The sequence below is a fragment of the Lagenorhynchus albirostris genome, chromosome 12 (genome assembly GCF_949774975.1).
Source record: "Lagenorhynchus albirostris chromosome 12, mLagAlb1.1, whole genome shotgun sequence".
Classification (NCBI taxonomy): domain Eukaryota; kingdom Metazoa; phylum Chordata; class Mammalia; order Artiodactyla; family Delphinidae; genus Lagenorhynchus; species Lagenorhynchus albirostris.
Window position 1 is genome coordinate 74,566,681 of NC_083106.1, and position 267,920 is coordinate 74,834,600.

At 36.5% G+C, this 267,920-nt stretch overlaps 2 protein-coding genes across 5 annotated transcripts; one reads left to right on the plus strand and one right to left on the minus strand.

Moving 5' to 3' along the window:
* Nucleotides 1–51,426: 51,426 nt before the first annotated feature.
* LOC132530593 (mitochondrial import receptor subunit TOM6 homolog) lies at nt 51,427–51,973 on the minus strand. The gene has a single exon (XM_060167837.1). It carries the CDS (start codon nt 51,963–51,965, stop codon nt 51,741–51,743), a length of 225 nt encoding a protein of 74 aa, XP_060023820.1. The 5' UTR covers nt 51,966–51,973; the 3' UTR covers nt 51,427–51,740.
* Nucleotides 51,974–116,406: 64,433 nt separating this feature from the next.
* PHIP (pleckstrin homology domain interacting protein) lies at nt 116,407–243,566 on the plus strand. Of its 4 annotated transcripts, none has more exons than XM_060168418.1 (40): nt 116,407–116,654; nt 116,770–116,828; nt 116,975–117,004; nt 117,194–117,253; nt 130,893–131,043; nt 131,140–131,238; nt 150,561–150,721; nt 164,113–164,334; nt 164,616–164,716; nt 168,945–169,015; nt 170,432–170,532; nt 170,629–170,669; nt 171,449–171,547; nt 172,358–172,511; nt 172,944–173,078; nt 184,505–184,633; nt 186,239–186,464; nt 190,325–190,462; nt 191,439–191,622; nt 195,097–195,214; nt 200,666–200,806; nt 203,466–203,542; nt 206,148–206,379; nt 210,642–210,761; nt 212,219–212,326; nt 212,895–213,019; nt 213,150–213,232; nt 216,181–216,292; nt 216,472–216,533; nt 218,966–219,121; nt 220,181–220,301; nt 223,475–223,600; nt 226,595–226,664; nt 226,997–227,050; nt 227,312–227,461; nt 231,485–231,637; nt 232,225–232,388; nt 232,844–233,103; nt 233,626–233,823; nt 238,079–243,566. In XM_060168418.1, exons 1-40 carry the CDS (start codon nt 116,615–116,617, stop codon nt 238,714–238,716), a joined length of 5,469 nt encoding a protein of 1,822 aa, XP_060024401.1. In that variant the 5' UTR covers nt 116,407–116,614; the 3' UTR covers nt 238,717–243,566. The 4 variants fall into 4 exon arrangements, with proteins under 4 accessions (XP_060024401.1, XP_060024403.1, XP_060024402.1 ...); XM_060168420.1 differs by having other exon boundaries at nt 238,082–243,566; XM_060168419.1 differs by having other exon boundaries at nt 195,100–195,214.
* The last annotated feature ends 24,354 nt before the right edge of the window (nt 243,567–267,920 follow it).

The following is a 267,920-nucleotide window of genomic DNA, read 5'->3' on the forward strand; positions in this document are numbered from 1 at the left end:
AAATTTTAGGAGACATTACTCTTAGCTAGAGGTACAAATATTGTCCCTCAGGTTGCCAATCCCAGCAGTCACAGGGAGGCCATCTCAACATTTAGCTGTCACCTATGCTAACGTCTCTCTTCTTTGAACGCTTCTCTCTTAATCATGAGTTCTAAACTTCCATTATTATTTTCTGTTGTTTTTTTCAGAACATTGATATAAATATCTTGCAATAATTATAATGATTAAGATAATAATAAATAGGCACAATTTATTTAATGTCACTTTTCATAAATTAATTTGGGAGAAAATTTGTGAATTCTGTAATTATTTTAATCTAATGTTCCTATGTCTCGGTAAAAATAAGCCTGTTTTTCTGATGCCAAATAGAGGGTCAGGCTCTTTTAAAACTGCAAAGGGAACTTGTGATTATATATCTCTCCCTTGTGAGAGAGAAGAAAGCGAAAGCCCAGTTTTAGAACTTCATGACCTTGAATTAGGCAGTGGTTTCTTAGGTGTGACACCAAAAACGCAAGCAACCAAATAAAAAATAGATAAATTGGACATCAGATTAAAAACTTCAAGAAAGTAAAGGGACAGTCCGCAGAATGGGGGAAAATACTTGCAAAATCTGATAAGGGCCTAGTATCCAGAACATATAAGGAATTCTTACAATCCAACAATAAACAATTAAAAATTTTAAATGGGCAAAGGATTTGAATAGGCTTTTCTCCAGAAACATATAGCAATAGTCAACATACAAATGAAAGGATGCTGAAAATTATTAGTCATTAGGGAAATGCAAATCCAACCCATAAAGAGACAACATTTTACACTCATTACGATGACTATTGTTTTAAAAAAATGGAAAATAAGTGTTGGAGAGGACATGGAGAAATGGAAGCCTTCACTTATTGCTGGTGAGAAAATGGTGCAGCATCTTTGGAGAACAGTTTGGAAACTCCTCAAAAAGTTAAACAGTTACCAAATGAACCAGCAATTCTACTCCTAGGTATATACCCAAGAGAATTGAAAACGTATTCACCCAAAAACTTGTGCATGAATGTTTACAGCAGTATTTTTTATTTTCCCAAAAGTGGAAACAGTCCAGATGTCCATTCACTGATGAATGGATAAACAAAATGTAGTACATCACAGTGGAATATTATTCAGACGTAAAAAAGAATGAAGTACTGACAGATAGGATGAACATACCTATGTATATTCATACCACAAGGATGAACCTTGAGAACATGCTAAGTAAAAGAAGGCAGTCACAAAAGCCACTTATTATATGATTACCTGCATAGATAATGTCCAAAATTGGCAAATTCATCATGGCAGAAAGTAGATTCATGGAGGCCAGTAGGTAGGGGGAGGGGAGAGTGGGAAGTGACTTACTGGGAACTGAGTTTCTTCTGGGGGGATAATGAAAAGGTTTTGGAATTATTGGCGATGGTTGTACATCCTTGTAACTATACTAAAAACCACTGACTTGTACACTTTTAAAAATGACATTTACAAAGCTACTGAAAGCACAGGACTTAGAATCAGGAGGCCTGGGTTTACATCTCAGCCCCATTTGTCACTAATTGTGTGAACCCAGTAAGGTCATTTAACTTCTGCCTCTGTTTCTCATCATTAAAATAGAGATAATATCTGTTTGACAAAGCTGTTAGGGTTGAATGAGATAGTCACTGTGGAATCACGTAGTGTCCTGCCTCAAGTGCAGTAGGTTTTCCATAAATGCCAGGTGAATTGAAATTGGATGAATACAAACAGGCCTTGTAGGCCTTGCGTATAGATCATGTATGTCTGTCATAGGCAGTCAGTCTTGGGTCAGTGAGTCTCCTTTGTGCAAAAGAAAGATTGTGCTTCATGTCAAAGGCAATATAATATAATGGTTAAGCTTGTAAACTGAAACCATGCTGCCTAGGTTCAAATCCTTTCTTTGTTTCTTACTGGCTATATGACCATGGACAGATTACTTAGCCTATACTCTTGCATATCTTAGAGTTCCCATCTATAAATGAGAATAAAAACAGTACTTACTTTATGGGGTGTTAAAAGTGTTAAACGGTGCAAAATGAGTGTTCAGGAAGTATTGAGTCAAACCATGGAGCAGGTGAGATGTTAGCCCCTAGAGGGCAGTGAGCATTGTCTCATTCACCTCTGTGATACAGAGTAGAGACAAAATAAGTATTTGTTGAACTGAGTATGGTCTTCAATAAACAGGGAAGAACCAAGCTCAGGGCTATACCATTGCTCTATTTGTCTCCAAATTAAGCTAATTGGACAGTGTAACCCAAACAAATCCCAATTCACGCTCGTATTCCTTGGAATTAATGCAAAAATTAAACCATCTTTATTTCGTTTAGTTTGTATTTAAAGCTAAAGCCTTTTAAAACACCAATACCATCATTTTAAGAACATCTTTCTGTTGGTTGTGGTACTATTCTTAGGACAATACTAGTTCGACCTGTGTACGCAAGTATTTACTTTTAATTTAGACCCAACTTCACCTTTCTAGAAAAATTACACCTTGTTCTATAATACCTTTCTTTCTAGATCACAAATTACTTAATAATTGAACAGGGAATATTCATTTAGAGATAAATACACCTGGACCTAGGTTGACGGGTCTCACTGAGTTCCCTGAAGCCAAGTCATCAACTCTGAAGATGGAAGAACCCCTGAGGTCATCTTGTTGCCCTCAGAGGGGGTTTAGATTCCCCTTTACAACAGCACAAACAGTTTCTCAGACTTATTGAATTCCTCCAGTCATGAAGTTATCACCCAAACAGCCCTGAGAGTTACAAAGTACTTTCTTATTTTTGAGCTGAGAACTATATCCTTGTAGCTGCCAACTGTTGACGCCAGGTCTCCTGGGATCGGGCACGTATAGAACTGATTCTTCATCTAGTGATCCTTCAAACGTTTGAAGACATCTGTCACATCCCCTTGGAAACACCTTGGTTTCTCAAACTCATCTATAAAGATAAGACATAGAGTTCTTTTAAAAATGTAATGTATTTAAATTAGTCTCATAAATTCAGACTGGTTGAGAAATGAGAGAAGAGTTTCAAAACAATCAATTATGCTGAACTATGTGAAATGCCTATCTTATTTTCTCTTTGGACCTTCAAAAACAGCAGTTTCACGTGGTTCAACCAATCCTTATCCTTAGTTTTTCCCCCTTGTGAAAATTTGATTAGTGTATCTTCTGTGTGTTCATCCTGACCCGTAATAACTATGTTTGCAGGGCAAAGAACACTTCAGGATTGCACCAAAGTCTGTCTTCCACATTCATGTATTCATCAAAAATATCCTGAACATCTAAATGCTGGGCATTTTGCAAGGCATTGGGGATGCAGTGGTGAGAAGGTCAGTGTCCTGCTCTTACGGAGCTTAGAGTCTAGCGGGGAAGCCAACATTATTAGTTACTTAGTAACACAAATAAATGTGTATTTATAAGAGCCATTACCAAACCCTAACATTTTCCACAGTAAAACCTGCATATAATTACTCTAATGGATTTCATGTTGAGAACAGATTTTAGCCACAAACACATAAAACTAAGTAAGTTAACTTATTGAATAGCATTTTTTAAATATTATTTACCTGGTTGCTATAGAGTGCCTGTGAAAAATGACTCTTTGAGCTTGGCATAAATGTTTAGTTGTACTTCCAGGAAATAATTGGTCTTGAGTACTTCCTGTGGCTCTTCCACTGATGTCTTTTAGGACTAGAAGACTCCAGTGTGTCACACAAATGACCTGTGGAATTGGAGTGACTTGAAAGGTAAAACAGAATTTGGGGAGAGTGGAGGATGGGAGGAAGGAAGCCTCAGAGACGGGACTGACCTTTATAGGTATCTTATGTAGTTTTGTTCTTAGAGCCAAGTCTCCTTTGAATTCCAGAAGAATTGCTTTTTTTTTCCTGTGAAATTTTTAAGGTCTTCTCATAGTAGGATCTAAATCAGGATAAGATAAAATTTTACAATGTGCATTCATTCTTTTTGTTTTGTTTTGTTTGTTTTTTAAATTTTTTCTTTGTGGCTGCTATTAAGTACATTGATTTTTTTTAATTTAATTTTTTTTTTTTTTTTTAATTTTGGCTGCATTGCGTCTTCGTTGCTCGTATGGGCTTTCTCTAGTTGCAGTGAGCAGGGGCTATTCTTCGTTGTGGTGTGCGGGCTTCTCATTGTGGTGGCTTCTCTTGTTGCAGAGCATGGGCTCTAGGCATGCGGGCTTCAGTAGTTGTGGCACTCGGGCTTAGTAGTTGTGGCTCGTGGGCTCTAGAGTGCAGGCTCAGTTGTTGTGGCACACAGGCTTAGTTGCTCCGCGGCATGTGGGATCTTCCCGGACCAGGGATTGAACCCATGTCCCCTGCATTGGAAGGCAGATTCTTAACCACTGCATCACCAAGGAAGTCCCTGCATTCATTCTTTCTGATGGAACTCAACTTGAGTAATTGATAATGAACGATACTCTTAAAAACTGGTTTACTTAGCATATACAAAGCCCCCATGAACTGCATTTAACCAGTGACTGTTGAGCAGCTACTGTGTTCTAGTACTTTGCTAAAGAATTGATAACAATCCCCAGAAGAGATGTAATTTGGGCCTTCATTCTTATGATTCCAGACAGGCCTTTGGCCATATGAACTTCTAGGTTGTTTTTTTGGTTTTTGGTTTTTTTTTTTTACAGTGAATTGAATACTGATTCATCAAATTGTATAAAATCCTCAGTTAATCCATAGCTAGTGAGTGGCTATACTGTACCCACGATGGAGAGAAACAAATGGACATTTGACTGATCTTTTCTGTCACAATGAGTTGCTTTGCCTCTTGCATTCTTAGAGCACCTTCTTGACCAGTACTTTATACTGATTCCATTCTATCTGGTACTGTAATACCATGTTCCCTTGTCTGTTTCTTCAAGTAGAATTTGAGCCTCTAGAGGCAAGTCCTTCATCTATTCTCCAAAGCATTCTTATATTCTTGTGCCTGGTGCATAGGAGTTACTCAATGAATGTTTATTACATGTTTAGGTGAACTAAATGAAAAGTCCAAGTTGTTTAGCCAACTCTGTGAAAGTACTACTGACTTTGAAGGGAAGCAAAACTAAAATGCATAAAAGAAAAGACTCCAGAGTAAAAAATCAAGTATTAAACGTGTGCAGTTCAGTCTAAAAAGGCTCTAGGAGACCAGAGCAGGGAACCATTTTGAGCATCTGTGGAAGGATTATAGTGGAGAAAGCACATATGCTCCCAATCTTTGAAGGAGGTCTGGATGAGTCCAAGAGTAGCAGGAGGACTTGTCAGACAGGGAACAGCCTTTTTAAAGGCTAGAGGGAAGTATGTGTGGTCAGATATACCTGGAGTAGATTCATCTCCCAAAACCATGTTTTGGATACCTGAGCAAATAGATTCACTGTCTCCTGCTTCCATTTCTTCTGTAAAATGATAGGTCAGATTTGATTAATGGCTTTTTAAACCATTTTTCAAAGCAATAGGATACCAATAATTCTTTTTTGATGGTGGTGGAGGCAACTGCAAGAGAGGTATGACCCACCCTCGTGGCCATCACCTCGCCTCTTTGGGCAGCTCCTAAGGCTCGTTGGCTGAACCCATGGGACACAATTTGAAGACTAGTGCACCAAGGGACTTCTCAAGGCCTCGGTGAGAGGGTGGCTCCTCTCAGCTATCAATGTGCGCAGTATGTGTGGGAAGATGGGAAGATACCATGACTGGAGAGGAGGGTTGCAGGTGGGAAGCAGCGGGAACTGGGCGGGGCCTGGACACAGTAGGCACTCGGGAAACGTTATGTCAGTGTTTGTGGGAATGTGCTGTTGTAGGCTGGGAATGTGACGTCCACACCGTCAGAGAGGCCTTGCATGGTGGTCACCAGTGCTTAGCCTTGAAACATAGAGCCACCAGAGAGTCTTCCACAGGGGCAAGACAGAATGAGAGTGCAGTTCAGGGAAAAAGCGCCTGACGACTAACTGGATTCCTCACCTCACTCATATTTTCCCTTTAAGTAGAATGTAGGCTGGATGTTGCAAAGGGAACTATAGTTTGTTTTCTAAGGTGAAATATGGTATTGCAGTTACTCTTAGAAAATGTGTACTAAAGTTTTTCTTTAGGGATGAAGGTTTGTAAGAGCTACAACTTATTTTCAAACAATTCAGATCTAGAAATAGATCTGGATCTAGATCTGAATTGTTTAAAAATAAGTATTATATATAGTGTATCTATTATACATATAATGTATATGTATACATAATAATGTATATTTAACATATATAATGTATATATAATACATGTATATACATCCATTTGTACACATATATTTATCTACACAGATACTACAAATATGGCAAAATGTTAATTACTGGATCTAGTGGTGGGAATACAGGTGTTCCTTATATTGTAATAGTAATCATACATATTCAGAGAGTACTTACTCTCTGCCAGACTGTGCAGTAAAGAATTTGGCCTTTGTCTCCAGCTCCTGAGGGGGAACCTTTAAACCCTTGAAATTTCCCAAGTGGTAGGAGTATCTTTGTTATTCAGGGTGGGCCCCTGGGCCATGTGGTTTCAGTCCAAACTGGGGGTGGGGAGACTGGAGACCAAGTCCCAGCACACGGGCAATCAATCCATCAAACATGCCTATATAATGAAGCCCCAATAAGAACTCTGTACACCAAAGCCCTGGTGAACACCTCAGGCTAGTAATACTCCCTGTGTATTGTCAGACATCAGTACCGGGACTTCAGTGCTTCCTGAGAACAATGAAAGCTTTGCCTTTGGAACCCTCCTAGACTCTTCCATATGTGGCTCTTCCTTTAGCAGGTTCTAATTTGTAACCCTTTCCTGTCATAAACTGTAACCATGAGTATAATTGACTTAAGTGAAGTCTGTCCCATTACCAAACCTGGGGTTGACTTTGAGAACGCCCTGAACCTGCAGTTGTTCGGAGGTGAGGTTGGTGTCAGAAATGAAGATAGTCCTGGGGACCGTGCCCTTAGACCTTGCAGTTTGGCTACCTAGGGCACAGGCATTCTCCTTTGTATTTTTGTGTGAATATTTATTACTCCTAACCTGAGCATGAATGAGTTGTGATAGGCACAACCATTTGCCTATTTTATAGATTAGAAAAACTGAGGAACAGATAACTCTCTTGCCCAAGGTTACACAGTGAGTAAATGGTGAAACTAAGCGTTTAATCCTTGCCAGGCTGCACCAGAGTTTGTGCATCTTGCTGATAAGGAAACAAGCTTATTATCTCAGGGATAGAATTCCAGAATTCTGAAAAGAATTCCCAAGTCGGTAGGTCCAAGTTGGGTCCTGTCTCCTCCATTCTCTAACTGCAGCTCTGTACAATAATAATGGACCTTCAGAATGAAGACCCTGAGGCAAAACAAGACACCAACCCCTGAAAGAAAGATTCAGTGGTGTTTGATACTACACACTTTGTTTTCTAAGGTCATTAAGTGGACTAATTAATTTTGTAAAGAGTTCTAACAGAATGGGCTTTCTCATAAACTTTTCCGTTGTCCAAGTAACAAGACCTCCACATTCTCTAACCATCCCAGTTAATAGGAGGCTTGCTATAAAATGTCAGTGGCATGGAAAAAATGCTTTAAAAGAGAGAGCAGTCCCGCACCTCTCTCTACTAATTGCTGGTTGACAGTAATCCAAATCAAAATGGCATGTGCTTCAGAATTCAAAAATCAGGATGGTAAAAATTTCAATAACCTAAAGAAATTATATGAGGGAAGAAGATCTATCCAACAAGCTCTGAATACTCTTCTTTTGCAGAATTCAAAACACTTCAATAGGAAAGGTTTAATTTTAACGGGCCACAAATGTCAAGACTCTGCAAGCATGTTGGTAATCTTGTAAACCAACTAGCTGAACGTGCATTCATTTTAATCAAATCGTCACAAAAGCTTCCAGATAGATGGTACTATATAGATGCAAGCAAAAAGTGTGAATGACCCTCTGCAGTAGTCATGAAGTTGGGCATTTGCTCTTTGAATATGTGCGTTGATGTGTGAGCAATGCCCTGACACAGGTTGTGACGGTGCTATTCTTCCCTGGCCATCCCCCCAAAAAGCCTGGAGGTAAGTGACTCACTAGTGGGAGGAAAATTGGGCAATGCCAAGAGCACATAAAAACAAGAGAAATCCAAGAGATTAAACCTCTGGTGCTGCTTTATTCTGCTAACGTGAGCCTAGTGGCCGAAAGAATCTCTAAGACGTTTTAGTTTGGGCTCTTCTGTGGAATTCCTTACGTGGCTTATATTTCACCTAAAAAAACAGAAAAAAACCAAAAAAAAACACCCCCACAACTTCAAACATTGTGTTTTGAGATAATGCTTTGCTCTGATCTGTACTATCCTCATTTTCCAATTTTTTTCAATGATTATAAAAAATTGATTCCAGAACATAATTAGGCATAGTCCTAAAACCTTATGCAGGATAAAGAAGAAACCACCCCCACCACCACCACAAAAAGAAAGAAAGAAAGAAAACACAACCACCAAAGGAAAATAGGAAATGGTGTATACAGGTTTCCTCATCTATATAATAAGAATAATAAAAGTGTCAATCTCATTGGGCTGTTATAAGGATTAAATTAATTAATATCTTTCAAGTGCTCAGAACAGTGCCAGGCACGTAGTAAGCTATATAACGTCATTTAATAAAAAATTTTAAACACAAGAAACTTTGCAGGCGCGAGTGGAATAAAGTGAGTGACCATCAGAAAAGCTGCCTTTGTCTTTCTTATAAGTAATTAGGTGCCAGGAGGCAGTTCTGTAGGCAGAGAGAATTGAGGTACAGTGAGAGAAATGTGTTTCCAGCAAGTCTTAGCTAAGTGTGTTATCCCTGGGTTTATTTTCATTATATGAGTTTTTGATTCCTGCATACTTTGAAGTTCGCCTCAAGGGAAAAAGTTGAATTGGGACTCTTTGTGACTAGAATCTTTGGCCTAGAAGGTTGGCGCCTTCAACTGTTTCTCATGCCAAGCCTGTGAGATTCTGTTCCCGTTCCAAAAGCTGACAGGAGCTTCCTTGCAAATTTTTCTGAAAGAAATGAATGAGACTAAACTCCACCAGATTTCTGCCTTTATGGACCCTTAACTAGCCTAATTAGCTTGGTGAATTAGCAGTGCGAAGGGCAGAATGCGCAGTGCAGCCGGCCCGGCTCTGGGGGTGGAGACTCATGAGGCCCCCCAGATCACGAAGCAGGAACCCTCCCGCAGCTGGTCAGGGACACTCAAGACAGGCTGCAGTGAAAAGACCGAAGAAAAACTGCTGCCATCTTTTGGCTGATTCCACAGGAATGTGGATTTTGAACTTTGAGCCATGTGAAATTATATTTATACCCAAAAAGGCTTTGTAATGCCGAACCTAGTGAGCATAAGATATTACATCATTTACACTTTGGGACATAAAAAAAGAAAGAAAAATTTAAGGTCGTTTTCAGGAGTTCTTTTCCAGCTCCCAAGGGAGAGGAAAGAAGACTGAAAATGGAAAATGGCATTAAGCCGTGGCAGGAGTCTAACACAAAGGTTAGACTCTAACTAACACCCGGGTCTAACACAAAGAACTTTCAGGCCTTCAGTTGAATAGTTGTATTCAACCCTATCAGACCCACCCACTTTGTATAACAAATATTTTTTAACATTCCTTTTACCAAACTAAAACTCCTAGACAATATAACATGCCTACAGGCATTCAAAGCTTAACATCGTTGGTGGGAATGTAAATTGGTGCAGCCACTATGGAGAAAAGTATGGAGGTTCCTCAAAAAATTAAAAATTGAGGGCTTCCCTGGTGACGCAGTCGTTGGGAGTCCGCCTGCCGATGCAGGGGACGCGGGTTCGTGCCCCGGTCCGGGAGGATCCCGCGTGCCGCGGAGCGGCTGGGCCCGTGGGCCATGGCCCCTGGGACTGCGCGTCCGGAGCCTGTGCTCCGCGACGGGAGAGGCCACAACAGTGAGAGGCCCGCGTACCGCAAAAAAAAAAAAAAAAAATTAAAAATTGAACTACCATGTGTTCCCGCATTTCTACTTCTAGGTACTTATCTGAAGGAAACAAAAACAATATCTTGAAAAGATACATGCATCATTATCATGTTCATTGCAGCATTATTTACAATAGCTAAGATAAGTGTCCATTGATGGATGAATGGATAAAGAAGATGTGGTATATTGGAATGGAATACTAGTCAGCCATAAAAAGAATGAAATCTTGCCATTTGTGACAGCGTGGATGGACTTGGAGGGTATTATGCTAAGTGAAATAAGTCAGACAGAGAAAGACGGATACCATATGATCTCACTTATATGTGGAATCTAAAAAACAAGCAACAACAAGAAGAAAAACCAAGGTCATAGATAGAACAGAACAGATTGGTGGTTGCAGTGTGTGTGTGTGTGTGTGTGTGTGTGTGTGTGTGTGTGTGTGTGTGGATGGGCCAAGGGGTCAAAATGTACAGTCTTCCAGCCAGCTACTAAAAAAGTAAATCATGGGAATATTGTGTACAGTATTGTGACTATAGTTAATTATAGTATATTGTATATTTGAAAGTTTCTAAGAGGGTAGATCTTAAAAGTCCTCGTCACAAGAAAAAAAAAAAAAACATGTCCGTGACTGTGTATATGGTGAAGGACATTAACTAGACTTATTGTGGTGACCATGTCGCAATGAATACAAATATAGAATTGTTATGTTGTGCACCTGAAACTAATACTGTATGTCAATTATACCTCAGTTTTAAAAAACCTCAATAGACTGCTCTAACCATAAAATAAAGAATTTAAATCAAAGCAATTTATAATAAACTATGTATTCCAGTATGTAAATGTTTGGGAGTGACTTCACAAGAAGACAGGTAGATGCGTAAAATAAGTTCAGGTCTAAGAAACGTAAGACATATTCAGTGAGTTAACATATTTCCTTTACATTTGAGACTTTAAAATGGGAGATAAATATGTTTAAATGGGAGCATGGAACCACAGTGAGGCAACAGCTGCATTTGCATTGGAGACTCAGACACTATAAATGGCGTTGCTGTTGGCCATGTGATTTCCTGAAATGGCGCACAATGCTTGTTAAAGTTTCAAGCTAAGGACAGTGTTTAAAATCGTGCAAAAAGTATTCAGAATACTCATTGTGCATATGTTAAAACAGTTAGGTTCTAGGCTTAGAACTTATAAACAGGATTTTTTTTTTAATCTACATGAATGTCCAGGCGGACATGTGCACATCGTGAGAGATGCGGGACGATGCTCTGTTGTGCGGGACTGTCACACATTGCAGGATGTCTGTCATCCCTGGTTCCTGCCCAGGAAATGCCAGTCATCCCTCTGGACCGCCCCCCTTGCCCCCCCTCCCCACTCTGGTCATTGTGACAACTAATAATGACTCCATACCCTCTGAGAGCAGAGTACAGCCAACACTGAGAAATACCACGCTAGGGCCTCGGTCACCGCCCCTGTGAAGTCAGGGTGGGAGTCTGGGTCTGAGGTCAGGCCCCAAGGGGTGGAGTCTGTGTTCTTCTTTGGGGTTAGGATGGAATGGCAGGCTTGAGATCACAGATAAACTTCCTTCTCTATGTTTCTCCACTCTAACTTTTAAATTTTAATTTACTTTATTGTTTTTAATCAAATGTTTTAAAAGTCAAACAGTCGCTTTTTTTAAAATAATAGATTTTTTTATTGAAGTATAATTTACAATGTTGTGTTAGTTTCAGGTGTACAGCGGAGTGATTCAGCTCTACATATATATGTATATATTTATATATATATAAACATATACATATTCTTTTTCAGATTCTTTTCCGTTATAAGTTACTACAAGATAGTGAGTAGAGTTCCCTGTGCTCTACAGCAGGTCCTTGTTGTTTATCTATTTTATATACAGTAGTGTGTATGTTAAGTCCAGACTCCTAATTTATCCCTCCCCATCCCCCCAACCCCCTAACACCGATGTCCCCTTTGGTAAACACAAGTTTGTTTTCTACATCTATGAGTCTATTTCTGTTTTGGAAATAAGTCCGTTTGTATCATTTTTTTAGATTCCATATAAAAGTGATATCATATATTTGTCTTTCTCTGTCTGAAAAGACGAGTAGTCTTAACAGTTCCCTGCTACACATTACCCAAAGCCCTCTCCCCAAAGGCATATAGTCTCAGGTATTTCCTCTCATATTTGCTTCCATAATTCTAAATAATGTGCTTTTCTCCCCCTGCAGTTTGATTTTTTAAATCATGATCATCTTAATTACATACGGTATATAATAATATACATTGTAAATTATTAAAATCATTTGTAACCATAACTATTATCTGTTGGCTTTCAAACAGGGAAAAGAAGCTTTCACACCATATGTACAGCAGGGGAATTCCCTAGTGGTCCAGTGGTTAAGATGCTGCGCTTCAAATGCAGGGGGTCTGGGTTCAATCCCTGGTCGGGGAACTAGGGTCCCATATGTGATTTTTGGTGCAGCCAAAAATCACACTTAAGCAATTTCCATATAGTGTTTTAGAATTTACAAGTGAGTTTGCACAGGCATGGGTTCATATGATGCTTGCAGAAGTTTTGAGAGGGATGTCATTAGGGTCATTCTCATTTAAAAGATAGGAAATTGGAACACAGGTAAGTGACATGCCCAAGATCACATGACTGTAAAATACCAGAGACAGGCCTAGACCCCAGAATGTTCGCTCTTATTAGGCTGCTGTTTTTAAATTTGCTTCAAGAGCTGAGGGGACTATTCTGCTTAGATCCCCTTCTGGCAAAAACTCCTTTAAGGCCCCATTCCCACGGCGCATTCTTCCTGAAACCTTTGCTAACCCTCCCAGGCAGGTCTTTTCTCTGAGCTTCCCCGGGAGTTTGTTGGTGCTTCCATCTTGGCACTCAACACAGTGACCCATTAGTTGTCCTTTTCACACTGCCCTAGGCAGCTTCTCCCTCCTCTTTCTGTGCCCAGACCCCAGCAGGTCATCAGGTGGAAGGTGTGGCGTCTCTGTACCGGCACCTGTGCTAAGCGCCCAGGTACACAGACGACCAGGACAGAACACATCCCCTGGCTTCCAAGCCTCGGGTTTGGTAAATTCGTGAATGTGTGATGCTACTCTCTGAAATGGACAGAGGAGCAACGATTTCAGGAGGATAGCTACACAGAGAGCAACGTCCTCTCAGATTTGGCTCCTTTGCACCTGAAAACTTAAAACATTAGCCAAGTCAGATTGCAAGAGACACACGTGCCAGGCAAACTAGATTCACAAGATAATGAAGATCATGGGAGTGGAATTAACAAAAGAGGGGGCCGGTAAAGGTATGTTCTTATAAGAACAAAGACGGAAAATAATTTTTGGTGAATGGGAGTGATTTATAAGTAAGGCCAACTGGAGAAGTTTACATTAATCGAGGTGGGAAATGTTAAATGTATGGATGCTTATTTTATCTGGAAGAATATTGAGTAGCTTTAATAATGGAGAAAATATCGTTGGCTTTCTAGGTGGTCAAGGAGAAAGACAGAGAGGAACAATTGAACGTGATAAGCTTAGTGGCAATGTGGTGAGAAAGAAGGAGTGAGATTTAGCAATAAATTAGTAATGGACATGAAATTAAAGGGAGTTGATGAAGTTTTCAAGTGCTGTTGAGAAATTATGAAGGAAAAGAAAGGAGACGGTTTTGTGGGGGGTGAGTGATTCTTTCACTATCCAGTTGGGTAAGAAGTAATGGTGATGAACACCCAGCAGAAATTCTACTACATAACATACAGGTTATATCCATACCAGACAGGTTATATCCATAAATGCCACTGAAAGGTATTTGAATTGCCAGTCTTGCATTTCCTTTCTTTTTCAACCTAAGGAGGAAAACATCCTCATTAACTTTGATAAATAACCACAGCTATCAATAAATAACTGTGAAGAGGTAGCCTATTCCTGAAACCAAAGAATAGGTTCTTGGTTTTTTGTTTTTTTTTTTTTTGGTACGCAGGCCCACCGGCTCAGCGGCCATGGCTCACGGGCCCAGCTGCTCCGCTGGGATCTTCCCGGACCGGGGCACGGGGCAGACTCTCAACCACTGCACCATGAGGGAAGCCCTAGGTTCTTGGTTTTTATCACTTGCCACACACCCTTGTGTGGGCCAAGACCGGTACCTCCTCCCAGCATCCCCTTCCCATGAAGAGACCAGATTTGATATCTATGGTTGGATTAAAAATTGAGGGAGAAATAAAACTGTCTTTAGTCACAGGCAACAGGATCCTCTATGTAGAAAATCCTAAGGGAAACAAACAAACACACACACAAAACTGTTAGAACTAAGGAGAAAAAATAAACTCAATAAGATCTTAGGATGCCAGATCAATATATAAAAATCAATTGTAGTTCTATATACTAACAACGAACAATCCAAAATGTTCTAAAACTGGATTTTAGCAATGGTTACAAAACTTGGTAAATCAGCCCCCCAAAATCATTGTACACTTAAAATGAGTCTATTTTATGGTGTGTAGATTACATCTCAATAGTTTTTTAAAAATTGGGGGATGTCAAAAAAGCAATAAAAGATAATTTTTTTTCCATAAAAAGAGGATTTTACTCATCATCTACTCTTAATTTCTATGGTGTAATCTTTTGTGTCAGATACTCTAGCCTTGAGGGGTAGAGCCTGGGCTGGGATATTTCTAGGTCATACCCGAAGTTGAAGTTGAGAGATGCCAGCGTCATAAACCTCAGCACTGTCAGAAGGGGGCAGGACTTGTTTATTTGGCAGAGCACTGATGAGCCTGGTCACAATAAAAACAGACCAAGGACAGTTCTGAGGGATTAGGATCCGTATTCCCTGAGGTTGGGTGGGTCGCATCCTAACAGGACAAGAGGCCCTGGTTGTTTGAAAGAAAACTATCTCCTTGACTTCCAAGACACAGTCAGCTGTTTGGACCAGAACAGGGGTCTTGGCTTTGATAACCAAAGTGACTAGTACACTCACAGCTCTCAACACTTGACTCCTCACAGCTCCCAACGTCTTTGCAGACCAAGAAGAAAACACAGTACCTGAGCATCTACAAATGATTGTTGCACAAAATGTCAATGGCACAATTCCCACCAATGGCCCTCTGCCTTCGGCTTTGCAAAGCCCTAGACACTTATAATTCAAATCACATTTGTAAACATAAAACATTCCAGGAAAAACTGTAAGAATATTTAATACTTCTATGAAGAATTTGTATTTCCTGTCTAGAAACATCATGAAAACCATCAGTGGAGTAAATTTAGATTCTGGGCTCAGAAGCAAAGTATACAGATTTAATCTCCCATGTTTTGGTGATTAAAATAGACAGGTGCTCAACAAAAAATTCTCTTTTTTTTTCAATGCAACAATGCAATTCATGAACTGATTCTATGGCATTTAGGCCTATAGCCATTTTTATTTAAGCTTTGTTTTGTTCCCTTTTAATCTTTTGTAATTGAGAGACTTATGAAAAATACAGTAATCCTTTGTTATTTGTCATATTTTAGAAGTACTATGTTAGCCGAATACTCTGGTTCAAGGAAAGTTGACTATTTGCAAAGAATAATAGCTATATACACGTTCTACACCTTGTCCTAATATTGTGGAAAGAAGTTTTAGTGAGGAAACTAACACACCTTGTCTGTGGTCACACAGAGCAGCTTATAGATTTGCAGTGCCAGCCACTGTGCTAAGCATTTTGTATACATTCTGACCTTTAATCTTCATAATGAATCTAAGGAGAAGCTTGCTCTTGTTTTACAGGTAAAGAAAAAGGAATTTAGGAATAATTCTTGCCCAAAGTTGTTCATAAAATTGGTGGAAAGAATCTCATCAGAGTCTACCTGGTTCTAAAATATATCCTTCCTCTCTCCTGTGTGGCATCCTGCAATTCTTCTTTGATGAGAAAGGATGCAAGGTTGTCAACATGTCAAATTCAGCAAGGTCGTCAATGTGAAAATGAATGATGATAATGTCCAGAAAAAGCTAGCTGAATACACTCTATGAGAAAAGCATCATCCTCGTTATTATCATCATTGATAACAAACATTAGCCATTCCCCCGAAAAGCCACCCAACTTTTATTAATGACATTGAGTTGCGAAAATTCCTCAAACATGGCAAGTCAATGACCACTTTGGGTTCAAAATATGGGCTTAATAAGAAGAACAGCAAAAGGAAACAACTCTTGTAGCTTTGATGCAAAGCGTACATTAAAAAGTAATTTATTTAAAAAAAGAGAGGGCTACTGAATGAACTTCAGGATGAAATAATGAATGTTAAATTAGGCTTTTTAAATCTCAGAGGAAGTCGCAGAGTAATAAAACAACATACCATACTGTTTTATTTCAAATTTTCTTCTTTTATATTAGCATTAGTTTTAGAATAGTCAGTAATTCATCTTTAGCGGGCAACCAAAATAAAATAGATTGATTTTAAAAGAGAGAGTTTTAATAAATTACCTCTGTTCCTGATGCATTTGTATCTCCATCAACCATGTCCTTACAGAGTCCAAGAGCTAAAGAGTAATTTGGGAGTGTGCCCTTTTAGAACCAGGTGAAACAGCAATTATCAATGTAATGGGGTAAGTACTGGGCCGAATAGCTTTTCCTGAATTAGTGTGTAAAAGGGAATGTGGGAAATTAACTGTGTATAACTAAGTTCCACTTTATTTGCTGCTGGGTGACATATTGCTAGAGCAGGCAGAGGGCCTGAAGAGACATTTTTCCAAGGAAGACACAGGCGGCCAACCGGCACAGGAAAAGGTGCTCAACATCATTAATCATCTGGGAAATGCAAATCAAAACCACAGTGAGATATCACCTCACACCTGTCAGAATGGCTATTATCAAAAAGACGAGAAATAACAAGTGTTGGAGTGGCTGTGGAGAAAAGGGAACCCTTTTGCACTGTTGGTGGGAATGTAAGTTGGTACAGCCACTGTGGAAATATAGAGTATTTCCACATATAGAGGTTCCTCAAAAATTAAAAATAAAACTACCATACAATCCAGCAATTTCACTTCTTGGTATTTACCCAAAGAAAACAAAACCACTAATTTGAGAAGATACATGCACCCCTATGTTCATTGCAGTATTATTTACAATGACCAAGCTATTGAAGCAACCTAAGTGTCCATCAATAGATGAATGGATAAAGATGTGATACACACACACACACACACACACACACACAACGGAATATTAGCCATAAAAAGAATGAAATCTTTCCATTTGCAACAACATGGATGGATATATATGGTATTATGCTAAGTGAAATAAGTCAGACAGAGAAAGACAAACACCATATGACATGACTTACATGTCGAATCTAAAAATAACATAAACAAACAAGCAAAAGAAAATGAAAACAAGCTCATAGATATAGAGAACAAACTGGTGGTTGCCAGAGGGTGAGGGGCTGGGCAAAAGAGGTGAAGTGAATTAAGAGGTACAAACTTCCAGTTAGAAAATATATGTTATGAGATATTATACATCATAAGAAATATCATCAGTGGTACTGTAGTAAGTTTGTATGGGAACACATGGTTACTAGACTTACGGTGATCATTTTGTAATATATTTAAATGTTGAATCACTATATTGTACACTTTAAGCTAACATAATATTGTAGGTCAACTATATTTCAATTTTAAAAAAGGATTAAAAATTTCCAACAAGGTAAATCAGGGAAGAGCGAGTCCCCTAGTAAAGTAGTGGATTCTTTCCACCTTTACAATATGAAATAAAATCCACTTAAACATGTATATCCAGAAAAGCTCTTGAATTTTACTTATTCAGAATCTCTGTTGATTTGGGTACTGCTAGATGTTATTGAGATGATGTTTCAGCCTGCAGAACAAGGAATATCTAGGGATCCAACCTCAGATGAAGCCCCATTAATGACTAAATCCAAATCCAAATCTCAGAATTTACTACTAAAAGGTGATAAGGAACCTCTTCCAGAGACAATCAATCAGACCTCCAGAGAGCAATAGAAAATAACTTTCATCCACTTAGCCAAGAGCTGGTGTGGCAGAGACATTGCCAAGTCTTTACCAAGCCCATTTTACTTTCTTCCCTCTTTCTTTCTTCCTTTCTTCCCTCTTGGGCCCCTTTACAGTTAGGCTGGGGCCATGCAAGATCTGGCCAATGGAAATTAAGAGGTAGTAATGTACAGGCCTGGCCACACCTCCTGCAATGACCAGGATATGTGTGGACAATGGTGGTGTCACAAGATAAAAGGAGCCTGAGCTCCTCCTGAATAATTACCAACCTCGTTAGACTGGGTGATGGGAGCAAGCAATACATTTGTATCAGATTAAACCACTGAGGCATGGTACTGTTTGTTAGAGCAGTTAGGCTGACTAATACAGCAAGCTGAAACCTGCTAAAGATCTTCTTAACAAAGGCAAAGCCAGATCAAGGACACCTAGCCTGTGGACAGAAGCAGGCCAAATTGGATTTGTAGGGGAGTATGAAAAAGGGCATTACTCTTCGAATAGCTAAGTTTCCTGACATTTTACCTTCCTTCTACTCATCAACATCAGACTCTTCTTTTCAAAAATTCATTCAAGAGTTGCCGTTCCCTTTGCTTTCTTCTGCTTCTCAGGCCAGGGCAGTGAAGCTGGACACAGTACTGGAGAAGGGAAAAAAAGGAGCTAAAAAGGAGTCAGAGAAAAGGGACTCTACCTGAAATTGCTGGACCTTTAAACTCCTTTGATAGTTCCATCCCTGGAAAAGTAGCCCCTTCCATGTGCTGAAATCAGATCACTGGAATCAGCCCTCCTCTGACTGCCTGGGGCGGAAGCAAGCAGTGTGGAAGGGCAGCAGGGAAAGAGAGGACTCATGTTCACTGTTCTGGGGACCACTGACCATCACTGGGACAGACTGCACTGGTGAGGATTCTCTTCTGTGCACGAAAAAATATGAATAGGCTGAACCAGATTTCACCTCCCTAAGAAGAAAACTCTAAAGCCATTTAAAGCACCATTTATATACAATTGCAAATATGTTTATTGTAGATCACTTTTAGCTGTTCATTAAACCAAATCCCTGGGGACATTTTATGCCAATGCTTTGGAAATTAGACCTTGTTACTTTATGTAATTGAAAACAATAAAGCTAAGTGCCTGTTATACTCTTCTGTAATTTGAAACAGGGACTCCCAACCTCATGTCCTGTCTCCAGGCCCCTTGATGGCCTCAGAGATAATGATGGGAATCTGTGCGTTATTTTCATTATATTCAAAGACCTTACAGAAATGGGAAATTTAACTTTAAGCTGTATGAGCTGTCTGAATTGTCAAGTTTCAGTCTCTTGACGGAGACTACATCAGCTTAGTTCAATAATTGATTATCTCAGAGGATGATTAATAATTATCTCATGCTATTTAGAAACTCTGAATAACAGTCATTTAATGTCTTTGATTAATATAAATGGGTTAATCACCCAATAAAACTTTCATAAAGAACAACTTTTAAGAAATAAGTTCCAAAAAAAAAAAAAGAAAGAAAGAAGTTCCATGTAGGAAGAATTATTATCAGTTTAAGAATCTAGCCCCAAAAGGGGTATAATCCAAATGTCCATGAATAATATATAAAATACGGTATAGATATACAATGGAATATTATTCAGCCATAAAAGGAATGAAATACTGATATATACTACAACATGAATGAACCTCAAACAAACATTATGCTTAGTGAAAGAAACCAGTCACAAAAGACCATATAGTATATGATTCAGTTTATCTGAAATGTGCATCAGGTACAAATCTTTCAAGACAGAAAGTATATTAGTGGTTACCAGGGGCTGGGATGGAGGAGAATGGGGAGTGTCTGTTAACAGATATGAGACTTCTTTTTGGAGTGATGAAAGATTATGGTGATTGTTGCACAACTTTGTATAGTATACATTAAAAGCACTTAAGTGTACACTTAAATGGGTGAATTTTATGGTATATAAGTTGTATCTCTCTAAAGCTGTTAACATTTTTCAGAATCACAAATTGAACTTCATAATTTTCCATTTGACTTTACCCCAAATTTGTCTGAATTAATGGACCCTTACAGCCTGAGAGTAAAGTTGGGTTCTGGAGAAAGAAAAACAAAAGCAAACAATAACTGTGTGTCTTGCCTTGGGAGAAAATGCTAGAACCTCAGCCCTGTCTCCCCACTTGCATTAGGTCTTCTCTTGCACCCTGTTCCTTACTCATGGCAGGAGGGTATGAGACAAGAGTGTGGTCCAGGAGAAGCTGTTTCTCCTAATACTCCGTCCCCATAAAGGACCCAGGCTTCATACATCCCTTCCATACAGAGAATAAGGCCTGTGGCCTTCAACCACACTGAAGCCAATCCTCCTCCTTGACAATTTCCCCTTTTCTCTCTGCAGCCAGTTTTACCTGGCACTAGATCTGCAAATGTGACCCTTTTTCATTTTCCCCCTTTGAGGCATTTAACAAATTTCTACCAAAGTCATCAAGATACACAACAGCATTCTCCTAATTATGTCATCAGTCAATTGTGAAAATTTCAGAAAATATATAAAAGCATAAAGAAAATACAACCATTACCTAGTACTAAACTTTTATAACATTTCGGCATGTTTCTCTCTGAAGTTGTATATATATAACTTTTATATATATAGATATGTATACATATCTATATATATCTATATAAAAATTTTTTTACCCAGTTGAGAGGACACTGTAAATTCATTTTTGTAGATTATAGAAATCTTATAACTAGCCGCCTTGTAGGCAGTAACTGCTAAAAAGCCTAGCATCAAACATCTTACAACATTCATGTTGTAGACAAAACTCACTTCTAGATTAATTTTATGCTTTTCTATTCAGATTTCTTCTGTCCTACTTTCCATGTTCTCTTATTTCTATATTTAATCTTGTTTTATTATATGCATTTCTATGAAACACTCTAAAGGCTTTCCAAAATAAATAGTTTTTCCAACATAACCATTTCAAGGGTACAGTTCACTAGTATTAAATATATTCACATTGTAATCTTGCAAAACTGAAATTCTAGACCCATTGAATAACAACACCCATTCCCCCCTTCCTCTACCCCCTGGTAATCACCATTCTACTTTGTTTCTATGAATTTGACTACTCTAGATGCCTCGTGTAAGTAGAGTGATACAATATTTGTCTTCTTGTGACTGTCTTATTCTGTTTAGCATAATGTCCTCAAAGTTCATCCATGTTGTAGCACATTGCAGAGTTTACTTCCTTTTTAAAGCTGAATAGTGTTCATTACATGTATATGTCACATTTTGTTTGTCCATTCTTTTTTTTCTTTTTTTTTTTTTGGGCCATGCATCATGGCATGCAGTATCTTAGTTCCCCAACCAGGGATCAAACCCTTCCCCCCTGCAGTGGAAGCATGGAGTCTTAACCACTGGACCTCAGGGAAGTCCCTGTCCATTCACTGTTGATGGACATTGGGTTGCTTCCACTTCTTGGCTATTGTGAATAAAGATGCTCTGAACATGGATGTGCAAATATCTCTGAGACTCTGCTTTCAATTCTTTTGGATGTGTAGCCCGAATTGGGATTGTTGGATCATATGGTAGTTCTATTTTTAATTTTTGAAGAACCACCATACTGTTTTCCCTCGTGATTGCACCATTTTACAATCACATTAGCAGTGTACAAGGGTTCTGATTTCTCCACATTCTCACCAACACACACTATTTTCTGATATATTTTGCAATAATGGATTTATTTCAGTGGTCAGGAACCAAGTATTTTCAGATTTTTTGGGTAATAACCATCCTAATGGGTATGAGGTGATATCTCATTGTGGTTTTGATTTGCATTTCTCTAGTGATTAGTGACGTTGAGCACTTTTTCATATCCTTGTTGGCCATTTGTATACCCTTTTTAGAAAAATGACTATTCCAGCCCTTTGTCCATTTCTGGGGAGAGTTATTTGTTTTTGTGTTGTTGTTGAGCTATAGGAGTTCTGTATACATTCTGGATATTAACCCCTTATCAGATATTTGACTTGCAAATAATTTCTGTCATTTCATAAGTTGCCTTTTCACTCTGTTCATGTGTCCTCTGATGCACAGAAATTTTAACGTTTGGTGCAGTCCCACTTGTCTATTTTTGCTTTTGTTGCCTGTGGTTTTGGTGTCATATCCAAGAAATCACTGCCAAATCCAACGTTGTGAAGCTTTTCCCCTACATTTTCTTCTAGGAGTTTTACAGTTTGGGGTCTTATGTTTAGGTCTTTAATCCATTTTGAGTTAATTTTCATATATGGTGTAAGATACGGGTTTAACTTTATTATTTGCATGTGGATATCCAGTTTTCCCAGCACTATTTGTTGAAGAGAAAGTTTTCTGTCCCATTGAATGGTCTGGGCATCCTTGTCAGAGATTATTTATTTGACCATATACATGAGGGTTTATTTCTGGGCTCTCTATTCTATTCCTCTGGTTTATATGTTTGTCTTTAGGCCACTACCACACTCTTTTGATTACTGTAGCTTTGTAATATGTTTTGGAATCAAGAAATTTGAGACTTCCAACTTTGTTTTTCTTTTTCAAGATTGTTTTAGCCATTTGAAATGATTGAGATTCCATATAAATTTTAGGATGGATTTTTTTTTTATTTCTGCAAAAAAATGTCATTGGGATTTTGATAGGGATTACATTGAATCTGTAGATTGCTTTGGGTGGTATTGACATCTTAACAATGTTAAGTCTTCCAATCCGTGATTACAGGATGTCTTTTCAATTATTTATGTCTTCTTTCATTTCTTTCAGCCATGCTTTATTGTTTTCATTGTACAAGTCCTTCAACTCCTTGGTTAGGTCTATTCCTAAATATTATATTCTTTTTGATTCTATTGTAAATGGAATTGCTTTCTTAATTCCTTTTCAGATTGTTCATTGCTTGTGTATAGAAATACAACTGATTTTTTGTGTGTTGATTTTTGTATCTGGAAACTTTGCTGAATTTGTTCACTATTCTAACTTTTTTTTTTTTTTTGGTGAACTCTTTAGGTTTTTCTACATATAAGATCATGTCATTTGCAAACAGAGATAATTCTATTTCTTCTTTTCTGATTTGGAGGCAATAAACAATTTTTTAAATAGAATAAGTTTTCCTGTTTGAGATATAATTGACTTACAAAATTGTATTTGTTTTAGGTGTACAATCTAATGATTTAAAACATGTATATATTGTGAAATAATTGCCACAACAAGTTCAGTTAACACCCATCCCCTCTCATAGTTACAAATTGTTTTCTTGTAATGAGAACTTCAAAGATCAACTGTCTTAGCAACCTTAAAACATACAATACCGTATTGTTAACTATAGTCACCATGGTGTACAATACATCCCTAGAAGTTATTTACCTTATAACTGGAAGTTTGTACCTTTGACCACCTTCACCCATCTATCCCACCCCCCACCCCATGCCTCTGGCAACCACCAATCTATTCTCTGTATCTATGAGGTTTTTTTTCTTTTAGGCTTCACTTATAAGTGAGATCATACAGTATTAATCTTTGTCTGTGTAGCTTATTTCACTTAGCATAGTACTGTCTAGGTTAATCCATGTTGTCACAGTTGGCAGGGTTTCCTTTTTATGGCTGCATAATATTCCATTGTTTATCTATACCACATTTTCTTTATTCATTCATCCATTGATGGACACATATTTTTTTCCATGTTGTAGCTATTGTAAATAATGCTTCAAAGAACATGTAGGTACAGATATCTTTTCAAAATAGTGATTTCATTTCATTCAGATATATACCTAGAAGTAGAATTGCTAGATCACATGGTAGTTCTTTTTTTTAATTTTGGGGAAATGTTCATACTGTTTTCCATAGTAGTTGCCCCAATTTGCATTCCCACTGACAATGCAGTGTTCCCTTTTCTCCACATCCTCACCAGCATTTGTTATCTCTTAACTTTTTTATAATAGCCATTCCAACAGGTGTGATGTGAAATCTCACTGTGATTTTGATTTGCACTTCCCTGATGATTAGTGCTTTTCCCTTTCATGTATCTGTTTGTCATTTGTATGTCTTCTTTTTTTTTTTTTTTGCGGTACGCGGGCCTCTCACTGCTGTGGCCTCTCCCGTTGCGGAGCACAGGCTCCGGACGCGCAGGCTCAGCGGCCATGGCTCACGGGCCCAGCCGCTCCGCTGCATGTGGGATCCTCCGGACCAGGGCACGAACCCATGTCCCCTGCATCATCAGGCGGACTCTCAACCACTGCGCCACCAGGGAAGCCCTGTATGTCTACTTTGGAAAAAAATGTCTATTCAGTTCCTCTGCCTAGCAAATATTAAAACTATTTTATAAACATTATTTTTAATTGCTACACATGAGTCCGTCATCTAGATCTACCATAATTGACATGAATATTCTTCATTCCTCTGTTGTTGGACGTTTAGATTGTTTTAAATTTGTATTATGAAGAACAATATTCCAATGTATATTTCTGTGTATAGTTCTTTGGCCATATTTAACATTTTTTTTACTTATGATAGATTCCTAGAAGTGGCACCACTGAGTTAAAGATTATGAATAGTAAGACTTTTTGTAATACTAATTTGTAAAAGTATAACTTAAAAAATATTAATTGAATGTGTAACATTTGGGATACATTGTATCTATCTTTTGAGAATTTACATTACATATCACATTTTTAGATGGCATGAAATATACCATATACGTAGCTTTAAATACACAAGTATATGAATTATATTTTTTTATAAAGTTGAGCTCTTTTTTTTTTTTTTTGCGGTACACGGACCTCTCACTGTTGTGGCCTCTCCCGTTGCGGAGCACAGGCTCCGGACGCTCAGGCCCAGCCACTCCGTGGCATGTGGGATCTTCCCGGACCAGGGCATGAACCCACGTCCCCTGTATCAGCAGTCGGACTCTCAACCACTGCGCCACCAGGGAAGCCCAAGTTGAGCTCTTTTGTTGACTCTAACATTCCTTTCCAATCCTGCTCCTCCTTGTTGGGGTGCCAGACAGCCAATACTAAAGGCTGAGTTCCAGGGGCCAGGTTGGGGTGGAGTAGCTTCCTCTACTTGTACCAAGTAGGGGGTTTTAGACAAAGGTCTTGGGGGCAAGGCTGTGAGTGATTTTTCTGAGGAGATGTAGAACGAGTCTGAAGGGCCTGACTGGACTTCAAGTGTAGAGCTGTGGCCTCAGTAAGGCTCGTGTAGCAGCTGGGGGGCAGTTGGAAAGGGGGGGATATTTGGAGTTGTCACAATGATTGGGAGGGTACTGCTGGCATTTAGTGGGCAGGGGCAAGAAAGACTAGAGGCATCACATGGCTTGAGACTATTCTCTTAAAATAATTTTTTCAGCTCCTAATGTCAGTATCTCTCCCACTGCCACATACTGGGCTAGTTTTGTGTTGACATATCTAGACTCCAAGGGCCACCCTGTATTCTGTTCCTTTAACCATTAAGGACCATAGAATTGTGAACATTCAATAAGTGATAACTTCAGCATCCCTAAATATAGATCACTGAATGTTGTATACGTTTTTAAAATGTACATTTCATTCTTTTTTATGGCCGGTAACATTCCACTGTATATATGTACCACATCTTCTTTATCCATTCCTCTCTTGCTGGACATTTAGGTTGCTTCCATGCCCTGGCTATTGTAAATAGCGCTGCAATGAACATAAGGGTGCATGTTTCTTTTCAAATTATGGTTTTCTCCAGATATATGCCCAGGAGTGGGATTGCTGGATGATATGGTAGCTCTTTGCTGTACAGCAGAAACTAACACAACATTGTAAATCAACTGTACTCCAATAAAAATTTTTTGGAAAATGTACATTTCAGTGATGATGGGTTGAGAATAAAAGGAGAAAATTTATATTTATTAAAAACATATTAGGTACCACAAACTTTATGTATTAGTTTCCTATGGTTGCTGTAACAAATTACCACAAACTGGGTGGCTTAGAACAACCGAAATGTATCCTCTCACAGTTCTGGAGGCCAGACGTCTGAAATTAAGGTGCCAACTTTTGGAGGACCTGCGTTCTCGCCACAAGCTCTAGGGGAGGATGCATCCCCTGCCTCCTTCAGCTGCTGGTAGCTCTCAGCCTTCCTTGATTTGGGCTGCTTTCCTCCAATCTCTGCCTCCAATGGCCTTCTCCTCTTCTGTCATCTCACTCTTTTATAAGGACACCTGTCATTGGATTTAGGGCCCACTTGGCCAAACCAGCATGATCTCCTTGTCTCAAAGTCCTTAACTAAATATCAAAGACCCTTTTTCCAAATAAGGTAACATTTACAGATTCTGGGGATTAGAACATGGATCCCTTTGGGGGGTGGAGAGTCACCATTCAGCCCACTATACTTTATTCCAGAATTGTGTTAATTTTCCAGCAATCTTGTGATGGGGACATCATTATCCCTTGTTTATACGTGAATAAATTGAAATTTAGAAAGAATAAGTACTTGGCCAAAGTGTTCTGGCGCCTTCCAGAGCTAAGATTCACCCTGAAGCTCCTGCCGCCTAGATGCAGTGTTGATCAGCTGTGCCCTGTGCCTGGTCAGTTACAGAGCACTGTCCTCACTAATGCAAAAGTAGCCTCAGACAGGGACTTCCCTGGTGGTCCAGTGGTTGAGAATCTGCCTTCCAATGCAGGTGACACGGGTTCGATCCCTGATCGGGGAACTAAGCCGGCATGCTCTAGAGCCCACGTGCCACAACTAGAGAGCCTGTGTTCCACAACTACTGAGCCTGCACTCCACAACTAGAGAGAAGCCCGCATGCTGCAACTAAGACCCGACACAGCCAAATAAATAAATATTTAAAAAAAAAAAAGTAACCTCAGACAGCAGTGTTCACAGGTGACCTTGTACATGCCACTGATCTTGGCCTAAAAGAAGTAAAAGTTCTCTTTGCTAAAAGAGCATTCCACTTAAAATAAGAAAAAATAGAGGCAACAAATTAAATGTATTCTATCACAATTCCAAATAGGTATCAAACTAACCTAAATTTACATATTCATGCAACGTTCCAAAAGTGCCTTTTTCCATTTTCTTATCCCCTTAAAAAATTCACATTTCTTCAGCTCAGTCTGATTTATTCTTTCAACATTTGTTGAGTACCTACTACAATGTATGGTCCAACCTCCCTTGAAATAAAAGGCATAAAGATATTCTGGCAGTTTCTATATCCTGGATTATTTTTTAATCTACTTTATGGAGTATTAACTTTTTTTTACTCTTTTACTTTACTTAAATTTGGGATTTTTAAATAGCGTTAAGATTTTACATAACTGCAACTGGTTACTTCTAAAAATTTTTTTTCTTTAAATAAAGCTTTTTTTTTTACAATTTAGATTTAGGAGTGGTTTGAAACAGGTCTGGGGTGCACATTCAATCAGGTCCATCGAAGCAATTGCGAAATAAAGAGAATATCATGGTGTTTTCAAAGATACCTTGTCCTTCTATCAAGGATGGGTTTTTCAACAGATATATATTACAATGCCTCAGGAGTGAAACATCTCATGTATTCAAAAAGTTCGTAGTTTAGAATCATAGCATCTTTTAGGGAAGGGATGGATTTCTTGATAAGCTTGTGTGTTTAAGGAAATAACACGTTTAATGAACTCACACACACAAATAACATCTGTTATCACTGATTAGGGAAATTTAGTGGAAATGCAAAAATTGAAATGACATTAATTTGGCCACATTGGGGAGGATCTTCAGAAGAGATTTGTGTTTAGGTGCTTTAAAATGTAAATAGTGCCCATCAGGGGACATAGCTTCACTTCACATAAGGGGTTTTCAGATAAATGAGTGGGAGAAATTTGCACTAATTCTATAGGGGCATAATTAAAAATAATTAGAAAACAAACCTCACATATTTTATAAAATAACTTCAAGAAAACAGACAGAGATGGATTTTGCACTTTCAGAAAGCAGTGAGCATGTAGCACAGGCTTGAGATCTGGAGTCCCCAGTGATGAGAGCTTCCTTCCTTGTGCAAACCTGCCAATACACTTTTTAAGAAAGATAAGAAGAAAACATTTACAAAGGCGGTCTCCAACGAAGAGAAGGTATGCGTTTAATGATTCGGTCCTTGGCAATCATCAATAAGTGTGCTAGTGAAAGGCAACTAAAGAGTATAGTATACATGTTGCAAATCCAGGAAGATACTACTGTGGCTGGCTGGCTAGGTAGGTAGGTAGATAGATAGATAAACATGATGAAATGAAAAAATAGGCAGAATGACCATCACTCTGGCTTTTGCTACAACAACAAATAATGGCCACATCTCAGGGCAACTACAAACATTTATATCTTGCCCACGTATCATGACAGCTGTAGGTCAACTGGACTTGTGCTGAACTTGGCTGTGCTCTATATGCCTTCTCATTCTCGGACCCAGGTAGAAGCAGCAGTCACTGTTTGGAGCACGCAATACTCATAGTTGAGAGATAGAGGCAAACCAAACCGCACTAGGGCATCATAATTTTCTGCTGGGACATAGCATATTTCCCGTCTGCTCACCTCCTATTGGCCAAAGCAAGTACAAAGTCAGCAGGGCAAGAAAGTATGTTGCATTACAAGGAAGCATGGCTAAAGTGGAGAGGAAGGAAAAATTGTGAGCAAATAGTCTATCACACCTAAAATGTAGAAAACAGCAAAATAATATGACCAAATATATATATATTAAAGAAAACACTATGATTATTAAACACTTATGCAGTTCCAACAGAAAACTCCTCCAGTCAGTGGTGGATTCAAGTTTTATGGGGCTTAAACATATGCAATTTTTGTGATTCTCTTTAGGAAAATGTGATCAAATACTCCTATTTCATAATTAGAGCCCCTGAAGCTTAAGTTTAATTATCTTCAAGGTAAATTCGATTTTGCTTTCAGTTTATATATTGTAAAAACTCTAATTCCATTCATCAATAAAATGTAGCAAAATATATATATCCTCCACTTCAAAACTTGTACTGACACAGTTCTTTAAAAATAAAATACTGTAATTTTTAATAGGCAAATGGTCATTTATTAATTTGGACTTAAGAACACAATAAAATAATCTCTGTCTTCCTGAGGTCACATAGGTCACAGACTTAAAGGGAGGTGGGAATTCCCTGGAGGTCTTTGTCTGAAGAAACCCATTTTTATTTATTCAAAGACTCCAAATTGGCTGCCATTGTTAAATATATTATGACCTATGATGACCCCGGAAGATAGCTGATGTGGAGATGGAAGATTTTCACTAAGAATTAATTGATGTATTTTTTCAGTCAACACAAAAAGTAATTTATTTCTTATAAATTTTCTGCACTCCCCGATATTGTTGAGAATAATGAAGGAATGGTATGGTTTTTCAAGCCAGGTGAGTTAAAAACTAAACAATAAAAAGAGAATAAGGCTGGAATATATTGGAGTGTATAGTGGTAGTCCCAGATCCATCAGTACATTAAGACCTAAGGGTAAGGTGAAAGATGAAAGCCAGAAAGACTGCACCCCAAGTCTTTATCATTCTACTCTTCACTTGGTACGGTAGGCAAGATAGCATCCCCCCCAAAATCCGTGTTCAAATCTCTAGAACCTGTGAATATGTAAGGCACTTTGCAAATATGGTTAAGGTTATAGACTTGGAAAGGAAGAAATTTTCCGGAATATCCAGATGGGCCCCATCTAATGACATGAATCCTTCCAAGCAGAAACCCTTTTCCATCTGTGGTCAGAGAAAAGTGATGCGATGACCAAAGGGTCAGTGAGACTTGTGAGTCAGACTCGACCTGCCGTGCTGACCTCTAAAAGCAAACACAGCCCTGCGGACACAGTGATTTTAGTCCAGTGAGATTCTTACTGCACTTTTGACCTACAGAACTGTAAGATAATACATTTGTGTTGCTTTAAGCCATGAAATTTGTGGCAAGTTGTTACTGTAGGAATAAAAAAGGAATACATTTGGTGAAGCAGGGAAGTGACTCATACAGATGCTGCCCTTCATTACCTGGTGTGACTGCTCCAGGAAGCTCAAACCTCACCCCCAAACCTCAGCACCCACATTTCTGGGATCTCCCAGGTACATACACTGACACTCTGCCATGGACCACCAGGCATTTTTTCCAACTCAGAAATCTCATCTAGTTTATCTCTTCCAGTTTCCTCAGTTTGTGTCTGTGAAGTGACGTTTCAGATCCTCTTAGTTTGATTATTCTGCATGAGATAAAGTGGGAAAATACACTTTGGCAACCCCGTGGGTCACATTCTTCTGTGTGATCAAGCTGTTTGTAGTGGATCAGGGAAGTGATTTTGGAAGTACGTTCATTTTCTACTGGTACAGTGTTTGACAATTTGTTTTGTTCATATTGCTGAGACAGAGAGCAGAGAATGTTAAGTTCTTTTGTGGTCCTTGAAATATTTGAACTGTTAAACTGCATTCTGATTAAATCCACTTAAACCTTGTGGCAACGCATTTCTGTATTTTTGTTTTGTGCTGGACAAACTGCTGTGCAAAACAAGTTATCTGTCTAGCTCCAAAGGGGATACACAGGAAGAAACCATAGAGGAAACTTTAATTAAAAACAAAGACAAAAGTGAGCCATTTGGGAGAGTTAAAAAAATATATAGAATATATGCAAAGGCAAGGAATGGGCTGATTCTAAAACACGGTTTAAAATAGTTTGAATGAAAATGGTCATGGACTGGAGGTAAGAAACAGTCACACATAAGCTATTATGAATGGTTTTCTTTGCATATAAAATAGGCTGGAAAAAGGATTCAAGCAGCAGTGAACGTGTGTTAAATAAATGGGCTAACTATTGAGGAGGAACTGAAATCCCCCTGGAGAAAGACACTGTGAAAGAATAAATCCATTTGCCAATTAATGGACCAGAATCATGAGCTTTGTATTCAATTGGCATTATAAAGTTATTATATAATATTTTAATATACCTTAATACATATTCTTTTTCGACATCAAAGGATCTAATAGTGCTGAGAAGAGTGTTTAGCATCCTCACAGAGCTTAATTTCTGGATATCAGCTGTGCATCGCTGAACAAACAGAATGTAATATTAATGGAGCATTGCTTTGCCCAGAAGATTGACTATTTATAATATTACAGTCATTAAAAAGAAGCACCAGTTTACTGATACAATTTAAATACTAGAGGTTGGAAAAAAGAGAACATTATTTGTGTTCCTAAATTAGAGATATTTATTCACGCCAACTTTCTTTCCACTGTAATGGAAGTGGAAGCAACAAGAATGTACTGTGTATTTCCCCTTGAGAAAGAGCTAAGTGTAACACAGAACACTGGACCTGGTGCCAGAACACCTGGGTTCTAGTCCCCATTCCTCTGGTTCTGGCATTGACAATGCTTGGAGGCTTCCGAGGCCTGAAAAACAGAGATAATGTTACCTGTTTTTGTCTGATTCACAAAATGAGGTAACATGATACACCGCAATATGAAAGTGCTTTGTACATTTTAAAGGGTCCTATACATTAGGGTCCTTACATTAGGCTTAAAATATATTAAATAGTAGATAAATCAGTGAAATACCAATTCAGCATAAATATATATTGTCATAACAATTGGCAGACTTTTACAAAAATTTAATCTAATGGTAGTTTCATGATCTGCGTCTTGTCATCAACTTAGGCTGTGTACATTTACAGTGATGTTCATTACACATGAATATTTGGAAAATGAACATTGTCTTCTCCATAGTTTTGCCTAGAGCTAGCCTTTCCCCTTAGTTTCTGAGTTCTCTTATATTGGTTGTTGACAGCCAAATCGTGTGTCCATAAAGGTGCCAAAAAATGCTAAATTCACTGACCTACTGACCAGCAAATATTAATCACATATTATGTGCGTAGCTCTATACAAGGTACTATTCAGTAAACTCAGCAAAATGAGCGGTTTGATTTTTTTCCTCTTCGATATAAATTGACTAGCTCTTTGTCTGAATTAATCAAATCAACCAGTAGGTTTTTGGCTTCCTGTAGACACAGCTTAAATGCCACTCTCTATCTTCAAGCTGCTATTTTGAGAATTGGTGATGTGTAGGTGGAAAACACTTTACTATTTAGAAATAGAGTACTATACAGTAAGGCTTGTTAGACAGTTGTTTTCACTTTGTAGGTTTTATTTCATTTAACTTTTTATTATGGAAAATTTTAAACATGTGCATAAGCATATCGTGTAAGAATCCCCATAGACTTAACCCAGCTTCAACAATTAACAACTCATGGTCAATCATGCTTTGCCTCTACCCCCAACAAACCCTCACCTACCCCGTATCATTTTGGAGCAAGCCTCAAGAAATCATATAATTTAATCCTTAAATTTTCCAGTATGTACCTCTAAAAGATAAGGATTTTGAAAAAAAATAACCACTATAGCATTATCACACCCAAAATAAAATTAACAGCAACTCCTTAATATCATCAAATATTCAGTGTATGTTCAAATTTCCAACTATTTTATAATATTATAATTTTTGCAGTTTGTTTCATTTAGTATTTCAAATAAGGGCCACACATTGCGATTTGTCCAAATGCCTCTTAACTCTTTTTTTTTTTTTTTTTTTTTGCGGTACGCGGGCCTCTCACCGTTGTGGCCTCTCCCGCGGCAGAGCACAGGCTCCGGACGCGCAGGCTCAGCGGCCATGGCTCACGGGCCCAGCCGCTCCACGGCATGTGGGATCTTCCCGGACCGGGGCACGAACCCGTGTCCTCTGCATTGGCAGGCGGACTCTCAACCACTGCACCACCAGGGAAGCCCTTAACTCTATTTTAATCTTCAACTCTCTCTTTTTTCTCCCCCTTGCAATTTATTTGCTGAAGAAACTGGGTCATTTGTCCTGACCTTTTCTACAGCCTAGATTTCACCGAGTGTATCCTGTGGTATAGTTTAATATGTTCTTCAGTCCTATGTGTTTCCTGAATATTAGTAGTTGAAAATATGATATCCACATGTAACATCTTTTATTTTAAAATAAACTTTTTACTTTAAAATAAACTTTTTATTTTAAAATAAACTTTTTATTTTAAAATAAACTTTTTATTTTATTTTAAAATAAACTTTTTATTTTAAAATAAACTTATTTTAAAATAAACTTTTTATTTTATTTTAAAATAAACTTTTTATTTTATTTTAAAATAAACTTTTTATTTTATTTTAAAATAAACTTTTTATTTTATTTTAAAATAAACTTTTTATTTTATTTTAAAATAAACTTTTTATTTTAAAATAAACTTTTTATTTTAAAATAGTTTGATATACAGAAAAATGTGAAGACAACACAGACAGTACACCCAGTCTCCCCTGTTATTAACATCTGAAATTAGTATGGTATACTTGTTATGATTAATAAATATTGATACACTGTGATTACCTAATATCCATACTTTATTCAGATGCCCTTAGTTCTTGCCTAATGTCTTTCTCTGTTCCAGGATCCCATTTAGTTGTCATATCCCATTAGCCTCCTTTTAGCTGTGACATTTTATCAGATTTTCCTTGTTTTTGATGACCTTTACAGTGTTGAGGCCAACCGGTGAGGTGTTCTGTAGCATGTCCCCCAATTGGGATTTGTCTGATGTCTTTCTCATGATTCAACTGGGGTCTGAGGGCTTTGGGGAGGAAGACCACAGAAGCAAAGTGCCATTTTCATCAAAGATACATACTCTACACATGACTTCTCACCTTGGTTACCCGGCTGAGGTCATGTTTGTTAGTCTTCTCCATTATAAACCTACTCTTTATTTTCCTCTTTCCCTATAGTACCATTTGGAAGGAAGGCTCTATGCGAAGCCCCTATTCACAGAGCAGAGAATTATTCTCCATCTCCTTTAGGTGGAATAACTACATACATTATGGAAAATTCTTCTATATTTTTTTCTATGTGTGTATGTTTCTATTTATTTAATCATGTATATATCAGTATGGACTTCTGGTTATTTATTTTACACTTTGGGTTATAATCCAAAACTACGTTATTTATTTTGTTGCTCAAAATGTTCCAGCTTTGGTGTTTGGGAGCTCTTTCAGTTGACTCCTATGTCTCTTTATCAGAGACCCCTACATTGTGTGTGTAGAAGTGGGTGTATATTTTAAGCCCTCCCTTACTTTGTGGCACACAAGATACCCCAGGCTTATTGTGTATATTCCCTGTCCCCTTTTTCTCCAAGGAGCACTGGTTTCTTTTATTGGAGAATAAAAGATCTGGGCACCAAATTTAATAAAATATTTTTAAAGCATTCTTTTGCTGTCATTTTGTCTGTTTTGGAAACTTTGAATTATTTTTGTTATAATTTATTATTATAAAAGTTTGATGTTTTATAGTTCCAGTTTGCAAAATTCACTTTTAATCTAACATTTATGCCTATATTGAATATTAAACCTTTTATTTTCAGCAAGAAATTTGCACAATTTTGTTTCTATATATCTTACTATTAAACTCAGAGTCTGAGAACTTGAGTTTTTCTACATTATGCCCATTCAATTAGTTCAAGTGGCTATTTGGTTAAGTGAAGCTAAGTATCTAGGACCTTTGACTGTTTTTAAAATATTTTTAGTGAATTGACTAAATATTTTGACATCTTATAATTACAAAGTACCTAGAGAAAGTAGATAAAAAGGCAAATATCATAAGGAATGAATATGTTTAGTTCTGTGAAAATCATCCAGTAAAAATTCATGTAGGCAGATCCTTCTAAGGTGGACTTTTCTGCATAGCTAGGTAAACCAGTAGCTAAAATTTTCACTGTAAAATTTATGAAATGTTTCTTAAGAAAATAAACAATGGAAATTTTTGTATCCAGTACTAGAAGAATAAAAGAAAACATTTTCAAGGAGCATCATTTCTATACAAAATACACTAATTACATTTTTTCCATTTATTGGTTAGAGGTCTCTTCATATAATTTTTTTTTTTTTTTTTGCGGTACGCGGGCCTCTCACTGCTGCGGCCTCTCCCGTTGCGGAGCACAGGCTCCGGACGCACAGGCTCAGCGGCCATGGCTCACGGGCCCAGCCGCTCCGCGGCACGTGGGATCTTCCCGGACCAGGGCACGAACCCGCATCCCCTGCATCGGCAGGCGGACTCTCAACCACTGCGCCACCACGGAAGCCCCTATAATTTATTTTTTAAAGATAGGTTTATAAAAGTTATCAGGAGTCCCAAAGCCAGGCTACACTAGCAAAACAACTTACTAACTATTCTACAGTGGGCAAATCAATCTTTCTGTGTTGTTTCCTCCTCTGTAAAATTGGTTGTAAAGATAAATTGGTTCACATATGTAAAGTACTTAACATATATATCTACATGTATGTGTGACATACACGTATATCTACATATATAAGCATATATATGTTATATATATTTACATGTATATACACATAATATGTAAATCCCAGCCCATCCAAATGTTCAATAACAGTTGTCCCTTTCTTATCTTTAATAGTTTTTTCTTTTCTATCTACATACTTTAAGGTTACTTTTCTTTAGGAATAGTCAATAACTTAAACATTTTGCTAATTCAGACTGACTTTACCATTCAGTCCAAGTTAGTGGAATTTTGCCATAGTTAATTAATATGCTTTCTCCAAATCAATACTGTAATGGAAATTTTTTTTTTTTTTTTTTTTTTTGCGTTACACGGGCCTCTCACTGCTGTGGCCTCTCCCGTTGCGGAGCACAGGCTCCGGATGCGGAGGCTCAGCGGCCATGGCTCACGGGCCCAGCCGCTCTGCGGCATGTGGGATCTTCCCGGACCGGGGCACGAACCCGTGTCCCCTGCATCGGCAGGCGGACTCTCAACCACTGAGCCACCAGGAAAGCCTGGAAATGTTTTTATATAATATATATTAATGAGTTTTTCTCTTTTGCATTTCTTAGTGTGTGACCTTTGCTCATTCTGTCCAAGGCATTAGGGTTATGTTATAGCTGGAATGCAAAAATAAAGAGGGTTTCAATATTCAGCTTTTCATATCCAAAGCAGGGGTTTTGAATTTGCAATAAGAAAATATTCCTAAAATCCAGGCTTTGTCAAAAGACTCCGCAATTTTGCAAATTGTTTTAGCCCCATGTTGACTTTGTCCACGGAAATTATCAAGTGCCAGGGATAGACGGGCTTCAGGATAAGACCTGAGGGAAGACCTTGTAGCTTGGCAAGCTCACAGAGAAGGGAAAGGAGAAGTCGAGCTATCTCTTTTGTCCTAGGGAAGATCTGCAGCAAGAGGAGAGAGACAGAGACAGGAAGGAAGACTCATTCCTGACCACCACTTTGCAGGCAGGAGCCGCGCCGGAAGGGGTGGTGCCTTAAAAACGTTGGAGAACCCTGAAGGCAGAGGGCCTTTGCTTTACTCCTTCTGTGGGACACAGAGTGGAGACATGGGGTGAGTGGCCCTGCAATGGCACTTGGTGGAGAGAAGTTATCTAGACCAAAGCGTCTGGTCTCCTGGCTCCCCTGGCCTATGTGTGGTGAGCAGAGGGTCCAGAAGTAATTGTGTGTCCTAGTGGGGAAAGCAAAGATCCAAAAAGGCCCAGTGGACCGACAAGATCCAGAGGTGAGGCAAAGAGGCAAATGGTCCACTGGTGTGTGTCCACACGGTGGCTTACAGGGCAAATGGGACCATCAGCACCCTGCAGTCACAAGTCCAGGGACCAGACCAGACGCTGAACTGCAGGGACCAGGGAGGGTCCACGGAGGTCATCGTCTGAATCCAAAGCCCCTTCTCACCACACACCCAAACACCCCTTACATGACATCATGACTGTGTCTTGGAGCTGAGGAAGGGGAAAAGAAAAATCTTAAATAATTAGCCTCTTCCCAAAAGAGACTGAGTAAGCCACCCAAAACTCAGTTACAGTGAATCTGTAAATATAAAACATACTATCCAGTAGGTGAGATGGGGTGGCAGGGAAAGTTATTGGATTTGCAACTCCACTGCAAACAGAAACGGATTTGAATGCCGACCCTTCCCTGGCTGCTATGAGGATGAAGCGGGACGGTGGTCAGGAAGGACTTTGGAAAGTGAGGGCGCGCACTGCGGGTGGTGAGGAGGCAGCTGTGGACCCTGCCACGCCGGTAGGACCAGACAACAGCGGGCACAACTCAGCCCTGGGCCAGGAGGCCAAGCGCAGACAAGAAGTCAAGTTCAGGCCAATTACAAGGAATCAGGTAGAAGAAAGCAGGAGTCGAGAGTGGCAGATTCAGCTGAGAAGCTGTTGAAGGGAAGCCAAGTGGCAGCAGAGGACCAGGTCTGAGCACGACCTCCCTACTGAGGGGACTCGGAGGTACAGTCTCCAGGAATGACAACTGGCCTAGGGCTACCTGATGTTTTCCTTAGTTACATGTATGATGCAGAAAAGCAGTTTCACTGAAAGTATGCCCTGAGTGTGACTATTAGTGGCCTGGAGAGCCTTGAATTAAAGTTAAGAATCATGGTGTGACTATTAGTGGCTTGGAGAGCCTTGAATTAAAATTAAGAATCATCTGGGCTTCCCTGGTGGCGCAGTGGTTGAGAGTCCGCCTGCCGATGCAGGGGACGCGGGTTCGTGCCCCGGTCCGGGAAGATCCCACATGCCGCAGAGCGGCTGGGCCCGTGAGCCATGGCCGCTGAGCCTCCGCATCCGGAGCCTGTGCTCCGCAACGGGAGAGGCCACAGCAGTGAGAGGCCCGCGTACCGGAAAGAAAAAAAAAAAAAAGTATATATTTTTTTAAATAAAAGAAAATGCCTTTCCGTGAAGAAAAAAAAAGAATCATCTTGCCAGGGTAGAGAAATACAAAAAGGATAAATCATAAATCTAAGTGGGATCAGGATTATTCATTCGTGAGAAATTTTTCTCAAAGTTTAAATTGAGGAAAGAGAGCCTTTGCTAGAACCTGGCCAAAAAAGAAAAAAAAAGTTGCTTCAGGGATTCTGAAGGACCAGGTGCCATAAATATAAATGGGTTAATTCGTTCATATTTACGGCACCTGGTAGGTGCCAGGTTCTTTGTCAGGTAATAAAGGGGCCCTTGCTAACCATCCGTAGGAACACAGACAACTCAATGGACCTTTAAAACAAACGCACCATAATGGGGGCGGTATGGGAGTGCAGAGGAAGGGCGGGGCGGGGCGGGGCGGGGGGGAGGGGAATGGTAGTTTTTATCCTGAACCTGCCAGTGTGTGTCTAGTTGATCAAACATCTCCTTAATACATATTCACGGAGGATCTGCAATGTGGGAGGTTGTCCTGGAGAACACAGAAGTGAATGGGGGGGGTGCCAGAGGGGCTTCATGGTAACATCTAAGTTGACACCCGAAGGAGTAAGCAGTGGCTGTGTGAAGATGCTCCCGGACAAGCGGACAGCACGGGGCTAAGGCCTGGAAGGGAAGAGGATTGCGCGCTGCGGCCTCTGCGTATGCTTGCGCTGCACGCTCTGCGCATGCTTGCGCTGCACCTGAGAAGGCGCGCAAAAGAGCGGCGGGGGATGAGGCAGGAGAGGTGAGCGGAGCCCCTAAGGTGATGGTGACGGAGTCCAAGGGAGCCGGGGGAAGAGGATGGATGCAAGATCTATTTGGCGAGTGCAGGTGACAGGTTTTGGGGACTGAGTGGACATCGAGACAGATGAAGAGGAGCTCAGAACCAGTCCAGTTTTCTGGCTTAAGCAGCTGGTGGTGCCTTTTACCTGAAGAAGCTACGCCTGAGACACTGCGAGCAGGTGCGTAGGGCGAAGGCACACGGAGTTCACCTGGGACTTGCTGAGTTTGAAATTCCCATGAGAAGTCCACGTGGAACCCTGGAGAAGCAGTTGGCTCTTTGGGGCTGGGGTTCTAAAATGAGATGGAGATGCAAATTTGAAACTGGTCCCCATAATTTAAGATGCCTGACTATTGAAAAACAGTGTCCGTATTCTTTTCTTTGCCTCGATAGAGCTGTCTAAAATGGTCTTTAGGGCTTCCCTGGTGGCGCAGTGGTTGAGAGTCCGCCTGCCGATGCAGGGGACACGGGTTCGTGCCCCGGTCCGGGAAGATCCCACATACCGCGGAGCGGCTGGGCCCGTGAACCATGGCCGCTGAGCCTGCGCGTCCGGAGCCTGTGCTCCGCAATGGCAGAGGCCACAACAGTGAGAGGCCCGCGTACCGCCAAAACAAAAAAATAAAATGGTCTTTATTTTTCAAATTGTATATCTTAAAAACAAAGTTTCAGAGTGTATTTGAAGTAAGAATTAGGAATATCAGCTGTAATATTAAATAGGTACTTAGTAATTAAAAAAGAAATCAGTTTACTGATTTAAAATGTTGGGGTCTTTTGCTATGACATGTTTTCTAACACAATTATAAAATGCATGTTTACTTTAAATTATATATTGTTCTTTATAATCTTACAATTAAAATGCTTTAATTTCTCTAATTTCTTATTAGTGTTATTGGAGCCTGGGTATAGTTTTTTTCAAGCCACAAATCAAATTTTAATCATTTCTTACAGAATTCAATTAATTTGAGGTCATTTCATTTTTTAATGTTTCTTTTTTATGTTTGTATTGAGATATAATTGGCATATAACATTGTGCAAGTTTAAGATGTATGTGAGGTTATTTCTTTAGTGAGTACCTTCATCCAAGCATACATGAGCACCAAAATTTTGAGTCTTTCATTGTCAATAAATTGGGAAATTGCTAGCATGGAACAACCTTGATCAGTGTGACTGGGGCCTTATTTATAGCTGTGTAGTAACTTGTGACTTAAGCCCAGCAAGCTGACATACACTGGAAGTATTTTTGATTTTAAAATGCTAATCATTGTTCTTCTCTTCACAGAACCAGGTGGGTTGAAGATCAGGTTCCAAGCCTTGAGCTCTGCCTGACAACAAGGCCTGGCACGATCACTGCCTTTGCCCAAGGCTGACGCTGCTTGACTGTGAGCCCAGTGTCTACAAGGTCAGGCCCTTACTAAAACCCTGCACAACAAGCTCTGTGTTCACTGTGGGTTTTTTACTTGATGCAAGTGGAATAGTTGGGCTAGACAGAGAGCTGCCTTATGTAAATGCCTGAGAAGACAATTGTCTTGCCATGTATGAGTTTCTGTTTTATCATAATGTTACAAAACTTCCAAGGGGATTGTGACATAAACTAAGCATTTGAAATCTGTTTACCAGATCTAAAGCATCCAGAGTTCCTGTCTGCCATACATATGCATAGCTTGGCAAAGAGCCGGAGGGTGAAAACTCTGTATCAAAGCCAGTGTGTTTGTCACTTGTGAAAAGGTGAGTGTGGGCAACTACTATTATGAGCATGACAAGAAAATACCATTTGGAGTTTCATCCAAATGTCAGAGAAACTTTGAAATTGTTCAACTTTGTACCATTGGCAAAACTTAATCTTCTAGATCCACCAGCTGTATTCATACAACTCTAGAAACCAGGATAAAGTCCCAAAAGAAAGAGAAGGGGTGGGGTTTAGTGACATATAGAAAATGTGGCTTACTTACCAGGAAAGAGATACTTTGTTTTTACTTTCTTAAATTATCTGGGGACAATTGATTTTTTTTTCTGGTTTCAAATTATTTATTTAAAAATAGAGTATGAAAAAGAGATGTAGAAATCTATCAGACTACATTTTTGGAAATAATGATAAAACAGAACATTTGCAAAGCTGTAGTCATGTAGGTGTACATTCAAAAATCACACAGCACTCATTGGGCTTTTCCTGGGAGTAGAATTAATGCTGAGAAAAAATAAATGAGGGAAATAGAAGATAAGGCTCATATGTCAACATTGTTTCTACAGCTAAGACAATTGTTTGATTTAAATCTGACTTTCCTGATGCATTTATTCAGATATGTGTGTATAATGTGAAATGGAATTTTGAAGTCACCCATTTGATTTAATGTAGACCGCCAGGCCGTTTAAATAGTGTTCTTGAATGAAATTTTTTAGCCTGGATTATCCAGTGTAACATTCTAGTTAATCAGATATCTTATTAATACATACTTACTGAGCGCCTACTACGTGCTCAATTGTTCTAGAGGATGCAGAGAAATGTGAACCACTGTCCCTGTCTTGGGAGACTTTATACTCCAGCAAGATAATAACAATGTATATGTAAACAACAGTCATTTACCATTCAGGCAGGGTGCGATGAGGGCCAAATAGGTTGGAGAGAGAGTGAATATCTTTGAAGTTCAGAGGAAGAAACGAGATCTACAGATTGTGAGGGTCTAGAAAGAATTCTGAGAGAAAAAGTTCAGGCTTTAGAGTGAAGATTTTCATTATTTAATGGAACATTATTCTTTTGTGACCAAAGAGTTATCTCCTACAGGAGCCCTCAGACTTGTTTGTGTTGTATGACTAATGTGGTATTGTGCATGCCATGCTGTTTAATTTTTGATGATTTTAGTCCTTAAATTCTTTCAGTTACCAATTAAAAACCAACAAACCCCAAAACAAAATTAGTCACATGATTATGTATCTCCAGATAACGTACTTATATAAATTCATAGTTGTTATAAAAACAAGTGGTACTAACAAAAGACCCTGTAATGAATACGAAATTATATAACTCTTAATGATAATGGTACAGCTTAAATCTGAGTGGGGAAAGGTGACCAGTTGTTCTACAATTGTACATTGATGTATTTTCCTTCAGGTTTTCTTCAAGTTCACAAGATCTTGTTTCTCACTTAGGAATTCATATGACCCAGAGTCACTATTTTTCATACAAACAAAATAACCACACTTTTCAATTTTCAAAAGAAGTTTCCTTTTGCTAACCCAAGAAAATCCAAATAGATCAGATTTTTCTCTGTTCTAGCCAAGTGTTCATTTCTGGCCAAAGATTCTGTCATAAAGGCTGAATTTGGGGGAGATTTAGCCCTAGGGTAAAAAAAAAAAGAAGCAATATAAAGGAAATGATAGTGTAATTTTAAGAAGAATATTATAGCTATGGGTACTTATTTATTCTTCTAAACTGCCTCAGTATTAAGAATTGGTCTAAAACAGACAAACCCTACTACATTTGTATTGGATGATTGCTCAGCTATTACGTATGTGCAGAGAGGTGGTATAGCACAGGGGGTTAAATGCCCAGACCCCAGGCCCTAGAATCCAACTTGTCTGGCTTCAAATCCCAAACCTGCTGCATTTTTAGAACATTACCCTGGGCAGATTGCTTCAGCTCTATCATTTTCTCAACTGTAAAACAGGAATAATAACAGTGCCTGTTTCAAAGATAAATTGATACACGGCAAGCAATTAAAATTGTACCTAGCAAAGCGCAATCACTAAGTGTCAGCCATTTCGTATTGTTTTGCTTTTATATAGTGACAGCTGTTTTTTGACTTTTCTGTCTAAAACCCCTTTTCTTTCCTCTCCTCCCGCCACCCTCATTCCCATCTCCTAGACTGTTTGTCTTTCATTCTCATGGCCATTTTCATTGCCTAACACAGTGACTTCACAAAGGTGCTCCTAAAGATTGAATGAATGAATGGATGAATGAACCAAACTCCTAGTTCTTTTATCAGTCCCCTCAGAATAATCCCTGGCCCCTAACCCTCTCCTGTAGTGGAGAGGGAGCCCTCCTTGCTCCCATAAGCCCTTATGTGCGCCCGACTACTACAATTAGCACAATTAGGCTTGGTTGGTCTGTATATGACTCTTTCTCTTTTTCCTTTAGGTTTCTTCAGATTCACAAGATCTTGTTTCTTACTTAGGAATTCTTTGAACCAGAATCTGTGAGCTGCTTGAGAGTAGTGGCTCTCACCTGCATCGCCTGATGCTTGGCAAATGATTGATTGATTGAATGATGGTACGAATGAATGACTGGACTCATCCCAACAGCTCAGCAGAGGCTGGGGAGTCTCCCACCACTTGTCAACCCCCAGGAATTGTAAGCACAGGCCCGTGGTTCCTCTGTAGCGTGGCCTGACCCTGGGAAAGGGTGGCAGGAACCAGTAGCACAGAGCTCTGCCTGCCACTGTCTGACCACAGAATGAATATGGTCTCTGGAACTTCTTATACCTTAATACCTTTGTTTCACAAATGAAGAAATTAAACCTAAAAAAGTTTTAACTAGCCAAGATCTCCTAGTGTATTAGAGAAACAACTGGAAATACAGTCTAGGTCTCCTGGCTTGTACTCTATACATATTCACACAAAGAGATTTTCCATATAAGGCTTGCATGTTCCATTGAAAGCGGAGGAGTAACAAGTGAATGGAGGAGGGAAATAGGATAAGTAAGAAATGTCCTTGTTTTTCTTATTCATTATTCTTTTTTTTAATATAAATTTATTTTATTTTTGGCTACCCTGTGTCTTTGTTGCTGCACGCAGGTTTTTCTCTAGTTGCGGCAAGCAGGGGCTACTCTTCGTTGCGGTGTGCGGGCTTCTCATTGCGGTGGCTTCTCTCGTTGCGAAGCACGGGCTGTAGGCACGCGGGCTTCAGAAGTTGTGGCACTTGGGCTCAGTAGCTGTGGCTCGTGGGCTCCAGAGTGCAGGCTCAGTAGCTGTGGTGCACAGGCTTAGTTGCTCCCCGGCATGTGGGATCTTCCCGGACCAGGGGTCGAACCCGTATTCCCTGCATTGGCAGGCGGATTCTTAACCACTGCGCCACCAGGGAGGCCCCTCATACTCATTATTCTTAATAAAAAGCCTTGCTGGTTAAAATATCCTCCCGCATGAATGTTTTAACTACAAATGATCAAAGCCATATATAGCAATTACAAATAAATGTCATGGTATCCTACATTTTAGAATCTAAAAACATGCACTGCTTTTGCCTGCCCAGAATCTTGTCCCCTTTCTGGTAACCACACCTCGATTTCCCTTTGGAGGTCTATGTGTTCCCAACTGCCAGCCTTCTTTGTGGTAATTTCAGGGAAGACATCCAGATCCCCCCAGTCAAGGTGTGGCCTTGTGAACTTGGTTAGGCAGATCAGACTCTCTCTCTGTGAATCTGGTTCCTGAGCAGAGCGGTTCTGAGACAGAAAATGGCGAGCACAGATTCATTCCAATAAGCTTTCTAAGGATGATGTCCATGGATTCCTCCTACCTAGATTCCTGGAACTGTTCTAGGATCTTTCCTTACCAGGATGGCTCATCAGCTCTATCTTTGATTTTGGAAGCTAACCGATATCCTTCCAACAAATTTCTTTACTGTTGAAGTGGTAGAGTTTTTTTTCATTACTTATAAACAAACTCTACTAGTGGTTGGACTGCAGTTGGTTTGTGTACAAACCAAACTAGCAGAAAAAGAAATAAATGTGGAAAAGGTGTGTGTGTGTGTGTTTTCTGCTAAGTATATAACTGCACAAGAGAAAACAGACTTTGTGCTACTATATATACAAAGTGAAAACAGGTCAACTATGATTTTACCATGGAAATCTCTCTTAAGATGACCTTGAATTTTAATTACTCAAATGAAAACTTTCCTTGCATGTTTAAAGTTGTCATACTCTTTTTTTTTTTTTTAAACATCTTTACTGGAGCATAATTGCTTTACAATGGTGTGTTAGTTTCTGCTTTATAACAAAGTGAATCAGTTATACATATACATATGTTCCCATATCTCTTCCCTCTTGCGTCTCCCTCCCTCCCACCCTCCCTATCCCACCCCTCTAGGTGGTCACAAAGCACCAAGCTGATCTCCCTGTGCTATGCGGCTGCTTCCCACTAGCTATCAATTTTACGTTTGGCAGATATGTCCATGCCACTCTCCCACTTTGGCACAGCTTACCCTTCCCCCTCCCCATATCTTCAAGTCGATTCTCTAGTAGGTCTGTGTCTTTATTCCTGTCTTGCCCCTAGGTTCTTCATGACCTTTTGTCTTTTCTTAGATTCCATATATATGTGTTAGCATACGGTATTTGTTTCTCTCTTTCTGACTTAACTTCACTTTATATGACAGACTCTAGGTCCATCCACCTCACTACAAATAACTCCATTTCGTTTCTTTTTATGGATGACTAATATTCCACTGTATATATGTGCCACATCTTCTTTATCCATTCATCTGTTGATGGACACTTAGGTTGCTTCCATGTCCTGGCTATTGTAAATAGAGCTGAAATGAACATTTTGGTACATGACTCTTTTTGAATTATGGTTTTCTCAGGGTATATGCCCAGTAGTGGGATTGCTGGGTCATATGGTAGTTCTATTTTTAGTTTTTTAAGGAACCTCCATACTGTTCTCCACAGTGGCTGTATCAAGTTACGTTCCCACCAACAGTGCAAGAGGGTTCCCTTTTCTCCACACCCTCTCCAGCATTTATTGTTTGTAGATCTTTTGATGATGGCCATTCTGACCAGTGTGAGATGATATCTCATTGTAGTTTTGATTTGCATTTCTCTAATGATGTTGAGCATTCTTTCATGTGTTCGTTGGCAATCTGTATATCTTCTCTGGAGAAATGTATATTTACGTCTTCTGCCCATTTTTGGATTGGGTTGTTTGTTTTTTTGATATTAAGCTGCATGAGCTGCTTGTAAATTTTGGAGATTAATCCTTTGTCAGTTGCTTCATTTGCAAATACTTTCTTCCATTCTGAGGGTTGTCTTTTGGTCTTGTTTATGGTTTCCTTTGCTGTGCAAAAGCTTTTAAGTTTCATTAGGTCCCATTTGTTTATTTTTGTTTTTATTTCCATTTCTCTAGGAGGTGGGTCAAAAAGGATCTTGCTGAGATTTATGTCATAGAGTGTTCTGCCTATGTTTTCCTCTGAGAGTTTGGTAGTGTATGGCCTTACATTTAGGTCTTTAATCCATTTTGAGTTGATTTTTGTGTATGGTGTTAGGGAGTGTTCTAATTTCATACTTTTACATGTAGCTGTCCAGTTTTCCCAGCACCACTTATTGAAGAGGCTGTCCTTTCTCCACTGTACATTCCTGCTTCCTTTATCAAAGATAAGGTGACCATATGTGTGTGGTTTTATCTCTGGGCTTTCTATCCTGTTCCATTGATCTATATTTCTGTTTTTGTGCTAGTACCATACTGTCTTGATTACTGTAGTATAGTCTGAAGTCAGGGAGCCTAATGCCTCCAGCTCCATTTTTCGTTCTCAAGATCGCTTTGGCTATTCGGGGTCTTTTTTGTTTCCATACAAATTGTGCAATTTTTTGTTCTAGTTCTGTGAAAAATACTAGTGGTAGTTTGATAGGGATTGCATTGAATCTGTAGACTGCTTTGGAAGAGACATTTTCACAGCGTTGATTCATCCCATCCAAGAACATGGTATATCTCTCCATCTATTTGTATCATCTTTAATTTCTTTCATCAGTGTCTTATAATTTTCTGCATACAGGTCTTTTGTCTCCTTAGGTAGGTTTATTCCTAGATATTTTATTCTTTTTGTTGCAATGGTAAATGGTAGTGTTTTCTTAATTTCACTTTCAGATTTTTCATCATTAGTGTATAGGAATGCCAGAGATTTCTGTGCATTAATTTTGTATCCTGCTACTTCACTAAATTCATTGATTAGCTCTAGTAGTTTTCTGGTAGCATCTTTAGGATTCTCTATGTATAGTATCATGTCATCTGCAAACAGTGACAACTTTACTTCTTCTTTTCCAATTGGATTCCTTTTATTTCTTTTTCTTCTCTGATTGCTGTGGCTAAAACTTCCAAAAATATGTTGAATAATAGTGGTGAGAGTGGACAACCTTATCTTGTTCCTGATCTTAGTGGAAATGGTTTCAGTTTTTCACCATTGAGGACGGTGTTGGCTGTGCATTTGTCATATATGGCCTTTATTATGTTGAGGAAATTTTGCTCTCTGTCTACTTTCTGAAGGGTTTTTATAATAAATTGATGTTAAATTTTGTTGAAAGCTTTCTGTGCATCTATTGAGATGATCATATGGTTTTTCTCCTTCAATTTGTTAATATGGTGTATCACATTGATTGATTTGCGTATATTAAAGAATCCTTGCATTCCTGGGATAAACCCCACTTGATCGTGGTGTATGATCCTTTTAATGTGTTGTTGGATTCTGTTTGCTAGTATTTTTGGGGGGATTTTTGCGTCTATGTTCATCAGTGATATTGGCCTGTAGTTTTCTTTCTTTGTGACATCTTTGTCTGGTTTTGGTATCAGGGTGATGGTGGCCTCATAGAATGAGTTTGGGAGTGTTCCTCCCTCTGCTATATTTTGGAAGAGTTTGAGAAGGATAGGTGTTAGCTCTTCTCTAAATGTTTGATAGAATTCGCCCGTGAAGCCATCTGGTCCTAGGCTATTGTTTGTTGGAAGATTTTAAATCACAGTTTCAATTTTAGTGCTTGTGATTGGTCTGTTCATATTTTCTATTTCTTCCTGGTTCAGTCTCAGAAGGTTGTGCATTTCTAAGAATGTGTCCATTTCTTCCAGGTTGTCCATTTTATTGACATATAGTTGCTTGTAGTTATCTCTCATGATCCTTTGTATTTCTGCAGTGTCAGTTGTTACTTCTTTTTCATTTCTAATTCTATTGATCTGAGTCTTCTCCCTTTTTTTCTTGATGAGTCTGGCTAATGGTTTAGCAATTTTGTTTATCTTCTCAAAGAACCAGCTTTTAGTTTTATTGATCTTTGCTATTGTTTCCTTCATTTCTTTTTCATTTATTTCTGATCTGATGTTTATGATTTCTTTCCTTCTGCTAACTTCGGAGTTTTTTTGTTCTTCTTTCTCTAATTGCTTTAGGTGTAAGGTTAGGTTGTTCATTTGAGATGTTTCTTGTTTCTTAAGGTAGGATTGTATTGCTATAAACTTCCCTCTTAGAACTGCTTTTGCTGCATCCCATAGGTTTTGGGTCGTCATGTTTTCATTGTCATTTGTTTCTAGGTATTTTTTGATTTCCTGTTTGATTTCTTCAGTGATCTCTTGGTTATTAAGTAGTGTATTGTTTAGCCTCCATGTGTTTGTATCTTTTACAGATTTTTTCCTGTAATTGATATCTAGTCTCATAGTGTTGCAGTCGGAAAAGATACTTGAGATGATTTCAATTTTCTTAAGTCATACTCTTTTATAAAAACATATTATGCAGTATTACAGGTTTCTCTCTATAGCATACATTTTAAATTTAGGTTCTTTGTAAACTGATATATTTCCCTTACAAGTTAATATTTTAAATAAACTGCTTTATTTATATACATAATAGTAAAACAGTAAGATATCAAATTCATAAATTAGAGAAAATAATATGTAATTATAGCTTAATTTATTCACATTTATTACATTAAGCTACAAATCCATTGCCCTTTATGAATACATAGATATATGCAAAATTCTGTGTAAATCCTATGTTAATTATTTCACTATGAACTGTAGCTGTTCTTTAATTTTTTTTTTTTTTTTGCCACACCGTGAGGCATGTGGGATGTTAGTTCCCTGACCAGGGATCAAACCTGCACCTGCTGCATTGGAAGCACAGAGTCTTAACCACTGGACTGCCACGGAAGTCCCCTGTTCTTTAATTTTTTATTCCACTTAATAAATTAAATTAGAAAGTTCATAAAATGTGTTCATGTAGAAAAGCATTTATGAAAAGTTTCTAAGAATTAACCTACAAGATTAATTATCTACGTTCTCTCTGAAAAATGATTTTTTTTGGAATAATGTGTCACAAAGGTCTTCAGTAAATAACATTCAGAAATTTTTACCATCTCTCCTTTTGGTCGCGAAGTTTTAAGAGGTGTCATCTATTTAACTCTTGGGTGACTGTATTTTTTGCAGGCAGAATTTTACATCAAGCACTGGAAATAATTCTGAGGCAGTATTTATAATGGTAGCAAAAAATTACCTACAAATTTGCCAAAAAGTCTTTACAATGCCTGTAATACACATTTTGTATAATACATATACACATATTCTAAAACTTCTTCTAATAGTTAATATATCAGCCTCTTTTGGCATACTCCTGAATTTTTAAAAATGCATACAAGGCAACACTAGTTTTTATTTCTTCCTCAATACAGGAACCACATACATAATATTTACAACTAAGCAGAAAAATTAAAAAGACATGAGGCTGATACAATCTCCCTTCCCTTATTTAAGGTTGCTTTCCATTGCCTTTCACACCCTGACCTGTAGAACAGGCTGAAACACTGGTCTTCAGCAAGGGTTGACTTTGACGTGATGTGTGCAGTGTTGTTTAGCAAATGTTCTCTGATAACACTTAGTAAAATGGTTTGGTGAGTTGGCAAAATCTTTAAGAAGACAGTCCTGGTTTCCTTAAATTCTGTGCTTTGTGGAAACTACTAGAAACGTGTGTGTGTGTGTGTGGGTGTGTGTGTGCCCATTTAGTTATCTGTTTGGTGTTGCTCTTTTGTGCCAGTTTTCAACCGAGAGGGAACTTTAAAAAACAAAAGATTTTCTATTGTTTGTGAGATAGAAATCTTTACTTTTAAATGTAAACTACATATATATATATTTTAATTGTTTTTATTTATTTATTTTTGGCTGCATTGGGTCTTTGTTGCTGTGCACAGGCTTTCTCTAGTTGTGGCAAGCAGGGGCTACTCTTCGCTACAGTGTGTGGGCTTCTCATTGCAGTGGCTTCTCTTGTTGTGGAGCACAGACTTCAGGAGTTGTGGCATGTGGGCTCAATAGCTGTGGCTCACAAGCTCTAGAGCACAGGCTCAGTAGTTGTGGCAAATGGGCTTAGTTGCTTTGTGGCATGTGGGATCTTCCTGGACCAGGGCTCAAACCCGTGTCCCCTGTGTTGGCAGGTGGATTCTTAACCACCGCACCACCAGGGAAGCCCCTGTAAACTATATTTTAAGATTTGGGAAAAATATATCCACCAAACTATTAATTCATGGTTACACTGGTGGAAGAAAGTTTTAGGGAAGGAAAGAGCAATGGTCAGGAAGGGGAGAAAAAGAAAGGAGATTTTTATTTTTAACTCAAGATTTTTTCTTTTCTTTGGTTTTTCAGTAATTTCTTTTTCATTTTGCATTTCTTTTTTTAAATTGAAGTATAGTATTTTGTCACATGTTTTTTCTGCATCTATTGAGATGATCACATGATTTTTATCTTTCATCTTATTAGTATGGTGTATCACACTGATTGATATGAGGATATTGAACCATCCTTACATCCCTGGGATAAATCCCACTTGGTCATGGTTTATGATCCTTTTAATGTATTGTTGAATTCAGTTTGCTAGTATGTTGCTGAAGATCTTTGCATCTATGTTCATCAGTGATATAGGCCTATAATTTTTTTGTAGTGTCTTTGTCTGGTTTTGGTAACAGGGTAATGCTGCACTTATAGAAACAATTTAGGAGTGTTCCTTCCTTTCAATTTTTTTTTGAAATTGAGGGGGAATAGTATTAACTCTTCTTTAAATGTTTGGTAGACTTCACCTGTGAAGCTGTTTGGTTCTGGCCTTTTTTTTGTTGGGAATCTTTTGATTACTGATTCAGTTTCACTGTTGATAATTGGTCTGTTCAGGTTTTCTAATTCTTCCAGATTCAGTCTTAAGAGATTGTGTATCTCTAGGAACTTACTCATTTCTTTTAGGTTGTCCAATTTGTTGGCATATAATTGTTCATAGTAATTTTTATGATCATTTGTATTCTGCAGTGTCATTAGTAATTTCTCTTTCATTTCTGATTTTGTTTATTTGGGACTTTTTTTTTCTTGATGAGTCTGGCTAGAGATTTATCAATTCTGTGTATCTTTTCGAAGAACAAGCTCCTAGTTTCACTGATCTTTTCAATTTTTTTAGTCTCCTTTTCATTTCTTCCTGCTCTGATCTTTATTATTTCCTTCCTTCTACTAACTTTGAGCTTTGTTTTTTCTTTTCCTAGTTCCTTTAGGTGTAATGTTAGATTGTTTATTTGAGATTTTTCTGTAGACTTCCCTCTTAAAATTGCTTTTGCTGTGTCCTTTAGATTTTTGTACATTATATTTCAATTTCATTTTTCTCAAGGTATTTTTTGATTTCCTCTTTGGTTTTTTTGTTGACCAATTGGTTGTTTAGTAGCATGTTGTTTTTTTCTTAGCCTCCAAGTGTTTGCGTTTTTTCCATTTTTCTTCTTGTAATTGATTTCTGGTTTCAAATTGTTGTGGTTGGAAAGGATGCTTGGTAAGAATTCAGTCTTTTAAAATTTATTGAGACTTGTTTTGTGGCCTAGCATGTGATCTATCTTGGAGAATGTTCCATGTGCATTTGAAAAGAATGTGTATTCTACGTTTTGGATGGAATGTTCCGTATAAATTTATTATGTTCTTCTGATCTAATGTGTTGTTTAAGGCCTATGTTTCCTTAGTGATTTTCTATCTGGTTGATCTATCCATTTATCCATGATCTATCTACTATTGTATTACTGTCAATTTCTCCCTTTATGTCTGTTAGTATTTGCTTTATATATTAGGTGATCCTATCTTAGGTGCATAAATATTTATTTATTTATTTATGTATTTATTTTGTGTACAGTCTTTATTTGTTAAAATACCATTAGAATATTCCTCAGGACAAGAGCAAAGATCATTCCCTGCAGAAACTTTGGAACTATATACAGAACTTTACAGAACACAGGACAACACTTTAGCCGAACCCTACCTGCTGACCAGAGAAGGGTGTTCTGAGTGGACTCAGCAAAGAAAAGGAAATCAAGCAGGGAAGGAAAGGTGCCCATCTGAATCAAACTTCAGCCGCCATCAGGGCAAGTCTTGTGACGGTCACAGATTGGAGGCTCTGTTTTTGGAAGGTTCGAGTACAGCACAGGGGTTCCATGTGTCTTTACGGCTACACCCCAGGCTGAGGTGCCATTAGGTCAATGTCACTCAAATTCCTGGCCAGCCAAACTCTGGCAGCAAAGAGTCCCAAATTGAGGATCAAGTTCCTGCAGAAGTCATTCCTATCAGTGGCGAAGCAGTAGACGCCCCAAAGCCAGTCTCCCACGTTGTCTGGGATTTCAGGAGCTTCATTTGCCAAGCCCGCAGTGATCACGCCGGCCCCACTGGAAGCCATAGCAGCACCCCAACGCCAATATTTATTAATGTTATATCTCTTCTTGGATTGACCCCCTTATCATTATGTAATGCCCCCTTTGTCTTTTGCTACAGTCTTTGTTTTAAAGTCTATTTTGTCTGATGTAAGTACAGCTACTCCAGCTTTCTTTCTGTTCTATTTACATGGACTATATTTTTCCATCCTTTCACTTTCAGTCTGTGTATATCTTTAGATCTGAAGTGAGTCTCTTGTAGTCAGCATATAGATGGGTCTTGTTTTTTTTTTTTTTTTAATCCTTTTATCCACCCTGTCTTTTGATTGGAGCATTTAGTCCTTTTCCATTTAAAGTGATTATTGATAGGTATGTACTTATTACCATTTTGTTAACTGTTTTCTAGTTGTTTTTGTAGTTCTTCTCTGTTCCTTTCTTCTTCTTTTAGTCTCTTCCCTTATGATTTGATGATTTTCTTTAGTGTTGAGTTTGGGTTTCTTTCTTTTTATTTTTTGTGTATCATAGGTTTTTGGTTTGTGGTTACCATGAGGTTTATGTATATTGACCTATATATACTAGATAGTTTTAAGCTGATAGTTGCTTCAGTTTGAATGCATTCCAAAAGTAGTAAATTTTTACTTCTCCTCCACCTTTTATGTTTTTGACATCATATATTACATCTTTTTACTTTGTGTGTCCCTTAACTGCTTAGTGTAGTTGTAGTTGATTTCACAACGTTTGTCTTTTAACCTTCATCATAGTTTTTTAAGTGGCTGATCTATTGCCTTTACTTTATATTTACCTTTACCAGTGAGAGTATTTCTTTCATATATTTTTGTATTTCTAGTTATGATCTTTTCTTTTCCACTTAAAGAAAACGTTTAACATTTTCTTGTAAGGCCAGAATAGTGGTAATAAACTCTTTTGGTTTTACTTGTCCGTAAAACATTTTATCTCTCCTTCAATTCTGAATGATAACCTTGCCAGGTAAAGTATTTTTGGTTGTAGGTTTTTTCCTTTTAGCACTTTAAATATGTCATGCCACTCCCTTCTGGCCTGTGAAGTTTCTGCTAAAAATTCAGCTGATGTACTTATGCAGGTTCCCTTGTATGTGCTAGTTGTTTTTCTCTTGCTGCCTTTAAAATTTTCTTTTTATCTTTACCTTGTGCCGTTTTAATTATGATGTGTCTTGGTGTAGACCTCTTTGTGTTCATCATGTTTGGGACTCTCTGTGTTTCCTGGAGCTGGATATCTCTTTGCTCCCCTACATTAGGGAAGTTTTCAACCATGATTTTTAAAATAAATGTTCTACCCTTTCTCTCTTTTCTCTTCTGGGACCCCCATAATGTGAATGTTAGTATGTTTTATGTTGTCCCTGATGTTCCTTAAACTATCCTCATTTTTTAAAAATCCTTTGTCTTTTTTTTTCTCTTCAGCTTGTGTAATTCTGACTACTCTGTCTTCCAGATCACTGATCTGCTCTTTTCTGTCATCTAATCTACCACTGATTCTCTCTAGTGTATATTTCATTTCAGTTATTGCATCCTTTAACCCTGATTGGCTATATATATAAATTTTTTCTAATTCTTTGTTGAAGTTCTTACTGTATTCATCTATTCTTCTCCCAAGGTTGGTGAACACCATTATAATCATTACTTTGAACTCTGCATTGGGTAGATTGCTTATCTCCATTTTGTTTAGCTCTTTTTGAGGTTTTTGGCCATTTTTGTTCATTTGAAATGTATTCCTCTGTCCTCATCTTGCCTAATTCTCTGTGTTTATTTCTATGTACTAAGTAGGTCTTTTATGCCTCCTGATCTCAGAGAAGTAGCCTTACGTAGGAGATGTCCTATGGAGTCCAGCAGCATGGTACCCTCTAGCCACCATAGCCACATGCTCCAGGGGTGTCTCCTATGTTGACTGTGTGCACCCTTCTATTGTAATGAGGCTGAATGCTCTAGGTGTGCTGATAGGTGGGGCTGGTCCCTGCCCAGCTAGCTGCAAGGCCTGATGACATCTGACTGCTATGGGTACACTGGTGGGTGAGGCAGGCCCCTGGCACTAATAGGCTAGAGGGAGGATTTCAAAATGTCTCCCACCAGCGCTGGTATCAATGTGGTAGAATGAAATTCCCCCCAAATGGTTGCCACTAGCATCTCAGTCCCCAGGAGGTTTCCCAGCTGCCTCCTGCTTGTCTGGGAGGCTCTCCAAGATCAGCAAGTAGGTCCGACCCAGGTGCCATTCAAACTGGTGCCTCTGTGCTGGGACTGGGAGTGAATGTTTTTGTGTATGCCCTTTAAGAGCAGAATCTCAGTTTCTTACAGCCTACCAGCTCTCCTGAATGTAAGCTCCATTGGTTCTCAAAGTCAGACATTTGGGTACTCAACTTCCCAGTTCAGGACCCCTGGGCTGGTGAGCCTGATGTGGGGCTCAGACCCCTCCCTCCTTGGGAAGAACCTCCGTGGTCGGGATAGCCTTCCGGCTTATGGGTCGCCACACCAGGAGGGTGGGTCCTGACTAGATTACATCTCCACTGCTCCTACTCATTTCATTGTGGTTCCTTCTTTATATCTTTAGTTGTGGGAAATCTTTTCTGCTAGATTTCAGGCTGTTCTCAGAGATAGTTGCTCTGCTGGAAGAGGTAAGCTCGGGATATTCCTACTCCATCATCTTGCTCCCTCTTCTAACTCAAGATTTTTATTTTTAACTATATTGTTTGGATTTTTATAACAAGTGTACACTACCTTTATAATTAAAAAATAAATATGAAAGTGTTTAAAATTTTATTAATATTGTAAAACAAAACCCTATAAAAACCAGAAAAATGTATATTTTTCATTCATTCTTATTGCTTTTGAAGTTTGATTTTTAAATTTTGATTAAGGTCTTTACAGTCATTTCTATAAAAATGATTAGTACTATTATTAACAATAATGGTGATAGCAGTAGCTGCCAGGGCTTGGGTTAAGTACTTTACATTTATTATTTATTTCATTCTCATAAAATTCTATCAGTAGAGGCAGAGCTAGGTATGGTGGGGTTTGAAGTTTATATGATTGGGGGAGGAAAATAATGAAAAATTACCAGGGCCCTTCACAGGGCCTTGGAAAGGAATCTGAGCAAATAAGAGGACTTGAAGCCAAGCTTCATAGGCTTCCTAAGAAATCCACCTCTACTTATCATTCATGAATTAGCTTCATTATATGTGCAATAAACTGAGGCCTAGAAAAATGACTTACCTAAAGTCATACACCTAGCAAATGGCTGAGCAAGCTAATTGCAGTATTTTATTATTCTAATAGAATTATCCATATCTCAGCAATTTTTGACCTAAAGTATTTCCAATGGAGAGTTGGAGAGAGAACTCAACTCCTGCCCAGCTCTGAATGCTACAGAGATGGACCACCATCTCTTCCCTTCTTGATTACAGCACTAAATTCCTAACAGGCTTGCCTACCTTTCCTACCATTCTTCTTCTTCTGCATTCCAGTAATCATCTCGTCTTCTCTCGACTTCTAAAACAGGCCACATTCTCTTCCTCCACGTTTTTCCACAGATCATCCTTTTCCCTGAAACAATTTTTTCTCTCCATCTCGACAATATCTGCTTATGCTGCAGGTTTCCAGTTAATATCCTGTTTTAGTGAGTTGTTTCCAGATTCATAAGACAGGCTAGGTCCCCTTCCTGTATGTCCTATCATAATAATCAATTCACTTTATCGCATTTATTTGTTGAATGCATCTTCCCTGTAAATTCTTTGAGATACAATGGTCTTATCTTCTTCACTCCTGTGCTCTGAGCTCCCCAAGTTGTACCCCAGGAATCTACAGGCTTCTAAGTCTCTATACTTTCCCTACCAAAGCCCAGGGAATCTTTATCTAGTCTGGGAGGGGTCGAGAAAACTTCTCTTCTTACACTCTCTACCTTCTTCCAAATATTTTGTCTTTGCCAAGGCCAAAGTTTTTGAAACTCAAAAGCAAAGAATTGATCCCTCTGTTCTCTGCATTCTGCTGTTTCATCCTTCTGCTGAGACAATAGCAGAAAAGTATGGGGTATAGAAATGTGTATGTGCGGGAGGGGACCAATCAAATGTTATCTCAACTGTCAGTCCACCTCACATTCATAGCCAGCACCTGCCCCAAAGATGACACCTGTTCTCCATGATTTCTGGATCCTGTGCTGCACTGCCTAGATTCCCACTCCATGACTAAAGGTCTTATTCACTGGGGAGACAGGAATTTTGCCTGCTGACAGCTATCAGCTTGCAGCTTTCTCTGGGAATTGCCCTCAGCTGTAGAGAGCTTCCTTGCCTAGGTTCAAACCTCTTCCCTTCGATATCTCATATCCAGTATAAGGAAGGGCCCCTTCTGCTAACCTAATCCCAGGAGTTGGCTGAAGTCTTGTGACTGCATTACAGCCCATCTTCTTCGCGCCATCTGGCCTCCTTCCCTTCCCCCGTTGGTGTCAATCCCAAGACCAGTTCCCATAAATTTTCTGCACGCAAATCTCTATCTCAGAATCTACTTCCTGGGGGACTTATCCTGCAACAGACACCTTTAGACTCCTTCTATCTGTCATCATATATATATTTTTTCATCCATCTATCTCTCAGTTCCAAACACCTAAAAGTGGTGGGGGAAGTTTAGGTTGTTTGGAATCTTCTCTCAAACAAGTCACGTGGGAAAAGAACTATAGTTTATTTCTGTTCATTTTAGGTTTTGGATACAGTCAATGGGATACTATTGCAAGGGGAGGGAAAAGGTAAGGGACAAAAAATTTTGCATATTTACTTCTTCCTAGATTGCATTGAGGAGGATTTTATGTAGCTATATTGGGAGAACCTGTAAAATTAAAAATAAGAAAGAAGTGTAAATGAAAGTTGCTGACAATTTTTAAGTACAAATTATAAAATCTTATCAAGTTCTCTAAAAACCAAAATAACTTAAGTCATCTTGAAGAGTAGAGCTGATGTATATATGCAGATTGGGAAATACCATATGCCAGGACTTTTAGTGTCAACTGCTTTTCACTGGAAAACTGAAGAAAATCAAGTTGAAGAAAAGGTATGACTAAAAGAGACAACATTCATTGTGTTTTTAGGTGTTTAGGCAGTATTTTATTATAATGTTATTTTTTTCCTGAGAGTTGGAAGGATCTTAGAAGTCATAGTCCGTAAAGTTCTGGCCGGTGAGGGTATATCTTCGGGGAGCTATTTAACTTTTGCTTAGGATACACAAATATAATATTAATTTTATATTTTCTTGTTTTGAAGTTTAATAATCTTTGCTAAATATTAACTTGAGGCTATATGCACTACATTGCTTTTTCTTATTCCTCAATTGCATTCATATTGATGCTTTTACCTATCTTCTATTTAATCTTGCCCCTGGGATCTATTACATTTAGTTAGCACAGAGTGTCTAAAGGAGATAACATTGATTTACTTTGGTTTGCCCTCACGCTTAACCCATCCATGTTCATGATAGTTCAGGTTTTCCCTCTTTGCTGAAAAACTACAAAACAGAGGTGGACAGTGTCCAAGTAATGTAGTATAACAACCATCTTGAGCATTGCCTCATTATGGATGGCAAAATTTAATAAGTAATTTGCCTAAATTCACATGGCTGGAGAGTTATCCTAAGTCGTATCTGATGTTATTAGCCACTCCTTCCTAACTTTTAAAGCTTTTCACTTCAGGTCTTGACTGACTTCTCCCAAAACAGCCTCTGTGCCCTTAACTTTCCCTCTGTGTTTAAGTAACTCAATTCCATAGCTTCTCCTTCTTTCCACATAAAAATGCTCCGCACTCCTTCCCACAGCGCGCTGTCTTCCCTTCCCCAGCCTTCTCTCGCCACTCAGCACTTTATCTCTGTTATCTCCTAGACCTTGCAAACTGGATGACTGGCTGCCAAATAAAATCACAGGAGGAAAAGATAAAGCATCTCATCTTTCTCTCTTTAAGCCTTTGCTCTCTTCCACTTCCTCGTCCGGGAGTGTTCAAGTTCTCCAGTTTCCCCAGGCAGGCCCGGTGCTAAAAATAGCGCACTCTGCGTGATGTCGCTGGTGGCATTTCCTGGGGTAGGAGAGTCCGAGTAAAAACAACTGGTGAGATGAGATGATCAAATTCTGAAGCGAGTCTGGGGACACCCTATACCTCTCCCCGCACCCACTGCTGGGATGCTGAGACTTCCGTAGGAATTGGTTCATGGTCGCTCTGGGACGGATCAGATCAAAAGGAACTAGCGTGTTTCTTCTTCTCAGATGAGAGGGGCGTAACTTATCATTGTTTCAAGGGCATAAAACAAGTGTAATCGTAGAAATGTAATTCGGGCCTGTCTGTCCACCATACCGTTGTTCCAACTAAGCGGAGAAGTTTGATGAGAAGTAAGTGTTCATTGAACCGCTAACGTTTAAAAAACGTAATTAAATTCATTGCAAATTTTTTCTCATGCCTACATAATGTTTTAGGGGCCATTTTAAAAGGAAGATTCCATTTAAAAAAAAAAGACTTCATGACAGGACAGAGATGGAAATGAAATGACAAAAAGAAAATATATGTAAGTCCATACACTCCCCAGCTCTCTGTTATTATGAAATACACTTTTTCTACAAAAAAAAAGCTATATCATTTTTTTCTGATTATAGTAATAATACATGTTTACTTCTACAAATTCAATCTGATATTGAAGAAGAAAGTAAAAATTACACAAAATCACCCACACTGAGAAAACCAGATTGTATGTGTATGCATACACACCTAGGTCAAAGCCCTTCAATTCATATCCCTCCCCACTGGGGATTCAGAAATGTGGCCAGTTGGGGCCAATGAGGTGTGAGAAGAAACTTGCTGAAAGGTTTTATCCTCACTCTAAGAATGGACCATTGGAAGAAATTGGCTCTTTTTCTCCTGGCCATTGTCAAGTATAGATGCTGCTTCCAGAGAAGCTGCTGTAGCCATCTTGATACCAGCCTTGAGAAGGCCAATTCAAAAAAGTGGGTAAAGATGGGAGAATCACAGAGCATGGTTCTGATAAAGACACTGGGTCGAGCCACCCTACCTCTGGACTTCCCGGCATGCGAGCCTATAAATTCCCTTATTGTTTGTATGAGTTTGATTTCTTGGTACTTGAAGCTGAATGCATCCTAACTGAGACAGGTATATTTTGCCCTAAGAAAAAGTTTATTTATATAAGGTCAATCATGTATTTTCTTAATAATTTCTGGGTTACTAACTTGCTTTAAAAAGTATCCTCAACATACAGGTTATATATATATACAGTCTAAATTTTATCTTTTTAAAATTTTATGTATTTTTTAACCTTTATGACTAATGCAATGTCTTTAGATATTATATAACATCAGCTCTGCCAAAGATGTCTTGATCTCAGACTTTTAGCCTCCAGAACTGTGAGAAAACAATTCTTTTGTTTAAGCCTCCCAGTCCGTGGTACTTTGTTATGGCAGCTCTAGCAAACTATCAATAATATATCCACTCTCACCCTCAAGCCCAAGCAATCAATGATCCATATAGTATCATTATAACTTTGATCTTTCTTGAATTTTATATAAAGAGAACCACACAGTATGTACCATTTGACTCTTTTTACTTATAATGTTTTTGAGATTCATCCATGTTGTTCTGTATTCATATTTTATTCCTTTTTTTTTTGCGGTACGTGGGCCTCTCACTATGTGGCCTCTCCCGCTGCGGAGCACAGGCTCCGGACGCGCAGGCTCAGTGTCCATGGCTCACGGGCCCAGCCGCTCAGCAGCATGTGGGATCTTCCCAGACCGGGGCACGAACCCGTGTCCCCTGCATTGGCAGGCGGGCTCTCAACCACTGCGCCACCAGGGAAGCCCTATTCCTTTTTAATGATGAAGAGTTTTCCATAGTATGTGTATATCACAATGTCTTTATTCATATTCCAGTAGATGTGGCCATCATGAAATAATGCCCCTGTGAACACGATGTATGTTCATGTGTGAGCATATTTCACTTCGAAAAATACCTAGAAGTGGGATTGCTAGATTCTATGATAAATATACTATTAATCTTCTGAAATACTGCCAATCTGTTTTCAGAAGTTGGTATCTGTATCATTTTGCATTCCCACAGCAAGACATAAGAATTACTATTGCTTCCCATTCTTGTAAACACTAGATGTATCAGATATTTTATCTTTATTCTGGTGGGTATGTTGTGATATGGGATTTTGATTTGAATTTTTTCTGATGAATTGTTATATCGACCATCATTTCATGTGTTTATTTGCCAGGCTTATATCTTATATTATGAAGTATTCAAATTGTTTGCTCTTTTTAGATTAGGTTGTTCATTTTCTTATTACTGAGTTTTGAAATTTCTTTATATATTCTGCATACAGGTTCTTTATCCAGGATGCATTTTTCTTTCTTTCTTTTCTTTTCTTTCTTTCTTTTTTTTTTTTTTTTTGCAAATGAGTTGGAGAGTACACAACTGGAAACAGAAATAATACTTAAAAGGTAAATGCAGTGGTCAAGGTAAAATATCTTGTGTTTGTCTAAGAAAATGGTTAAGGAGATGAGACATGAATTGGTTTGAAGGTTACTAATAGGTAAAATCAGTAGGATTTAGTGATTGGGAATGTGGTCAAAGGGGAGAAGTAATTGTTGAGGTTTGTTTTTTTTTTTAAGAAGATGTTGGGGGTAGGAGTTTATTAATTAATTTACTTTTGCTGTGTTGGGTCTTCGTTTCTGTGCGAGGGCTTTCTCTAGTTGTGGCAAGCGGGGGCCACTCTTCATCGCGGTGCGCGGGCCTCTCACTGTTGTGGCCTCTCCCGTTGCGGAGCACAGGTTCCAGATGCGCAGGCTCAGTAGTTGTGGCTCACGGGCCCAGCCGCTCCGCGGCATGTGGGATCTTCCCCGACCAGGGCTTGAACCCGTGTCCCCTGAATTAGCAGGCAGCTTCTCAACCACTGAGCCACCAGGGAAGCCCGAGGATATTTTTAATGTAACAATTTGGATGGTAGCACCCACTTAGCATTGGAGCATAACTGTTTTGGAAGTGGCTGATGGATAGCATAATTATGTTTTTGGACACATGGAGTTGATATCCTAGTGAAAATGCAAAATGGGCAATTGAATACATATGTCTGGAGCTCAGGTGAGAAGTGGGTATAACATTTGACATATAAAAGAGAACTATTGACATATAAAAGAGTAAATAAATCTTTGATGCAAAAAAAGCTAATGCAATGTTTTTATATATCATATGAGGTAGTGGTTTAATTTTTTTCAAATGAATAGCTAATTATGCTACTTACTAATATAAAAATAAAATGTACTCATTTACTAAACCATTCTCTCCCTTTTGAAGCGAAATAGCACACTTATCCTATATGGTACTCCCATGTATTCTGCAATTTTTGTTTTGTTCTGCTAATCAATTGGTCTATCCCTATGCTAATAATAGCCCTTTTGATTATGCTGACTTTATAACATTTTAATATCTGGCAAGGAATCTCATCATGATTTTTCATGTTTGTACATTTCTTAGCTTCTGATGGACATTTATTCTTCCATATAAAATGTAAGATAATTCAATTTTCTAAGACCATAGTGATTTTAACTGAAAATTCATTAAGTGTGTCACAATATGGGCAGAACTAACATAGTTGTAAAATTAAGTCTTCCCTTGCAAGAACCAGATATGTTTTTCCATTTGTTCAGCTCTTGATGTAGCCCTTTAATAAGATTTTTATAGTTCTTTTTTATAGGCTTTGTACCTTTCTTGTTAAATTTATTTCAAAATATTTTGAATTTTTTATATTATTATATGTGGCTTATTTTTTCCATGTCTAATTCTATCTGATTATTTCTAGTAAAGAACCACTATTGCTTTTGAAATAGATATTGTTTCTACAGGCTTGTTACTAAATTCCCTTATAACAGTTTTAAGATAGTCTCTTGGGTTAATATCTAGAATGATGTTTGCTCTTGGTTTTACATAAGTAGTATTTATCATATTTAGATTGTTTCCTTTTATTCTTATTTTGATTGGAGTTTCAGTAGAAATGGCTGCTGAATTTAATCAAATGCCTTTTCAGCATCTATTAGGAACATTTTAATCCATTAATATACTGTTGTAATAAGTTATGCTATTAAAAGAACTCTCATATTGAAAGAGTTCCTGACATGAAACTATCTTTGCATCTTGGCAATAAACTATACTAGTTCATCACTGACACACTACTGGACTTTATTTGCTTGTTTTTTATTAATAATTTTACATCTGTATTCTTAAGTGAATAATTGGACTATTATTTTTTTTCTCTTATTATTATTTATCTTTATCGTTAACATTATGCTAGCTTCAGAAAATATATTAACAAGCTTGATATCATTTTCTATGATTTGGAATGGTTTAAATAACATTGGAATTATTTATTCTTCAATAATTTTAAACGTAATAAATGTACTTATCTTTTGTTTACATAATAAAAGAGCCCCACAGTCAGCTCTTGGTTACACCTGAGAATAATACACTCTAAAAATATTACAAATGGTTGACGTAGAAAAGTAAATGGATATGTTAAATTAAGTTATATGAACATCAGAAAAGTAACTTGGGCTTCCCTGGTGGCGCAGTGGTTGAGAGTCCGCCTGCCGATGCAGGGGACACGGGTTCGTGCCCCGGTCCGGGAAGATCCCACATGCCGCGGAGCGGCTGGGCCCGTGAGCCATGGCCGCTGAGCCTGCGCGTCCGGAGCCTGTGCTCCGCAACGGGAGAGGCCACAAGAGTGAGAGAGAAAAAAAAAGTAACTTAACTCCCCATCTCTTACCCCATGATAATGGCTCAAGGTGTGTAGACTTTCACTCCCCTTGAAAACTTCTTACCTTTTCTCTCTCCAATTCTACTCTTACTGATTTTGCTTAGAAAAATATCTTTTCCAAAGTGACTTTGGGACTCTTGATTCATAAATATCCACAGGTTTTGCTTAATTGCACCTCCTTTTCTTCTCCTCCTCACTGCATCGACTAAAATGTGGCTTTTTCTTTTCTTTTCTTTGGCTGTGCCACATGGCATGTGGGATCTTGGTTTCCTGACCAGGGATTGAACCCGTGCCCCCGGTAGTGGAACTGTGGAGTCTTAACCACTGGACCACCAGGGAAGTCTCAAACGTGGCTTTTTCTTGATAAAAGTTCCTGAAAACTCTTATTTTCATATGCATACATTATATATATATATATTTATTCATTTTCAGATTCTTTGCCATTATAGGTTATTACAAGATATTGAATATAGTTCCCTGTGCTATACAGTAGGTCCTTGTTGGTTACGTATTTTATATATAGTAGTGTATATATTTTAATCCCAAACTCCTAATTTATCCCTTTCCCCTTTGGTAATCATAAATTTCTTTTCTATGTCTGTGAGTCTATTTCTGTTTTGTAAATAAGTTCATTTATATCATTTTTTTAGATTCCACATGTAAGCAATATCATACGATATTTGTCTTTCTCTGTCTGACTTACTTCACTTCATATGTTAATCTCTAGGTCCATCCATGTTGCTGTAAATGGCAGTATTTCGTTCTTTTTTATGGCTGAGTAATATTCCAGTGTATATATGTACCACATCTTCTTTATCCATTCGTCTGTTGATAGACATTTAGGTTGCTTCCATGGCTATTGTAAATAGTGCTGCAATGAACATTGGGGTGCATGTGTCTTTTTGACTTAGAGTTTTCCTCAGATATATGCCCAGGAGTGGGATTGCTGGATCATATGGTAACTCTATTTTAGTTTTTTAAGGCATCTCCATACAGTTCTCCACAGTGGTTGCACCAGTTTACACTCCCATCAACAGTGTAGGAGGGTTCATTTTTCTCCACACCCTCTCCAGCAAAAGTTCCTGAAAACTCTTGAAAGGAGAGGCTGTCATTTTCTCATGCTATCCGTCTCAGCAACAAGTTGTAGGGGTGGACAACCTTCCTAGACTACTAAGTTATCAGTCTTGAAGGTCACGCCACAGTTATGCCATTCTCCTCTCCTCATTGTCATTATCTTATTATGTCATGGCATCAACTGAAGACATACTAGCTCACGATTTTCTTTCCTTTGTTTGTCCTCAGCATCTTGAGACTACGCAGTGCCCCCATTTATGATTCACCAAATCTCTCATCTTAAGTTTCTTAACCCCTTTCCATCAGCAATGCTCATCTCCTTACACCTCAGCACCCATCTCCATGGCTGTATAATCGCTACCATTATAACAATTTATCTTTATAGAGCACTTTATGCCAAGCACCATTCTAAGAGCTTTATATATATTGACTCATTCAGTCAACACAAAAATCCTTCAATGGAGCTTAGTATATCCTATGAGGAGACTGAGGCACAGAAAAAAAAACATGACTAACTTGGCTAATAGCATATATCACTAGTGAGGGGCAGAGCAGCTGTTGAAACCCAGACAACCTGCTCTTAACAATCACATTATACTACCATCTTGATAAGCATAACTCCATGTCTTTTAACCACTTCTACACCAATAACCCTGATAAACTTTCCCTTCAACCCACTAAAACATACAGTTTTTTGTAGTCTTTTCCTCTATCAGCTTCCTTCTGGCTTCACTTTCTTCCTGTTTGCATCAAATGCTATTGTCAGTCACTTCAACTCTACCTTCCCAAGCCTCCCTAATTTTTTTAGAGATCTCCTCTTCATACCATGACTTATTTTCCAAGCCCTCATATGAGCATAATTATTTGCTTTTACTCTCAGGCTGGCAATCATTGCTGTAGAAAATGACAAACTCATGTTAGCTGACTCCAGTATAAATTCATGAGCTACAGACCCAGCTGAGCATTTACCTCTGCTCTGCATTTCTTTCCTATCTACCCCATTCTCTTTCCCATTCTGTATAGTAATTTTCCCCTGAGCAACTGCTCAATCATTTTATTTCCCTCAATCTTGCAAGTCACCTTCTCAGCAGAAGACTTAATTTCCAATATCAGAGGAATGTAGTAGCCATCATGAATAAACTTCTTTAACTTCCTCTTTTCTATCTCCAAATTGTTCTATATTTTATCCCTCCCTAAACTTTCCTACATGTTTTAGAGGAAGAAGTAGCCCCATTTCTCTCTGACCTCTTATAACCTTGAATCCATCCTCTGCCTCCTTTGAATTGTATGCTCATTAAGCACTAACTTTTAAATTTGTGTTTTGCTCAGGATCAGCTATGCTATGCTGCAGTAACAAAAACCCCTAAGTTCAATGACTTAATAAAAAAATGTTTTTAATGTATTCCTTCCACCAGATCTACTGTGGATCTAGGCAACCCTCCAGGGCAATTGTCTTTGATGTGGTGACTCATGAATTCAGGCAGTTATGATCTTGTGGTTCCTCACATCAACATAAGGCCCCCCTTGGTTTCCATGACAGAGGAAGAGACACTGGAAAATAACACAGGGGCTTTTCACTATCTCAGCCCAGAAGTAACATTAAAATTTTGTTTACAATGTTTTGGCCTGAACTATTCATATGACTTTGCCTAACAGCAGGGGAGCTGGAAATGGAGTTTTCCTTGTGCACAGGAAGGAAAAATATGAAACAGATTTGAGGGCCATGTAGAATTGTTTCTTTTACCTTTTGTATTCATCTCTCTCTCTCATTTTGCTGAGTCTTTTGCCTCTATCCCAGTAATACCAAGTCTAAACCACCTTGGGAAGTGGCCACCCACCATTTCATCTGCTTACCTTCTCCGATGTATTCCCCACATTTCAGCCACACTGCACTGCCTGATGTTACCCATATGCCCCCTGCATTCACGTGCCTCCTTGTCTCTCCTGTGTGATTCCAGCTTCCATGCATATAGATGCTCCTTCCTGGAATGAGCTTTCTACATCCCTTGCCTCTTCAGCACCCCTGCTAATTCTTCAAAGCCACCCTGAATTGTATCATCTTTCTGTAGCTTTCCCTAAGTCCTGTAGACAGAAAGAAGGCCCTCATATCTGCAATTTGTGAATAACTCTATTTTAATCTATATCATTGTGGATTATAGTTATTTGCATGATTTCTTGAACTTCCATTGTAACTATGAGATCATAGTGAGAATAATCATATTTTATTTACCCATATACTCAGCACCTTGCATAGTGGTACCTGGCATATAGAAGGCTTTCAGTAAATGTTTAAATGGCTGAGTAAATCAGTGAATAGTAAAATTTCTGAAAACTGATAGTGAGGGTGTATGTTGCAATTTTTGAGGTATTATTTATGTTAGAATTGTTTTATTTTTTCAGACAACATAATAATTATTTATTTTAAAAAATTAGTTGATAGCAGAAGTAGAATGAGGCAAAGAATTTCTAATAGTATTATAATGTATTATTTATGCAACATTAAATAAACATAGCATGACACAAACTACAGACTAGACAAAGTATCCATTTCAAGGAGTTAAAGTACGTCTTGATATTTATGATAAAATGCCTTGCAATAAAGGCTGAGGTGCTCTGGCATGTCTCCCACAATTGGTGATTATGTTTACAACATGAGTGATATAGAAGTGAATTTTACTCCTGTATGAAGTATAGATGTTATAAATGAACATGTCCCCTCTAAGATATGATATTAATATTGGAAAAGAGTTGATTAATTAATTAATAATAATAATAAAGCTAACCAAATGTTTAAGGAAAGGTCTTTTTAAATATTCTGAGGAAAATTATAATTATTAGTCAGTTCTTATAATTTAAATTTGAAATAGATGATAAGGCTTGGGTTATGAATAAAGCTAAAATATTAGAACATTATTTCAACCATTAATTTTGATTATTTCTGTAATGCTTATTCACTTGATTATCACATCCTACCACTTTGTTTGAATTGCAGGACAAAAATTATTATCTTCTGATCCTTTCTTTTGTCCTAAATTATAAGCAAATAGACAAGGGGATCCGGGCCAAATAAAACACTGGGTTTTTTTTGTGTGTGTTTTGTTTGTTTGTTTTTCTTTTTTTGGGTGTGTGTGGCTCGCGGGCTCTAGAGCACAGGCTCAGTAGTTGTGGCGCACAGGCTTAGTTGCTCCGTGGCATGTGGGATCTTCCCGGACCAGGGCTTGAACCTGTGTCCCCTGCATTGGCAGGCGGATTCCTAACCACTACGCCACCAGGGAAGCCCTAAAACACCATTTTATTCATTCAGTTATCATAAGTCATGCCATATAGAATTTAGCCAATGTGGCCCTTGCTTTTCTTAGAAAATACTTTTTAAAACTAAGTTTCTTTCATGTATTAAGTTCATCACAGTCCCCCAAAATGGAGACTATTGATTATTAAGCTTCCCCCGCTGCCACCCCTTTTTTGTTAACACATCCTGGTCCAGACTCTGGAACTGGTTGGAGGTAGTTGGGGAAGAGCCAGGAAACAGTCAGGACAGGTGGCTAAACATGCAAATATTTATCAAGGGTTTGCCCTGAAATGGGTGTCAGAAACCAAAAGGATTCAAAGTGAGAAGCTGAAACCAAGGATCAAAGTCAAGCTGAGCCTTAGCAGACAGAGACATTGAAAAGAAAAGAAAAAAAAAGACCAAGCAAGAGGAGTCTAGGTAAACAAGGTGGTGAGCGAAAAACACAGTAAGGGCTTCCCTGGTGGTGTAGTGGTTGGGAGTCCGCCTGCCGATGCGGGGGACACGGGTTCGTGCCCCAGTCCGGGAAGTGCCGCGGAGCGGCTGGGCCCGTGAGCCGTGGCCGCTGAGCCTGCGCTTCTGGAGCCTGTGCTCCGCAACGGGAGAGGCCACAACAGTGAGAGGCCTGCATACCGCAAAAAAAAAAAAAAACACAGTAAGAGAGAGAATCAAGGAGGGGGCAGAGTAGTTAGCTGGGAATGAATTAGTACCAGAAGGATAGTTCAAAGAGCAGGAGTGCTTGTTTAGAATTCTTCTGGACATCTCATTCTGCTTCTACTTTTGTTTATTCCTAATCCCCCTATCCTGGGGTTTTGATCCCAGTCCTTGAAGGCATGAAGAATGGCTTATGACATTTCAACTTTTACAAACATTTTCTTTCTCTCCAAGAAAAAGTGCAAAGGTCTTAACATTTCAAACTCCAAAGGTAAAAGCATGCAACTGAGAATTCTTTTTAACACTGAGGAATTGTTTAAAAATTCATAGATGCCTTTTACCCCCTATATATTGTTTCAAATTCCATCCTACAAGAGGAATATATCTATATATACAAGAGGAATATATATGTGTTTGTATATATATACATATATATGTATATATGTACATATATGTATATATACATATATATACACATACATACTTTTACCCCCCGGAGGGCAGTAACCAAATACTTGTCAATCATTCTGTATGCTCTATTCCATTTCACTTATTCATTCATCCTCTACTAAGTAAGAATGAATGGAAAGTATTCAAGTCAACTCTTTGCCATTTTGTTTATCTTATAAAAGATGATGGTCTGTTAAGAAAAGAACACATAAATCTACACAACTAATGGTCATATCTTGCCGTTACTATTCCCCTGGCAAAATGAAGTTTCAGATTCATTTCCAGGAGGAAACTTGGGCCAAGAATTCTTGCATGGTGGAGCCTTCATGAAATCGTCCCTCCTTAGATAACAAGGAAAACACAGCCCAGATGGTGTCTGTGAATGCCTGGAGAGAAGTGGGCATCCACTCTTCTCTTGTGTGAGGCTGGCAAATGAAAGTCACCATGATAGCTACCTTCATTGGGCACTACTCTGCAGCGGGCACTGACATGGGCTCTTGTTTAAATCTTCACAGTAGGATCCTGACAGGATCCTTTTAAATAGGCATTACCATCAACATGATTTAAATGCAAGCAGAGGCTCAGAGAGGTTTTAAAGTTTAGTAAAGGTAACAATGCTAGTGAATGGTGGAATCAGAAGTTAAACCTAGCTCTGCCTCCAAAATTATGATTCTCACCTTAGGCAAGGTATACATTTACTCAGCTTCGGTTTCTTCAAATGTCAAATGGAATTATTAATTTAACACAGATCCTGGCACACAATCCCAGGTTGTCCAGAGGTAAGATATTTGACATGAGTGTGAGGATGACAAAGATACTGGCCTGTCTGTTCCAAGAGTAGGGAGAGCAGTATACTCCAACTGATTTCCTCCCTAAAGAAGCACTTCTGTAAGAGGCATGAAGAAGTAGTGGTTAAGAGCACAAAGCTTCCATTTCCTCATCAGTAAAGTGGGAATGGTAATATCTGGCTCATAGGGTAAATGAAATGATATTTTAAAACTTTTCAGCCCACAGCTTGCACATAGTAATCAGTCAAACATATTATTAACACTATTATTATTATTATTAAAAAGCTATGTATCAATCTTGGATTAGAATTATCAGAAGCAATAATGCTGTTAACAGATTCCAAAACTAGAAAACGCCTACGTAACTGTAAGTTACTCTCCAAACACAACAGTTTTCATATCCCTAATTTGCTGGAGAATTTTGCTTTGTAGGATCTACCTTTCTAAGTAGAGGCCACCCCAGACGGATGATGACTCTCACTGACTTGTACTCAAGGTGCTTGATTCTGAAAACATGATTGGCCAGCTTTTGGGGCATCCACACATGTTTGTCTGAAGGAGTAGGGATCTCTGAGCTGAGTCTGGGACCCAAGGATGCCGTGGTTGTCTCCCGTTCCCACTCTTAGCCACTATCAAACTGAACATATTCACAGAGAACCCGAGAACCCACAGCTTTGACCTGGGCATAATTTTGGCCACAGAACAATTTCACCTAGTGAAGACTTTCTTAAATTGTCAAAGCAAGTTAAATAGAAATAATAGGCAAATGATTTGATTGTAATATATTAAGACCCAACTTAGGCATTGTTTTTTTTTAATAATTTAGACTAGGTGAGCATACCCAAAGTAGAAATGTAAAATACAGCTTGAAATATATTTCTGATCTTTCCAGGGCTGTGAACGTCCATAGGTAAACCAAATAATTGCTGCATCAAATGATCCATTATTCAGAACTTCGTTATCACAGAGTGAAAGTCCAGATCACATTGTACATCCACATTTAATAGTGGAATTTCATGGCTTTAATGAATAAGCGAAAGTGAAATATTTTACTACTTCCACGAAACATTCAAATATCATACTCCTACTCAAATTATTTATTATTATAATGATGCTTTTTATAAAGATCAAGTATGAGTAACCTGAAAAAAAAACTTAGCTGTTTCTAAGGGCATAACATTTAGAAACAACATATGGTTCTTGTAGTCAAGAATAGGTTCCTTAAATTAGCCAAAGACATTCACAGAGAGATGAGTTGTAGGAAATGGGATCGTGGGCAAGAGGAAAAAAATTGTCATCTCTCTTCTCTCTGCTCTTCGTCTTCTTTGCCTGGCTGAACGTGGTTTTCATTTTCTACCCAATTCTGAATGTAAAAATAAAACAAGTGTAAGTCTCATAATGCAAGGTCTTTGAATGCACTCACCTTTTGTTTAGTTACTATTTAAAATGTTATTAAAATAGAAGAATACACTATATCATAAAATGTAAATATTCCATCCATTCATTCAATCAGCGTGCATGGATCCCTTCTCTGTGCGCAGGGCTGGGCTCTAAGGGGCAGCGCCTATTAGCTGGTCACTCTTACAATCCAGATCAGGGGAGAAGGCCAACCTAACCTGGCTCCTTTTACTCTCATGTTCTCAACTCTTTTCAGTATACATAGGATCATGTAACTTATTTGCTGAAAATCCCTCCATGGCTTCCTTGTCAATAGAATAAAATCCAGACTGATTACTTTGTTTCATACAGTCCTGTACGATCATACCTCTGCCTCTCCAGTGTCAGCTCTTGTCCTAATCATCTACTGGCATTCCTTCAGCCTCTCACACTTATCTGCCTTGCTTTTTCCCCATCATAGGGCTTTATACATATCTCTCCTCTATCTGGAGCATTCACACAGACCACACCCCCCCACACACACACACACATACACACACACACAGACCATCACTATCTCCTTTTCATTCTTCAGACTTCAACTTAAATATCACCTCCTGGAGAGACTCTCCCTAAAACTCATGTGTAAAATAAGTCACTTTCTCATGCTTTCTCTTATTCCCTATCGTTTCCTTCATTGCAATTTATAATCATATTGCTTACTTACACATTTTTATGTGTGTTTCATATATGTGTGTGTATATATACATATATATGACAATTTTAATTCTAAATCTTGAAAGTAGGTAGGTAACACAGTTATAATACTTAAAAAAAAATCAGTTGAGTTAACTAAGTTATTTGCCTCATACAAGGTTGAATTAGGCCATGTGGAAAGTTCCTTTGCATAATCTCTTCAGGACTTTGCATTTAGTTATTTCCAAGCTAGTGTAGCTAACTTCTAATTTTAAAGGAATTGTAGACACAAATTTATTATTTTTCCCTTTGGAGAACTTTCTGATAAAAATTGGGTTGCTTTACTATATAAATCTCATTATAGCAGTGGTCAGAAGTTCCAATAACAACTTTCTCCGAGGATCTGAGGTTTGGCATCCACCAATTCACTCTCTTTTTAACTCATTTCCATGTAAGGAATATGGGCTCATTCGCTTCACAAACCTAATAATTATATAGGCATAATGCTTCTCTGTATACATCACATGATTAATGGGAAAAGAAATCATTCCATAACAAATGTGTATTAAGAGTCTACTGTGCGTCAACTATTATGGCAGATGTGGAAGGATGAGAATCAACCTGGGAAGGGAAATCAGAATCAAGAAGGGAAAACAGAAAAGAAAACATCGTTTCAATGCAGAGCGAACTACAAGGGAAAGATGTACAGGGTGGCACAAAGATCTGCTTAAGCGAAGTCGGGGAGGTTTCCTAGAGGAAACATTTAAACTGGAGTTGGAAGTAAAAGTAAGAATCTGCCTGGTGGATTAGGGTTGGAGAGTGGGTAGGAAGAAATCAAGAGAATTCATTCCATATCCAGCAGAGGAAACATTAAAATAAATGTGCAGGGGCATGAAATGATGTGGCGCACAAGCTCAGCTTGGAAGAAACAACAAGTTTAAACGTTAGAATAGTTAGTTAGGCAACTTATTGGGTGCTTACTAAACGTCAAGCACTTTGCTCAATTTGGGGGATTCCAGAAGTGACTGAGAAGGACCCTCAAAGAGATGAAAGGTTAGCCAGGAAGATCAATATTAAACAAATGATTTCAAGTGTGTTATGTGCTTCAGAGAAGAAGTAAGTATAGGATGCTAGGATAGAATACTGCTAAGTCTGGAAGGATAATAATCTTGACATACCAACAAATGTTGTTCCTTTCCCTCATGTTTGCCCATCTTTGCTTCCTTCCATAAATGCCTCCTTTTCCTCCAAATCCAATTCAGGTAGCTAGTTTTGTTGCCTAAGAATAACATTTTGACAGTATGGAGAAAAGAAATAATCTCCATGGCTTTTCCTGGCTTTGCTATCAATGGTATAACAATTTAAAGTCATGGAAGTGGATGATTCACCGAGAAGGGACAAAGGGTATAGAGTGAATAAAGGATGGTGCCTAGTATGCTCCTTTGAGAAGCACACAAAGGAATTTGTGAAAGAGCTAACAGACATAAGAGTAAAAACAGACAGTAAGAGAGAGAGTAGGTGAATTAGGTGGAGAGGTAGGCAAGGCTCAGCTCAAGAAGGATCATGTAAATAAAATGAGTTTTGTTCGAGATGGCTCTCCCTCAACAGTTCCTTGGTCACCCCTTCTCTATGGCCAAACCTATTATATTCCTTTTGCCACTTCTCTATGTACATTTCAGAAACTCCCTTTATTTACTCTGTTCCACACCCTCTGCCATGGGGCAATACTTCTCTTACCCACACTCAAATGGCTACTGTGACTTACTCAGCAATCTTTACTGTGAATAATGTAGGGTCACTAAAATGTCTGTTTTTCCCCACTCTTTTTTTCTCCTGTTAAACATTTTTGTTAGTTTTACTGAAGTTCAATTTATGTAAATAAAGTCCACCAAGTCTATACTTCAGTGAGGTTGGACAGTTGGATATAGTAGTGTAATCACAACGACAATTATGATATAAAACTTTCCATCACCATGAAAAGTTATTGCACGCTCCCTCTGTGGTTAATTCCTTCCCCCTACCTCTTGAAAAATATTGATCACTTTGCTGACTCTATAGTGTTGCCTTTTCTAGAATTTCATGCATAGAATAATAAAGTTTGTAGTTCTTTGTGCGTGACTTCTTTCACTAACTGTAGTGCTTTATAGAATCATCGATGTTGTTGCATATATCAGTACTGTGCCTCTTTATTGTTGAGTAGTAATCCAAAATATAGATATATAACAATCTGTTCATTCATTCACAAGCTGATGGTGTTTATTTCCAGTTTGAGGCTCTTATGAATAAAACTTCTATAAACAGTCTTATACAAGTCTTTATGAAGACGTGTGCTCATTTCTCTTGGGTAAATCTCTAGGAGTGAAACTTCTGATTCATATGGATGTATAATAGGAGTAGTAAGAGTATATATCCTTGCCTTGTTTCCAAATGGGAAAAAAGCATGTAGCCTTTCACCATGAAGTATTATTAGCTGTAGGGTTTTTTGTAGTTGCCCTTTATAAGATGGAGGAAATTTCCTTTAATTCCTAATTTTCGGGGAACTTTATAATGACTGGGTGTTTAATTTTGTCAAATGCTTTTGTCTTCATCTATTAAGAAGGTCATATCATTTTTCTTTTTAGTTTCTTAATACAGTGAATTACATTGATTGATTTTCTAATGCTGAACCAACCTTGCATTCCTAAGAAAAACTACACTTGGTCCTGATGCATTGCCTTTTTATATATGTATATAACTGTATTCAATTTGCTAATATTGTGATGAGGAGTTTTTGCATCTATATCCTTGAGAGATACCGGTGTGTATTTTTCCCCCTTGTTATGTCTTTGTCACATTTTGTTACCAGGATAATACTGCTAGCCTTATAAAATAGGTTAGAAAGTGGTCCCTCTTCTCCATTTTTCGGAAGAATTTGTATAGGGTTTGTATGATTTCATCTTTCAATACTTGATATAAATTGACAGTAAAGTCACCTGGACCTGGAGTTTTATGTGCAGGTTTTTAGCTATAAATTCATTTTCTTTAATAAACACTGGCTATTCCAGTTATTTATATCTTCATGAGAAAGCTTATTTTGTGTCTTTCAAGGAATTTGTCCATTTCATTTAAGTTCCCTAATTGATAGGCATACAATTGTTCATAGGTACTTATTATACTTTTAATATAGGTAGGATCTGTATGGTGTCCATTTTCATATTCCTGATATTGTTAGTTTTGTCTTTTCTCTCTTCTTGATCAGCCTGGCTAGAGAAGTTAATCAATTTTATTAATTTTCCCAAAGAATCAGCTTTTGCCTTCATTGACTTCTTAAATTGTTTCTCTGTTTTCTATTTTATTAATTTATACTGTTAAGTATATTATTTCCTTTCTTCTACTTGCTTTGGGTTAAATTCGCTCTTCTCTTGCTATTTTCTCAAGTTGAAAGCTTAGATCATTGATTTAAGAACTTACCTCATTTCTAATACGAACATTTAATGCTATAAATTTCCCTTTAAACACTGCTTTCACTAGGTCCCACAAATCTTGATATGTTGTATGTTCACTTACATTCAGTGCAAAGTATTTGCTAATTCCCTTTGTGACTTTCTCTTTGACTGATATTTATAAGAATGCTGTGTAAGTTTCAGGTACATGAGAATTTTCCAGATAGCTTTCTTTTTACTGGTTTTTAGCTTAATTCCATTGTGGTTAGAGATCATATTTTGCATGATTTCAATTCTTTTAAATATACTGAGGCTGTTTTATCACCTAAAATATGCTCTATTTTGGTGAATGTTCCATGTGCACTTGAAAAGAGTTTGTGTTCTGCTGTTTTGGGATGGAGTGCTCTAAAAATGTTGATTAAGTCAAGTTGGTTAGTAGTGTCGTTCAGGTCTTCTATATCATGAGTGATTCACTCTCTAATTTTTCTATCAGTTACTGAGAAAAGATTGTTTAAATGTCTAACTATAATTGCAATTTTCTCTGTTTCCCATTTCAATTCTATCAATTTTTGCTCTATGCATTTGAAGCTGTTATTAGTAAACTGGCTCCTTATCATTATGTAATGTCTATTTTGCTTTTTTTTTAAATTGGGGTATAATTGCTTTACAATGTTGTGTTAATTTCTGCTGTACAATGATGTGAGTCAGCTCTATGTACACCTACATCCCCTCCCTCTTGGACCTCCCTCCCCCACCATATCCCACCTTACTAAGTCATCACAGAGCATCCAGCTGAGCTTCCTGTGCTTTATAGCATGTTCCCGCCAGCTATCTATTTTACGCATGGTAGTGTATGTATGTCAATCCTAATCTCCCAATTCGTCCCACCCTCCCCTTCCCCACCATATCCACATGTCCATTCTCTACATCTACATCTCTATTCCTGCCCTGCAAATAGGTTCATCTGTACCATTTTTCTAGATGCCACATATATGCGTTAGTAGACGATATTTGTTTTTCTCTTTCTGGCTTACTTCACTCTGTATGACAGATTCTAGTGTAGTAAATTCAGCTTCTTTTGACCGGTTTTTTTCATAGTATATTTTTCCATTCTTCTAGGGTTTTTTTCATCCTTTTTTGTTTTAACTTACCTATGTGTTTACATTTAAAGTGGGTTTCTTGTAAATAGCATTTAGTCAAGTCTTGCTTTCTAATCTAATTAGAAAAATCTCTGTCTTTCAACATGTGTCGTTAATTGGAACTGCACTGTCCAGTAAGGTAGCTCCCAGCCACATAAAAAATTAAAAGACTTTTTCTGGGTATAGAAATATAGGTTAGGGCTTCCCTGGTGGTGCAGTGTTTGAGAATCCACCTGCCAATGGAGGGGACATGGGTTCGAGCACTGGTCTGGGAAGATCCCACATGCCGCGGAGCAACTGGGCCCGTGAGCCACAACTACTGAGCCTGCGCGTCTGGAGCCTGTGCTCCGCAACAAGAGAGGCTGTGATAGTGAGAGGCCTGCGCACCGTAATGAAGGGTGGCCCCCGCTCGCCGCAACTAGAAAAAGCCCTTGCACAGAAACGAAGACCCAACACAGCAAAAATAAATAAATAAATAATTAAAAAAAAAAAAGAAATATAGGTTAAAATTTTTTGTTTTCTTTTGGTTTCATTTATTTGATGAAGTTCCTCCATTATCTTCTGGCCTGCATGGTTTCTGATTAGAAGTCTGCTGTCATTTTTATCTTCACTTCTTTGAATGCAATGTATCCTTTATCTCTGGATGCTTTTGAAATATTTATCTTATCACTGATTTTTAGTAGTTTGATTATAATGTGTCTTGATGTACTTTTCTTCATGTTTGTGCTAATTGAAGCTCATTGAGATTCCTGGATCTCTGGATGTATAATTTTCATCAGAGTTGGAGAAATTGTGGCCATTGTTTTCTAAAATATGTTTTCTGTTTTGCCCTTTCTTTCTGGTACTCCAATTATACATATATTATTAGATTGTTTGATATTGTCACATGGCTCATTAATCTTACGTTTATTAAAATATTTTTTCTTTCTCTTTATTTCATTTTAGATAGTTTCTCTTGCTGTGTCAAGTTCACTAGTCTTTTTTTCTGCAGTGTGTAAATACTATTAATCTCATTCAGTTACTTTTCATTTCAGATCATGTATTTTTTCATACCTAGAAATTCAAATTGTTTTTCTTTAATACCTTCCATATCTCTCATCTTCATGTTCATATTTTCTTTACCTTCTTAAACATATAGCATATGTTCATAATAGCTGCTTAAACATCCTTGTCAGTCAATTCTACTATCTTCTCATCTCTGGGTCTGTATCTATGATTGATTTTTCTCCTGGTTATGGGTTTCATTTTCTGCTTCTTTGCATGTTTGGAAATATTTGATTGGATGCTGACAGTGCTAATTTCTACATTGTTAGATGCTGAATTTTGTAGTACTCAAATATTGCTGGACTTTGTTGCTTGAAATCAGATTGATCCTTTAAAGATTTGCTTTTTAGCTTTGTGAAGCAGTCTAGGCTAATGTGTTCCCATTACTGAGGCATCTTCTTTCTGAGGACTCTACTTAATGCCCATATATTAGGAGGTTGTTTCACTCTGGCTAGTTAGAACACAAACTATTGCCTGCCTGTGTGAGCTTAAGGACTGTTTAGTCTATTCCTTCCTTAGAGTATTTTTCTTCAGTCTCAGACAGTTCCTTTCATATATTCACAGATCAGTATTCAGCCTCAAGACTTGTGGGGAACCCCTGAAAGATCTCTGTAGCTACCTCCCCACCAAAAAAGTTCTCCAATCTCTTTAGCATTTTTCTTCACAAATTCTAGCCACCTTCATCTCTGGACTCTAAACTGTGTCTCTTCAACTGAGCAAGACTGCCAGGCTGTCTCTCACTCTTTCTAGGCAGTTAGCTGGGGCAATCAAAGGACTCACTTTAATAGTCTGCCTTCTCTTAGGGATCAATGTCCTGCACTGCCTGTTGTCTAAATGTCTAAAAATTGTTTTTTCGGTTTCTAATTGTTTAAAGTGGAAATTAATATACTCTTTTGCTCTATCATGTCTAGAAGTGGATGTAGCCAACTTAAAGGCATAGAGAACATGGGAAAATGTATAGTTAAGTCACTCTGGTGGGCAAATAAAGTGTTAATTGGAGGACAGTGAGACTAGGGACCAAATCAGGTTAAGATGCTAGTAGTCCAAACAACAGACAGCAAGAGTATGAATTCTTGGCAGTAGACATTGGTAGGTGTAAGAAGTGATGGATATAATAATTATTTAGAGTAATGGGGTGTAGTGACTGGTTGAATCTGGGAAAATCAAATGATATAATGAACACAAAATCGTTTTCAAACATCCATTTAAACATTTATTGAATAACACTGTATGCCCAGCACTATGGTAGGTTAAAGACTGAAAATATAAACAAGACATAGTACCTGGGCTAAAAGAGTTAACAGACTTATAAATATAGCTATAAAAACAATACAGGAACTGCCATAATGAAAGTACAAACAAGGTGCTGTATTATATAAATAATGGAGCAAAAACAGCTGAAGGGAGTCAAGGAAAAACTTAAAGAAGAGGTATATTTGAGGCAGTTCTTAAATAGTAGGTGAAAGTTTTTCAGGCAGATAAGGAAGGAAAGAACATTGCAGGAAAAGAATAATCAAAGCATAGTGATTTCCAGGAAGAAAATCACTGTGGATGAGTGCAGAATATGCTGGATAGGGACTTCCCGGGTGGCGCAGTGGTTAAGAATCCACCTGCCAATGCAGGGGACATGGGTTCGAGCCCTGGTCCAGGAAGATCCCACATGCCACAGAGCAACTAAGCCCTTGCACCACAACTACTGAGCCTGCGTGCCACAACTACTGAGCCCACGTGCCACAACTACTGAAGCCCACACGCCTAGAGCCTGTGCTCCACAAGAGAAGCCACCGCAATGAGAAGCCCATACACCACAACAAAGAGTAGCCTCCGCTCACTGCAACTAGAGAAAGCCCTTGTGCACCAATGAAGACCCAAAGCAGCCAAAAATAAATAAATTAATTAATTAAAAAAAAAGAATATGCTGGATAATCAAGGTATATAAATATCAAAGTGTAATATAAAAGCAAGATATTATTGTATCTTCAAGGATTGATTCTCTAGACATATATGCCATATGAAATATATAAATAACTTTTGGTGATGCCATGGTACTCAAAGTAGACTCGGTGTCATTATTTACATAGAACAGAAAAAAAGTCAATATTTATGCCTGCTTCCAATCCAGGATACAACAAATGCAATTACTTAAAATGTCTGCATTCATGTACCAAAATAATGTTCAGACAATCCATGCACTTTAAAAGAAATAGAAATAAATATTTGAAATGGCTCTAAGGAGTAACGAAAATTTTATATAGCATTCATTTTTTGAAGTTCCCTCTGTGTAGGCGAATGCCATTGGCAATCATTGCTACACATCAAAATAATGTTCTTTTTGTTATGTGCCTCCGTATCCCTAAGAAACATGCAGAGCACCTTCTTGATACTTCAGCTTTAAGCATTCTGATGTTAATTTTGACAATCTACCTGTTGGAGTTCTCATCTTCAAGGGTGCCTCTTGTTCTCCAGTCAAGACCCTCTCTTTAATCCTCTCCAGAAAATAAAGCCTCCAGTCTGTTGCCAGGTAGGAGAAGGTTAATCACCTGCAGTGCAGAGTGGTGAGTGTGCTCTGGGTGTAATTGCCTCTCAAGCAGACTCTCAGCCAGTCTGTTGTTGCCCAACACTTACCTCCTCTATCAGAGGTGCCAGACACCAATTCCTGTGCCTTCGGGGCGGGGGGGGGGGGGCTGGGGGATTCTGAGTCCTCCTAAATCAGGCTGCCTCTTGGCTTCTCCCCACAGCAGCCTCAGCTCTGCTGGGTCTAATAAGTTAGTTGCCATTCATCTGTCTTCTTTCAGCTTCCCATATTCTGGTGCTATTGTTTTACTCTTGTTCTCTTTGTCCTTGTGGGTTTATAGCTTCTTTTTAAAAATCCATTTACCATCACTGTAGTGGTCTTAAGAAGGGAGCTGAAAAATGCATGTGTTCAATACTTCCCCTTTCACTGGAAGTCCTTCAGCTCATTGTTTTTTAGTATTATATGTGTGGGGGTTTTTGTAATGCACATAATATATTTGTACAATAATACATATATAATTTATAAATAAAAATCTACTGTCTCATTGCTTAATTTCAATTATTTTTTCTTCTTCTTACGGATAATGATATAAGATAAAAGTTTGAAAACCACTGCTCTGATTGGCCTCTAAATGCTGGAGTCCTCCAGGATTCAGAGCTTGGCATTTTCCTCTTTTTGTGTTCCTACTCCCCCAGGTGATCTTACCTAGTCCAAATGTCAGTGACTCCAAAATGTGTATGTTTAGCCTTGACCTCTGCATTCAGCTCCAGAAATCCAGATGCCCTTTTAATATCCTCAGCTGTATATCTAATAGGTACCTCAAATTTAACATCCAAATCAAAGATCTTGATTGCCACAACCCCACACCCTCCACAGACTGCACCTTGCCCAGGCCACCAGATATTCAGTCAAAAATTTGTATTAAATACCTATAGATTCCAAAGCCTGAGAATACGACACTAAACCAAACTGAAAAGAATGCTATCATGCAGCTTACCTCCTCCAGGTTGCAGGCGTGGAGGAAGGAGGAGGAGACAACAGAAAAATTTTAAGTAAATATGTATCTTGTGTTTCTATTTACTTACATTTATCTAGGTTAAGTGCTATTGAGAAAAATAAAGCTATGCAAGCAGAATGGATGGTCTTTGTGTGTGTTTTCTGTTATCTCTTCTTTCCAGCTTCCAAAATGTTGTCATTAATGTCGTCTCTTTTGCTCTTTTTGTCTTTGCGACTCCATGGGCTTAAAATACAGTCATTAACTGCTATTTAGTGGAGTTTGAAGAAAGTGCTGAAGGAAATGCATGTGTTCAATCCTCCATCTTCACTTAGAAGATTCAGAGTGTAAAGGGAATGTATTTATGAGAAAATGATATTCAAGCCGAAACCTGAAAGCAGTGAGGAAGTAAGCCATGTAGCCATCTAAAAAAAGAGCATTCCAGATGGAGGCAGTTGCAAGTGAGAAAGGTCCTAACGTGGGAGTGTGCTTAATGTGCTCAAGGAACAGCAAGGAACCTACTGTTGCCGGAGCAGAATTGAGAGGTAGGATGGAGAGGGAAGACGATTAGCAAAGGAGGCTAGAGAGATGGCAAGGGGCCGGATCATTTATTGGAGGCCATGTATGAATTCTGAATTTTATTCAGAAGGAAGTGGGAAGGCCTTGGATGATTTTAAGCAGACAATATTAAATTATGTTTTAAATAAATCACTGTAGCTGCTGTACAATATCCTGTGGGGAAATGAAGGCAGAAACAGACATCAATTAGGAGTGTATCGGCAAGAGATGATAATGACTTGAGCTAGAATGTTGGCCATTTTTGTGGTGAGAAGTGGTAGGATTCTGGATATGCTTTGAAGTTAGAGCCAATAGAATTTTACTGCTGGATTGGGCAACAGAAGATTCAAGCATATTCCAAGGTTTTTGACATGAACAAATGGAATTATAGTGTCACTGAAATGGAGATGGCTATAGGTGGAAAAAATATTTGGGGGGTTGAGGTCAGGGGGACAGGAGCTCAGTTGGACATGATAAATTTGAGATAACTCTTATACAACCAAATGGTGATGTCAAGTGGCTGCTGGATATACCAGTATAGAGTTTGAGGGAGCAGTCAGGTGGAAGATACTGATTAAGGCTCATCAGTGTATGAATAGTATTTAAAGCCACAAGACTTGATTAGATCAACAAGGGAGGGAGTATGGATAGAAAAAGTGAAGAGCTTCAGTGATTGAGATTGGAGGGGTTCCACATTTACTGACTGTGAAGGTGAGCAAGAACTCATTGAGGAGACAGAGGGAAGAGCGGCCAGTGAGACAGGAAAACGAAGAGAGGATGGTGCCTGGAGGAGAAATGAAGGTGTTTCAAGAAGCAAGTAGTGGACTCCGTTAAATCTGCTAAGAAGTTGAATAATATGAAGTCTGAAAAATGATCATTTGATGAACAGTGTGGAGGTTACTGATGACCCTGACAATGATAATTTCAGTGGAACTGAGGGAGTGGAAGCTTAAGTAGAGTGCTGCAGATGCTGACTGATGACACAGGAAAGACAGGTGTTACCTTTTGGAGCAATGCTCATAATTAGGCAAGAAAGACGGGATCCAGAGTTTAAATGGAGATGGTGGGCTTAGGTGGAAGACCAGACAGTTCATCCATGGTAGTTGGAGGAAGGGCAGAAAGGGTCATTTTAAGTAGGTTGGCAGATGTATCCAGAGGCATGAAAACTCACTTTTCATTGAACTAGAAAGCAAGGTCATGATTAGATGAGAAGACAGAGAATGGAGAATTAATGGAGGTTAGACACTGCCCGGCCCGCAGAGCTGAGGTGTCAGTGCAGCCATTTCTCACTGGGCACTCTGATCTGAAGTGCCGGTGTGAGGCCTCTGCATGAAGCACCCTGTGAACAAGTGAAACTAGACAAAGCACAAAGGAAAAGAAAAAAACAAAAGAGGGACCTTCAAGATGGTGGAGGAGTAAGACATAGAGATCACCTTCCTCCCCACAAATATATCAAAAATACATCTACATGTGGAACAACTCCTACAGAACACTTACTGAATGCTGGCAGAAGACCTCACACTTTCCCAAAGGCAAGAAAATCTCCACATACCTGGCTGCGTGGCTAACAGGGTCTTGGTGCTCTGGCCTGGTGTCAGGCCTGAGCCTCTAACGTAGGAGGGCTGAATTCAGGACATTGGACCACCAGAGACCTCCCGGCCACACATAATATCAACTGGCGAGAGCTCTCCCAGAGATCTGTCTCAGCACTAAGACCGAGCTCCACCCAACGGCAAGCAAGCTCCAATGCTGGACGCCCCATGCCAAACAACTAGCAAGACAGGAACACAACCCCACCCATTAACAGAGAGGCTGTCTAAAGTCATACTAAGTTCACAGACACCCCAAAACACACCACTGGACGCGGTCCTGCCCACCAGAAAGATAAGATCCAGCCCCACCCAAGAACACAGGCACCGGTCCCCTCCACCAGGGAGCCTACACAACCCACTGAACCAACCTCACCCACTGGGGGGCAGACACCAAAAACAACAGGAACTATAAACGTGCAGCCTGCAAAAAGGAGGCCCCAAACAAAGTAAGTTAAACAAAATGAGAAGACAGAGAAATATGCAGCAGATGAAGGAGCAAGGTAAAAACCCACCAGACCTAACAAATGAAGACAAAATAGGCAGTCTAGCTGAAAAAGAATTCAGAGTAATGATAGTAAAGATGATCCAAATTCTTGGAGATAGAATGGAGAAAAGAAAAGAAACGTTTAACAAGGATCTAGAAGAACTAAAGAGCAAACAAACAATGATGAACAACACAATAAATGAAATTAAAAATACTCTAGAAGGAATCAATAGAAGAATAACTGAGGCAGAAGAACGGATAAGTGACCTGGAAGATAAAAAAGTGGAAATAACTACCGCAGAGCAGAGTAAAGAAAAAAGAATGAAAAGGACTGAAGACAGTCTCAGAGACCTCTGGGACAACATTAAACACACCAACATTTGAATTATAGGGGTCCCAGAAGAAGAGAAAAAGAAAGGGACTGAGAAAATATTTGAAGAGATTATTGTTAATAACTTCTCTAACATGGGAAAGGAAATAGTCAAGTCCAGGAAGCGCAGGGAGTCCCATATAGGAAAAATCTATGGAGAAACATGCCAAGACATATATTAATCAAACTATCAAAAATTAAATACAAAGAAAAAATATTGAAAGCAGCAAGGGAAAAGCAGCAAATAACATACAAGGGAATCCCCATAAAGTTAACAGCTGATCTTTCAGCAGAAACTCTGCAAGCCAGAGAGAGTGGCAGGACATATTTAAAGTGATGAAGGAGAAAACCTGCAACCAAGATTACTCTATGCAGCAATGATCTCATTCAGATTCGATGGAAAAATTAAAACCTTTACAGATAAGCAAAAGTTAAAGAGAATTCAGCACCACCAAACCAGCATTACAACAAATGCTAAAGGAACTTTTATAGGCAGGAAACACAAGAGAAGGAAAAGACCTACAAAACAAAACCAAAACAATTAAGAAAATGGTAAAAGGAACATATATATCGATAATTACCTTAAATGTAACTGGATTAAATGCTCCAACCAAAAGACATAGACTGGCTGAATGGATACAAAAACAAGACCTATATATATGCTGTCTACAAGACACCCACTTCAGACCTAGGGACACATACAGACTGAAAGTGAGGGGATGGAAAAAGATATTCCATGCAAATGGAAATCAAAAGAAAGCTGGAGTAGCAATTGTTATCTCAGACAAAATAGACTTTAAAATAAAGATTATTACAAGAGACAAAGAAGGACACTACATAATGATCAAGGGATCAATCAAAGAAGAAGATATAACAATTGTAAATATTTATGCACCCAACATAGGAGCACCTCAATACCTAAGGCAAATGCTAACAGCCATAAAAGGGGAAATTGACAGTAACACAATAATAGTATGGGACTTGAACACCCCACTTTCACCAATGGACAGATCATCCAAAATGAAAATAAATAAACACAAGCTTTAAATGACACATTAGACAAGATGGACTTAATAGATATTTATAGGACATTCCATCCAAAAACAACAGAATACAATTTCTTCCCAAGTGTTCATGGAACATTCTCCAGGTTAGGCCATATCTTGGGTCACAAGTCAAGCCTTGGTAAATTTAAGAAAATTGAAATCGTATCAAGTATCATTTCCGACCACAACGCTATGAGACTAGATTATCAATTACAGGAAAAAAAATCTGTAAAAAATACAAACACATGGAGGCTAAACAATATGCTACTCAATAACCAAGAGATCACTGAAGAAATCAAAGGGAAACAAATGACAATGAAAACACGGTGAACCAAAACCTATGGGATGCAGCAAAAGCAGTTCTAAGAGGGAAGTTTATAACAATACAATCCTACTTCAAGAAACAACAAAAATTTCAGATAAACAACCTTACATCTAAAGCAATTAGAGAAAGAAGAACAAAAAACCCCAACGTTAGCAGAAGGAAAGAAGTCATAAAGATCAGATCAGAAATACATGAAAAAGAAATGAAGGAAACAATAGCAAGATCAATAAAACTAAAAGCTGGTTGTTTGAGAAGATAAACAGAATTGCTAAACCATTAGCCAGACTTATCAAGAAAAAAAGGGAGAAGACTCAAATCAACAGAATTAGAAATGTAAAAGGAGAAGTAACAACTGACACTGCAGAAATACAAAGAATCATGAGAGGTTACTACAAACAACTATATGCCAATAAAATGGATAACCTGGAAGAAATGGACAAATTCTTAGAAATGCACAACCTTCTGAGACTGAACCAGGAAGAAATAGAAAATATAAACAGACTACTCACAAGCACTGAAATTGAAACTGTGATTAAAAATCTTCCAACAAACAAAAGCCCAGGACCAGATGGCTTCACAGGCGAATTCTATCAAACATTTAGAGAAGAGCTAACACCTATCCTTCTCAAACTCTTCCAAAATATAGCAGAGGGAGGAACATTCCCAAACTCATTCTACAAGGCCACCATCACCCTGATACCAAAATCAGACAAAGATGTCACAAGAAAAGAAAACTACAGGCCAATGTCACTGATGAGTACAGATGCAAAAATCCTCAAAAAAATACTAGCAAACAGAATGCAACAGCACATTAAAAGGATCATACACCATGATCAAGTGGGGTTTATCCCAGGAATGCAAGGATTCTTCAATATATGCAAATCAATCAACGTGACAAACCATATTAACAAATTGAAGGATAGAACCATATGATAATCTCAATAGATGCAGAAAAATCTTTCAACAAATTCAACACCCATTTATGATAAAAACTCTCCAGAAAGTAGGCATACCGGGAACCTACCTCAACATATTAAAGGCCATATATGACAAACCCACAGCAAACATCATTCTCAATGGTGAAAAACTGAAACCATTTCCTCTAAGATGAGGAACAAGACAAGGTTGTCCACTCTCACCACTATTATTCAACATAGTTTTGGAAGTTTAGCCACAGCAATCAGAGAAGAAAAAGAAATAAAAGGAATCCAAATCGGAAGAGAAGAAGTAAAACTGTCACTGTTTGCAGATGACGTGATACTATACATAGAGAATCCTAAAGACTCCACCAGAAAACTACTAGAGCTAATGAATGAATGAATTTGGTAAAGTAGCAGGATACAAAATTAATGCACAGAAATCTCTTGCAAAATATACAAGCAGCTCATGCAGCTCAGTATCAAAAAAACAAACAAACCAATCCAAAAATAGGCAGAAGACGTAAACAGACATTTCTCCAAAGACAATATACAGATTGCCAGAAAACACATGAAAGGATGCTCAACATCACTAATCATTAGAGAAATGAAAATCAAAACCACAATGAGGTATCACCTCACACCGGTCAAGATGGCCATCATCAAAAAATCTACAAACAATAAATGCTGGAGAGGGTGTGGAGAAAAGGGAACCCTCTTGCACTGCTGGTGGGAATGTAAATTGATACAGTCACTATGGAGAACAGTATGGAGGTTCCTTCAAAAACTAAAAACAGAACTACCATACGACCCAGCAATCCCACTACTGGGCATATACCCTGAGAAAACCATAATTCAAAAATAGTCATGTACCACAATGTTCATTGCAGCTCTATTTACAATAACCAGGACATGGAAGCAACCTAAGTGTCCATCAACAGCTGATTGGATAAAGATGTGGCACATATATACAGTGGAATATTAGCCATAAAAAGAAACGAAATTGAACTATTTGTAGTGAGGTTGATGGACCTAGAGTCTGTCATACAGAGTGAAGCAAGTCAGAAAGAGAAAAACAAATACCATATGCTAACACATATATATGGAATCTAAAAAAAGTAATGGTTCTGATGAACCTAAGGGCAGGACAGGAATAAAGAGGCAGTCATAGGAAATGGACTTGAGGACATGGGGAGGGGGAAGGGTAAGCTGCGACGAAGTCAGAGAGTAGCATTGACATATATACGCTACCAAATGTAAAATAGATAGCTAGTGGGAAGCAGCTGCATAGCACAGGGAGACCAGCTCGGTGCTTTGTGACCACCTAGAGGCATGGGATAGGGAGGGTGGGAGGGAGATGCAAGAGGGAGGGGATATGGGGATATATGTATACATATAGCTGATTCACTGTGTTATAGGGCAGAAATGAACACAACATTATAAAGCAATTATACTCCAATAAAGATGTTAAAAAAAAAGAAGTAATGGAGGTTAAAGGAGAGAGAAGAACATATAAAATATTTACCGAGGAGAGCAGGACGGTGAATTACCTAGGAAATTATAGTAGGATTGCATGGCAGGACAAAGGCCCACTTGAAGTTTGAGGTCCTGAAGCGAGATCAGCCAGCTTGTGCACGTGCTTTTTCTCCATCCATGTTTCATTGCTCAGGTGCAGAGGAAGAGTCAATGGAGATATATTCACCAGGTTTGAGGTTTTGCCAGGAAAATTTGATGGAGAGGTGCAAGGGAGCTGAAGGTGTGGCAATGTGCTGGTTATACAGTGATGCGCCATCTCAGCAAATGCACTCTTAATCACTTGGTTTTTCTATACTAAGACATAGGAGTCAACTTTGATTCTTCCCTTTTTTCATTCCCCACAACCATTCCGTCAGCAGGTCCTATTGTTACTTCCAGTATATAACTGGCATCTATCACTTTTTCTCAATCCCCATGGTCAGCACCTTGGCTTAGCCACTTGCCTCCTTTCGGTGCCAGGGTCTTGGCTGTCTAACTGGTCTACCTGCCTCATTTCTTACTACCCAGCAATCCATCCTCCACACGGCAGCCAGAGTCACCTTCTAAGATCTTCATCAGATTATACAGTCCCTTATTGCAGCCTTTAGTGACTTCCCACTGGACTTCTGTTTTAATCCAAAGGTGGCCACCAGGGTCTTTCCTCCCCTGCCCAGTTCTCCAGCCTCTTCTAGAGCTGCTTTCTCTGATGACTGCTCTATTCCAGCCACACTGGCCTCATCTCTGGTCCTCAAACATGCACACTCTTTTTGTCTCAGATTGATGAAAATTTCTCACTCTACCTGAAATGCTCTTCCTCTGACTCGTTAATTGGTCACTTTTACTCATTCTTCAAGTCTCAGATCTAATTATAACTTTCTCAGAGAAGACTTCCCTGAGCTTCGTATTAAAAGCTCTTTTACCCATGATGTATCACATCACCTCGTTTGTTTTAGAGCCTTACACATCTGAAATCATGTTTATACATTTGCTCACCTGCACACCCCAACTAGAATGAGGTCGCGGACTCTGTCTCTTTACTCTCCTGCCTAGTCTTAGAGCAGTGGTTCTCAAACTTACTCATCTCAGGGAATTTACACTCTTAAAAAGCATTCAGGGGCTTCCCTGGTGGCGCAGTGGTTGAGGGTCTGCCTGCCAATGCAGGGGACGCGGGTTCGTGCCCCGGTCCGGGAGGATCCCACATGCCGTGGAGCGGCTGGGCCCGTGACCCATGGCCGCTGAGCCTGTGCTTCTGGAGCCTGTGCTCCGCAACGGGAGAGGCCACAACAGTGAGAGGCCCGCGTAACGCAAAAAAAAAAAAAAAAAAAAAAAAAAAAAGCATTCAGGAATCTGAGCAGCTTTAGTATATGTGACTTACATCTATTATTATCTACTATATACCAGAAATTAAAACTGATAAATTTAGAAAATATTTACGTATTTTATTCCTTTATTTTAAAATAATAATACAAGAGGGAGGAGATATGGGGATATATGTATATGTATAGCTGATTCACTTTGTTATAAAGCAGAAACTAACACACCATTGTAAAGCAATTATACTCCAATAAGGATGTTAAAAATAAATAATAATAAATCTATTACATGTTAACACAAATAACATTTTTATGAAAATAACATTTTATAATTCTATTTTCTAGAACAGAAAAAATAGTGAGAAGAGTGGTATTATTCTTCATTTTTGCAAATATCTTTAATGTCTGGTTTAAGAAAAGTAAAGTGGATTCTCATATCTCTTTCTGCATTCAATCTGTTGTGATACATTGTTTTGGTTGAGATATATGAAGAAAATCTGTCCTTACACTGACATGTAATTGGAAAGGGAAGAATATTTTACAGACTTTTCAGATACCTGTGTACAGATCTTCCTCAGCTTACAATGGGGTTATGACCCGAGGAACCCATCGTAAATTGAAAATATCGTAAATCGAAGATGCATTTACTACACCTGACCTATCAAACATCATAGTTTAGCCTGGCCCACCTTAGATGTGGGCAGAACACTTACAGTAGTCCACAGTTGAGCATAATCATCTAACACAAAGCCTATTTTATAATAAAGTTTGAATACCTCATGTAATTTATTGAATACTGTACTGAAAGTGAAAAATGGAATGGTTGTCTGGGTACAGAATGGTTGTAAATCTATTGATTGTTTGCCCTGGTGATCATGTGCCTGACTAGGAGCTGCAGCTGCCCAGCCTATCTAGAGAGTTATTATAGGGCATATCACTGGCCCAGGAAAAGATAAAAATCCAAAATTCGAAGTACAGTTTCTACTTGTGTATCACTTTGCACCATCATAAAGTTGAGAAATTGTAAATTGAACCATCAAAAGTTGAGGACCATCTGTATATGTTTAAAGAAGTTCCTTAAAGGCTAGTTGCAACATGGAATCTGAAATCATATCAATTAAATTTTTCACTGTGCACTGAAATTCATTGGTCTATTTTGAAAGTTGAACGGATCAGTGCCTTTGCATGGTTTTGTAACTTCATGCATTTGTCATTTGGTAACTAGTTTATGCAGATTTTTCAAGTGTTGACACATTTTATTAGGCAATATCAAAAAAATCACATTTTTTCTAACCTCATCAGAAAAGTCTTTAAATATTGGGGAGCCATCAAGCCCATGGTGGTGGATAAAAATTCTGCAAAATTCTGATTTTTATTTGGAAGTTTTAGTTTTTTATTAGCATCATCTACTGCTTTTCAAATGAAATACTTTTCACATTTTTGAGAAAAGATTTGCCAAATGCCCAATTCTGATCATCATAGTTTGTCAGCCATTTTTTCAATTATTAATGATGTTCCATGAAAAAACTAATTCAGTTTTTAAATAACAGCAAAAGTCCTCTTCCTCAAGATGACCATTGCACTTCAGTATGCATACTTTCCACTTTATCACAAAATATTAAAAAATATCTTCAAGGGTTAGATCTGACAAAATTAATAATATTATTGCCTCAGCAAGGAGATTCTTAATATAACTGCTGTTTTTTAATTTTTTCACTATGAATGCATGTTAGTGAGGAACACAATGACTGTGCACACTTTTGTGCTACTGCCTTGATTCATGCTAAGACTCCAGCAGTTTTACCCACTATTGCTTTTGTACCATCCATGTAAATGTAAACAGAGTGCAAAAAGCAAATAAATCTTAGAATTGTTATGAATATAATCTTATCTCACAGACCTCTTAGAAGGGTCTCAGGGACATAGGGATCCACAGATCACAGCAGAACACGTGATACCAGATCACATAATGGTAGGAAGTTTTAATAAAAATTTTTAATATAAATGAGGGACTCGATAATTCTACTAGCGTCCATTATTATTGGTTCAGCAACTCTTTATTCTAAAAATAATTAGGCCTTAGAATTTATCATTTTTGAGGCATTTTATAAGGGAAAAAAATAAGGAATCATTTAATCAAAAGTACCCATCAAGGACTTCCCTGGTGGCGCAGTGGTTAAGAATCCGCCTGCCAATGCAGGGGACACGGGTTTGATCCCTCGTCTGGGAAGATCCCACGTGTCACGGAGTGTGCCACAACTACTGAGCCTGCACTCTAGAGCCCGCAAGCCACAACTACTGAGCCCACATGCCACAACTACTGAAGCCCGTGCGCCTAGAGCCCAAGCTCCAAAACAAGAGAAGCCACAGCAATGAGAAGCCTGCACATCACAACGAAAAGAATCCCCTGCTCACCGCAACCAGAGAAAGCCTGCGCACAGCAGTGAAGACCCAACACAACCAAAAATAAATAAATATATTAAAAAATATATTTAAAAAAAGTACATATCAATATCTATCTTTACATGGAGCTGTGTAGACACTGCACAGATGAAGTTAAACAGATTTTGTCTTGAGGAGTTTATAAACACTACAGACATAAAGGGCATAAACAGGGCCAGTAGTGAACATGTACATTAAATTAGTTAATAATGCCAATTTGTAGAGGGATAACTACATATTAAATGGGATATCATTAATGCCTTAGCCCTCAAAGGAGAAAATTTAAAACTCTACCACATGGCATTAAAGATCTGAATAAATGGAGATCTACCCATGCATATAGATGGAGTGACTTGACAGTGTAAAACTGTCTACTCTCCCTGAATTACTCAGTCCCAATCCAAATGTCAGTTGTAACAGACAAATAGATTAATGGAATAGACATAAGAATAGATAAAGAAATAATAGCTATAGCTATACTATTGTATAAAGTGAACTCCTAGAATCAACAAGACTGAAAACCCTAGAGAGATGGAAATATATATGAATAAATAGCAAGTATATTATCTCAGTAAGTAAAGAAGAAAATCAATGAGATACTACTTTACACCCATCAGACAAGGGAAAATTGCCCAGTTCTATAATGCTAAGTGTTGATGGGGAAACAAGAATTCTTTCACACTTGAACGCTGCCATTTTGGGGGACAATCTGGCACAGTAGTTGCACATGTACCAATTATGTAAGATTATCCAATCACACTCCTAAAGGAAAAAAGGGAGAATCCTTACCAGAAAAAGCACGTACGAGAATATGTTTTTCACAACATTGTGGAAGCAGGGAATTGGAAACAACCTTGTTGTCCACCACCAGAGGACGAAAGCTGTGGGTGCACGTTCCTGAAGATGACACAGCAGTTAGAAACAGCATCTTGATAGTGTTGATGGTTTCATGGGTATATGCATATGCCCAAACTTATCAAATTGTAGACTTTACATACGTACAGTCTATTTTCTGTCAATTACACCTTAATAAAGATGTAAAGAAATACATGGATTAGAAATGATAAGCCTCCTTCACTCTTCCCCACCCAAAAGAAATCTCTTTGGAGATTATTAGGGTGTCAACTCATAATTCTTAAATTTGCTATAAAGGTAAAGAATCCAGCATTTATCTAGACATTCCTGCACAAACTGTATTTGAAGGTAATCAAATAGTTGGTGAAAGGAAGTTCTTTATAGAAAATCACAATTAGTAAATGCAATAGGAGAAAAGAATGATAAAATCTCTATTTTCCATCCTACACTGAAATAATAGATCTATAGACAACTATCATCAATGGTCCCTAAACCATGAGGTGAGAGGTGGATGAGGAACTTATCATAATTAGCAAGTCAGGCCAGCATCATCTGAATGCACTGATTAATCTAACCAAAGGAATATCATGTGCCTCCCATTATGTTACACTAGGAAATACATGGTACTATTCATGAAGTATTCTTACCAAGGAAACAAACAAACAAATGAATCAGACCAAGCCTTTAAATCTAACCACTAGGTTAAACAAGAAACATTTTAAATGATACCTCACGGACACAATCAGCCAAAAGACAAAATGTGGGAAATAATTTAGAAGAAATAATCCAGTTTCTACAAAGAAAGAAATATATATTAAAAAAAATATGGGGTGGAGGGTTGTCAAAAAAGAAAAAAAAAAGAAACAGCGTAGCTCGTAGAAACATAATGCTTGGTGAAAATGGAAGAAAAAGAGTGAGATATATTTATGTACGTTTAAAGTACATACACACAAAATGACACTACATATTTCCAAAGATGCGTTTACACTTAAGAGTATACATTAAACACATCAGAGCAGTTACCTGTTGGGGAGGGGAGGATGGGAGTGAGGAATTTGATAATAGGAGGAAATCCATTTAAAATTGCTTTTTTTGCCTTGCCTAAATCAATGATGATACTGTGCCGTGAGCCAAAGAATAAGATTAATTCACCCTCTGCATGTATCCCCCCCTCCTCTAAAAAAGACAAGAAAGAAAACTATACACATCATAGGATGGTAACAAATTCACATAGTCTGCATATTTGGACAAGGATAATTCGAAAAACTTGCTACCTACCAATTTTATGATTAATCAGGAAGATTAGCCAGAGAGCTGTAGAATTCTTGAGAGCTGAAAGAAGATCTCAGTAAAAGCTTTTCTAGTTCCCAGATTGCCAGTATATCTATTGCCCGACCATACCAAATTGATTTGTGTCTATTCTTCTTTGGAAAAGTCATCAACAAAGGAGACTCCACATCTTCTTTTAATAGCCTGTTTTAATATTTAACAAACAACCCTCTCAGGAAATTCCTTCTTATCTCTGTACTGTATTTTCACAGTTACTTTCCAGTTAGTTCTCAGAGAAGATGGATAAAAGTTGGTCTACATTTTCCTTATGATAATGCCTCATGTCTTAGGAGGTATTATTGTCTCCAGACTAATTAATTTCAACTCCTTCTACCTGTCCTCTTGGGTCTTATTTATTCACCACTTTAATCATATTATTAAACTACTCCAAACTTCTCCACTTCACAGCATCGTCAAGGTAAGGAGACATAAACTGAATGCAATACTAACTCCACAATGGCCCAATGTGTGACTAATTGAGAGAGAAATTATTTCCAACTATTGCTACCAGGAGTCCTTAAAGATAATAACTAGTGGCTGGGAGATCTCATCAACCTTTTTCTTTATGCATTTTAATTATAACAATTCCTTACATGTATAAATGTTATTGTTACAAAGAACTGTCTAATTTGGTCTTCCAACAACTCTATAATGACAGGAAAGATGTCACGATTCTCACTGCATAGATAAGTAATGTAAAGTGCAAAGAGGTTAAAGTAACTTGCCTGAGGTCACTGAGCTCTTAGGCGTTGGAGGTAGGACTTCTGATTCTAAGCATCTAGGAAGCAAGCTTGATTTCAAGCCTGTGAAGAGCTCGGAATGGGAGGCAGTACAGAGCAAGAGAAAGAACATTAATTTGTTGCCAGAGGACTTGGATTGAGACTCCAGCTCTGCCACTGGCAATGGTGTGACCAGACAGGGATAATAATAGGGTTGATGTGAACATTATGGTTAAGGTGCACTCTATAAACTTTTTGTTTGTTTGGTTTTATAAATTTATGTATTTGTTTATTTTTGGCTGCATTGGGTCTTCATCACTGCACGCGGGCTTTTCTCTAGTTGTGGCTAGCGGGGGCTACTCTTCGTTGCGGTGTGCCGGCTTCTCATTGTGGTGGCTTCTCTTGTGGAGCATAGGCTCAAGGCGCGCGGGCTTCAGTAATTGTGGCACGCGGGCTCAGTAGTTGTGGCTCGTGGGCTCTAGAGTGCAGGCTCAGTAGTTGTGGCGCGCGGGCTTAGTTGCTCTGTGGCATGTGGGATCTTCCCGGGCCAGGGATCAAAACTGTGTCCCCTGCACTGGCAGATTCTTAACCACTGTGCCACAAGGAAGTCTCTAAACTTTGATTTTTCATGTTTTCTTTGTTCTGATGATTTGAATACATCTGCTTTAAGAAGCTATTCCAAAATAACTTTCCTTTTCTTCCTTTTAAGAAGTTATTCCAAGGTAATTTTCCTTTTCTTCTCTGTTCCCACATCACCAGTTTAATTCTTCTTGAAAATATGGTCTTTTGATGTTATCAGTTGTTTGGTTTTTCTTCCGTTTGCACATGGAGCAACATTCCCTTGCTCCTCTTGTATTTTAGATATTTATTGACAAAATTGGGAAATAAGAAACACATTCACTCTGACACTTTTGTCCTTCCTTAGATTACACAATCAGCCTCAAAATATTAATTGACTATGGACAAAAAATGAAAAGCAATAGATATTTGTGCTCCTTTATATTTGTGGGTTTTGAAGCAGTAAAAGAGGGAGCAAATGACCACAGGCATTGAGGGAAAAATAATTAATATCATGTAACTTATGCGAGTCTGATGACTCTTTAAACCTTTAAAAGTTAGTGTTGGAGAGCAAAACCTCAGAACGTGTCAATGATCCACTATTGCAATACTTTATTGAACAGAATTGTAGTAGTTATACACCAGATTTTCCCAACTAGAGTGTCACAAAGTCTTCACAATTATAAACAATGCGTAAACTTTATTTCTTGCTATGTAGGGAATTTCTGGAAGTATCTGATTAACACTCCACTTCTAGAAAAGTCCCTCTTTTCATCCACATAATTAATTGGTCCAGGGCCTCTGTCCATGTTTCCAAAGTTTCCAGAGTCAGTGATTACTGACTTACTTATGATTCGGTTATTCAATACTTCCTTGGATTACATGAGCCAGTTTATTTTTTCTTTTGTCTTAATGTGGTAAAAACTGATACCTCTTTCACCATCCAACTAATATCTGCTACAACTAATGTTTACATGGTTGAGGTGCTGTCTGTCAGATGGGATGCTGAGCTGAGCTGGTCATGTGGAAATATGTAGAATAGAAAGTAACATTAAGCTGGCAACAAAGAAAAAATCACGCAGCATGGGAACATGTAAAAACTTTACCTAGTGAGTATTAAAGAGTACACAGTCAGGGCATCACCAACATAGTATTGAAAGAACCATCAAGTGAACTGTCTGATAACTGTCTCTGCTTTTATAGACACTGTGAGATATTATTATACAGTTGCCATTGACTGTGTTGTAATTGTTGCTCACTTTAGCTTTGCTTCAAGTCTTTAACTGTTTCAATGTGCTGCCATAGCTAATATTAAAAAGTGTGACAGGAAAATAGAAGGTATGAGGACTCAGACTGACATACAAAGTAGAAAAGAAAGAAGTTGAAACATACCATATTTTCTCAGTTCTAGTCTTTTCTCTCTTCACATTTAATGTGTCTAGAGTTGGAATGTATTTTACAGTGATAATTTCTTAAAACCCGCCAGTCATCAGGGAAGAAAAAAAGAAAAAGTACGTTGTCTTGTCATTGTCTGCGTTATGTGCAAACGTGTGTTTCGAAGGAATCTGTTCAACTTGTTATTTACTATTGCATTTTAAGTTAAATGGGGATCTTCTTTTTGTGAAGTGAAAGCCTTTTACTAAAGCATTGGACATTTATCTGTCAAAAGCTCCCAGCTGGCTTCTAAGAGAGGTAACTTTTCATTTACATAAAAACCCTGTGATTTTACTGAAATAGAAAGTGCAGGAAAAACACTGGTATTCCTCAACATGCCTATAAATTCTCCTGTCAAGTCTTAAGATGTTAAAGAGGTAAAGGTTTGAGCACGAACTATGAAATGTAGTGGGTCACCAATGCAGACCTCTTAGATGTCAGCCATGCAGAAGATTTACTCTCAAATTCTGATTTGCTGCTGAAGGAAAACATGTAAATATGTGGATAAAAGAATGATATTATTGGCAAGTTAAAATAAACTATTTTTATTTAATATAGTTAATTATAGTTAACTATATTATTATATAGTTAATTATATATAGTTAATTATTATATAGTTAATTATATAGTTAATATAGCTTAACAAATAATTTTAATCTCTTCATCTTCTAAAACTTTCAGGACATCATTAGTTAATATACACTGAAGCTTGAAGGTTTTGTAAGTTTCTATTACCATATTTTTTAAATTATCTTTTTTAGAAAAAGTTGGAAAATTTTTTATGAGAGGATTTCACCAGGAAGTTTACTGAAAACAATTGGTGATGATTAAATGTTTCATTGCTACTTTAGGAATTCTTTTTAAACTCTCACAGAGATTGGAATTAATTGGGATTGAAACAAGAATTGATCTCCAGCCTCAAAACATTTGAATGACCTGGCTCTGAAAGAAAATAGAAAACTGTATACTTACTTTGAGGCTAGTGATAACTGAGATGGAGTGAGCATTAGTAAGGCAAATAGTAAATATAGCTGGCCATGCACTGAGTCTTATATACCCGTGCTTTTCTTTCAGTATCAATGGACCTGACAGAATATTTAAGTGATCTTTAGCTCAGAGTTGCAAAAGTGTTGAGACTTTTTATTGTAGAATCTCTCACTTAATTGAATTCTATAGCCTATCTAGAATCTGTGGTCTATGTCCAGAATACATAGCTTTCTTAGATCTTTCATATTCTTGTTTTATGAATATGTGTCTGATGTGTTAATGTTAATATGCCCTTTTGTAAAGCAAATTTCATTATGTAAAGATGTTTAATTTTTTTTTTAAGTAATTGAATACCTTTGTTTATCAGGGCCCTAGTAAAAAGCAGTGTGGATTATTGTCGCTTGATACTAACAGATCAGATTCAGTGCCTTTGATCGGCTTGGATTTCCACAGGCATGGATCTTGAAGTAGTCTCCATATCATGCTAAGATACTGCTTTAAAAAACTTGTCGCTTTTTCCACCTGTGCCACCAACTGCCCACCATTGTTCGAGGGAAGCCACGTGCAGGCATGACCAGACTTCATGATCTTTATCATTGTTATTATAGTCCATAAGTTAAGAGAATACATTCAAAGCATTTCCTACAATCATATATTACCTTTGAGATTACAACTGCTTGTATTAGATTTAGCTGCTCTTCAGCTGCCACATTTTATATCAGTATTGCCTAGGTAAATGATCATTTCCTTCCAGGGAGAAAAATACTTTATCCAACACAATGGGTACAGTGGACAAACTTAAATAATGATTTAAATGAATAACTATAGAAAGAACATCTATGAAAGGTGGGTTTTCATTTACAAAAAAAGACTTGTATTTTTTAAAAAATCAATATTTACTCATTATATTAAAAAATTTTTTTAATGTAGTTTTTACCAAAAAAAAAAAGAGAGAGAGAAAGACTTAGTAGAAAAACTCAGAATATATAGCTCTATTTATTATATTGGATAATTGGCAAGTTAGATATAGCCTCAAATATTAATGCAGAAGACGCTTCAGTGATCAAAGAAAGCACTTCCCTCTTTAAATAAATTTTATTTTGGTATATTACTGACTCTGTTGTTATGGGTGAACTGCTTTTTAGATATACACTGCTTAATTCTTGAATTGAAGAAACCAGAATGAGAAACTGACAAAGGGAGAACTGAGTATAAGTTGAGTCTGAGACATGACAGGAAAATAAAAAGGTGAACGGATGATGGAAAATATTTTTAAAGTATGACTTCATTGTTAATGATTCTTTTCACCAGAGGAACATTCCTAGGTATGAAAAATGAAACTCAATGGAGCTTTAGATCAAAAGATGGTGCTTAATAAGCATAATTAAAAAGTAAGGAAATGGACTTTCTCATGAACATAATCTGTTTTGGAGGTTCTGGATTGTTAGAAATGACATAGAAATAATTACACTTCCCCTATATATAAATCAAGATAGAGTGAATTATTCTAGAATGATTAAAATGACTAGTCTACATCCTGAGACCTAGTGTTGCTTGACTGAAAAGAGGAAAGTAGCAAAGAAATGGTTTACTGTGAGAAAGAATGATGTGAGGCCTGAGGCCCACTCTGAGGCCTGAGTGATCTAGATTCCTAAGTTATCCTCAGAGGATAATTTTATGGGGATATCTTTCTCCTGTGCTTTTACAACGGGTCTGATTGTTCTGTTCTACTCTGCTATGCAAGTACATGGAGGACTCATTTAAAAACTCTGTGTATCAAATATAAGTTACAGATTCCATGTACAGAAAATATGAACACATATACAAACATGTGCACACAGTTACAAGATGTTCACAGATTCCAAAGCTCTGTGTACCTGATTCCAGGTTAAGAAACTATTTTGCAATGTCACGTATGCTATGAACTTGCTGTAAGCACAGCCTTTCCTCTGCCACTGAAGTCTATATAACTTCCATAATATGATAGTCTCGCCTGCCAGTAGGTAAAATGCTTGCTCGAGAATAGAACAGCAAAGAAGAGGAGCTTTGTCTAACAGTAGTAAACTCCAGAGGGGTGCACACCAGTATACAAAAGGAATGAACAAGCTTTAAATATTAGACAGTCTGTCGTCACTGACAGCCCCAAAGAAGTCAAACCTCAAATTTGTCTAAGGCTCAAAGTTTAGCTCTTGATTTTATGGTAGATTTGATAGACAAACGTATGCTTTATATAAGTAACTGTAGAATAATTTATATTTTTCTTCTTTTAAATGGTTAAAAAAATATGTCTTTATGACATTCCAACAACTAACTAACCCTAGGGGCAAAAAAAAAAGGACACAAAAAAGAGTATGGCTGGTTTCCAAGCTTTTCTGCAAAGAACAGTGCAGTGATGAAGAAGAATTAGCCACAGCAGTTAAATCTCTTGCTTAGATTTTTTTTTTTCACAATTAGAGGATGCACTCATCATACAAAGTCTTACTGTCAAATTGATCCCAATAGCTTACACTGAACACCTTTTATGAAACTGATGGGTGAAAATTATATAAGTCAAGCACCAAGATGAATACAAAAGTGAAAAGCTTTTTTCCCCCTTGGGGAAAAGTCACGTTTTTTACAGCGTCAAAGTTTTAAAATATTACTTAAAAATTAGCATAAAGTAAGAGAGATAAGTTAGTCAAATTTGGGTGAGTTAAATATTTTAAAAGTTGAAGAATGGACTTCTGCTTTCAGCCAAGATGGAATAGTAGGGACTAGATTTACTTTCCTGACCGAAACAAATGAAAAACTGAATAAAACATATGCATCATTGGTTTTTAAGAAACTGGACATCATGAAATGAGTGATAGTGATTCTAAAAAACAGGAAACAAATGAGATGAGCACGAAGATGGTCTCAGTTTATTGCCTACAAACAGTTTCTAGATCGTGGCACAGATTGGAAGAATTCAGGTGGATACTGGGTAGTCTCTCTGAGTTCAGAAAGCATAGTTGGAGTCCAGGGAGGCCAAGGCTGCTAGAGTTTGCAGGGCACAGAGGAGAGAACTTTATAAACGGAGATATCCTACACATACTAACAAAGCTCACTCAAGAAGAAATAGATCATTTTAATGGTCATCTATCTATTAAAGATATGGAATTTTTATAGAGAAAACCCCAAGTCCAGATGGCTCTATTGGTGAATTCTACCCAAATATTTTTTAAAAGATAACAATCTTACAAAAGCTCTCTCAGAAAAGTAAAAAGAAGAAAAAAATACTTTCCAACTTATTCTATGAGACCAGCTTTACTCAGATATGAAAACCAGACCAAGACTTTACAGGAAGAAAACTACAGACTAATATTTCTCATAACATAGATGCAAAAATTCTCAATAAAATTTTAGTAATTTGAAGCAAAAAGTGGGTTCCAAGTGGGTTTTTTTCCCCTCAGGAATGCAAGGTTGGCTTAACATTTAAAAATCTATCAATGTAATTCATCACATTAACAGACTAAAAAGGAAAACCACATGATCATCTCAGCTGGTGCAGAAAAGCATTGAACAAAATCCACATCCATTCCTGATTTAAAAAAACAAAACAAAACCTCTCCACAAACTAGGAAAAAAGGAAACTTCCTTAATCCAATAAAGGGCATTTATGAAAAGCCCACAGCTAACATCAGACTTATTGGTGAAAGACTGAATGCTTGTCCCATAATGTCAACAACAAGGCAAGTATGTTAGCTCTCAATATCTCTATTCAACATTTCATTGGAGGCTAGGGTAAGCAAAAGAAATAAAACATTTGGAGTTTAAAAATAAAGTAAAACTGCCTTAATTCATAGGCAACATGACTTTCCTATCAGGAAAATTTTATGGAATCACATAAAATGTTTTAGAACTACTAGAGCTTAGTGAGTTTGAAGCATACAAGATCATTATACAAAATTCAACTGTTTTTCTGTATGCTAGCAATGAAAAATTAAAAATTGAAAAAATTTTGACAAAGAAGCAAAGGCAATTCAGTGGAGAAAGGATTATCTTTTCAACAAATGATAATAGAAAATTTGGATATGCATGTGCAAAAAGTAAATTTGATCAGCATCTCACATCATACACAAAAATTAATTCAAAATGGATCAGAGTACTTAATAAAATCTAAAACTGTACAACTTCTAGAAAAAACAGACTAGAAAATCTTGAGTTAGGCAAAGGTTTTATAGATATGATTCCAAAAGCATGGTCCATGAAAGAAAAAATTGAGCTTCATCAAAATTCAAAATTGCTCTTCAGAAGACACTGTTAAGAGAATGAAGAGACGAGCCACAGATTAGGAAAAAATATTTGCAAGTAATCATTATATATATCTCATAAAAATTTATATCCAGATATTTAGAAAAACATCTCTCAGGTCTCATTAATAAGAAAACAAATAACACAATTTTTTAAATGGCTGAAAGATTTCAATAGACCCTCCACCAAAAAAGATACAAGGATAGAAAATAAATACATGAATGGTGCTCAATGTCATTAGTCTTTAGGGAAATGCAAATTAAAACTATAAGATACCACTCTGTGCCTATTCAAAAGGTTAAAATTAAAAATAATGACCATACCAAGTTTTGTTGAGAATGTGGAGCAACTGAAACAAACAATTAAAAAAAAAAAAAAACTAAAGTTAGGCATATCATTTTGAAACTACAGCAATCAAAGATAAAGGAAAGATGCCACAAGAAATCAGAGGAAAAAAAAACCTTACCTATAAAGGAAAAGGGATTATAATTACATCTGACCTCTCCTCAGAAACCAAGCAAGAACAGAGTACAGTACAATATTTAAAGTATAAAGAGAAAAAAACCATCAACCCAGAGTTCGGTACTCTGTGAAATTGTCTTTCAAAAGTGAAGGAGAAATAAAAACTTTCTCAAATAAACTGATATTGAGGATATTTGTTGCCAGTAGACCTGCCTTTTTTTATGCTAATATATGAGTGAAATGAATGTTAGTAATGATACAAGGGACAAGAGGGAGGAATTAGGATTATTAGGATTATTTTGTTATTAAAAGGTATTCACACTACCCATGAAGTAGTGTAGTTATTTGGACTTGGATTAGTTGAAAATGTATATTTCAAACTTCAGGGCAACCACTAAAAAAAATTAAAAAGATGTATAATTGATATGCATAAAGAAAGGAGAGAAAATGGAATCATATAAAATGTTCAGTTAGAACCACAAAAGGCAGAAAAAGAGTGGAAGAAAAAAAGAGGAACAAAGAACAAGGGCAACAAATAGAAGACAACAACAAATATGGTAGACATTAATCCAACTATATCAACAATCACTTTGAATATCAATGGTCTAAATGCACCAAAATAAAAGACAGAGATAGAGTAGATCAAGAAATAAGACCTAACTATATAATGTACACAAGAAACCCACTTTCAATATAAAGATACACATAGATTAAAAGTAAATTGGATGGAGAAAAATATACCATGCTAACGCGAATCAAAAGAAAATAGAAGGGACTTCCCTAGTGGCGCAGTGGTTAAGAATCCACCTGCCAATGCAGAGGACACAGGTTCGAGCCCTGGTCTAGGAAGATCCCACATGCCGCGGAGCAACTAAGCCCGCGCGCCACAACTACTGAGCCTTCGCTCTAGAGCCCGTGAGCCACAACTACTGAGCCCACATGCCATAATTACTGAAGCCCACGTGCCTAGAGCCCAACACAGCCAAAAATAAATAAATAAATAAATAAATAAATTTATTTAAAAAAAGAAAATAGGAGCAGCTGCATTAATTTCAGAGCAGACTTCAAAGCATGGAAAGTTATCAGAGATAAAGATGGGCATTACATGATGATAAAGGAGTCAATTCTCAAAAACCAAAATCCTTAATGTGTATTTACCTAACAGCATAGTGTCAAAGTATTAATACATGAGGCAAAATTGACAGAACTTCAAGGAGAAATAGATCCATTCACTATCACAGTTGGAGATTTGAACAGCCCTCTATCAGAAGTGGACATATCAGCAGGCAGAAAATCAGAAGGATATAGTTGAACTCAACAACACCAAAAATCAACTGACACCTATATACTGCTTCATCCAACAACAGCACACTACACATTCTTCTCAAGCTCACATGGAACATTCACCAAAAGAGTTCATATTATGAGCCATAAAACATACCCTAATTTAAAACAATAGAAATCAAACAATGTCTGCTCTCAGACCACAATGAAATTAAACTAGAAATCAATAACTGAAATATAACTGGAAATTCCCAAAATATGTGAAGATTAAACAACGTAAATAACATAGGAGTCAAAGAAGAAATCTCAGGAGAAATTTTAAAATATTTTGAACTAAAGGAAAATGAAACACATAACTTAAAAATTGTGAGGTGCAGTGGAAGTAGTGCTTAGAGGGAAATTTATGATATTGAGTGCAGGTATTAGACAATAAAAAAGAGCTAAAATCAATAACCTAAGTTTTCACCTTAGGAAACTAGAAAAAGAAGAGCAAATTAAATCCAAAGTAAGCAGAAGAAAAGAAATAATAAGAATTAGAGCAGAAATCAAGGAAACTGAAAACAGGAGTTCAGTAGAGAAAGTCAACAAAATCAAAAGCTGGTTCTTTGAAAAAGATAGGACATAAATCACTAATATAAGAAATGCAAGAGAGGACATCACTATAGATCCTATAGACATTAAAAGGATAATAGAGGAATACTATGAGTAACTCTATGCTCATGAATTTGACAAACTAGATGAAATGGACCAATTCCTTGAAAGAAAATTTGCCAAAACTCATACAAGAAATAGACAATCTGACTAGGCCTATATCTAGTAAAGAAATTGAATCCATAATTGATAACTTTCCAAAACAGAAAACACCAGCCTTCACTGGTGAACTCTACCAAACATTTAAGGAAGAAATTATGCCACTGGTCTGCAATCTCTTCCAAGAAGCAGAGAAAATACTTCCTAACTTAAAATATGAGGCCAACATTACCCTTTACCAAAACCAGACATTGTAAGAAAACGACAGACCAGTATCCTTAATGAACATAGATGAAAAGATCTCTATCAAAATATTATTTCCTATGTACCAATAATGAACAAGTGGAATTTGAGATTAAAAACACAATACAATTTATATAGCGCCCCAAAACACAAAATATGTAGGTGTAAATTAATAAAATATGTACATGATCTAATGAGGAAAACTACAAAATTCTAATGAAAAAAATCAAAGAACTAAGGAAATGGAGAGACATTCCATGTTTATGGACAGAAAGACTCAATATTGTCAAGCTGTCTGTCCTTCCCAACTTGATCTATAAATTCAATGCAATCCCAGTTGAAATCCCAACAGTTATTTGTGAATATTGACAAACTGATTCTAAAGTTTATACAAAGAGGCAAAGGACCCAGAATAGCCAACACAATAATGAAGGCCAAGAAATTGACACTACCCACCTTCAATACTTACCATAAAGCAACAGTAATTAAAACAGTATAGTATTGGTGAAAGAATAGACAAATAGATGGATGGAACAGAATGGAGAGCTCAGAACCACCCTTCTCCTACACAGCCCTCACAAACATAGTCAACTGATCTTTGACAAAGGAGCAAAAGCAATCCAGTGGAGCAAAGTCTTTTCAACAAATGTTGCTGGAACAACTGAACTTCCACATGCAAAAAATTGAATCTAGACACAGATCTTACATCCTTTACTAAATTAATCAAAATGGATCATAGACCTAAATGTAAATTATAAAACCTAAAAATCTTAGAAGATAACGTAGGAGGAAGTCTAGATAACCTTGAGTATGGAGATGACTTCTTAGATACAACACCAAAGGCACGATTCATGAAAGAAATAATTGATAAGCTGGACTTCTTTACAATTACAATGTGTTTGCTCCATGGAAGTTTGCTCCATGGAAGACAATGTTAAGAGAATGAAAAGACAAGCCATGGGCTGGGAGAAAATATTTACAAAACACAATCTGATAAAGGATTGTTACCCAAAATATACAAAGAACTCTTAAAACTCAATAAAAAAAAACACACAACCCAATTAAAGGGCCAAAGACCTTAACGGACACCTCGCCAAAGAAGATATATAGATGACAGATAAGCATATGAAAAATGCTCAACATTATAAGTCATCAAGTAGATGAAAATTAGAACAACAATGAGATACCACTATAAATCTATTAGCATGGCCAAAATCCAGAACACTAAGAACGCCAAATGCTGGTGAGGATGTGGGGAAACAGGAACTCTCATTCATTGATACTGAGAATGCAAAATGGTACAGCCACTTTGGAAGACAGTTTGAAGGTGTCTTACAAAACTAAATATACTCTTATTATATGATCCTGTCATTGCACTCAAAATTAATCAAAAAATTTGAAAACCTATTTCCACACAAAAGTAGGCACACAGATGTTTGTAGCAGCTTTATTCATAATTGTCAAAACTTGGAAGCAACCAAGATGTCCTTCAGTAGGTGAATAGATAAATAAATTGTGGTACATCCAGTTAATAGACTATTATTCAGTGTTTTTAAAAAATGAAATATCAAGCCACAAAAAGACATGCAGGAACCTTAAGTACATATTTACTAAGTGAAAGAAGCCAACCTGTAAAAGCTACATACTGTATGCTTCTGACTATATGACAGTCTAGGACAGTCAAAACTATGGAGGCAGTAAAAAGATCAGTGGTTGCCAGGGGTTGGGGGTAATGGCATTAGTGATTAGAGGAGAGTTAGAGGAGCCCAGATTAGAGGAGAGTTGAGAGTTACATTACATAAATGCAATGTGAGATATCTGATTGGACTCTAGATCAAAAAAAAAAGAGAAAGGAAGGAAGAAAGGGAGGCAGGGAGGGAAGACGGGCAAGCTATAAAGAAGATTATTGGGACAATTGGAGAAATCTGGATATGTGTGTGTATTATGCTATATTATAGTACTAATGTTAAATTTCCTAAGTGCGATTAATACATGTGATCCTGCAGGAGATTTCCTTTCACTTGGGAGATTCATTCTGAAGAATTCAGGGGTTAACAACAGCAACAAGGTACTTGCTGGTTCTGGAATTCTAGAATTGTTGAATAAGTTTGTGTTCATACTACTCATTTTCATCCTGACTTTATTATATTATGTCCCTTTTCAGTTTTCAAAGGTATTAATATTTTTGGTCGATTTTCTCGCAGCAAATTTTCTGTATCTTTATGTCATTTTAATTATCTTTCTTTAGATAGTTTCTAACCTTATGGCCTTATGTCTTCCTTGAGGTATGGCGACTAGAACCACACAATATTTCTAATGCCGACATGCAGTACCATGGATAATGCTTTCTGATACTCTTCCTTGCAGCACTTTGCATGAGTGTTTGGTACAAAAGCTCTTTTGGACAATGTTTTACAGGGAATAACCTAAAATGACAATAGATCCCCTGTCTAGCAGTCCATTTTAGGATCCTGCCATTTGATATCATTGGCTTGGCCCTTTTCTCCCCATAAAAGCTTACTATCAACTGAAAATTAATCAATTTTTATGTGTATTTGTATGCCCCATCACACTCTAAAAATAAAACTTGACTAGCTCCAGTGTTGACTCTGGGGACAGCAGCCATTAGGTCTGCTCTTCAGAAACTTACTAAATTCTTCCTTTGCTACTCTTTGTTTCTTCCTTACTAAAATTTACTCACCTGTAAGTCAAATAAAACATTGATTTTATGTGTATATGTGCCTTACATCTTGGGTACATACCTACCCATACACCTAAGTGTGTTTTTGGTACAAGAGGAATAACAAGTAACAGTACAGGCTGGAATGTAGTAAAAAGAACATGGGCTCTGGAACAAGACCAACGTCCCCCCGAATCCCAGTTCTGACTGGTTGAACCATGATACCTCTAAGGGCATCTGTGGCCTCCCAGGCTGGTTGTAAAGAGAATGCATTACACTTAAAGTAGGTCTTCAGTCAATATTAGGCCTCCTTTTCTTCTTCCGTCTGATAAAGTATAAAAATAGTAATAACTAAACTTACTAAGCCCTTATTACGTACCTAGGCTGTGAGTGAAAAGGGATTTGTGCATACTAATAGCACAAGAGGCAGGAGACTGGCTAAGAGCAAGCGCTCTAGAACCAGCCTTCCTGGGTTCAATTCCTGGCTTTACCAATAATTAGCTTCAGGACTCAGGACAATGTTTAGTACAGTATTACTTGAATGTAAAATGAAGGGATAAAATGGTCACCATCTTTACTCTGTGCCTCAGTTCTCTCATCTTTAAAGTGATAAGATAACAACGGTATTTTCCTTGTGAGGGCTAAGTGAAATAAAATTTGTTATTACTTAAGAAATTGTACTTAATATATGTTAGCTTTTGTTATAAACAGTATTATTATCTCATTCAATCCTCACAGTAGCTCAGTGAGTTAAGTGAAATCACTTTTCTTATATTATTTGTGGGAAAATGATGATAAGTGAGGCAAAATAATTTGCCAACAACACTCAGTAAAAGCCAGAAATAGGACTTGATTCTTTATCAATGATATTAACTCTCAAATTTCTCATTTCTCTCCAAGCCAATTTCTTATGGGGGTTGTTTAAATAGTCTGATATAGGAACTTGTCACAAGGCTTTTTGAAAGTTTAAATATAAATTTTCTCTTTAAATCTCCTTAGTCACGCTTATTTATCCCCCTCAAACAACTCTAGTAAAACCAACAAACATCATTTCTAGTGCAGAAATCATGTTGACTCCTCCATGCTAAATTATTCTCTTTTCGCTATTCAGTTATCCTACCCTTTCACCAATAACCTCAGAAAGATTGCAAGGCTGACTGAAATTTGAAAAGGAGGTGTGAGTTTGGATAAATCATTTAATCTTTGAAAAGGTATTTAGACTAGATAATCTCTAGGGTTCTTCCAGCTCTAAAATTCAGTGATCCTACATACGGCATTGCCATAATTATGGATGTAGTAACACAGACCCTCTTTTCCATTTGCTATAGGGGCCCTGCTGAGGCACTATTCCATTTATTTGATATCTTATTTACATGTATGTTTGTTTTCCATCTGATTCTTTAGGGCACAAGATATAAGATGGAGACAAAAGATACGTAAGAAAAATGTACTAAAAAAGACAAGTTAAAGTTAAGTGGCAAGGAGGGGAATGACCTAAAGTCATTCACTTTAGGTTAGGCTTTCGTTTTCTTTTTTCTTTTTGTCATTATTTTCATATTGTGTGACCTTCTTTTAGTGACCATTTTATCCCTTCATTTTACATTCAAGTAATACTGTACTAAACATTCTGAAAGGGCAGAGCTGATATCCAAATATCACATGATATTCTGGTGTTTCTTTAAATACAGCACCTATTTTGTTTGCTTCCTTTCAGTGGGAAAACTATCAGTGGTTCCATGGGCCTCTGCTAGCCCTGTGAAGTCATGGTGAACTGGGGTCATTGTTGGGATCCATCTTAATATACCTCCAGAAATGACCATAGTTTGTTTATCTGATAAACACATTCCAAGAAAAAAACCACTGAATTTATTAAGTACCTGTTGTATATTCTGATTGTTGCATATAATGGGGATACAGAAATCCAAAATTCAGAGCCTGTCCTAAAAATTCTTAGTCTAGTCAGAGCAACATAAAACTATGATATACCTGAAAGCTGTGCTACAATAGCGACACACAGAAGACGTTCTGTGCTACAATAGAGGATGAACACCTAGAGGTTTGTTTTCTTGGAGGAGAGGTATACAGGGTTACTCAAAGAAGTGATGATTGGGGGTGTCTTGAAAACTGCGTCACAATTGGTCTCATTTTGAGATCAAGATTCCAGAAAGAGGGACCAGCATGTACAAGAAAATGAAAGAAAGGCATATTGGGGAAAATATTTTCATACAGGAGTTTAGAGTATTCCTGGTCCAGTGGGTAAAGGTGAGTGTGGACAGGTTGAGGGGGTTAGATTATGAGAGATCACACATGTCATGTTAAGGGTTGTCCAGGAGTTCATGATACATCATTGGATGGGGTTTAAGCAGTTGAATGGTATGATCTGATTTCTTAACAGCATACATTTCCAGTTATAAGAGAACTTCTTAGAAATGGTCCCAAATGACCATATCCAGCCAATCAATTTCCAGGGCTTAATATGGCATCTAGAATATGGTAGATGTTCTACAAATGTTTAAAATATGAGGTGCTAAATAAATGAATGAATCAATCAATGAAAGAATTAAGCTAGTCAGAATTTGTTTCTAGACTACATACCAAATTATTTACAGGGGTAATGATGGCATTTACTTTAAAGCAGGAAAGGGGGTGGCTGGAGGATAGATAGTAGAGGATTGTCCAAATGTGGATAATTATGAATGCTGGGAATCTGGTACCTGGGGATCATACTGCCATTTTCTTTACTTTTTTGGAATGTTTGATATTTTTCCACCACAAAGAGGTTTAAAAAATTCTCCCGAGTTAAGGAGACTTGATTTCTAGACTTCAAACATTAATGTGTTGATACATAAATACATTAGTTAAAAAGAATCAAATTTTTAAAGAATGATAATATGTGTATGTATCCTGCAGCACTATACAGATTTTTGGCATCAATGCAATTCTTGACCCTAGGTTTGTAAATTTTCAATCTAATTTTGACTTGAGATCTTCTTGACTCAAATCTCTTTATAGTTTATATTGTAGAACTGAAACTAATCTGTCAGAAATTAGTTAAACTTTTAAAAAAGATGGAAATCATACACTCATTTCAAAAGGTGTTTCCAAAAATGCTTTCACATTAATCTATATCACCCTTGATTATTTCACAAAATTTTATGTTACTTTGTATTACTAAAAATAACAGTGGAATTTAATCCTGCTAGTATTCCTCAAATATGAATCTTTTATACTAAAAGCAATTAGGTTAAAACACAAAAACAGTCTATAAGTGCTGTTTGTTTTTATTTCAGGAATGTGAATTCCTTGTAGTTAAAATCTGAATGGTATGTATAGCCATTGATTCATATCTCTTGTAGTCCATTCAATAAATTGTTATTGCTGCTAAATAAAGTCAGGTTTTAATAACTGATAATATCTGGAGATTGGCCAGACTATCACAGAAACCTCTGCTTTCCAGGTGTAGCCATCAGTGGGGGTCTCAGCTGCTTCAGATTAGCTCTCATCTCTACTGTCAGCCTCTAGTGAACAAGGCATCTCCATGTGTTGGACTAAAAGTACACAATGAGGGTCAAGCTGTAAGCCAGTGTTTAAATGATGATTCTTCAGCTGATGCACAGAATGCTGCAATGAGGATACTATAGCAGTAGAAATGGCACATGGAGACAAGGGAGAGATATTAAAGGTAGACTTTGGGTCCTTACGTCAACTCAAAAATTTTTGCCCAGGGAACAGGAAGATGGCTTCACAGAAGTAGTACAGGTCACTGGAACTTGTGACTGAAGTTCCTGTTTCTTTTTCATATTTAAAAAAATAAATTTCTATTAAAATATTCTCTTAGTAATAAAAAGAAAAAGAAGAGGCCACATGAGAAACTGGCTGATTGAAAGGGGAAATGACCTTTGTAATTATTATCCTAATAAAAGAATGCAATATTCACAGGCATTAGGGAAAAATATCTTACCGTTGTTGTGCCATGGAAATTTGCCATTGTGTGTTCATCCCGGATTTCTTTTTCGAACATTTTTATGGGCATGATGGGATCTGGCTCTGAAAATGAAGTGAATTTCTGACCTAAATATTTCAAAGAGGTGAAGTTATGCAGCACCAGAGAGTGCTTCGAGTCAATGGCAGTCCTCTTCAGTCACTATTAGACTGGAAACTTCACAAGCTAGAGTCAGAAAGATGCATTAATTACTTCAAAAATAACTTCTAAAAAAATTAGTAATTCCTCTAACTCAGAAAATCTAATGTCTAAAGAGGCCACACTTACCTTGACTTTGGCAAAAAATACAGAAATAGGAAAAATTTTGTAACACAAAATTGTATATATACTTCACAAACAGAAAATGCTTACTGCTTGGCACTTTGTTTCTTTCCTTATGAAAAAGTAAAGGAAGGCTTTTTCTTCCCTCCTTTTCACACCAGGTGTGTAAATTGTTTCTCTAGTCTTTTGTAAAATAACCAGGAGGCTGAAAATAAGAGAGGTGGAAGATTTTAGTGTGCAACAGTTTCAACTATAAGAAATGAAGAATAGATTCATCTTCATATTTTTAGAGCTTTTAGGGTATATCCAAATTAATTATATATCTTAATTCCTATATTTGGTTTACCATTAGAACGAAAGTTTCAATGATGGAAGAGAAGGAAAATTTTATAGAGATGCTGAAAAAACTGAAAAGGTGAGGAAGCAGGGAAAGGTGAAACTCTTATACATACACTTACCCCAAACCCCAAAACAATGAATGACAAAACAAGTATAAAGTGTAACATGTGCAAACCAGAGAGGTGAGGATGGTAAGACAAAAAGGCAACATATTTCTTCGTTCTCATATGATACCACTTACTCAATATTCTTAAGAAAGATGTTTCTTAATGATATTCAGTGACAACACTTCTAATAACTGTTGAGAGGAAATAATACATATGTTCTTACCAGGAGATTCCATTTAAAGGCTATATTAGTTTTTCTATAAATCACTGTCAGTTGGAAGTTTGGATAAGCATGAAAAATTCCACTATAACCACTTAATATGCACCTTTATTTGTACGTGTTCAAATGTAAGCATGAAAACTTTGAATGCAATGGAATTTGTAGGTGTAATCTCAAAATCATATTCAAAGGTTCTCTTTTTTCTCTTAAATTTTTAACACACACATCTCATTTGAAAGATCTACTTGGTATCAATATTATTTTTAATTTTATAAATGTGTAACAGAACTCATTCTTTGGGCTAGTTAGCTAATCACCATTTCAACAAATAGGTATGATTATATCCATTGAAGGAAATAAAGCAACAGATGCATGAGTCAAGGGGATCTTTGCCAAGTATGTGTGTATATATGCATATATACGTATACGTATATACATATATATATATATAAATGAAGGCAATTTACAAATAAGGTGGTATAATGAGACATGCCTTTCTATAGGAATTTAGAAAATGGAAACACCATTTTTGATTACAAAGTCAGCTTAAATCTAAATTGGCTTCATTCTCAATTTTGAGTTGGATCTTACTTTTTGTACGTCTTATTCTCATATTTGAATCTCAAGGCAGCCTTGTGGGCACTCTGGTGGTCAGATCTTATTCTTTTAAACAACCATTCTCTTTCTTCACCAACAGTGTCTGCTTTGGTGTCCTTGATTCTGATTATGTAGAAGTTCCTCACTAACTCGACAGACAAACTTCTCCCTTTCCATGAATAAAATAATTTTTCTTCTTGGGGGTTCTCAAAGTTTATGAATTCAGGTACATATGAATGCAAGTGGCTACACTTTCTGTCCTCAAATTCCATCTTAGAATCACATTGATCATATATGCTTTATTTAATACACCACCACTAGCAACTTTTCAAGTCTCTGCATCCCTTCTCCTGAGTCTACCTTCACTTCTTCCACTGTTCCCTGTTCGATAAAGCCCACTCTCAATCCATTAGACATCATCATATAATAGAACATGCCTACAGACTTCTCCTTTAAGTTTCCTGCCATCCGGAACAGCTCTTTCTACTTCATCCACCGTGTTGCTCCAAATCTTGGGGGAATGTGTTCTAAAATTGTTTTTCTCCTTTAATCTTTGTAGCCGTACTGTGAACTCATGAAGTGATGGGTGTGTATGTGTGTGTCTATATATACATGTTTTTTTTCCAACGAAGATATGTATTTCTCCTTATCATGCAAACTAAGACATTTAAAAATCTAAGCTACTAGAATAATTTAATTTGGAGGAAAAAAAATTGAGTGGTAAATTACTAATAACATTTAAATAAGTAAGGGATTATATGATTGTTGATAACCAGCTAATCTTTGTTACAGATTAAAAGGTTTCTCAGTGAGATATAAGGGAGACAATACAAAGTGTTAAATAATGAGTTGGCTTACTGAAGTTGGTTCTCTCTATTCTTTCTGTAGCAGCCAAATAGTATATCTACTTACATGGTTCAAATCTGATATATATTCAAGCTTTGTGAAGGAAGAAGAATATGTGTGTTGAGAGGGAGAAAGTCAGACCAACATGGACAAAACCAATATTGGGGAGCAATCCAGAAGGAGGAAAGTGGTGTGTAAAACAACACTCTTTTGACAATTGTATTTTGTTGTTAGGGCAGATGAGGATTAAAAAAGAATGTGGTTTTTGAAGAAGAGTGTTTTCTACTTTTCCATTTCTACACTTTATAGGACAAAGCTTTTGCTATTAAAAAAAAAGCATAATATCACACACACAAAAGATTTAATATATAATCTTAAAAGTTGTAATTGTAAAGTTTTTTTGAGTTCACCATACTAGTGGGAGCAAACTAAATTTCATAAATGTGGTTGAATCTTTTTATTTATAAACTATCCCATCTTGTTCCAGAAAGAACTTGAATGGCAGCATTTGATTATTTCATTAGAATAGTAACTTATCACAATCAAGACAGACTTTCTGTTAAATGTTTATCTTGTTTCATGTGTTGCCAAGTGAAGCAATGAATTGCACAGGAACTTTTACATTTCACGAAGTTTGTAATCTCCTAGACACTGTATTATACAAAAACAGTAGTTGTTGGCTTTCCAAACTTTTACTATTTTTTTAGCCTTCTTATAAAAAAAAAAGGTATGAAAATCTTTTAAAATTGACATTTTATTTTTGAAGTCCATGAAAAAGTTAAAATAAACAAATAGAAATGGATATAGATGAAATTTGAACTATCCTTATGTGCAAAAGTTAGCTGAGAATGCCACTGCCCTGGGAACTAAAATTTAGGACTTCAAAGTAAGATTTTCTTCCTATTTGATATGTGCTGACTTTTTGTGTACACATGCACAATACATGACATAATAAACCCTATAGTTAACTGATGATGTCAGATTCCAGAAATGTTTTATGTTTAAAGAAATTAAAATGTTATAAAGGAGTATTTGTCACATTTGAAGAACTAAGTAGAATTCAAATTAACATCTATTGTTAAAAACAAATAATTTATTTGGCTGAAAAGAAGTTTTAATTTTTAGCAGGTAACCTACATTTTCTTATAACAGACTGATAGCTATAAATTAGTTCAAAGGCAGGCTCACAACTATCTTCAAATTAGGTCTTTGAAAAAGAAACTATAAACATTGTCAAAGGTTAGTCAAAATGACAGGAACATCATATTCAGAAAATTTAGAAGGAAATTTTTCCTTAAAAATTTTTTAGGAGCTAAGTACTAGTAGCATACTTAGGAAAAGCTTCTAAATGAAAAGCATACATGAGATATTCATACTAGCTTTCCATATTTCCATACTACTCACAAGATATATATAGAAAACTTTACCCAGAGTAATATTATATTCCATGTCATAATTTGGTTTCTTTTCCTTAGCAAGGATAAACATCTATTAGTAAGAATCAGACTAATGCAAACATTTTAAAAATCACAAAATTCTAACTATAATGTTTAGTTCCTAAAAAATTTGTTTATTTGAAGAACATCGTAATGTAAAAACATCACAATTATTTGAAGAATATGATACTTTTTTAAAAGTTAAGATAAAATAGAAAGCATGTGTCACGGAAATAAACAGAATTGCAAAAAGGCATATTAAATGTCCATCTTTTCAAACCTAACCATCTAGAAGCAAGCTACTTTACCTATCATAGTTACAATAGAACTAATGTCTTTAAAAATGCAAATATTTTTAGTACTTGAAGGATAGCCATTTCAATAAATAACAATGACTCTGATAACCCTACAGCAATAGGACAAGTCATGGTAACTTCCCTTTTTAAAAAAATTTGGTTAAGATTGTTATAAAAGGCAATTTTTACATCCTATTACTCCAAATAGGTTTAGGTGTTTTTTTCCTCTTTCTCACATGTACGGTGATTTCTGGCTGTTTCAGTACAAGGCATCACACCGGTGCAGTCTTGCAATGCAGCCCAAGGCAGTTGCAGCAAGTATTTCCCACTAGGAATGTAAGGAGCTAGGAGGGTACAAGGGTTGAGGAAGCAATCTAGAAAACCACAATGCAGCTTGTTGGTCCTTTCCCCATAAATAACCTTTTTAGACCACGTCCATAAAATGCAGTTTATTATCTAAATTTTTTAAGGAGACTCTTTTGTTAAATGTTAACAAAAGAACGACTATCCTAGTTCCCTTTAAAATGCAATCCTTAAAAAAAAAATCAACTCTCAAGTCTTTTTGAAAAGTGCTTAAATCCTCTGGAGATAAATATCACTTGGTGTCCTTGTTTCCTAACAAATGGCTTTTTCCATTGTTTCCATTAATTTCACCCATATTCGTTTTTTAAAAAACAAGGCCCTTATCCTCATCAGCAAAAGACAGATGTATGATTTAGCATATAAAACCGGTAATTACATACTAATTTATGAAAGATTAATTTTTTTCTCTTTTCGTCAGTCTCCAAGAAGTCTTCCCGTGATCAACTGTAAACAGGAATGGTTTACACCTCAAATTAGAAGCCATTAATTAGCATGACGAAGTCAACTGCAATATACACAGATAATTTAAATTATTTAATCACCAATCACCTTGGCTAAAAGCGTACTATACTCTTTCGTTATCCTTCGGTACGTTATTGATCTGTCAGTATATTACCTCTAGATCAGTTAGAGATAAATATTAACGTTCTTTCCTTTCGCTCAGGTTTACATTATTCCTTCTTGTAAACACTTAGAAAAGCTTTAAGGTTCTTTAATCCCAAATCCCTAATTAGCTATTACTAGCCTTTTTGTAACGAGGAAAAAGAGTATCTGAAGTACAGATCAGGAGTTCGCTTTGCCCATATAACAATGAAAAACATTTTTAAAATGTACGCTTAAGGCAATGGCAGTAATAAAAGACACGAAGAGGTGGCTTCAGCAAATAACGGGCTTGCAAACGCAAGTGCTCAACAAAAAGCGCCTGAACCTCTATTGCAATATACAGCACTCCAATAAATTACACAACACTTTGCATAGGCTGCAGAAATAACGCAGGACAAGACTTACACAGATGCCAATCCGCAGCATTTATACACATGCACATGGCAAGAGAGAAACCAAACACTATCATTCAACTCGGGCAGGGTAGCGCGATCCCGAGTTTGCCCAGCGTGAGAGTGCTCTCTGCGTGTGTGTCTGTGCGCGCGCGTGAGAGTGAGACCCATCCTCGGGGCATTTCCCCTCTTTGGGCAGTTTTGCTTCATTTGTTTCCTATTTCTGCTACATAGAAACTAACTTCCATCTCAGCCCCAGCCAGCGCCGCTGAATAGAGCCTGTGCTGCGGCTCCGTGTGCGTCAGATCCCTCCGCGGAGCCGTCCCCGGCCCCCTCCCTCCCGAGGTCGGCCTCCACAGAGAAAGCGCCTTCCAGCCAACCGGCGGCTCCGGCTCCGACATCTTCGACTGGAAATAAATAAATAAATCGCACCTTCGGTCGGGGAGCCGCGGGCGGGGGTCTCGCCGCGCCGGCTGCGGGGGCGCCGGGGCCGCGGGGTCGGAGGCACTCCTTTTTCTGCGCCGGGGGCGGGGGCGGGGGCGCGGGCGCGGGCCGAGGACAGGCCGAGCCCGGGGCCGCGAAGGCGGCGGACTCCTTTCTGCGGCGGAGGGATCCGCGGCGGAGGCGGCGGCGGCGCCTGTAGCCGCTGCCTGAGAGTTGTTGTTTCCTCCTCCTCCTCCTCCGCCTCCGCCGCCGTTGCTTGAATGGTGGAGCCGAGGCTCGGCTCGTGAACACACAGTGACAGCTATAGGGCAGGCGGCGGCACCATCCCCGCTTCCACTCGGCGGCGGGGTGTCCCGCCGGCGGCCCCGAAGTGACCCATAAACATGTCTTGTGAGAGGAAAGGCCTCTCGGAGCTGCGATCGGGTAAGTCGGGGGGCTGCCGGGGCCGCTGGCACCGGGCGATTCCGCCCGCGGTCCCCCGCCCCCCGCCGCCCGGCCGCTCAGCCTGTGTGTCTCCCCGTCCCTCTCTCCCGCGCAGAGCTCTACTTCCTCATCGCCCGGTTCCTGGAAGATGGACCCTGTCAGCAGGCGGCTCAGGTACGGCGGCGCGCGGCGCGGGCCGGGCCGGCGCTCGCCGCTCGCGGGCGTGGGGGAGGGCGGCGGCGGCGGCGGCGTTGGCGGCGGCGGCGGCGGGGCCGCGGCCCGGGGCGCGGGGCTCAGCTCTCCCCGCTTTGTTGTTGCAGGTGCTGATCCGTGAGGTGGCCGAGAAGGAGGTAAGGGCGGCGGCGGCCCGCCGCGTCCCGCCGCCGCGCGGCCGCCCCTGGGCCGCTGCGCCGCCGCCGCCGCCGCCGGGGCGCGGGGCGCGGGGCTCGGGGTCCCAGGCGGGGCGCGGGGAGGGCGGGGGAGGGGCGCGGGCGGGCCGGGGCCGGGGGCCGGGCTCACGGGGCGTCCTCTCCCCGCAGCTGCTGCCCCGGCGCACCGACTGGACCGGGAAGGAGCATCCCAGGACCTACCAGAATCTGGTGAGACATTCACGTCGCGGAGCAAAGAAACTTTTCCCCGAGTCGAATAAAAATTGAATTTCCCGCAATTTTTTTACAGAGACAAAAACTTGGCCCCAGAACCTGAAAGCTCCGAAGGCCACGGGGAGGGTTGGGAGGCCGGCGCGGGGGTTGCGGGGGGCAGTGGCCGGGGAGACCCGCACCCCGGGGCCGCAGGGGCTGCCGACAATTTATTTGTGATATTTTGTTAATGTGCTAGAAATAAAGATACGTCATGAGTGTTGTGCAGTGCAAGGCCGGAGGAGGAGGGGCCGGCGCGCGCGTCCGTGCGGGCGCGGGGGCGCGCGCGAGGCGGCGGCGGCGGCGGCGGCGGCGCGAGGAAGGAGGGCGCGCTCGCTCGCCTGCTCGCTCTGCACGCGCGCTCGGCTCGGCTTTCTCCTGCCGCACACAATAGCTGGTGACTAACTGCTCCGAAGTGGCATTAGCATTTCACAAGCCGCCTATTCAGCCGCTGCGGAACCGTGGCAAGACGTTATTTTTTTTCCTCTTCCGTTTCTGTGGCTTTCCTTTACCTTCAGAGCTAGGTTTTTTTTTTTTTTTTTTTTTTTTTTTTCCGTCGGAGGGGTTCGGCCGGCTGATGGTCGTTGGCCAGCGGGCGCATCTTGCATCTACGGAAGCTTTTTTCGCAGAAGTGTAAAGCGTGTAACACCCTAAAGCCAGAAGTTTAACAGGCTTTTTTTCATTTTGCTAATTTTCGCGTTAGGCCCCTCGTTAAATTAAAAGCTGCTATTGGAGGCCCCTGAAGAGTGTTGATTTTTTTACACGTACACTTACTGTGGAGTGGCGATTGGCAAGTAAAAGTTTTTCAGTTTTACAGCGGGATGTATTTTGTTAGTCGCTTGAAAAATACCTCTCTTAATTTTGTGGGTTTCTGAATTGAGTATTTTAGTCATTTCTGAAAATTGATTTCTAAAAGTGGTCCTGACCCCTTGAGTGTTGTGAATGGAACAGTGGGGTATTTGTATTCGGGAGTTCTGCTTTTCGTGTTAATTTCTCCTCCTCCTCTGATTTAGGTTGTATGCGTAAGTGTGTGATGTGTGTGTTAAAGCAGTCACTGGGGCACATCGAGCCTTTGAAATTTATGCAGTGCATTGATTTTTCGGAGACATGTTTGCAGCTGATGTTTTAAGATAGTTATAATGTTACTTCAAGAGGGCTTCTGAAAGCATCAGGAAGTTTCAGCTAGCTTTGAACGCCTTCAGCGAGATTGAGGAAGGCATGACATGATTTTTGATGGCTCCTGTTTCATTTGCATATAGAACATCTAACTTTTGTGTCTAAATGTGTTATGATTTAGTATAGGTTGTTGGTAAGTGCTCACAGCTATTGAAATAAGCAAGCGTACTTAGGTTTAGTTAAATGAATAGAGAGTTAACAGCGCATTCATTTCCATACTGTTAGTTTTTCAAGTACGTAGTGATTTCAACTAGTCTTATTCAGTACTTGGCTAAAATGAATGGAGTTTGAAGCAAACTCCAAGATTCAATAACAGCAATGTTTAATTTTTAGGTTTGTAAATACTTGACAAAATCTTAAGTGGATTTCCATGTATTTCTTATTATTTAAAGAATTATCATAAAGATAATATTCCATTTTTAAGAACTGGACAGACAGAACTTATCTTTGCCTCTCTTTTAACCACACCCATCTTTGCGTTTTATAAAACCCCACAAACCCCAAGTCACTAAAGGTTGCTGTGTTCTTTTTAATGTGGAGACTATTGGTAACGCTATTTTTATGTCTTTTAAATGAAGCGGCCAATGGTATCTGGCCAAATTATGAAAATGTCTAGTCCTTGTAGGAATATCATTTTGTTTTCCAATAAAAACAGGGTTACCAGTGTTTTTCAGCTTTTTTTGAGCGAGTTTCTTACCTCTCAAATATTAGTAAAATGAGTTTATATTCCTAGTCTCTTTATCAGACTTGACTTAGGATACCATAAGCAGTGTCTTTATCAGTGTGTTATTTATCAAAATCCACCTATTTTGTATGGAAGTGTCTTTTCTTGCTTAGAGTGTTTTCAGACCTTTTTACCAGAGCAGTCATGTTGGCACGCTCATGAGATAGTTAAGAATTCTCATTAGACTTCAGGGTTCTCTGGCTCATTTTCTCATTTCGTTCGTTCAGCATATTACTCACTCTGTATCAGCTGGATCCGAGGCACCATTTGAGGTACTTTCATACCCATCGAACTATATATCGAGGTGTGTGGTATTTGGTTTAATTTTGTTTGACTTTTGGTTGACATTTAGTTAGCCCTAAAGATATTTTAGAACACTAGGTATTTAAGTACGTTTTTGTTTAATAGTAGGATTTTGAAATTTTATGGTGAGCTAGGTGAGCACATGCAAAGTCTCTTGTACATCATTCTCTGTTGTCTTAATTTATTCCTGAGACTGAAAAAAAGTTTTATTTTGTGTCCTATTAAATTTAATTTACATAATGTTGGTTTGAAGATTATTTTGGTGAGTGAAGCCAAAGTTTGAAGATTATTTTGGTGAGTGAAGCCAAAGTAATAACTATTGTTTGTAGTTTCAGTAGTGTTTACCTCTACCTGGAAATTTTGTTGCTTACGTTAACCGATAAATTGGGTAATATTTTAAATGGTTTTAAATGGGAGAATTTGTATGTCAAATTGAAATTTTTAGAGAACCTCAAATTACAGCTATTTAGGATGGGGTATAATATTTGTATTTGTGAGCTTAAAACAAGCATAGATCAGCATCTGCAGTCAGGCTGCAGATAAAATCACAGTGGTTGAGTTTTGACCAAGCAGAAAGTGGAGTTTTAAGAGCAGTTTAAAAGTTTACAGAGTTGAAATAAACGTATTATTATTTTTTTTAAGTGTCATTGGTAAAGGTATTGTTAAACAGGATTATAGTTATTGCTGTCTGTCTTAAGACTTAAAACATTTTTAAAAGTGGATGGAATTTGATAGGAAGTTAAAGGGTTTAAAAATTTCTTTTGGCTCAGTGGTATATGTTTAATCAGATTTTCTATTTTTAAAAAGTATGAGGTTGCTTTTAAAGTAAAAGGGCATTTTTTAAGCTTTCATTAGAACTCTTTTTTTTTTAAAAGGAGTCAAGCGTAAGGAGGCAACTTTACAGAATAAGAAAACAACTAATTTTTGGACAAAGAGAAAGCTTTGTCATTTATTTATTTCTTAGTTTGAATAGTGAAATTAGTTGGTTTATTAAGTTTCGCTCTCTAGTTGTCACCTTAAGTAGTGGCGACATAATTTAAGTTGCATATTTATGAGATCTTGAGGCGGAATTTATAAGCGTTTTTTGCCAGATTTGGGACTCTGATTACATTTCTTGCCTACGAGGCATTATTTTCCAAAACTGTGTTCTTGTTTTGCTAATCTGTTATGATATAATAATTATTATTTTTTGTAGTGGTGTTGGCTTTTTAAAAAATGATTGCACTTTATTAGAAATCTTTGTATTCAAGGGAAAGGATTGGGAATCAGGAGACTGCGGGTTGTGATCTTAGCCCTGCCTACAGTTAGCCTGCAGGTTAACCTCTGGCAAGTCAGGAATTTCTCTGGGCCCCTGTTATCTCTTTCTTGTCAGATAAGCGAATTGAAATCTGATTTTTGACTAGAAGTCGCAATGCATTGTTTCTAAGAGCTCAACTTTTTCATTTTGGAGTTTCATTATCTAAAACACAGAAAAGTAGACTTAGACAAATCATGCATTTTAGTAAATTGTATAAATGCTTTTTGTAGTGCTGTTCTTAGTTTGTAGAATCATTTCTCCTTGAAAAGAGGAAGATTTTTGAGGCACAACCACTTTGTAGACTACCTCTTTATAATTAATATGTTTTCACCATGGTTTAAGTACTGGTTTTCATAAATTATTGGCTGTCTTAAATTCAGAGATGAATAGGAACCATAAATAGGATTTTCTTAAGTGTTTATTTAGAGTATGCTGATTAATGTGAAAGTTAAGGTATAAAACCTAGGAGACCAGTTTTAGAAAAAAAAAAGATAACATATTAAATGTTTTTGAATCAGGGATTCCCATTCCCATTAAAGATAACATAGTACTGTCAAAATTTAACCAGTATCAATTTTGGAGGGGGGTGGCATATAATGAATTAAATGTGTAGTAGACTTATCATTTCCTTTTTTAATAGAGTATCAGTGAAATAGTAAGCTTTGCTTGGTAGTCTCCATAACACGGTTTTCGTGTCTCATAATCATTATAATGAAGAAAAAATGTTAGGCGTGAAGGGAATAGTACATATTGATGGGCTGAAGTAGGCAAATCTTCATCCTTTCTTATACATGCAATTATTCTATTGATACTTATACCATTATTTTAAAGAGTTTGAGGCATTTACAAAAATTTTAAAATAAATACCTGTTAAATTCTTAATACTCCTGAATAATTGTAAAGTGGCATGAATATAAAGGGGGAGTTGGATTATCCCCTCCCAAACTGCACAGTGGTGTTTTATGATTGTTATGAGGCAGAAAAGTACTGTTGGAGTCTGTTTCCCGATCTGTACAATGGGTTAATAATAGCTCCTACTTTGTAAGATTATGAGAGTAAAAACTGACTGGTACAAATCAAATACTATGTAAGGGTTTGTGTTTGCTATTATCAAAACTTTAGTAGTAGTAGAAAGGTTGTTCCTACTATAGCTTTCTAACATTTTATAAAAATTTAAGAAAAAACATTTTTATTTCAGAAACAAGTATGCATAACTTTCTGAATATAGTAGTTGCCATATAAAACCGGCTGCTTAAAACTTTAGAAGGTACTAGTAGTATAGTTACTTTGTAGATTCAAGTACAAAATAATTAAGCCTAAGATACAAAGAAAAAAGTATAGTAAATATCAAAAATAAATCATTTTTAAAACATTGTGGGTAGATTTCTAGAAAAATTTTGTTGGTCTGTATAGTGATTCTAACTATGACTATTTGTGGAACAGTTAACATTAAGAAATGTTTGGGTGGTTGAAATATGCAGAATTGATTAGAGGATATATGAAGCTCTTTCTTTTGGTAATGATCAGATGGCACTTAGGAATATGTGAAGGGAGCTTGGCTGTTGCATCTGGTTCCTTCTGTACAGAGATTTTTGTAATTTAAAATCATCACAATAGTTTGTAGTTTTGGAAATAGGAGGAGATACTTTGTTTTGTAATGTGGCTTAAAGGTATTTCTGTTTTAAGCAGAGTTTTAAAAGGACCGTTTTGAATTTATTCTTAAGTGAGTATTTGGTTAAATAAATCCTATGAATGTCAGTCTTTTAGTCCATACAGAATTTCTTTGTCAGATAGACGAGTTTTTTGTTTCTTTTGTCTAGAAACTTTTCTCACCTCTTGCAGCCATTCTTCTTTTTCCTCAATTTTGTGGTTATCTATCATATCACTACAGAATTATAGCAAATAAAATTGTATTTTACCCAACTTATTTTGGACAATACCAGGTAGGTGAATTTCATTCTTACTAGTAGTTTCCACATAGAAGTTTTAGAATTCATAGAAAAATATCCCTAGTACTAAGCAAAGTGGCCATTAGTTAACAGAGTACTAAGTATATACATTTAGAATAATTTCGTATTTTAATGTACTTCCCTTTCAGGAAAGAAAGTCAAGCATTAAAATGAGTGTATTAGAGGAAAAGATTTTAACAGCAAATTTGTTTAGAATACTTCAGTTGCTTTTGTAATTGTACTTAAAAGTGATAAAGACTATTATATAATAGGAACCAAATTGAAAATTCTGGAAGTTTTAAATGTGTAAAGTTTCTGTCTTGTTTGTGAGAACCTCTGTTGTTGACATATGAGTAATTTGTGAAAACAAATTATTTTGGAATTAATAAATACGTTGTTGAGTATATGGAATATAGAGGAGGGTAAGCATTTTATAACAGGTTAGGGAAAATGAAAATTTTTTTTTCATTATGGCATTTGAGAATTCAGGGTACTAAAAATAAAAAATTGTGGTATTGAAATACAAAAGTTTGAGAACCTTTGGTCACTACGGAGCAGGGAGACATTAGATGTGAAGCCGGTCCACCTTTAGTTATTTGCCTCACACACATGTACACACGTATATGCACATACACAAAAGCGGCCTTATTTAAGCTCAGGGATCACAGATAATGAAAAGGATGGTTGGATGAGAAGTTTTTGATATTAGGAAAATTGGGGTAGCAACATTGGTGTAATGCAGTTTCTGCTTTAGTTAAAACTCATTTAAATTGTAAGAGGAGAGAGATTTGTAGTATAAGGCTTAAGTTATTCATGGCAACATGGGTGATAGCAGCCTGCTGCAAAGGAAGCACATAAGGAATCCGTTTATTCTGGGCTCCAGATGGCTGTGGTCACAGTAGCATGACCCGTTTGGTCTCTGTCTGGATAAAGAACAGGCACATAGCCTGTCTTGGCAGAGGTTATAGTATAAATGCAAAAAATACTTACCTTTACTTGTGTCACTTGATTCTGGTTTAGTTTTGGGGTGTGGAAGTACTAAATTCTAGTCAACTTGGAGAAATATGCATTTTCTGAAACAACTTTACACTGCCGTTATATGTGTGATGTTAGTTATTTTGAGTATGGTGTTTGAAACTGAAACATTACTAAAAATGAAACTGATTGTTCTCTTAAGATTATTTATATTGGCGTTTTAAGAATAAACAGTTTAAGAATTTTTAATCTTAAAATTAATAGACAATAACTTTTTCAACAGAATCATAGGTTTAAGTTTTAAATTATACTTTAAGTAAAATAATGTTTTAAAGAAGATTTCTTATTGCACAGATTTTGCTTAGCAAATTTGACTTGATTTAAAAACAGAACTTCAAAATGTTATTTTATAAAGTTAAACTTTGTCATTTTGTTGTGTTTTAAATTATTTTTTATAGAGCATCTTTACTTTGTGGTTTGTGGAAATCTTAATTCTGGATAGAGTTTTGGGTTTTTTTTTAAACAAATATAGTCAAATTGTAATGAATAAAATTTGGAAGAGCAATATTGCATTTTATTTATTTGACAAATATGTATTGATAATTGCATTGATAATTCTAACTGAATTATTATCTAAATGAATTCTTAGGTGGTTGACCAAATTCTGAATATAAGACAGTCCTTTGAGCATGTTTATTCATAGTTATTAAGAGTAAATAGACCACCAAGATTAATTTTGAGACTTAGTAAGATTCTATATTAATTTTATTATACTCTAAGTACAAATAAGTCATAAGCTTGTAAGAGTCCTAAGAATTGTTACCCAGCTTAGAAGATTTGACTTGAAAAATGGTTACATGGGTTTTATTTAAGTTTGGTAATCATAGAGCCTGTTTGACAGTGTGGGGGAAACTAAAGTTGAGAGAAGGAAACTATAGTGTTATAGAAATAACACTAAACTCGGAATCAGAAGACCTCGGTTTGATTACTGTTTCTCCTACTTTCTAAATGTGTGACCTTAACCTTTGGGCCTCAGTTTTCTTTACCTGTGAAATGAGGAAAATACTTAACCTTATTTGCTTGTGAAGATAAATAAATTTTGAGCATACTTGGCACAGAGTAAGTATTCCATATTTTTTTCCTATGTGGAAAAACTATTACAGTTTTAAAAAAATGCTCAGAAAATGTAAACTTGTTTTAAAAAGTGTAGATATAATTTAACCTGCACTTTGTAATAATGGTAACAGATTTATAAATTGTAAGTTTAGAAGTTTTGAGAATTTTAGGGACCGGATTTTAGTAATAGGCTTTATAGAGTGATTAAACAGTGAATAGTGTTTTTAAAAATTTATGATTTTGTTTATATGCTAGAATAGACCTAAAAATAAGAACTATATTCCATGAAGCTGACCTTTTAGAGCTCAGAACCATAGTAGGAAGCAGAAGCAACTAGCCTATCAAATCTGAAAAAAATTGTGAGAAAACAGATGTGGGAGATCTGAAAAACTGTTTTAGAACCAGTCAGGTGTTTGGGACCTAGGGATAAAGTAAAGAGCCTGGTCAAATCAGATCGTTTTGGTGCCAAACATTAGGTGGATCTTATTTTCATTAGGACTTCTTAATTACATCCTAGAGGAAGGACTGGCATTTCTAGGTCTCACAGGTAAATCAGGTAGTTGGAATGAATATATTGATCTAAGCTCACTTTTAAAAGGTCCTTAAAAAGATATCCAGGTTTTTTTTCTCTGTTTAGGTCTAGAAGGATTTTTTTTCAACATGAAAGGTCAACTTCTAAAACATTTCTTTCTGGCTCACTTTAATGCATGTGTTGAAAACTATTCAAAATGTCTAATTTATAGCTTGCTTGCACATTGATATATACATATATTTGAGGCAATAGGTACTTTGGAGGGGAGGTAGGGGACGGGCTGTATGATTGTGGCTCTGGAGTTAGATTGCCTTGGTTTGTCTCATCTCTGCCATCCACTAAATGTGTGTGACCTTGGGAGGGTTCTTTTATCTTTTTGTGCCATCATTTCTTTATTAATGGGAATAATAATAGAACATACCTCTTACGGATATTAAAATCATTAACTCAGCTTTTTCATGTAAAACAACAATTACCACAAGGCCTAGCATTTAGTGTGCAGCCAGTATGTGTTAGCTATGTTAGTATTATTAATATTCATCACACTTTACCATTTGGTCATACTTTTTTGTGTTGAATATCTTTAAGAGCTTGAAAGCAGCTCTGGTCCTGAAAAGTAATGGACATATTAGAATTGAGAATGTCAAGTTTTGTTTTGTTTTTCCTTAATAATAGTGTATGGACAATTACTGAAAATCCAGATATAGACATTTTTGGATAAGGGATTTTATTACAATATTGTTTTGACTTTACCTTTTAATTATTTCCTAGTAAATTAAAAGTTCATTCAGACTAAAAAGCTTAAGTTAATATTAAAGATACAGGGTTCTTAATAATTTGAAAATTAAAAATCACATGTATAGCCATGAATGAGCTATTTTAATTTTTTAAAATTTGTTTTTGTTTTTACATTTTAAATATTGACCATAAATACATGGATTAATATTCATGAAGAATAATGTTGAGAAAAAGATAGTACCAAAAAATAATTTTTATTCATTTTTTAAATTATGTATTGGGGATGTGTGTATATATATGATGCATCTAGGAATGAAAGCTGATGGTCCCTGTTCTCATGTAGTTTACGGTAAAGTGGAGAAGAAAAACATTAAATCATTACATTGTTAAAGGTATAATCACGAACTGGTACATGAATTAAGGAAAAGTCACCAAAGACTGTTCACCTAAGATAATGTACCTAAACTGAATAGGGTGAAGGAAAACAAAGGAAGTTCATTGAAGGGAAGATCTGAAGCAAATAGAAGAGTTATCTGGGCAAGGGGACGTGGGGAAATGCTGAGAGTATATACCACATGGAAAAGCCTGACAGGAGAGAGTGCAGGTAAAGAACCTGAAAGAAAGCCAGTGTGTCTAAATGTGGAAAGAAGTGGGGTCTGGAGAGTGTAGGGCTGGGAATGTGCCAGATGAGGCAGAGAAATAGTAGTGGACTGTACATGTACTTCAGGGCTTGTAGACCATGTAAAGGATTTGGATCTCCAGAGAGCAAGGGAAGCCTCTGGAGTGCTTTAGGTAGAGGTGACCTGACCAGATCTCTGTTTTGGAAAGAGCATTCTAATTGCAATATAGAGTATAGATTTGAATGAGGTTGTAGAAGGCATGAGTGGATGTGGGAAAGATGAGAGTTTATAGCAAAGATGATTTGAACTTGGATTGTTATTATGGAGATAGAAACGGGTAGATGGGTTTAAGGCTAGGAAGGAAAAATTCATTTGGAGTTGGTGACTGCTTGGATATTTGGAATGAGGTGGGAGGGAGGAATGAACAGTGTGAAAAACGTGACTTCTTGATTTTAGGTTGGTTAGATGGTGTTGCCAGTCACCACCGTAGGGAACTTTTTTGGTGGTGGTGGGTTGGCATGAGCATCATGAGTTTACTTTTGGATATGTTGAGTTGAGGAGGCTTTGGGACGCCAAGGAGGGGAGTCTTTTAAGAAAATCTGATGTGCAAGCCTAGGCTATAGATAAAATTTGGGAAGCTTTGCATAAAGATTGTTCAGGGAGAGAGTGTAGAGTGAGAATAAGAGAGGGTCTGGAACTGGGCTCTTGGATCTCAGACCTTAAAGAACCTCACCCTTTAATGGCTAGATAGAGAAGTCAGTTTTTTCCTGCATATTTTCATATATTCATTTATCTAATAATTAAGCACTTACCTGTAAGTACTATGTTAGGTACTGGGTAGACAGGTAAACAAGTTCTAATCCCGTGTGTTCTTAGGTAGGACATGGATAAAGTAAATTGGCAATTTTAGTATAGTGCAGGGTCTTATGAACCCCAAAACAGGGCATAGTAGTGGTAGGGCCTATATGTGTTTTGGGGGGGAGGGGAAGGGCATCATAGCTATCATTAGATTCCTCCTGAGGTCTAGGTATCAAAATATATTAAGAACACTTAATATGGTATGATAAGTACTACAGAGTTCCAGGGAGTGGGGTAAAGGAATGTTTGGGAAGGAGTTTAATGTGCTGTGGAAACACAAAGATAGAATGTCCCCAAAGAAGAGGCAGAGGCAGGTCATGGAAGACAGTGAGGCATAGACTGACATGAAGGAGAGTGAGGTGTGGAGCTGCAGGGTAAAAATTTCTAGCAGAGGGGTCAGTTTGCACAAGGTCTCAAAGCCAGAAAGCATAAAATTCTCTCTCCTAACTTTAAAATGAAAGTTGATTTTGAACAATTGAAATATACTAGATAATCAAGGAAAGATTTAGTTGGAAAAAGTGGATTCATAATATTTTATTAAAAAGATACAGTTCTGCAGTGAAGATTTTCAGGTTCACTACCTGAATTGTATTTTGCAAGAAGACCCTAAAACAGGATCATCACAAAACTAAAGTTAACAAGTAATGAACTTTCTCGTTAAACACTTTAAAAAGAATTCCAATCAATTTTAAAAAGTCACATTAGAATAATTATCATGTACAAGTTTGAAAGTCGAAGGGACCCTATAAATATTGTAGACTTTTACTGTAAATTTTTAAGTAAATTATTTTAGGGAAGATTACAGTATAAATACAATTGTAAAATTTTATATTCTGCTCTATTTTCTTCTGAATGCTTTTTCTGTTTAATCATACTAGTGTTTGAAAAAGTATGTTTTGATTCAAGATGATAATATTAGGGAAAAAAGGATTCTGTAACTAAAGGAGTTTGTGAAATAAACAAAATTGAAAAGATATATCAAGATTTTTCAGAGGCTTTAATGTCATTGTGCTTTTGTGACTCTCCAAAGCTTCTCCAAAGAGAAGCGTTCTCCAAAGAGACGTAGTATGTATAATTTGTATTAGAACTTCTTTTCCAGAAGTATTCATTCTACCAATAATTATTGACCATCTGCTATGTGTGAGACTATTATTTTAAATTATCTTTTCGAAGTGTGGCAATATGGCTACATATTGTCTCTGTGATAGTATATTATGATAAAAAGTAAGGTAGGTTCCTCTTAATTGGCTTGAGCTTAGAAGAATGAATATCAGCTAATTCTTTAAAAAATATCATTCACAGTCTTTTGCAGTTAGAGTATAACAGATACTGCAAGATGGAATGATTTAATCCCTCACTTCCCCCCAAATCTGTCTTACCATAAGGAATTCATACTAAAATTGCCATTACTAAGTGGACTTTTCTTTTAAGTTGTCGTGTCTTTTTTAGGCTATTCTTGGCTATGAAATTTTCTCAGACTTTCCTTGTTATTTATTTATTTATTTTTAATTGAGGTGAAATTGACATACAACATTATTTTAGTTTCAGGTGCACAACATAATGATTTGATATTTGTATATATTGTGAAATGATCACCACCACACTAGTTAATGTCTGTCACCATATATACTTCAAGCATTTTTTTCTCGTCATGGGAACTTTTAAGATCTTCTCTCTTAGCAACTTTCAATTATGCAGTACACTATTATTACCTATAATCGCCGTGCTCTTCATGGTGGCTTGAATGTTTTATAACTGGGAAGTTTTGTACCTTTTAACTCCCTTCATCCATGGGAGTGGACGAAATGTGTAAAGGGAGTCAAAAGGTACAAGCTTCCAGTTATTTTTTAAAAAAGAATCTAAGTGAATTTGAGTAGCAATTCTCAAACTTCTTCACCTCAGCACCTCTTCACATTAGTAAAAATTATTGCAGTCTCTTTGTTTATGTGGATTCTAATCTATTCATATTTAACATTTAAAAATTAAAACAAATTTTAAAATATTTTTATTCATTTAAATATAATAAACTCATTCCATATAAGTAAAATTTTTTTATAACCTAATTATGTTCCTAAACAAACCAAATTTGTGAGAAGAGTGGTATTGTTTTACACTTTTGGGGATGTTTAGCGTCTGGTTTAATAGAAGGCAGATTCTTACATCCACATCTACATTCAGTCTGTTGGAACATCACATGTCATGTGGCCTCTGAAAAACTCACAGTACACTCATGAGAAAATGAGAGTGAAAAAGCAAATAACGTCTTCATATTATTCATAATTTTTTTTTAAATTTTTTGGCCGCACCGCGTGGCATGCAGGATCTTAGTGCCCCCGACCAGGGATTGAACCCATGTCCCCTGCAGTGGAAGTGCGGAATCTTAACCACTGGACTGCCAGGGAAGTCCCTATTCATAATTTTTACCTGAAAAATCCCTAGGGGTCCACAGAACACACTTTGAAAACGGCTGAACTGGAATATTTCGGTGCTACACTGAGAAATTTTTTGTAACTTGATAGCCTAAATATAAGTGAAAAAATAGTGTACTTTTTTTTCTGATGTAATTCTCTTTACATTATTATGCAAATATTGTCTATTTACTAAAGACTTCCAGGATGGATAATAAAAATATAGCATTTTATATCTTGGTTTTGAATGTTAGCATAAATTAAGCAGTACTTTGAAGTTGTTCCAAAAAGTGCTCAAACTTTGTAGTCGGTAGATTTATAGTCAAAACTTGTTTCATTTAACAGTTGGAATTTGGCCTTTCTCTCTGTGAGGTTTTTGGTATAAATAAATTATAAAATTCAGCATAGAAATCATGTAAGTGTTTTTAGATTTTATAATGAGAACATGAACTATCAAGTTTCTTTAATCCTGAACTATTCTGGAGATTTTTAAAAAATAATGTCGAAAATACAAAACGTTTATTATATTTGTAGTTAGGTGATTTTTTGTTGTTTGAAGTTTTTGAAAATTGTTAAACTGAAACATACCATTTTAGGGTATAATGCTGTAGGTTTTTTCATTGTTCAGTATTTGCTTTGACTAGCATCTGTTAATTTATAACTTGCTGTATTTAGGTGACATTAATTCTTTAGCATTTTTCCTCCTCAGTGGGGCAAATCATGGTTGGGTAGCTGTTTTATTCTGTGAGTCAAGTGGTTTCACAGAATAAATGTGAACTTTTCCCCCAAGTAAAATGAAATGTTGACTAGCCAGAAATAATTACCATATTTTTTAAAGTTTATTTACTGTAAAGAATTGTATCACTTTATTTAGCAAATATTTTATATGTCTTTCACATAATAGGTGAAGTATTACAGACATTTAGCACCTGATCACTTGCTGCAAATATGTCATCGACTAGGACCTCTTCTTGAGCAAGAAATTCCACAAAGTGTTCCTGGAGTACAAACTTTATTAGGAGCTGGAAGACAGTCCTTGCTACGCACAAATAAAAGTATGAAAAATTTCTATTAGAATTCAGATTTTTTTTCCTCACTTTTCGTCTTTGTGTCTTATCTTTGTATCCATTAAAAATGTATGTGTTTAATAGGCTGCAAGCATGTTGTGTGGAAAGGATCTGCTCTGGCGGCATTGCATTGTGGAAGACCACCAGAGTCACCAATTAACTATGGTAGCCCACCCAGCATTGGTGAGTTGTTTGAGTTCATTACCAAGTTGATATCCTCTCGGTAAAGAGCTTTTGAAAATAAAAATGTTTTTACTTGCTGCGAAGTCAGAGAATTTCATATTATGTACGTTAGCGTTCAAAGAGGAAAAAGCTCTCAGAATTTTTTTCTTATGATAGTAATCTATAGTGAAGAAGTCATAATAATGTGTAATTATGGATTGTATATATTGTACCTATCTAAGCTAATTAGTTCATTGGTATTTTTACAAAAAATTGTTTATTAAGATGTATATCATTAGGCTGATTTAATGGGCAACTGTTACCATAATACAGATTAGTTGTACTGATGGAAAACAAAAATAGTTTTGTTATTTTTATGAGTAGTCATGTTTTTTTTTTTGGCTTTAAAATTTCAAAGGAGGAAAACTGATGCAGATAGGTCTTCCTCTTGAAATGGCCTCTAGATTCATCCCTTTTACCTCTACTATGAAAAGGCCCTTGTCTTTCCCGAATTACTATAGCATCCTTCAAACTAGTATTGCTTCCGGTGTCTTCTCCCTCTCTCCCTTTCAGGTCATACTGCATAACACTGTAATTTTAATCTTATTTAATATGTCACTCTTCTGCTCAAGGTGGTATATGAGGTAGCTTATGCTATTTTAATGATGTTGCAGTTCCTCTACCACCAAGTCTATACTTCTGACTTTCAGAGACCTTCATGTTTTAATCATAGCCTCCTCTCCTATCCCTACCCTCCTGCCTAGCCAGAAATGTTATTCTCCCTCTTTCTTCCACCTATCCAAATTATACTTATTTCTTCCTTATCTGGATAATTACAGTCAGTATTACTGTCTTATAATTCATCAGTATTACAGTTTTGTATAACTTTCATTTAATGTTTATATAGAATATCTTTTTCTGTTGTTTTATTTTCAACCCTTTTGTATCCTTTTATTTTCCATATCTTAAAAAATAGCGTAGAAGTTGTTTTTTAAAAATACAATATGACAAATTTTGTGTTTCACCTGGGACATTTTGTCCTTCATATTGCAATTATTGATATATTTGGGTTTAAATCTAACTGTTGCTGGGAAGATGATCTCTTTTTCTCTGGCTGCTTTTAAGATTTTCTGTCTCTCGTTGGTTTTCTGCAGTTTGACTGTGCTGTGTCTTAGTGTCAGTTTTTTCTATTTATCAGGCTTGAGATTTATTAGGCTTCTAGAATCTGTAATGTCTTTTGTTGGCATTGGAAAATTGTCAGCCATTATCTTTTAAAATATCATGTCTGCTTCATTCTCTGTTCTCTCCTCTGGGACTCCAGTTAAACAGATGCTAGACTTTCCCACTTTTTCTTCTCTCTTACCCTCTCTTTTACGATTTACATCTTTTTCTCTGATGCATTCTGGATAGTTTTCTTTAACCTGTTTTCCAAAGGTATGCTATGTTTGTATGGTGGGTAATCATGGATGATGTTTTTTTTTCAACATACAATTGTCCTGGTTAAATAATGATTTCTGTATAGTCTTACTATAACGAACAACTATTAAAACAACAAAGGATCTGAGACACTAGAGTTTATTTTCACTTGGAACATTATGCTAGGAGGTTGAACAGTTTTCTTGAAAGAAGGGGAAGGTAAATTTAATAGGAACTTCCCCTCTAGGGAAAAGTTTATCCTCTTTTTGAAAAAATGCATATAATAAGGGGAATATGTTACGTTGTTCTTTCAACACATTGTCAAGCAGCCCTGTGGTAGGCAATGAAAGTGCAAAAATGGTTGATAGTAAATAACTTCCCTCTTAACATTTGCTATGTGAGTAATTACTCTGTTCTAGTCACTATTCTAACCATTTTCCATTTATTTTCTTTTTTAAAACCTTAAATGGTCTGTAGGTAGGAAATATTCTTACTTTACAGAGAAGGAAATTGAGGCATGAAAAGGTTTGGTGACTTGACCAAGGTTACACATTTAGTGAGTCGTGAAGCCACAGTGACTCCCATCATGCTATGCCTTATTCTCAGTTAGCTAATAGTAACACTTGGCTACTCAAGAAAGTTGGTATTAGTCACTTTTTGGAAAAAGATACCAAATATTTATAAAGTCAGATAAAAAATTTTAGGCCAGGTCATTTATAGTCAGATCAGTAAATATTGCTGACATGGATATAGGGGATGTAAATATGGCAAAAATATCTTGAGTTTTGTGTCACATCAGAGTGACACAACTGGTATATTGAGGTAATATATTGAGGTAGTAGAATTAATTACCAGGCAGGTAATTGTACCTTTCTGAAAGAGTTTTATTTCATTTTTAAAGTTTATGATAAATTTTCTTCCCATTCAAATTTTCAGGAAAGTGTTCTTTAAATTTAAAAAAACACCTGTACTAGAATGCCAGTTTTACCTGCTTTCTTGTTTTATACTCACACATAGTTTTTGACATCTCTAAAGAGAAGCTGGACTAATCAAAACGACTCTACTTATTAATAGTCATAGTTCAGTGTCATGTCTCGTCAGTTCACCTTGGTGACAATCTTGGATGTCCTGTCATTGCTATAAAAGTTTGACTAGATGGTAATGGAAAGAAAAATTCAGTAGGCTTTTTGGCAGAATAGTTTGCCTGCATAGTGATACAGTGTATCGTTTCAAGTTATCACAGAGTATGAGTCAGAAGATTTTTTTTTTTTAATATGAACGTTTGTATCTTATTTTGTTGATTGCTCTGCCATTTTCTGTCTGGCTACCTCTAAAAATTTTCCTTGCTCTTTCCTTGGCCAATGTAGTATTACCAAGGATCAATGTAAATAAGAAAAAAACCTTAGCTTTGTAGTTTTTCATAAAATATGGGTTGAAATGTTTAATGTAGATTCAGATATTTAAGTTTTGATACATTTGGGAAATAGGGTTTTGTTTAACAAACTTTTAATTTTGAAATAAGAAATTAGTTGCTGAAACGTTGCACAAAGAGCTCCTGTATACCCCTTATGCAGTTTTCCCTAATGTTATAGACCTATATTACCTGATATTTCTTAAAACTACTCCACCAACATTGGTACGTTATTATTAACTAAACGCCAGACCTTATTCATATCTCATCACATTTTTCCACTAATTACCTTTTTTTGTTCCAGGATCCAGTCCAGAATACCATACTGCACTTAGGGTTTGCTCAGTTTTTTAAATTGAACTTTTTGCTGTAACTCAGAAGATCATCTAAGTTCAGGGTGATGGTAAATTGGATTTTCCTTTCTTAGATTTTTTTTTCCTGTAAGGCCTATATATTCTGTTCCAGTCTTTTGAATCTGTTTTCCATTACCATTGCCATAGCCACATTGTTGGGCCTTGGTACTTTTTGCTTGGAGCTCTACGTCATTCATTCACTTAGCAAGTAAATATTGAGTCCCTACATTATATCTGATACTGGGTTAGATCTGGAGTTGCAGGATAAAGAAGAACATGGGCTCTGCTTTCCTAGAACTTACAGGTTACCTGATCTACTGCCTCCAGTCTTGTTCCTCTACCCTAGGACTTAGCTCTAAACCAGGGTTTCTTAACCTCAGCACTGTTTACATTTTGGGCCACATATTCTTTTTTGTAATCGGCTGTCTTGTGCATTGTAGGATGTTTATCAGCATCCCTGCCTGTATCCATTAAATGCTAGTAGCAATTCCTTTCCTGAAATCTTGACAAGCAAAAATGTCTCCACACATTCCCAAATGACCCTGGGGTAAAATTGCCTCCAGTTGAGAACCACTGCCCTGAACTTTCTAAAATGCAAATGTGATCATGTCATGCCTCCTTTTCCCCAGTGACTTTGAATAGTCTCAACTCTGTAATGTGGCTCACAAAACTGACCTTTTCCCACCTTTTCCTCACCTATACTTTGTGCTATAGCTTTGTATAACTATTGGGCAGTTCTTAAAATCAGCCATTTGTCTTGATCCCTTTCTCTCTGCAATGTCCCTCATTCTATGAACATTTATCTATTCATCCTTTAAAACCTAAATGTAACCAGGTAGGATTAAGTGCTTATGCAAATCTCTACTTTTATCACATAGCTTTTATCACATATCACATAGTCATGGCTATTTATTTACCTTTTTTTTTCCTACTATACTGTTAGTTTCTGGAGGTTGGAAATTACGTTTTAGTGCTCTGTGTACACCCAACTCCTCAGCATTAGTATTAAATGAAGAGGCAATAGGTAATTGATGTAATTGGTGAACTGCAGTGGGACAAGAAAAGTTCAGAAGTGGTAGGAGGTAAAAAACAGAATAGGTGGTTGGAAGAAGAGAGGCTTGGTCCAAGGATAGCTTTGAGGTAAGCAAAACCCCCAGACACTGATTTTTAGGAAATCAAGGTTTATTAGTGAACTGGGTTATCGATTCATTACACTTGGAATATTAAAACCCATACCTGTATAATTTCAAAACCAACTCTTGAGTTTATCTCAGTGCTTTCTTACCCTGTTGTATTTTGTTACCTGTTTATAAATCCTGACTACTTTGTACCTCCTATTATTTGATGTAAATTGTGAAAATTGAACTGGAATTCAGTCTCAGGGCAGGAGAACCAAAGTGGTTGGCTCCTTTCCAGCCCTTTACAACCTCCTTTAATAATGTTTTCGAAAGCAAGAAAACCAAAAGATACTACTAGTCCGTTGTTATCACTAGTTTCAATTTTCTATGGAAGATTTGTGAATGTGTACTTGGCATGGCCACGTTTATTTTCAAAGGTACTAACAGATCTCTGGTACTGTCCTTTCTTACATCCTTACCATATTATGCCTGTTTTCAGATATAGCTTATTCTGTATTTATTTGCCTGTGATAAACAACCCTACTTCAATAGTAAGTGACATGGTGGGGGGAGAAAATAGGAAAGGAGATACCTAGATACATTAAGTCTGTTTTTAAAGTTAAATGTGGAGATTCATTTAATGCATGTTTATCTTGTGGAAAGGATTGTATTAAATTAAAGCAGTCATTTGCTAATTGCCTTGTATGCACTTTTCTTAGGTTTACCATGTTAGCAAAGTAAACTTTTTCTCTCTAGATTTTCCAGTTTTCATCTTTTATGTTGTTTTGCCTAGGTACTTCCATATGTTTGTTATTTTACTTGTTGCTTCTGCAGCACGGTTGCAGTCTTGGTGAGTGGAAATAAGGAGTATTAGGGAACCTACTTCTTAAAAATGTATGCGTGTGAGGAAACAGCTTTGCCTTGAATAACAGCTTTACTACACAAACATCCAATTAATGCTAAAAAGCCTATACAGTAGTTCCCCTTTATCCATGGTGGATATGTTCTAAACCCTCCAGTGGTTACATGAAACCTCAGATAGTACCGATCCCTATATATACTATGTTTTTTCCTATACATACATACCTGATAAAGTTTAATTTATAAATTAGGCACAGTAAGAGATTAGCAACAATAACTAATGATAAAATAGAACAGTTACAACAATATACAGTTGACCCTTGAACAGTGCAGGGGTTAGGGGCTCTGGCACCTCCATCCCCTGCAATTACGTAATGCTATAGTAAATATTTGTTGAAAAAATCCTAATATAAGTGAATCCATGTTGTTCAGTGGTCACCTATAATGTAATGAGTTTTGTGAATGTGGTCTCTCTTTCTCAAAATATCTTATTGTACAAATTTAATGCCTTTTTTTTTTAACCTCAACCAAGCACTTATCACACAGTGTGGCTATAATTTTTGTGGTTTGAAGTACAACAGCAAAACTAGCACAAATTTCTTTTTCCTTCTTCACGATTTCACGGATAGAATATTGTTACTGTAGATTTTAGCAACCTCAGCATAGGATTTTTTCTTTCTTTCTTTTTTTTTTTTTTTTGCCCATGCCACTTGGGTTTGCAGGATCTTAGCCAGGCCCCGGCGGTGAGAGCACCGAGTCCTAACCACTGGACTGCCAGGGAATTCCCAGGATTTTTTTGTTTTTCTTTCCTTACTCACTTGAGAATTTTCACCTTTTCACTTAAAGGAAGCACTTTGCAGCTTCTCTTTGGCTTATCCGAATTGCCTGCATTACTACTCTTGCGCTTTAAGCCATTAATAGTAAAATAAGGGATACTTGAACATAAGCACTGCAATACCAGGGACAGTCAATCTGATAGCCCACAGGATCTGATAACTCAAATGGTTACTAAGTGACTAAATGGCCAGGATACTGGGTAAAGGGATGATTACATCCTGGGTAGCATGGACCTGGAGGGCGAAAAGTTTTTCATCATGCTACTCAAAGTGGTGTGCAATTTAAAACTTAGGAATTGTTTATTTCAGGAATTTTCCATTTAATATTTTCGGACCATGATTGACTACAGGTAACTAAAACCATGGAAAGAGAAACCATGAATAAGGGGGGGAGTACTGTACATTAAAAGGAGTTTTAAAGCTTGTCCACATTTCTGGTTTTCTCTGAGGAAAGTAGTTTGAACAAAGGCAGCAAATATTTACTTAAAATTAGGTATGAATCTTGACTGTGTTCAACATGTGTGGCCTTAGGCAAATTGTTTAACTTTTCAGCCTCTCAACCTTCTCATCTGTAAAACGGAGATAATATCTACCATATCCAGTTATTTGGAGGCTTAAATGAGTTAGCAAAGTGAGGCACAAAGCAGGTAACAATAAATGTTACTTTCTGCCCTTTCTTTCTGTAATTATCATTTAGCAAAATGAATTATTTTGCTGATAAAGCTTGAGTACGTTTTTAAAGAGAAGGTTCTTTTCCCTTCTCATTTTCACTGTTATATTTTGCCATATTTCCAATATTGTATTTGACTTAACTCTGCAACTGCTAATTTCTTAACATATCTGGCACTGAGCTAGGATCTGGAGTTGCAGGGTTAATTTTTTACTTATGTGACTATATTTCTTACAAAACTATTAGAAAGATTGTTTTATGTTATTATAAACCTTTGAGCTTCAGCATATAATGTCTAATTTAATATTTGGCATATAATTCAGTAAAGCATAAGATTCTAATAATCTGTGGCCTCTTTCCTGTTCATTTATTCTTTCCCTAATATTTCCTATTCAGTCTTGTTCCTTTTCCTGCCTTCTGCACGATCCATACGTTAATCCTTAGTTAGGTGTTCTACTCATCACTTATTTGAATATATTTTTTTCAATCTGTTATTTTCTCAGTAATCATTTTTTCTTCCAGAACTCATTTTCTTCTGCGATTTTAGTCTTCTGCTTTTCTAGTTATATAGTTTTATAATTTGTGTTGTTTTTTAACAATTTCTGATTTAGCTATATATGTATATATATATTTTTTTTGGGGGGTGGGAGAGGGTCTTGGTTTTTGTTTTTTAATCTGTCCCCTGTATGATACGCATTTATTTACATTTGTTTTCCTGACTACTTTTAGGGTCTGGAGGGTAGAGGTTACATTTTATTGTTCTTTATAGACCCAGCTCATCAGCATTAGTAAAAAATAAAGAGGCAGTATGTAATTGCTGTAATTGATGAACTGGGGTGGAACGAGAAAAGTTAATGACATTCAGGTTTTCACTTGTCACAGGTTTTTGTTTTGTTAACTCTCTTCTCCCTACCCCCTCCCCTGCCCACCTCTTCTTTTCTTTGCTTCCTAAGAACAGGTAGCTGTGAGAGACTACTAAAATGTATTTGCATTTTTGGTTTTTAAGGGAAATAAAGCTAATGTTTATTATGCCAAAATACCAAATATATAAAATAGACATTATTATTTACATTTTTTTCTTTTGCTTAAATTTCTTTTCAAATTATGATTGACCAAAAAAGGGAAGGCACTTTGAAGAATGACAGTTTCCTTGGGTGAGTTTAAATTGTTGCTCTTGTAGCTGTGTTTTATTTTCTTTTGTAAGTCATAAGATGAAATTTGTTTTTAGGTTATAGATGTGATGAGAGGTCTTCTCCCCCTCCCCCCTCCCCCCTCCCCCCCTTGTGATGTGTCTGGCAAGTAATTTCAGTAGTAATTAGGAAGCACTGGCCATTGCCTTTTTTAGTTTGCATCATATATTTTTCCAGATTGATTATTGGGTTTGTAAGTGAAGCAAGTTATTATATTTTCTTCATAAAGTCTCTGTTTATTTTGAATTCCTTCAGGGAACCTTTGAAGTTAAGGATTAAACATCTTCCTAGACATCTTGAAAACTGGGAAGTCCATGATTAGGCTGAGTAGATACTTACATAAACAGCAGCAATTTGTTCATCTCCTTAAGGGAGATGTAGGGGAAAAATGATCTCCCACAAAAGTCTTTAAAATAAAAGAAAAACTGTTCAATAAAATTTGCATTTATAACATCTGACGATTTGACTGTTTAAGGACAGTAAATATAGATGTTAGTACATAGTACCTTTGAGTTTACAAAACGTTTTGTTTTATTTGCTTTTCATAGTAACTCTGCAAGATACCCCTACTTTATTAATGAGAAAACTGAAACTTAAGAGAGGTAGTAACTAACTGAGTTATATCCCTGGTTATTTTGTTTCTGATCTTCTTATGCATTGAACTTTATATCACATTTATATAGCACCTTTTTACCTGTTCTGTGAAATTCTTTTTTTTTTTGCGGTACGCGGGCCTCTCACTGTTGTGGTCTCTCCCGTTGCGGAGCATAGGCTCTGGACACGCAGGCTCAGCGGCCATGGCTCACGGGCCCAGCCGCTCCGCGGCATGTGGGACCTTCCCAGACCGGGGCACGAACCCGTGTCCCCTGCATCGGCAGGCGGACTCTCAACCACTGCGCCACCAGGGAAGCCCTGTGAAATTCTTTATCCATTAGTCTTGTTACCACCTGTGTCCATTTGTTGATTTGGGATAGGAGCCTTTTGAATTATGCCCCAGTATAAGAACTCTAGAAACAATAAAACATGGTGTGTTCTCTCAAGTTTATATCTTGCCAGATAAATACTTAAATTTGAGAGAAAATAGTTCCGTGAGAAAACCTTTGTAATCTTGTTGGCGCACTGATTTAAGTTTTTCTAAAATGAAATTTTGTTTTTGGAACCCTCTGATTTCTTTTGTAAAATCACCTTTTGCTTTTAGTTATATACCTTCTGATCTTTTCTTTTTGTAGTCAAGAGATAAAACTGCAGTTATCCCAAAGCAAATCTTTTACTATATTACTCCCACTTCTTTCTCCCTAAAAAACTTCAACTTACTGTCCTCTGGAAATAGCCCAAAATGCCTCGCATAGCTTAGAAAGCACTTTGCAGTCCGCCTTCGACCTTCTTGGTCTCTCCAAGAAGGTCTCTCTTTGACGCTTGCCCCTTTGTGCTCCGTGGGCTTGTCACACCCGACTTCTTTATGTAGCTTGAGTGTTATGCTCTTTGCAGCCTCGGACCATTGCACATGCTCTTCCCTCCACCTAGGTAGAATATTCACCCCTCCCACCAACATTCTCTGGCTGTTCATTTTTCAGGTCTTAGTTTAAATGTCAGTGTTTTAGAGAAGTCTACCCTGACTCCCTGATATCCTCCTGCCCTATATGTTTAGGACCCTCTGCTGTATATTTCAGGATTTCCCTGTACCTTCTATTTGATGACACTTATCATTGTTATAAGTCCTTGTTTCATGTCTTTCTTCCCTGCTAAACTGCAATCTCCATGATGGTAAGTTCTGTCTTTTCTTTTTCTGTTATATCCTTTAGCTCATACTTGGCCCATGTAGGTGCTCTATAAATGTTCGTTGACTCAAAATTGAATGATTAAAATGTTTGGGGAGAAAAAAACAAAACTAACTTTTTAAAAAATGAATTTTTATTGAAATAACTATTAAAATATTTTAAAATATTTAAAACTGAAAATATTATACCATTGTAGTATTTTCTGTATCATCACACTAGTTTCCAGGAAAGAAATGAGGAGGAAGAATAATACAAATCAAGCAATTGTAAAATTCTAGTAAATTACCATCCTAGTAATTGTAATGTCTGGTTTTTTGTTTGGTTTTTTTTTAGTGCTTATTTTGGTATTTGGTTTATGATATTTTTTGCTTAACTCTTGAAATCATTTTTTCACTTTCTGTATTTTATTTCAGTTACTATTTGAGTTCTCCTTTTCAGACATTATTCTTATTTGTGATACCCGCTAAATCTTAAGAAACACGGTGTCTTTCAAATGGGAGTTACAGCTAAACATTGAATTGAATATGTAGAGATTTGGAGGGCAGCTCCTGTGCATACTAATTATTTCAGATACAGTTGTAAAATAAGGAGAGAGGCTCTCTTGGGCGTTATGTCACCCAGGTAATTATTTCCCTTTACTCTTGCATTCTCTCTTGCCTCCCCCCCCCCCTTATTTTGTGGACAGAAAAGCTAATTACAGGATTTTCCTTCAAATGTTGCAATCCCTTGTACTTTAAAGTTGGGACTTTTTGTTCATTATAGTTACCGTTTCAGCATTTTATTTGTCTTGTTCATATGTTGCTTCCTTATTAGTTACTGGTGTAGTATGATAAAGAGACCAGATGGTGCTGTAGAAATTAACCAACCTGTGTTGAATTATTTCCCAGATTATCTCTGGCCCTCAAATTATGAATATTTGGTTGTAATTTCCTACTAATATCTATATTAGTAACCCCAGAAGAATTATTGTGGCGAACTTTTCAGTTGTGGCTCTAAAGAGAATTAAATGTTAGAAGTTCCTCCTTATACGATTCCTTCCCAAATAAAATTGAACCTAAACTACCTTTGACATCTTTTACTTTAAAAACTTAATGGGAGGGCTTCCCTGGTGGTGCAGTGGTTGAGAGTCTGCCTGCTGATGCAGGGGACATGGGTTCGTGCCCCGGTCCGGGAGGATCCCACATGCCGCGGAGCGGCTAGGCCTGTGAGCCATGGCCGCTGAGCCTGCGCTTCCGGAGCCTGTGCTCTGCAACGGGAGAGGCCACAACAGTGAGAGGCCCGCATACTGCAAAAAAAAAAAAAAAAAAAAAAAAACTTAATGGGAAAGATTTTAGAAACAAAACTTATAAACAAAATTGATGGCCCTTTGTATTTTATGGCTTTCGAATCAGACTAGATGTGAATTCTTTGTAGCATGTCATTCAGTCCATGGTCAAATAGGCAATGGTTATTGTCTGTAGTGTAGTATACTTTCAAATACTTTAATATACTTAGTCTTTTTTTTTTTTATGATTAAATGAGTTTGAATTCCTTGCATCTTTATCCCTGGACCTGTTTTTATCAGTCTTGAATTTAAGTTAATCTCCTTAGATAGTTCATATTTTTCATATTGCTCTTTTGACCTCCTCGAGGTAGATTGAGCTATACATTATTTAGTAAAAAATTAATCAGGATGTATATATGCTCAATAGAGAAAACTTGGAAAATAGAACAGCTCAAAAATTAACCAGTCTCACTGGTTGTCTGTTATTAATACTTTTGCATGTTTCCTCTCAGTCTTTTTTTCTAATATTTGTCTACCTAGCCAGCATGGTAAGAGTGCACTCTTTGGAACCAAACAGCCTGAATTCAAACCTGGGCTTCACCTCTGGGAAAGTTACGTTTTGTCCTTCAGTTCTGTTATTGGTAAGGAATATCCCCAGTAAGGAGGTAATAGTAGTAGCCATGTTAAAAGATGTGTGAGGATTAAATGAGAATATATGTAAAGTTCCTTGAACACTGCCTGGCATGTAGTAAAGTACTCAGTAAATATTAGCTATTATTTTCCAGATCTGCTACACATCATAATAGTTTTCCACAGCTTTTTTTTCTCCCCACCACAAGCACAGCAGATAAGACTTCTTTTCTATCAGATTCTTGAAGTCCCAGTAAGAACCTCTCTCTCTAGCTTCAGTCCCTGGTGACTTTTGTCTTCCTTTATATGCATTTTCTCAAGATAGGTGATTCTTGGCTTTAGCATAACTTCTTTTTTAGAAAATTATATAGCTGTTTTTTTGTGATCTGCACGGTTGCATCATCTCCTTTTCATTCCAACATTTTTGTGATTCTTTAACAAAAATAAAATGTTACGTAATTTCACGCGTTAGCAAATACCTTATACCACACAATACTTTATTTAATGGAAATCACCAACACCATGTAGAGACAACTTTTTGGACTCATAGTGAATTTGGAAGGTTATTTCTATGAAATTGCCCTCTGAGTGCCTGATCATGGTTATATGTAGCATTATTTTGTTGGGAAAACTAATTATTGTCTAAAGAGGTAAATCATTTTAGAATTTGTTTTCACATGGTCTTGCTTACCTGTTTATCATTATTTTTGTACAGGCATACTTCAGAGATATTACGGGTTGGGTTCTAGACCACCGTGATAAAGTGAATATCACAGTAAAGCAAGTCACACAAATTTTTTGTTTTCCCAATGCATATAAAAGTTATGTTTACTCTGTACTGTAGTCTATTAATTGTGCAATAGCATTATGTCTGGAAAAAAATGTCGACGTCTTAGAAAATAATGCTGTTGGAAAAATGGTGCCAGTAGACTTGCTCAATGCAGGGTTGCCACAAACCTTCAATTTGTAAACAGAAATAAAACGCAGCAGTATCTGCAAAGTGCAATAAAGCAAAGCACAGTAAAATGTTTGTAGTTCACTTTAGTTCTGTAGGTTTCCAAAGTTTGGAGAGCCTTTATTAACACAGATTGTGGAGATTAAAATAAAATCTAAGTACTGATTATCCAGAATCCACTCTTTTTTTTTTGCTGGTACGCGGGTCTCTCACTGTTGTGGCCTTCTCCCGTTGTGGAGCGCAGGCTCAGCGGCCATGGCTCACGGGCCCAGCCGCTCCGCGGCATGTGGGATCTTCCTGGACCGGGGCACGAACCTGCGTCCCCTGCATCGACAGGCGGACCCTCAACCACTGCACCACCAGGGAAGCCCCATTCTCTTTTGTACTTTAATTTAGGAACTGTTTATATGGTTATTAATTACAAGTTACAACTACTTTTACATTTTATTTACAGAAACTCTGGGAGCTTTCCAGGTGTTTTCTTTAACCAGAATCAGAGAATAAAATTGGCCAAAATATAGTACAAAAATGAATCTAATAAAATTTTTTTTAAAAAAATTAAAATCTTCTAGTAAAATACTCTGATGTTTCCTATCTGAGTACCCTTTTTTCTGTTATCAGAAAAGGGTCGAGGTTGCACCTTCTGAAATTACATACTCTTTCTTTTTGCCTCCTCATTTGATTCTTCTACTGCCACAAACATTAATTCTCCAGGTTTTGGCGTCTACAGCCACATGCCTCTCCTTGCATTCATTATGCTGCCAGCTGGGCTCTGCTTTCATGTGCTGGCAAAAGTTGTAGGCACTAGTCCTGGGCCCTCCAGTTCTGATTGTTAAGGCGGAACAGCTTTTCTACTGGTCTAGATATTGTATAGCATGTTATGTTGTTCATAAGAGTTAAAACAACAACAGCAAAAAACCCTAACTTGTGCATTTTTGTTAATTCATAGTAATTTTAGTATTTTTTCCCAATTCATCTTTTTTAACAATGACTAATTTTGATCTTGGGTAATTTATTACAGTTGCACCATATGCCCTTGTCAATTTTTGTTTATTGATTGATTGATTGGCCACGCCATGCGGCTTGTGGGATTTTAGTTCCCCGACCAGGGATTGAACCTGGGCCCTCAGCAGTGAGAGATTGGAGTCCTAATCACTGGGCCACCAGGGAACTCCTCCATTTTTTAAAGTACTTAGCAGGATGGTCTTGGAGGGTATTATGCTAAGTGAAGTAAATCAGAGAAAGACAGATACTGTATGATGTCACTTATATGTGGAATCTAAAATAATTCAACAAACTAGTGAATATAACAAAAAAAAAGTAGACTCACAGATAGAATAAACTAGTGGTTACCAGTGGGGAGAGGGAGGGGGAGGGGCAATGTAGGGGTAAGGAATTAAGAGGTACAAGCTTATGCATAAAGTAAGTTATAGGATATATTGTACAACACAGGGAATATAGCCAATATTTATGATAACTGTTAACTGGAGTATAACCTTTAAAAATTGTGAATCACTGTATTGTACACCTGTGACATATAATATGCATAACAAGTATACTTCAACTTTAAAAAATGGAAGAAAAAAAAGTACCTGTCAGAAGGAGGAAACCTTCTGGAGGGAGGTGATAGTATTTCTGCTTTAGTTCTTTCTTATTTGCAGAGATTTTGTCACATATTTTTCTAATATGCTCAGAAATGTAGTCACTAAGGTTATTGCAGATGCTCTTTTCTGGCAGCTACCCATTTTTTCCCCCGTGAAACTTGGTTCAAATGATACAGATTTGTATAATGAGGAAAACTGAAGTAAATCTGCTTATGTTTATCTTTTTCTAAAATCATCTGCATTGAAAATTTCGGCCCAGCTATAGGACCAAAGTACCGTGTTCCTGGATAAACAGATGTCAGTTGTTTATAAGTGAATGAAATTAAACTTATATTTCCAACAAATTAGTTTTTTTTTAAACTTTTCAGTCATCTTCAAATTAGATAATAATAAATCAGGAGTAAGATTTTTTTAAAAGGACACATGAAGAAGAATAGCCAGATAAAAGCTAAAATGCCATTAATTATAAATTAAAAATTTTGGCAGTGGCATATAAATAGACGTCATCAGCAACCTAGCACAGAAATGTATATAAGATAATTTAATAGAATAGAGAAGGATTAGTTAGTGAAAAGACTGGAACAAATAGTTGATTAGGGGAATCTTTAGAGACTCACCTAGTAACATACTAAAACTCCAAATACATTAAGTAGTTAAGTGAGAAATTTAAACCACATAAAAGTAAAAGTAAATGGGTATTTATTGTACCATTGGCTGATAGAAGAACCTTCATATTAAAGTACTAGAACAAGTTACAGAAGAAAAGAAAAATATTGATAGAATTGGCTATGTAAGTGTGAAATCGTGAGATGTCACAGAATAGCATAATATGAAAACCAAGTATATTTGTGGAAAATGTTTCTGGAAGTATAACTTGAGAAGTCGAAGTAGAGAGAGAATAACTTGCTTAAAATCTCCACAGTGTCAAATTTAAATACAAGTCTGTCAAACTTAAAGCCTAGCTTTTATTTCATTAAGGAATATGGAGTAGCTATTAAAATGCTGTTTATGAGGGAAGTCTCTGCAAAATTTTATGTGATTGCTTTAGGTGGTAGAGTGATGTAGACTTTATGTTCTTATTTTCTACATTGAGTATTTATTAGTATTATGATTAAAGAAATAAATCAATTCTTGAAAAATAATTTGGTGTGAACTAGGAAGAAATGGCTTGTGGGGGAATTTTATTTAGCATTTTATTACCTAGAATGTATCCACAGAAGTAACAGTTAAGACCCTACTGGCTAGATATATCTAGTTATATACAGTAGTTACACCTGACTTTAAGAAATCGTGGGCCTTTTGTTTATCTTCAGTAATTAGTTCTATAGACTTGTGCACATAGACTTTGTTTCAAAGACTGTTCTGAGTGATTTGCTACAAATGACACTGTTCACAATTTTGCTCCTTTTCTCTCTTCAGAGAGAATAATACTTCAAATGGATAACAGTGATTTCTGGAAGTTTTATTTCACTTTACTGGTCTGTTCCCTCAGAAGACATTGAGTAAATATTTTTACCTATCCCTTTGCCTCCAAATTAAGTAAATTTAGCAGGGCAGTTGAAGTGAAGAACTGGTTCAAGATACTTTGAATCTATAATCTGTCCAATAAAGAAATCCATTTTTGTTTTATTTCCTAAACCAAATTGTTTTATTGATGTGTAATTAATTTATTAAATCCACCAACTATATATTATCAACGAAGTGCCAGCCACCATTGTCAGCTTTTAGGCCAATCAAAGAACAAAACAGATAAAAAATCCTGCCCATGTGGAGTTTATTACGTTGTAGTGGAGGGGGCAGGAAATAAACAGTGAACGTAATTAGCAAATAAAAGGTGATAAGTGATGGAAAAAGAACAAATACTAAGCTACATAGAGGGGGGTCAGGAGTAATGGGTGGTGGTTGGGGGTGGGTTGTAATTTTCAAGAGGCTGATCAGGTTCTGCTTCACTGAGAAGGTGACAGACATCTGAGGACAGATTTGAAGGTCAGGGAGTTAGCTCTATGTGGGAAGAGTTTTCTGGCCGGGGGAACAGCGGGTGCAAAGACCCCAAGTCAGGAGCATACCTGATGTGTTGGAAGAATGGGGGAGATTAGAATGGTTGGAGCAGACCAAGTAAAGGGGTCAGAGAGGTTGTAATGGGGGACAAGATTATGCAGGGTCTTGGTAGGCTGATGCATAAAGAATTTGGTGTTTATTCTGAATCAAGTGAAGGACATTGCAGTTTTGAACACAGGAGTGATACTATAGGGCAACCGGTTAGGTCGCTTTTAAAATTAAAATTTTTAAGTTTAAAATTAAGATTCACTCCTTAATAGAGGAGATGACATTTAAACTGGCCCTGGAGGGTAAGAAAGAATTTGCTAAGTGAAGAAGGTAGAGATTTGCTTTGGCAGGCTTAATTTAACAATATTTCACATCACCATACTTAAGAAAATAAATGTACTTTTAAACCAAAGTCATACATGTTACTTGATATAAGGTTAAAAGTATAATAATGTCATATAAAGAACTTATTCCTTTATGACCTCTTATATCTGTTTAACCATGCTCGTTTTAAAAATTGATGTTCTAGTTTAACAAAATTTAAGGAGTTCCTATAATCCAAGAGACATTTCCTTTTCACTCAAAAATCCAATTAGTCTATTAAGAGTTTCTTTTGAAAGTAAATGATTGCCATTTGCCTTTCTGCCATAAAACTGTAAATTTAATTGAACCATCTTGTGTTTCTTATTATTAACTAAGATTCATTTATATACTTTTTTATTTAAAAGGCTCTACACTCAGTTGTAGGAAATACAAAGAAGACAGTTTCTGCCCTTAAGGTACTTAAGATCTGGTAGGGGAGATAAGACATTATGCAAATGGTATAGTAAAAGAAAATGTGAGTTCATTGAATGGGAGTCCTACAACATCCTCCTCTCTTCCTTTATAAAAATTCTCTACCTATTTGACCTGGTCAGGCCATCTTCAAATCCAGTCTCCTCAGTTGAACTTCAACTATTGAACCATACTTATATTTTCTTCTCTAAATCCCTGTATCAAGTTTGAACCACCAACTTATTACCTGGGAACTCTACATACTGTATGTCATATCTTTTGGTACTGTTGTACAAGTTTGTAAATTGGTTGAGAGCAAGGACTCTGCTAGGTACCTTTTTCCTTATTATGCAGTCATAGTATAGATATCTAGTAGTTAATTGGTAACCAAATATAGGGTAGCGTGGAATATAGTTTTAACTATAAATATATTTCACTTAATGTTGTTTCTGAAAAGTTTTACTTGAAACGTTGACTGTAAAGTAACTTTTCGAAAGGGATGTTCTTTTTCTCAGTCGATTCTTAAAATGAAAATAAAGATTTAATCCGAGTTTAGGTAAAGATTCAGTAAAAACTATGTTTAAGAGAGTAGTAACATTTTCTCTTGAAGGAAGTATTTTTTGCTTTATCAACTCTGAATTATAAATAGTGTTTATAACAAATTCATCTAAAAAAATCTGACATATGTAAAAGTGCCTGATCATCATTAAAATAATGGTTTTGATTTTGTGGTTATCTCCAATAATCATTTTTATTCCTGAACAGTGTTAAATATTTTTTTAAAATTTGATATTTTGAGAATTTTGTAAATTTTGTATGCAGGGAATTAAAGTACGTCTTGGTAATGCAGCACTGTCAACATTTGTGTTACATGTCATCACTTACTTTCTTATAAAACAGACAATAAGTGAGATGTCATTCATTGATCCTTAGTGTTTGGATAAGATCATTTGAGTTCTCGTTTGGCAGGACAGTTGATGCCTGTGGTTTTGTGTGATCTTTGCTCCACATCAGTTTGGAGCCAAAGCACAGGAGGATGTCTTTCACCAGGCCATTTCTATGCATAAGGAAAAATGTATCAGGGTTTATTAGAAACTTATTGAATCACTGTTATTATATAACTAGTTTAAGCCTAAATATGCTAATTAACAACTTTCAACATTTGTCTTAGATATTGCAGATGTTGAAATAGATTGTATCATAGGACTTGTATGCTGTTAACAGCAAGAGATGTACTCTATCAGAATATAAAATGATTGATGTAGTAAAAGAACATATAAGCATAATGTAATTATTCCTTGAATTATTACTGCTTTAGAACCTGCAAAGTATTCTTCTACGTATCTCCTCACCAGTCCCCAAGATTTTCCTTTTTGCTTGCAAATGTAGTGTAAGCCAAACATTTATTGTATGTGAATAAAATAATAAGCACTGAGATTCTTTATGATACGTCTGAGATATTCGTATTTCATCAACTTTAGGGCATAATTGTAGGCTCTAAACCTAGGTTAAATAGTACTTTGTACATATATTTAATTTTCTTTGGGACTAAATTTAAGTGAGAAACCAGTGTTTATTCTGTCCAATGTAGATGGCAGTCACAGTCAGAAAGAAAGCCTTGTAGTTAAAGATAATCTACAGGTGAATAATGTGCCTGCAGATCAGTCAACATGTATTTATTGAGTGCCTTCTTTGTCTATAATTATTGGTATAGAAAATAAGTACAGTAGTAATTTAGATGGAAAAGAACATTTTGGGCTGGAGTCAGCATCTCAGGCTTTGGGACGGAAGATAAATTTCAGTCATGTCTTGAAAGATGGTTGAAATGGGTGAGGTGAAAAAAGAGAGCTCTAGGTTTTAGAAAAGGAATCATTATGCAGGTCTTTGGCAAGATCCCCAGTTTAATTATTTTTTTAAAATAATGCAACAGATTATTCCTCTGTCTTCATTTGTTGCAGAGTTTTTAAAAACATCATTCAGTGTGTCATATTTAGAGTGTTCACGAATTGCTGGTTGATGAAAAGTAAAAATCACTGGATCCAGTTTTAACTGCTTTTGTAAGAAAACCTATCTCATAGGGGCCTTTGAAACAAATAATGTCATATAAAGTGATTCTGGTTTTTAAAAAGCACTAGCCAGAGAGTATAGAAGTCTGAGTTTTAATCCTAGCTTCATGCCTTACTTTGTGACTTCAGACAGGTCGTTTAACTGAATTTACTTGTTTGTAAAGTGAAGATAATAGTGCCTGACTTATTTCAGGTGAAATAATGGGCTCTTATGGACTACTTTGAAGACTTTTAACTAGGAGCCGTATACCTTAGAAAGCATCTTTATTTTTACCAACATATGAGAAACTGAAATATGTGAATTCATAAAAGAGGATGATTAAGAAAATTAATTTCTGAATTATACTTATTTCCCCCCCTTTTCTTGGTAGCGGATACTTTGTTTTCAAGGAAGCTGAATGGAAAATACAGGCTTGAGCGACTGGTTCCCACTGCAGTGTATCAGCACATGAAAATGCATAAAAGAATTCTTGGACACTTGTCATCTGTGTACTGTGTAACTTTTGATCGAACTGGCAGACGGATATTTACTGTAAGTAGTTTTTTTTTTTTTTGCGGTACTCGGGCCTCTCACTGTTGGGGCCTCTCCCGCCGCGGAGCACAGGCTCTGGACGCGCAGGCTCAGCAGCCATGGCTCATGGGCCCAGCCACCCTGTGGCATGTGGGATCCTCCTGGACCGGGGCACGAACCCGTGTCCCCTGCATCAGCAGGCGGACTCCCAACCACTGTGCCACCAGGGAAGCCCACTGTAAGTAGTTTTTAAAGTATTATCTTAATTCATATATGGAATTGCAGAAACATTGCTTAAAGTTGAACTTAGAAATAAAACCTTTGTTTTTTCTTTTAATGAAAAACCAGAAATTCAGGTAAATTAGCTTACTGTAACAGAAGGTTTTACTTAAGGTTAGACTTCAAGTTTGGAACATTCTTGAAAGACATGTTGTAGCACAGTTACAGTTATATTATGGTCCTCGTGGATAAGTGTAATTTCCAACATTATATGAAATAATGCAGTGTGACCTTTTTAAAAATGTCATACAGTAGTTTTAATTCTAAACCAAGGACATTTCACCCAAAGTGTGTTAAGCAAATTAGGGGACTCTGAGAAATTTCCCTTAAAGCAGTGATAGAAAAAATTCTGGTTAAAAAAAAAAAAAAAATTCTGAGCATATGTAACATTTTCTCCTTTTACCTTTTATCCTTAGCACCTCATTCTTCAATGTATCTCATGTGTTCAGTCTCTTAGGTTTGTTTGTTACTGTTTCTTTTATTAACAGAGAAAACAGAGCTTTTCAGCTTTAAGGGAGAAAATTCCTTTTGGAAATATTTCAATTTATTTTTAGGTGCCTTAACTATTATATCCACTAAGGGTAATACTTACTACACTATTATGGTTGTACTTACCATTAAATACTACTTATATTAAATACTCTGCTGAAGGTATACACTCATTCACAGGATTCCTAATTTTAAATGGGAAATGGAAGTTAACATGGAAATTCTGTCTTCGAAGAGAGCAGCTGCGAATTTTATACAGTCACAACAATTATAGATTCCTCTTTTAAGTAAATATGCTTGTAAACTGAGATTTATTTATGTCTACTTTCTCTCCTTTACCCGTTCACCCAGTCCTCTATAAAACAGCTAAATGGCAGGGTGTGGGAAAGGATTTCCATACATATCTTTTCCCCGGTTCTAGAATCCACTTCAGACGTTTGCAGATTATTTCCTGCATTAGTATTCTCCCTTTCACCTTCTCTTTTATCTCTGCTGTTCTCTGTGAAGCAGAATAAAACTGAAATTTAAAAAATTTTCTGATGGGTGATTGTTTTTAGAGTGGGGAATAGTTATCCCTGTATTGGCTAAAGTCCTTCATATACCTGCAACAGTAATTTGCTCTCAGATGGTAATGGAAAATTACTTACAGCCTTTTTGAGTTCAGTATATTATCATTTAAATTTAGCTCTCAAAACATAAAGTAATTTTGGCATCTCTAATGTTCAAAAGGATTCTTTCAAAAATAATAATAAATTGGAAGAATGAGAAAGACACATTACATTGTGTTTATACTTCATTTTGGTGAGTATTAAGTTATGCCGTTGCACTGAGATTATAAAAAATATATAACTTCTTACTTAATTTTTGCTGTCTGTAAAGTACCTTGTGGGAATTCTTTCTTTGAAAATGAGAGGAATGGTAAGCATTTGATTGTCGTACTTTATGAAGCACTGTGTATGTGTTGATTTGAATTAGACACATAATCTCCTACAACTTTTTGAGGGAAAAAATGCAGTGAGACAATACACTGTTGCTGGCTCATGAATTTAGTAGAGTAATAGGCATAGAGTTGGGTGAGCACTCTGAACCAGGGGTTAGTAAACTACTGCTTGTGGGTCAAATCCAGCTTGCCACCTTTTTTTTGTAAATAAAATTTTATTCAAACACAGGCACGCTCAGTGGTTGCTTTTGTACCACAACAGCAGAGTTGAGTAGTTACGACAGAGACTGTATGGCCTGCAAAACCTAAGATAATTGTTATCTGGTCCTGTACAGAAAAAAATTGCAGCCCTTGTTCTAGATATTTAATTCCTACTTTTAAGAGCATTGAATGATATGTGAAGAGGGAAGCAATTTTCTGATTGTTTTCCTTTAGTTGAAGATACATAAATAAAGGCAGAAAATTATCACTGTACTATTTTATGTGGTCTTATAAAGAGTCTAAAAATGTTGATGTTTTATGTATGTGATATAATCTGCTAATTGTGCCAAACTTATATTCTCATTTGTAATTTTTTACTGGTGATTTGCAGTTATAAATTCCAAAATGTTGCCTTGTGACAAGAAATGCAAAGATATGAGATCACTGTTACTTAAAATTTCTTTGTATTTTTATGATTATCACCTCGAGTTAGAGTACATATGTGTTCACTATTCATGTTATTTTATTCCACTGGGAACACATTAGCCACTAACTAATGCTTTGAAAACCAGTCTTGAAAACTGATAGGATAAGACTTTAGGATAGTAGATTATGACTGAACAATGAAAGATTCCTGTGAGAGAGTGACACACTGTTGTTGTTTATTGGAATAACAATTCAGTAATGGACAGCTCAATATTTCCTTTTTATGTATTCAGTATCTGAAGACATTATACAATTATTATTAAGTCCTAGTGTTAGATATATTTGAAAGCTTTTTCCAAGGGACTCATTCCAAGGGACTTTTGAGTCCTTTCTGGGTAGGCACAGCTAGAGGCAGTATAGTCCTGTGGTTAACAGCATCAGCTCTGGCATTAGGGGGCTTTTAGTTCAACTCACAGCTTTACCACTTCCTAGCAGTGCAGCTTACAAAGATTACCTCACCCTTTTAATCTACAGTGTTCTCAGCTGTTAAAAAAAGAAGGGAAATAGATAATAGTAGTACCAATCCCACTGGATTTTTGTGGGATTGCATGAAATGATGCATGCAGTTAGTATAGAACAAGATATACAGGAAGCAGTTACTAAGTTTCACTTGCTGCTTTTAATTTTATAGATGCATTTAAATGAATTTGTTCCACTTTATTTTCTTACCTAACTAAAATCTTATTTATAAATGCTGTACAAGATTGAAATCATTGTGATTGATAAGTGAAATTCTGTGTTAGGAAAAATTTCCAGTATTTTGTAGTAGAATATTTTAGTAATGGACATTTCCCAGTAGAATAATGAGAAGAACCCAGGGAGGAAGGTAGCATAATTAGCAAGTCAGACTACTCCCTAATTCTCTCTCTTTCTTAGTTTTCTAAAATTTTTTTACTTGATTTCAGAATCATTGCGTCAAATAATATTTGCCAAAGAAAAGCAGAGTTAATGAATTCTCTCAGTAGTAAGCCATTCACTCATAAAAGTATGTTGAGGACCATACAAAAAGATTTCCCCTCTTTTTTCAGAAACATAAAATGTACCTCTTCAGATTAAGGCAAAAGAGCATAAACTGGTTATATAAATTCAGTAATTTATAAAGACTGAGTTTATGCACTCCTTTAATGAACTTCAGTCTTTTAGGAGGCGGACTGTTCTAAAAGCTTAGGATATAGAAATGACAGACATAGTATCTGCCACTGGAGAGTTCACAGAGAGTCAACACACAATATTGATACAATGTGATAAGCTTGCTAGAGGCAGCACAAGATGCTGGGGTGTACTATAGGAGAGAGGTACCTAATTCAGTGTGTGGTAGGAGATGGTAAGAGAAAATTCCTAGAGAAGTGACACCTCAACTGAGCTCGGTATTCCAGAGTTAGGGAAAGGCATTTACAGTCATTGGGAGAACGTTAACATGCAATTGTGTATTATTGGACATGGCAAAGAATAAATATGGACCACTGCTAAGCAAGAGCTAGAGATGTTGTTGGAGGACAAAATCATTAAGTTTCTTTTGTGACATGAAGGGATGTCTTTCCTGAGGGCATGGAGCAAAAGTGATGGATTTAGACAGAGGAGTGAGCAGAATTTCTCTTTTTAATGATCTCTTTGGCATTATTGTAGAGGATGGATTGAAACTAAGTCTTTATACGGAGGTATTGGTGAAAAGGTTGTAGCAGTGATCCATGAAAGATTCACAGTGGAAGTAGGGATGGAATTAACAGATTAAAAATAGAATCTCTAGGATTTAAAAGGTTCGTTTGAATGTAGGGAGGAATTGAGAGGGAATAGTATGGAATGACATGTTTTTTAACTTGTGTGACTGGTTAGAAAGTCGTGTCACTTAATGTGGTAAGGATTCAAGTGGAGAAGTTTGTGAAGGTTGGGACATGTTGAATTTGAGATACATATAGATTGCTAAATAGAAATGCTCAACAGGTTGTGAGAGCTCAGGAGAGAGATCTAGGCTAGAAGATTGAACTGGGGAATCGTTGAATATGGAAATTGATTTTTTTACCTCATATGTGTAATGTACAAAGGCTGAAACTTCAACTTTAAAGCAAACTAAAGAAGAGGAGAGGAGTCAATAATTAAGACTGAGAAAGAGCTGCCTAAGAGGCCGGGAGAAAAATAGAAAAAGAAGTGGTGTCTTAAAAGCCAAAGGATTAGTATTTCACGAAAGGTAGAAAAACCTAAAGTAAAATTAGAACTGAAAGGCATCTTTTGGATTTGGCAAGGCTATTAATGAACTTAAGAAAAAATGTTTTGTTTTAGTTTTAGGGGTAGAAGTGAGATTGCAATGCACTGCACAAAGGAAGGTTTGGGCATTGAAGAATTAGAGACGGTATAGATTAATCTTTCAAAACTTGACAACTAAAAAAAATAGGCAATTTTCTGAATGTGGTGTATTACCACTGAACATACTTTTATTGTATTGTATTGTCCTCTGTGTTGCAGTGAATTTGTTTAGACGTCTGTCTCTATTAAGTTGTGAGCTTCCTAACAACAAAGCCTTTTCCTTAAACATTTTTAGGTCTGCAGTGCTTTACAGAGTATCTGGTGCATACAGTAGGCAAACAACAAAAAGATGAATGAATGAACCAGTCAGTTAGAGATACAGAAGTGAATAATGTCCTTTCTTGTAAGAAACTTCTGTTAGGGAAGATATATACAAAAATGTCTGTAAGACAAATTCCCTTCTTCTACTGTGCTTCATTTACACTGGTCTTTTTCTGTGTTTCAAACTCACAAAGCCGATTTATGGCCTAGAGCCTTTGTACTGGCTATTCCCTTTGCCTGGAATTGTCTTCTCCAAAATATTCCTGTGGCTGATTCCTTTTTTAGCAGTTCTGTTCAAACACTGCTTTCTTAGCGACTTTTCCCTGACTACCTTCCTTCCTCATATTCCATCATTGTCTATCACATTACCTTACTATATTTTTCTTATAATATCTGTCACTGTGTGAAACTTATTTTTTTAAATGAGCTTTTATTGTATTTTCTTATTAATAAGCTCCATGAGGACGGATAGGACCTTGACTGAGTTGTTTATGACCACTGATTAAAGTAGGCATCCGTGGGTTATACTGATGTAAATAAGTAAATAAATAAGTGAGAAAGAAGGGAAAACTCCTATTTACAGTGGAATGCCAACTGATAACTGTAGAAAGAATGGTGGTTTGGCGACTGTCATAGTGGTGGTTGATTCATTTGTGTGTCATTGCGGGAGGCTAAGACTGGTAGATGCTGGTTTGAAGATACCGTAATCTTGTATATGTTCCCCCAAGATACCAAGTTAATTAATTAAAAGGGGAAAAAGTGCAACTTTCCAGGGGAGAAACATGGGAAACATTAACAAGACAAAGTTATTAACTTTACTAGTGGTGGGATGGGTTGACATTGTGTATCCTCTGAAGTGGTACACTGAGGAAAACACAGCATCTTGTCTGTGGGATTCCTACTAAGACAGTATGATCTGGGTCTGGTCATTAATGAACATTAGACAGACTGAGGTTCCGGGTCATCCTATAGATGTAAGGTCTGTATTCTTTATGAACTTCTGAAGACATGAAACACAGAGAAAGCCTCAGGGAAATACTCCAGATTGAAGAGACTTAAGTGACAATACAACTAAAATTTAACATGTTGCTGTATGGGGTCCTAGGCCAAAAAGGAAAAGGGAACATTATCGGGATAGTTGACAGAATTTGAATGGGGCCTGTGGATTGGATGGCAGTTTTATCAATATTGATTTCCCAACTTAGGTAGACGTGTGTCTTTGTTTTAGAGGAAGGCACACTGGGATATTTAGAAGTGACGGGGCGTCAGGTCTGCAGCCTACTATTAATTGGTGCAGAAAAAGACTAATGGGTGTGTGTGTGTGTGTGTGTGTGTGTGTGTTATATGGAGAGAAAGGAAAGAAAGGTGGTGATGGAGCTGATGCAGTGGATTGTTAATAGTTGATGAATCTGAGTGATGGAAGACATTGGTACTGCTCTTGAAACTTTTGTAAGTTTGAAATGCAAAATTACTTTTTAAAAGTATGTGGGAGGTAGCGTAGGGATGATACTGTATATTCAGTAAGTTTGGTAGTAATGGAAAGGAGAGCTAGAGTACAGTAATTTATAGGAAGGTAAATTTTTGAAAAACTGGGTCAAGGGTAAGGAACTAGGAGCACAGATATAAGAGGAGGTACTTGATGTACAGTGGTCTTTATGGAGGGTAGGTAAATGAAGAAATAGATACAGAGCAGTCTATTTGGACTGCTTAGAAAGATAGATAATTAGGGTTACAATGAACAGATTCTGCTTTTCAAAGTGAAATATTTTACCTGATAAGAGTCTTGGTTAGGGAGTGGGACTGGGTTCTAGAGATGAGTGATCAAACCTGGTGATAAGGAAAGAGTGATGAATGGGGGAAAAGGATTGCTGATTAACCTTAGCCTTCCAAACAAACAGGAGTTATGAATTTGCAGTGTTGCAGATTTAGTGTCCTTGTCTTCTTTTCCATAATGGTACTTGGCATCTGGGAGCAGGATAAGAGCAAGTGATGATTACATTGATACAGGGTTAGTCATTGGTGGTTTAGGTGGACAAGGGAGTGAGAAAATTTGGTGTGTTGAAATGATTGGCACTGAAGTTTAGGGTAATTTGTAAGGGAAATGAAATAGGGGTCTGATAGATGGGTAAGAAAGAAAATCAATAGCCTCTTTTCAAAAAAAACTAACTAAAAAAACTAACTAAATTTAAATTACAAGCACTTTTAGCTGCCTGAATAGGCTACTTTTTAGCTTGAAAAGAAAATGACATTATAGTATGCATAACCATATACACGGTGTTTTAACATTTAATTCTGTTTGTTCTAATGACATCAAGAGGTGAAATCTGACTCATAAGCTGTGCAGCAGTAGCAAGAAATGAGAATTATCTTTGTTGGTTCTGCCAAGGACTGCCAAGTTCTCCAAGACACTATAAGATTAAAAATCACCTAATTTATCTTTATGTCAAAGTAGTAATCTTTGGTTGATCTCTTCAATTGATGCTTCTCTTTTAGCAGGGAAAGGTTTACAGATCTACTTTTTAATTTTAAGGTCGTCTGAGCAGAATCAACCTGCTGTACTGTTTCCAAATGTGTGCGGTTTTCTGCTCACAGAAGTCCACAATTCTTTGTCACTTACTGTTCCATCCTGTAAAGTAGTTTTCTTCATCATTGAATGGTTCACATAGTTATTACCTCTAATCTTCTAGCTTTAGTTTAAATAAATAAATACATATATACATAAATAGTTCAATTAAGCTCTTTAAAACTTGTCTTCCAGAAACTTTAAATTTGACCTTAGGTTCTGCTTTAGTTTTTACATAGAATTTAAGTGATTGAAGAAGGCCCTGTGTCTGAAGTTGTTTCATAAAATTTTCATATCAATAGGTAGGACATTTTTTGTAGATTTTAAGGAGCATTTTAATACCCAAGCGCATGACAAAGTAGAAAGCCACATCACAGAGACCTGTCGAACTTCCTTTTCCTTTACCAGAATACCAAAAGCAAATGTGTACAATACATTTATTGCCTGGGCTTAACTATAGAGAATGTCAGCATTTGTTTTTATTTATCTGAAATTTGCCTCTCACACTTTTTATTTTGAAGAAACTTTGAGTTTCCAAAAGGGATTCACAAAATAGGAACCTCTTTTAGATAGACATAAAATGAGAATTACCTGCAGTGTAAGAGATCTAGTTGTACGCTGGAAGGGTCATTAGTGCCAACAGTCTACTTAAAAGTATTAAAGAAATAATGATTTCAGAGTAAATGTCTGATTCCGTTTCCTTCCTCTTGTCCTAAGCTACAGAGTATGTTGACAGTTTTAAAGGCACTTGCCTTAATCATTTTGTGTGTGTGGCTTTAGGTGTGGCTGTGGAATAAGAAAATTTATAGGGTACTTTAAATTCGTAAGTTTAGGCAAATCTAAATTTTAAGTTCCACCCTTTATCAAGCCTTTTCACAAATAATATCTACATTGTTGTTTATTCAGGATAGAGATAAGGTGCTCTTTCAGCTTTCTTGGCTTTATCTTTGCATTGATGAGATGTCTTGACATTTAAGAGAAAGCAATGTAAATTTGGTATATCTCATTTGTTTGGGGATTTATGTAAGCCAAAGCTACTTGTTCTTTTTGTTATCTTTATACTAGGTTTGATGTAAACAGACAAATGATAACATTAATGAGTACTCTTTCATGGTAATTATGACAATTTTACATTATTGAAAAGTGACATTAATGATCCACTACTGTCTTATATTTGCTTGGCATTAACCACTAGCTTAATATTATAATTTGATTAAAAAATGAATTCCATAAAAGCATCTTCAATTTTCACCAGTTCGTGTATTTCTTAAAACTTATCGTGGTTAAAATATTATAGTGACTATGCCTTGTCTGCTTAAAATTCTTCAGTAGCTTCCTCACCAGGTTAAATTCAAACTCCCTAACAGGCATTTAAAACCCCTACCTTCTATTACCTTCCTCAGATAAAACCTTTCCAGCTTAATTTTTGTTTCTAGTTTCCCACTTACACTTCGTACTCCCAACTTTTCTCACCTTGCCAAATTCCCAGTCCTAGCAGCAACATCTAGATGTTACTGAAAATAAATGAATACTTCATTTTCCCCTAGGCATTAGAACTTTGCTTAAAAAACTTGTCAGTTGAGATATTTTTCTAAAATCATGCTATCTAATTTTAGCAGGAAGTTCACTGTTGCTTCCAGGTTTTTTCCCTTTTTCTTATTGCTCTTAAAATTCCACCACATTTCCAAACTTTGCTCACCTTTTTTTGGTTCCTTCTTTGTTTCCCCCTTCTCCACTTGAAGGAAATAATCTTCAGATATTTATCTTACTTGCTAAGGTTAGAATCATCTAATTTCTTTGCTGCTTGCTTTAAAATTGCTATCTCCACCATACCTCTTCCCCCTTCGTGAAGCCTAGGAGTCTATGTGTCCCTCCTACCAAGGCTGACCCCTGTGCCTGTGTTGTCCATCTCTTTCTTTTCACCATTTAAATAACACTACTTTTGCTTTAATGTCCATACTGTCTTTAAAGTTTTGATTGAAAACTTATAATGTCCTACTCTTCGGTTTATTATTGACTTTACTCACATTTGAGGTAGGCTTCTGGGAAGAAAGATCATTTGTTCAAATTCTCTGCATTTTGGTCTTTTAAAAAGAGTAGTTTTATCAAAGTTTAGTTCATCCTTCCACATTCAACTTAAACACATTTATGGTGCTTTAAAAAATGTTTTCCCAGTAAATTTGATTTTTCTTCTTGTCTGCAGTCCTTTTCAAACAATTATTTATGTGTACTTGTATTTCTGATAGTCATTTTAAAAGAACTTAGTTGAATTTTGTCAAATCATATTTAGTTTCACATTTCCATAAAAACAGATGAATGATCACAAGTAATGAATGATGAAATAGAAGTTGCCTGAGGATGCTTTAGGGTTTGGTTTGAAATTCTGCCAGGAGTTCTGTGAGCAGGGATAAGGGTTGGGGGCAGTATACTACTTTATATCATAAAAGAGGATAGTGAAGAGAGTGAAAGTACGATGAAAAATTTCTCTCCTGCAATTTAATGGAAGAAAAGAAAGGTTAGTTGGGATACTACACACTAGGGGGAATTGTGTACAGTGGGTTTTTTTAAAACAAAAGTTTTGGTTTTGTGGGGGTTTTTTAGTACTTGTCTAAATAAAGCAGAATTATAAAGTAATATTAAATTAGTGAACTTAATAAACTCAATAAGAATATAGTGGGGCTTTTTGTTCAATTTTAATTAGTGAAAAGTCACCGGAAGCTGAGTTTAGATAACAGGTTGCCCCTGTCCTTTTCATTGAAAGCTGGCATTTTGGTCAAAAAGATGTGTGGGTTTTGTTTGTTTGTTTTTTCTGTTAACATGGAAAATATGTGATACACCTTCCATAGTAGAATATACAGCAGACTCTTAATTCAGATACATAAGAAATAATGAGATGACATGATTTTACTCTTTTCATATATTCTGCCTGTATTAGCATGCTTAAAATTTTATTTTTGTTGTGAATGTAGGTCAGAGGCAAATATTGCCTTAGTTTTTAGAAGGTAAGCAAATGAGGTGAATAAATTGACTGAATTTGTGGAATTTAGAGAAATTGAGGGTTGAATGAATGTTTTAAAGCCTTTTTTGGTTGTCCAACAAGCGCCTAGTGCACTTCTTTCTACAATGCCAGGTGGTATTGTAGACCAGCTTTCTGGAAATCACAGTCTACACACAGGCTCCTTCTTCATTTCCCACAGTTGGCAGGGATGTAATCCTCATCCTTTTTGTTCCCCCAAATACCTATTGTAGCCATCTCTTCTGATCCTTCTCTTCTATAATAACAATATTACCATTCTCTCCTGCCTGTACTATTTTAACGACTTTCATCTGGCCTCCTACTTTCTTGCCTAATCCATACTGATGCCAGGATGATCTTTGGAAAACAAATCTGATCCTGATATTCACCGGCTTGATCACCTTAAGTGATCCCCATTACATACCATACGCCTTCGTATCCCATAAAAGGGCCTGCACAGTTCTTCCCTGACTTCATCCTCTCGCCTTCACCTCACACTTTGTTAGCTTACAGACTACTTGCAGTTCCCTGAACTTCTCACATTTTCATGCCTTTGATCATACTTTTCTCTCTAGTTGCCATCTGGAGTATTTGTTCTTTTTAAAATAATAAGAATATTATTAAAGTAAGAATAAGAATACTACCAGCAACAAAAGCAGTAATAGTAGATAGTCCACATATATATAAAAATATGTATATATATAGCTTTTACTCTATGCCAGGCGCTCCGCCTTCATTTACTCATTTCTTTTTTGCGACAACCCTATGAGAGGTAGGTGTAGATTAGAAGAATGAGGCAAAGAAGGTACATGTAATTCTTCCGAGGTCAAACGTGTAGAAAGTGGTTGCACCAGGTCCCATTCTCTCACTTAATGGAATTCTAGATACGGTTGGATTTACTTCTGCCTTTTTACTAATAGTTTCTATTTGTGCCATCTCTTTTTTGTTCTTCTGCTTCTCTTTTACTGACTTGTGTTAGAGAGACATTTTTGTTTTGTTTGTTTGTTTTTGCGGTACGTGGGCCTCTCACTGTTGTGGCCTCTCCTGTTGCGGAGCACAGGCTCCGGACGTGCAGGCTCAGCGGCCATGGCTCACGGGCCCAGCCGCTCCGTGGCATGTGGGATCTTCCCGGACCGGGGCACGAACCCGTGTCCCCTGCATCGGCAGGTGGACTCTCAACCACTGTGCCACCAGGGAAGCCCAGAGAGACATTTTTGATGTAATTTTAAATTCTCTTATTGATCTTTTAACCATTTTTTTTCTTGACCTCTAGAGTCTGTGCTCTTAAGCTACTACATTGTATTGACTGTCCAAGCATCACTGCTTCTGGATTCCTTTCCAGATTCTACCTCTCCACGTTTGAGGAAAAACAGACTGCTCTCCTTTTAGATCTCTACTGATTAACAGTATAGGACTTAGGACATGTTATTGCATTTATATTCTTCTGCCTTGCTTCATAAGGACAGGAATACTACGTCTTTATTCATCACCCTTGAATCTCCAGTGTTTGGCACATATTTAATCGCAAGGCAAATGGATAAATGAATGCATGAATCACTGAATTTTAAAAAGGAACCTTGGAGATCATCCAATTTAACTTCCTTATTTTATAGATGAAGAGCTTGAGATTAAGTGAACGTGATGGGAATACCAGATTTTAATGTGAATAATTCACCAAAGTTAAGTTTTATTACTAGTCTTCCGTGGTTGGTAACCCATTTAATTTGCTTCAAAGGTCAGTCAGAAGAACTGGTTTTATAGTTAATTGAGAGTGCTCTAGGTAGTGTTGGCAGAATGTGGTTTAAGGTACAGCATTTAACATATGCTGTTAATACTGTGTTTGTGATCATTTATATGTTATGTCTGTCATCAGTATGAAGCGGATACTTCTCTGTGTCACTTGCTTTTGTAGATCCTCTAAGTACTTTCTAATATCAGATAAAATTGTGTGTATTTTTTAATAAATTAGATTGGAAGATTGTAAAGAATTCTAAACTACAATCTTTGCAATCTTTTGATAAATTTTGAATCTGGGGAATGGGTATATGAGGTTAACGGTAATATTCTCTACTTTTTGTATGTTTAAAACTTTTTAATAATAAAAACTAGGGGGAAATAGAGAGAGGTTGGTAAAAGAGTAAACTTTGAGCTATACGATGAATAAGGAAAATTAGAGAACAAAAAAAATGTCTAAAAGGTCTTACTGCTGCTTTGGCTAAGTGAAATTGAAATGTTTATTTGTAAATATAGGAATTCATAGGAAACTCTGTATTCTTTACATTTTCTTCCTGAGCTTATGCTGCTGCAACAAACAAGTAATATATATATATATTTTTTATTGACTTCATACAGATAAAATTAATTTTTTTCTTATAACTGACGGGTGATTTTATATGTAATGTATTTAGCTGAAGATCAGTGATGGGAAACTCATGTATCATAGATTTTGGCTTCTTAGGAGAAAAAGCCTCAAATATGCTTCCTTTCATTTTTATATTAACATAGATAGGATTAGTCACTGTTGTGTATTACATTTGTTTTGCAGTTATAATTTTGTTATTTTAGATGTTCAGATTCTTTTACAAGGTTCTATATAGAGGGTAGTGGGTAGGGGACCATAGGTAAATGTTAGCTATTGCTAACATCCTACTTTTCCTGTTAGATGATGGGCACACGAGTATTCTTTATAAGTGAATAATTTAATAAAGTAATCTTATGTAGAGGAAAATTCATAACACAAGTATTTAACACTTTTTAGTACTTAAAATTATAATTGTTGGGAAGTGGATGTAACAGATATGATTTTTTTTAATCTGTGTTAAGAATTCCAATTAAAATTTAGAGTTAATTCTATTAATATCCATTTTTATTTTAAGGGTTCTGATGACTGTCTTGTGAAAATCTGGGCAACAGATGATGGGAGATTATTAGCTACTTTAAGAGGCCATGCTGCTGAAATATCAGACATGGCTGTAAACTATGAGAATACAATGATAGCAGCTGGAAGTTGTGATAAAATGATCCGAGTCTGGTGTCTGCGAACATGCGCGCCTTTGGCTGTTCTTCAGGGCCACAGTGCATCTATAACGTCACTACAGGTAATCATTTTAATCTCTGCAAAATCCTTGTTATAATTTAAAGTAAATTTTAAGAAGTCACTTTTATAATCCATTGTATAAAGCCAACTAAAATGAAAAAAGGAGTATTTCTCTTTTCTTTATAAATACATGGACTTTAAATAACATGGTAGCCATGACCTTCGTCAATTCTGAGTGTTCTCTCACTGTTAGTGTTAGTTGCTGTTTGTATGGTCAAGATGGGTTTATTATTTGGACTGTGTTACTCTTCTTGTAAAAATTTTTTTTTCTTTGTTTTTCAGTTCTCACCATTGTGCAGTGGCTCAAAGAGATATCTGTCTTCTACTGGGGCAGATGGCACTATTTGTTTTTGGCTGTGGGATGCTGGAACCCTTAAAATAAAGTCAGTTGCTCTTCTATTTCATAGAATAAATGTGTATAATTTAATGGTTGAAATCACAAAAGTATGAAGTAGTCAACAATAGGAATAATTTTACTTTTTTTCTCCTTGAGTAAGTAACAAATTCATTTTGTCTCTTCACTGACCTCTTTCATTTTTATGCTTTCCTTTTTGTTTTCATGCTTTAAAGAAAGATTTTTGTTAACATGTTTATTTCTTTTTTCTCTTATCTTTTTTCCTAGCCCTAGCTCTTTCAGAATATACCTGTCTTATTACCACTTCTGTTTTGTATGCTGCAGTTACATATCAGTAACTCCTTTTGGTACTGAGAACATAATCTTCAGAGTCCTAGTTCTATAGAAGAATTGTAATTATTTCTGTTATCGCATCTATAGACTGGATTTTATTGTAGATCTAGGGAAATTTAGGAAAATGCAATCATTAAATTTTCACTAAACTACATCAAGGTAGATAGATGCACCCTTCCCTCTGCCCCATAATAGCATTTTGCATTTGTGCTTTCACCTATAATAATATCTTGGTTTATCAAAATAAGTTGTCTGCACAATATTATGTTTAGATTAAGGACACTGAGGCAAAGAAAAGTTAAACAACTTTCCCACAGTTAAAAGTTTTTAAAAATGGCAAGGCCAGGACTGTAACAGTTCCCTGCCCTCTGGTTCTGAGCTGTGTCATGCCACCTCTTAAGTGGATATAGTGGGAGAAATGCTGTATTTACCCCATGGAAATCTGTGAATGGGGAGGTAGTACATACAGTGCTTCCATAGTGTTGAAATGACCATCTCTGAGCTCTCAAGGTAAAAAGTCATTTAGATTAGATATATCTCAATAATTGTTTCTGACATCTGTTTATAAACTATCAACCCAAATTGAGTTATTTAATAAAATAATTTGTGTATGTCTTTGTTATTTCGAAACAGTAATGTTTAGATAAACCTCATATGTGTGAACATTCCTGAATAGTGCCTCTTATGGCAGGGCATTTAGGGGGCTGTGGCAGCATGGGTAGCATAATACAGCAAACTATACTTCTTTTGCAGAAAGGATTGTGATCAAAGACTTGGCTCTTGGGAGAAAGCAGGCTGATTTCACTTTAGTTGCATTCTTAATATTTAGAATAGTAAAGGCTTTCTGTAGGCATTTAGATAAAAGTTGAAATGTTTCACTCGAGTATGGACAATAGCAGTAGTTAATTGTTTTCTCCTTTGAGTATTCTTTACCTCCTTATGATCTGGTTTTGATACCTTCGTCTTGTCCTGTCTTGTTTTTGAAGAAAAAGTGATCAGCAATTTTCGAATCAACATAGGAAGAAAAAATGTGTTTACAAAATTAAGCTCTCACTTTGTGCTTCTGGAGGATTACATTGCTAAGTACAGTAATATTTATTTGGAAGTGAGAAGTGATGTATTCCATATAAATGATTTTTTTCAGAACCTTTATGTAGATTCACCCATAAACCCACTACCCTAACAATTTTTTTCACATAATTTTAATAGCTGCATTATATTCCATTGAGCTGTTCCATACTTTGCTTAGTGATTTTCCTATTTTTGGACATAAAAGTTTTTTCTAGTTACTTATAAGTAATATTCTTTTCTATTTGTTATTATAATTGTCCCATGAAAACTTTTAGCTTGAGTTCAGGCATAAAAGTAAGAGTAATTTTCCTCACATGCAGACTTTGAGATGCCTGTTTTCCTTTCTTTATGTGTACATGGTTGATAACTGCCAAAAAATGTGGCCTTAATTACTAATGAGAGGCAAAAATCGTATTGAACGGTAATGCTTTTGAATAATCTTTGGGGTAAGTGACTTCAGCAACCCAGTCTGCATTAATTGAAAGAATCAGTTCTATCAGTAAATGAAATCTGTTTTGGAAACCCAAATCTCTTAATAAATTCACTTTTATATAGGGTTTATGTGTATGGTAACAACTCCCACTAGTAAAGACGCTGCTTCTTAGATGAGTAATTTGAGTGGCTGGTTGACTCGAAAACTGGCTCAAGAGATCTCTGAGTAGGAGGAAGGTGTCCAAGCCTAGACAGATGTGAGAAAAGAATTGGAATCCTAAAATGTGCAAATGATAATAATGATTACAAATTTTTATTAAGCACTTAGTCTGTCAAGCCTAGTGTTAGGCACTCTATAACTGTTATCTCATTAATTCTTATGACACCCCTATGAGGAAGGTATAATTATTATCTTCAGGACAGATAGGAGAGAAAACTGAGGCAAATACTGGAAGTGCACTGTCAGGACCTCCTCTTAACCACTAGGCCAAACCAAATAGCAGTTATTTCTTGATGGACCATCTTGAACTGGTTGAACCTACTAAAATACTAATAATGCTAATAATAATTTACTGAGTGTGCTGGGCACAGAACTAAGCACTTTATGTGCATTAAACTCATCTAATTCTCTCTGGGACTCTGAGATATGTTCTCATATTTACCCCCCATTTTACAGATTAGAAGACTGAGGTACAGAAACGTTAACTTGCCTAAGGTCACACAAATAAGTGGCAAAACTGGGAACTGAACTCAGAGAATCTTGAGTTCTAGGCCTTGTCTCAAAATATTTCCTCAAATGTACATTTAAAAATTATGTGTACCTGCTTATCTGTTTTTTTCTCTTTAAAAATATTAACATTCGTTTGAAATGACAATCTGTATGATTATTTGCATGTTCTGGTTATGAGTGCTAACTAACTGGTTGTTTGGCACATGTATGAGCAGTTGTGCCAAAACTTAATAAAAATGCAGCTCCACAGTCTACAAGGTACTAATGGAAGTAGTGCATTTAGTTGCCTTTATAGTTTCAGATAAATTTACTTAGAGTTAATTTTCATCTGAATAAATGTTTAGGTTTTAAGTGTTTTAGTAAGTTTCTCTTTCTCCATATCAGTTATGCTCAGCTGTATCAGAGCCTGTGAATATTAAGAAAATTTACAAATTTATTTTTTAAAATTTTAGAAAATAGTTTTTGTTGTGTTCTGTTGTTCAGAATATATAATGGATAGATCAGAAGTATTTTGTACTTTTTTTCCCTAAATGACCACAAGACGGAAACTGTTCTGTGTTCAGTAGTTGTGGATTGTGAAAGTTATGCAGTGCACTCTGGTTGAAGGCTCTAATTATTTTTTAGTTCTCTCTCCTAATATTCTGAGGAAAAACTTGGTCAAAATATATGTTAAGAAGGGCTTTAAATATGATCACTGTATTGGAACATTACGTATACATTGTACATATATTGGAGCTGGTATGGGTAAAATCTGTAATTTAATTTTCTTTAGTATAGTTGGCACTAAGCATTAATGTCAATAGCATTAATATAAAACATATAATCTGTAATATAATTATACAATTAATGTAAGTATAGTTGAGTGTGACCTATTTTCTATAGATCACTTTTTTTTTTTTTTTTGTGGTACACGGGCTTCTCACTGTTGTGGCCTCTCCCGTTGCGGAGCACAGGCTCCAGACGCACAGGCCCAGCGGCCATGGCTCACGAGCCCAGCCGCTCCGCGGCATGTGGGATCTTCCCGGACCGGGGCACGAACCCGTGTCCCCTGCATCAGCAGGTGGACTCTCAACCATTGTGCCACCAGGGTAGCCGTATAGATCACTATTTTAAATGAGCATTATAGTTGATGTGAGAGTCAAATAGTCTTCAGATTTTCACTAGAATGTAAGATTCTTAATTTTTGGAGTCTTAAAGGGCATATTTTATAGAAAGTAAACAGAGGGAGATGTTTAATTAACACTAATATTGAAAAAGTTTATTGATTGATGGTGTATATATGCCAATGAGACAGCACCTATTTTGCTAGTTTGTTCATGTTTACAAATGACCTGTATTTCCTTATATATTTGTGCATTGCTATTCTGCTGTGTAAAACTGAGAACCTGTTAAATTGGATTAGATGATTAGAAGTGAGTGTAACCAATAACTACATGCCAGGTGTGACAGTGGCTTTGTTTCATGTGTGGATTGTTGTATAATCAGGAGCTTCTGCAAAACCTGTATCTAAAGTTTCCACAAGATCCTGCTGATCATGACATATAATGATTTTGAACTTGTTTTTAGGAAGGGAGCCCTCTGTTGCTTCTTATTTTATTTTGTCCTTTTGTAGTTATTTTTGGAGACAGCTGAGTTCTGGTGTTGCTGGTCCCTTTGAGATATTTTTAATTGGTTATTTTTTGTATTACAGTCCGAGACCTGCAAAATTTACAGAGCGCCCTCGGCCTGGAGTTCAAATGATCTGTTCTTCTTTTAGTGCTGGTAAGATTTTTTTTCTTCCTAATTCTCCACTTAAAGTTGTATAAGTTGTATTCTCCACTTAAAGGGTTCTAGTGGAACACATAAAATTTTGGAAAATACTTGCTGTTGTAATATAAATCATATTCTCATGCACATACCAGGGGATGATCGTAAATTAGTTTATAAGTATTTGAACTTCGCTCAAGTTTAGCTTATATACTCATTTGGTTGAGTGTATAAATGATTAAGATTTTTCTTTAAGAAGACCATAATTCTTTGGTAGGAGGGATAAAATAGTTTCAAAATTGACTGTTAAAGAATAAATCTTTGAATAGTTATCTCTTTGAAAGAAAAGTATTTTTAAATCTGTTTTATATTTTTATGGATTTTGGAGTCACACATAGCGAAGTAAAATAGGTTGATAGATATTTGTACATCTTTATTAATTACTTTGCTCCAGATTATTCTTATTCGCTCTTTAAAAAGTAGCAGTATAGCAATGCTAAGATTCCAATTATGTTTTGAGTTTATGTAGCAGCATTTTGAATGGATATTAGAGTCTTTTTAAACAAATTATGATCCGGAGATTTTAAGCAAATTGATGAGAAAATGAAACACGAATTAATGTTCCTAATACCAGTTCCTTCCACGTTTATTTCCGGTTTTACCTTTTCTTTTCCTTTCATAATTGTGGAGAGCAGTAGTACCTGAGATAAGAGATTGCAAACTGAGGACATGAATCTATTTTTGCCATACTAATATCTAAACATCTTTAATTACTAGCTTCTAGATTTCCACTGCTACTGCCATGAAGACAGTTTTACTTCTAGTAGTAACATAATTATAGGCACTACATATGCTTCAGAATACTCTAGATGCAATTATATATAGCACTGTCTTCAGCACTATGGGAGGGTATTGATTCCAAGAGAGAGTAAATTGCATATACAAATAACTGTAATGCAGAGTAGAATGTATTTGCTACAGGACAAAGTCTGAGTGAGAGTTCAGAGGAGAGCAGGCGTATTTGATTGCAAGTCTGTAAAGCCTGTAGTGAAGGTGCTGGGCCCTAAAAATTTGATAGGATTTTAACAGATGGGAAATGAGGCAAGAGAGGGATTTCAGAATTAAAAGACATGTTTTCTAGTAATGGTGACTGATAATTTTAACATGATTATGTAGTTACTTGGTGAAATCATTTGTTACAAGAAAGCTTCTATAAATATTGAAAAATTCTTCCCAGGCAAAGCTTATGTTAGCAAACTTTCTTAATTTCAGGTTAGATGTATTATATACATTAGGATAAGTATGAATAGTTTTAGAATGAAATATTAGTCATTCAACATATATTATGATAATGTTGCTTGCATTTATTATTTAATTCCCAGAGATTCTGACATTGTGTCTCACTCATAAATGTTTGGTGTTATTCCTCAGGTGGAATGTTTCTGGCCACAGGGAGCACAGATCATATTATTAGGGTTTATTTTTTTGGATCAGGTCAGCCCGAGAAAATATCAGAATTGGAGTTTCATACTGTAAGTATTGCTGAAAAGAGTTAGATGAGTACAATTTAAATGAGTCTAACGGTTTATATTCAGGATCCTCTTTTTTGTTCATCTGTTTATATATAGGACAAAGTTGACAGTATCCAGTTTTCCAACACTAGTAACAGGTAAAATAATTATTTTTGTTTGTCAAATTTAATTCCAGTTTTTAAATTATGAAATAAAGACAATTCTTATGGTCAGGTTTTAGTTAGATTTGTATATTAATTAGCCACCTAAAATAAAGATCTTGACTAGTTATAATGAAAAGTCAATATAGCCTTCACATGCCTGTGAACACGGCTTTATGTTTTATCTGTAATAATGTTGGTTTATTTGGCCACTGTTTTTTTAATAATAGGGACTTTTATCCATCCTACATATTTTCTATACATATCAGTGTAAAGAAACTTAGTAGAGATTGGAAATGTATCATAATGTAGTATTTGAGGCAGAACTGTTTATGGATGATAAGCTTAGATGACATTGTATAAGTTTTCTCATGTTCTTGTTTTAAATTTTAAAAAGATATTTCTACGCCTGATTAGGATGAGTCAGGTTCTTTAATGTTGAAAGGAAAATCTGTGTTTTTCCATTGGAAAATATCAATTCTCTTTCTAAGGTAATAAATAGTGGCCTTGAATCACTTTTGAATGTTACTTGTGAGACCTAGCTGTGCACATTAGAATGTGTATATGTATTTAAAATATTTAAAGCCCATGAAGTTTCAGAAATTCTTAGATTTGCAGAGAATATCAGATAGAGTAATTTCTGTTATATTAGAATGCTGTGTAAGTAAAGATGAATGCTGTCTTTTTTAGCATTTTCAAAAACATAACTCTATTGGAAAGTGCACTTTGGTAGAGCACATATGATTTTTTTATTTGGGGGGTGGGCTTCTTTGCAGGTTTGTAAGTGGCAGTCGTGATGGGACAGCACGTATTTGGCAGTTTAAACGAAGAGAATGGAAGAGTATTTTGCTGGATATGGCTACTCGTCCAGCAGGGTAAGAGATGAAATTTGAAATATTACGTAGATATAGCTAGAACGTTTAAAGTTGTAAAGCTATATTACAGGTTGGTGTGACTCTCAGCCTGTAAGTGTATGTATCATAAACCATGTTAAAATGATTACTTTTCTGTAACAACTAGAGGTGCTTTTGGAGATGAAGATGTTGATTTTTATAAAATGAATTTTTGCCCTGTTTGAGAAGACCTGCTGCATTAATGATTCCTTTCAGTTCAGTTTTGTTAAGAGGAGGATGATAGTACTGTAAGAATAGCTGCAAGTTTTACTAGTTTTTTTCAGAAAGCAGAACATATAATGTTCCGTCTGATACAGGGATGATGTGCTATATCCACTGGTTGTCTCCAGCCAAGAGAAATTATACTACATGTTGTAACTGTTATTTTGGTTTTAATATTTTATAATTTTTCTGTTTGTATTTGTGTGTAGTAGTCCCGGAAGGGAGAGCAAAGTAGTTAGCAGGGCATGACAGCAACAGTAAAAGATGGTGAGTGAGCAGCATGGCTCAGAGTTCCTGGATCCAGAAAGAGTTAAAGCCAGTAATATTTACTCAAGGTCATCTATTACTAAGGACTTAGGAGTGCTGGAATCCTGATTTTGCTGACTCCGTGCAGTGATTTTTGCCATCGTTCTTTGTTGGTTCAAACTATTCTTAATTACCATGTTAAACAGTAGTTAGTTATCCATGTTAATAAATGTAACCTATAAGAAAATACATTTAGGTTTTTGTCATATTGGTATTTTAATAAATAATATCAGTGTAAACAAATACTGCCTCCATCACTTTCAGCCAAAACCTTCAAGGGATAGAAGATAAAATCACAAAAATGAAAGTAACTATGGTAGCATGGGATCGGCATGACAATACAGTTATAACTGCAGTTAATAACATGACTCTGAAAGTTTGGAATTCTTACACCGGTCAACTAATTCATGTCCTGATGGTGAGGAAAAAAGACTAATTTTTATTTGGTATAAACTGAAGCTGATTGTAGAATAGAATATTTTCATTAAGAAATAAAGTCTTTTGTATTATCTGAGATCTCTTGTTGGCTGGGTAACAGGTCTTTGTGGGAGAATGGAAATAATCTTAAAATGCACTTAAACAGGTTTGCCTTAGAAATATACATCTTGCTATTTTTTTAGTATGTAGGGCTGGATCAGTAAATAATATTCTCAGGTTTCACCAAATGATAGCAAATCCCTGGACAGTGATACTAGCTCAGCTTTGTTATTATACATCGATAAATTTGAAGATTTTTACCACTTTAATAATTCTTAAAACTCATATTTTAGAAATGTTGTCCTGTTGGTGTTTGAGTTTTCTTTTTATCTTTTAATATTTGTAATGCTTTGCCACTTAAAAAATATTTCAGGGTCATGAAGATGAGGTATTTGTTCTTGAGCCACACCCGTTCGATCCAAGAGTTCTCTTTTCTGCTGGTCATGATGGAAACGTGATAGTGTGGGATCTGGCAAGAGGCGTCAAAATTCGATCTTATTTCAATATGGTAATTATCAGTCTCTTCATTTTATGGCTGTTAAAGACCTGGGGAGTTCTTGACACAGGTCCCCTGCATATCACAAAGGAAATCCATTGAAGAAACGGTTCAGACATTGTTTCCACTTTAAGTTTTAAAAAAGAGTTATTATTTATTCCATACTTCTATTGAGATACTAAATTTAAAAGAAAATTGATATGTGTATTTCAATACCTGTATATTGTGATAACTAGTTTAGTTTTTAAAATACTTCTAATAGTGAAACTTTTATGAGAAACTCACAAGTATGAAAAGACAATATAGAGAAGAAAAATGTTTGGAAAACCATGTGAAGAAATTATAAATAAATATTTATAGTGTTATTGTATTTCGTCAGCAGTCCTCCAGTGCAACAGAATTTGCTTCAAATATATCCATTTTAAAATTAAAGCCAAAACAACAGATATTCTTGACTTTTATCAAGTTATGGTACATTAGGTATTTATTTGGGTTAAGCCCTTTTGCCTCCACATTTTGTTTCTTGTATAGATATTTAGCATATTTTGCTGAGTATTTGAATTGCAATGGTTTAATATCACACACAACTCATGCAGTTTCCACTCCTCTAACTAGTGTATGAAGGCAAAAGCGCTCCGCTCCTCAAATGCTGCTGTTGTGTATCTAGGCATACTTTTTTTGTCTACTTCCTGTATATCAGGGCTGCCTTTCAACAAAGAAAACAAAAAGGAAGGCATGTGTTTCTACTATTTCAGCATTTTTAAATTAAAAATCAATTATAAAAACCTCTAGCAATAAATCATAAAGCAATACAGTTAATAGTGTGTGGCCAGAATTATTTTGCAAAAAAAACTATTAGACAAAAAAGTCATTTGTAAAATGTAATGGCTTGTGAAAAATTTCATAAAAGTGACACTACTTGATTGATAATCATAATAAAGTGACTTTTATGTAGTAAGCAAGTAGAATATAAAAGGAATTTTTATTAGTGAAGAAATTAACTTTAGCTGTTGTGGATATGCCTTAGTGTACATAAGGTAAGATACAATTGGTCAAATTCTTATTTTTCTAAAAAGACAGTGTTAATTATTTGGGGTACAAGTGTTAGTGATAGATGGATTTCCTTAGTGATTATTTGTATAGAGAAGAATTTTTAAAAAACGAATCTTTAAATATGCTCGTAAAGAATTTTTTCTTTTCTCCTCCTCTGTCCTTGTGTTTCTGATTTGCTTCTTTTTGGAACATCTCTGCTGAATAAGAAAATAAGTCATATCTCAGTTTGCCTTTATAGCTTCAAAAGAACACAAATTGTGGGCTATACATGTTAGTTTCATATTTTCAAAAGTCATTGATGTATTAGTAGAGTATTTGGAGGGAAAGTATTCTCTCATACTTGAATATTGCTTTCACCTTTAAGTTATAAAGGTGAATTTTTCCTCATCAGGTAAGTTGATCACACTAATATTCCACATATCAGTAGATATAAAAATTGCAGCACCTTGAGATTGAAGTGACTTGCTCTTAGACCAATAAAAATTAGTGATATAACCAGGAGTAGAAGTCAGCCATATTATGTTGTATGCTCTTTGAAATTAGGTAAGGAATTAGTTACATTACTGCCTCAAAAAGTATTATTTGCTTAATAAGAGTTTTAGATAAAGCTATTTTCCTGTTCTTTCTATGAATAAGAGAGGGAAAAGCCTCTAAAGGGTGGAAGAAACCAATTTTTGTAATAGTAGAACTGGGTGGGTATCTATTGAATCTTCAAACTGAGAAAAACAAAACATAGACTAAAAAGGATTAAAAATATATCTTGCATTTAAAAAGCTGGAACATAAGCTACCCCTCATCACATTAAAATATAGATACTTTAATTTTTTGCATGCTTTTTAATAGCTTCCAAAATTCTTCTACTTCGAAAATACTTAATACCTCATTTGGGTCTCATGAAAACCTTGTAATATAATTAGGGTAGATTTTATTGTTACTGGTTTTATGAATGCAGAAACCGTACAGAGATGAAGTGATTTGCCCTGGTTTACGTAAATCACAAAGCTATCATACGGGCATTTGGGGTTTAAACCCATGATTTTTGTCCCCTGCTAATGTATTCTTAATGCTATCTCTAGTTGTGGTTGGTCATTACATAGCTAATTCCCCAGCTGTGTCCAGTTAGTGATATGTCCAGGGGGGAAATGTTTTCATAGTGATAGTAACTTTGAGTAGATCTTTTGAGATCTTATTATGTAGCTTGATGATTTTTCTGTCTCTTAATTTACAAGTTGCCTAAGTGCCCTACTTTTTGCTCTTCACTCCTTTGTTCACTTCATTTTTTTTTTTAATCTATAGGCAGATAGAAGATAAGGCATCCAGCATTGCTATTAAGAAAATAAAAACCATTTGAGGGAGAAGTAGAAGCTTGTGTTCACTGTCTGCTATCATGAATGTTGAGTTTTGGCTATAGTTACAACTATTTGGTTGTGTGTAGCTAATCAGTAAGGTTTTGAGTTACTAAAATAACATAGAAGTTGATCAAGTACAAATTCAATCCATGATATTAGATTGTACTAGTAATCATAAGTTCAATTTAATAAATACCTTTTGATCACCATGTAGAGGGATTCGTTATAGTATCTTGGATGATTTAAAGATGAATAATTCTAGTGGAATATACCCCATTTCTAGACTAGAAATTGTAAAAGTTTACACAAAGTATTGAGATTAAGTAATATTTCATTTGAGTTTTTAGATTGAAGCTTAGAAGTATTGAATAAATTCACTATTACACCTATGGCCAGAAAATAAGGAATGTAAACTGTACCTTTAAAAGAGCAAAAATTCTATATACAAATTCTTAAAAATGCAGGTTTTTATCAAGTGTATTTTGAGAGTACTGCTTTAATATTAGTCTTTTTATGATAATTGAATTTTCTACTTGAAATTTATAATGCTTTGCGAAAAGTAATGAAACCATGTAACAAATAATTATTTTATGTTAATCAGCATTTTACTGCACTTTTCTTACCTATTACGGAAGTTAAAAATCTTTAAAACATTTTTAGAATAAAAAAATATATCTTCAGTGGTTTCAAAGGTTGAATGTTTTAAAAGTCCATGTTTGACGTATGGTAATTGCATTTTAATAGATTGATTAATAAAGTTAATAAATTTTAAAATATTTTGAAACATTAACATTTTATTATAGTATGGCACGTGATATTCATCATTCAGATAAATTTTCTAATTCCTTTTTTCTTTTTCCTGTATCAAGTACAGTTTTTAAAATATTTTAGCACCACCTAAATCTGTAAACAGATTAAAAGATTGAGAGTTGAGATAAAAATATTTAATTTCTTGTATGCTTACATAATCCCCTAATTCATTTCATTTCAAAATCTTATAAATTCTCAACTTGCTGGTGGTGGTGTCTAGACAAACTGATGGGGTTATTTTCCTCATTTTTATTGCTAGCTTTCCTCTTAATAGAGGATCTGAATGATAAAAGCAGTTGGGGGTGGGTGCTGGGTTTGTTTTTGTTACTTGTAAGAAGTGTATGATGATATGGTATAACTCAGGGTATCAAATGGGATAGACAATACATGCTCCTTGCACTCCCCTGCCCCTCTGTTGTTTCATCTTTAACTAAAAAATAAAATAATGTAAACTTCTAAAAGCATTTGTTGGAAAAGCATAATATGTAAGGTGGAAGGCTCGAGCCTTTCTTTCCTCTTTTTTAATGAACCAGAGAAAGAAGCTAAAGAGAATATTGTAGAGAACGTTGTGAACATAAGATAACTTTATTCTTTAAAAAACCTAAATTCTAGGCCTTAAGCTATACTTACTTACATTCGTCTACTAACTGTCAATTATTCATGTTTCAGCTGAATAGATCCTATATAGCTTGAGTATTCAGGGCAAAAGTTGAGTATTTTGGGATATTTTATTGAAGACTGATAGTGTATATTAAGAATATTTCAAACTATTGATGTATAGTTGAGCAAGCCCATGTTCTGTCTTTGGATGTGACAGGAGGCATCTTGTTTTGATAACAGTTGTTCTAAATTCTAGTTAAAAGGCTGTAAACTCCTATTAAATGCTAAGAGGCAGATAAATTATTTCGCAGAATAACTTGAAAATGTGTGCAAACTCTCTGAACTAAAGTTGAGGGTTTTTGTATTATATTCCCCATTCCCCCAAAAGAGGTAGGCAAGTTTAGAAGTTTAATACACCCATAAATGTTCCTAAAATACAAAGTTGTTTTTTATAGCCTTTTTTCCCTTTAAATTTATCATAGTACAGCTAAGTTTTAACTACAAGTTTAATGAAATGAGTATTAACTTAATTTGAAAAGATATGAAAAGTGACTTTGAAATTTCTTAGTACTAGGCCATTTTATTGTTAGGTAGAAAATAAAGATGTTTGGAGGGGGATTTGTAGCTTTCCTCATGTCTCTGGCACTTTTGCTTTATCTTTTCTGCTCTCTTTTCTCTATTTCTATTGTTCTAGCTGTGTCTGTCTGTCTGTCTCTTTCTCTCCATATCGTTCTATTTCTGTAATGTTATTCAAAGCTCTAGTTTGTTGCCTTTTGTCTGGTTTTGATTTTAATTGAAGAGTACAGTGTCTCTGGCTAGAAAGCAATTTTACTGAATTTGATTTTTGCTTTGCTTTTGTTGTTTCATGGGTAAATTCCAAATAACAGTTTTCATTTATTTGATTAAATTTTCCTTATTTTTTATAATTGTTAACCTTTCTTTTACTTGAGATTTTAAAAAAATGTTCCAGTGTCCACTAATCCAGAACAATATATTTCTCCTTGCAACGTTCCAAACAAGCAGAGGCTGCCAATCCACCACTCAGAATTTTTGCACATGCATACTTCTGACATTAACATGTTCTCAGTGTGACCTTTAGTTTAGTTTTGGACAATTGTAGCTGCATGTATCTAGGAAAGGGAGAAAGAAGCTTGAAATAGGTGTATCTCATATCGTGTTCTCTTGTGAATCAAGATTTCAAGACCTTTCTTTCTCTTCCTCTCTCTTCCTCCATCTCTCTTTCTCCTTTCTTTTTCTCCTTCCTTCCCTCTTTTGTTCCTTCCCTTTTATCTCATTACCTATCTATCATCATCTAACAGGATGTCATATACCTGTACTCTGTTTGTTAAAAGGATTTTTCTGATACTTCCATTCTTTGTTTCAGCCTCTCTGCATAAGAAATTACCTTCAATCTTCTGATTATAAACTTCAGTTATTGTCATTTTCTTTCAGGTTTCTGGGGTTCTTTAGATTCTGTCTCTTTCTCATTCTGTATCTTGATATCAAAAACATATCTTAATATTTGTTGCCATGAATGTGAGCTTGTCATACTATATTATATTTGGTGAATTACTTTTTTTTATGTAGTAATTTTGACATGTTCCATGAGTTGCTATCACAAGGATATTTTGAGATTTGATAGTTATAAGGGAAAGTATGTAAAATTACAGAATGTAAACATGCAGGTGAAAACATTTTGATTAGCAGACACTTGAGTGATTTTGTACATAAACACAGAATATGGGAAGAGTAGGACGTGGTCCTTCTTTTGTTTTTGTTTTTAATCCAGCTTGCAGTTAAGTTGGGGAGATAAAATATACCTGAAAAGATAAGTATGGCTGAATAGTTTGAAGTGGTAGTGTGGCATATGAGAAAAGATAATTGGTATATCTAAAAATGTAAGGATAACTTCAGGGTGGATGGTCAGAGGAGGAAGAATTGGAATTATGCCTTGAAAGATAAATAACAGTTGTGTCAGAAGATAATTTTATAAGTAAGAGGAATATTATATAAATAGCCAAATAAGAAATGTTAAGACATGTTCATAGAGTAATTTGGAAAGTTTTTCTGGAATAGACTTTGAAAAATCGGTGATAAAATGAAAAGCATAAATTGAAGTGGCTTGTTGGTGCCCTCAAATTACTTGTTAACATAAAGAATAGCTAACCTAGTGGGGGTTTTGGTGAATTACTTTATATTCTAGAAACTTAAGAGAAAAATATTTTGGTTGCCAGTGGTAGTGTTTCAGGTATGAAATTGGATAGGTGGGGGAGATCTGCTTTCATCAGTGAAGTCATGATGAAACATTGTAGCAACAGGTAGTAAATTTGTGAAAGAAAAACATACGTAGGACTTGGTGTTCTGTGATGATAGAAGGATTAGAGCTAGAGAGTGACAGAAAATTTAATAAATGTGTTAAGAGTATTGAGCCTAGGTGATCTTGACAACAGTGATACTCTTAATGGAAATATGAGAGATGTGAAAGAAAACGGATTTTTTTAATATGTTTATTGTGACGTAGTGTTGGACTTTTTGTGGAAATGGACAGCCAGCACTTGGAGATAGACTACTTGGAGAGGCTAGTTGTAGAGAGAAAGAAGTGTAGTCTTCTGTGTAGAAAGATGTCATGGAGATAGAGAGGACAGTGTAGAGGGCTTAAAACTAAACATTTAGAAATACAGTTGACCCTCTAACAACATTGGCTTGAGTTGTGCAGGTCCACTTACATGCGGATTTTTTCAATAGTAAATACTATAGTACTACCCAGTCCACGGTTGGTTGAATCCACGGGATGCAGATCGTCGATACAGAGGAACTGCGTATATATGGAGGGCTGGCTATATAGTTATATGTGGATTTTTGACTGTGCAAAGGGTTGGCGCTCCTAACCTCCTTCATCATTTAAGGGTCAACCTTAGTCATGTTTAGCAGAATGGAGAGGAGATTACAATCTCCAGAAAGTGTGTTGGGAAGACACCATGCTATGTCAGAGAGGCCAAAGGAGGAGAATCAGTTTCAAGGAGGACTTGATTAATAGTATTACTTCCCTCAGAGAAATCAGAATATGGGTGAACAAAATGGTGTTAAATTTGAAGATGAGTTATTTATTTTAGTAGTACATTTTTCTTTTGATGAACATTAGAGTTGATTCTTCAGAATCACCTTAATATATCTACTGGTTTTATTAAGTCAGTTACAACAGTTTCCTTTTTTATATAAACTTATTTATCTTGGCACCATTTATTTTAAATAGCTATCTTTAATTCATATGTAATAATGTTACCATTAATTAAAGAATTTTCAATGTTAAAGTAAACATTTATTTAGGAATAATCTTTTAAAGTAACTTGATGACACCTGGACTGTTGGAGTGTGGATAGCTTCCCCTAAGATATATTCTTGGTTTACACTGTTACTATAGTAGTAATTAGAAGGTGACCTAAGCATATTTTAATCATAGGTATGACAATGTCTATCTCCAGTATCTAGGGTACATTCTTAATTAAGTTTATTTTCCCCCAGGTTGATAGCTTTAAAGGTTCTTTATACATAAGACTTTCTAAGGGTAATTCTTAGCATAAATTTAGTTTCTCAGCTCTTTTATTCTTGGAATATGAATCTATCCCATAAAATTATTAGGATATTTTGAAAGGTTCCTAATTTGAAATTGTGGAGTATTTTCTAGGTGAGATACTTACTCCCTTCTAATCAATGGTATATTTTAAAAAATGAATGAGACCCCCAAATTGACTGTGGTCATAGACTTGGAATAATTCCATAAAAGGATGATTCTGCCTAAGAAAGCCAATTTTTTAAGCATCCTGATTTGTGTTGAGTTCCTTTAGGAGTACATACTTCTCATATTCATCTCTGTGTGTTCCTCACAATTGATGTAATTTAGACCCTATAATTTTAGTCTGTATTCTGGTGCTTTTAGCATACCTCATTTTCAGATTGTCCAGTTTTTCCAAAAAAGGCTTCCTGAATATTAGGTGTTAGGATTTTAGAAGTGGGTAGGACTCTAGTGATCATTTAAATGACCTTTATCATTTAGCAGAGATATTAAGTGATTTACCCATTACTAGAGGAGAGGTCTCTTCAGTCTTAGGCATCAGTCTTCTGTCTCCTTTAATTATTCATCTTTCTATTTCACAAGAATTATATTAGAAGTTGTGGATTGTATTCTGCCTTGAAAAGGGTACTAGTATTCTTCATTAAGTATGACAATTCTGTCATCATCAAAGCTCTTTAATTCATAAGTTTTTGCATTGATTTAATTTTTTCCAAGTTCAGTGTAAACTTCTAAACTAACAAGATTGTGCTGCTCATTTCTTGGAAATATTTCTAGAATTCTTTAGTCAGTATGAGAATTTTCCTACAAAGGAGTCATTATTTTAATTTGTCTGGTCTTTTCATCCGTTACTTTAAAAAACAAAACAAAATAACCTTATCATAGTCACTGAATGTATTTTTCTGTTTTCTTTTAACTCCTATTCTTCTTGAAATTTTTACACTTATTAGTGAATATTACCTCATGGATTTTCTCAGCTTTCCTTACTGTGGTTTAGCAAGTATGAGTTTTATTATGTGGTCTTTGTTTTCATATGTCCCAAATAATGTTTAGCAAGCATACTTGATATTATTAGGGGAATAGTTCATCTAAAATTCACTGATTTTGAAAATTTGTTATTATTCATTTCTTTCTGTTTTTAAACTTACTAGAGCATGCTATAAGTACTGGCATAAGTTATGTACAATGTTAAATTTTATGTTGACTTTTTCTATTGAGCATTTAATTTTATGATAGGTTCATATACCTTTTTATCTAAATGTATTTTTAATTGAAGTGTAGTTGATTTATAATATATACGTTCATGTAACTTCAATATGAATAGAAAGGATGTTTTCTTCCTTTTAGTTTTTGAATGTAAACCTCATTGCTTTTTAGTTACACATGCATACTCAAATAGTGCCTTCATTATTAAATTTTTTCTTTAAGAATTCTTAGTCATAAATATTCTGACCCTGGTTTAAGAAGATGAAATCCCTTTCAGAGAGAAGTATTTAACTATTTTTAATGGTTGGCTTAGTTAATTATAGCATAAATCATAAAAATAGCTAGGGTATATTTAGCTGTATAGGAAAGTAAAATATTTTCCTACTTTGATCAACTGGAAAGGCTAGATGGCATTTTGTAGTTAGGGCTGTTTATTATCTGAGGAGCTTTTTCTGAAGATAAATTTGGCATTTTACATAGTAAGGTTATGGGCACCTTTTCTAGTTGGTTTGTAAGTAAAGCAGATCCATTGTCTTCTTTAATAGTTAATCCAAATAATGTAGTTTTGAAATACACTTTCATATTCTCCATATAAAAGTCACTCTGGAGTTATACAGATGGCTTATACCACGAGAATTTGTACCATCCTGCCATACTCACAGTGGCATGTGTTATTGTATAGCAACACAGTGATCTTCAATAGGATTGCTATTTTTTCTTTGCTTTTTTAGAGCTTTAGAAGTTCTGCCTCTCCCAAGTATTCTCTCAGAGATCTTCTACCAACAGTAAATGTGGCAACATTGGTAGGTAGCATGGGTATAGGGTTGATTAATCCTCACCACCACTCCCCCCCCCCGCCACCTCCCCAAAAGAAGAATGTAGAGCAAGATGGTCTAAACATTATATAAAGGATACCATGCTTATGAACATCCATCAGACATACTTTGGCATTGCTGAGTCAGACTCTCAGATCTCTTCCTCTGTTCTACCGTATACTTAGAATTGTAAACTTAGAATAGTATTACAGTTCTGGGAGCATTTATTATATTAGATTTATAAAGTAGTTGGGGTTTTTTTGTTTTTTTTTCTCTGCCTTTTGTGAAATTTTGAGTGAATTGAGGTATAAAACATCTAACAACACATGGCCAAGACACTTTTAATTCTTTGGTCTTGAGTTTTTTATGTAAAATTCTATATAGAGCTAAACTTTGTTCGTGTGATTAGGTATTATAACAGTTCATGTAACTTTTTATTTCCCTAGACAACACTGAAAAATAGAGATGTGAATCCTGACATTTCGCTTATATTCTTTCGTTTTTGGAAAATACGAAGCTATATAGCTAGTAATGCCCTTAGGTTAATCTAGAGAAGTAGTTCTTTCTTATTTTTGAACAGTTTTAAAGTAGACTTCGAATCAGTTCCCTTTCTCTGTTATCTTATCCTCCAACTTTCTTCACAACCAAGAAATGATCCTGTTTCACTTACTCATTTTCTTGCTTTTATGTTATGTCTTTTAGTGTATTAGACGTTAGATTACTTCACCAGTTTTCTTTCATGTGATTAAATTTTAAGGAAATTTATTCTTATTTCTTTTCCATTATTATCACCGTTCAAAACAGCATTAATAAACACCTGTGTGCTCATTCCTTCTTTTCAACAAGCCAAAGGAAAAATTAGTTTTCTTTTTGAGGTAATCCCATTTGTGGTAGTATATAAACTTCTTAGGCAGAGCCCTTTCTTTTAGAACAATATTTTCTCTGTTGACCAAAATGCAAACCTTCCTTGAAAAATCAACTATTCTTCAAAATTTTAATTTCACTTCTGTACTTGGTGAACTGTACATTCATCCCTGTGCCATATTTTTAACACTAAAGAAAGAAAATTACCACTTCTCTCTTTTCCAAGCATTTACTGGGATATTGGGATATTACTAATAAAACCAATTTGTTCTAGATCAGTGGATACCGGAACAGAGAGGAGGTATTTCTTACCTGATAATGTGTGTGTGTTCCGATTCTGCTAATCCAGAAATCCAGTCACATTTGTTGAAAATCATCCTTAGTTGTTATTTGTTAGGGAGTCAACTCCCTATTTTAGTTGTTTTCTGAAATTCAGTCCCTAGTTGTGCTTTAGATAGGGTAGAATTTTTACCTCTTTCAGAACACTGCTAAAGAAGTTTTCAACTGGAACATAGTCTGAAGAAGCACTGAGAGCAAAAAAATTCAGAGTGGTGATTGGCCACCTCTGTTTGATTGACAGGTTGCAGGGAGAAACCCATTCGTTCTGGATTAATGGAACTGGAAAACAGAAAACAATTATCAGGTAAAAAAAACCTTTTCTTTAACCTTTGAAATTCACCATTTAAAAAATGAGTCAGACCATCAAGGGAATTTATTACCAAGAAGAAAAATTTAGTGTCTTGTGAGCAGTGATCTCTGGCTATTACTTCAAGAGTTACCAAAAAATTGCTACAGTTACTCCACATTGTCAGCCTTTGCTGAAAGGGCTTGATTAAATGCAGATGAGATGGACTGTAAGGTGCAATTTCATTTTAAATCCGGGTTACAGACATGAAGCAGAACTATGGGTGGGGGAGAATGGTGGTGTTTTATTTCCTGACTTGTGTCTGGTCTATGGATAAAGATAATACGTTGTTTTTCAAGGCTTTTAATCTGGCACTTTTCATGAATATTCACAAATTTTGTTACTATACTGTGTTTGTTTTATCTTCACTTCATTAGGATATATACTTACGTATCTTTTATCATAGAATTTTAGTAACAATAGTGACCAGCCAGTTCTTTATATTTTAATGGCAGTTTTCTGATTGTTGGTTAAATACATTTCAGATTGAAGGCCAAGGACATGGTGCAGTATTTGACTGCAAATGCTCTCCTGATGGGCAGCATTTTGCATGCACAGACTCTCATGGACATCTTTTAATTTTTGGCTTTGGCTCCAGTAGCAAATATGACAAGGTAGAGTACTATGACTGTATATCTACTCCTTATAGTTGTTTGTTTGTTTGTTTTTAAATCCATAGATGTTTAGGGGTTGTATTTTGGGGAGGGAAGTGATAATTTTATATTTCAGAAGAAATAACGTTTTACTTAGCCTGCTAGAAAGGTCTAGATTGCACTTCTTAGGTTGGGGTATATAAGATGGGTGTTGGAGATGTCCATAGAGGGATTTGTTGAAATTCTGTAAAATGTTTTACTTATATGGAGAATATGCATTTGTCTGCGGTACAATTCTGTGGCTTTTATGTGGTTCTCAAAACAATGTATGGCCTGGGCTTTCCTGGTGGCGCAGTGGTTGAGAGTCCTCCTGCCGATACAGGGGACATGGGTTCGTGCCCCGGTCCGGGAAGATCCCACATGCCGTGGAGCGGCTTGGCCCATGAGCCATGGCCGCTGAGCCTGCGCGTCCGGAACCTGTGCTCTGCAACGGGAGAGGCCACAGCAGTGAGAGGCCTGTGTACTGCAGCAAAAGAAAAAAAAAAAAAAAAAAAGTAAAAAATGTATGACCTACTGTGATGGTAGTTAATATTTTTAAATATTAAAGGCCCTATCTGAGATTAGTGACTAAAAGATTTAAATTGTTTATCTGTGGTAGAGTTGTTTAAAAGGTTATCATAGTAAAAACTGAAGCGTTCAGGTTTAAGAAATTCCAAAGTAAATGATAAAATTTAAAGTTACAGATGTGTCAGGTATGAGTTCATGTTAATAATTTTTATATTCAGAAATTTTAGAGAAAATGCTTATTCTCCTAGAAAATCATGTCGTTAATTTTTTATATTATTATTATATAAACCATGCTTACTGTATACTTACGGATTTTCTTAAATTGTATGAGTGGTTTCATTAAAGAGTTTAATTCAGAGAATAAATTGATTTCTCGTTGCAAAGTGCTAAAACAAATAATTACCATATTTAGTAATTTTAAAGATAAGATAAAGCATGATAGCCCTGGGAAAGTAAAAGTACTGCTGAAAGATTTATGCCTAGATTTAATTTTACCATTTAATTTGAAATTATGTAACTTATTTTTAATTTTTTTTTATGAATACAGTCTCTTTCTATTCCAGGGAAACTTTAAAGCAGCTTTTTTTTTTTAACATCTTTATTGGAGTATAATTGCTTTACAATGGTGTGTTAGTTTCTGCTTTATAACAAAGTGAATCAGTTATACATATACATATATCCCCATATCTCTTCCCTCTTGCATCTCCCTCCCTCCCACCCGCCCTACCCCACCCCTCTATGTGATCTCCCTGTGCTATGCGGCTGCTTCCCACTAGCTATTTTACATTTGGTAGTGTATGTATGTCCATGCCACTCTCTCACTTTGTCCCAGTTTACCCTTCCCCCACCCTGTATCCTCAAGTCAAAGCAGCTACTTTTCTAATCGTAAAATTTAATGTAGAACATACAAAGATTTATTTACAGTTAATTCAAGAAAATAATATTCTTTTATATTATTGTTTAATACCATGATTTATATTAAAATGTTTGCCTTCCATTAGAAATCTATAATGATAAATTTTTCTTTGTCCATTCTTCTATGGGCCTTTCTTTTTATAGATAGCAGATCAAATGTTCTTTCACAGTGATTATCGGCCCCTTATCCGTGATGCCAACAATTTTGTATTAGATGAACAGACACAGCAAGCACCTCATCTGATGCCGCCGCCTTTTTTGGTTGATGTCGATGGTAACCCTCATCCATCAAGATATCAGAGATTAGTTCCTGGTCGTGAAAATTGCAGGGAGGAGCAACTCATCCCTCAGATGGGGGTAACTTCCTCAGGTAAATGCTCATTTTAATTCCATGCTAAATTTTCCTTTTCCTATTGAAATCTTATAAAATTGATAATTGGGTAGAACTTTGTTTTTAATTGTTTTGAACAGATGAGAAGTAAAATGATTTTTATAATTCTTTAAAGTTCTTTGAATAATGCTTAAGTATTGCAAGACAGTTAAGAAGCATTGGAGGTTTAAAGCAATAATTTTGGTCTATATCTATTTATAACCTTCTGAGGACTAATAGGGTAAGTCTATATTTGGTATGAGATGAGTCAGTTCATTTATTTATTCATTCAGTAACATACATTGTGAATCTCCTCTGTCACTGACACTTGCTAAGCTGTGGTATTCAGCAGTGAACTAAACAAATGCAATCCTTGCTCTCGTGGAGTGAGTTAGATTAGTAAACAGTTATAAACAAATACATAGTTAAAAATTATGAATAATTATTAAAGCAAATAATAGTATGATGTGAGAGAGAGAATAAGACTAGATAGCCTAGGGGACTTCCCTGGTGATCCAGTGGCTAAGACTCTGCGTTCCCAATGCAGGGGGCCTGGGTTCAATCCCTGGTCAGGGAATTAGATCCCACATGCCACAACTAAGAGTTCGCATGTGGCAACTGAAAGCTCCTGCATGCGACAAACGAAGATCCCATCCTGCATGCCGCAACTAAGACCTGGCACAGCCAAATAAATAAATAAATATTAAAAATAAATAAAAGACTAGATAGCCTGTTCACGTTAACGATTGTTTTAAGAAGTGATCAACTTTTAAAAGTTTAAGAAATTTAAGATAGGAATGAAAAGTGTTGCTGTTTTGGAGGGTGAAGTAATGGAGGGTGAAAGTTGAATTAGTTGAAGAATCGAATGGGAGTTGAAATGGAGACAAGGTCTACAGGCTTCTTCCCTGCTTTTGGCAAGAAGAACAGCACTAATTTATTAAGTGAAAATAAATGGAAGGACTGTAAAGAAAGTTAAACCAGTTTTGCAATTATGAATCTTTGTTATATTTTAGACTAGAAAAATGTTTATGAAAACAGTTTAGGTTCTCAACTAGCATAAATGGACAAAACTTCTAAGTAGATATGAAGGACATTATGGGATGTAATATATAATGAGTTAACTTTTAAATAATGAATTTAGAATCTGTAAGCAGCACAGAAAAATCAATCATCTCTTATTTTCTTAAAGGGTTGGGCATGTGAAATTATAATAAAGAATCTAGAGTATGTGAAACTAAAATGTTTCAGTACGTGGACACAGCATGAACTCAATCCAAGAAAAGGCAGGATTTGAGAAATCTAGGCAGGCATTCAGATTAGAGAATTCACAATTGTTAGAGAAGTCTTGGTCATAGGACTGAAATTAAGATAAATGTCTTCATTCCCTTAGTGGGGAACTGGCAAGAATCAGATCTTTCCCATGTCTAGTCAGGTACCTAGGCTGGGATTTCAGGCACAGGGAAATAAGAAAAGGACTCATTTATTAAAATATCAGTGCTATTTAATTATCGTGATTATTCTTCCCTTCATTTAACAGTTTTTAAAGGGCTTTCATAAATAACACTCATTTAATCCTTCTATCTGTGGTGTCCCAATTCTACAAATTGAGAAAATGAAAATTTAACAACATTATGTCTTGTTCAAGTTAAAGTACACGGAATCGTAGGGACTCACATCCAGCTCTGACTCCCAGTCCATTGTTCTTTCTTCCATGCCAAGCTGCCCTTAGAGTAACAAGTGGACTTGATCTTGAAAATGAAATAGACACCAGTTATAGTATTGGGCTACAAGAGAACCCAGAGCAATAATTATGGCTTCACAGTGAGTCACAGAATTTTTAAGTGTTCTAGTAGCTCACAGAATTCAGGGTAAATATCATTTCCTTCGTTATTTTAGACTTGCCAGGTACAAAAATAGAACAAAAGAAAAATACTTTTTGAAAAAATTTTAGCATCATTTCTAATTATGTTTCTATTTTCAAATCTGGATCTGTAGTAAAATTTATTTGGGGAAATAGAGTTAGGTAAACATACATGTTGGATATTGTAATAAGTTGGTTTGAGTGCAGTTTTGTTATATCTACACTGAACAATACACTTTAAATGTTTTCTCAGTTGTAAACTTGAGCTGTGTCAGATTCAAACATGAGATGTTTTCTCACCAGTATACCAGGAAAGAGGCGTCCATAGGCATTTTAATTTTTACCTCTGTTCACTTTTACCACTTTGTAGCTTTGTGACCTTGGTCAAGTTATTTTATCTCATTGAATTTTAGTTTTCTCTTATAAAATGAAATAACCTTATGTGCTTAATACATGTAATTTCCTCTTTTCTTATACCTTCATACTACTACTACTTCATTTCAGAATATACTTTGTATCTTACTAACCCACTCTAAAAGTCTGATCGCATCAAGTCCTTGCTTACATTCCCACATACCCGATATTAATTGCTGTTTTCTCTCCTCTTGTGGCAATGCCTTTCATATCTCTCATAACATAACATTTTCTTATTTGTTCAGCAGGATTGAGCATCTTTATATGCCTAGCATTGTTCTAGATTTAGGATTAGAATATTAAGATGGATAAGAAAATTCATGCTTTTGAAGAACTAATAAGTAGTGGGCTTCCTTTCTATATTGGGCTGAGTACTAAGGTATGTACACAGTCAGTCCTCCGTATTCCTGGATTCAGCATCTGTGGAGTCAACCAACCCCGTATAGAAGGTATTCGGGAAGAAAACCCCAGAAAGTTCCAAAAAGCTAAACTTGAATTTGCTACTTGCAGGGAACTATTTACATAGCATTTGCTATTACGTAGCATTGTATTAGGTGTTTCAGGGGTAGTCTGGAAAGATTTCACATAGGAAATATGGAGATGCCATTTCTCTTGGTGCTTGAAGGATGTTAGCATTTATCACATTTGTACTTGAAGTGGTCAAAAGCTCCAAAGCATAAAGGTGTATATCCTATTACGAGAGTAAAAGAGTCAGGTAGTCTCATATCACTGGTGTGGGTGAGAATTGATGTTGGAAAAGCAGGATGGGTTAAAATACACCAAGTTCCTCCCTACTTCAGAGCTTTTGTATTAGCTGTTACCTTCTGTCCAGAGTGTATTTCTAGCTCTTCACATGGGTGACTAATTCTTTTTTTTCTTCAAGTCTCACTCAAATGCTTTTCAAAGTGGGCTCTTTTGACTTTTCTGACTCACCATAGGTAGTTCCCATTTCTCTCCTTCCCCATTTTCTCTATCTCATCACCTTCTTTATGTTGACAACATTTTTTCCCAATCTTCATTTGTGTATGGGTTTATCATTCAGTTTCCCCATTAGAATGTTAGCTCCCTGATGGTCAGGGACCGTGATGTATCTTGTTCACCACTGGATCCTCAGTTTCTTGGTGTAGTTCCTAATACATAATGGGCACTCAAGAATTTGTTGAATAAAGCAGTAAAGCTTTTTGAGAAAGTGGGTAATCAGATTTGCCTTTTTTAAAAGAAGATCTAAGATGAAATCCTTCTTTTGCCACTTACTAGATATATGACTTTGAATAGTTATTTTGATTTTCTTATCTATAAAATAGAATTAATAATACCCATGGGATTGTGGTGTTGTAATGATTATATGAGTACCTGAATCATGGTAAACACTAAGTAAAAGTTATGTCATCATCATTATCGTTATTTTTAATGAAGATTGAAGGGGGCATGTTTCCTTTTTTTTTCTCTCTCTCTTTCCCGTCATTCACAGTTGCTCATTTTAGGTCTTTTACTCAAGCAAAATTAATGTTTAATTATGGACTCAAAGTGAGGTTGGTAAGTAACATGGTTTGAAATATCCTTAGCATTTTTGTGGTTTACATAGGACTGAACCAAGTTTTAAGTCAGCAAGCAAACCAGGAGATCAGCCCACTGGACAGTATGATTCAAAGACTACAACAGGAGCAAGACCTGAGACGTTCTGGTGAAGCAGGTATCAGTAATACCAGCCGTTTAAGTAGAGGTAAGCAGTGATTCTTAAGTGAAATATTTAAAAAATTGAAGCAGTCTAAACCTACAGCAGTAGAGAAGCAATTAAACAAATATGGTAAATCCATTATGTGAAATATTAGGCTGCCAAAATGATCATGGTTTTGAAGAATATTTAATGACCTAAAAAAATATTCTTAATATAAGGTTTCACACTATGGACAATGAGTTTATTAATGTATATATTCTTCCAAATCTCCTATAATAAACATGAATAATTTAGAAAAATGTTAAAAATAAATTTTTTCAATAATTTATGGAATACATTCAAAGCCACATTCTCGAACATCTCACCATCCTTAATGTTGTATATTATTAAACTTTAGAGAAAATTTATGAACCATAAATGTCCTTGGGTTTGTGTCTGTTTTTGCTTCTTATATAGTTTTCCCAAAAATACACAGTGGGCAATTTTTTTTTAAGTAATATTAGGTTTTACATCTTTGGAGCTTAACAGTCCATAGTCATGATTCATTAACTTATCTAGTCAACTGAATAGCCATGTTCTGTTTTCATTAAGCTTTTGCTTGTGGTTTAGCTCCTAATTTGGTGATGTGATTATCTGCCACAGCACTATGAAGTTTCATGTGGAAGACAGTATGGATTTTTTCCCCCTGGTGTGTTTGTGTGTGTGTGTGTGTTTCCTGTTAGAAACTAATGGAGAAGTGTCTCTAAATAGAACTTACTTACTTACTTACTGATTATTTGCCACAGCACTATGAAGTTTCATGTGGAAGACAGTATGGATTTTTCCCCCTGGGTGGGTGTGTGTGTGTGTGTGTGTGTGTGTGTGTGTGTGTGTGTGGGTGTGTGTGTGTGGGTGTGTGTGTGTGTGTGTGTGTGTGTGTGTGTGGGTGTGTGTGTGGGTGTGGGTGTGTGTGTGTTTCCTGTTAGAAGCTAATGGAGAAGTGTGTCTAAATAGAACTTACTGTATTAATTTTTTCACTTAGGCTCTACAAGTTCTACCTCAGAGGTTCATTCACCACCTAATGTAGGACTAAGGCGTAGTGGTCAAATCGAAGGTGTACGGCAAATGCATAGTAATGCACCAAGAAGTGAAATAGCCACAGAGCGGGATCTTGTAGCTTGGAGTCGAAGGGTGGTAGTACCTGAGCTATCAGCTGGTGTAGCCAGGTAAGGAAGGGGAATTATGAATTTTTATGTACCACAGTTGTTTGTATTCATTTTGAATTACAGTCTTCAGAGTACCTTTTTAGCTCTAATTTGTTTTAAATTTATCTGCAGAGCTAATGTTTTAAACTATTCATGACTCTGGAGAAAAGTTAAATTTCAGTATATGTCCCTTTCTAGGATGATTCATGTAAATGATATGGGGGGAGTGTTAAGGTGAATGGGGGGGGAATTATAAATTTGGCTTGAACAAATATGAGATTTTACTGAGTAGCATATTTAAATCTTAGTTTGTCTTGTTTAACTGTATCTTAAAACACATTCATAGTTTGTTATAATTTATTTTTCTGTGGATTTTACGAATCATTCATACCGCATCATTCAGAGGCATAGTGAAAATACATTATTTATTGGTAATAGATTATATAAGAATTTTAAATCTTTTTTATACTTAAAAGTATACATATGTAAATTAAAAAGTATTGATTTTATGTAATCCTATTCTAAAGGTCATTGCTATGAGGGACGTTTATATCCAATTCCTTTTGATTCTTTATTAATGAAATACTCATGGATGAGGTCCATATGAGCCCCAACTAATACTGACTATATATTATAATACTGTACTATAACAAAAAACATAGGAAGATCAAATTTGATTTTAGGATTTCCTAGTTCTTAAAAGATAAGAGTAATTATATGATTAAAAATATTTGTAATCTGAATGTTTATATATATTATGCTTTTTTGATTGGACAACACTCAAATTTGTGTTAGGTTTTAGGATTATACACCTAAAGCTTGAATTTGAACCATAACTTTATCTGATGACAAATATATCCAGATGTTCTTTAGCTGTGTTCCTGTCTACTTTTTAATTCTAATGTTAAGGTTTGAAGAGGGTGCAATAAATAATACCCATCATTTTAAAAATAGTTCTAAAGGAGTAAAAAATAACACAAAAGAGTAAGACAGGAAGTGAGCATATTTTATTATTCATACGGCTGTGAAGAACGTGACTTTTATCTGCATGAACGTGTGCTTCCTAATACTGAACCCCAACGAAAGGTACCACTGGGCCACGGTATTTCTCCCTGTGAGGCAGCTGGTTTGCTTCTTTGAAGTGCAGAGAAGAATGTATACATGGCAAACAGGGCATAGAACTGGGCCATGCTAAGCTGGATTTTCCTTCTAGAGCATCCTAATTAATTAGTTCACTCCTCCTCCCCTAGTCAAGAATGAGTAAGGAGGTGAAAAGTGTCCAGGAGTGGGTTGCTCGTTGGTGGTGGAGGTCCCTGCACATGGAACAGTGGGGAAGATTTGTTTCTCTCCAGATATTTGTCACCTTTTTATCTCTCTTTCTTTGAGCTTGACCATTGAGCGTATGGTCCAGCGAGGCTGTGGCCATTACTTCAAAGGGTATTCGGCCTTCCTGGAGCTTTGCATTAAAATTAAATCCAATCCCATAGCCAACAAAGGATTAATATCTATTATATATAAAGAACTCTCAAAAGTCAGCAGAAAACAAAGCAATCCAATTAGAAAATTGGGCAAAAGCTATGAACAGACATTTCATCAAAGAGTATATACAGATGGCAAATAAGCACATGAAAAGATACTCAACATCATTAGCCATTAGTGAAACGCAAATTAAAACTTCAGTGAAATAATCTATGTACCTATTAGAATGGCTGAAATACAATGACAGCACCAAATGCTGGGAAGGGTGTGGAGAAACTGGATCCCTCATGCATTGCTGGTGGGAATGTAAAATGGTGCAGCCACTCCAGAAAACATTTTGGCATTTTTTTAAAAACCTAAACATAGGACTGTCATATGATCCATTGATTGCACTGTTTGGGGATTTATCCCAAAGAAATTAAACTTATTTTCACACAAAAACCTGTACACAAATGTGTAGCAGCTTTATTCGTAATAGCCAAAACCTAGAAACAACCCAGATGTCCTTCAGTGGGTGTATGATTAAACAAACTATGGTATATCCACACCATAGAATAAGACTGCATTAAACAGGAACAACCTGTTGATACACAACTTGATTGAATCTTCAGGGAATTACGGTGAGCAACCAGTCTCAAAGGTTATGTATTAATCCATTTGTGGACTACTCTTGAAATGACAAAAGTATAGAGATGGAGAACAGATTAGTGGTTGCTAGACATTGTGAAGAGGAAGGGCTGAGGAGGAGAAGAAGGTGGCTATGATCATTAAAAGGGCACCGCAAGGGACCTTTGTGGTAATGGAAGTGTTCTTTCTGTATCACTGGGCCAATGGATACACAAACGTACACATGTGATAAACGCGGACAGAACTAAATACAAACACACACACATGAGTGGAAGTAAAACTGGGGAGCTCTGAATATCAGTGGGTAGTATCAATATCCAGATCCAGGTTATGATGTTGTACTATAGTTTTGCAAGATATTACCATTGGGGGAAGCTAGGTAAAGGATACAAGGAACCTCTTTGTATTATTTCTTAGAACTGTATGTGAACCTACAGTTATCTCAATAAAAAAGTTTAATTAAAAAAAAAACAAATTAACAAACAAAATTAAATCCAAGGGCATTCTTTTCACAAGATTCAAGTTCACTCATTTCCATTCAGAATCTTGACCAGCCTCATTAGAGATTCTGCAATTAAGTATAAAATGACCCAAGTATACCCAAGTAATAAAATGTCAACATTATAGAGCTCTTCCAGGTTCGAATATTAACTCCCTTCCAACTGTGATATCTCCAGGGAAAAATTAAAGTTCAGAGATTAAATACCCTTCCAGTTCAAAAACCTTAAAGTTTTAAGGAATTAAAATTTTTAAAGAATTCTCTTGTCCTTGTGAGTCCAGGTTCCATGAAGTTAAAGTTCACAGTTAATGTTCCTCAAAACTTCTGTTGCTCAAATTCAGCTTGATACCTGGATAGAGTTGAAGTTTTTTCAGTGGCTGAAGCCTGACCTGCCTTTCACTGGAGAGAATGTAGTTCTTTCAGGGCTTCGGGAGTTAATGTTAGTTCTACCTCAAGGGTCTGTTGTGCCTTTTTTTTTTTTTTTTTTTAAAATTCCAGCTATCTGTATTGCACATAAGATTATCACAGCATAAGCCCAACACTGACATAAGTTTTGAAGAATAAATAAATTCTGTTTTTAATCCTTGGAGCAGTTACCTTAAGAGTAACCGTGTTCCCAGATCCTAAAACTTTATTTGCCAAAGACTATAGTAGAAACAGTAGTATCTAGTTCAAGTGGACAGAGTCTGTCTTTCCAGTATTCCAGTCATTTAATGCTCAATGTCCAGAGCTCACAATCTATGAAATTAAACTCAGAAATCTTTATCACATGCCTCATCTGAAAAGAAGGCATCAGGAGTAACATCCCCTCACTGATACCTAACATTCCCTTTGGGGAGAAATCAGTTATAAACATTACAGATTATATGTGGCTTTTAATTCTCGTTCAGTAGGCAAGAAGAATGGAGAACTGCGAAGGGAGAAGAAGAAATAAAGACTTACAGATCAGAAGAGAAAAGAAAACACTTCACAGTTCCAAAAGAGAATAAAATGCCCACTGTCTCCAAGGTAAATAGTAATTACTTTGATGTTTAATATTTGCTTCATAAGTACAGTGACTATTTTGTAATTAAAGGCCTGTTTGTAATTAAACATGTTAATATTATAGATAGGATATTTAACTAATGAAATAAAGTTAACATAGCTAATTCTCGATTATCTTTGGATTATCTTTAAATCTTTAATATACATTTCCTACTTTCTAGCATACCTTTTCCCCAAATGCCAATTGTAATATGCCTGTTAAATCTAATAAATTACACCTTAAGCCTAAGCAAGATCTTTTTTTTAGTTCTGCCATTGGTGGCACACTGTAAAACAGTGTTCTGGTTTTTTTTTTGTCCTACACTTTTTTTTTTTTTTTTTTTTTTACTGTTTTGCACCTATTTGTTATTGCAGGTAATTAAGACAGCTGTGCTGCTATAAATAATAGTTCTCATTTTCTCCATTAAGATAGGTAAATTGTCCCTACTAGTTTGCCCTGTTGGTTTGTCTGTCATCCTACTCTGGAAAAACTTTTCAGTCCAGTGGATTTCAACTGGTTATGCCCTAATCTGGGAGAGATATGTACTTAACCTTCTTGAGTGTCAAGGGTTGACGGGTCTCTAGACCCAGCTTTGTGCTCCTTCCTCTTATTTGAGTTCCTCAGACCTTCTAAAGTAGTTTCCTTTATTACAGCTACCTTTTCTGTTTTGTGACTCTTCAAAGGACTCAAGTAGTCCTTTGCAATTATTTTATGTTTTCCTTTACTAAGGGTATCATACCTTGGCATCAGTAGGACCCTACACTGCTACAGTTTCTGTTAGTATAATCTGAAGTAATCTTTTCATTTTTAGGTTTTTGTTGTTGGTGGTGGTGGTGGTTTTTTTCATGGTGGCTGGAAAGCATACCCTTTTTTTGGTATCCTTTGCTCTGAATCCAAGGATGTGGGGACATAATTCATATAATGATTGTGAGCTTCTATTGGCTGCCACTTTTATGGATGGAATATGGTAATATCTGTAAAAACTAAAAGGATGTGCTTATCTTTTAATCCAGTAGTGGTACTTCGAAGACTATTTTTTAGAAAGAAAAGAATTGATGTGAATGTATATACGTGTGTGTGCATGCAGATATTTATAGTGTCTCTGGTGGCAAAAACTGGAATAACTTCAGTGTTTATTGGTGGACGAAAGGTAGGAAGGATGTCATGACATATATATACCCATGGAATACTCTACAGCTTTTTAAAGAAATGAGTTAGAGCTCACTCCGTTGCCTTGGAGAAATGTTCATGATGTATTTGTTAAGTGAAAAAAAGCAAGTGGGACAGTAGTGTTTATAACATACAAAAAACATTTGTTTTTCAAATTTTATGAGACTGGAGAAAGGTTTGAAAGCACCTCCTGTTGATAATCACAGATGTACAAGTTATGAGATGCTACCTTTCATCTCAGAGTTGCATTATTTTTTTTCCTCTAATAGTAGAGGGTACTAACTGTGCAGGGGGGTTGTATAAATTAATACAAAAAAAACTGGTTAGAAAGCAATTATAAAGTTGATTTTTGATAATAGGTTTGGTCCCCAAATTACAGTGCCTTAAATTTACTTAATTTCTCTTAAATATTTATTTATTCCCCTTGAGGGAAATGTATTTCTCTCAGATTTAAAAGCCTCGGTAGGTGGTCAAGATCTGGTTTGATGCCCTCTGTGTTGAGAACTGAAGCTCTTTAAATATTTCTGATTTTCTTATGTTTGAATTTGACTTCATGCCTCAAGATGTCAGCATTTTCATATAAGGCTGCAAGATGGAAGATCATATCAGTGAGGAAGGTTCAGAGGGTACATACATATGCTCTCCTGAGGAAGGTTTTTTGAAGTTGTTCTGCAACATTGTGCCAGATATCCCATTGACCAGAATTTAGTCACATGAAATTCTGACAATGAAAATTTCATTTTCTGTGCAAGAAGCGGGGAACAGATGTTGGTTGACAACCAGCTTTTTCTTACACATTATATATTAAGGCATTAAAAACATGTTCTTTGACTTGGAATTTATTCTAATGAAATGCAAAATTGTGGATAAAGCTTTACAAAATGGAAAAAAAGCAATTTTTAATGAAATAGATTTGTGTAGATAAATAATATTTAAATGAAAGAAGCAAGATCCATTACATTCTTAACAATAAATTACTCAAAGCTTATGAGATTATAGTTGAATATTATTTCCTTTTTTACATATTTTCCCAAATTTTTGCAAAATTACAGAACCCTTCAGTAATTCTTTTAGAGAGAATCTGTGTGGAGTAAATCTTGTATCCTTGTATGTGAAAATGTCTTTTATTTCAGTTGGCTTTTACAAGTTAACAGCCCCAGCAAGAGTAGAGGTAAAGTGCAGGGAAGAAGTGACAAGACTGTGGGGAGGGAACTGGAGAGTAGAGGTGATGGAGAGACAGAGACTGGTTGAACTCAGGTTTGCAGTATTATAGGTCTTGAGGTACACAGCCCCATCCCCCCATACACATACAGAATCTTTTTTAGGAGACAGGGCAATACCTAGATTTTTTCTTTTTCCCTCCCTTCCCAAGTGCCACCCAATACACTTGTGAAACCAGAGCCAAACATACTCAGATATTCAACACAGCATATTATTCTGAGAGAGATAAGAGAGGATATTGGAAACATGATGTAGCAGCAAGCTGTTTTGGAGAGGGTTCTGTTGGAGAAATTGGGATGAAACATCTTGTCTTTGAAATGGAGAACTCAATGGATGGGTTGAATAGAGGAATACAAAACACTGAGAAATAAGTTAACAAGCTGGAATGTCAAGTTGAAGAACTCTTCAGAATGCATCAACAAGGGATAAATTGATGGAGAGAATGAGGGAAATGTGAAAAACATATGTGTATGTTTATGTAATGTGTATGTTGTATACACAGAGAGATTAGAAGTACATAGTAAAAAAAAAAAAAGCTTTATTTGGTAAGAGTCTTCAAAGAAGAAAAAATATACAGAGGGAGAAAAGAGTTGGAAAAATGATCCAGAATTTCCTAGAATTAATCTCTAGCTGAGCAAATGCATAGCATGCCAACTTAGAATAAGGAAAAAAAGAATACAAAATTAAAAAATTTAAAACCTCAATTAAGCACATTATAGTAAGATTTGAAAATATCTAAAACAGAGAGTATTCTGAAAGTTTCTGGAGAGAAAAAGGGAACCACATGAACTTTAATTTGACTGATATTACACTTTTTGTTTGTTGTTAACAAAATGGATTCTACTGAGCACCCTACAGCCAGAAGAGTTAAGAGGAAATTAAAGAATCAACACCCACATTAGGAAAATTGTCTACAACCCCAACACAGTCATGTTTTTGCTGATTTCTTACTGGAATGGTGACAACGTGCTGGAGCCAAGTGCTAACGTGCGGGGTTCAAGGGATGGAAAGTCACCCGTAAGGATGGCACTGCCAGTGGAACCATGCTGCTTTAAAACTCTGAATGGCATCCTGCCACCGACTTGTCTAATGGACAAGCCCTTGGTGCCTGCCCCTCCGGGTAGTATTGGTACTGTCCCTGTGGGCCAGTTGCAGATTGGGGTTCTCAAATCTGGCATGTGATCACCTTTGCTTCAGTCGTCATTACAGCTGAAGTTTAAAAAAAAAAAACAGTCTGTTGAAGTGCACGTGAAGCCTTGGGTGAAGCTCTTCTGAGACAATGTAGACCTCAGTGTCAAGAACGTGTCTGTCAGAGCTGCTAGCCATAATAGCTTTGTGGTTCTTGACAGCAAAAATAACCCATGAATGATGGAAGCAGCCAGCTTCACAGCTCAAATGATTATCCTGAGCCATCCAAGCTAAGTCAGTGCTGGCTGTGCACCCGTTCTGGATTGTACCACAGCTCAGCTCACACAGCTTGCAAGGTTGCTGACCTGAAGGAGAAGATTGGTCACTGTTCTGGGAAGGGGCTTCTGGAAGATGGCCTCAAATTCTTGAAAGGTGGTGGTGCTGCCTGCCGTTGATAGGTTCCTGGCAAGCCCCCTTGTGTGTTGAGAGCTCCTCTGACTGTCACTTTGCTGTTCGTGACATGAGACAGGCAGTTGCTATCGGTGTCGTCAGATCAGTGGACAAGAAGGCAGCTGGAGCTGGCAAGGTCACCACGTCTGCCCAGAAGGCTCAGAAGGCTAAATGAATATTATCGCCAGTACCGGGCACCCCAGTCTTAACCAGTGGTGGAAGAACTGTCTCAGGACTGTTTGTCTCGATCAGCCATTTAAGCTGAATAGTAAAAGACTGATTGATAACAATGCATCATAAAACCTTGAAGAAGCAGAGAATGTTTTGTGGACCATTTGTTTTTCTGTATGTGGCAGTTTTAACTTACTAGTTTTTAAATCAGTACTTTTTAATAGAAACAACTTGACCAGAAATCTGTCACAAAATTTTGAGATCCATTAAAACAAAGTTAATGAGAAGAGAGAAAAAAAAAAAGTGAGGATATAACTATAGGTTCAAAGGACTGAGGATATAACTAATAGGTTCAAAATTATTTTCTGTCCACACTTCAAAGATAGTGTTCCTTTTTCTTATTGTATGATTTATTGCATGATATCTTGTATATATAAGTCTGATGTCATTCTCTTTTTTCACAGGTAATTTTTAGTATTTTCCTTCTATTTTTTTATATTCACAAGTTGGGGTTTTTTTTTCAGGTGTAAATTCTTCTTTTTGTTTAGTTTTTTCCATCATGTAATCATGTTGGACTTTCAGTTATTTTGATCAGTCTTAGTTGTTTTCTCATCTGCTGAAGAAGACTTTTTTCTCCCATTTGCCTGCAGCAGAAGAGAGCTAGTCACCTGGTGTCCAAGTCTCATAGTGATTGGTTAGCTTTGTGATCACCATTTTGTTTTCTAGTTTGCCTCTGCCTTATTATGTATGCCTCCCAGTCTGTGGTCCTCTTTCTTATATCTGTTCTATAGGTTTGGCGTAGGTACAGGAGAGTTCAGTGTTAGGCTTAGTCTGTTATTATGAATCCTCATCAGAAAAAAAAAGTTTTTATAAGCTGTCAATCAGCAAGTGAATTTCAACATATCATAAACCTGTGTTTTAACTTAATGTTAAGATATTTGAGCTGGTACTATAGTTTAGTCTACTTATGGGATATCTTAAATATGAATGGGTTTTTTATCATTAAAAAATACAACTTTTAGGGCTTCCCTGGTGGCGCAGTGGTTGAGAGTCCGCCTGCTGATGCAGGGGACGCAGGTTCGTGCCCCGGTCCGGGAAGATCCCATATGCTGCGGAGCGGCTGGGCCCGTGAGCCATGGCCGCTGAGCCTGCGTGTCCGGAGCCTGTGCTCCGCAATGGGAGAGGCCACAACAGTGAGAGGCCCGCGTACCGCAAAAAAAAAAAAAAATACAACTTTTAAAGTAAAAGGTGTTCTTTAAGCATACTCCAGATAAATTTAATTTACTTTTTTCCAGAATCATACTCATGAACATTTCCTGGATCTTGGAGAATCCAAAAAGCAGCAAGCAAACCAACACAATTATCGTACGAGATCTGCATTGGAAGAGACTCCCAGACCTTCAGAAGAGATAGAAAATGGCACTAGTTCTTCAGATGTGAGAGCTCAGCACACTCATAGATTTCTGTTTCCATTTTTACTTGTTTTTTTTAATGTAACTTTTATTCTTTGCATTCATTGTTATATTTAGAGATGTAGCTCAAACATGGTTTGTCTAGGTCTTAAAATGATAGTGATAGTTGTAGGACCGTAGTGTGTGTTCTGGGCATGGCACAGATATTCATAACCTCAAGTCCACAAAACAAATGCATGTGAATTAATTATTCCCATTTTGAGGGCTCTGAAGTTCAAAGATGTTTAGATTACACATTTACCTAACTATTAAATGGTAGAGCAGGGATTAAACGTACGTTCCTTTCACTCCAAAACCAAGTTTTTGAAATGGTACCATGAAGCTCTAGTCTGTAACTATAACTGATCAATAGACATTTGACAATTTTGGTTAGTTTTTAATCTCTGTACCAATTTATAGCTTTCTCAATGTAAATTTTTAAAATATTCCTTATGTATAATTATTTCCATAAATATCATTGTCCCTACTAAATTATATATTCTTTCAGCGAAGGGAATCCATTTGCAGTCACAGATCAGTCTTATTTAGCAATTACAATGGTCTTCCTTCCCCTGTCGCACTCTCCCTATTACCCCTTCACTCACAGTTAAGTCAGAGACTCTATGATCTGAGATGTTGACAGCTACACATTTTTGAAGTCATGTTACGTTTTGCAGTGTTAGACACGTGTGGGGATTCTCCACATATATTCTCTATGGACAGGGCAATATTAGCACAAATCGAGAGTATTCTAACCATAATTTAAAAGTAAGTCTCCAGTGTTTTCAGATCCTTGTATGGCCAGAACAAAACAATATATTAATCTGGCAAAAAAAGATAAAATATACTCATTATATAAACTTGACACATAACAATTTAGATATGCCACAGAATGTAAAATATATGTGTGCTATCTATTTGCATTATAAAATATTTATTTTTGAAAGATTTATAATATTACTCTTTTAAATATTAAGTTTCTATAAAATTTTAAAAATATTAATTCAGCTCAAAATGTATTTCCAGGTACGTCTGTTACGTAAGAAAATTCTACTAATTCTTTGATTTGTCTTCAAAACTAATTTGTTTATGCCTTAAATTTGTAGAGGAGAATAATAAGAAAAGAATATCACCTTTGGCACAATATATTAGTTAAAAATGAAAGAATCCGGGCTTCCTTGGTGGCGCAGTGGTTGAGAGTCCGCCTGCCGATGCAGGGGACATGGGTTCGTGCCCCGGTCCGGGAAGATCCCACATGCCGCGGAGCGGCTAGGCCCATGAGCCATGGCCGCTGAGCCTGCGCGTCCGGAGCCTGTGCTCTGCAACGGGAGAGGCCACAACAGTGAGAGGCCCGCATACTGCAAAAAAAAAAAAAGAAAGAATCCTGGGTTTTTGGTTCAAATAATTTGTACTTCCATATAGTACCTTTTTATTTTGTATTTGGAATGTAGAATTATGTTTCTGTTCTCCCCCTTTAAAGAAGTAATATACTAAGAGTGGGAATAATCAGATCACTTGTTTAGATTTTTTTTTTCAGTTATATTGAGCAAAGATTAAATTTGCTAAATAAAATTTACTCTGGATTTTGATCTTTTCATATTTGCCTAGTTTTCAAAGCCCTGTGGAATAGTTATGTAATACATTCTTCATTTTTAAGCCATCAAAAGAGGAAGAAATTTCTCCCCAAGATATAACATTTAATTAGTAAAAAAATACATTTCATTATCCTTGTGAAAAATGATCTGGATGTGCCCAGCAGTTAGTAACACTGAACCGTTCTTGTGTAGAGTGGGGTCTAACCTTTGAAGTAAAATGACATGAGTTCAAAATAGGCTTTGCTGCTTATTAATTGTTCTGCCTTGAGTAAATGTCTTAGCCTGTTTAAGCTTTAGTTTCTTTTATTTAAATGACTGATTCTTATCACCAGCACTGTTTGTCTAGATCAAATGGGATGATATATACAAAGTGCTTAGAACAGTTTCTGACATATACTAAAAGCTTAATTAATGTGAGCTGGTATTTTTATTGGAGCAAGATTTTGTGCCCCCCCCCAAAAAAAACCAATTTTTATAAAGAAAATGGCTTCACAGGTAGTATCCTGTGTTAACCAGTGAATATTTACTAAAGAGAAATCAGAGTGTTTGGGTAGTTTTTAATCCTCTCCATTTGTATAAAATAATACCTGAGTTGGAATATCCTTTTTTTATATGATAAAGCTATTTTAATAATAATAATAAAAACATAAAAGTTCCTGAATTTAAGTTTCTCAATGCATCTATAGAAAAAGAAAACTTAAATTTTAAAAAAAGCCCAAGAAGTAAAGTTGATATCAAATATTAATTTGGTATCACCCAGTCTAGAAGATGTGTTATGAGGCTTTTTTAAAAAATGTTAATCCACCCAAGAGATTGCTCTGAATCCAGTATTAGTAAGTGTTTTATCTTTGGATACACTTAATATTTGGATACATTCAATAATTTTTGTATAGAAATATGAGGCCTGTGTTTTACAACTAACTTAAATCAGGTTTTAATATAAATATCCTAATATGATTCATACTGTTAGATATCACTGATATTTTCTGTAATCATAGAATGTTATTCTGTAAAGCTATACAATAAAATATGTATTAACTATCTCTTAGGAAGGTGAAGTTGTTGCTGTCAGTGGTGGAACGTCCGAAGAGGAAGAGAGAGCATGGCATAGTGATGGCAGTTCTAGGTAATTTAATGAATTTTTATTCTTCCAAATGTAATGTAAATTCTTTAGAAAGCTGCCTTGATTCTTAATGTTAAATTCTTTTCTATCAGAAACATATTTCAGAGTCCCTTTGGTTTTAAAGTTGATCTTTCTTCAGAGTTTTTTTGTAGTTGTCCAAAATTTAGATTTCCTTTGACATGTTTTCGCTAGTAGAAAAAAATGTTTGGATATTGTAACTGGATCTACAAAATGATGCTTTTAACTTTTTCTTAGTTGATATTTTATCTTCTGAATGCTGTTTTATTTGTAATACTGAACCACAAGCTAGCTTCATTACTGGCTTTGAGAAATATTTATGCATTAAATTATGAAAGTAATGAGATTTTGTAGAGTTAACTTTTTTTTAATGGAATTTGTTGAATGCTAATAATATTTTCTTCCAGCAATGAGAATAAACTTTCCTTTATTCCTGTTGTTCCCACCCCATTTGATCACGTAAGCGAGAATTCCTTCAGCTCCTTCTACTTACTGGTGATTCACATTGTTACAGGGCTTAATGGCCTTGGCTGACCTTGGCGAGGTCTCAGTAGCAAGAAGTAGAGCCTTTGGGAATGGTAATTATGTTTAGCCCCTGATAGTTATTCCCTGGCAGAACTAGCTCTTAACATTGCCAAAGAAACCAAGAGCCTGTATTTAAGAATTCTTTACCTCTTTTTGTCATGGACTTCCCTATTTCCACAGTAGTTGCTCCCAGTAATGATATGCAAGTGTTCATTGTTATGTCTGGTGGTTTTCTGTATTTGAAAGAAGACAGTAGAAGAAAAGCTCACTTTCTTTTGGCTCAGCAGTGGAAATAGAGTATAGGCATACATTGGTGATATCTCAGGTTTGACTCCAGACCACCACAATGAAGAGAATATTGCAGTAAAGCAAGTCATGTGAATTTTTGTTTTCCCAGTGCATATAAAAGTTATGTTTACACTATACTGTAGTCTGTTAGGTGTGCAGTGGCATTACGTCTAAAAAAAATAATTAAACATTTAAAAACAGCATTAATCTGAAAATAATACTATTGGGAAAGTGGCACCGATAGACTTGTTGCCACAGAGTTGCCACAAACCTTCAATTTGTAAAAAACACAGTGTCTATGAAGCACAGTTAAAACAAGGTATGCCTGTATCTCAAACCATGAAACAACATAGAGGTTCTTGTTTTGAAAAAGCAGTGTTGGCTTCAGCAGTTGGCGAAATTGTTGTAAAGTACATAGACCTCTGGGGTTTGTAGTCCGGCTGGTGGCAGCAGATTTTCTGTAAGAGCTGAGTGCTCCAGAGAGTAACAACAGTGAGTATTTGGCGAGTGCCATTTACAGTGACCATGGCTGGGGTTAGAGTAAATAAATGCTCCTAAGTTGAGGATAGCCTAGGTGGCTATTTGCCCTGCAGATGTGTTCCCACATATCCAGAGTAGTGTCAGAAATATTTTTTATTTAAGTTCTTCAAAATCATTTTAAGTTTTAAAATGAAGTCATGAAATCATACTAGAAAACACCTTAATTATTTGATTCTTATCTGTGATGATTATTCTTAGGGAGATAATGGGTAAATTACCCATAAAGGACACTTGGACCAGAGGGACAAGGTAGTAGAATAAAACTCCAGAAAAATATGCCTTCAGTGTTATCAGCAATATGTTTAGAGGAGTGAGGATATACATCAGTAAATCTAGGCAACCTGATTATTGATTTTAACACAGTATAATTTAGATTCATTAAGGTAATTATATTTATAAAACTATAAAATCAAGTAATGAAATATTCTCATGTACTAAAATTAAAACAGAAGATAACATAATTGGATTCTTTATTTTTGCAACATCAGTTTAGTAAAACTTAGGTCTGTTGAAGGTGAACTGAAAAGAAAGCTTGAGTTTCCAGTGAGATACAGCCAATGGCAAACACGATTGGTAGTGATACATAAAATATTAGGCCTGTATTTTTCTGAATCTTACTTTGCTTTGAGGCATAAGATACACTTAGGGTGTACACTGGAGATGCCGTGCGAAGTTGGCAGGATCAGTCTTCCCGCTGGGTAGGAGGACTTCTGGCCCTGTCAGTTCGGTATCTAGCTACCATGAAGGCATCAGGGCTCTACCATGGGCGTTCCCGTGTCAGGGGGCCCACCTCCCCTCAAAAAGGAATCCCTATGCTTCTTCCTCAGTGACAGTACCTCCTGTGCTATCTAGGGCTATCTTTCTGTTGTTGCTAGAATTGAGGAAAGTGATGCTGTGCTCCTCATTTTTGTATACTCCACAATATTTTGAACACGTGCAGCACTCAGAAATCTGTATGTTTGCTAAAATCATAGAAGGTACTTAAGTTCATTGTTTAACTAGCACTACGACCTTATTTATCTTAAAAATTTTTGGAGATACTTAAGTAAATTAAGCCTACAGACTTCTAAGAAACTATTTAGAAGATGAGTTGAAAGTTAGGAAATATTTTTAGTTCATTTAGTATGTACTGTTCTGTCATTACTTTTTATGATGATCTTTCTTTACGTTTTCATACAACAAAGTCTTAAAAGTGTATCTTGTCTGTGTATTTTTTAAATCTTTTCTTTCCTTCTAGTGACTACTCCAGTGATTATTCTGACTGGACAGCAGATGCAGGAATTAATCTGCAGCCACCAAAGAAAATTCCTAAGCATAAAACCAAGAAAGCAGAAAGCAGTTCAGATGAAGAAGAAGAATCTGAAAAACAGAAGCAAAAACAGATTAAAAAGGAAAGAAAGAAAGTAAATGAAGAAAAAGATGGACCAGTATCACCAAAGAAAAAGAAGCCCAAAGAAAGAAAACAAAAGGTTGATTTATATATATATATGTTTTCTATAAAAACAAAGCACGCATTTTAAAAGTGCAGCTGATGAACATAAACATTTTTCAGGTGTAAGAGCAATAGAAAAAACTCAGAAGTACACAGTAGTAAAATAAAATATATTAAGATCTCTTTAGTTTCCTCAAGTTTTTAAATGTTTAGCATGTGAGAGTATTTACTTGTAGAATTACCATATTGTAAATATTGAGCACTTAATCGTATAACATGAGCAGATATTTTTCTTGAGACTTCAGTGGGATTTGTTTATTTATGTAAAAAAAATAATGCTACAAAACACACAGTTTATTAGTCTTTTAATTGCCTTTACTTTTCAACCATCCTTACTAACTGTTACTGCATACTGCTGTGGTAACAAGCCTTCATTAATTTACAGAGCATGTGAGCCATCACTAGTCCTTAGGTCAGTAGTACTGGTTTGATTACTGCGTCTTTAGTCTGGATACTTTGAGACAGATCAGAAAAAGCAAGAGATGAATGTTATGCGAATAATATCTGTTAGCTGTTACGGAGTCGGAATTCTTTAAAAACAAGAACTGTTTAAATTTTGCTCTAAAGTAAATGAAATACAAGGGACACGTTTTGTATTCCCCAGAAGATTATAAATTCGAGGCACATTTGGTTAAACAAATGGAGATTTTTTTAAAACCTCTGCCATTTTTAGAATCAAATAGAAGTTGTTATCTGTAGAATTAAATACTATACTAGGGAGACAGTAGGGTCTTTATCTTTAGAGAGCTTTGAAAAATTTTAGGACTACTTCTGTCTTAAGTGTTTATTTTATCTGCATCCATTGAGCACTTGTTTGTTTCAGCTTTATAATTATGGATTACTTTAATCTGCATTCCTCAGCCTACTATCCTTTTTGTCACCTCCTTTGCCTTTGTCTAGGGGATATTTACCAAAGAGAGTACCACACATTAGCCACAATATTTCTCTTCTTCCTTGTCAGTGATGATAAATGTAGGCTGACCTATTACTTTACATAGTAGACAGGTAAAACCGATTTAGTCATGTATCTGGCTAATGAGGTAAACTTTTTTTTCATCTCAAGACAGTTTTGATGAACTTTTGAGGTTTGCAGTGCTGCCTCACATAATTCTTTTATCCCAGGAGTGCAGTTTACTTCACCTGGTCCCCTTTTATTTGATGATTATCCATAAACTAATACCTCAGGCTCCTTCACACATGCTACATTTGGATCCACTGTTACTGTTTGGCATATTTTCATTTCACTGTTTTGCTTAAAGTATTACCCCAGGGTCTGTCTGCCACTAAATTTATGTGGGACAGATTTTAAAAAGCATAAGGTTAGGATGTTATAGGCTACTCCCTGTAATTTGGTTTTTGTTCACATGGTTTGTTGTCAGCCTATCAGTGAATCTAACAGTAGATAGAATTGTTCTTATTCCTTAGTCGTCTTATCTCAAGTAAACACAATATTTCCCTTCTTACGCATAGAGTTGTAGGGCTGAAAAGTAACTGAGACATCATTAATTAGTTGATATTTATTGCGTCTATGAAAAAAATGAAAATATTTTCCATATGATTGTTTGAATTAAGCAAAAAAAAAGAAGAAACAACCCAGTTAGGCAAATATAGAAAATGCTTATTAAAAAATAGAATTCTCGAGAGATACAGTAAAGTTATCTCAGATATTATCTGACATATATCCCTTATGCTGTTAGGAGCTCTGGAAATCAGAGCGATGAATTTTTATCTAGTGCCTGCAGTTTATAAAGCAATACAGTGGATAAAAAGAAGTGTAAGACGTAGTACCTGCTCCAGAAACAATGTGTGACTAACAAGTTATTTGAATCCCGCCCCCCCCAAAAAATGGAATAAATATCACATGATAAAATATGTTTGATTGGCAAAGTAATTTTATAGATAATAACTCAGAAACCAAATGGGGCCATCTTATCTTAGAGTTTCACATAAGCTTTCCAGAAGAAATAAGATTTTAGATGGGCCTAGAAGAATATCCATGGATAGAAAGGAAATAAATCAGTTACCTGTATCTCCAAAATTAAAGAAATCGCAATTCATGAGGCTGGAAATTTAGAGACATGTCAATGCATTTTATCCCCTAAGTGGTTGTAAGTACTAACTGACAGAAATCTACTTTAACCAAACTTCTAGGTCCCCCAAGAATTGTTGAGGAATTGTCATAATGTTTATCATAATGATTCTTGTCTATGCCACAGTCTTACAGTTATAAATATGATTACTTCTATTTAATATCCAACTTACCTGGCTTCAGGTAAGAGTTGTTAGCTATCCTAATCGACATTCTGGGAAGAAATGCTTGCCTTAGTGTATTAATAGTTCATATTGAGGCTGGAATAAGTAATTTTTAGACTTTTCCTACCTTTTTTCCTTTTTTACTAAGTCAAAGGAAACCTTTTTCAAGCACTTTAACTGAACACCTCATCATATGTAAGACTGATATGATCTGTGGGTCTCACTCTGTGATGTGCTCAGTGCATAACAGTAGTGGCTACTCAGTAACTACATGTAGGTAAAATAACTGTTCACATGTCATGTGGCTTAACATCTCAAATCTAACACATAGCAAAATTTATTTTCTAAGCTTTCCCCTCTAACATGCTGCACTTCAGCCTTCCTCATCTCAGCAGTGACAACTCCAGTTGTTTACACCAAAACCCTGTAATTCTCCTTTTTCTGTCATTCCACATTCAGTCCATCAGGAAATTATTATCATGGCTCTGTCTTCTAAATACATTCAGCACTTGACTGTTTTCACCACTTTTGCTATCATGCTAGTGTCAGCTACCGTGAACTCTCACTTGTATTACTGCAGTAGCTTTCCATCTCTCTTCCTGCTTTTACCCTCATCCCCCTAGCCTCTGTTTTCTAAAGCAGGGATCAACAAACTTTTTCTGTAGAGGGCCAGCTACTCCACCATTGTAGCCTAAAAGCAGCCCCAGACAATACATAAACGAATGGGTATGGCTTTGTTCTAGTAAAATTTGATTTATAAAAGAAGATAGTGGGCTGGACTTGGACCATGGGCCATAATTTGCAGATGCCTGCTGTGATGCATCCAGAGTGATCCTTTTAAAATATGTCAGATCCTATCACTCTTCTGCCTAAAATTCTCCAATGGATCCATCTCATGTATAGTAAATGCCAAAGTCCTTTACTCCTCCCTTACTCTCCAGAGAGAGTTCTCCTGATGTGCTTAACTGAGAAATACAAAGGTGGTTAATAGGAAGGAGAGTTAATAGGAAAATGAGTATTAAGTAGCAACTATAGCATACCTGCTGCAGATGGTGTTCTCGACACCCATTATGACCTTTTTCCTTTTCATGAACTTTCATTAACTCACAGTGTTAACTACCTTATAACCACCTTTTTTTTTTAAACAAACGCAAGAGAATAAAATTTAGAAATCTTAGTTTACAAACACTGAACCAAAACATTTTTAATCAGCTGCATGAAGTTTCTGTCTCTACTTACATATGTTAGGTTTCAGCTCAAAGTCCATTTTTCCAAAGTCTAAGGTAACAATATCCAGGCTATGATGGCCACCTGTAGGTGACCGGAAAATTTTAAATTTTTCGCAAAGGCCTATTCACAAAAGTAAGAAACCTGGCTTGACAGCATTCTGTTTGAAAAAAAAAAAAAATCTGAAAAAAAATTTTTTTTTAGCAGCTTGTGTGTGAAATGGCTACTTTAAAAGGAGTAAAGGAATGTTCTTGGGCTATGGGGAAGTATAATGCCCAGCCCATGGAAGCAGTTAGCCTTCTGTATCTTGGCACTGCTCAGCCCATATGAGAATATCTTAGTTAGTTCTTACTAACACGCTTATGACTAGGATTTTTTAAAATAAAATATCGAATATGCTTCAGTCTGTTACATGGAGTGTTGATGAAACTGCTAGAATTTTGAGAGGAAAGAAAGGAGACAGAGCTTATACTTTGGTGTTTATGGGAATATCTTGTCACCTAGTTTTGTTTTGAATATTGTCTGTAGAGCTTTGGTTTATCTAGTTCTTTTTTATGGAGTGATTTGGAGAAATCGAATATAACTATACTGCCACTGCTGCCATCTTCCCAGAGTAAGCTTTTTAATACTTAATACACATTTTTGTACAAAGATCCCTTCCCCTTTTATTTTTCAAACTACCTTTGTAGTTATTTTAAAGGGCAGATTTATAGATTAATGCTTTCATGATAATATTACTTTATATTGTTTTACACTTAGAGATTGGCTGTGGGAGAACTAACGGAAAATGGTTTGACATTAGAAGAATGGTTACCTTCAACATGGATTACAGATACTCTCCCCCGAAGATGTCCATTTGTGCCACAAATGGGTGATGAGGTATTTTTTAGCTTTTAAAAAATACCTTTGTTTCATTCAAGTAACTTTAAATACTTTTTATAGCTCTTGAAACAGAACTCCAGAAAATTGCAGCAGTTTTATAAAGTATCTCATTTTACATATTTGTAGCTGTATATGGAAAAAGGAAAATTAGGAGGAAAGCTTTACTGATAATCTTTTTTGAGGCTACTGTAAAAATTGCAATAGCAAATTAAATATTGTAAGAGAATAGAGGTTTCGTTGACATTTTAAAAGCTAATACGTATTTTTTAATAAGAGGATTTTATGGCCAGTTTTCTTTTTCCTAAAATATATTTATATGGTAAAGGAAAAACAAAATTCAGCCTTTTATTTTTAATTTTATTTCATAGAAGTATTTTATTTAAATAACTATAATGTTCATAATATGTTCCTTAGATCTTAAAATCTATTATATTCGAAATATCATTTCATTTTTAAGAAAATATGGTGGTTGGCCATCATTTTGGACTATGTTCTTGTGAATTTGAAATGAAAATGTAAGATTAGACCAAACTTTTCCACTCAGGAGTTCATGTCTCCTTGTTTTATGCGTAAATGTTAAGAGGCAGGGTTATCTGGTGTTCAGTAGATTCATAGTAATAAGTTAGGAGTTAAAATAGAGGCTTCTTTAGCAGAGCACACTAACAGTAGAAAGTGACAGGTGGCAGTTGACAGTTTTAAAAAAAAAAGGAAAACAAAACCTTTTTAATGCAAGAGTAATAAGTAACTCTAAAGTTCCAGGCAGCTGGAGCAATAATGATATTAATGAATAGAATGAATGTGTATAAGCTAATGGGTATCCCAAAATATTGCTAAGAACTTAATAGCATTTTTTGAAATTCCAGCAGCATTTTTTAACAAGCTCAACTATTTATCGTGGGAAGTGTCATGGGAAGAACACTTGGGGTCAGACTGCTGTATTCACGTACCGGTTCTCCAGCGTGGTAGTCAGGAGTCACTTAAATTTGACCTCCATAAATGAGGATAAATATATGCCTTGCTCTCTTTATAATGACAAAATATATGTGAAAATATATATGAAAATATATTTTTCATTTTAAAGTTTCCTGCATTTGTACAAACTGCTTGCTATAAAAGTAGGTGAATAATCAACTAAACATGACCCCTAGTTACAACTTACTTTATTATGCAACATAAATTAACTTATTTTGAATCCAAAAATAAAATGGTGAAACCAAAAAGCCAAAAAATAACTGCTTATCCTAACCTCTTAATGTTATTTAGAACACTATGGTTATGATTAAGTGACAGTAGGACAGCTTGAGGAAAAGAAGGGAAAAAAAAAATCAAAATACTAGAATTTTTTTTAGTTTAAGGGACATTAAATTCCCTCTGCAGTTTCAGCTGATACCGTGCATCTTGCGTCAAAGGAAACACATACAAGTTTTAAAATTGTGATTTTATTTACTTTTTAGGTTTATTATTTCCGACAAGGACATGAAGCGTATGTTGAAATGGCCCGGAAAAATAAAATTTATAGTATCAATCCCAAAAAACAGCCATGGCATAAAATGGAACTACGGGTATGGTGTTTATAATTTAATAGTCCAAAAAGATGCGATTATAGAGGAAATTGTATTGAGTGTTACTATTTTCACTATAAGAAACTATCATGAAGATACCTTTTCTAATTGGAACAATCTGGGGAGTAGAAGGTGTTTAATTTCTAAAGAAACATAAGATTGAATTTATATATTCCAGTAGTTTATAAATTGGGAATACAATGTAATTATGGTGAGAACTGGACAACATTAACATCTAAGGCAAACTTCATCTTTGTAAATTTGGAAGTATTTCTAGGTTTATCAGCAGTAGTTTAAAATTATTTCCATGTCCTTGGAACTGTGTTAGAAAACTCTTATTTCGATAAAGTCTTCCTTTTTCTTTTTTCTCTTTCTTTTGTTTTCTCTTTTTTAAATTGACATATAACTTGCATACTATAAAGTACACCGATAAGTACACAGCTCAGTGGATTTTTACATATACATACAGAGTAATCACCTAGATCAATATTAAAATGGATAACTTTGTTTATTATGTTTAGCAGTTTATTTTGTGAAGATGGTTTCTTATTTTCTGTATCTTCCTCAGGAACAAGAACTGATGAAAATAGTTGGCATAAAGTATGAAGTGGGATTGCCTACCCTTTGCTGCCTTAAACTTGCTTTTCTGGATCCTGATACTGGTAAACTGACCGGTGGATCATTTACCATGAAGTAAGGACTGTTGAAAGAGGCAATAGTTTCTTAGTATTGTAGATTATTTTTCAAGATCCAGATAAATTTGAATGCCTTTTAGATATTTGTAAGTATATGACCTAATCAGTGTGTTTCTGTTTGTACTTAGGTACCATGATATGCCTGATGTTATAGATTTCCTAGTCTTGAGACAACAATTTGACGATGCAAAATATAGGCGGTGGAATATAGGTGGGTAATTTATTTAGAAGCTGTAATGTTTGCTTTATCTAATAAGTGACTTACTATTTTTCATAATTTAGGTAAAGATAATCAGAAATATTGCCATTTGCAGGGATGTTAATAAGAAAGTAAGATATTGTGTCAGGAATTTATTTATTTTTAAGAATGAAAATACTTCTAATTTAGGTGATGCTGAAATTCCAGACATTTTCTCTCTTATATTTCTTAACTATGTATAAGATTGTTTATAGCTATTCCTTCTGCTGTTTTATGTGCTGAATTAAATTCTTATCCAAAGGAATTAATGACAGAATTCAAACTTGAAGCAAAAGTAGTCTTCCAGTTCAAAATGTTTAATAATTTGGACTGGGACTAAAACTGAACTGACATTTTTCTTTTATTGGTTAACTCTGTTAAAATTAAAGCTAATATTGTAATCAAGACTCAGAAAAACTTCTAAAATCCTTAGAAGTCTCCAGGCATTTAAGGTGCATTAATTTATGTTCAGATAGATGTGCTATTTTCTAGAGTATTCCTTTTAAAAATTTCAGACAGGACCACTGTGTCATCTTGGAGTAGACTCTGGTGCCCCTATGGCTTATTTGGTTTGAAAAAGCACATCAGTTGACGTGGCATTTCATCCCTCTTCCAGTGCCATTGGAAGGCCTTTGTGTGGTGATTTGTTGTCTCTTGTTTGGTCTTGGTAAACGTAGAGATTTACATGTGTGCTGTAAAAAGAAAAATTATGGAAATGCAAGTCATTAAAATTAGGGACATGCAAGTTACAGAAAAAAATTTACATCGCATGTACCGTTTCTCTGGAAGCTTTGAAAGATGTGTTCCATCAAATAAGGGAGAAAAGAAAAAGACACGGAATCTCTGCAGGAGACAGGAAATTCAGAACAGGAAAGCAACAAAAGGAATTCCCAAATAACAGTCAACAGAAGTCTCAGGATAGCATCTGTTTAGCAAGTCTGTAAAACAAACAGTCCAGAAAACATTGTCCTCTAAGAGTGAAATCATCAGGGAAAAAAAAGTGAAATTGGATAAATTGTATAAGATGTTTGACTTTGTGGGAAATTATATATTGAAGAGTGTTTTATAGTTTGAGCTATTAGAGAATGTGGGAAGACATAATCATAAATTCAGAGAAAAGCAACCATAAGAAAATGAAGCAGTTATACAAAATTATATAGGAAAGGAATTGTGTGCTATTTGGCTCATTAGCAAACAATATTTATACAGTGTAGTCATGACAGAGGAAAACTGAATTAAATTAAATTAAATTAAATGCACATACCCTTTATATACAATTATATGGAGAGAGACCAATACTTAATGTCTAAAATTGATGAGTGAAGAAATAGCTATATACTCAGTATTTAGAAAACCGTAAGTAAATTCAAGAAGAAAGAGTTAAAAGTTCTTCTTGGTTTTAGATGTAAGCCTTTGGTACATATGATTTTTTAAATTATTTACATGTGTTAGTTGATAAGATCAATTTCATCTGTTATTTTTGAGGACACGCATCCGCCAATAAATTGGCGGAACAAATATTAGCAGTCAGAGTCCAGGAGAACATTCTAGAAATGCACTGACAATCTAAGCAAAGAAATACGGCAAGTATTGGACAAATCAGAGAGATATTTCAAATGGATGTACATCAGAATGTTATCATTTGGATCTTATCATTTTTCTCCCCTAAATTTATAGATTACTATTTCTTCTAAAGTTAATACTAGTTAGTCTTCTATTTCTGAAGATATTTACATGTATCTACCAACTGCCATTTAAACTTACATCAATAATAATTACTTCAGCTTGTCCTCAGGTATGTTTAAGGCTTGCTCTGGTAGACTCTATTCCTTGCTTAACTTTATTGTCATTAGCCTGCAGTATCATTCATTGTGGTCAGGCACACATTATCCAGTTCTTCCTCTTCAGCGTACTGTCATCAGTCTAGGTACAATAGGATTGTAAGAAATAGCTTCATGAAACTCATTATTATGTTTACTGTAAGGTGTCGGAGGTGTCAGTAATGCTGTTTATTAAATTATGTATTAGCTTCTCACTAAGGGTAGTGTCACTAATATGCATCTGAGGAGCAATTACTCTTAGTCTAGTAATAGATCATGTTTCCCTCTTAACATTGGCCGTTAGAATGCTTGAATTTGAATCTAAATTTGATCCCAGTGCATACCCACTCAGAGTATATATATACACATATATATAACTCAACAACAGGCAGTTGTGTTCTGTTAATTTAGCCTGACTCCAGCTTTCTGTCATTAAATTTCTTTTCTTTTTTTAAATACATTTTATGCTATATAGTTGGCCCTCCGTATCCATGGGTTCTGCCTCCACAGATTCAACCAGTCTTGGATCAAAACTATTACAAAGATTAGTTGTTTTCGTTTCTTTTTTTTTGTTTCTATAGGAAAGGGAAAGTGAGTGTACAGATAAGTGTTAGTAAACTTAAGGGTGATTGAGTCAAAGGAAAGCAGGTTGGATTGTTGTTGTTTGGTTTGTTTTTAGGCTGGACTCTTAATTGTTGGTTAGAGGAACTTCCCTACAGAAAGTAAGAATTCAAGATAGACTATAAATATTTTGGGGGAAGAAATTATCTGTGGTTTTATTTGAATGAAAAATTTGTGCATAGTCCTAATGATGTGCTAGATTGGTAAAAATGTTTAAGATAAGAGTGAATTTCTCCTTACCATAATAAAATGTAAAAAATGGTGCTGAAAAGTCAGTCACACTTCAGGTGTGCTTATTAAATAACTTTTTCCCTCAGTATTGCTGATTTTATATATTTACTTATTTATTTTGGAGTGTGTAGGTCATTTTTCGTAGGTCTTTTAAAATCATACAGGCAATTTAAGTATCTTAAAGGAAAGAGGAGTAACAACAGCAGTGTTTCATTTCAGAGTAATGAGATGGCTTTTATTCTTGTCCAGGTGACCGTTTCAGATCAGTCATAGATGATGCCTGGTGGTTTGGAACAATTGAAAGCCAGGAACCTCTTCAGCCTGAGTACCCTGATAGTTTGTTTCAGTGTTATAATGTTTGGTAAGGAAGTATTGTATTTTTGTTCAACCTAACTTGTTTTGAATGTTTTCCCCGCCTATTAATAAAATGATAAAGATACTACTTTTAAACACTGAAGTAATTACTTTTACAAGGTGATTTTATTAAAATTGCAATGCAATATTTAGATTTTTTAATATAAAGGTTTTCCTTCCTTTAAGCTGGGACAATGGAGATACAGAAAAGATGAGTCCTTGGGATATGGAGCTTATACCTAACAATGGTAAGTGTATGTTAAGCTTTTTGCATCTGTATTATGGAATTAGTTTCTTAAATAAAAATCTGATTTGCTAACTTGCAACTACAAAGAGTTCTTAATGAAGACCAAGTAGATAGTATTCATTCCACAAATATTTATTACCTATTATTGACCCTGGAGGTAGGGGAGGCATAACAGTGAAAAAATTAGACATAATCCTTGCCCACTTGGAATTTGTAATTTAACAGGGAAGGTTGAAATTAATTACAGCAAAATATGATACTGATTTGTTAATTATTATTCACTCTAGAACAGGGGTCCCCAACCCCCGGGCAGCGGACCGCTACTGGTCCGTGGCCTGTTAGGAACCGGGCCGCACAGCAGGAGGTGAGTGGCGGGCGAGGACCAAAGCTTAATCTGCTGCTCCCCATCGCTCGCATCACTGCCTGAGCCATATCCCAGTCCCCCCCCAACCCCCCAACCCCACCTCCCGTCCGTGGAAAAATTGTCTTTTATGAAACTGGTCCCTGGTGCCGAAAAGTTTGGGGACCGCTGTTCTAGAAGATGAGCACTTGGGATCAAAGATATCCAAAGATATCCAAAGATATCCAAAGATATCCAAGCAGAATACATAGAATACAGTGTAATACTTAGAGTTCAGGCTTTTGAGTAAGACTTGGATTCCTATCCTAGCTCTGCTGTCTTTTGCCATCTTGACAAGTTCCTTTAAATCTCAAAACTCCAGATTCTTAGGATTCAGCTTTTGAAACTATGTAAACTAATACTTTCCTTATAGGGCTGCTATTAGGATTAAATGATATCATATGTGTAAAGTACTTATTATAGAGCCTGACACATGTAAGGGTTCAATGAGTAGGTAATTATAATTAATAATAATAACCATCATCTTGCATATGGCCTGATGCATTGCCTTAGGATTTGGGAGTTAGCCTTAGGCAGTGAATATGACATCTTCCTGGAACTGAGAAAAGACCAATGTGGCTGAAGCCTGGAGATTGCATTTTCTTTCTATTTCATTGTCCATGTTTGTTTCAGTTTTAAAAAAATACAACACACACAATTGTATATGCCTAAAAAGGTTTAAAAGGATATATACCAGATTATTAATAATGGTCATTTATAAAGCGTGGGGATATGAGGACTTCCACAAATTATCTTTTACATTATTCTGTATTGTTTGATTTTTTTAATAGTATGTTACTTTTACTATCATGTAAGAATAAAGATTTTAAAAAACAAAAAGAAAAAAAGCCTGACTTGTAACATAGTAGAAATAGTCATTTATAAATGGAGTTCCTCACTAGTTATTGTATTCTAAAAAAGCAGAGAAAAGACAATATGGGAAAACTAAGCCCAATCTGGTAAATCTTAGAAATGAGAAAATGGTCATGCTGATTTTGTTCAAAACTAGTACTTTCTAGAAATTATCACTTTGAGATACCAATACCAGTAATGTCTTTTTCATCTCATTGCTAAATTAGAGCTGTTTAAAATATCTTAATCAACTTGTAAATGTGTTACATGGCTTTTCTTCTGGTTTTAGTTCTCTCCTTTGTGAAGGTTTGAATTTGAAGTCACATCAGACTATTGTGAATATGAGAGAAATGAAGCTAATCGATGTTGTAATGCCTGGGGTATTTCTTGAAATGAATTAGTGACAGTAATATACTACTTGTCTCCTACCTGAATATATTGCTATGTGGAGGGGGTGATTTTTGTTGTTTTTGTTCTATTTGGATACACGTACATAGGCACTTATAGAGTTTAATTACATTTTGGGAGGAGGAGAAATTTTGTAAACAAATAATAGCATATTTCAAAATGTTTCTCTCATGAAGTCTAGTTCAAAGAAAAAATTGCTTGGCAGATTTGTAGATTTTATGTCACCACGACCCCCTAATGATTCTGTTAAAGATTCAGGCATGCAGAAAGCATACCTTCATCATTTAAGAGCAAAAAGTGTAAGAATCATCTGTCAGTATTCATAATTCTCTCTGTTCCCACATTTTAAAAAACTGAGCCTTTGATTGAAGCATTTCTGAAAGAATACCACTTTTGCTCAGTTTCACCTGTGTGTTTTATCAAAGTAAACATGGAGATTATACATTATGAAATGATTCAGAAAACTTTTAAATTTGCATCATTTTATAGGAATACTTTCTTCTTCACCTGTAACTGATAATAGAGCAAGTTGTCAGGTATAATTTTGGAGAAGTAATTATATGCTTATCTAGAGAATTATGAAATTAATGTTTTAAAGAATAAATTTTATTGACCCTTGAAACATACTTTCCTTTAATGAAAATAAAGAATATACTTACCATTTACAAAATTATACTTTATAACAATATTAACTCTGATTTCTAAAGGTAACCTAAATATTAGTAAATTACCACATATTTTCACTAAATCTGCTTTCTTTCTTTGTATTTCAGCTGTATTTCCTGAAGAACTAGGTACCAGTGTTCCTTTAACTGATGTTGAATGCAGATCATTGATTTATAAGCCTCTTGATGGTGAATGGGGTTCCAATCCCAGGGATGAAGAATGTGAAAGAATTGTTACAGGAATAAACCAGTTGATGACACTAGGTAAATAATAGTAACACATGAATATAGATAGAAGATGTTGCCAGAAAGCAAAGGAAAAATACTATTATTCAAGCAAAACTTTTTTCCATAATACCATGTCATTGTTTTCAAACATTTTTAACTGGTATTTTTTTTTTTCAATGCGATTTTACGCAGGGCTTAAATATCTAAAACAGTTATAAATGAGGTTGCTCTAGCTGAATTTCAGAGTAAGGGACCCCAGAAACACCAGGGGTACCGTTGAAAAACCTAGATCCTCCAGAACCTAATTTTAAAATCCTTCACATACTCACGCTGACATGATGCGACTTGAAAGAGGAGGGCTGAAAGCTGAATTATATGGGTAACTGTACCAGTTTTCCTCTTAACTTGATATACGTATACACAATAGAATATTTGTAAAGGGAAGGGAGAAGGTATATGAACTGCTTTGCTTTATTTAAAAAAAACAGAAAAAGAACAATGACCACAAAGCATGATTATCTGAACTTTTGGTGCCCAAAATAACTCTAAACTAGTGTGGTGGTTTGTATTAACCTAGACTTTCAGTAAGGAATGAGCTTTAAAGAGTCTAAGGGAGAAATTAACATGAATAAGAGCTGAAGATATTGGAGACACATGTTGGATGATATTTTCATCTGAAGTCTTTTAAAATATGGGCAACACTTAATTATTGTCTCAGATACTATCTTAGGTAATTTTAGTAATTATGTCAAAACAATTACTGTCAAACACATAACATAGATTCAGGAATGGCCTGGTTTTAATTATAGAAATACATGTAGATGTTCTTTAATAAGTCAGTTTTATATATTGTCTGTCATCTCTTTTCTTCTAAGGAGTCCATAAATAAATACTCCTAGAATTTTGCAGTATAAATGTAGACATAATAAAAAGTGAGACTATGTGTTAGCTAAACTGTATGTATTTTCTATCAGAAGATAGTGGTAGACTAATGGTTATGTGGATTAGAACTTAAGGCTTAATTCAAGCAGAATTTTGAAATATTTTAAGCAATACAAAAATAAATTTATAAACGTATTTGTTTGTTTATCTTAGATATTGCTTCAGCATTTGTGGCTCCTGTGGATCTGCAAGCCTATCCCATGTATTGCACTGTAGTGGCATATCCAACGGATTTAAGTACAATTAAACAAAGACTGGAAAACAGGTTTTACAGGTTAGAACCATTTGCTGTAGCTACTAACAAAAGAAAGCTAAGTGATTCTTTCACCCTTTTACTGATCCTCTCTAGCCGTGTTTCTCAAACTTCAGTGTGCATGCAAATCACCTTGGGCATCTTGTTAAAATGTAGAATCTGGTAGTAGGTTTAGAGTAGGACCTGAGATTGCGTTTCTCACAAGTTCCCAGTGATGCTGGTGCTGCTGGTCTATAGACCACACTTAGAGACAAATATGAATTGATGGTCACTGTCTTTGTATTATATTTTATGAAACAATCCAACATATTTTATTTTCTCCTAGATATCCCATTGAAATATTTGTTCATGGATTTTTTTCATAGAATAATATTAAAAATTGTGTGTTCTCTTATTTATTTAGCTTATGAATACTTCTGAAGAATGAAATTAAGAAAATTTTGGGTACTTTTTATAGTTGTAGCTTAGTTTGAAATATAACTAGAGTTTTAAAAAGATGCAATTTCAGTTAATTTGTGTATGCTGGTTAACAATTTTTGTAAACATTGAGTTCTAATGTTGGGCAGGCTTTGTAGGTTTATTGCCTAAAATGTCTTATCAAAAAGTGAGGTTAAGTCCATTGTTTTCACGTAATGAAATCAGACTTTTAGCTTTCACATTTCTTATGACTTTTGCTTATTAGCAGGCCAACAACATTTTAACTTAAATAATAATTGCATTAAAACTTTATTTTTGTGATCAGTTTTATAGTACTGCAGTTCTTTACATTACTATTTATTTTAACTTAGGGAAGGTTTTGTTTGTTTGTTTGTTTGTTTGCGGTACACGGGCCTCTCACTGTTGTGGCCTCTCCCGTTGCGGAGCACAGGCTCCGGACGCGCAGGCTCAGCGGCCATGGCTCACAGGCCCAGCCGCTCCGCAGCATGTGGGACCTTCCCGGACCGGGGCACGAACCCGTGTCCCCTGCATCGGCAGGCAGACTCTTAACCACTGCGCCACCAGGGAAGCCCCTTAGGGAAGTTTTTAATCATATTTTGTATTCATATTTTTCTGTGTAAAATGTGCCTTTAGTTCTTTTTAATACTTAGATTGTAATTCTAATTTGATACTGTGTGTGCCTGGTGCTGAAAACACCATTTGTTATTCCTTACTGACTAAGGTAGTGTTTCTCAACAAAAGCATTACGGACATTTAGGGCTGGAAAATTCTTCATTATGAGGGGCTATCCTTTGCCTCTACCCTTAAGTGCCAATAGCAGCCCCTAGTTGTAAAAACCAAAAATGTCTCTAGACACTGCCAAATGTCTCCTGCTGGGCGGAGTCACTTCACCGAGAAACACTTGGAATAAAGAAAACTAAGGCATTGGACTTTACGTTCTGATCTCGTTAGGTATTTCTGCTGCTGCTTCATTAATATTTGTCAAAAGCATTGAGATGAGGAGGAAATCACCTGTGATTTGTGCCTCCCAGCCATCTTCCTCTCGAAGCACACTTCTTTAAGTAAATCATTTTCAACGTTAAAGGTTTTAAGACAGGAAATGGAGAAGAAATTCTTAACTATATCCTTATTTCTCTCTAAGCTCCTAAGTTGTTAAACCTTAGGAGTTACACCCCGGGCTTCAGAGATGGAACAAGACGTGGGAGAATAAAAGGGAGAGAAAGAACTGTTTTCTACACACTAATAGTTGGACTACATCTAGAAAGATAAACTTCTGCCATCTCTCACCATTGTTAAAAATATACTTTCTCATAGAAATACTGCTCAACATGAGAATTGCTAAGGTGTACTGTATTTCAATATACATTACAGCTTAATTAGGCTTTTTGGCATTAGCCTAGCTTAGCCAACTTAACCAACTTAGGAAAAAAATCTTTTGGAACAGAGTCCTTACATAAATTAGAAACTGCCTGATTTTTAACTAAATAATGTAGTTGTAGACCTGAGTTATGTTCTTATTTCATAATAATGATGCCTGCATGTGCTATTTCACTGTTTCGAGCTTTTTTGCTTCTCCTCTGCTCATTGGCTTCAGGCTTCTTACAGTTTGTAGTTTTCCTCTTTGATACTTCTAGTTCAGTCTTAAACCGCTGTCAGTTTGCCCTACTGATATTAAATCCTCATGCCTTATCTTACACACAGTTTCTATAGGGTACTCTGAAAATGGCCTGTGATTCTTTTATTAGAATGAGCCTTGTGAATGCTATTGGAAATGCACAGAAGCTTTTCTATATGCTTCTGTATCCACAATTATATATAATTCTTTAAAAATTCCATATAATTGTTTTCTGTTCAAAAATCAGTAACATTTCCTGAGTATTTTCTTCCTTATCATTTTAAGTTGGATGATATTCTAGAATCTGCCTTTGGATTTTTCTTTAGTTACTGAAATAAAATAATAAAACACCAAAATTTTAGTACAGTTGACTCTTGAACAGCATGGGTTTGAACTGCACGGGTCCACTTATACACGGATTGTTTTTTCAATAAATACGTACCTGTAGTACTACATGATCCATGGTTGATTAAATCCATGGATGCGGAACCTTGGATACGGAGAGCCAACTCTAAAGTTGTATTCGGATTTTAGACTTCAAGGAGGGCCAGTGCCCCTAACTCCCCCATTGTTCAAGGATCAACTGCATTGTCTATCTAGTGTAAAAAAAAAATTAATTTTCATTTCGTTAGGTTTCTTAGTAAACTAACATGTTCACCATATTTGTATATTTTTGTATCTCATAAGCAAGCTGTTAGCTTTTCATTTTTAAATGTCATTTGATTACCAGTAATAGAATTAGATTGAAATTGCTTGGTTTCCTTTTTTAAGTAAAAGTCAGATATGCTTATTACCAAAAAATTACACCATACATGAAAGGACTATGTAAAGCTAAAACTCCACTGTTTCTCTCCTCCTGCTACTCTCCTTATAGTCTTTCTCCCTAAAAGAAGGCCCTGTTGATAGACTAATGTGTCAAATCCAGACATTTTCTATGCCAGTACATAATGTTACTACTCTTTTCCACCCGCCCAACACAAATGACGTTCTGTTTTTTTGAAAACAGCTTTTTAAGGTGTGAGTTTTGTAATTGATTTAAGACTGCAATTAAAAAAGTCTGAATGTCTTGGTTTTAAAATGTGTGTGTGTATTTCTAAGTATAAAGAGATTAATAAGACTTATGCATTTTGTTTGTTTAAAGGCGGGTTTCTTCCTTAATGTGGGAAGTTCGGTATATAGAGCATAATACACGAACGTTTAATGAGCCTGGAAGCCCTATTGTGAAATCTGCTAAATTTGTGACTGATCTTCTTCTACATTTTATAAAGTGAGTATTTTTCCACACTTAATTATATTACTGTAATAATTAATGGCAGTATTTTAAAATGTAAAATGCCAAAACGTAGAGTACAATCATTTTTTATTATACATCATGTCACGTGCTGTGCTATAAGCATAGTTCCACTCAAAATAGGAAGCGTATGTCTGTCTAAAGAAGCAGCGTTTAGTTCACTGGCTGATAATAATTACAGAGTCAAAGAGATTGTGTTACAGTTGTGTTCTGCAATTCAAGTAAGAAAATAGGGATCTTTCTCTAAATCCAATGTTCGATAATAATAATAATAGCAAGCTTTTACTGAATGTATAATGTTTTACCTAAATTAGCTCTTCTAAGTCAGATAAAAATCTTACAGGTGGGAGAGATCATTATCTGGAATTTACAGTTAAGGAAATTGAATCTTTTAGAGGTTAACTTGTTTAATTTTCACAGTAAATGAGTGTCTGCCATTTGATTTGAGAACCTTTCATCTTAACATTGTATTGCCCCTATCAAGTTTTGGAACAAGTATTCAAATACATCAGCAGGAAAATGAATTTAACTTTCAAGGTTTTTCTTCTTCAAAGTCAAGTTTACTTCCTCATTCATTAATCCCATACCAAGAGTGATGATAACTACAACTTAAGACAGCAGGACTTTTACTTCCTTGTCTTAGGATTTTATGCATTCATAGAATGAATTGAGTCTTCTAAATTGAAGCCAGAGGAATGAATCATATGTATATTTTCTACGAAATACAGCTCTGAATTCATACGAAGTTTATTTATATTGGATAATTTTTTCTCATTAAGAGAATTGGGTATTTTATAATTTAAGTATTCACCTATTTTCAGCTTTCATTTTTACATGAAGGGATTATTGAGGCTTTTTTTTTTAAACACCTCCAGCTTCATTCTCATTACTCAGCATAATCATAGGGTCCCTTTTCTTGCTTTAGGTGAGTTTGTTTTTGTTTGTTTGTTTTGCTAAGGAATGTAGGTAATTGCAATATAAATAAACCACCAAAGAAAATTCGTAAGATAAACTTTATGCCCTTCCTCGACCTTATTTCTCTAAAGAAAACTGTTGCCTTCCAACTGGTTTCGGGGCTGTTATTGCTAAGCTTTTGCTGCTTTTCAGTAAAATTGATAATCAAGAATTAATAAGATAATAAAAATTAGTTATCCTCAGAAAACTATTTATATACTTGGTTGTAAAAGTTTATAGTATCTTAACTATAAAGTTTTTAATCTGTAATTTTGTGTTTTATATATGTTATGTACATCTATTTTTCCAAAGAGATAGGAATCAATAGAATCACATGATAGAGTAAATTCATATTTTAGTGAAATAATTTAGATGAAACAATTATTTTTACATTTGGAATAATCTGTGAAATTGTATTTCTTTCAAATAGTTACTTTGAAATGCCTTATAAGAACAGATTAAAATAAAATAATAAAACATTTACATTGTATATATCTAAAAGTAAATCCCTGGCATTTTTTAGAGGTATACAATTTGTTAAGAACCATTTTTAGCTAGTGTTACTTTTCAAGATGTCTAGTATATCTTGAAATTTTGGTAATGGTACTTTTTAATTGAGTTATTTGGCCAAATTTCAAGCAATAGTTATATTCAAAGTGTTGTAATAGATACTTGGAGATAGAAAGAAATGCATAATTATCCTCTTAATACAGTTTTGTAGGGTAGATAAATCTGTAACTATAATATAAGGAAAAAGTAAAAGGAGTTTGTATGAATGCTTAGATGAGGGATAGGGTCACTTCTGGCTATAAGGGTGGGATTTCAGGTACAGGGAGAAGTATGTTAAGATGTTCTGGACAAGGTAGATACTGATTCAGAAGTTAGATGAAAGGAAAGCAGTTCAGGGATGAGGAATGGCATGATGGAGGAAGGTAAATATTTGTTAAGGGAATCGAGTAACTGAAATCAGGTGAAGTAGAGAGTACATGAGCTGAAGTAATAGGGATACAGTGTGCTAAACTCGAGTTGGGACCATATCGTGGAGGACCTCGAATGCTGATCTGAGGAACTATACTTAAAATATGAGCACAGGGAGCAAGGAGCTATCGAAAATATTTGTACCTGAGAATAGCATGGTGCTTGCTATGCCTTAAAAATATTAATTTGACTGCAGTGTCTAATGTTAACAGATAGGGAGGAGACAAAAGGCAAGGGACTGTTGAAATGTTTTTAACATGAGAATAACATGATGCAAATTGCCCTAAAAATATTAAACTGACTGCAGATTGACTTCTACAGCTGACCAAGTAAGAGGTGATGGAGGCTTACTTTATGGAAGTGAGAAAGAGGCAGATGCCAAGAGATTTTGAAGGTAGAATCACAGAACTTGTCCAATGATTGGGTTTATAAGGAGGAGGCAAGGGAAGGAATAGTGAAAAACCATGCATTACTGTAAGAATGGTTGAAAAAAAAAGTTAAAAAGAAAAGGGAGAAAGTGGAAAACAACAGTTAGGTTTAGACATGCAGAATTTTAGATGGTGTCAGGAATCTCAGGAGAAGAGTCAGACCAAATTATAGGAATTTGGAGTTCACTAACACAGATAAACTGCAGATATATAAGATTATCTGGTCAAAAGGTATAGAAGATGGCTAAAGACAAAATTTTAGGGAATGCCTACATTTAAGAATAAAAGGAAGAAGGAATTAGAAGACAGGAGGTATACTGGCTATTCCTTGTAGACTGAAGAATGAAGGAAGGCATTCCAGGCCCAGTAGTGAACTGAGCAAAACCTGGGAGATGGGAATTGGGCTTGGTGTAATGAAATAGGCCAGAGTGGAGGCTTCACATAGAGTGGAGGGGCAGGGGCAGATGTGTGTGCCATAGGGTTTTGGAGTCAACTGATGAAGAAGCCTTCAGCTTCAAGTTTTATCTTAAAATCTTGTTTTACTAACAGGTTTAAAGGACAAAAATCTCATGACTCCAGTCTTGTATACTAACATTTCTTTGTTATTTAGGGATCAGACTTGTTATAACATAATTCCACTCTACAATTCAATGAAGAAGAAAGTTTTGTCTGACTCTGAGGTATTTAATATTTCATTATGATTATTACTACATTGGTTATGTTTCATATATAAAAAGAAATTTACACACAGTAGTTTTCAGGTGAATGCTGTTATGAAAATTATTTTTGCCTAATGCTGTTGCTAACTTTTTAAAAAAAAATGATTCAGAATTGTTATAATTTTTTTTAAACGGTGGGTGGAGGGAGACTTTTTAATGAGTCAGTAAAGTGTTCCAGCATCATATATACTATGGGTTTTCCAAAATGTAAAGGAGATAATTGGTATTAAAAAACTATAGAATATAGTGAAACCTAGAATATTTTATGAATCTGATAAATTCTTTCTTCAAAGGAAGAAGAAAAAGAAGACACTGATGTGCCAGGAACTTCTACCCGGAAGAGGAAGGTACTAAGTTCTTTGTTTTAACAGAAGTGCCTTATATGAATTAAAATGTATTAAGCATTTTTTTTTACTCTTACTATTTTTAAAGACAGATTAAGTATTAACTTCCAAATCAGTTTCCATCACAACAATGCATGGTTTTCAGAACTAGGTGAATGATGTTTTCTTTTATTTGAATCACAGTATATTACCTAATTATCCAAGATTAAAAATAAAAATTTTATTATATGTATTATTAATATTATTTGAACATTTTAATTTTAGGACCATCAGCCTAGAAGAAGATTACGTAACAGAGCACAGTCTTATGATATTCAAGCATGGAAGAAACAGTGTCAAGAATTGTTAAACCTCATATTTCAGTGTGAAGATTCTGAGCCTTTCCGCCAGCCAGTAGATCTTCTTGAATATCCAGTAAGTATTTTTTTTTTAATGTGTTTGCACATAGATTTTTTTTAAAATTTATTTATTTATTTTTGGCTACGTTGGGTCTTCGTTGCTGCGCGCAGGCTTTCTCTAGTTGCGGCAGGCAGGGACTACTCTTCGTTGCAAGGTGCAGGTTTCTCATTCGCTTGTTGTGAAGCACCAGCTCTAGGTGTGCGGGCTCAGTAGTTGTGGCTCACGGGCTCTAGAGCGCAGGCTCAGTAGTTGTGGCTCACGGGCTCTAGAGCGCAGTCTCAGTAGTTGTGGCTCACGGGCTCTAGAGTGCAGGCTCACTGGTTGTGGAGCACAGGCTCTAGAGCGCAGGCTCAGTAGTTGTGGCGCACAGGCTCTAGAGCGCAGGCTCAGTAGTTGTGGCACACTGGCTCTAGAGTGCAGGCTCAGTAGTTGTGGCACACGGGCTTAGTTGCTCCTCAGCGTGTGGGATCTTCCCAGGCCAGGGCTCGAGAACCCATGTCCCCTGCATTGGCAGGCGCATTCTTAACCACTGCGCCACCAGGGAAGTCCCCCAGTAAGTATTTTTGAAAATACTTTATTTGTCAGTTTGATTTTGATATATATATATAAATACATATACATCTCTTATACATGACAGTTTACTATTTATTTTTATGATTATAGTTTATTTCTTTTTATTTCATACACCTTCTCATTATCCATTTGGCTACATAGAGCATCTAAATTGAACAGTGTGGTAAAAAAGAAGTAACCCTGAACTAAGACTCCAAAGAATTGGGTTATTGTCCCAGCTCTGCCTCTTACCAGTTCTGCAGTTTCGAGCAAGTTATTTAGTTTTTATATCTGAGTATATATTTACTATTTTCTTTTCCACACTAATTCTGTGAATTTACTATGGAAATTATTTGGGAAGCAAGAATAATTATACCTGTCTCTAACCTTCCTTACAGGGTTATAGAAGTGGAATGAGAATATTACTAGTTATTTATTCAACATTAAAATAGTTTTTACACTGAAGCACTATATATAAATGTAAGGTGGCACTACTATATATGTAGGTTATGCCAATTTATGATCTTTATGGAATTCGTGGTAAAAAGTTTGAGTAAACATGTTACAAGTATTTATTTTTGCGTGCAGTCTTAGCAATCTAAATTTCACTTCAAGTGATTTTTTTTAATTCCTTTTTTCAGTTACTAAAGATTGTATATCAGATAACATTCATGGTTTGAAATTAAAATTAAACGTTTTATAAGAGATCATGACCTGGATGTGGTATCACCAAAGTCTTTATTATCTGTTTTTTTATGTATGTGTTCTAATTTGCAATGATGAAAATAGAGAAATTTCATCAATAGATAAATATCATAAATGACTTGTCATTTTAAAAATCAAGAAACATGTAATCTTAAATGTAGAAGATAAATGTTTAATTCCAGCAGTGTGATAAACAGGACTAATTCAAACCCTACCATCCAAAAAACCTCTTAGAAGAACTGAGCTAATGCTAAAGTGCTCTGGTTTTCATTTCTCTTTGTTTTTGAAACGTGTGGATTTCCTTTTGTTTCTTGCAAGCCCAAGTATGTATTTTTTAATCTCTAAGCCCAGGAGTCTTCACTGGAAACTTCTACCAGATGTTTAAAGAACTAACACAAATTCTACACAGTCTCTTCCTCAAGATAAAGAATGCTTCTACACTGATTCTATGAAGCCAGTGTTACCCTGATGTCAAAACCAGACAAAACAGTACAAAAGAAGAAAGTGCAAAAATTCTTAATATCAGCAAATAGAATTCAGCAATATATGAAAATGATTTTGTACCCTGACCAAGTGGGTTTTTTCCCAGGGATATAAGGCTGGTTCAGTATTCAGAAATCAGTCAATATGTCAATAATTCATTACTAAAGAAGAAAAATCACATGATCATATCAGTGCAGAAAAGGCATTTGACAGAATTCAGTACTCATTTCTTTAAAGAATGTACATGTTGGGTATGGTGTGGTAATCATTGTGGCCACAGGAGGAAACAAGAATGAGTCTTGGAAGAAAGAAATGTATTACACTTAAGGTCCCAGAGAGGGGTTCACCAAATACCACTTAGGGCCACAGGGGAAAGCACAGGGTCTTAGGTACGTTGCAGAAGACAGGAGCGGGGGCTTCCCTGGTGGCGCAGTGGTTAAGAATCAGCATACCAAAGCAGGGGACACCGGTCTGATCCCTGGTCCGGGAAGATCCCACATGCCGCGGAGCAACTAGCCTGTGTGCCGCAGCTACTGAGCCTGCACTCTAGAGCTCGCAAGCCACAACTACTGAAGCCCGCGCATCTAGAGCCCGTGCTTCACGACAAGAGAAGCCACCACAGTGAAGCCCGCGCACTGCAACGAAGAGTAGCCCCCGCTCGCCACAACTAGAGAAAACCCTCGCACAGCAACGAAGACCCAACACAGCCAAAAAACACAGGGGCAAAGGACAAGCTTGGGCCAGAGCCTTTACTGAGGTTTCCATGAGAAAGGCAAGGCAGGGCATAGTCAACAGCTTAAGACTGGCTACTTTGAATTACTCCAGTTGGTTTTGGGGCATAGGGGTGGTCTCTGGTTGTCTGATACCTGACCCTGGGATGATTCATGGCAGAGGAAATACTGGCTTGGTGTGTGAGGGTTGCTTAAGGGCATGGTTGGTTTACATATGAAAGCTGTATTCCCAGTACAACCCTTTGCCATCTCTAAGAATTGCCTAAGCCCTTGGAAGGGGGCAGTCTCTCCTTAGGTCTGTTTGGTCCCGAAAATGCCACAGTATCAAGAATACAAAAATAAGAAAATTAATATAGTTGGCCCTGTGCTGAGTGGATGCCAAAAAGACAAATACATAATCTAAGAAAACAGAACACCACTAATAATAAAAACAGACTTAAGAAAACTAGGAATAAAGGGGATCTTCTGTAACTTGATAAAGAACATCTCTTTAAAAACCTATAGCTAACATCATGCTTAATCATGAAAAACTGAATGCTTTCCCCCTAAGATTGGGAGTGGAGCAAAAATGTCCATCCTCACAGCTGCTATTTAACATAGTACTGCAAATTCTAGCCAGTGCAGCAAGACAAGAAAAGGAAATAAAGGGCATTGCAGATTGTTATGGAAGAAATAAAACTGTCCCTATTTGTCAAAGGCAGTAATACTGTTTGCTTTATGGTCAAACATATTTGATCATAATTTAAACTTGATGGGGCAAAGTCAAGTTATTGTATTTCGAAAAATACAGTTACATACTCTGGGGCTATGGAAAAGGTATAGTATTATTTACTCCTTTAAAGATACCATATTTGGATCATTTTATCCTATTCTGTTGCTTTTTTCTCCTTTCATTTGCCTGTTTTTATTGCTTTATCTTATACAATTGTATATACAATATACAATTGATTAGGTGGAGACTTTGGGTGACTGCACTTTTCCTCCGTGGAATGAACTGCAAAGGCTTTGTGACAGATACTTACATTCATAATTCTTGATTACTACAAAGTTCCCAATTATACTAATTGTAGTACTGCAGTTGAGGTTACTAGAATTCAGACCTTCACGTACATGGGATGTTAACATATTTTTATTGTTTTTATCTCTTAATTTTAAAGGTACAATTATGTTTCGATGAATTAGCAGCCTTTAGAGTTCATGGGTAGTATAAAGTTTTGGGTTTTTTATATCAAACTTGTAGTTGTGGAACTGAGTTTTTTCGATATTCTTTTAATCTCCTTCTTCAAACACAACTCTACCCTTTACCTCTTTCTGAAGGAAAAAAAAGCAGAATTTACAGGTTCCTGAATGAGAGAAATCCTGTGTTGATTGCAGTAAAAGGTAGAGGACATGAAAAAAATAAAAATGACTTCGGGAATAAAGGGAGCCTTGATGAGGGAAACGAGGAATGATTATTAATAGTTCTAGGACTTGCAGTCATCACAGAAATTGAATGTGAATCCCTGTTATGAGAAGTAATGCACTATTATTATTATATTATTAATATGACCTGTTTTCCCTCTCTTAGGACTACAGAGACATCATTGACACTCCAATGGATTTTGCTACCGTTAGAGAGACTTTAGAGGCTGGGAATTATGAGTCACCAATGGAGTTATGTAAAGATGTCAGACTTATTTTTAGTAATTCCAAAGCATATACACCAAGCAAAAGATCAAGGGTATATAATTGAATTGCTTTCTTTTCTGTTTAAATGAAATTAGTAGAAAAGTATGTCGAGTAACTAAATGCTGCTTTTATTTAAAATTTAAAACAAAATTGATAAACTTTCTATTAGGTTCTTAATGGTATTCTAGTGGAAAAAGGAATTCACATCTTTCTGTTTTATTCCTTCTATGAAAAAACACTAATGTCACTAATGTTTAGGAATGGTTACTTTTCTTGAAGGTAGTGTAGTTGAATAGACATCACGTACACATTGTCCTGATATGTGTTAGAGGTACGTGTGCTTAACTTTTCCAGCTGTTTTCTGCATTAGTGGAAAGGAGCATTTTTTTCCATATAATGCTCATACGAGTCATAAAAATGAGTAAAACTATAAATATCATTTACCTTTCTTTGTCCAAGAAATACAAAAATAATTTAATTGTAATAATGTTTCAGTTTTAGTCTTTGTCAAAAGAGATTGAGAAAAAGCAATGTTTTAAATTCTAAAAACTTTTTGTTAGAAAAATATTTAAATTATTATCTCAAAGGAACAGGCATTTCCTTTCAGGAATGTTTGAACAGTTTTTTTTCTTTCCATAGATTTACAGCATGAGTTTGCGCTTGTCCGCTTTCTTTGAAGAACACATTAGTTCAGTTTTATCAGATTATAAATCTGCCCTTCGTTTTCATAAAAGAAGTACAATAACCAAACGGAGGAGGAAAAGAAATAGAAGCAGCTCTGTTTCCAGTAGTGCTGCATCAAGGTATTTGATTTCTTTTAAATATCATCAACTGATCTATAAGTTTGTCATCTAAATGATAGAACTTGGTGTTTTTTAATACTTCCTTTACTATTCCCTATATTGCAGAATGATATATTTGACATGCAAGTTCCTATGATGTGGAGGATTTTTAATCTTTTAACTAAAGCTATACTAGTGTAAGTGCTTAAATTCAAACTGCTAAATCTGTACAGTAAAACAGCATTTTTAGGATAGTGATGGCATCATGCTTTCTGTCATATAACTATAGCATTTACAGCGATCCTTCACTAAATATTCACTTTTCAAAGGCTCACAACCATATGAAATCCACTACAAATCTCATATTTTAACATATTTCATAACAGTACAAATATTGAATCCAACAGTATTATAAGACTGTTTTATTCATCCACATAGAGCTAAAAGAATGACTAATGATACTATTTTATTTTCAGCCCTGAACGGAAAAAAAGGATCTTAAAACCCCAGTTAAAGTCAGATATTGCTACCTCTCCATTCTCTGCACCTACACGATCAATACCACCAAGGCACAGTGCTGCTCAGATAAATGGTAAAACGGAATCCAGTTCTGTAGTTCGAACCAGAAGCAATCGAGTGGCTGTGGATCTAGTTACCAGTGAGCAACCATCCACTTCTTCAGCAGCGAAGACTTTTATTTCGAAAGCTAACACATCTGCAGTGCCAGGGAAAACAAGTAAGAATCAGCTACAGTTTCTAAATTGAAATATATATAATGACTTTTGTAATTTAAGCATTTACTTTGCCAAATGGAATATATTAGATTTAGTAAATTCCATCAGACACTGTTGGTTTTGCTTTTCTTTATTGTTTTTGCCCGTTTTTCTTTTAATTTTTTTTGATAAGGAAAAGAATATTGAGGTTTAGGAATGTCAGTATAGGATAATGCTCAAAAATGGCAACTCTGATCCAAACTGCCTAAATTTAAATCGTAGAACCCAGACTTGCTAGCAGTTTGCCAGCACTTCCCTTCATAATCTTGCAGTGACTGGACAGCTTCTGAAAGGTCTGAAACTATTATGTACGCCTTTTTCCTTTTTGAAAGTAGATTTCTTACGGAAGCTTTAAGCATCGCCCCAGGTTTTATCCTGTTGGCTAATTCAAACAATTCACTTTAGAAGTAATCCCAACCTTCTTGCTTGTTTTAAGGTTAAATAATTTAACTCTTAGCTTTTAATCTTTTGTATGTGTGTTTTAGTTCTAGAGAATTCCATGAAACATTCCAAAACCTTGAGTACTCTTTCAAGTCCTGGTCAGTCCAATTTTAGTCATGCCACTAGGAATAATTCTACAAAAGAAAACATGGAAAAGGAAAAGCCAGCCAAACGTAAAATGAAATCGTCTGTGCTCTCAAAGACATCCGCTCTCTCAAAGTCATCAGCTGTCATCGAGCAAGGTACCGTAGATCTTAACAAATGGTGGTTCTATTGGAAATAATATTTATATCCACTTTTTAGGTTGCTCATTTAAAAGTCACACATTCTGTATTAGTTGATATATTTACTGAGACATCTTTTGATATGCAGCTTTGTGCCAAAAGCAAACTGTATTGTTACTAAATTTTAGAAGCCAAGAAAAACTTGCCCTATGAAAAATAAAAGCATTTTCTGTCTTATGAAAAATAAAAGCATATTCTAAAATCAGAGGCTTTTATGATATAAATTTAGTAGTTTTTAACTTCAGTATTACAAAACCTAGAAAAGTATATCCAAGAAGTTTAAATAAAGTTGAATTTAGTTTTAACGCAGTATAGCACTTCTTTAGAAAAATTTTTGAGTTGTTTTTATATCACAAAATTCAACACACTGACCTTTAAATAATAATTAGGATTGTCTATAGCCAGATATCTATTCTAGCATACAACTTTTGACCCCTTAGAGTTATGCTTCCAAAGTTCTTTTGTCTTCACATTTTCATTGTAAAAGTTTTCTGTTTGAAAGATGAAGCAAGTAACTGATGAAATACACCCTACGACATGTTAAAATAATTATGGCTTCTTGACAGCAGACAGCTCAAGAATAAGCATTTTTCGTCATGACTTCCAGAGTGTCTAGACCATTTCCTTTTCAGTATTCCCCCCAGAAACCTCTCACAATTTAATTTTTCTACTGAAATGACCTCATTTTGATTAATGATATTGGGATCTTCCCACCTCTATAAGTTTAAAATCATCATCCAAATCTACTTATTTCTTTCTGCCTCCTTAACATCTCTGAGATCCATTTCCTCCTCTCCATTCTCACTTCCATGGACTGTCGCACTCTCCTAACTGGTCTCCCTGCCTCAGTTCTCAACTCTACCTTATTCAGTCCATCTTCCACATTTAAGTCAAAGTGACCTTTCTGATCACGTGCACACAGACAAACACACAGAGAGAATTAAGATCCTTCCCTGCCTTTGAATCATACGTGGAATCAGAGTTGAATGTTTTTGCCTGTTATACAAGACTCTTCATTGCTTGGCTGTTGTCTAACATTCAGCTGTCCTTACTTTTCTGTCTCCCTTTGATGTCCCAGCCATCCTGAACCACTTGGAAGTCCCTAAATATTGTTGTCCTTTCTTCCTTCTTTGGAATTTCTTTTTTCCTACTAGTTTAATAGTTTCCTGTTCATTGCCTTTTGTGGCCCTTATAATGTTGATAGAACTATTCTTTTTTTATGTTGTCTATCTCCAGTAGAATCTGAGCTCTTGTGCTTGCCCATGCTCATTTTTTAATTGCCTATACTTAGTATACAGTGGACAATCAGTGTTTGAATAAATAAGTAAATAATTTTGTATGTGAGTGTTTTACATTTGCTTCCTTTCTGAACTGAATTCAAAGTTTTGAATGGTATATTGGCCTTGCTTCTGTTAGTCCTGAATCCTAGAGAAATCAAATGTATATAGAGAATTGGTTCTGGCATTATGATAGGGGAGGTCCAATAGCCAATTTGATTCATAGTTTTTGAGTATTACAAATACATAGGAATACCAGTACAGTATAGAAATATAATAAGCTACTATGTAACCCATTAATGATGACTTATCATATAAATATTGGCACTTGAATTAACTATCAGAAACGAGCAGTGCTGTGCAATTGAAATATAATACAAGTGACATATGTTCCAGTAGCTACATGTCGTAACAGCAAACAGGTGAAATTATCAGTTTTAATACTGTATTTTATTTACTCCTTTATATCCAAAATACTATTTCAGTGTGTCATCAGTGTTTCAAAATGTACACTGCTTCATATTCAAATTTAAACTTAATTAAAACTTGAATTCCTCAATCGCTTAGTTACATTTCAGGTGCTCAGTGGTCATGTGGTTAGTAGTGGCCTCATTGGATAGTACAGGTCCAGATGAGTGATTTTTAAAACTTCTTTTTAACTCGAATTCCTTTTTAAAAGAACTGCATTAGTTCTGAACCTTTTTAGGTTATATATTGCTTTGTAAAGTTGGCCAACCCTGTAGTTTTTTTCCCCTAAAAAAATGCACGTAGGCATATCCACACAAACTTTGGACCATTTCAAGGAGCTCCTGGAGTCCTTGAAGCCAGTCTGTGGAACTTTTGTAGGGTATATGAACTGGATGTTTATTTGCCAGTAGTCTTAATGTAAAACAAATTAAAAGATATACAGAATCTTACAGAATCCTCAGGCAGGTTAAGGGTACTTGTTTGTTAGAAAATACTTTTACTACTTTATGCACAGACATGTTTCTCCCCTGCACCCCTCCCCTCGTCATTATTCAAAACCACTAATCTGAAGAAAGTCATTTGTACTGTGGGGTCAGGAAATGAGGGCTTTGCCTTCTTCCTCTGCTATTGGCTCAGAGACTCCTTCTCTGAGAAGCATTCTCTTTAACAGCACTTTCCATCTCTTTATGGATTTCCTGTAAAATACTGCATTGCAGATCTCCCATCACAACCAAAACAAAAAACTTCAGAATTTTGGAGGAAAAAGTTAGTGGTGGGCTTCCCTGGTGGCGCAGTGATTGAGAGTCCGCCTGCCGATGCAGGGGACACAGGTTCATGCCCCGGTCCGGGAAGATCCCACGTGCCGCGGAGCGGCTAGACCCGTGAGCCATGGCCGCTGAGCCTGTGCGTCCAGAGCCTGTGCTCTGCAACAGGGGAGGCCACAGCAGTGAGAGGCCCGTGCACTGCAAAAAAAAAAAAAAAAAAGTTAGTGGTAATGCATGTTTGTCATCTTTTTCGTCATCTGAAAGGGTAATGGCTTTTTTTTTTTTTAAACCATAGAAAGGCAGTTCATCATGATGTCCAGATTGTACAGATTTGGAATTTAATCTTCAGAATTTTTTTATTTTTTAATAAAGCATAATGGTCTTTATCGTGGAGTTTGTTATAATGGGATTTTAATCCTGATAATAGTTGCACACATAGTGGATTTGATTGATATGTGCAGTCAGTATTGCTTATGATTATAAATCAGTCATTTGCCATTCAGTTACATAAGGAGATAGGACTGTTCCAAAAAGAGCCTGTGAAGAAAACTGCCATTTAGTTGCTTTTTTATTTTAACCCTTTTTTAAAAATTCTGTGACCAAGAGTAACTTATTTCTACTCTTGTAAAAAGGATAGATGAAGAATATCAAAGCCATGGTAGTGTTTATGGAGAACAACTGTTATAAATTATTCCAGTAGATGTACTTCCAAACCCCTTGCATAGGAGTTAGTAGGAAAGGAGATCCTTTTTACTTCTGAGGAACATAAGGAAATATTTAGACTATAAATTCTTCTCTGATATCAGAAAGGTCATGATCATCATCACATCCAAGAGAGGATTAAATAAGAGTTAGAATCATTCCAGTCTTGATAGTCCCTACTTCCTCCATCTGTAATAGAAAAAAATGATTAGAGGAAAGTAGAGGGGGATGATAATGCTTATTTATTCCGATTACCAAGTATAAAGGTCATGGATTTTATGCTAAGATTATTTTCCATGATGGAGCTGCTTGAAGGTAGGAAGACAGAAAAATTCTGTGTTAATGAGGGAAACAAAGTGCTTTGTGGTGGTGAAGTTCCATACGAGTAAACAGGGTCATTTTGTGTAATGAAAACAATGCTCGTACATTAGAATGTGTAGTAAAGGTAGTAGGAGTAAGAAACCTTGGCTAATCCCAGCTCTGTCATAATTTACAGTATTAACTTAGACAAGTAATTTATTTGCTCTGAGTTTCATTTCCCTCCTGTCAAGTCATCAGTGACTTCATTAAGGATGCTTCTCCTCTGTGAGTTTTAAATAGAAGATAAATAATATCATTAAACCGTTAGCCTTTTGTCAGTTCTTTTTCTCATATTAGTTAAAAAACAATTAGGATTATGGGCTTCCTTGGTGGCGCAGTGGTTGGGAGTCCGCCTGCCGATGCAGGGGACACGGGTTCATGCCCCGGTCCGGGAGGATCCCACATGCCGCAAAGCAACTGGGCCTGTGAGCCATGTCTGCTGGGCCTGCGCGTCCGGAGCCTGTGCTCTGCGGCGGGGGAGGCCACGGCAGTGAGAGGCCAGCGTACCGCCAAAAAAAAAAAAAAAAAAAAAATTTAGGATTATGTCATTACGTATAAGTATAGCAGTGGACTTATTGATTGGTTTGAGGGTCAAATAAAAAAGCAGTTCCATATATTAAGTGCACTGTTGTTCCCTTTCAGCAGATTGTAAAAACAATGCTCTTGTACCCGGAAGCATTCAAGTAAATGGCCACGGAGGGCAGCCGTCCAAGCTTGTGAAGAGAGGACCTGGAAGGAAACCTAAGGTGGATGTTAATACCAGCAGTGGTGAAGTTACACACAAGAAGAGGGGTAGGAAGCCCAAAAAGCTACAGTATGCAAAGCCCGAAGATTCGGAGCAAAATAGCATGCATCCCATCAGAGATGAAGTAGTTCCTTCTTCAACCTGCAATTTTCTTTCTGAAACTAATATTGTAAAGGAGGATTTGTTACAGAAAAAGAGTCGTGGAGGCAGAAAACCCAAAAGGAAGATGAAGACACAAAAACTAGACTCAGATCTCATAGTTCCTACAAGTGTTAAAATGCTAAGGAGAAGTAACCGAAAAAAGACAGACGATCCCCTGGATGAGGAAGAAGAGTTTGAGGAACTTAAAGGCTCTGAACCTCACATGAGAACTAGAAACCAAGGTCGAAGGACAGCCTTCTATAACGAGGATGACTCTGAAGAGGAGCAAAGGCAGCTGTTGTTTGAAGACACTTCTTTGACTTTTGGAACTTCTAGTAGAGGACGAGTCCGAAAGTTGACTGAAAAAGCAAAAGCTAACTTAATTGGTTGGTAACTTGCACCAAAATATTTTACTTCAAAATCTATAAAGCAGGTACAGTTAAGGAGTATGTAGAACTATGGCTTCTGCTTCCTTGCTGCTATGACGGATTAGGGAATGTTATGATTTGATTTGCAAAAAAAACAAACAAACTTACAAGACACTTCACTTCTTTAAATGAATATATATATATATATAAATATATACATATATATTTTAAATGTTTGCTATTTATTGCCCTTAGATAGGTTATACATTTCAACATTCATTTCATTTACTGTTCAAAACAAAGGAAATTGAGGCTCTATAATGAATTCCCAATTTATTTCTGAAGAAGACAGTTCTGCTATACTCTTAAGGAGCATAATATTCCTAGTGATAGAGCATTTTATGTTAAAATGAATTATTTTTGACCAAGCCAGGTACATTTCTGTTGATACAGAAGTCTTGTCCCTAGGAGAACAGATGTTACCAGAGTAGCAGTAAATTAAGAAATGTGTTTCCTCTAAAGGTAAATATAAAATTCCCACCATTTGATACCCTGAAAAGTTTAATTTTAATTATAGAATGTTCATCTACAAAGAATCTAGAGGAGGCTTTTGCTGTATTCCATTTCTGCCAAACTTAAGAGAAAATGTACTGATGCAAAGGAAACATATCCACATTGGAAAACATTTGACTGTCTAATTTTTCAGACCTTGATTCTTATGTCAATCACTCAATCTCTGTTTATTGTGCCAAAGACTGAGAATCAGTGCAGTGGAAAGCCTGTTTTTGACTGTCAGGACAGCATACACTTTTTCAATATTGGAAAGGCTATATATTATTCTAAAGAGCAAGTTATTAAAGAGTTATGCTGAGGTGTATCTTTTTTTGGTACTAATAGTAGAAAATAATGCACTGGTGGGTCCTTTGACAGAGATGTTTTAGAGAAAATGTTTAAGTGGTTAAAGGATTCAAGGAAAATACAGGAAAAAGGTATGGGATTTGATGTTTACTTGTTAATCCGGATTAATGTCATTTCTAAACTTTAGACATATCTAATAGGCTAAAATGACTTACAAAGAAATGTGTCTGTGTGTGTATGTGTATATATTGATAAATGGGTATAATTAAATATATATACAAACACATACTTATATACTATTACCCAGGTATAAATTCTTTTTTCAGGATTTTTTAGATAGTGGTAGAATAAAAATAATTTTAAAATGTCATACTTTATAGTTTAATTTTAAGGGGAAGATTGGTTATTTTCAATTATTAAAGGTTTAAAAATAGGCCAAATCACTTTTTATGCAATCATGTTTTATACAGTGGTCTCATTGCACATTGTGTTTTTTCTGCACTTTTTACGGTATCCTTATCACGCTGGTATGTCAGTATACACCCTAAAGAAAAATTCCATTTAATGATTGTGCCTTGTATTCTATTATTTTTTGCATCATTAGTAAAATTAAGTTGTCTATTGTAAATGATAACTATATGACTTAGGAGAATGTATTGCTATATGTACTGCTGTGGAAAAGGAAAGCAGTTATTTATTTGTTTATGGTACAGTTAGTTATTTTATACCTTAAAAACCAACATAAATACCATTTCTATTGTTTAAAGATTATTGTCCATTTTTTTTTAAAGTTTAAAGAATGTAGTATTTTGTGAGGACTGGTATGGTACAAAAATGTAGCCAAAATTTTCGGATACTACATTTTTAAAAAGCGAGGCTGGGGAATATATGTATCAGCATGACCCTGATATAGAAAAATAAAGTCTTTAATTGAACCTTGGCAAAATACATTACATAATTATTTCTATAATATTTCTGGTAGGGATAAATGTTAGCTGTCATCTGATTGTCTTGAAAAAGGATGGAAAGTGATGCATTTGGGCTTTTTAGATTGTTTGTAACTAAATTTGTACAGAAATCCTCCTATGGAATTAAGTAAACCATTTTCCAGATCTTAACTGGATTGCTGTGATTTTGCAGTTGAAAATAATTTCAAATTTTTCAGGTTTTTTGTATATTTATTTTTTTCTAACAAATATATTTAACTATATAATTAAAATTCAGTAGTTAAACTCTTCATAATGCAGAAATGGATGGCTTGGTTGTATAGTAAAATGAGTCTCTCAGCTACACCAGTATTGAAAATAATAGTGTGTATGTTTGAAATTTAAGTCATTAATATGTTGCTTTTGAAGGCAGTCTATTTGAAACATGTAATTTCCTGATGTTATCTGCATTGTGTTAGAAAATAAGACTATAAAATCCATTTTTGTAAAAAAAAAAGTATGTGTACAGTTTTAAGGTGTGTACAGGAAAAGGAAGAGCGTACACAGTCTTAAGAGTGAAATATACCGCTAGTAGGGTGTATTAATTCTAACTCATGAGCAAAAAAATGAGTATTTACCATCTTACCTGCAACAAGTAAATGTATTGTTCCTGTTCTAAAGACACTATATGACCTTATTTGGATATTATTAGACACTGGTTACTTAGTAAGGCAGAAATGACTTGGATCAGATTCTTTATAATTGAAACACTTAAAAATGTATTAGTAATAACCAGATATATCTAGATTTTATTTTTTTATAATTTAGCTTCTATACGTTGCAAAAGTTGTATTGAGAAATTTAAGTCATCAACATAGTTTTGTTCTACCACTTGGAAAATACCTTCTTTGAGACAGTAACACCATATATATACTGTTCATAGGTCAAAAGGAAATGTTGGCAGTTGTTTTAGGTGAGCAATAAAAGAATTTAAGTTTCCTGAAAGTTTCAGAAATATAACTTGTTATTACATTCGTAGAAAATGTAAATCAGTTTATGTATTTTTAAGTACCTAACCCTAATATTCTCTCCCTCCACCCCAACATTCTCAAGTCCCAATCAAATCTTATAAAATTACAAAATGTTGCAAATCAGCAGATTAAACAGTCTAATTACAATCTCGTAACTCTGGGCAGTAGACATACTTCTTAAAAATTTTATTCTTTGCAATCTGCTATTGTGGCATTGGACTGTTCTCTGCATATATTCATGAACTAAAGATTTGGCCTTGCTTTCATTGTTTTTATTATTGTACAACATCACAAATTTGAAGACTATTTGGTAGCATTGTAACAACGATCTTCCTCCTTAAGTAGAATAATTGTATAGAATATTTGTGAGCATGTTTAGGTCACATCTGAGACACGAAGTTTGGTTGAATCTAGTATCACTTGGAAATGATGTAATATACACTGATCAGCAAAAAGATCCTTGTGCAGCATGTATGTTAACATCTAGAACTGTCCCTTATCTGCAGTGCAGTAGATTAATCAGACATTTTAACAAAAGTATTCAAATAACATTTTTACCTTATATATTAGCAACATTTACATGTTTTGAAATATGATTTGTAATATAAATTAGTTTCTCCAGTTTATAGCGTTTAATTCTAGCATTCCATTTTATACATGCAAACATACCTCTCTCTCAGATGTCAACTGGAAGCAATTTTGACTGTTTTCTACCTAATGAAAACAAATTGTTATTCTGAATGTTTTTGTCCACCTGAAATTTACTGTTGAGTAGGTTGAAAGGACCAAGATACTTGAGTGTTTAAAAGGGCTATAATTGTTCTCATGTGCAGGAAATATATGATTTTAAAAGTCATAATAGGGGAAGTACTTTTATGTTCTGTGAATTACACCCGTATTTAGTTGTTTTTTTTGGTTTTGTTTTTAAACAGGTTGAGAAGTGGTTTAGTTAAACTTAGGCGACAATTTATTTTCCTACTAAAGTCGGAAAATATACCTTTTCCTCACTTCCCTCCTTGCAGTTCCCCTCATTTCCCAAATTTCCAAGTGATTTGAACTAAATATTACATTTACTAAGAAGCTATTTTTGTTCTTAATTATACTGAGCTAAGGACTCCAGATGGAAGGTCATTTTGTACTATGTACAATACCCAAGAAGAGGTCACATTGAGTCAGAAGACTGTAAGTACCGCTTTTGACGCTCCAGATATAAACCTTGTACACACTGTAATAAAACAATTAGAAAATATTATGAGCTATAAATATATATTATTTTTAGTTTTGATAGCTCTGTGTTGAAATACTTTTTTAATGCAGATAAAATCATCAGGAAATTAACCTTATATGGCACAAACCAAATACATAATAGTGGGTGGCTATGAGTTTCTACATTTAAGGAGCTAAGAAAATAGGTTTGAGACGATATATAGTACACACACCTATGAGGCAGATGCACACACGCTTGTTACTGTTAAGATTGTGCGTGTTGATTGAAAGGCTACAAATTGCGACAAAATACAAAGTTACATTTTTGGACCATATTAAAACTGCAAGAAGATGGGGTCTTATTTAAAGATCTTTTAGAAAACTGTTAAATCCTGTCACACAATATTTAGACGTGTAGAATGTAGCTCAATTTTAAAAAGTAACTGACCTAGAGAGTTAATGTTGAAACTGACACATTTGCAAATTAAAATGCTTATTTTGTACAGAAAACAATGTTAAACACAAGCAAATCTGTTGTATGTAATAAGTAACAGAGTTTAAAAACAAATTAATTATTTAGCTTTATTGAGGTTTTTGGTTTTTTTCTTTCTGGAAACCTGGAGTATCATGTTATAAACGGCAGTCTCACACCAGAATAGCAGTGCCCTTTGTTTTTGTACATATTGATTGGACCTTTCTTTACTGTTAGGTGGACACTTTCTATGTTAGTTTTGAAGCCTAATTCTTTGAATCCTTTTATACAAACTAGAATGTATGTGTAAGAATTCCTGTCCCTGCAATGTAGTAACTACAAACTTATTTTTAAATAAATAGAAAACTTGTTTTTCTAAGCTATTTTGTAGAGCCTCATGATTTCTTTATGTTTTTTGGTAACACATAAAGCACTAAGTACATAATTTCAAGAGGTATTATGTAAATGGTGATACATTAGTGTCTCCAGTGCCCTGTCTACTTGGCAAAATGTTGAAATACATTAGCTAATTAAAGGATTGTGGGTACCCTAATGTAACTTAATTCCAAAATAACCAAAGGTTAAAAATGTCATTTGCTTTTCAATGTGTACACTTAAAACTATATTGATTTGCTGCTATGCATAAGTTACTGTACTGGGTATAATACTTCAATATTCAGACTTCTCTAAGATATATTTCAAAGAAACAGTTTACATAAGTATTTTCTCAAAAGTGTGAAGTGAAATTTCTGGGAAAATTAAATGGAAGAACGATGAAAACGTTTCATTTGTTACGCAGTTATACAAAATGAGATTCATAAGGCTATTGCTGTTTTTCTAGAAATTTGTTCAGATTGGTATACATTTTTATTGACATCCTGAGAATCTCAATTTTAGTATAAAGAGTGCATAAGGCTACGATAAATGAAAACTCCAATTAAGCACATGAGATAATTTGTGAATTTGTAGCTATTAGTGATCATTTCTCCTTAAGAAATTTGTTTAAATGACTTTGTATAAAATAAATTTCTAAGTTGAGGAAAGCAGGTAAGCATTCCCAGGTACCTTTTTTCTTTCTAAAGTATGCTGATACTAATACCTAGTTTATACTTAGGAGAACCAGCAAAGAAAAAAATTATTTTTAGCAACCACTTTTTACTAGTTTCTCTTTTGTAATAACATCAACTTTATCTTCTAGGCTAAGCGTTTCCATTATTTGAGAACAACAAGATTAAAAGCCAAAGCTCAAAATGTCTGTTTTTGCAATAGAATACCTTGTATTTGTAATCTTTTTGCATTTAACATGTTTTACCATATATAGATTATTCTTTTTGGTTTTGTTTGGGGAAAAAATAGTGGAAAAGATTCATTTAGTACCTTTCTGTCTAATATATTAGACATGTTGACAACACAGTGTAACGGGATGAACTGGGGTTGTGGAGTTGAGTCATTTCATCTCTGAGTTTCACTTTCCTCATCTGTAAAGTTAAAAAAATTGATTAATCTGCAATGTCCAATTCAATTCAAATGATTTATGATTATTTCTCATGTGTATATTGTCTTCACTCATGACTCAATCTTGGCTTTTCTATTTAGTCCCTAAAGAAAATATACCATTTAATGTGTAGCTTTCAGGCAACCTGTGCCTTGTGGCCATGACCTGATTGTAGTTATGAGATCTTCTGAACCCTTAGTTACAACTGTGCTGTTGCAACACACTATAAATTGTGAGTTGAGTTGAAATATTTGTTTACTGGTAATAAAAAGTACTAAAGTTTGTGATTTTCCCAAGGGCCCTCTAAAGAATCTCAAGGATAGTTTTAGTGTAAAACACATCCTGAAATTTTTATTTAAGGTCCAGTCTTGGGAAAGCAAAGCCAAAAGAGTTTGAGAAAATTTAATCATGGGTGCCTGAGAATAATAGTTGGTTTCCCATTTAATTAAAAATGAAATAAAATATTTAAATATAGAAGGCAGAACTATTTTAAGAAAACTTAGATCTTTGGCAAGTGGAAAACGTTTGTTCCTTGTTTTGGCCTTTGTTTTAATAAAAAGGACATAAAGTCAAAGCAAAGCAAATTACTCTGATGAGATATGGGGAATCTGAGCAGATTATTTAGAAGTTAAAGAGCAACTCAGTCTTCTTTCAAGCTCTTTGAAAACAAGATTATTGTAACAGAAAACCAAATTCTACTTTGGTATTGACATAATACTTAGCAATAAAGGTTTTACAAGCTCTTCCCTCCCCCTCTTCACCTGAATAAGTGCATCAAAGGGAGGGTAACTGTCAAATTTTTAACGCACTTTATAGTTTCTTTTCAGGCTCTTAATTCTCTCTGCTACTTGTACATACTTGTTTTTCATATTTTGGAAAAAATAGACACTTCAGGACAAAACTCTTTGTCCTAGAAAAACTCATTCCATTATCCTGATATTCAGTTTTATTTCTCTGTCACTATTTGTTCTTGGTCTCAACTACCTACATGAATTACAAATTTCAACCAAAGTAACTAAATTTGATTTCAGAGAAAATTGGAAGGAAAGTAATTTGAAAACTGTCAGGTGCAAGCATTTTTGTAGAATAACAAACTCATGAATACACATAACTTCTAAATATTAAAATTGCAAAAATAAACATGTTCATTAAATACATGACCCAAATATAGCCACTCCATAGTATATAAATATAAGCAGAAGTATATAAACTTGAAATTATGCTTAGCAATATTTCAGTATTGAATTTTATAATTAAATAGGTACCCAATGATTAACCATTAATTCCGTTTAATATTAGTCCAAAGTTTTAAGTTACCTGAAGATCTTGGAAATTACGTTCAAGCTGACATACTACAGAACATAATTACTGTTACAAAAACATTTGTCAGAATTATGATTCAATTAATTTGAACACATATTTTATGTTTTTAGCTCTTCCAAATATTATGTAAGAGTAGTGTTAGCTTATCTAGTCAGTAGACCAGCATGAGAAATTCAGGGGCTTCAGATTAACTTGTCTCTTCTTGAGATAGCAGACCCAGTTTTCATTTTTAAAAAAAGCAAAATAGGGCTTCCCTGGTGGCGCAGTGGTTGAGAGTCCGCCTGCCGATGCGGGGGACACGGGTTCGTGCCCCGGACCGGGAAGGTCCCACATGCCGCGGAGCGGCTGGGCCCGTGAGCCATGGCCGCTGAGCCTGCGCGTCCGGAGCCTGTGCTCTGCAACGGGAGAGGCCACAACAGTGAGAGGCCTGCATGCTGAAAAAAAAAAAAAAAAAAAAGCAAAATATTCTTGCATTATACTCCATATTTATATAGAAAAGACAGCCATTTTTTTAAAACCAAAGTTATTAAATAAGTTTAATTTGTCCAAAGATTCATCTTAATTATATAATTGAAATTCTTAAAATATTTGTGAGCTTGTTGCTTCTGTAAGACTTTTTAATGTCTCTTACTTAAAATACTAGAAATTTAGTTTCTCTATTTTCTGTGAATTTGGGAAATATTGTTTATAAAAACACATTTATCTCTATAAACCAATCAGAAGAGAGCTCCTTTGAAGTCCTTTAAGAGATGCTTCAGTTCAATTTATTAATACTTTCTGGTAGTAGGAAACCATTTCATACTTAAGAGAGTAGAGGCTTTGGTTGGTTACAGACAGAAACACAGATCTTATAGCTTCATTTCTACAACTTTAGTCAGTAACAAGTCAAACATAAACGCTGTCAACTGAAAAAAAAATAAAAAGCACAACCTAAAAGTTGAGAACGGTGTTCTGTTCAGTGGACAAAACTGAGGACTTAAGCCTAGGACACAGGATCTCAGCTGAGAAACTGCTCAGAAGAGGTAAGGGAGGAGCCAGAATATATAGGAGTTTTTGCAACAAAAACCAAGTAGTCAGAGCATCAAAAGATTAAAGAAAACCAGACATCGCAAGTTTCAGAATTTAGTGCTTTTCTACGTATGGGAAGATGCAAGAGTCTGGGCTCTCTGAAATCATTCCTTTGATCTGCATCTCAGCTATCTGGGGCCAGGATCCTGTGCTTTCTCACCCTGAGTCTCCTCGGGGTGCACCGTCGGGGTGGCTGCAGCAGTCGACTGCTAGATGGGGGGCATCCTGCCTCCACCCTGAGTTCCCTCAGGGCTCACCGCAGGGTGGCTGTAATGTGGTGGCTTAATGGCTGCCTTTGTTTACTGATATGGCAGGTGGCATTCTTAGTTCACAGTGCTCCCTCATGATCATAAAATCAACCAATGTTTGGGAGGCATTTCATGAACAATTTTTGTCCCATGGCACTGAGAAATTCATCCCAGATCAGGCAAAGATTTTTTTTTTTCCGCACTATGCGGCACATGGGATCTTAGATCCATGTGGGATCTTAGTTCCCCAACCAGGGATCGAACCCAGGCCCCCTGCATTGGAAGGTGGAATCTTAACCACTGGACCGCTGGGGAAGTCCCCGAAGATTTTGTTGATATGCCATTCCAGGGGCTAATTTCTGGATTAGGCCCGGTTGATAATTTAAAATTCTCTGGGTGGTGGAGACATGAGGACCTACTGTCTGCACAGTGTCTGGGTGCTGGGCTTCTTCCTGTACCTCTTCTCGCTGCAAACCCCAAGTATCAGAAGACAGGCTGCCTAAAGTCATACTGAGCTCACAGCCATCTCAAAACACACCCCTTGACAAGGCCCTGCCCATTAGAGGGACAAGACCCAGCTTAACCCACGAGAGGGCAGGCACCTGTCCCTCCCACCAGGAAGCCTACACAAGCCCCTGGACCAACCTTGCCCACCAGGGAGCAGACACCAGAAGCAAGAACTACAAGCCTGCAGCCTGTGGAAAGGAGACCACAAACGCAGAAAGTGAGACACAAAAAGAAATATGTTACAAATGAAGGAAAAAGATAAAAACTCACAAGAACAACTAAATGAAGAGGAGATAGGCAATCTACCTGAAAAAGAATTCAGAGTAATGATAATAAAGATGATCCAAACTCTCGGAAAAAGAGTGGAGGCACAGATCGAGAAAGTACAAGAAATGTTTAACAAGGAGCTAGAAGATTTAGAGAACAGAGATGAACAATACAATAAATGAAATGAAATACACTGGAAAGAATCAACAGCAGAATAACTGAGGCAGAAGAACGAATAAGTGAACTGGAAGACAGAGTGATGGAAATCACTGCCACACAACAGAATAAAGAAAAAAGAATGAAAAGAAATGGAAACAGTCTCAGAGACCTCTCAGACAATATTAAACGCATCAACATTTGCATTATAGAGATCCCAGAAGGAGAAGAGAAAGAGAAAAGTCCTGAGAAAATATTTGAAGATATAATAAAGAAAACGTCCCTAACATGAGAAAGGAAACACTCAAGTCCAGAAAGAGCAGAGAATCCCACACAGGATGAACCCAAGGAAGAACATGTCAATATACATATTAATCAAACTGACCAAAATTAAAGACAAAGAAAAAATAGTAAAAGCAACAAGGGGGGACTTCCCTGGTGGTCCAGTTGTTGGGACTCTGTGCTTCCACTGCATGAGTTCAATCCCTGGTTGGAGAACTAAGATGCCACATACCATGTGGTGCAGCCAAATAAATAATAAATAAATTTAAAATATAAAAGCAACAAGGGAAAAGCAACAAATAACATCCAAGGAAATCTCCATAATGTTATCAACTGAGTTTTCAGCAGAAACTCTGCAGGTGAGAAGGGAGTGTCACAATATATTTCAAGTGATGAAAGGGGAAAACCTACAACCAAGAATACCCAGCAAGGCTCTTATTCAGATTTGGTGGAGAAATCAAAAACTTTACAGACAACCAAAAGCTAACAGAATTCAGCACCACCAAACCAACTTCACAACAAATGCTAAAGAAACTTCTCTAGGTGGGAAAGAGACCAGCAACTTAAAACACTTCTGTATACATATAGACTGCTAAATCAAAACCTCTTGGGAACAGCAAACCCAAAAACTACAATAGATACACACAAAAAAGTAAAAGCAACACAAACACAACACTAAAAATGGTCATCAAACCACAAGAAAAGAGAACAAAAGAGGAAGGGAAGAAAAATGACTTACAAAAACAAACCCAAAACGATTAAGAAAATGGCAATAGAAACATACATATCGATAATTACCTTAAATGTAAATGGATTAAATGCTCCCACCAAAAGACATAGACTCGCTGAATGGATACAAAAAGACGACCCATATATATGCTGTCTAAAAGAGACCCACTTCAGATCTAGGGACACATACATACTGAAAGTGAGGGGATGGAAAAATATATTCCATGCAAATGGAAATCAAAAGAAAGCTGGAGTAGCAATTCTCATATCAGACAAAATAGACTTTAAAATAAAGACAGTTACAAGAACAAGGAAGGACACTATGTAATGATCAAGGGATCAATCCAAAAGGAAGATATAACAATTATAAATATATATGCTCCCAACATAGGAGCATCTCAATATATAAGGCAAACGCTAACAGCCATAAAAAGGGAAATCGACAGTAACACAATAAGAGTGGGGGACTTTACAGCACTTGCACCAATGGACAGATCATCCAGACAGAAAATTCATAAGGAAACACAAGCCTTAAATGACATATTAGACCAGATAGACTTAACTGATATTTATAGGACATTCCATCCAAAAGCAGCAGAGTACACTTTCTTATCAAGTGCACATGGAATATTCTCCAGGATAGATCACATCTTGGGCCAAAAATCAAGCCTTGGTAAATTTAAGAAAATTGAAATCATATCAAGCATCTTTTCCAACCACAATGCTATGAGATTAGAAATCAATTACAGGGGAAAAAAACTGTAAAAAACCACAAACACATGGAAGCTAAACAATATGTTATTAAACAACCAATGGATCACTGAAGAAATCAAAGAGGAAATCAAAAAATATCTAGAGACAAATGACAACAAAAACACGACAACCCAAAACGTATGTGATGCAGCAAAATCAGTTTTAAGAGGGAATTTTATAGCAATACCATTTTACCTCAGAAAACAAGAAAAATATCAAATAAACAACCTAACCTTACACCTAAAGCAACTAGAGAAAGAAGAACAAACAAAACCTAAAGTTAGTAGAAGGAAAGAAATCATAAATATCAGAGCAGAAATAAATTGAAATAGAGACAAAGAAAACAATAGCAAAGACTAATGAAACTAAAAGCTGGTTCTTTGAGAAGATCAACAAAATTGATAAACCTTTATCCAGACTCATCAAGAAAAAAAGGGAGAGGACTCAAATCAATAAAATTAGAAATGAAAAAGGAGAAGTTACAATTGACACCACAGAAATACAAAGGATCATAAGAGACTACTACAAGCAACTACATGCCAATAAAATGGACAACCTGAAAGAAATGGACAAATTCTTAGAAAGGTTCAACGTTTCAGGAGGGTTTCTTTTCTATTTCAGGAAGAAATAGAAAATATGGAGAGTCAAATCAGAAGTACTGCTATTGAAACTGTGATTAAAAAAACTGCCAGCAAACAAAAGCCCAGGCCCAGATGGCTTCACATAATTCTACCAAACATTTAGAGAATAGCTAACACCCATCCTTCTCAAAAAATTCCAAAAAATTACAGAGGAAGGAACACTCTCAAGCTCATTCTATGAGGCTACCATAACCCTGATACCAAAACCAGACAAATATATCTCAAAAAAAGAAAAGTACAGGACAGTATCACTGATGAACATAGATGCAAAAATCCTCAACAAAATACTAGCAAACTGAATCCAACAGCACATTAAAAGGATCATACACCATGATCAAGTGGGATTTATCCCAGGGATGCAAGAATTCTTCAACATACATAAATCAATCAATATGATACACCACATTAACAAACTGAAGAATAAAAACCACATGATCATCTCAATTAGATGCAGAAAAAGCTTTTGACAAAATTCAACATCCATTTATGATAAAAATTCTCCAGAAAGTGGGCGTAGAGGGAACACACCTCAACATAATAAAGGCCATATATGACAAACCCACAGCAAACATCATTCTCAATGGTGAAAAACGGAAAGCATTTCCTCTAAGATCAGGAACAACAAGGATATCCACCCTCTCGTCTTTTATTCAACATAGTAGAGAAGAAAAACAAATAAAAGGAATCCAAATTGGAAAAGAAGAAGTAAAACCATCACTGTTTGCAGATGACATGATACTATACATAGAAAACCCTAAAGATGCTACCAGAAAACGACTAGAGCTCATCAATGAATTCAGTAAAGTTGCAGGATACAAAATTAGTACACAAAAATATCTTGCATTCCTATACACTAACAATGAAAGATCAGAAATAGAAATTAAGGAAACAATCCTATTTACCACCACAATAAAAAGAATAAAATACCTAGGAATAAATCTACCTAAGGATGCAAAAGACCTATACTCAGAAAGCTATAAGATGGTGGTGAAAGAAATAAAAGATGACACAACAGTTGGAGAGATATACCGTGTTCTTGGATTGGAAGAATCAATATTGTGAAAATGATTATACTACCTAGAGTAATCTACAGATACAATGCAATCCCTATCAAATTACCAATAGCATTTTTCACAGAACTAGAACAAAAAAAATTTACAATTTGTATGGAAATACAAAAGACCCTGAATACCCAAGGCAATCTTAAGAAAAATGGAGCTGGAGGAATCAGGCTCCCTGATTTCAGACTATATTACAAAGCTACAGTAGTCAAAACAGTACGGTACTGGCACAAAAACAGAAGTATAGATCAATGGAACAGGATAGAAAGCCCAGAGATAAACCCATGCACCTATGATTACCTAGTCTATGACAAAGGAGGCAAGAATATACAATGGGTAAAAGACAGTTTCTTCAATAAGTGGTGCTGGGAAAACTGAACAGCTACATGTAAAAGAATGAATTAGAACATTCTCTAACACCATACACAAAAATAAGCTCAAAATGGGTTAAAGACCTAAATGTAAGACTGGATACTATAAAACTCTTAGAGGAAAACATAAGCAGAACACTCTCTGACAAAAATCACAGTGAGATCTTTTTTGATCCACCTCCTAGAGTAATGAAAATAAAACAAAAATAAACAAACAGGATCTAATTAAACTTAGTAGCTTTTGCATAGCAAAGGAAACCATCAACAAAATGAAAAGAAAATCCACAGAATGGGAGAAAATATTTGCGAATGAAGCGACCGACAAGGGATTAATCTCCAAAATATTCAAACAGCTCATGCAGCTCAATATCAAAAGAAAAAATAACCCAATCAAAAAATGGGCAGAAGTTCTAAATAAACATTTCTCCAAAGAAGACATACAGATGGCCAAGAGGCACATGAAAACATGCTCAACATCACTAATAATTAGAGAAATACAAATCAAAACTACAATGCAGTATCACCTCAACCAGTTAGAATGGCCATCATCAAAAAGTCTACAAACAATAAATGCCAGAGAAGGTGTAGAGAAAAGGGAACTCTCCTGGACAGTGGTGGGAATGTAAACTGGTACAGCCATTATGGAGAACAGTATGGAGATTCCTTTTAAAACTAAAAATAGAGCTGCCATATGATCCAGCAATCCCATTCTTGGGCATGTATCTGGAGAAAACCATAATTTCAAAAAGATACAAGCACCCCAATGTTCATTGCAGCACTATTTACAATAGCCAGGACTTGAAAGCAACCTAAATGTCCATCAACAGAGGAATGGATAAAGAAAATGTGATACATATATACGATGGACTATTACTCAGCCATAAAAAAGAATGAAATCATGTCATTTGCAGTGACATGGATGGACCTAGAGATTGAAAGAAATTGTACAAATGAACCTATTTACAAAATAGAAATTGTGTCACAGACCTAGAAAACAAACTTATGGTTACAGGGCGGGGGGAAGGAGGAGGGAAGGATAAATTGGGAGATTGGGATTGACATATACACAGTACTATATATAGAATAGATAATTAAAAGAACCTACTGAATAGCACAGGGAACTCTATTCAATACTCTGTAATGACCTATATAGGAATAGAATCTAAAAAAAAGTGGATATATGTATATGTATAACTGACTCACTTTACTGCACAGCAGAAACTAACAACATTGTAAATCAACTATACTCCAATAAAAAAAATTCTCTGGTTCCTGTCTTACTAGTATATTGTTATCCAGGAAATATTTTCCCCTGTCGCTTCTTCCCATACCTAGAATCACACTATTATGATTATTTTATGAGTCATACATATGATCTATTTCCTCAAGATGTTTAGCCATCATTAATTTTGTTGGAGGCCTATTTACACATTGTGTAATGTAAGAGATAACCTTATAAAATAAGATATAAGTAATACCGCTAGTAACATTAAATAAAATCATAGTGAGGCTGGGAGACACAAAGCATAAACAATTTGAAAACAAAGAAAAAATTAAAACAATGATTAATATAACTAGTTGTAATCCAGTTGCAATAAGCCATGAAGCCCACAGGAGAGCCAGCTGGAGAATCCAAATTCTGGAAGGATCAGGTAGAGAGAAAAAGATAAACGTTCCATCTTTGTTTACAAAGGTATACTTTATCAACTTGTTGTAGGTCATAGCAGAAGAAGAAAGGTTTTTCTGAAAATCAGAGATTAAAAACTAGTGTATTTCTCAAGAGTCACAAAGTTACAAATCATATTTATCAGTTCATTTAGTCCCATGTAATTAATTCCTATGTATCTGAATGAAGTCATCAGGTTTTCCCTTAGAGTTTTGTCATTTGTTATTTAGTTCAGTGGTATTATCTAAAGGCTATCAGAAACTTATATTTGTTTAAAAGCGCTTTTATGAGTCTTCTTGAAGATCTTCATTTTTTAAAGCATCAGTGTAAAATAATGATTGTCTATAAAGGTCAAACCTTAAAATGGCATAGTTAAAGATTTGACTACAATAAAATTGGCAAGAAACTTGGATATTTCTGTGACATACAACATTTTAAGATTACATTATTTCAAGATATATGAGATTTTAGGAGTTCCATATAAATTTTGGAATATCTATATTAATGACATTTATCCATACACTATAAACTAAGATTCACCTCCAATCACTTGGCAATGTTTTTCAAGTAATTTAACATATCAAATAAGCCTATTTAATTTAACATTCCTCTCTGAGATGTCTCAGGGTTCCTTCAAAGCATCCTAGAGTTAAGTTGAAGGCTAAAAGAACTTTAGTTAGAATTTGATATTTGGGAAGTTTTGTTTAAAAAGTTTTAAAACACAATAGGATCATAGGACACTGTGAAACAATACTTATTCATTTAACCAAAATAATAAAAAGATTTCAAAAATCAAATACAAATCACTTAAGGGCATGGAAGCTCAATCTGTTATCAAATAGGAACACTCAAGAAACTTTGTTCTCCTAAACAAGAGAGAAATCAAATACCAGTCTTTTACTAGCTTACCTTTAACAAGATCCATTTACTAATTTAAATTCAATCTAAATTTAGCTAATCCTGACCATGCTTAAAACTTTCTCAGGGTCCCTTTCCACAACCTTCCATCATTTTCTGTAACCATTAGTTTGTCCCTTATTTTTCCGTTCAAAAACAAACAGGTCTAAACTTACTTTCTTTTCCCTTAATAAAATGCAATTCTGTTCCTCATACCTTCTATACTGAAGACACACATCCTACTTTCCTACTGTGTACTGAAATGTTTCCTTATTATTTCTATTAGCTTTAATTACATGTTTAAATTAGAATCTTCAACTCTTACAAACCTTAATTTCTAGTGAAAACTAAGAAGCAAGCAATTATTAACTCTTTTACGTTAGCATTCTGTAGATTGTGAACATAATACCAGTGACAATTTCTAAAAACATTTGCTTTCTTATAGAGAACACCTCAGTATAGCACCAAACATATTCATTAGTAGTCTGAAATACCTTTAGTTTCTCTGTTTAGTAACTGATGTCTCAGTATTTTATATTTTGGGGAAATGATCTAGCTGTTCAATAAACTTCCATCATTTAACTTAAATTAGTGTAACTCTAGAATTTTAAGTTACCAAGTATCTGGAGAGATCATTTTAAGTAGACATTTTTAAAACATAATTATTTTGAAAGAGTTCACCCAAAAGCTCTTCTTATTTGCATTTAATTTACTTATAAGAATTTTATATATTAAACTGGGGTAAATAGAGCAGACTTGTTTGGCCTTTAATGTTGGGGACCAGTAGAGGATCCCTTTTGGCTCATTTACCCTTAGGTGCTGTAGTATCAAAACCTTGGTTTTTTAATCCCATAAATGTTCATTTTATTTATCCCATTTCAAATAACCATCTAAAGATTTCTTTATCTGTTTGGGATAAATCTTTTTAAAATTTCTACATTGTTGGGAAAAAAATATCTAGGCTTTCCTTACTTTTTTTTTTTTTTTTTTTTGCAGTACGCAGGCCTCTCACTGTTGTGGCCTCTCCCATTGCGGAGCACAGGCTCCAGACGCGCAGGCTCAGCGGCCATGGCTCACAGGCCCAGCCGCTTTGCGGCATGTGGGATCTTCCCAGACCGGGGCACGAACCCGTGTCCCCTGCATCGGCAGGCGGACTCTCAACCACTGCGCCACCAGGGAAGCCCTCCTTACTTTTTTTTTTCCTGTTAACATTAATTATTTTAATGTTTTTATTAGCATCTGTAATACCCATTGAGGGAAAGCAAAGACTGCAAGTAAAGCTTCCCAAACCAGTTTTTTTAAATTTGTGTTAAACTAAGGAAATTCTTAGGTTAACCATTAGATTTCTTTTTTCCACCTTTAATTTGATTTTTTATAGGTACCAATAAAGCTGCTGTTTATAATGAGAGCTCTTTAAAAATTTACAAATTTAGAAGTTTCTCCAATTTAAAGGATCCGTCATTTGGCTATTAATGAGATATATATTCATAGTGATTCAAACCAATAGGATGCAAGAGGCTTCCCCATAAGACAGTGGGGAGGATACCACCTAAATAAGACCCAGAAAGTTTACTCCCAAAAATAATATGGCAGAGGTCGAAGTTTCAATACACACACACACACACACACGCGCGCGCGCGCGCGCGCGCGCGCGCGCGCGCGCGCACACAAGATCAGGTAGAACATTTACATCTCAAAGACACAGGAGGAGAAAGGCAAGGTCCCCCTACAAGGCTTTTGTTTAAGGTCAGAAATCTGAAAAGATATTTTTATCAAGCTGGCTTTCTAAATTTAACTGTATATGCAATAAAAGAGCTCCCTTATTTTCAGAGTGAGATTTCCTTTAATTTCCAATTAAGTAAGTACTCGAAAGTTTGGGTGTTTTTTGTTTTTTGCGGTACGTGGGCCTCTCACTGTTGTGGCCTCTCCCGTTGTGGAGCACAGGCTCCGGATGCGCAGGCTCAGCAGCCATGGCCCACGGGCCCAGCCGCTCCGCGGCATGTGGGATCCTCCCGGACTGGGGCATGAACCCGTGTCCCCTCCATTGGCAGGCGAACTCTCAACCACTGCACCACCAGGGAAGCCCAGTACTCGAAGGTTTTGTACATACATAAATTTGGCTGGGGTATTAATTGGAGGCTGGCAATATGTCGCTCCTTTTTCTTTTGTTTTGAAAGTTTTATTCCCCATTCAGAGGTTGGTTTGTCAAAATAAAATCGCTAGTGTAGTCAATTCAAGGAAAAAGAAGAGGCCCGTCTTCCCTCTAATAACTCAGTCCAACCCTACTCAGTGTTTAACTGAGCAAAGTGTTCCCAGTCCTTCAACTGAGGATAAACCACTCAGTGTCTAAACTGAGTGAAATCTTCCCAGTGCCTTTCACTGAGGATAACCCAGGTACCTCTTCTTGAAACTAAGTTTCAAGGATAACCTACTCCTCCAGAGAGGAGTTTAACACCACCAAATAAAACTTAGGATTACCAACCAATAATGGGAGATGCTAGAACCAGGACAAACTCACACGAACTCACCTCTAAGGAGGTGGATGGGCACAAGAGGGCTCTGCTGGTACCAAGGCTCCAGATCCCCATAGAGTTCAGGCAAAGGGGAGAAGTCCTCTCTGAGTCCCTTCATAATTAGTCACCAAAACCTTTGACCAAAAAAAAATGCACAACCTAAAAGTTGAGTTATGTTTTATTCAGTGGACAAAATTGAGGACTTAAGCCCTGGACACTGCATCTCAGATAACTCTGAGAGACTGCTCGGAAGAGACAAGGGGGGAGCCTGGATATATAGGAGTTTTTGCAACAAAAGACCAGGTAGTCGGAACATCAAAAGATTACTGTTAGTAAAACAAAACCAGATATCTTATGCATCAGAAGATGCAAGAGTCTGGCCTCACTGAAATCATTCCTTCTACATGCATCTCAGCTATCTGGGGCCAGTATCATGTGTTTTCTCACCCTGAGTCACCTCAGGATACGCCATCTGGGGTGGCTGTAGCAGTTGACTGCTAGGTGGCAGGCATTCTTTGTTTCCATCCTGAGTTCCCTCAGGGCTCCCTGAGAGGGCCCCTGTAATGTGGTGTCTAAAAAAATTGCAGTTGTGTGTTTTGACTGGTCTAGTGGCTCCTGGAAGGATCGGGTCAGGGGCTTGCCTTTGTTTCAGCTACCTCTGAACTTTCGCAGGGCTGAAGTGGCCCCCTGGGTGGCGTTTGTCAAAAGGATTTAAAGAAAAATGTACTAACCACAGCTGCCTGAAGCAAGGCAGAACAGATGGGGTAAGCAGCAGGCAGACTGAAAAGCTTGGAAGGAAGATAATACATGGGAGAATAAAGGCTTTGAAAAACTTCTATGTATACTAGATGGTCTAGGAGGCAATATGCATGCCAGGGCCACATGCGTGCTCAGAGAGGACCTGAGAAGATGCTAAACTTTCACCTGTGTCTGACCTTTAGGCTCCTCACAACAGAAAGTAAAGGCTATGGCAGAATTGTGAACAGGCTGCCTAAATCATGAGTCCATGTCCCAACACAAAGCTAATCTGGGAGGTACATCTTGTGGGGGAGAGTGAGGGCCCTAATTGTTTAAGAAAATCTGTCAGATCAATAGCTGACCCCTAAATTAATGGAACGAAGATTTCGGTGGCCACACATGACAAAGAATACAGTCTTTACAAAAATAGTTTAAAAAACTAACTAAACAAACAACTATGACATTCAACAAACAGAAACAAAAAACCCCGGGAGCTGGGGGGAAGAATCTGATTTCCAGTTACTAGATTAGAATATTCAAAATGTCCAATTTTCAACAAAAATTGAGGCATGAAAAGTAAGAAAATATGGCCCACTCACAGGAAAATAAAATTGCTGGATTAGATACAAAACTGGCTAATGTTTAACAGAGCAATACCACAACTTTGTAGTTCTGTTTTCCATTGAACAGAAATGATATTTAACTCTACTGGACAAAATCTAAAAGTTAACCTGTAACTTCACTTAATGTGAAATCTTTAAGCAAAATCTTAAAAGTCATATGAAAAGGACTTCATATACTCAGCTGAAACTCCCACACCCAAAGACTTGTGAAACAAATAATTTCATCAAACTTTCTGGTGTTCTCATAATATAAGGGCACCCCTATTAAACCATAGAGGCCATATTTATCCCAGAGAAATAATGAACATATATGCCCACTTTGCTCCTGGTTACAGCTGTATCCTAAAGACTCTGAGGCCCCAGTTTTGTTTTTTCAGATGAGTCACTAATTTTGCTAATCCCCATGGCAACCTATTTCCTCTTTAACCTTAACCAGTCCCCTCACTTACTAAGACCACTTGAAAGATCATCTGGAATATATTTCTCTTACTATTATTAAGGAACCAATTGAATGCTAATAAGTTCTCATAGTGGTCAGAGTAGCCATATTGTTTTACAAAATAAGTGATATTAGTTATTTCACTGGACACCAAGCTACAATAAAGTTTGCTACATAAAAATAGTGTAAAACTTGGAGCAAATGGAACAAGTTTCTCCTCCCCCTTTTCAGATATGCCATTGAATAAACAATTTTAGCTTTTCTAAACACTCTGACCATTTCTTTTCTGACTCTTTGTTCACTTAAGTGTAAATTTTCTATCCTAGCTGTCTTTGCAAACTACATGTTCTCAAGTGCCAAGCTCATGCTGCTATTAATAATGATGGTTAACATGTGGCGATTAAACCCTTGGGTCAATATACATTATTTATATATATATTAGTTCATTTAGAATGCACAACTGTGAGGTAGGTACAATTATTATTCCTATGTTAAATTAGGAGAAACTAAACACCCAGAGATTAAGTAATTTGCACCCCCCCCCACCAAATGAATTGACTGGATTAATGAGTGATTTCCATATATGATTTATAATATTGGTTCTAAAGGCAATTCTGCCTAAGGTTGGGTCTTATTATAAAAGGCCAGTATACAGACCACCACAAAGACCTTTTTGGACTACCCATAATCATTTTCTGATAACTAGGATTTAACAAACTTCACCAGTCTGGCATAGATCACTTTACTCTCTCTCTCTTTTTTTTTTTGCGGTACGCGGGCCTCTCACTGTTGCGGCCTCTCCCGTTGCAGAGCACAGGCTCCGGACGCGCAGGCTCAGCGGCCATGGCTCACGGGCCCAGCTGCTCTGCGGCATGTGGGATCTTCCCGGACCGGGGCACGAACCCGTGTCCCCTGCATCGGCAGGCGGATTCTCAACCACTGCGCCACCAGGGAAGCCCAATCACTTTACTCTTGTTACCAAATCCAAGCTGGTACTGCTCGCCAGTACAGCTTGACATCAGAGTCCACTAGAACATGAGGTAAGCCTACAGATGGTGCCCATGAAATCCCCAGAAAAGGAGACAGATATATACATATCTTCCCCCCCCTCCAACCCCAAGGCCTAGGAAATGTTAAGTCCAGAAGTGTGTGGTGACAGCACTCCAAGGAAGGCCAACACGGATCGCATTTAAAAAGGGACACTGGGGACTTCCCTGGTGGCACAGTGGTTGGGAGTCCGCCTGCCAATGCAGGCGATGTGGGTTAGTGCCCCAGTCCGGGAAGATCCCACATGCCGTGGAGCGGTTGGGCCCGTGAGCCATGGCCGCTGAGCCTGCGCGTCCGGAGCCTGTGCTCCGCAATGGGAGAGGCCATAACGATGAGAGGCCTGCGTACCGCAAAAATAAATAAATACATAGATAGATAGATAAATAAAGGGACACTGGGACACCTGATCTAAAACAACAGCCTCCGAGGCAAGAGGCCCAAAAGGGAATTCAGCCAATTCTTAAAGTTTTTGAAAACAGGACTGATTAAACAATGCAGGTCCCTGTGCAACACAAAAAGCCAAACTCAGTAGAGTGTCAAAAAGCCCAACTCAGTAGAGTATCATTTTGTCCAAGACTTGAGGGTTATTAATGAAGTCGTCCAAGACTTGCACCTGTGGTACCTAATCTGTATACTGTGCTCACAACTATTACAGGAGAGTGCAGCTGGTTCTCAGTTCTGGACTTGAAAGATGTTTTTTTCTGCATTCCTACTGCAGAAGAATCACAGCAGCTGTTTGCTTTTGCATGGCAGGACCCAGAAACACTGGTAGCCCAACAGTATTGTTGGACAGTCCTGCCTCAAGGATTTAAGAATTCCCCTGCCGTGTTTGGGGAAGTGTTGGCTAGGGACCTTAGAAATTTCATATTGAATGAAGGATTCTGAGTCCTACATATGATAAATGTCTACAAAATACCATCAGAACCCTGAACTATCGTGAATATAAGGTCTCCCAGAAAAGGATCCAGATACATAAGCAATAAGTTACATATCTGGGCTTTGTCCTTTGCCAGGGACAGTGGGATATTTTGCCTGACAGAAAAAAGGAGATTGCAGGCTTGGGAACACCCAAGACCCACAGACGACTGAGCGGGTTTCTGGGAATGGCAGGATTCTGTCGGGTTTGGATCCCGAACTATGGGCTCATGGTAAAGCCCCTCTATAAGGCTTTAAAAGGGACATGATCTTGAGTCCCTTACTTGAGCTAAACAACACCAAACACCTTTTGAAACAATAAAAACAAAATTAGCCTGGGCCCTGGTTTGGGGACTACCAGATTTAAAGAAACTTTTCAAATTGTATGTGCATGAAAGAACAACTGGTGATTAATTCAAACTCTAGGGCTAAAATAACCCAAAGACTGCCATCAGACCTCCCCAGAGAGGGACTCAACACAAAGCAACCTGCCCCACCAACGACTGGCAAATAGACTTTACTCAAATGCCTGATATAGGGACACTTTTTCAGGATGGGTGGAAGCATATGCCACCAGACAGAAAGTCCCTGAAGAGGCTAAAGCCCTCCTTAAGGAAATTATCCCCTGATTTGCATTAAGGCATTGAAACTACATTCATCCCGGAGACCGCATTCCACAGGAAAAACTGAGAAAATGAATCATACATTAAACAGGAGCATTGCTGGACTTCCCTGGTGGTGCAGTGGTTGAGAGCCCACCTGCCAATGCAGGGTATATGGGTTTGATCCCTGGTCTGGGAAGATCCCACATGCCGCGGAGCAACTAAGCCCATGTGCCACAACTACTGAGCCTGCATGCCACAACTACTGAAGCCCACGTGCCTAGAGCCCATGCTCCGCAATAAGACGTCACCGCAATGAGAAGCCCATGCACCGCGACGAAGAATAGCCCCCGCTCGCTGCAACTAGACAAAGCCCACGCCCAGCAACGAAGACCCAACACAGCCAAAAATAAATAACTTTATATAAAAATAAAAAGGAGCATTGCTAAAATATGTCAAGAGACTAATTTAACTTGGGATAAGGCCTTGCCAGTTGCCCTGCTAGGGATCAGAGTGGCTCCCAGAAGCAGGCTTAAATTAAGCCTCTTGGAAATATTGTATGGTAGGCCATTCCAGGTGTCTGCCTGGGCAGGAGAATCTATAAAGTCTTTAAAAGACCTAGCAGTTGCCAGTTACGTTAAAACTCTGGACACTATACCAATCTCTGTTCATGAGTTTGCCTCCAGCAGATCTGCCTATCCAACTGAAGCAGCCTTACATCCTTTCCGACCTGGAGACTGAGTCCTCCTGAAAACCGGGAGAGAAAAAGGGCCTGAACATCAACTGACTGCAAGGGGGACAGGACCACATGTGGTATTACTTACCATGCTCTCAACTGTCAAGTTAGCTGGGTTGAAGCCATGGACTAAAGCAGCACCACCATCATCAGAAAATGACTCAACTCCCGAGAGGCCTGGGGAAAAATGGGCTTGTGAACCTATTAAGACTTAAGGTTGCTCTTAAACATATTGAGATGGTAATTTCACTGTAGCTGGAGAAGGGTCGACCTATTTAATTCTGTCCAAATAAATAGCACAGGAATTTAGTATATGTATTGGGAACTGGAACCCAAACGCCGAGATTAGAAACTAGACAACAAAATGCTCAGGGATTTCATCAGGTTAAAGTAGTTGTAGATAAAAAAAGAAAAAGGATTGTACTATTGACTAAAGATTCTAAGGAATATTTGTTGCCCCCTTTCAACAGGAAGTAGCCAGAGTAGGGTCTTCATCCCCCTTCCCACAGACTTGTGGAATGGATCACTGACAGTGGGGAACTGTAATAGGGAAGAACCTGTGTATTCTATTACTTGAGCATTCAGTTACTTGAGCATTTAATTTACAAAGGAGATCTTGGCCCAAAAGAGGGATTGGACATTCTGGCATATATAAGAAACTATGGGGCTTCCCTGGTGGCGCAGTGGTTGAGAGTCCTCCTGCCGATGCAGGGGACGCGGGTTCATGCCCCGGTCCGGGAAGATCCCACATGCCGCGGAGCGGCTGGGCCCGTGAGCCATGGCCGCTGAGCCTGCGCGTCCGGAGCCTGTGCTCCACAACGGGAGAGGCCACAACAGTGAGAGGCCCGCGTACCGCAAAAAAAAAACCCAAAACAACAACAACAAAAACTGGACGGGGCTTCCCTGGTGGCGCAGTGGTTGAGCGTCTACCTGCCGATGCAGGGGACACGGGTTCGTGCCCCGGTCTGGGAAGATCCCCCATGCCGCGGAGCGGCTGGGCCCGTGAGCCATGGCCGCTGAGCCTGCGCGTCCGGAGCCTGTGCTCCACAACGGGAGAGGCCTCAACAGGGAGAGGCCTGCGTACCAAAAAAAAAAAAAAAAAAAAGGAGAAACTATGTTTCAGGGTGATGCCTATCAGAAAGTTAATCAGCTCATTCCCCACTGTCAATTTTACTGGGGGCTCCTGTGGGGAAATTGAAATTGGGCACCTCAAGCCCAAGGAAGCCCCTGGGTCTGTTCATTCATCAGAATGAGAGGCTCTTGTCTTTCTCTTTTTGTTTCTTCTTATGTTTTAGCCTAGGGAGATCTTTTTTCCAATTCCCTTCTTCCTTACAGTGTTCCCTCCCCAATGGGTTACTTGCCTTCCAGGAATCCAATGATGCTGCCAGAAAAGTGTCCTTTCATTTGACATCTTCTTTATTCTGTTGTTGTTCTCTGTTGAACACTTTAAAAGCAGCATCTACCAACTGATAAGGGTTCATTCCAAAAGCAGCATCTAATTGTTGCAACTTTTTCCTGATATCTGAGGCGCTTTGCCCTCCAAAAAGGTCAAATTTACCATTTTAGTATGTTCAGGGGCCTCAGGATCTGCACTAGTATCATGTCTAGACATGATAGATCTTTTCCAAAAATTCAGAGGGGTATTCATTTTATTTTGCTGAATTCCTTGAAAGTTTTTCAAACTCTTTTGCTTTGGTTCCCCCTTTCAAAGCCCTGCCAACTAACAAGTAAGGCTCTAATAAGGGCATTGTTCCCTCCCTGAGGTCCCAATTTGGTTCAGCTGTGTGTACTGCCAAGTGAGCTTCAGGTGTAGAGGATCCTGTCTATAAGGAGTGTTGCAACTCTCCCAATTAAAGAAGCCTGAGAAAACCAGCCAGCTGTCCATTTACATTAAGCCCCCTAGGAGATAACAGTGTAAGGGAAATTGGCCTGCTTTGGGAGTGGCTCCTGGCCCAAATTGGGTGCCCTGTTGGATCTTAGATGGTGGCAATACCAGATCAGGTCCCTGTGCCCCAGAAATTAACACAGGCTTTTCTAATTGTTCCCTAGAAGGAGAGTGGAGTCCTGAGCCCCAGTATCAGGAATTGGGGCTGGATAGGAAGGGGAGGTGGTGCAAGGGGTAGATATATTGGCACAGCGGCCAGAGCAGCTGAGATAGTCAGCTCGGCTGGAGGAGTTAAGGTCTGAAGCAATATATCCTCACTCTCATTCCCTTCCCTTTCTTATTTTCCCTGATGTAACGGCACAAAAGCTCACACATAAAGGATTTCATCATTCTTCTCCACCTCTTCACAGAATAGCTATAGAGCCATTCAAAAGCCACTGGAAAACCATAAATAGCAACTGGTCATCTCTAACTATTCGAAGTGTGCCTTTTTGCCTTGCCATCAACCAACCGGGCTGAATTCTGGGATGGGGCTTTTATCGATCTTAGGAGCCTAGTGGAATCTTTCTTTTCTCCCTGGGAAAAGAAACAAACAAGGACAGGTTTTTTGGTTTGTTTTTTGTTTTTGTCCTGTTCCTTTCCTCCATTTGACATCAGTAGAAGTTTTAAACATCATAAAACTGACTTGGCTGTAACTGGAGAAATGCTCCAAAACAAAATGAAACAAAATACCCAAAGGACAAACAGGAAACCCTAAATAAATCCTCAAGTTTGGTCTTGGGGTTTTACATATACAAACGACACAGGAGACCACAGATGACGTAATTAACACAGCAAGGCTGACGGTACACGGTGCACAGGGTCCCAAGATAACCCTGCCTAAACCCCTTGTGGAGACCCTAACAAGTACTGTGGCCATACAATCTTACAATAAAACATCATCTTCCTCTCACTCATCAGTTCGTAGCTGTAATCAGATCACTTATCCAAAATGGGCCTCAAAGGACTTTCTTCAGGGATAGTTGAAACATTCCCCATTTTTTAAAGACACAAATACAGGACAAACGAACAAACAAAAAGGCACACACAAATGCTAGCATCCAAAGAAACAAACAAACTGGTACACAAACTGGGTAAAAGTCCAGCAACTATTTCCTCTCTGTAACAGGGTAACCTGCTGAAATTAGGGAAAAATTGGCTTATTCTGGAGAAAAAAACCCAAATGGAGAGGACACAAAGTTTCTGGTTGTACACACTGGAGTAACTTACCCTACTGTATGGAACTCGTCAGCTCCCAGATGACAACTCTTTGTTCCCACTGCCAAGTGCTGGGGCAGCCGGTGGCACTTTGGGGAATTTTGAAGGGAAGAACCACAGGACAAGTGGTCCTGGGAGCTGCTTGGGCCTTACCCCAAAATTCCCTAACTGGGGCTGTCTGGCCCTGAGTAGCAAGGCTTCTAGCTGGCTTTACCAACATTTGTTACCAAGTCCAAGCTGGTACTGCTTGCCACAGGACAGGCCAATAAATTGAGAGACGAGTTGACATTATTCCTTTTTTTTTTTTTTTTTTTTTTTTGCGGTACGCGGGCCTCTCACTGTTGCGGCCTCTCCCGTTGCGGAGCACAGGCTCCGGACGCGCAGGCCCAGCAGCCATGGCTCACGGGCCCAGCTGCTCCGCGGCATGTGGGATCCTCCCGGACCGGGGCACGAAACCGTGTCCCCTGCATCGGCAGGCGGAGTCTCAACCACTGCGCCACCAGGGAAGCCCGACATTATTCCTTTTTGAGGCAAAGGAATATAGCAACTTTCATCAGACAGCTAGCAGAGCCAGTCACGTCTCAAAGAACCATCTTGCCTGCGTTAGAATTCGGGCATCTTTTATACCAAAAGGGGAGGGCGTAAAGTCAAACATTTCCTGGTTCCCAGCAGCCTCCACATGTGATGTGTTTAGTTCTTCCTCCCTGCAGTCATTCACAGGTGGGCCTGGTCACGATGTTTGCTGTGAGCTAAACAAAGGTATTTTAGCTTAATGCTCATTACCTGGGAGGCAGGGTTCCCAGATACGGGTCACGATGTGTAATTTAAGCATATAGGCAACATCTCTTTAGTGATTAACTTGTAATAGAATACAAATGTTCTTCACTATTACACTTTTAATTGAATACCCAACAGATATTTCTAGACATATGTCCAGGTCTTCCAAGAAATAGATGACAAGTTGGGATTAAACATACAAGGATGTGAATAAGGAAGTGCTATGAAAGAAAACTGGGAAGGAGGCAGAAGAGGCTGGGAGATCCATCAGACTGCAGTGTAAGTCTGACCCCAGTGAAGCAGAAAGGGAAGTAAGGTGGGGTGAAAGCATCCCAACTGCCGTGCTGTCTAAGAAAGGTTCAGCTGGACAAATGGGAAGTCCTTGTGTCAAAGTTGCCCAGGGAAGTGTGAATCCACGGCACAAATGCAGCGATGGAATTCAGAGTGCAGCTACTGGGGCTCTGGTCTAGGTTCCCTGTAGATGGAGTTCTTCAAGCCCCATTCTCATGGCTACCATGACATGCTTAAGAGTTTGGGGCTTTATTTTAATCATGAGGTCAAGGTAACACTTCTGCTTACATGATTGCCACTGATTCTAATCGCTTGATGTATACATTGTTAGGAATGCTGACTGGCCGTCCCTGAATGATTTTCTCTGCCTATCTCAGTTGTTTTTAATGCATGATATGCGACCCAGTATACAAGGATCTATATGATCCTACGGAAGGAAATGTGGAGCATGACGACAATTCTGCCAATAATAGCTAAGCTATGAAAACTGTAACCTAATTGTTAGAATTAATTGGTACCAATAAAATGTATTCAGCTTCTGAAGCCAAATGTCATAATCACCTGGTAAGAGAGTTTTCCATTATCACAGATAGGTAATGGGTGATTCATTGAAAATCTTGAAAGTAGTTCTATATATGCCATATTTCACAGCAAGCTTTGAAATCGTTAGGGGTGTTGCCTTGAACTAATTTTTTACATGAAAGAGGTCATCAACCAGAAGACTGCAGACAGGCAATGTAGGCAAAGTGGCTCCACTGAACATAAAACAGAAATATCAGATTCCAACTTCATAAACAGAGCTTTTCAGCCTGAGAAACATTATTATTATTATTATTTTCACTCAGTGTGGATGCCTGCTGTGGTGTGCAAAAGCCAGACATTTTATTTTGGAAACATGAAGGCTTATAATAAATAACTTTAATGTGCTGGATATTGGCAATACCAAAACTCAGATAATGGCTTATCTATAAACTTAACATTCATTTCAGTCAAAACTTTAAAAGAAGCTACCCTCTGGGTCACCCTTTTCATAATTCTTGTTATTTGAGAGGAAAGTTAAGAGAGACACAATTTTCCTTGAATTTTGAGAAAAATAAGTCTCTCTTACTTGTAAGAGAAATTACCTAGGAGTAATTCTCCTAGGTAATTTCTCCTAGGTAATTTCTCCTAGAAATTACCTAGGAGTTAGATAACAAATATATTAATTAGTTGATCTCTAATTAAATCAAGTTTCTTTTCATTTAGAAGAATGGTTAAAATGTCTTATATTACAAATGAAATTTTATTTGGGGACATTTCATATGACTCAGGCTTTTTGGCATAGTATATATTGTTACAGTTACAAATATAGATTTTAACTTTTGTCACTAAGGAGCAGCTGGAAAATGTCAAAAGACATAAGGTTATATCATCTGCTCACTTCCTATTTACTTCTCCCTATTTTACTTAC

Bases quoted from the DNA above. Each gene is read 5' to 3' on its own strand.
- LOC132530593 (XM_060167837.1), bottom strand. From the start codon at position 51,965: ATGGCTTCCAGTGGGGCCGGCGTGATCACTGCGGGCTTGGCAAATGAA.
- PHIP (XM_060168418.1), top strand. From the start codon at position 116,615: ATGTCTTGTGAGAGGAAAGGCCTCTCGGAGCTGCGATCGG. The intron at 164,717-168,944 runs GTCAGTTGCTCT...TTTGTATTACAG, and splicing joins GCTGGAACCCTTAAAATAAA to TCCGAGACCTGCAAAATTTA. The intron at 226,665-226,996 runs GTATTTAATATT...CTTTCTTCAAAG, and splicing joins AAGTTTTGTCTGACTCTGAG to GAAGAAGAAAAAGAAGACAC.